The sequence below is a fragment of the Mustela nivalis genome (assembly GCF_964662115.1).
Source record: "Mustela nivalis genome assembly, chromosome: 11".
NCBI classification, from domain to species: domain Eukaryota; kingdom Metazoa; phylum Chordata; class Mammalia; order Carnivora; family Mustelidae; genus Mustela; species Mustela nivalis.
In genome coordinates this window covers 70,104,372-70,386,721 of record NC_139030.1, presented here as the reverse complement: position 1 = coordinate 70,386,721, position 282,350 = coordinate 70,104,372, and the positions used below count along the sequence as shown (strand labels likewise).

General features: G+C 50.6%; 5 protein-coding genes and 1 long non-coding RNA gene across 19 annotated transcripts in view; 3 read left to right on the top strand and 3 right to left on the bottom strand.

Annotated features, from left to right (window-relative positions):
- ILKAP (ILK associated serine/threonine phosphatase) overlaps window positions 1-4,404 on the bottom strand; it is a 23,884-nt gene extending 19,480 nt beyond the window's left edge. The window contains exon 1 of one of the 3 annotated variants that reach the window (XM_082690971.1): window positions 4,202-4,404. In XM_082690971.1, the coding sequence (XP_082547097.1) occupies window positions 4,202-4,256 (55 nt within the window). In that variant the 5' untranslated portion in view covers window positions 4,257-4,404. The remainder of the gene's footprint in view (window positions 1-4,201) is intronic. The other 2 variants (XM_082690972.1, XM_082690973.1) reach the window with 2 other exon arrangements.
- A 17,930-nt stretch (window positions 4,405-22,334) lies between these two features.
- Window positions 22,335-25,340, bottom strand: HES6 (hes family bHLH transcription factor 6). 4 transcript variants are annotated; one of them, XM_082690983.1, is made up of 5 exons: window positions 25,206-25,340; window positions 24,409-24,530; window positions 23,786-23,872; window positions 23,589-23,670; window positions 22,335-23,358 (listed from the first exon to the last, which is right to left on the bottom strand). In XM_082690983.1, the coding sequence occupies exons 2-5, from the start codon at window positions 24,451-24,453 to the stop codon at window positions 22,931-22,933; spliced, it is 642 nt and encodes a 213-aa protein (XP_082547109.1). In that variant the 5' UTR covers window positions 24,454-24,530; window positions 25,206-25,340; the 3' UTR covers window positions 22,335-22,930. The 4 variants fall into 4 exon arrangements, with proteins under 4 accessions (XP_082547109.1, XP_082547110.1, XP_082547108.1 ...); XM_082690984.1 differs by lacking the exon at window positions 25,206-25,340 and adding an exon at window positions 25,083-25,141; XM_082690982.1 differs by lacking the exons at window positions 24,409-24,530; window positions 25,206-25,340 and adding an exon at window positions 23,959-24,155.
- A 3,367-nt stretch (window positions 25,341-28,707) lies between these two features.
- PER2 (period circadian regulator 2) lies at window positions 28,708-67,829 on the bottom strand. The gene is given in 24 exon segments (XM_082690949.1): window positions 28,708-30,884; window positions 32,637-32,787; window positions 33,695-33,887; window positions 34,988-35,174; window positions 37,237-38,075; window positions 40,135-40,374; window positions 41,202-41,366; window positions 42,198-42,322; window positions 42,419-42,578; window positions 43,768-43,849; window positions 44,189-44,314; window positions 45,036-45,144; window positions 45,400-45,553; window positions 46,129-46,235; window positions 48,299-48,377; window positions 49,961-50,103; window positions 50,995-51,046; window positions 52,921-53,122; window positions 53,954-54,075; window positions 56,422-56,573; window positions 57,764-57,826; window positions 58,295-58,524; window positions 67,666-67,791; window positions 67,794-67,829. Coding segments are annotated over 24 exon segments (3,987 nt in total). The 5' UTR covers window positions 67,824-67,829; the 3' UTR covers window positions 28,708-30,734.
- Window positions 67,830-87,539: 19,710 nt separating this feature from the next.
- TRAF3IP1 (TRAF3 interacting protein 1) lies at window positions 87,540-156,219 on the top strand. Of its 6 annotated transcripts, none has more exons than XR_014300608.1 (19): window positions 87,540-87,794; window positions 91,087-91,155; window positions 91,529-91,690; window positions 93,480-93,623; window positions 93,727-94,152; window positions 95,542-95,613; window positions 96,497-96,572; window positions 99,063-99,164; window positions 100,534-100,629; window positions 105,337-105,438; window positions 107,558-107,578; window positions 108,524-108,608; window positions 109,054-109,137; window positions 111,714-111,837; window positions 112,042-112,078; window positions 114,895-114,971; window positions 140,568-140,791; window positions 142,952-143,392; window positions 155,662-156,219. XR_014300608.1 is itself a non-coding variant. In XM_082690967.1 (18 exons), the coding sequence occupies exons 1-18, from the start codon at window positions 87,672-87,674 to the stop codon at window positions 143,115-143,117; spliced, it is 2,190 nt and encodes a 729-aa protein (XP_082547093.1). In that variant the 5' UTR covers window positions 87,540-87,671; the 3' UTR covers window positions 143,118-145,123. The 6 variants fall into 6 exon arrangements, 4 of the variants coding, with proteins under 4 accessions (XP_082547093.1, XP_082547094.1, XP_082547095.1 ...); XR_014300609.1 differs by having other exon boundaries at window positions 155,617-156,219; XM_082690967.1 differs by lacking the exon at window positions 155,662-156,219 and having other exon boundaries at window positions 142,952-145,123.
- On the top strand, window positions 152,405-186,786 carry ASB1 (ankyrin repeat and SOCS box containing 1). 4 transcript variants are annotated; one of them, XR_014300610.1, is made up of 6 exons: window positions 161,975-162,314; window positions 165,652-165,793; window positions 167,830-168,132; window positions 175,352-175,737; window positions 177,193-182,990; window positions 183,556-186,786. XR_014300610.1 is itself a non-coding variant. In XM_082690979.1 (5 exons), the coding sequence occupies exons 1-5, from the start codon at window positions 162,266-162,268 to the stop codon at window positions 177,318-177,320; spliced, it is 1,008 nt and encodes a 335-aa protein (XP_082547105.1). In that variant the 5' UTR covers window positions 161,975-162,265; the 3' UTR covers window positions 177,321-186,786. The 4 variants fall into 4 exon arrangements, 3 of the variants coding, with proteins under 3 accessions (XP_082547106.1, XP_082547107.1, XP_082547105.1); XM_082690979.1 differs by having other exon boundaries at window positions 177,193-186,786; XM_082690980.1 differs by lacking the exons at window positions 161,975-162,314; window positions 165,652-165,793 and adding an exon at window positions 152,405-152,579 and having other exon boundaries at window positions 167,238-168,132; window positions 177,193-186,786.
- A 3,146-nt stretch (window positions 186,787-189,932) lies between these two features.
- On the top strand, window positions 189,933-199,079 carry LOC309844337. Its single transcript, XR_014300611.1, has 2 exons — window positions 189,933-190,302; window positions 198,673-199,079. It is a non-coding gene; the product is annotated as an uncharacterized lncRNA (long non-coding RNA).
- Window positions 199,080-282,350: the final 83,271 nt, after the last annotated feature.

The window sequence follows — 282,350 nt, the reverse complement described above, 5'->3', positions numbered from 1 at the left end:
TCAGTCAGCTAAGCAGCTGCATTGGTCTCAGGTCATGATCTCAGGGTCCTGGGATTGAGCCCGTTGGGGATTCCTGCTCAGCAGGGTGTCTGCTTCTCCCTCAGCTTCTCCCCCCTGCTCATTCTTTCTCAAAAAAGAAGAAGAGGGTTCACATCCCTCAGAGCTATTAAAAAATTACAGATAATTTAAAAATTATTTACTTATTTGAGAGAAAAAGAAGGATAAACAGACTCCTGCTGAGCAGGGAGCCCAATGTGGGGCTCTATCCCTGGACCCTGGGATCTCGACCTGTGCTGAAGGCAGATACTTAACCTACTGAGCCACTCAGACGCCCCTATGAAATTATTTTGTTTGTCTTTTGCTTTATGGCATTTTGTCCTGCAGAAACTTTAATTTTTACATAGTTAAAATCCATTTTAATTTCTTATGAGTTTTTTCTTGCTTACTCCTGAAATTTTACAATTAGTGTTTTTTTCTAGTATCTTAAACTTTATTTTCTATTTAGATCTCCAGGGTTTTTTTGGAAAGAAGTATTTTGAAGATGGCCTACCCTGCAGTAGTTGCTTAGTTCTGAGAGCTGAAAAGCAGTTTTAAAGTACAGTGGTGTAGCAACCAAGTAAGTGAAAGAACCACCCTATAAAACTGAAACCAACTTACTATCAAAGTAACCTTAAAGGACACCTTTAACTTATCAAGCATAAGCTGTTGATCTTAAAGACATCAAGGTAGCACTTTTAGGGAGTGTGACAGAGCAGAGAGTTTTCATTCCTGTCTGAAATGGGCATACTTCCTCGTTTAGGTCAACTTTCAACATACAAAAACTTGATTCCCTCAGCAATCAACTCTATAAATGCTGGCGTGAAAGCTACTCATTTAGCACAAAATCTGAAAACATTTAATGCATTCCTTTTACATTTTTGTTCAGACCATAAAAATCCAGAGGCTTGGAGGCAAGAACATTAGATGGAATGTTTATTTTTTTTTTATATTTTATTTATTTATTTGACAGAGAGAGAGAGAGAGATCACAAGTAGGTAGAGAGGCAGGCAGAGAGAGAGAGGGGGGAAGCAGGCTCCCTGCTGAGCAGAGAGCCTGATGCGGGGCTCGATCCCAGGACCCTGAGATCATGACCTGAGCCGAAGGCAGAGGCTTAACCCACTGAGCCACCCAGGTGCCCCTAGATGGAATGTTTAAAACAAAAACCAAAGAACAAAATATACTTGATGTAATCTGAGCAGTATGAAAGTTCCTCCCTTTAGACACTCACAAAATCCAGTTCAGAGTGCATTTTTTCCTTTTATTTTTTTAAATTTACTTTTAAAAGATTTTATTTATTTATTTGTGAGAGAGAGCTAAAGAGTGAGCACAGGAAGGCGTAATGGCAGGCAGAGGCAGAGGGAGAAGCAGGCTTCCCCGCCAACCAAGGAGCCGATGTGGGACTCGATCCCAAGATGCTGGAATCATGACCTGAGCCGAAGGCAGCCGCTTAACCAACTGAGCCACCCAGGTGTCCCCATTTTTTCCTTTTAAATAGCTGTTAAAGTTAACAGCTCATATACTAACATCTAAGCACTAGCATCTACTAAGCATTGACCATGTGCAGCACGTACGCTAAGCACCGAGCATGTAGTAGTATTGTGTAGCGCCAAGCATGCAGTACTGTGTGGCACTGAGCTTGTAGAACTCCATAGCACTGAACATGTAATACTCTGTAGCACCGAGCATGGAGTACTCTGTGGCACTGAGCATGCAGTACTCTGTAGCAACAAGCATGTAGTACTCTGTAGCACCGAGCATATAGTACTGTGCAGCAACAAGCACGCAGTACTCCGTAGCACCAAGCATGCAGTACTCTATAACACATGTACTAACAGTAGGAGGCAGCAGTCCTACTTTACAGATGCGGGAAGAGTCACAGAAGGCAGTTAGTGGATCTCAAGGCAGTTTGATTACATGTCCAAAACCACTCCTCTCTGAGACTGTGAAAATGACTAGGACTCTAGTACTCACAACATGAGCACCTGTACATCATGTGTGAGGGTCACAATGGTGTAGTTTTGCTCATCTTTCCAACCACTTTATGAAACCCAAAAATAAGGAAAACCTTATTTTCCTTTCATTTGTTCCATTTTTAATTTTATCAACCAGTATCATCAACTTTCTGAAACAAAGTATGGCTTAACCTAGTTTTTCAAAAATCAGGGTTTTATTCACAAGATTGTGAAATCATTCTGTTTTTCTTCAAATGATTTTTTAAACCTGTTAAATCTCATCTTGTCGGTATTAACTAACTGCGCGTCAAAATAACCTGGGATCCCAGCTCTGTCACTCACTTTAGTACTTATCCCGCTCAGCTTCCTATCATCTACTAATTCACAAAGCACGCCTTCTTTGTTTTTAAAGCTATTAAAAAAAAAAAAAAAAAAAACGCTCAGTCAAGCAGGGCCTGTGATGGCATCAGTGCCCATCCCAGGAGCAGTTCACTAATCCACTTTCCAGGGAACGGGGTTTTAAACATTGTGCAGTCCCTCTGCTGCCCTGGCATCTCACGCAGGGCTGGAGACGCCCTCCCCACTCACTGTTTTCAGTGATAGGCTGCCAAGTACCAACTTGTAAGAGTTAGGAGCTGTCAGATTTTGCATCATATAAAGGGTGGCTTCTCCTAAGCAGACAAATTAATTTCTGATAAAAAGTTATGGAGATCTTACTTCTTTAAATGATAGGCTTACATGCACATCTGCAAATGCAAACTCTGCCCCAAAGATACTCAGAAAGAAGGTATACTCCATCAACACGGTTAAAAAAAAAAGACGGTGTTCACAAAGCCAGAGTTTCCACCTACAGGCAAAACAATTTTAGCCACAACTAGAACAATTTAGAAAGTGAATGGCTCACAGACAATTATTCAGATGTTTCTGTACCATCAGAGTGGTGAGCGGGGATAGAGTAACTACCATTACTGGGAATAATGGCCCCAAAAGCCTGGCGAGGCTGTTCACACCTGACAAGCAGAATCCAGGCCCCGTGCAACACTCCTGCAATCCAGAGGGCTTAACAACCCCACCACACGGTTTCCGGGCCTAGAATCTCTGCACAGCACAAGTCTACCCATCGTCGGAGGCCCAATTCCAGCACCGCCTCCTTCCCCACTCTTCCTGGACAGACTGCAAACACTCCTCCAGGCGCTCCGTGTTTCCCACAGTCCTTAACTTTTGCCAGTTTTAATTATAACCACTTGCATTTAGACGTCAGCTCTTTGAAAGCAAAGGCCGGATCTTGTTCCCCTTCTGGTTCGGTCCAACACTGGCTTCCAAACCCACGATCTCCAGGCTCCTGCGGAGCGGGCCAGTCGAGATCCCCCGGGGACTGAATAACACACATCCAGGGCCCTACCTTTGAGGCTTTCCGATCTCGTGGGCTGAGGGGAGCCTGGAAACCTGAACTTGCTTTTAAACTTTTCCAGGTCGTCTGCCGCCGAGATGGGCTCAGAACTGCGGGCCTGCTGGGCAAGCGTCCGCTGGAAGTCGAGCGTGGGCAAGTGCCAGGAAGTCCCGCACAGTGAAACCCGCAGCGAGCGCAGCGCACTGGGCACACCGTGCTAACAAAGGCCTGGTCCCAGGCTGCTCGCGCGTGGGCTCCACGCACCCGCCCAGGCCCGGCGCCCAGCGGACCCGCGCACCTGCGCTAGAGCTCCTCCTCTGGGGGCCGCGGACGCGAGAGAGAACTACTGCGAAAAGTTAAAATGCTAAAACCGCAGAGGACAAGCCCTCCCCTCGGGCCTCAGACACGAAGGATGACGCCGGCGGGGGCCGCGGCGCCGGGGTAAGCACAAAGCCGCCTGCAGCCCCGCGGCCGTCCCGCCCGCGGGGACTGCGGCGGGGGGCGACCGGAAGGCTGCGGGGCGCGGAGCCGGACCGCGCGCGAGGGCGCCGGGGCTCTGGAGCGGGATTGGGCCGAGCCGGCCGTCCTCCGCCGCCGCACGTGCGGGCCGCACACAAAAGGACGCGGCCGCCTACGGCCCGCGGCCCGCTCCCAAGTCCGGCCTCCCCCGTGCGCGGCAGACATGACGGAGGCCCGCCGGCCGGGCCCGGGGCAGGCCGCGCTCGCCCCCGCTCCGCCCCGCCGCCCGCCTCAGGCGCCGCGGGCCTCCAGGCCGCCGCCGCCTGTCCTCCCCTCCCGGCCGGGGCGGCCACCCGCTTACCGACAGCCGGGCGCGGCGAGCGCTCGGGCTCCGGCAGGTCCCCGAACAGGTCCATGGCCAAGGCTGGGCGGCGGCAGCGGCGGCGGTGGCAGTCGCGCAGCCCGCGGGCGGCGGCACGGCTGCGGCGACGGCGGCGGCGGCGGCAGCGGGGCGGTGGCAGCCCGGGCGCCGTCAATCACCCGAAGGCGGGCCCGACACCCCACCAATCGGCGCGCGGCGTGGCCCGGCCGCCCCAGAGTCCTGCGCGCTAGCGGGTAGGGCGGCGCGCGTGCGCGCAGGGTGTCTTTGCCTGGGTGGGCGGAGGCGATGCCGCGGCCGCCACGTTCCCTGCAGGCGGATGGGCCGGCCCTTATTGCCCTCGCTTGGCCGCGCGTCCTGTTTCTAGAAGGCGGGTGGGAAAGAAACTGTCGGAGCTCAGTGGCAGCGTAGCAGGCCCTGATGTCCCGGAAGGCTTTCGGGCCCTTTGTCCTCACAAGGGTTCGGCAGGCCCGCGTCTTGGCCCGCTGTGGACACAGAGAAGCCGAGGCGGCCCCGGAAAACACAGGGTGCAGGGCGCTTCCCTCGACCCGTACACGACCGTGCCGGCTGGTGGCGGGCGGGAAAGAGGGCGCTTCCACGAGGTGCCCCGAGGAACAGCGGGTGAGCCTGCCGGCTGGGCACACAGCGAGGCCTTGGCGTCCTCCTGCTGAATGGACGCAGTTCGAGGGAACGTGGACATCTCCCTTTGACAGACGAAGAAAAGGAGGCCGTGCTTATCGTGTCTGAACACACACAAAATGTTGGAGCGCAGTCCAAGCCATGAGTGACCGGACCTCCCTCAGTCCTGCCCAGTACGAGTGAACTTTGTCCGGGTCTCCCGCCTTTTAGATAAGTTTGACGAAGGCATCCCCACCGGGAATTGCTGACACCCAATCCACAGCAAAGCTCTGCATCCTTAGTGTTCCGCAAGACTGCCGGCCACAAACCCTGTCTCCTGAGGACTTTCCAGAATCCCCCTAGCTAGGTGTCCCAGGGCAGTGGTCTCCCTCACTGCTGCCCCTGAGTAAAAAACCCAGCTTGTTTCCCCTGCAGATGTGTTTCTGGTTAGGTCTGGTGTGGGGACTCTGCAGGGCCCAGCAAGCCTCCATGCCTCTCTTCGGTACCACAGGTCACTCACCAGTGTGTGAAACCTCACTGCTCTCTTCTTACCCTTCAGAGAGGACCTGCCTCCTCCTCCCTCACAGCAGAAATACTCTGACAATACTCACAGTCTCCTGTTCCCTTTGCCACCCCTGCGCAGGGCAGCTGACCCCAACCCAGCTTGACCTCACCACATCTCCAAAGCAGCTCCCACTAAAACCTCCTCTGACTTCCTACTCTGTTGCTAAATGGAAATGACCTTTGCAGTTACCTTCCATGACTCCCAGCGGTACTAACACTGGTGGCCTCTTTCCCTTTGGCTTGTGAGACACCTCACTCTCCTGGTTTTATTCCTGTTCTCTGGTGGCTCTGTCTCTGCTTCCTTTGCAGACCCAACACCTTCTGCCTGGCTATGAGGGATGGAATTCTTTAAGACTAGATCCTGGGTCTTCTTCATTCTGTACTTCCTCCCTGGACAATTTCCTCCACACTTGGCCTTGAATTACTGTACATCTGAACATGGGTTATTAATTTATATTTCATACCAGCTCCAGATCATGAGTTCAAATGAGTACCAGAGAATGGTTCAGTAAGTAGCAGAGAATGGTTCCAGTTGGGACATGTTGAATTTGAGGCAGTTTTGCCTTTTGGTTCAAATATGTATGAAAGAATGATACCTCTTGCATGTCTCAAAAATGCCTCAAATTCAGCGTGTCCCAGCTGGAACCATTCTCTTCTTGCTCCCGCCTCCTTCAGTCTGTTCTCCTTCCTGGGTTGACACAGACCTGTGCTCTTATCACAGAACCCCTCTATGGAAGATAGCCTCTGAGTGGCCCCCATGATCTCCATCTCCTAGGATTCAACCTTTGTGTGGTCCCCTTCCCTTGAGTGTGACCAACACCATGACTTACTCTGGCCAACAGAGTCTAGCAAAAGTGTCAAGACACATGTGATTATGTGGATGTGATTCTTTGACACAGGTCTGTGACACCCATCCTGCTTGGGGATCCTCCCTCCCTTGCTGGCTCTGAAGAAGCAAGCTACCATGTTGTGGAGAGAATCACAGTGAGGAACTGAGGATGACTTCCAGGTGATAGTCAGCAAGAAGCTAAGGCCTTCATCCCAAGACCCCACAAGGAGACAAATGCCACCAATAGCCATCTGAGCTTAGAAGCCGACTTAGAAGCCTTCCTAGTTGAGCCTCAGATGAAAGCCCAGCCCTGGCCAACACCTGACTGCAGCCTTGCAGAAGACCCAGACTCCCAACCCGACAAGATGGGTGTGGCTTTAAGCTGCTTAGTTTGCAGTAATTTGTTAGGCAGCACTAGCTACCTGATACAACCTCCATCACCAAGCCCCTTCATTCCTCAGATTTCAGCTGCGTCCTCCATTCCTCAGGAAAACCTTTCCAGAGTGCCCTAAGCATGATCCCACTTTGCACCTCTCCGTCAGAGGATTTGTCCACATCACAGTCTTACAGGTATTTATGTAAGTGTTTCATTCATGAGCTGTATCTCCCATCAGATTGTAAGCCATTGGAGGTCAGGAACCACATCTTGGTATTACACATAACTGTACTCCCAGCACCTGGCACTTAATAGGTGCTCACATATATTGGTTGGATGAAAAAATGAAGGAATATGTCCATTTTTGAAGCTCAGAGTGGGTGACACAAGCCTTCCTACTTCAGGATTGTCAAGAAGGTTGGAACCGAGAGTGGTGCCTCTTGCAAGCTTGCTCAGGACTGCCCAAACTAAATTATTTTGCTATTTAAAAAAATCCCAATTTCTTATTTTAAGAATGTAAACTGTCTAGAGACAAGGGAAATATCTGTTGTTCCAGGACATTATCAGCAGCCTGCATGGCAGACGGTATTTTCCAAAGTTTGCTGCGACAGTATCCCCCATCCCTCATGCTCTTCTAAAATGGATCCTGCCCCCTTCCATCAGGGATAGGCTCTGAGTCTTCTCCCCTTGAAGCTGCATGAACTGTAACTGCTCGGCTGTCAGAGAAGGAAAGAGGTGCCACTATCTGATCTCCAAGGCTAGGTCATGAAAGGCCATGCAGCTTCTGCCCACTTCTTTGGAGACACTTGCTGGGGAGTTGGTCACAACCAAGGAGTCCTGCTGCTCTGAGGCTGCCATGTTGGAGAAGCCCCATGTAGGCACAGCCCTCCACAATGCGGGCCAAGCTCCCAGCCCAGAGCCAGCGCTGGCTGCCAGCCTTGTTGGGTGAGTCATCAAGGATATCCATCCCAGTGGAACCCTCAGATGACTCCTGCCCCAGCCAACATCTGACTGGCCTCGTGAGAGACCTCGAGCAAGGACTGCCCAGCTGAGCCCTTCAAGAATTCCTTACCCCTAGAATGACAAGCAAAAGTGATTCTTAAGCTGCTAAGTTTGGGGGTAGTTTGTTACAGAGCAATAATAACTGGAAGAGCTTGTGGTCCAGAGTGGAATATTGACACCTCAAACATAAGATCCTGTTCATGGGCCAAGGCAGCAGGCAGTTGGAGTGCAGGAGGAGAATGAAGAAAATGACAACTGTTCTGTTTTTCAGGCAGCGGGAAGGATTTTATTGCAACTCTGGTGTGGGAAAGTGTGCATAAATGTCGAAAAGGCTTCACCCTGTGCAAAAGTAATTCACTTTGCTATATTTATTATGAAGAAGGAGCAGAAAACTGAGAACACTGGGAGCCTGTTTGGGGCCAGGTGCTAGTTAGGCACTTGGCATGTGTTAATTAGATATAATCTCTTAATAGCCTTTGGAGGAAAGTACTATAGCCTGTTGGATAGGTCTTCGGGGGTGGAGGGGTGGTCTCCTTATGTCTTCAGGTGAGAAAAATGAGCACTTGATACAATAACCACCTAAGGCTGGGGTTAGAAGAGTCAGGAGGGAACAGGACTGGTAATTCTCAAACATCATACAGGACCAAGACTGGACAATCCTCAAAATACAAGAGATGCGTGTACACAGGTGTCCAAGTGCATGTGTGGAGTGCACAGCAATGGTGAAAGGGCTGTGAGGGGGGCTGGACTGGAGAGCTTCTCTCTGGGGCTTTTTTTTTTTTTTTTAGATTTTATTTATTTATTTGACAGACAGAGATCACAAGTAGGCAGAGAGAAGGAGGAAGCAGGCTCCCTGCTGAGCAGAGAGCCCGATGCGGGACTCGATCCCAGGGCCCTGAGATCATGACCTGAGCCGAAGGCAGCGGCTTAACACACTGAGCCACCCAGGCGCCCCCTCTCTGGGGCTTTTAAAGTCAGGTGTGAATGTTAGGTTCATCTTGGGTAGAGGGCAGTACACAATGGCATGCATGTGGGGCCGCCACATCTCTGTAATGGATGGAGAGGGGTCGGGTAGGTGGGTAGGACTTAAGGTCCCAACCTAACTTAGGGTCATTTCACAAGGGTTCCTAAATGCTAAACGGGTGAGTTTAACTCAGTGGGAGAGCCATAGACCCTTTCATGGTTAGAAAAATTTCAGTGTCCTGAAAAGCCAATGGATGGATTCATGCTCTACTTGACCCTCTGATCACAATTTGTAGCCGTTTCCTGGAATGATAGAGCCAGCTACTGTCATGGCGGAAAGAAACCCTCTGGGGGTTGTAATCCTTAGATCCTGGAGTCCCACCTACCTCACATTAGAAGGGAAATGTGGCCCACTCTGAGCCCCCTTTTCATTGGATTGGCTTCCCTTTATCTAAACACTGACACCCCCAGGGTGTGGTCCTAGACCCTCTTTTGTCTTTAATTTATTTGCTTCCAAAATCATCTTTTTTAGTTCTCTGGCTTTAAATACACCTGCATTCTGATGACACATCTGTACATAACTCTGGTCTTGACCTCCTCTCAGAACTGTACCTACATATATCCCCACTTGGATATCCAGTAGGCATCTCAAATTATGCCATTTATAGTATATGCCAAATACAACTCCTGTCCTCTCCCCAAAACCTGTTCAACCTCATCTTTGTCAGGTCATCATTTACCCAATGGCTCCTGCCAAAACTTGGGCATCAGCCTTGATTCCTACCTTCCTTCATCCCATACATACAATTCAGGAGTAGATCTTGCCTGTTCTACTTCCAAAACTCTTCCACATCCCATTTCTGTCACTGTGATCCCAGAGCAAGCCCCATTACAGGCAGATCTCATTTTACTGTACTTGGCTCTACAGACACTGGGCTTCACAGACACTGCAATTGTTACAAATGGAAGTTTTGTGGCAATCCAGTGTCGAACAAGTCTATTGGCGCCATTTTTCCAATAGCATTTGCTCACTTTGGGTCTCTGTGTCGCATTTTGGTAATTCTTGTAATATTTCAAACTTGTTCATTATATTCGTTATGGTGATCTGTGATCAGTGATCTTTGATGTTACTACTGTAATTGTCTTGGGACCCCACAAACGGTGCCCATATAAGACAACAGACAACCAATCAATGTCGTGTGTGTCCTGATTGCTCCACCCACCAGCCATTCCCATCTCTCTCCCTCTCCTGGGGCCTGTGTCCCTGAGACACAACAGTATGGAAATTAGGTCAGTTAATAACCCTACAATGGCCTCTAAGTGCGCAAGTGAAAGGAAGAGGCACGTGTCTGTCACTTTCGATCAATAGCTAGAAATGATGACAATGAGGAAGGCACTTCGAAACTGGCTAGGCCTTTGGTACCAAATGGTTGTGAATGCAAAAGATGAGTTCTTGGGGAAATTAAAAGGGCCACTCCAGTGAACACACGATGAGAAGAAAGCAAAACAGCCTTATTGCTGATGTGGAGACAGTTTTCCTGGTCCAGATAGAAGATCCACACTTCCTCAAGCCGAAGCCCCACCCAGAGCAAGGCCCTGACTCTCTTCCATTCTGTGAAGGCTGAGAGAGGAGGTGGAGCTGCAGGAGAGAAGCCAGAAGCTGATAGAGGCTGGTGCAGGAGGTTTAAGGAAAGAAGTCAGTCGTCTCCATAATATACCAGTGCAAGGTGAAGCAGCAGGTTGTCCAGACCTAGTGAGATGAGGAGTGAACATAGCTACACTAAACGACAGATTTCCCCCGTAGACAGAGCAGCCTTATGGTGGAAGAAGTTATCTAGGACTTTGGCAGCTAGAGAGAGGTCAGTGCTTGGCTTCAAAGCTTCAAGGGACAGGCTGCCTCTCTCATGAGGGGCTCACGCGGCTGCTGACTTTAAGTTCAAGCCGGTGCTCATCCAAAATTCTGAAAATCCTGGGGCCCTTCACAATTAAGGGAAATCTAGTCTGCTTGTGCTCTATAAATATGAAAGCACATCTATGTACAACATCGTTTGCTGAATATCTTAAGCCCACTGTTGAGACCTACCACTCATTTTTTTTTAAGATTTTATTTATTTATTTGACAGAGAGAAATCACAAGTAGATAAAGAGGCAGGCAGAGAGAGAGAGAGAGGGAAGCAGGCTCCCCGCCGAGCAGAGAGCCCAATGCGGGACTCGATCCCAGGACCCTGAGATCATGACCTGAGCCGAAGGCAGCGGTTTAACCCACTGAGCCACCCAGGCACCCCCCTACCACTCATTTAAAAAAAAAAAAAAAACTCCTTTCAAAATACTACTGCTCACTGACCCTGTCCTGGGTCATGGAAGAGCTCTGATGAAGATGGACGAGATGAGTGTTGTTTTCACGCCTGCCAACACAACATCCCTCCTGCAGCCCGTGGATTCAAGGAGTCATTTTGACTTTTAAGTCTTATTATTTAAGAAGTACATTTCACAAGGCTCAGCAGTCAAAGTGATTCCTCCAATGGATCTGGGTAAAGTAAACTGAAAACCATCTGGAAAGAATCCACCATCCTAGAAACCATTAAGAACAGTTGTGACTCATGAGAAGAGGTCAAAATAGCAACATTAATAAGAGTCTGGACGATTCCAGCCCTGGTGGATGACATGGAGGGTTCAAGTCTTCTGTGGAGGACATCACTGCAGAGGGGCTGCAAACAGCAGGAGAACTGGAATTCCCAGTGGATCCTGCAGATGGGACCGAATCGAAGCAATCTTGTGGTTGAACCTGAGGGAGGAGGCGTCGCTTCCTGGGGCCAAGCGAATAAAGTGGTTTCCCGAGTCAGAATCTAGTCCTGGTGACAATGCTGTGAAGACCATTGAAGAGACACCAGAGGGTTTAGGATATGATGTTCGTTTAGGCATTAAAGCAGCAGCAGGAAGTTCTCCTGGGGGTGAAATGCCATCAAACAGCATCACGTTCAACAGAGAAATTGAGAAAGGAAGTCAATCGATGGGCAAATCATTGTCTTACTTTAGCAACTTGCCACAGACACCCCAGCCATCAGCAGCCACCACCCTGATCCATCAGCAGCCACGGACATCATGGTGAGCCCCTCCTCCAGCGAAAGGACAGGACTGCAACTCACTGAGAGCTCAGATGACGGGCAGCATTTTTTTAGCAGGAAAACACATTTTAAGTATGTATATTTTTTAGACATAATACTATTGCCCATCTGAAAGACTACAGTGCCATGTAAACATAACTTTTAAATGCACTGTAAACCAGTAAGTTCACTTGACTCACTTTACCACAATATCGGATTTATTGTAGTGTTCTGGAACTGAACCCCCATATTTCTGAGGCATGTCGACATTTCTAGACAAATGAGACTGCCTCCTCCCTGTTAGACTCTTGCCCTCCTACAGCTGATTTTCCACAAAGGGAAAGAGATCATTTTAAACATAACTTGGCCTATTGCCTCCCCTGCTTTAAGTCTCTCAATTGCTTCCCATTTGCTTGGTATGAATCCAGAGTCCCTGCTATGCTTATGGGGCCCTCCATCAGCTCCCCACCTCTCTCCTTCACCCTCATGAGTTCCATCCCTTGACTGTGGCGCTGCCTCTGGGCTCCTTTCTTTCTCCAGGACACAGCAGGCTTGTTGGAACTCAAGCCTGGGTCCTTGCCATTCCCTTTGATTAGAACAACTTCCTCCCACTCTGGAAGTGGCTGATCAGCCCCCAAAGTCAGCTCAAAGATCACTTCCTCAAAAGGCTTTTCTGGGCCCCATCTCAGACGCTGAGGTAAGCAATCCATATCTTATTTATGAATATATTTGACTTTTCACAAATGAGATTTGCCCTAACATTTTCTGAGAATTTTTAACCAGGGAAGTAAATTTACTAGGAAGCTTTTATACTTTATTCACATAAGACAGTGAAAAATATTACTCACTTTTTTAATAAAAAATATTTTTACTACTTTATTTCCATGGGGTATAAAATTTTCTGCAGCTTGTAATGATTGATTTCTTTGACTTTTTTAAAGTAAACTTCTTTTATTGAAATAAAAACATATTTACAAGCAAGTACACAAATCCTAAGTGTACAGCTTGATGAATTTTCACAAAGGACATACTTCCACTAACTAGGGCCCAGATCACAAAGCAGCATATTTCATGCATCCCAGAAGCCACTTCCTGTCACCAACCCCCAGGGTCAACACTGTGCTCCAGATTCACGTTTCCCAGGTTTGAACGTCACTTAAATGGAATCATACAGTATGTGCTCTTCCAATGCTGCCTCTTTCGCTCAGTACCATGTTGGTGAGACTCCTCTGAACTGTTAGCGGTCACACCTGACCTCGTCCCTGCAGAGTGAGTCCCGTTTGGTGCAGCGCCGCTCACAAAAGCAGTTCCGCCTTTAGGAACAGCTGAGCCTTGTCCATGAAAACGATGTACCATGATCCCCTGGTCTGTGTTTTCTAGGGCGGGTTCATAGTGCCGAGGGTGATCCTCTCTACTCTAGAAGTGACCCCAGTATTGCGATGTCTGGAGGCCCAGGGGCCGCTGGAGGAGGAGAGACAGAGTGGTGGGTGGTAGGTTGTGGCCCTCCATGACCCCACTCTCCGGGTCCCCATGTCCTGTGTGATGTGTGATCCCCTCCCCTGGGGTACAGGCTGCTCCTGACAGACAGATGCCACTCCTGAAATGAGGCTACAGAAAATGTCACCTTCTCCTCATCCACCCTCTCTGGCTGCCCCCAGAGGGAAGCGGCCTGCCGCCTGCTGGGCATGGAGAGCTAAGGGAGGCCTCTAGCCAGAAAGCAGGACAGGACGAGGTCCTCAGTTGGACAGCACAGGAGGAGCTGAACCCTGCCACCCACCATGGAGGAAGCCTGTGTGTGGATCTGTCTGTGTGGAGCCTCTGACAAGGACCTGGCTGACACCCCAACGGTGGCCTCAGACATACGCCAAAGGTGGAAGCCCCAGATGAAGCCGCACCTAGTTCCTGACGCCTGGACGCCAGGGTGTAGCATGTGCTGGTTTTAGGCTGCTGACCTGTGGGGTGACTTGTTACATGGCAACAGGTAACTCTCTGCTCGTCCACTACTGTGGTTTTCCTTCTACAGGGTACAGAGTCCCTGTCCGGCTCCTGCTATCCCTGGCTCGGCCTACCCTCCCTGCTCGGGCTTTGGCTCCTAGAGCTCAGGGAGGGTGAGCAGCATGGCTGGACTGCAGGGCCGCCGACCATCCCAGTCCCCAGTGACTGCCAGGAAGCTACTCCCTGGGAAGCTGCTGGAGAGGGAGCTCACATGGGCATGAGGCCAGCGTAGAGAAGAGGGGAGAAGCAGAATGAAGCCCCAGCAGGTGCGCTCCCTCTCCAGCGGGAGCACTCCCTCTCCAGGATACCCTCCCAGGGGAGGCCCGTGTGCTTCAACTTCCTGGTTCCTGCCCTCCTCCCCCTTCTCCCTTCTCCACCCTCCGGTGTCATTTCAGGGACTAGAGATAGTCACAGGAAATTCTCAAATCAAATTCAGGACCATGGTGACCTCTGGGGTCTAAAGGTAATTTGTCCTCCTCTGCTTAACCTCCTACCTCCCCCTGTCAAGAACTTGCCTGTCCTACAGGGCTCACATGCCACCTCCTCTAGGAAGCCTTCCTTCAGGATCCTGCCGGTGGAAGGTCATGTCACATTTTCCTCCACACTCCAACCCTATTTATTGTTCTTCTCTCATGGCCTTTGTTTCTTATACATTAATAATCAGGAAATATTTGTATCCCCTGAAATTACATTATCCTTAACACAGAGGCCCTGCTGCTCTGGGCAGTGGGACTTCCTGCTGGAACTATTCCTGGTTACAAGGGCACAGGCTGTCCCCCAGGATGTGTTCTCAGCTTCTCTAGAGTTGTGCATGCTCCCTGCCCGCCCCCACCCAGCCTGTGCCAGGGAGGTCAGTTCAGGGCCCAGCAGAGGACAGGTGCAATGGGGGAGGGCAGAGACGAGGGGAGCAAAGCAAGAAGAAGAAAACAAAGTAGAGACAAAGAGGGAATTCTAACCAAGACCCGTGCATGTTTTGCACCCACAAAATTCAATATCCTTCCCTTAAAAAAACTTTTCTTCACAGTTGTAAACTGGTGAAATAGGGACGTCTACTACTAATGAGAGTGCAGGAAACAGCCCCCTCCTCCACTGAAGGTGGGAGTGTAAGGCGAAACAGGCTTTCAGGGCAGCGATCGGACACGTACACATTTTCAATGACATGCCATCTTAATTCTAGAAATGTATGGCACATGCTGCAAACTACACAGGCTGTTCACTGAGTATTGGTCTTGGAAAAGCGTGGAAACCCTCTCTACACCCTGGGTGAGGCCATCGTGGATGGGGAGCCTCTGTGGGCAGCAACGTGATGGGTCAGGTGGGCCCCACGAGGGAGGGGCTTGTCCCCCTCACCACGGTATCCCTGGTGCTGAGGAAAGAGCATGGCACATCGCAGGTGCACGGGCCACACTGCTGAATCAATGGTCCCATTGGGTTCAAAAAGTTGCAGAATAGTACATACAAAATGGTCCCATTTGCAGAAAAATAAATTTATCCTAGATATCTATGCTTGAGATGCATGGAAAGCATCAAAAAGGCCACCCAGGAAGTGGTTAACTGGAGATTCCTGGAGAGGGGGATGAAGGGATGGGGTGAGAAGACAGAGCAAGACCCAGGTTTTCCATGGCCAGCCTTCCATAATGCTTGACTTTTCCTGGAAGTGTGTCTGGCTTTTTAAATTAAAATCTAGTTTAAGAGGGGCACCTGGGTGGCTCAGTGAGTTAAAGCCTCTGCCTTCGGCTCAGGTCATGATCCCAGGGTTCTGGGATCAAGCCCCACATCCAGCTCTCTGCTCAGCAGGAAGCCTGCTTCCTCCTCTCTCTCTCTCTCTCTGCCTGCTTGTGATCTCTATTTGTCAAATAAATAAATAAAATCTTTTTTTAAAAAAAAGCCATCTAGTTTAAGAAAAGTTATTGAACCTATCTGAGCTTCAGGTCCTCCCTCAGGGGTCACTGTGACATCTGAGGAATGGATAAGACCACGTACCCTGAGGGCCCTGGCACCTGGTGTCAATGAATGGATGACACTGCTGTCCTCAAGGAACGAGATGTAGACACACAATGTGAGGAGACTATGCGGACCCAGTTGCCCAGGCCCCAGAACCCGCCCCATTTGCTATTTATTCCCCGGGGTACATCCCTTCCTGGGTGAGCTGCTTGCTTCTTCCTCCACATCATCATTTCTCTGCTCGAATAAAGCCTACCAGACACCCTGTCTCTAACCAACCTACCATGCCTGCACCCTGCTTCCATGCCATTCCCCCCTGTCCTCTTGCCCTACTCTATTTTCTTCTTGGCACAGAAACGCTGCCGGCCACATCATCTCTGTTTTGTCTGTTTCCCTGCTAACAGTGTGACCTTGAGAAGACACTTTATCTCCAGCAACTGGAATCATGCCTGACAAAGAGTAGGCATCCAGGAAATACCGTGAGAGAATAAACAAACATTGTCTGAAGTATGCCATCAGGAAAACGAAAGAGAGAAACTTGAAAACTGCCTAAAACTGGGTGACCAGGAAATCCTTCCCAACCCTGAAGCCTTGAAGGCAACTGCGGAGAAGAGCAGCAGGGGTGGGGGTGTGTGTGTGTGTGTATGTGTGTGTGTGTGTGTACACGCGTGCGCGCACGTACTTGCAGCAGCCACACCCTTGGCAAGCAGATGGAGACATGAACGGTAACAGGGGAGAGGTGCTCAGAGGTGGAACTCTGAAGGTCTGAATGGAGCCAGGGCCATCGTGGGGCTCCTGAGCTCTGCTCATCTGTACAGTGTTGGGCTTCTGAAGGACTGCAGTTCAGGAGGTAACAGTAGGTGTAGTTTTCCTAGGGATCACTGCCATCTTCCAGCTGGGGATTGAGAACCTGACCTTAAGAACGTGGCAGCAGGGACCGAGGGTGAGGGACAAGAAAGGAGATACCAACTCATTCATTCGTTACAGTGACTAAAGAGGCAGCACTGACAGTTACTGGACGTTGCTCACAAGGTGCAGCTTAAGGACAAGGAGGTGTCTCCTTGACTGTCAGGCGTCTGTCCTGGGTGGCTGAGGATGGCCATGTTGCTCTCAGGGATCCAGAACACAACAGGAGGTGTGGGTCCTGCAGAAGAGCTGGGTTCACATGGCATTTGCTCAGTTTGAAGAACCTGGGGGAGATGTACAAGCCAATAACCCCGGGCAGCTGGATAAATGCCCCAAGAGCTCCAGAGAGACCAGCTGAGCTGGAAGTCAGTGACACGGGAGGGAAAGCCATGGATATCATACAGACTGTTGTCTAGAGGCAAGAGGACTAAGGAAGGAAACATGGGACAGCAATAAAGCAAAGTCTGAGAAGAGCCCTGTTGAGGTTCTGAGAAGGAACGGTTGAAGAGGATGGCTAGACCGAGAACAGGCTGTTAAGAAGCATGAGGTTACCAATGGTGCCAAATACTGCAATATTTATGTAAGAAGAAATCTGGAGAGTCTGCTTGGCAATAAGGACTCCATCGGAAACTTCCAGAAGTTTTCAGTAAGGTGAACAGAAATGCGGGCCAGAGTGAAATTTTATGATGAGTGAACAGGTGAACAAATGCAGAAAATGAGAACAGAAGTAATTTTCAAGAAGCATGACTGTGAAAAAAATATGGGGAGAAGACGAAGAGATCTCAATGAGGTCTGACAAATTTCTCGGGAGAGTGGATAACACAGAAGGCAAGCACAGGCTGGGAGCTAGCCTAACTGTAAGGGGTGACAAGGTCCACAGTATGGTTGTTGACTGAGATGTCAGGCACAGACTAGATTTTTCGAGCTTAAGGGAGGGCATGATCTGGAGGGGTAAGAGGAGAGGACCCCAAATGTCATCCTCTGATGGTCGAGGTGACCACAAAGCAGAACAGTTCTAGCCAGAGTAAGATGCCTGGGCGCTCCCACGAGAAGCTGGTAGGCCCCTGGGTCCCTTCTCCTTCTAGATCCACCTAAACCCAAGGACCGACAAGAATAATCTGATAAACTAGGGGCTTCCCTGGCTGCTATCAAAGCGATGCCTCTGTCGACCTCTGGGCGGTTTGCGATGGCCTGTGGTTCTCTGCGGGCTCTGGGCCATCTTCAGGGAATGAAAATTCCACGACAGTCTGTCTCCGCCGCAGGGGAGGGGCAGAGGTGCTCGGCGCACGTGGAGAGTGAACACCGCGCAGAGCTTGGGGCTTGGGCTCGGGCCCCGTCCGCAAGGCTCCTGCTCCACCTCAACAAGCCCGCCTCGGTTCCGCAGCCTGAGACGACCCCCGCCATCCTCGGCACCTGCCGCTGGTGGCTTTGGCTGCGCGGTCAATACTCCTGCCCTCCCGAGACCCCGGGAGGCTGTCTGCGCGGAGACCGGCCAGGGCGCCCTTGCCTGCGCGCCCTCTCGCGGATGCGCGGCTCGAGCCATGAGGCACCTTCCTCTCTTCCTCTCCCGGTCGCAGGACTGCTGGAGAGAGCGCAGCCCAGCCTTGGCCTGCCGCAAAGTCCCTTACCTACAGCAAGAGCCTCATTGCGGCAGCTGGACGCCGTCCCGCTGAGGATCCGGCTCTGGGCTCTCGCGGCAGGGGGCGTGGCCTCCGGACCGGGAGGCTTCTGGGAATCGCGGTCCCGGCTCCCCCTGAAGCGGCCTCGCGGAAGGGAAGTGGAAGGAGAACTACATCTCCCAGGAGGCTCCGCGGTTCGCCTCGGACGGGGTGGGGCGAGGGCGTGGCTAGTGCCTGGGGGGCACACCCCTACCCCTCCACCCCTTCCCCTCCACCCCCACCCCGCGAAACGCAGAAAGCCTTCGACTGTCACCAGCTTACCCCCAAGCAGCCTTCTAGCAGCTCCGCGAGCTGGAAGCCACGGGAGTCCAGCCGAAAACCCCTGAAGCTCCGCTCCCTTGTTCCCAAATCCCTCCGGCTTCCCCAGCGCCGGTTCCAGGCCGACCAGGAATGGTACTGAGTGATACCGGCCGGATCTCCAAACCAGGTCGCTCGCCAAGGCCCGCGCCCATTACAGAGCTATTGGAGGCGGCCGGGCTGGCTCTGGTAGAGCCTTGAAGGCCGCTGCCAGGAGCCCCACCAGGAAGTGGGGAGGCGACTTAGCCCTGCTGCCCAAGTCTAGGTTCAAGATGAGATGAGGATCCCAGCACTCTGTCAGTGCAAAGGTGACAACTGGAGACTGGATTTAGAAATAGAGCTCATGGGGTGCCTGGGAGGCGCTGTCCGTTGGGTGCCGGACTGGACTGTTGGTTTAGGCTCAGATCGTGATCTCATGTTGTGATCTCAGATGGTCAGATCAATCCCTTTGTGGAACTCTTAGTGGAGAGTCAGCTTGGGACTTTCCCTCTTCCTCTGCCCCTCCCACTTGTGCTCTCTCAAATAAATACATAAATCTTTTTAAAAAAAAGTATAGCTCACGCACTGCATTGACTGGAGGTTAGATGACAGAGAGTGTAGCTTCTATAGATTTTTTTTTCTAATCAGTGGGGAGCCATGAATGAGCAGCGAGTGGGCAGTGACAGTGCATGGGAAGGGTGAGTCTGTGGCGCTTGGGCTGTGGTTTGTGATGCCCAGCAGATGTCAGAGTATAGATTGTAAGCAGACAGGAGGACTCCCCTAAGACAGAGAGGGGCTTTGGATCAAGGGCACATGATGGGACAAACCAAATGGACCAGGTGGAGTCTGGACAGGGGTGATGGGGAAGGACAGAGTCTCAAGTGTGCATCTAGGAGAGGAGCATCTAGCAAAGGAGATTGGGGATGGCCTGTGACAACCCAGGATACTGGGTGTTTTTGACGTCAAGAGAAGAGAGAGTTTCAGGAAGAAGGGAGTGATAACCTATGAGGAGTGCTTTACTGGAAGAAGGGTAAGCCAGAAACTTAAGACAGGCCAGCTGGACTTCGAAACATGGCAGCCCCTGGAGATCTTTACCAGGGCGGGGTCAATGGAGGGGAGGGAACAATGGCTTGACTGGAGAGGTGTGAAGGGGGGTGAGAGGTGTGCAAATGGAGACAGGTAGTGTAAACTGTGCTCATGAGGAATGTTGCTTTGGAGCAGAGCAATGAAGCAGAGGCTAACGGGGTATGGCAAGACTAGGGAAGTTTTGTGTCCTCTTTCTCTAGATGGAGATGTTTCAGCTTCTTTGTAGAATGAGGCAGGGGGGGATGCTTGGGGGGCTCAGTGGGTTAAGCCTCTGCCTTCGGCTCAGGTCACGATCTCAGGGTCCTGGGATTGAGCCCCACATTGGACTCTCTCCTCAGCGGGGAGCCTGCTTCCCCCCTCCTCTCTCTCTGCCTGCCTCTGCCTACTTGTGATCTCTCATATAATCTCTCTCTCTCTCAAATAAATAAATAAAATCTTTTAAAAAAATGATGCAGAGGGAAGGGAGATTAGTGATGCAGCAAAGTCACTGAGAGGTCAGAGGGGACCAAGTCCAATGCCTGCATGGAAAACCCACACCATACTGCACCACGATGGGAGGCAGGATGCCCGCGCAGAGGCCCACATGGGTAAGCTTGGCAGAATAATGGTCCCCCAAAGGTGTCCACATCGTCATTCCCAGAACCTGTGAGTGTTCTGGACAAGAGAGGTTTTGCAAATCTGATTGAGGACTAAGGACCTGGAAATAAGGAGATCATCCTGGGTTATCCCAGTGGGCCCAGTAGAAGGAAGAGGGAGGCATAGGGGTCAGAAGGAGACGTGACTATGGAAGGAGGGTGCAACAGATGCATTGTTGCTGGCTTTAAAGGTGGAGGAAGGGGGCCACCTGCCAAAGGATATGGGTGGCCTCAGATACAGGGAAAGGAAAGGAAATAGATTCACTCTCAAGCCTCCAGGAGGAAGTGTAGCTGTCCTGAAAGGCTCTCCTTTAGCCTTGTAAATCCTGTGTCAGACTTCTAACCTACAGAAATGCAAGATGATTGGTTAGTGTTATTTCCAGCCACCAAGTTTGTGGCAACATATGGTAACCACAGAAGACTAATACAGTGGACCAGGGGCCTGAAGCGGGAAGGAGGCACATCTCAGGGAAGGACGAAGCAAGGCTACCAAAGTCAAGAGCAAGGCCTGTGAGGGAGAGTTGGGGGTTTCAGAAAGAGGAGGTGGTAGGAAATAGTTGTCTGACAGAGTGGGAAATTTGCAAAGAGTTTCAGAAGGAATGGTCTAGGTTGCAAAGAGGCGAGAGGGGCTGTCAGCCCGTAGAGGCTGATAGTGGTCACTGCTCTGGGAAGAGAAAAGAGGCTGCTCTTGAGGCTCACAGTAGGAGCTGACTCAATCATAGGTGGGGGGGTGGTGGCGCAGAACCAGAGCTCTGGCTTCTGACCTCAGGAGGGTCCTGGTCCCAGTGACATCTTTCCCCCCAGGTCAGCCTCCTGCACCTTGCATCCCAAGTCCTGGTTCCCCTTGGCCCTCTTCCAGGGTCTCTGGGAGAATGTGACAAGTGTGGGCATGAAAGGAAGGCATTGATGCTTCAGAACAATTCCTGGAGGATGTCCCCTCCCCCAAATGGCATCAGAAGGCATAACAGTTGCCTTTGGGTGCTGCTCAAGCCACAGGCAACAGATGTCTTGCATGGGCACCTATGCTCCATCTGTGTCCTTGTGGATACACCCTACATCAGTCTGTCTGGGGCAGCTAAAAGCACCCCAGGAAAACCATTTCCAATCCCTCTTGGACCCCACCGTATGGAGCTGCCTCCCCCAGCCCATCCCAACCTCTCCCCAGTTGCTAAAAATAAGTTGCATCTGGTTATAGCCTAGTGGCTGAGGTCTGAGACTGAACCACAGAGAAGCCAAGGTGAAATACCCCTGGTGGCCAAGACTCCTGGTAGTGGTGGTAGGGGGGGTGTTGTCAAAGGGTTGCTGGAAAAGATGTTCTTGAAGCAAAGGTGCCCAACCAGAGAGGAGACCCAGGTGTCAATCCTGAGTTGTCACATCATAGCCCTGGTCTGGGCATTGGCAACCCAAGCTGCTTCGGGGTCCTGGAGCAGGAGTGACCAGGCTGGGCTCTCTCTGGCAGTGGCTGCTGTCAGCTGACCCATGCTGTCTGCGGTTTCTGGCCCACCCCAGGAGGGAACTTCCCTCAACTCTTGCTGCCCATCCCATCCCCCTCCTCTCAAGGTTCTGACCTCTTGGGCCCACTTTGACCTCTAGTCCAAGCTGAATAGAACCATGACAATTTCATTTCAAACCATGAATGGGGCGGGTCTCCATGACCCCGAACTCAGTGGTACTGGGGGAAGATCCCTCTTGTCAGGAAGAGTGACCACCTCACATTAAGTAAACCGCCATCTGCATCACACTCATGGATCCTAAAACAGGTCTTCGAAGGAAACTTCCAAACCACATGGCTAGGAAGTAGGCATTTATTTTATTCCTAGAAGCTCCAGAACCAGAGAATGGTGGGGGACAGGCTGTTCCCCTGCTACTTCATTACTCTGGAGACAAACCCCATGACAATGGTGTCCCTGTCCAGGATGCACACAGTTCTCAGGGAGGTGGGAGCGCTGTCCACCGTGAGACATGCCACAGGTGTCTGCTCTCCACCACCACTGTGCTTGTCATGGTGCTGACAAAGGGTAGGAGATTTTAGAAACATTTGCCAGCATCAAGTATAAGAAAAACACCCCTCCCTAGTTTAGTATCTACCCATTAGACCCATCAAGGAGATCACATTATTCAGTCTTACTCCAAAAGGGTAACTAACTCTCCAAAATGCTTTATTTCATAAAACTGGAACATTTGATGGTAACCCAATACACAAACTCAAGTGGTCCAGGGAGCTCTGCTTCTTTCTGGCAGGTGGAGGAAATGCCACAGAAAGCCTCTGCCTCCCCTGTGTCCTGACTCAAGTGGCAAGTTCAAGCTTCCGCTCAGGCCAGGGCTGTCAGGGTCTGAGGTGTCCCTCTGTCCCGTCACCAGTGCCCAGCACCAAGAAGGGCTTCAGCACCATTCCGTTCACCTTTGCCCCCAGATTCACACAGTACCTGAGAAGGCTGGGACAGTGAAACCCTGGAGAACCCTAGTAGTTCGGTGAGATTCCTCCTCCTGCCTGCAGCTCCCGCCCTCCACCCACTCTTGGGAGGCTGTGGGGTCCATAAGAAATACTTTCTTAAGAAACAGGGCTAGGGCTGGTCACCCAGACTGCCCTGCATCCCAGCCACTGAAGGAAGAGAGCCCGCACACCTGGAAGCCAGCGGGGGGGCCCCAGCCCCACCACCTGTGGACCGCAGGGAGGAGGGAACAGAGCAAGGGAAGGCCACACCCACCCTTGCAAAAGCCGGGGTGGTGTTAGTCACCAAGGCCTCCAGACGCTCTGGGTTGTGCGGGCAGCGGTGAAGCTGCCCAGGGTTGCTGGCACCAACTCTGGCCCTTCAGCAGGAGCTCTGGTCAGTTCAGCCTCCGGGGCCTCCTCCAGGTCGGAGCACAGGTCGTCCCCGGGGCCTGGGGAACTGGGCATAGGGGATCCCAGGACCCCTCCTCCCGTGGGCCAGCCACGGCGCCCAGGGGCTCCCGGAGGCCCTGCCAGGGCGTCCCCCAGCAGATCCCGGAAGCTGCTGCCCTCGCGTAGAGGCATGGATTCAAGCAGGTGGTTCAGGAGTTCTGCGGCGACAGTGGCATCGATGGCCTGGCACGTGGACACGAACGTGTGCACCTCGTGCATGCACTGGATGTAGCCAGCCGCGAAGCGCTCACTTGCTTCCGCCTGCAGCTGCTCGCGCTCTGCACCCAGGAGTGGGAGGGAGAGAGCGGCGCCCGGTCCAGTGAGTGAGCTACCACTGCGGTGGCCAGGCCCGCCCAGCCCGCGGGGACAGGGCTCACCCAGGGGACCCGGAGGTCGCCCTCTCCGCCGACAGTACAGGGGCGCCGGGAGGGGAGGTCCCCAGTCCGCTACCCCGGCCGGCTGGGCGAACGCGCCCCGCGCCCCGCCCGCGCGCCCCACCGCCACTCACCGCGCGCACGGCCCCGCAGCGTGCCCTGCACACGCCGCACCGTCAGCTCCAGCACCTCGGCGTTCTCCAGCTTGGCCTGCACCTGCGCCAGCGGGAGAGCCGGGGGGCGTGGGGGGGGGGGGTCGGTGAGGCCAGGCCGCGCCGCGAACCCCGCTCTCCGGCCCAGCGGTCCCCGGGCGCCCGCCTGCCCGCCTCACCTCGGCGCCCGCCAGCAGCAGTCGCAGCTCCTGGAGGCTCTCGTTGATCCGCGCGCGCCGCTTCTTCTCCACCAAGGGCTTCCGGGCCTGCGGAAAGCGGGCGGCTGAGCCCCGGTCCCGGGCCTCCCGCCCGCCCGCCTGCTCCCCTGCCCCCCTGAGGCTCCGGCCCGCACCTTGCGGTCCCCCCGGGTCTCCCAGCCGTCCTCATTCTCCCGGCTCGGACGGTCCCGGCCGGTGGCCAGGGCCTTAGCCATGGCCCGTACCGCCCAGAGCGCGGCGAGCGCGGCGAGCGCCCACGCCCCTCGTAGCGCTCAGCTGAGGCCGCCGCAGCCCTTGCTTCTCCGCGTCTTCCGCCAGCCGCGGCCCCGCCCCTTTTATAGCATCTAATTTGCATTTCAATGCACGGATTGGCCGCGCGGGCCAGAGCCGCCGAGTTGGAGGCGTACCTCGGCCAATAGGAGCGGCGCGCATTGTCCGGCTCCGAGGCCGGCGGGCAGCTGGTGGGGCGTGGTCGGCGGCCGCCGCCCCAGCCCGGCCTCCCCGCAACCCCAGAGGCTTGGGGCACCCGAGGGGGCGGTGACCCGCAGGGCGGCGGTCAGGGCTGCTTCTGCCGCCCTCCCTACCTGAGCGAGGCGTACAGGTCTGCTGTGCGTGGGAGCAGCATTCATGCAGTCACACTTGTCTTAGTTCCTGCAAGGTGCCTCCCGGGAGGCGCGCTCCTGCGCGAGTGTCGGGGTGCTGGATTCTGTAGGACAGAGCCACAGACAAGGCCGCGGTCTGTGGACCTGGAAAGGTCTATGGGTCCGGCCCGGGATAGCTACGGAGTCTCGGCGAGTTGGAGGCCCATGGGTAGCGGGGGTGGGAGCGGCCACATAGCTCCCTTGAGTTTCTTGCGCATTTGTGGGTCCAGACACCGGACTCGATCCTCGACACCGCCCTCCTCCCTCGCGGGGATCCTACCGGGGCTGGGCCCGCCGGCCCGCCGGCGCCGCCCCTCCTCCCGGCGCTCCTTCTCAGGTCACCCTTCCTCCGCCCGCCCCCTTTTCCCTAGTACCACCCCCCCCCCACCTCCAGCAGCCACCCATTCTCTTCTAATCATCATCGCTGTCCACCCAGCTCCCTATGTCCCCCTAATCCCCTTCGCTCCCTTGCCCCCCTTTGACCTCCCTTTCCGTCCCGGGCACAAACAACCCCCCCCCCCCCACCGCCGCCGCCGCTGTACATCCCTGAACTCCTCCCCACCCTTCTCTGGTCCTCCCCGCCCACTCTTCCCTGTTCTCCCAGCTCCCTGGCCGACCGTCCTTCCGTGGTCCCCACTCCTGTTCATTCACCGAGGCCAGTCTCCTTCGTTCCCCGTCCCCCGCCCTCCGCCCCGTTCCCCCTCAGCTCCCTTTCCCTCCCAGCCCTCCCCTCAACAGACCAGCTTAGGCCGCCTTCTGGTCCCCGTAACTTGATGCCCATGACAGTTGGCAGCTGCAGCCGCTTCGGTGGAGAAAAGCGGGGCCGCGCCAAGAGCGACAGGTGTTGGCCGCGCCTTTGTCTAGGCCTGCTTTGTCCCGCGGCGGGTGGCGGGTGAGCTTGTGTCCGCCAGACGACCGCCACCCCCACCGAGGGCCGCCCATCTGCCAGACTGGCCTCCCTGCGGGTGGGGTGGGTGGACCGTGGGGCCGCGCCCTTGGGCAGCACCGTGGGGACCGCCACCTGTTCCCTGCTCCACTGGCCTATGTATACTTCCCAGTGCAGCAAAGCTGGAATGGCAAGATGGGCTCTGGCCACCAGCCCTTTGCACAGATTGAGCCTTCCACCTGGAACATTCTTCAACACTCCTCCAAATATCTATTTCCTCACTGTTTAGGCCACAGCTTCCCTATTCCTTTTCCTCTTTGGGGGGGGTGGGGGGAGGGCACCTTCCCCACAGTCACATTGCACGGTTACCCAGTTCTGTACTACTTACCAGAGACTGGATTGTCAGGGTCTGTTCTGCAGCCCTAGAGACTGTAAGCATCCCTTGTCAAGGGTACCCGGGATCTCCTATCTACAACCAGCACAGAGCCTGGCCTCAGCAGAAGCCTGGGTGAGTCGGGAAGGGAAGGGGTTGTACCGAGCCTGGCTGGAAAGCAGTAGGGGAAGGAAACATCCAGGGACTACAGTGCAGTGGGTGGTAGGTATGGCCACAGATAGGCCCCACCCTAGCCACCTGAAGATGGATCTTACTCCCTGTGACTATTTCACTTTGGGCTCCCCACCAGAAGGACCTTTACAGACAGGGTGGGTTTGGTAAGAGGTTTGACGTTTCCCAAAGTCTATCTAAAGATAGACTCTCTACCTGAGAGTTTTTTCTGTGCTGATTTTCACCTCCCATCACCTCTTATCACTCAGCCTCTTATCTGCTTCTCTATGAGCAGGCTTCTAAGACCTCCCCAGCCTAGCACTGCTCATCCAGGTAGAGAAACCTATTCCTTTACTTCAGTCATCCCCTGCTGTTCTCAATCTCCCCTGCATGCCAGAAAGCTCAGGTCTCTTCCTTCCCCCTCACCTGGCTGCCCAGAGACCCACCTTCTCTCCTCTCCTTACTCCTGGTAGTGGGTCTGACAGGGGAGGGAGCTCACTGTAGACCTCATGAGAGCCTGTAACTAGCCTGTGACTTTACTATACCACTGCGACATCACTCCAGGGAAGGAGACCCTTAAGTAAGTACAATTAAGTTTCCACTATTTTGAGAATATGAAATATGAAAAAAAAAACACCTCAGTGAAACTGCTTGTAGTCTGATGCATATGTCTCCCATTACCCATTATATTATTTGAACAAAGCCAAAGAGGTATTTTAGAATGCTCTTTATGAAAGGCAGTCCCTGTTGGAACAGGATGGTCAACACCCTGGGGGAGGCCTCTGGGAAAAGACCAATAGAACACTTGATTGGATGGGGCATGGGTGTGGGGAGGAAGGCCTGATAAATGTGAATAGTACAAGCAAAAAATGAGAGGCAACTAGGAACTCCAGGAAAAACAAAAAGCTCCCCCCAAAGAGAAATGTAATCTCAGCACACTGTTGACCTAGGAGTTAACAGTTCTTTCACCATCACAACAATATAACACTGTTCATGAGGTTTCAACATTTATAATCAATCTATAGAGAAGATAAGGAAGACTTATAATTACTGTTATGGAACATGATATAAAGTTGACTATTTAAAAACAAAAGGATAGATGACAGTTGTCAGGAGAAGGGAGGAGTCTGAAGCGAGAGATAGGGACCTCAAGAGTCTTACATGGGAAGGTGGGGTTTGAGGAATGCTTTATATAGAGTTGAAGGAAGGAGAAATTAAGTGCTGGGGTATGCCTCATTGTGACCAAGAACCCTGAGGAAAAAAAGCACAAGGATAGAGCAAGGTATTAGGAGTCAATAAGATGTTTGGCCGGACCAGAAGTTCCCCAATGACCCATCTTTGAAGTTCGCCTCCATTTCCCTTAGTGGGTCCATTGGCTGGCTGGCTTGGCCCTCCCAGAAGCCTGGCTGTTCCATCTCAGGGCCACCAAGCCCTCTCTCCCTCCTTTGCATGGCCTCCCCTAGTGGACCCATTTCCTGCCATTTGTCCCTTGGACTGATCCTACCTTCAAAGGTTGCTTGAGCACAGACTTCCTGAGCATTTGGGCCCTTTGATCCCCCCAGATCCAGGAACAGAGGCCAGCAAAGTCTGGGCAGGGCTGTGGTGGCCACAGGGGGACCAGTTAGCGGCAGGGGTGGCAGGCCATAAATCCCCAGGGAACAAAGGCAGCAGCCAGCCTATGGACGTTCAGGCCCCTTGTAGGCAATCAGCCTAGAAAGCTTGGAGAAGCTCCTTTTGGTCTGGAAATAAACCAGGGGGTGACTTTGGGGTTATATGGCAAATGAAAATGCAATTAAGAGTCCCCAGTGGCATTCAGTTCGGTGAAACGGCCATATCTGGCCATTTAAGGCCAGTTTGCGGAGGCTTCCATACCCACTTGGAGGACTTTGCCTTTGTTCCCCTACCCCCACCCCATCCCCCCATCACCACCAGGCTAGGAGGCAGGGAGTCAAGTCTTCCCTCCTACTCAGGGAGCTTCTGGGAGGCTGGGCACTGGGTCTAGGATCCATTCCTCTCCTTGCTCTGTTTCCCATGGTATGCGTATGAAAAGTGGGAGGAAGTTGGAAGCGGCACCCCCCTGTTTTGCGGGGCCGGACAGGGAGCCCTCACTATGGCAAGAACCGGCAGCATGCAGGGAGGGGATTTTGCGGTGCTGCCTCTATGGTCTCTGATGGAGCACGAGACCTTTCTGGCTGGCATCCTTCTGACCTCTGCCTTCAGCCCTGTGGCCAGTACACTGCCAGCTAGCCCAGGAGGAACACAGGGCACAAAGGGAAGAGAGTGGGTGCCTGGGGCCATCTCAGAGTGGACTGGAGCTGGGGGCTGAGTCAGGAAGCCCCACCCCTGTGTGATTGCATCCTAAGAATTCCCTGGGCAGCTGGGGCAGCGAGCGGCGGGGGTACAGGAGAAAGATGCCCACATGCATGCGCAGGAAGGGACCAGCTGTGCCATGGAAGAGATGCGGCAGGTCTTTGAGACTGACGTGACTCCTCACACAGCATTTCTGAAGTTCTTTTTCTTCCTTTCTTTCTTGTTTCATCTTTTGGTAATCTTTGATCTCTATGGTTTTGGCCCCATGCTTCATTAAAAGTACATACAATTAGGGGTGCCTGGGTGGCTCAGTGGGTTAAGCCTCTGCCTTCCGCTCAGGTCATGATCTCAGCATCCTGGGATGGAGCCCCACATCAGGCTCTCTGCTTGGCGGGGAGCCTGCTTCCCCCCACTCTGCCTGCCTCTCTGCCTACTTGTGATGTCTCTCTCTCTCTCTGTCAAATAAAATAAAATAAAAATCTTTTAAAAAAAGTACATACAATTAACAACAAAAATATACTTGCTTTATTTAGCAATTTTCTAAAAAGCAAAAACAGTCATAAAAAGACACAAGCAGTAAACAAACATATTGCACTGGGTGAAGAAATTTTGGTCTGTGTGTGAACAAACCACATGAATGGCAAGGCTGACCAAGTCATTACACAGACTCTGAGAGCTTATTTACACATCTTTTCAGGAATAGATTAAAAAGAAGGCTCAGTTTAAAATCGAGAACAAGGTTTTATAACCCCTGTGTAAGCACACATACTAAGGGAAACACGTCTTGATACGTGGCACCATGTAAACAATTTCACAAAATGCTCCTATTGTCAACTGCCCAGCACGCGTTAAGCTATGCACTTAACAATCAATGAGCATAGATCATATAATAAAATAACGCTGATGGTAAACATTCATAACCGTGGACAATGTTTTGACAGTTGTGTGTTCAGGTAACATACACGTAACCTTGACTAGCATCTAATCCCTTAATGATTGGACCTCAGCGGCAGGGGGTAGGTTTGAAGGCATCTATCTATTCTCCAACAAATACACAGGCTACCATCTCATTTTGGGCATCTGAAGGTGCTGTTACTTTATAAATAATTTTAAAAACCCACCAGTATTCTTACATTGGAGTTTAAGAAAAATCGGATTAATATCCAAATGTAAGACTGAAAACCAAGCAGATTACAAGGACGCTGCACTGATTCTTGCAGCCACTTCTCCATCAGAGGATGGGAGAAAGCCTGCTTTCTTTTCTGTTTTTACAAACTCAACCCGATCTTAAGTCAGCTCTTTCTCTTGCGGTAACCTTCACTCCAGGGACCAATATAGCTTTCCCCCAAACAATCCTTGGAATCCACAATGCAACATGAGGTTTTGTAAGGAAATGGGCAGACCGGCCTCACTCCTCCACTGGTGTCCCAGTGACCAGACAGTGCTGGTGACGTGAGGACTGTCACTACTGGGATCAGAAGCTTCCCCAAGTGAGGTCAGGCTCATGGAAAGAACAAGGGCTGGCATATCAGCCCAGGGTGCGGGGAGAGGCAAGCTCACGGCACTCAGGAAAGCACAGATGGGGTCACCAACTCACAGTGTCAGAGCTCGTGTCTGGCGGGCTCCAGCTGAAGGACAGACACCAACGGGTTCCAAATGTGGCTACTGGAGACCGGTCTGCAAAGGGAAGTCGCCATAGAGACAGTCAACACCATATTTTATCTACATATGGGTCATGGTCTGAAAGGGACCCAAGGATGATGTAGAAATACACAGAAGGTTCTGGGTATGTGGCAGTCTGATGGAGCTGGTCAGATAAACCACAGGGCTTCTTCTTTCCAGAGTGAGCATCTCTCCTTGGCTTGGGCAAAACACAAGCTACATCAGATTGAAAGGTTTGCCAACATTTAGTAGCCAAAGCAGAAGCTGCTGGTTTGCTGAAGTACACTTCACAGCGACACACGCGAAACACTTTGACAGAAAGTTAGGAGAGGCTGGGATCTCCATTTGGTACATTCCAAAAACATCTAGTTTGTCTAGATGATGTCTAGGTGATCTAGACACAGAGCAGACCCCAGAGCACAGAATCTGATCTGATCCAAACACACCTGGGGGCAGCTCCGGAAGGACTGGGAGCATCCCAGCTGTTTGCTGCAGGCTGGAAGATTTCTCTGGACAACTCCCCAGCCAGCCAGAAGCCTCCGCGGGGCACAGACCTCTGAAAGCCCTAAGGGCAACCTCCCTGCCGCATGCTGAGGGCATTCCAGCTTTCTCAAGTTAAGGAATAACAAAATCTGTCCCAAACTTTGTATTTATGTTTTAAATACCAAAGTGTATTTCCTCCCCGACCCTTCCCACTCTCCACAGTTTTTAAATCATTCCTTCAGAAAACTATGTTTTTTTCTAAAACAAAAAAAGCGACATAAGTTTATCTGTCCATTTCATTACAAACAGATATGAACATCTTTCATCGCTTCTGAGCACCATCTAATGTAGATCACGAGCTGTCCCGGGGCGCAGGGAGGAGAGCTAGGTCCGCTCTTCACTTCTGTGACTCAAGGGGGCTCCATTTTCCTCCTCTTTGGCATCTGTGGCTTCACTGAGACCCAGAGTAGGGGTATCTTCCTCGTAGGGTGGGCAGATGTTGTCTTGTCCCTTGTTCCCACAGTAAATACATTCCTTAAAGGGAAAGATGTAAAGTCAGTAACAAAAATGACCTCTTCATTACCAAACAGTGGTTTGACCTGAGAGAGGTGCAGGTGACCTGGGGTTAGCTGTGGTGAGTGGGGAGGGCCGGAAGCCGCTGAGGACCCCGCCTGCTCTTGAGGGACGTCAGAGCTGCTCCCCAGAGGCCCCACTCCCCAGTTCCCCGAGGCCAGGGGAGCATCCAGGCCCTTATCTGAGAGGCAGCTCTCCATGGTGACAGGATAGTGGAACCCGTAAGCTGGAGGTTCTGTCCCAGCTCCTCCCCTTCCTGCCTGTGGGACCACAGTCAAAGTCCAGTTTAACTGCCTTCTCCAACCTCAGTTTTCTTGTGCAGAAAGTGGGCACAACAAAGTACTGTCTCATTCCCTGACTATCTGTTGATCACCTGTAATGCTCCAGGCAGGTCCCAAGGACTGGGATTCTCCAGCAAACAAAGATGAAAATCTCTGCCCTGGAGAAGAGGGGAGGGGAGATCCTGGGAGGAGAGAGGGACAATAGCCCAAGTGACAGGTGTCCCCAGCATATTCAAGATGAAAGCCTAGAGGAACATGGCACATGGACGAGACCTACAATCTTATTCTGGGCCTTCAGAACCAGAGAAGGCCCGAGATTGGGGCAGGGGATCTGTGACACCCTCCCCTCACAGGGTAGAGTCTCGCTCCCTGGGAAGTGGGGCTTCTAGCCTTTAGGTGACGACAGATGCCCCCGTTGACATCTTGCCCTCACCTTCACGAGAAACTCTGAGCCCTAACTGCCCAGGCAAGCTGCTCCTTAATTCCCAGACCAAAGAAACACTGGGACAGTGTAAGTGTTCACGGCTTTAGGCCACTAAGGCTTGGGGTTTTTGCTAGGAGGTGATAGACAGCCAATCCTGCGGTATGTGACGAAAACCCCTGAAGGAAGCCGGGAGGAGCCATGTGACTGAGAGAAGGGCCTCCCAGCAGAGGGAAGGGCAGGTGCAAAGGCCAGGTGGCAGGAGGGACAGGTGAGAGGCCCACGTGGTTGCAGAGAGTGAGGGAAGAGAAATGGCAGATGGCAGATGGGGGCGACATATCAGATTTTTATGGCTTTGCAGCACTTTAACTGGCTGGGGCACAGCTGCCAGGGACACAACCGTAAGGACAAGGGGGAAGGACGCGCAGTGAGGAGGCCACTGTGAAGATCCAGCTGAAAGAGCACTGTGGCTTGAAGCAGTGGACAGTGCTGGAGGGGATGGGGGTGTCAGGGTCCTGTCCTGAAGCCGGAGGACTGAGAGGGCAGTGCGTTCGGAGGCTGAAGGACACGGAGACCCTGAAGTGAATGGCTTCCAGGGTGTGGGGCTCAGGGTGGGCAGGGCATGGGGATGGGCACAGACATGACTCCGCAAGTCCTGTGGAGGAGGAGGGTGTGGCTGCAGGTCCCTGAGGCCTGGAAGGAGTGGTGTTCCCACCGTTATCTAATGGTCTATGCAGACAGGGAGGGCTCATGGTAGGAGAGCTTCTTCCTAGTTTGTTTTTTAAATTGCAAATAAATGAAAGAAAGAAACAACATTCAAATTTCAGTATGCCACCGAGAGGGAATATTCAGATCTTTTCGGGAACAAGGTTGCAAAATTCCTTAAAGTAGACTCAGTAGCATCCTGGGATCATTTGTCTTCGTGAACAGACTCTTTCTAGCTTTGGAAGTTTGAGGGGTACTGAGAGTGCTAAGGGCTGTGGGGAGTGCGCACAGGCATCCTGAGCTCACCGTGAGGTCCAGGGCGGCAGGCAGGCGGCCGCTCCTCAGCCATGGATGCACGTCCAGCAGCTCCTGCCTCTGGCCCTCAGTGAAGTGGGGCTGGGACTTCTGCATGGCTCTCAGCTTCTCCCGGTCTTCCTTCAACACTGTTTCCAAATTCCTTCACAAAACAGTTAGAAACAGGTAAGCTGTACAGCACCTGAAGGGGGTTCTGTGGTTTAAAAAACAAAACAAAACAAAACCCTCTTTTTCTAGCAACTCTTTCAGGATTAATTTTAGATGATTTTGTTTAATACTAATTTCCTTTTTCTGTAAAATAAACTACCCTACTAAAGGCACCTTAACCTCCATAGACTATCATCTGTAGTTTTTCTATTAAAATAACCCAAGTTACGATCTAGGTTTTATTTGAAATTAGCGGGACTGGGCACCCACAGACACTCGGTTCTGCACAGGCTGGTTAGCTGGACACTCTGACCAACAAGGCAGCAGGTGGGGTAACCGTCCTAGCTCCCCAGCAGACACTGGGCTGGCTGGAAGCTGCCCCAGACAAGGAAACCCAGACCCCCCTCCCACCTGCCCCCAGAAGCCTGGAAGTCCTGAGCCTCTGCAGTAATCCCTCCTTCCTTCCCTGGCTCCTCCCACCATGGGGCTCCGAGGCACAGGGACCATAGCGGTCCCTAGACCAGACTGACGTGGGGCAGAAGCACAGACCTGCTCACCCCAGAGCAGCTGGTGGCCCAGGCTGCTCACCTCCCTGAGCTCCTGTATCTCCAGGATGGACACAGCCCATCTCGCCCACAGGGGAACAGGCAACTGAGCCAAAGGGAGACGTTGGCACAAACACCTTGTGAGCCCAGCAATATGACGGGGGTTGGAAGGGAGCCCGTCCTCCTTCCAGCCTACAGCAGGTCACCTGCAGTTCTCCGCAGGACCACGGAGCCATCCAGAGTGACCCTCCTTCTCCGTTCATATAATCAGAGGTGAGGCTCTCAGTGGGAAGTCTCCCCGACTGGGTGGCCTTGTTGCTTAGTGAGCCCATGTCCCTAGGAGAAGTCGGGGGTTACCGGGAAGGCATCTGGTAGGTCATCATGACGCTATCATCTGTGTCGGCCATCAGCAACCAGACCGGGTCCTGCAGGACATACTTGATGAACTGCTCACTTTCTTCCATATCTGCCTTTGCTTTCGTTTTGTGGTTCTTCTCCGAAGAGTCAATGCTTCCAAAATACTTGCTGGTGTGACCTGTGTCACTACTGCCTTTAAAAACACAATACGTGGCAAGTGAAAACATTTCATGTGAAGTTAAACCTCATACAATGGCAGTTTTAGGGAGCCAAAGGGTTTGACGTGGTAACGAGTGCCTAGACAGGTAGGTTTTGCCTCCTCTTTTCAGTTCTTAAATTATCTGGATAATACCAGCCAGCACCATGGGGACGATTCTCTCCCAGGTCAGCCCTGAGAAGTCCAGATGGGGCTGCGTCTTAGAAATCGTGCTCCTTTGGGGTGCCTGGGGGCTCTGTCAGTTAAGTGTCCAATTCCTAATTTCAGCTCAGGTCATGACCTCAGGGTCATGGGATGGAGATGTGGAGAACCACATCAGGTTCTGCATGCTGGGCATGGAGCCTGCTTCAGATTCTCTCTCTCCCTCTTCCCCTGTAAGCAACGCCCTCCCCTCCCCCGCCCCGCCCCCCCCCCCCCCCCCCCGGCCAAAAGAAATCATGCTCCTGCTCCTTGACTAGGTCAGGCCACAGAGAAGCTGGTTTTGTCAGTGGAGGACAGCTGGCCTGGCACACTCTGCCATCAGCCTCTGTGGGGAGCAAAACCAGAGAACAGGTGAAGACGGGTGCTCAGTCAGTGGGGAGAGGATGCGGCTGTTCCAGATCACACCTGAGTGATCCTCCCTGGTAAAGCACACCCCCACACCCTAGCTTCACGCGAGGGGAGCTAACTCAGCAAGGGGAGCACGACCGGCCCTCCTGGCAGGCCCAGAGACTCTGAGGGATGGTCCAAGATGGTCCAAAAGGGCTGGCGGCATGGAGGCCTGTGATAACAGCAATGTCCACAGCAAATGGACAGTGGGGATGCACATCGGCAGGGCAAGGCAGGAGGACAGAGCTGGCAGCCACGGCTGCAGGCTCTGGGGAGGCACTTGGGAGCACCAGCTGGATGCCCGTGAGGACCTGGTCTGCACTGGATACCAGGCCCTGAGCACACACAGGCCTGTGGCCTGGGGTGCAGGAAAAGCTGCAGATGCCCAAGAACATTAGGTGGCCATCATCTAAACAAACCTGAAATCCAGCAACTGAAACACACCCAACACCCACAGGATTTGGGTGCTCCCATCGCCAACAACATACCTGCTCCACTTCTGGATGTAGTGCAGCCCAGTGAGGCTGAGCCCAGGGAGTCGGATGTAGCAGAGGCTCCGCTCCCAGATAGGGCCGACCCTGTGGCTGAGCACAGGTCCTCGTGCAGCAAGAGGTCCAGCAGGCCACTGGATGTGGAGAGGGCATCACTGTTCCGGGCATCTGCAGGTTCCTCATGCTTTGGGAACAGGGAGAAGACAGCACAGTCAGGGCTCAGTGCACAGAATGGGGCTCGGCACACAGAATGGAGCTCTGCACATTGTCAGGGCTCTGTATACACAGAGGGGCTCAGCATACCATCAGGGCTCTGCATAAAGAGAGAGGCTCTGTGCACAGTTGGGGTGTGATTGCACAGAACAGGGCTCTGCACACAGCCAGGGCTCTGCATACAGAGAGAGGCTCTTTGCACAGTCAGGGTACAGAACACAGAATTGGGCTCTGTGCATAGTCAGGGCTTTGCATACAGAGAGAAGCTCAGCACACAGTCAGGGTGCAGTGCACAGAGAGGGCTCAGTGCACAGTAAGGGCTCTGTGTATAGAGAGGGAGTTGGTGCACAGTCGGGCTCTGCACACAGTCAAAGGCTTGGTGCACAGAAAGAACCTCTGCTCACTGTCAGAGCTCTATGTATAGAGTGGGTGTTGGTGCACAGTCAGGGCTCTACGCAGAGTCAGGCACTCTGTGCACAGAGAGAGGGTCTGTGCACAGTCAGGGCTCTGCATATAGAGAGAGAATCTGCACACAGTCAGGGCTCTGCCCAGAGAGAGAGGCTTTGCACACTGTCAGGGCTCTGCATACAGAGAGAGGTTCTGTGCACAGTCAGGGCTCAGCACACAGAACAGGGCTCGGGGGAGCTGCACAGCGCTGTCTGCACAGGGCTGCTCAGAGACAGAGCAAAGTGCCATCCTCCTTAGGTCGCTGGTCCTCCTTCACCGCTAATGAAGAAGACGAAACGAACATGCCCCCCCCCCCCCGGTTATTAAGTCTACAGCAACACCCTTGCTAGTGGTCTATGAGTGTCATCTAATAACCTTAATTTTGGGAAGGTCACACCAAAGACAGCGCGTCTTGGGTCCCTGAGAGAAAGGCCTTCTGCTCGTTCCCATACCCTGGCAGACAGGGAAGAGGGGAAGTGGGTCAGCAACACCCCAGTGACTGCTGACCTGTGGGATGGGGGAGGGGAATCTGGCTTCCCAGTGGGCATGGCCTTGACCTGACAGCATCCTGACCCTCTGACCCTCAGAACCAGCACGATAGGCCCAGGACCCCAGACACAGGAGTCGGGGGGCCCCCTGGCACATGGAGGTGTTTACTTGAGACTTCGAGACTTGCTCCCCGGGAGGGGAGCAAGGGCAGGGGCGCCAGCGGCCGCATTGCCCTGCTAGCGTGACTATATCCCTCAGTGTGGTTACCGCCCCCCTCAGCATGGTCACTCAGAGCAGTCACTACACAGCTCAGCATGGCCACTACACCCCTCAGTGCGGTCACTCAGTGCGGTCACCATACCCCTTAGTGTGGTCACTCAGCACAGTCACTACACCACTCAACAAAGTGACTCAGCCCGGTCACTCAGCGTGGTCACTACATCCCTCAGCATTGTCACTCAGTGCGGTCACCATACCCCTTAGTGTGGTCACTCAGCACAGTCACTACACCCCTCAGCACAGTGACTCAGCCCAGTCACTCAGCGTGGTCACTGCACCCCTCAGTGTGGTCACCACATACCAGTGGTTCACCGGAAGCAGCTCACGACTTCATTAACTGAACAAGAACAGCACACCAGCATCCCGTAGGACTTGGGAGGAGGGGTGCATGTGGCCTGGTTTCAGAGCTCAGGCCTCTGACTCCCTGCCCCCCAGAGTGCCTCTGCGGCCAACACCCCTTCCCCCCACTGCCCTCCAAGGGGTCTGAGTTCTGGCATTCAACCTGCCTGTGCTTTATCCACAGAGTTTTACTGAAAATATTGGGGCCCAGAGAGAGTCATGAAGTCACGTGTGTGTACCTGGACCCGTGTCCCCCATCAGACAATCCAGTGGCTTCCTTCATCTGGACCCCCAGACAATAAGAAGCTGCCAGGGGTCTACTCTGACAGGGTCGCTGAGCCGGAAAACATTCCCGTCCAGCCCATGTATTTAGGTCACAACTGGAACCGTTTGGCAGGAGGGGAGACAGGTACGTACGTGCTCGCCCTGTCCCTGCGCCCCGCTGCCTGCTTTAGGTAAGGAAGACAGGAAATGCTTACGATTGGCGAGGCCTTCGGCTGCCGGTCCCAGGATGTGGAAGGTCTGCAGTCAGGCCCTGCACCCGCTGTCCCCGCTGTCCCTGCGGGCCCTGCCGTTCCTGAGGCCGCAGCGCTGCCCTCAGGGACCTCCTCCAGCTGCAGCAGGTTGAGCTGCAGAGGCGAGCTGCCTCGGGACTGGAAGAGCGGAGGGGAGGCTCTGCCCGGGGGCCCAGAGGCAGATGGTGGGGACATGGGGGTGGCTGCGCGAGAAGCTGCCAGCCCACGCTCCGCCAGAGGACACGTGCATGGTGCTTTGTGGGGTGAGGTCTGGCTGGGGAGCTCAGGCTGCGAGGCAGGGATCATCTCAGACAAAAAGTTAGGCTGGCCTGGGAAGAAGGCCTGGGGCAGGCTGGGGGTCACTGAAGGGAAGGAATAGTTGGGTAACACCAATGCCATGACTGGGGTCAAGGGGACAGCGAACGGCGGGTGCTGGATGGCAAACTCATGCTGGGTGTCCATGGGCACGGCGGGCACTGCGAAGCTGGCCTGGGGAGCCAGGGGTGCCGACGCCACCATCCCTGGTGTGGGCATGATTCCTGGGGCTGGAAACACAGGCAGGGGGTAAGCAGGCACTGAGGCAGGGAAGGGCGTTGTGGGGCAGCTGGACTGGGACGTGTCCCAAGGTGACCAGGCTGTGGCATTCAGGCCCATCAGCGGGGGCCGGTGGGTCGCAGGGCCCCCAGACCCAGTGCTCTCAGAAGAGTCTCGAGGCTTGGCCCGTTTGGACTTCAGTTTTCTGTTCTTCCCAGTTTTTTTCCAAGATGAATCTATTCCAGAAGCATTTCTTAGTCCTGGTGCAGCTAAAGTAATGGGAAAACACCAGGGTTAAGATGCAAACATTTATGTGTTTGCCAGTTTTCAGACTCCTAGGCCCTGGAAACACGAGGACACATCCTAGTTCAGCAGTCCCGTGTTTCCAAATGTCAGCCTGTGGCCACTCAGGCCACCATCAGGTGCTGCCCGGCCTCAGTGAAGTGAGAACAATCAGGGCCAAGTCTTCCTAAAACCAGAGTCACCCAATTTTAAGGACGGCCATTAATTGCAAGATCACATGCCCTGTTTTTCATCTGGTGTTAAAATACCCTTTCCCTGACAAAATAATAGTGATGAAAAGTTGTATTTAAAAGATTTCATTTGGGTGCCTGGGTGGCTCAGTGAGTTAAGCTGCTGCCTTCGGCTCAGGTCATGATCTCAGGGTCCTGGGATCGAGTCCCGCATCAGGCTCTCTGCTCAGCGGGGAGCCTGCTTCCCTCTCTCTCTCTGCCGGCCTTTCCGTCTATTTGTGATTTTCAATCTATTTGTGATTTCTCTCTGTCAAATAAATAAATAAGTAAATAAAATCTTTAAATAAATAAATAAAGATTTCATTTGCTCAAAAAAGTAAAAAGCCTGGTAAGTGTCAGCTGTTCCTCAGTACTGGTTTGTGAAATGTGAAGGTGAACACCCCGATCATCTAACCTATTTTTCAATTTTATGAGCTTCATCACTACTGTTCCTTAAAATGAGCTGCTTCCTGCTTTGCCTGTCAGAGGGAGCCTGGACTCCAGCCCAAAGGGAAGTCAGAGGATGGAAGGGAGCACATGCTCTTGGAACTACCTTCCTTCTCTCTGATGGGCAATGCTTTTTTCTTCAGAAGGCTGGAAGTCTCCAAGGGTAGCAGAAGGGACTCTGGACTTGTCCCCACACTCCACCCTCGGGCCTGGGCTAGCAGGGGAAGTATGTTGGTTGAGCTGGGGGTCATGCCATGCCTGGGATGGTCCCAGGAACCTCAGTTTCTCCTCTCCTGTCACACAGGATAACTCTGAGCTTCTGTAGCAGGTATGTGGGGACACCTTCTGTCAGCAATGCCAACAGGTGCTCCCTTAACCTTTACTCCATGCTGAAGACAAATGGACCAATCCAAGGCAAAGTGCTAAGTGGGTAAAGGCTTTGTGACTCAGACTCTCACCTGTTGTTTTTTCTATAGGAAATCTGTCCCCTGGTGGGACTACTGGCTGAAGCACTGGGCTCCTGGGATTGCACATCAGGGTCTAGAAAGGATTGCTGTGCACTGCAAAAACTGCTGGGCCAAGGGAGGCAAGAGGGAGCTGGAACTCCGTACTAAATCAGGCCCACAGAGTGGGTCTGCCCAAGGTGGGGGGGATGACACTTTCACCTAACTTCCAAAGAAATTAGGCCTAACAGTCACCCTAAGTCTGGGGAAGAAGGAGAAAAGGAAAAGACTAGAAAAGACATAATCCTTGGCAGCATCAGTCTCTTTTACTTCTCATATTTTCACTTTGTGGTGTGTCTGCCTAGAGATCCAGGGGAAGCTGGGTTCTCATGGTGCATATGTCTCCTGGGCTCACTAGCTCTGATCCCTGTGTCTGGCCTGGGGAGCCCTGGGAAAAGGTGGTGTCTCTGATCAGTCCAGCCCTGTCTATCTTCACCCCATGCCCTTCGATCCCCTGCTGGCTCTCAGTCTGAAAGGCAGCTTTCTGTACTCCCAGGGTCTATCCTCCAGCCTTAAGGCCCCCCAGTTAGGAAGGCATCTGGGGAGAAGGGGATCGCTCCCTCCTATGGTGTCCTCAGGAGTCTGACGCCATGTGCCCCGTCAGTCCTATGGGGCGGGTAGAGTCCCCTGCCCCTCACAGTCACCCAGTGAGAGACATCTGAGGTGGCAGCTCTGACTTCCATGGGGGCCAGCCTGGGACTATCGCTGCTCTTGCTAGCACTGTTGCCAGGACACCTGTTTCTACTGAAACAGACTGCATCACTGGGAAGTTCCAGCCCATATCTAACTGGGGCCATTCCACACATCGACAGGAGCCCTGGACTCTACCAAGAAGAACATCTTTAAAATGTGGTTTTGCCACTTACCTCTCTCACTCAGCTGCCCCTTGGACTTTTCCTGTAAGTAATAATGGCAGCGAGACTGGAAGATAGTGAGTTTTCGCATCTCCTTGAACTTTAGCAGGAAGCTCTGTTCCTCCTTCTGGGTGTGGGCAGCCAGCACTTCCTTGGTAAGGCCCAGCGTCCTGAGGGGCTCCTTCTCCGTGCCCAGGATGCACGGCCGTCCGTCCAGAGACTCAGGCCCACTCATGGCATCTTCCACCAGCTCTGTAACAGAAGACGGGCACCGAGGCTTAAAACAACAGAAAAACGCACCTGGTGTCTCTGAAGAAGGTAGCCCCTTGCATACACGTGCGATTCCTCGTGCTGCCAGAGCTTGGGGCTGAAACCTGTGATACGTTCAGGCAGCTCTCTGAGAAAAGTTCACCATCAAAGGCACAAGACAAGGACAGAAAGCCTCACTGCCTGGGCAGCTCCAGGATTGGTCTTCGAAGCAAACTGAAACGTGGGGTACCTGGGGTCTCAGCCCCACGTTGAGGATGCTGCTCCTGGTCTGTCCTTGGCTCTGAGAGCACAACATCCTGAGCCGGCGTGGGGCCCCTGTCCTTCTTCAGGACCTGCTGGCTCCCTCCCATGCACTCTCCCCTCAATGTCCCCGTCTTCCCAGCACAGAACAAATCTGGGTTTCCATCCCCTCGTGGGTGTTGTGAGGAACAGGGTAACTCAGGGATGGTATCTGGCAGGTAGGACCTGTCCTGGCTCCTGTCCTCCAACAGGGGAGGGGGCAGGGATCCTCAACCCCACAGAAGTGGGAGGCCCAGGACCCTCACTCATTCCCTGGGAGGCCGGGGCTCAGCACCACCATGGCCTCTGCCCGGTAGGCGCCGGAGTAGACAACTGCCGCCAGGTGGACCTGGAGTGCAGTGGGGGCTAGGACAGGGGCCCTGGGACCAGGAGGGACTGGGACTGGGACAGGGGTGGCTGGGACCAGGACAGGGGTAGCTATACCCCGCCCTGCTTCTGCACCTGAATTTCTAATTTTCATCGTTAAAATCAGACCGCTCTCGACATAGTTGGTGAACCAACAAGCGTACCGAGCTCGGGCTGCGGCTTCTTGTCACCCACATGCACGATGGTGCTGCTGTAGCTGCACTGGCTGGTGAGGGACACTACACTCTCCGCCTTGCTGGGCAGCGTCAGTGATGGCAGGTGTGCACTGACCCCCGTGTGGCTGTTCACCTTGGAGGATGACGCTGTCTCTTTATATGAGGAAATGGACACAGACACAGAAATGCAACAAAAGCAAACTGCTCAGACAAGACACCCCACTGTCTACGCAGTGCACCAATACCCTGGGGACCCATAGAGCCTGCATATACCCGGGCACATAACAGCCCGTCCCTAGCTCTTTATTCACAGAGTAAAGCAGGAGAAGAGGGAAGTCTGAACTGGACACAGCCTGAGTGCTCTAATAGGAGGTAGATGGTTGGGCAGCTGCAGGTACTTTGGGTCTGGGCCTCCAACCAGGACCCGGGGCCCTTCCACAGGCCCGCAGATGGCCAGGAGCCCACCATCCGCAGGGTGCTGGCCAGGGGCTGGCTCTGCGTCTCCGAGGACTAGGGCAGGGACTGTCCATCACAGTGGGACTGCCCAACGAGTGCTCCATGAACAGGGGGCTACCCAGTGTCTGGTCCTGGTAAGGCCCAGCAGTAACACTCAGAACGCTCAAGAGGCCTGTGGGGTGAAATCCGACTCAGGTGTGCTAACATTCGGAGGACTGTGCTCTTCTGAGAGACCACAGAAACAAGACCCGCCCAAGAACAGCAGGGTGAGGTGCCCCCAGGTCTCCAGCAGCCCCAGCAAGATCCAAGTCTCAAATCACCTTTACCTCCAGCTCGTAAGAAGATCCTAAGTTTTGAGCTACTCTGGTCATGGAAAGACCAGCCTACATCCACATACTGTGTCCTTGAAGCTGCTCAGACTTCCTGTGGGAGGGGGCGGGGCTCCGGGCCTTCAGTGACACCCTGACCCCCCCCCACCATGGAAGACCCCAGTCAGCGCATGTGGCACAGCTCAAAGCAACAAGACACCTGCGGAAGGCAGCCCGGGGCTGGCCACTGCCTGTCGCTTATCGCTGGCCTTCTGCGTCGCCACATTCACCGGGAACTCACACTTCCTCTTGAGGGTGGCCGCCTCACTGCAGCTCTCCAGGTATCTGCATGGAGGGTTGGAAAGGGCCTCATGGGACACGGGAGCCCCAGGGGCACGTGGAGGAGCCGGGAAGGTGGGGGAGGGGGGGAGGTGAACGCACCTGATGACACCGTCCAGGCAGCTGATCTGCTGGTAGGAACCAGCGGGCGGGTTCCTGCAGCCCAGCTCCTCGGGAGAGCCGCCCACGGGCAGGCTAGTGCCAGAGCTGTCCTGTTCCACGGGAACAGCTTTTATCTGAGCAGAGGAACTACTCGGAGTCTCTGAAAGGACAAAACGGTTCTCTAGGGTAAAACTTGTGTCCCCCAAAGAGGATTCTCTAGTCAGCATTTCTATGCAACCTAAAAGTCAGGCTGTGATTCTCAGACACAGAAACCCAGGGCCAGCCTGTTCTTCAGGCAGCCTGGTGGGGGCGAGCGTCCCTGTGACACCCCCAGAGGGAAGCTGGAGGGCGCTGTCACCAGGTGGGGGCTGCCTCCCCCCAGGGCTGTCCCCAGGCTCAAGGACTCCGCAGTGGAAAAAGCCAGGTCTTCCTTGAACTCTTGAAATGTGCAGGGCCAGTAAGATGGCCGATACTTTAGGGTTGATGGATAGTTCCTGTCTCGGAGAGGAGAGATACCCTAGAAACGTGAGCTGGTGTCGCTAACAATTTTGTGTCCCCAGGGCAGACTGCTGTGGATGCTTCTCTTCCTGCCCTCTCCGTAAACGCCCCTGTGCTGTTCCCTGAGGGGTCCCCAGGGGCAGAGCCGTGTCCTGCTCCCCGTGGCATCCCCCCAAACCCACACAGGCTGTAGCATGGCCACTAAGAGCAGTGTGCACCCCCACTTGTCCCGGGTGCCAAAATTCCTGGTGAAGAAGAGATATGCGGCAGCCACCAGAGGCTTCCCAGAGGAGGTGAGCCCTGAGTGCAGGGGTTGAGCAGGAGCCCCGCAGGGAGAGAGGCTATAGGGAGCCCAGGCACAAGGGTGCCAAGTCGCAACATGGTGAGGTGGCCTCAGGGAGTGTGGGGTGGTGGACAGCCCCCTGTGCCTCTGGCTCCCCAGGGGGCAGGGGGGCCCATGAACAAAGCTGGTGCTGTCCCCCTGGGACACTCCATTTACGCAGACAATTGCTTGTGGGTTGGCTGGGCAGTCCCCCCAACTCAGGTGAGTGTGTACATGTGTTCACGTGAGTGTAAGCACCCACACTCTGGCCACTACGCCAAGAGACAGCAGGGGCCACGGGGGTGGAAATACAGGCCTCGGCCCACCTCAGCAGGTGTCAAGGGTGTCCGGTGACAAGGGTCAGCAAGCCTGATGGAGCAAGGGCCCAGGCTGCCGGGCACCATCACAGAGCCAGCTGCCCAGCAGGGGAGGGGAGACAGCTCACTGAGGAGGTCAGTTCCCTGCCATCCAGGGTGAAACTCAAAGCCACACTAACGTTTCGTCAAGGAGATGGAAAGAAAGTTCTTACCTGTTGCAGATTTTTCCTTTTGTTCTCCAGATTCCCCAGGATGACTTTTGTTTTTGATGTTGCCATTATTTTTACAAATTTCCTGGAGGAGAAACAAAAGGACATGTTTTTCCCTCTAGGACACCCTATTGTGGTTCAGCCTGTCCTCTTGGTGAGGACAGAGGAGAGCTGCAGAAATTGGAGCGAGGCAGCGCCGGAGAAAACACGTTTGGCCATCTCAAGAATGCAGAACAATGTGGCATTTCTGTGATGTCCTCACTCTTGCCTGATTGCCTGCTTTAAGTCATTTTCACCCAAACTGTGCCCACAGCTTTTGGCTGTCCCCACCCCTCTCTTGCAGAGTAGAGCAGGGAACAGGGTTCTGAGAGTGGGCGGCCAGGTCTCCCCAGGACAGGGATAGACAGGGGCAGAAGGGACTTACGGTCCTCTTGCGGCGGGAGTCCTCGTGACCGTTGCTGTCACTGGAGGAGGTCTGGCTCATGAGATGTTCATGGGACCCGTTGCTGCCCAGGCTCCCATAGCCGCTGGAGCCGCTGTGGGGGACGGGCTGGGGACACAGCAGACAGGAAGGTGTTGGACACGGTTCAGGGGGTGTGTGTGGCTGACACTGTGGGGTTAGTGCTCCCCACACACCTATCTCACAGAGAGGCCGTCACCTGCCTCGGGTGCTGTGTGAGGACAGGTGGGGCTGGGCTGGCTGGCAGGGTCAGGCTGTGGGGTGCCCCTGAGAGAGGATTCATTTAACCCTCTCCCGCGGCTCACACGGCATGGGCCAGTCCAGGATCTATCCAGGGGTTTTAGAGACAAGGCGCACTGCAGTTTTGCCGCAGTCTCAGGAGATAGAGAAGCAGAGCTGCCCAGTTGGAGGACTGGTGCTCACACTGTCTTCTTGAGAACTACTTCCCCAGGAAGAAGGAAAAGGTATCCTCATGCCTCCCAGATCCTGGTACAGTGACCCCCTCCCACCCAGTGCACCTGTTGGGGGCCGTGAGTGGGCTGGCAGCAGGACCTCAGGGGTGGACTCGGGGGCTGGGTGTGTCTTTCAGTCACTTGCTCAGGGCTATAGCTCAGACATAGGCACCCTAAATATGCCAGGGTGCCACCCCCAACTGTGCAAGCCACAGGTGTGCCCAACTGTCCAGGCCCAGACCACGGATACCAGGGGCGCAGAGTGGAGCTGGATGGAGTGAGATGGCCAGCCCAGGTCTCTGGGCAGCTCCGGGCCACTGGCACAGGGGGACAGGAGGGCGTGTAGGCAGCATACCCACCTGGAGCAGCAGCCGGTGGATCTGCTCTGTGAGCCCCTGAATGCTGGGGGGCGGGTCCTTCTCCTCCACTGGAGACTGAGCTGAGAACACGTCCTCATTCAAAGGGCCCCTGTGCAGTTTTAACTGGTCTGTCAGCTGGGCCCCCTGACGCACAGCCCGGCTGGCCTCCTCCCTGCACACCCCTGGGCTGCTACCTGCCCCTCCCTCCTGCTCGATGCTCTGCTGTAGGAGATCCCACCCACCTGGAGTCACAGGCACATGACAGGAGGTGGCTTGGGTCCTGTCCACCCAGTCCTGCCCTCTGCCACCTGCTGGTGGGGGAAATGAGGGTCCCCAGGCTGGCCCGGGCCCTGGGAGCACTCACACCCTGACTCTGTGTCTGCCGATGATGAAGGAGATCTTCCTGCTCCATGGGTTGATGAAGCTGGACCAGCTGGTGTCCAAAGTGACATACTCGCCGTTCCGGGCGCGGAACCGAATGGGAGAATAGTCGAAGGGCTGCCCACCGGATTGTACAACTGTGAGAGTGGGAGCCACGTGGGCATGAGGACAGGTGTCTGGTGCTCTTGGGAAGAGGAGAGCTGAGGGACACTCCACTCTGGAGTCAGCTCAGAACTTTCTAAGAGGCCAACCTCCTCAACCCTGTGGCTTTCAAACACCCCCCTCCACACACAACTTGGCTTTAAATTTCAACAGCGGAGTATTTCCAGAAGTTTCCAGAAGTGCCACCACAGATCTCAGGACATGCATCTTTGCTATCCTTGACTGGTCTTCTTCAGCATGCTCAGTGTTCCCTGTGTCTGCAAAACTTGGGCTTGGTGGGGACACGGATCACCCACTCCCTTGGCCTGGTCAGCACCTCTGTCACCACTGCTGAACCTGCCCTCCCCGCCACCTGCCAGGGAAGCCAACAGTAAAACCAGGTGCCAAAGATTCAGGTCCCACAAAGGGATGCACGGGAGGTGATTACTCTCAACTGACAGAGAAAGGGAGTGGGCACAGAGCCATAGCATCTGTCCCCACATGCAGGAAACTGATGTTACCCATCTACACAGGGCACTGATCCCAAGCTTTCCCAGGAAATGGGACCTACTCTTTTTATGGATGGTGAGCATCAAAGACCGGTCACTTGGGTGAAGTTGCAGAAGCATGGGGGTCTCAATCAAGTCCTGAGGTAGGTAGCCCAGAAGGGGGACCGCCCTGCAAGGCAAGCACAGGCATTGTGCTCAGGGGCAGTCCCCGCTGGGCCTCAACGCCCCCACTACCCTCCAGGGACCCCCTCCAGAACACCGCCTCCAGGCAGAGCAGCAGACTGGCTCTGGGAACCCTCCTGCTCCTTGGGAAAAAGTCACAGACTCCTAATTCCCCAAAGATCAAGGTGTGGGAATGAGGCTGACAGAGAACAGTGTTTCAATTAATTAGCAAACAGAAGCCTCCCCCCAGGTCTAGGATAGAAAACCTGGCCCTATGAGGCCCGCCTAGTACAGGCTCAGGTCTGTAGCCTTGTGGCTTAGCTTCTGAAAGAATAAATCATGATCATGTTTTTGCTGTTCCTCTTTTAAGATCTTTTCTTTCTTCGTGTCATTAGCAAGTTCAACCAGATGGGGCTGGCATGGCCTTCTTTTAAAAAAAGTGTTGCCTGGACTCTGGAAAACTCGATGTGCCTCCTTTCCACCTGCCAGAGTGTTCCCTTCTATTACTCTGGCCACTGTGTCTGTCTAGTCCCGCAGAGTCACCGTAGGCTGGGCGCCTTCGCTCTTCTCCTGCCACTGCTACTCTACCTTCTAGAAGAAGGTTTGGGGATGAACTTCCTGGTGCCCCTTCTGCCTCTGTTGGGCGTCCTCTGCCCACTCAGCTACTGTTCCCTCTCCTGGACATGGGTCTCAGCCTTCCCCTGGAGGCCAGTCTTTTTGCCTCTGAGCTGTCGTTTCCTCCAACTCCTCAGCTCCAGTGGAAGAACATTCTCCAAGCCTTTAGAGCAAAGCTTGCTTGTTCCCAGTAGACTGGAACTTTCTTGTGGGCCCAGTGTTATTATTTAATTTTCTCCTCCTGGTCCAAAACACACTCTCTCCAGGCCTATATTTTCCTTTGACAGGATGTACAAAATGTTCCTGGCACCCTTCCAGGTCAAGGCTTGGCAAGGTGAGGGGGAGGAGGAGGATGAGGAGAAGAGGAGGATGAAGGAGAGGAAGAGGAGGAGCAAGAGGCGGAAGAGGGGACAGGAGAAGAAAGAAAGGGGGAGGGAGGACGGGGTGGGGGGGGGGAGAAGAGAGGAAGGGCAGAAGGGAAGGCAGGAGGAAGGGGGAGTGTGGGGAGGAGTCCTGGCCACCTGCCCAGCTGTCCTGTGCTCTGTGGCCTGTCCAGGGTGGATGCCTGGTGCCTCTGTGCCAGGTGTAGGCAGGGGGTGACCTGGGTCCTGATAGCACCTGTGGAGGCCCCCTTGGCCCATCTGAGAAAGCCCAGAGCGCCGGTACACCCAGGTCCACTCCCCCTGGGGCTTCTGAGGAAAGCTGTTCCCCACCCCTGCCAGCAGCCAATGGTATTTTCGGTGTCATGCAGGGGGAGCTGGGGGAAGGCGCTCCACAGGCCTCCCCCAAAGCCAGCCAACTCAGAACACTCTCTCAACAGTGCTGTTGCTCCAGCTAGAGCGCCTTGGGTGGGAGATGGAGCAGACTCTCCAGGGCAGAACGGAGGTGATCCAGCACCCCTCCAGCTCCCACGCCGGGAGCAGTCTGCGGCACACAGGCCTGCAGATGCAGCTCTGCTGGGATCCTATCAATGGTGTCTCCAGCTTCCATCCTAACCCTGTCCCAAGCCCACCACCCATGGCTGTGCCATCTTTCACTCACGTGTGATTCTAAAACGAGTTTCAACAGGATAATAAAGATACACTTAATGAGAACAATGCCCAGCTACCCCAGACACCCCCTTTACATAATATTCACATCGCAGGAGATTTTTAGTGCAATTCCAGAAGGATTTCATTGCCTAAAGTTCAACATTTTTGTGGATTCTCACCTCTGTAAAACCAACACACAGCCTTCATTTTAGCTACACAGCTTCAATGTCAAAAACAGGAACGTTCACTGAGCTTTACTCAATTGCCATGAGGGAACCCCCAAGATCATGGTGAAATACTAACCAGCATGTGACCGAGTCAGCTGCCGTGAAGGGTACGGTCCTGACTTCAAGACAAGCCTAGTGCAGGAGGAGGTGGGGGTGGGGGTGGGGAGGCAGATGGGTCAGTGTCATGGCACACTTACCTTTCGTCCACATCCTGGAACAGACAATTTGGTGTATGTGTGGTCGTAAAAATTCTCTTTTCAGGAGGAATTCTAGGGGCTGAAAGAATAGAATTTTATATAGGTTTCTGATTCTAACAAATACACATTTAGGACAGTTATACTACAGCTACTAGAAAATACCACATAGATTCAGATGGATAGGCAGCAAAGGAAGAAAATTCACAAGTGGACCCAGGAGATAGCCCACCGCACGGGGAACGGACCCTACACTCGATGACCGCCAGCCAGCCTTCTTAACCTCCTTGTGGAAGGTTTAGTCTAGAAAGTGAAGAATCACCACATTCACAGAACCGTGTCATGACACATAAGCATCTCTCAACGAAATCATGGGGGAAGGCCAAATTCATGATTTTTAAGATCCGAGAGGTAGCTGAACAAATTGTTTTAAGAAATGAGTTAAGTCTTTAGATTCAAAATTCTCAGCAAACATCCTTGTCTTGGGGACTTTGGAGTTTCTAGGGCGGGCAAAGGTGGTGGAATAATTAGCGTAAAGGAAATCATCTATCCAGAATTTCTCTCAAACACCAAGTTCATGGACAAAACACTAAATATCCAAAGCTTCCTTCTTGAAGAAGACTCAGATCATATCAGGGGAATAACTTGTTGAAATCTAAGTAACCCCTCTAAATCTTTATAGACCGTGTGGAAGAGAATGTTCTCTGCAGACAGACTCACCAAACATTTCCCTCAGTTTTAAGAAACACCTTTTTAAAAGATGACCTCATCAACCCCTGGGACAAGGTCCTGAGTACTGGGAAACGTGGACTGGACTGGGTCCCTGAGGTTGGTAGTTACAGACAGCTCCTGCCCTCTGAGAATTCTGAAGCCATGTCGCTGAGTTGCCAGGATGAGGAAGGTTCCAGGCCAGGTATGGGGGCTGGTACCACACGAGGACCACGTTATGATGCCATTCAGTGGGAGGAGGTGGCCAGAAGGACAGAATCAGTGTGGCCAAACACCTTGGGGTCATTTGGGCTTCAAGGGAAAGCCCAGATGTGGGGAGGGGATGGCCTGAGAAGTGAGCAGGACCGCGGACGGGCAGGTGGGATAAACCTACTGTGATGACTGGCTTTCTACGTGTAGAGGAAGGGAGGAGAGAGCAGGAGCACAGACTGGGAGTCAGTGGGCCAGTGTGCCTAGAGAAGCCACTGCAAGCAGAGAGGGTGGGGAATGCAGGGGACAGTAGATGGGCCCAGGTTGGGGGTGTGTGGTTTGGGTTCTGAGCAGGCAGTGGTGTCCGGGCATTCTTCCGGGTGTGGGGGTGCATAAGGGTGGCAGGGGCTTGGGGACCTGGAGCTGAGGGCCATTCTCACTACACAGATGGAAGGCAGTGGCTGGGGAAGGGGGAAGGGCACTCGGGTTGTGGCAACAGGCTGGTCATGGGTGGGAGATGCCAGCACCTGGACCCCTGTAACAGACATGGGGAGGTGTTTTGGCCCCGGGTATGGGGAAGGCCAGGGGGCAAATGTGGGTGTGCATCTAGAGGGAGATGGAGACATTGCCCAAGGCTGGAAGGAGAGGCCAGGGCTGGCGGTCAGCCTTACGGACATTAGGTGTGAACCAGGACCATCAACAAGGGACCAGACAGAGCCGCCCCCCACCCCCTGGCCAGGCAGTTACCTTCGTAGCCCGAGTGTACTCTCTCCGCCAGCAGCACGCAGCACAGCTGGCCCCCGGCGCCCTGTGGGTCCCGCACCTTGACCAGGTAAGGCGTCATGCGGAACGGGTGGTAGTCAATCTCGTTCTCATGGGTTTTCCCAATGCTGTGGAGGAGGCCCAGTTAGAGGTTTGCAATTAGGATGGAAGGAATTGTCCTTTCTTGCTAGTCACTGCTCCCCCAGTAGTGGCTCTTCCCAGAACAGTCCTTTCATATTCTGTCTAGAAGCCTGCCACACAGAGCCAGGCCCCTTGCCTGGTAACCTGGGCAAGCTCGGCGTGCTGGCCTGGGCCTGTGGTGTGTGCTTTGGCCCCACACGCTCAGATGCCCATGACATCAAGGGCAGACGGGAGAGTGAACAGCCCTGGGCGGTGGGAGGTCTCCCAGGAGCCCTGCTCCAGAGCACTTCCATCAGGGGGATGGACATTGCTTCAATGGTGAGGCCCCAACCCCAGCTTCTGAGAGTGCCCAGACCTGGCCAGGGGTTGCTCCTGACCCTGCAACTAGACACTCAAGCAGTAACCTTGTTTTGGGCCAAAAGCCTGCTGTTGGGAGAGCTGGAGAACTGTGGGCTCTCCCTGGGAAAACACACATTTGAATTAAAGGCTGCATGTGTGTTTTGCGTCCTCCCTGGGGGATATGCCTTCCCAGTGAGGGGTCCTTAGGCAGCTTGCCAGGTGACAGACACCAAGTCCAGGCTCCCCAGGCTCTCCTTGTGGGGCACTGAAATCACCCCACTGTTGACCAGGCTGTCTCAATACTTTGTTATGGAAATGATCTTCTCACATAGACTTTTTAGGAATATGCGCACACATGGCAGGGGCACGTGTCTCCCAAAGCTTCTACCCTGAAGAACAGGGGTGCAGAGGGACACAGAGGTCACAGCACAGCAGGAACTGGTGGGGGGGCAGTCCTACGTCTCCTCAACCCCATAAGAGATTCTCAGGAGAGAAGGCTTGTACCATTCCCAGTTGGGGAACACCTGTCACAGGCTTACCTGACACGGCAGAAGAATGATTTCTCCTCCATGCATTCCTGAGTAAATGAATCTGAGAGAGAGAGAGTCCAAAGTTAGCCATCCTAGAGCACAGCACAGTACAGACAGCGCTCAGTTTTCCCCAAGCTATGGAGTCAGGGCATGAATGCGTATTTATTTATTTGGCAGAAAGAGAGATCACAAGTAGGCAGAGAGGCAGGCAGAGAGAGAGAGGAGGAAGCAGGCTCCCCGCTGAGCAGAGAGTCCGATGCAGGGTTCGATCCCAGGACCCTGGGATTATGACCTGAGCCGAAGGCAGAGGCTTAAACCCACTGAGCCACCCAGGCGCCCCAAGTGAATGCGTATTTACATGAGCAGAAAGCGAAGCCCTTAGAGATCATTCTTCACAGTTCTGACTAAAGTCAAACATATTTCATGAATGTAGCACATATCAAATTCTGGAATGCTAAAAGCTTACTACCAGCTGTTTACCAGTTTTGAAACAGTTCACAGGCTCCCACAAACACACCAACTAAAAATTTAACTCCAGGAGACAGACTGACTGATGGGCAGAATTTTTGCACAAAAACAAACATTTCAACCCACGTATTTTGGGGGGGATATTCAGTTCTAACAGAAGCAACTCAGGTCACTTCAAAGCTTATATCAATCTTTCTGTTAAAATGTTAACCTACTTCAAAATCTGAAACGCCTAGCAAAAACATGATGTCACTCCAGCAGCATCATCAAAGATGAGGAAATGGTGTTTTCACAACACAGGATTTTTTAAAAAGGGAATCCTAGACATTGATCTTTCACAGAAAGTTTCCTCTATTCAAATGAAAGAGGAGAAGTAGGAAATTACTAGTAGGGGAAAATGGTATAAAATCTCCAGCCTGGAAAGCCCCTAGAGAAGTCAGCTGGTCTTTCTTTTTCGTTCAGACACAAACTCGGAGGCAATCATCCCAGGGAGCCAGTGCCGGCCCATTTGTGCCATAAACCCACATGTGGAGTGATGTCCCTTCCACGCAGTGACCTACAGGTTCTCATGACACACACTGCAAGCTTTAGGGACCTGACTGGGCAGTCCTCGGGGGGAATTCTGGAGAAGGTGGGTGGCTTTATATCCCAAACCAAAAGCGACCATCTCTTTTTGTGAGTCGATCCTAACGCCCAGGTGGCCCACTGTCAGGAAAGTACAGCCGGGGAACAGCGGTGGTGGCGCTGGGCGGTGGTGGAATGGCAGCCTGGCCAGCCAGCTGACTACAAGCAGGAGGAGGTGGGGTGTGTGCAACGGAGAGGGACCTGCGATCCAGGAGATCACGACTGAGGTCACGCCTGCCTGAGTGACTCCCAGGCCCACTGTTTCCCGTCACCTGTCCTGGCTGCTTAGTGTTTCTGCCCATGTGTTCACCTTCAGCTCTGAGGGCCCAGGGCCCAGCGAGGGGCAGGCAGACAGATGCTGCCAGACTCACAAGTCAAGAGCGGGCTTCTGCTGGCCACTCTGCTCACTGAAAGCGTTGGTGGGGTTGGGGGATGGGAGTAGCTGCAGGGAAGGCCTGAGCTGATCTGGTACCTTCTGCCAGGATCCCATGCCATGTTTCTGCTAAGACTTTTCTGGTCAACCATCCTGTCCTACGCCTACATATGGGCAAGGCCTGCACTGGCCGCGATAAGAGCGTCCAGGCTTCTGGACCCTGAATCCTCCCGATCATGTGGGATGAGGGGGACAAAGACAGGCCATGGAGCATGGCCTGCAGCCACAGCAGGGCTGTCCAGCCTGGCTGGGAAGCCTGACATGAGGCAGGGCCAGCAGGGGGCACACAGCTCAGCCTGCGGTGCCTGCACCCCCCAACCCCACCCCCCCCCAGAAGGAGCAGCCCCCACATTCTCCACACTATAGATGCACAAGCCCAGGCAGCTAGGCCACTGCCCTGGAAACCTCACCTGCTCCGCTACACATGCTCCAGGGCGGGAGCTTGTAAGGCGTGGTGGAGGCGTGGAACACGCTCACGTCATGGGGCGCCAGGAACTCCACGAACCTGGCGCCATAGAAGGCGTCCCTTTTACAGTGGAAAATGGAGGCAACTTGGTCAGAGATGTACAGGATCTTCCCGGTGACCAGGGACACGGCCGCAGCAAACATACCCTGGAAGGAAGCAGCAGCTGCATGAGGAAAGGCTGCCCCTCCCCAAGGGGCACAGATCTGAGAGGTCAGGAGAGGCCTCTGGGCTCCCCGCTCCAGCCCCTTCCCTCTCGCTGGGACCCACAACCACAAACCTCTGCCAGCCCCTCTCTCTCCTAGGGTGCAGGGGGGGTGAGGCGGTGCCGCCTGGGCAGCTAGAGGCTCCCACCTAGGCTTGTTCCCAGCTGGCTAGTGGCCTGAGCCCTGGCCCAGAGCCCCCAGGAGGTTCCACCACAGTGGGGGCATCGGAAGGAGGAGATGGGCGGGATAGGGGAGCCCTACTCTCCAGACCAGTTTTGCCATGATGCCAGTAGGTCTGGATCCCCACCTGCCTTTATGTCTGCTCTCTGAGAAGTAGGAGCACAGGGGAAGGGACAACTCGCTTCCCTTCCCCTAGACCTCCAAGGGTGCCCTGCCCTTACGGGGTCTTAGAAAGGCACAGGCTTTGGAGTCTCACCAGCTGAGTTCAAATCCCAGCCCCCCCGCCCCCACAAAGGGAGCCTAAGGTCACCTGGTAACTCTTCAGTCAAGGTGGGGCTCGCTCTTACACACACAAGGTTTGGGAGTGGATCAGCCATGACAGAAGGACTAACTCTCAGAAAACAGCGGGAGTCCAACACAGTAGCTATGTCTGAGTCACTGGACTTTACATTGTTATTTAAGGTCTTAGCTGACTTCCCGAAATTCCAGACTCCATGGTCCTAAAACCCCTGACTGCCAGTGTTCAGCCTCAGCCAACTCACTGGGGGAAGCTCCGCTTTCTGGGTGAAAACGTCACTCATGTCTGACACTTACCACGTTCTTCACAATGAACTCGGAGGTGACACTCTCAATCTCTTCTATGGTGTAGGAGGGCACATTGGCACTGCAGGGGTGGTTCTCACTGGACATGAGCAGCTGGTAATACTCCTCATTGGCTGCGGAGGAGACCAAGGGGGGCTGAAAATGGCCCCACCTCCCTGTGCTGGGGGCTCTACTCTTCTCATGAGAAAGGAGGCTACGCACACTATCTTCCTGGGATGCCGAGAACCGAGTGGAGAGATGTGAAAGCAAGGCAAACAGAAATCTGTTTTAGTTTGCCTGAAAAGTCTGAAGACCTTTGATTACAGAACTTTTTAGATGGTAAGTGCACATTATTTTACATAACATGGGCACAGAGTTCCTCCTAACCCTCACTTTGCCAGCAAGGTCCTCAGTCACGAAACAAGGCTGACATTTCCTCTTGGGACGGCTGTGGCAGTTTTTGCACTTGCTCCTTGGGGCCGGGGCAGACACCCCCATCCAGACAGAGTCCCTCACTCAAAAGCATGAGATGCGAGACGCTGCAGGAGACTGGTCCCAACAGAGCCCAACGCCAGCGCCACTCACCCCACAACGTATACGGCTCTTGGGGGCAGACTATCGCGGGCTGCCCACCTAGAACCTGAGGCTGGGAGCAGTCCCCAGGGAGGGGTGCTGGCAGACCTGCCCTTCAGAGAACCTCTCCCCTCCCCCCGAAGTTTATGAGCACCCTTGGGTGGGTTGGCTGAGCATGGTGTCTGCTTTCACGGTATTAACCCTCACCAAACAGACACAGCCTTGGACAGGAGCTGGCAGAGAAACTTGGGGCTGCAGAGGGCACCCAGGAGGCCAGTGTATGCCAGCACAAAGCAGAGCCCAGGCCCCCATGCCTGGTGCAAGCCCTCCCCACCAGACCTTACAGGACAGGCAATGACGCCCTTCTGACGAACGTTGTCCAAACTTTAGAAGACACAAAGACTATTTGAAATAGGACTTCGTATCCATTGTTATCCGTGAGAAGCTTTGCGCTGCTTTGCCCTGCCTGCAGGGTCCCCTGGAACCTCAGCGTGTGTGTGTGTGTGTGTGTGTGTGTGTGTGACATACGTGAAGGTAAAGTGGAGCAGGAGAGGGGCTCCCACATCTGCTGGGAGAGGGCATCACCTGCCCTAACGAGATGCTGGCTTCTGTCCCTGCTTACTGGTCATAAGGTACTGAAACAGTGAAGAAATTCCTCAAAGCACAGGTGGTTTCCTGTGTAACAAGAAAGGGCTCACCCCAGTGTTTGCTGCTATAAAATCAGGATGCCCACGTGGATACCTTCTCCAGGCTTCCTGCTGCTTTCTCTGACACGCTGGAGGAAACTTAGAAATTCTCAACGCTCCCATCCCACTACCACTGACGGAGAGGCAAGGCTGCACGGACCTTTCTGACCGCCTAGAGCTAAAACATCTGAGATGACACTGAATGCAGGGGTCACGGCCCAAACCTCCAGGGATGGGTGTCTGCAGGAGTTTGCTGAGCAGTCAAGTTCATGATTCGCTAGAAATGCTGGCACCTCCCTCACAGCGGTGTGTTCTACTATCCTGGAGACAGACCCAAGAGATTGGGGGGGAGGGGCGGCAGGGCACCTGCTCAGCGGGAGTCCAGCTGCAGCAGCAAGGGAAGGAAGACTCAGGGCTCTTGGAAGTTATTGAAGGGGCTTGGAGTTTATTGAATGTCAAGGTTCTGAGCTGATGATGTAAATATTTTGGCAACTGCAGTGTTCCTTCATGGATTCTGCACTGCATCTACGAAAACTTCCGCACATGTGTTCTCAGGTGAAAGCCTTGGTCTAGACCATGGACCAGTCCTAAAAGCTCTTACAGTTTCTGTCACCTAATAAAAAGGTCCAAGCATGTCCACAACAGGAGCAGAATGTGGACCGTGGAGGGCTTACCACTGTGCGCCAGGGATGGAAGGAGGCGCTCAGTCCTGGTTTCCTGGTTGAATAAAAGACAATCTGGATGGAAATTCATGCCTTTCTAGACGAACAAGAAATGGACTGCCCAAGGTCTTAGGTGCAGGAGCTGAAAAGTACTGTCCTGTGAGGATAAGATCTGGCAAGATCTTGTTATTTTTCAAAGGAACAACCAGCCCTCGGCTCAACACTGTAGGTGTTACTCTGAAATTGCACTCGGAGCTGCTCATCCATTTCAGTGAACTCCAGCTCAACTCCGGCCAGAGCCTAGAGGATGCTGGGCTCTCCTGACCTGACCCCATCCCACGGCAGAAAACCTTCACATCGTAAATACATTCCTTTTTATCAGCTGGTTTTCTACCTGTTTTCTTTTGTTTTTTCCTTTAAAAGTCAAGTACGGTAGAAACGTTGTAAAGACTTCAGACTTCTAGAATTTCCTACTGCAATTTCAGGGTTGGGTTTTAGAAAGTCGACACAATCCACGTTATTTCAACAAGCTGGGAACAAATACATGAGCCGGATGTACCTTTCACCTGCTTCACGCTCCTTAGCGCATATTTCAAGGTGGCCAGCGTGCTGGCTTTCCCCTTGGCCTTCTTGTCTACTGGCAGGTGGACCTTCAGCTCCTTTAACGTTTTTATCAGCTCCTTGTGCGCGTCTACTTTGGCGGACTGCTCGCTGTTACGGCAATAAAGAAAGAGGCAATCACATGTTAGCTTCCCGACTCCTCCTTCCTGCACTTCTAGTCCCATTTCTCATCCAGACGACTAAGACATTCAGTCTGTGTGGTTCTCTGTGGGGCACTGCAGGATACACAGCACCCTTGGCCTTCTCCCCACCAGAGGCCAGAAGTCTCCTTGCCAACTGTGACCACCAAAAATGTCTCCTGATGCTGCCATGTCCTGTGGAGATGGAAAGCCCTAGCCTAGAACCACTACACTCACCTAAGTGGGGACTGCAGAAGCCGACCCCCTCTCGGGCTCTTTGTCCCACCCACCAGGCTGGAGCTGGGCTTTGCCCCTCAAAGCTGTGCCTTCCTGCCCTGTGTCAGACAGAAAAGGATAGAGCAATGGAAATGACAGAGGACAGTCAACTGGTGTCCTGTGGCAGAAATGTGAATGAGGAACACAGGAAAACCATAGGGAGGAAAGAATTGTATGAAAGAGCTCTAAACATAAGGCTACAGAGATGGGAAGAAGACAAAACAGGTGGGCCCTTCCCTGTTTAGAACAGACAGTACAAAAAGAAAGCAGGAATCATGTCTCAGGAGAAGATGGCCAGATGTCCACACATCCAGGCCCGAGAGCTGGAGTTTGCTCCAGTGGTGATCCGAAAATGTCTGTGGGGGCCATCTGGGTGGGTGGCTCAGGCGGCTAAAGGTCTGCCTTTGGCTCAGGTCATGATCCTAGGGTCCTAGGATCAAGTCCTGTGTCAGGCTCCCTGCTCAGTGGGGGGTCTGCTTCTCCCTCCCTTCCCACCCCTGCATGTGCGCTCGCTCTCTCTCTCTCTCTCTCTTTCTCAGATAAATATAATCTTAAAAAGAAAAGAAAATGACTGTGGATGTGAAATTAAGGATACCATTGTTACCACACCTAGAAAGGGGGAGGAATGTTCCAGATGAACATGTCTACAGTGCAGACAAGGCCTGTGAAGTCAGAGCTGTAGGAGCTCCAGATCCGGAGCATCATAAGGGGCCCCGAGCAGATGGGGTCTGAGAGGGCAAGGCCGGCTCCCAGCCCAGACAGCTGCACAGACCGACAGGTTCTAGCAGAGGCTTGCAAAATACCACAATACCCCCAAACTCACCTCCAATTACAAATCTCCAGTCCTCAGAGACCGTAAAGCAAGGGACTTGTGACTGGCCTTACCTGCAGCCACTTGCAGATGTGCTGTGTTCAGACTTTGCCATCATGAGGTCGAACGTATTGGGACTGTGAGCACGAGAAATAAAGGTCAGTCTCAGAGGACTGCAGGCTCTGTCCACCCCCTCATCCAACCAGTGATGACAATCCAGATTATCCCACACAGAGTAAGATAATTACAAGAAACACAGGGTTAAGATAAAGCCGGAGCGTAAGACCTTCAAGTCTCAGGTACTGGGAGGACTGACAGAGCAAGGTCATGTTGTACAGACACCTGCTGCTAGTAGAGCCACCAGTCCCCCCCGCTCCTGAGATCTCACTATGCTCACTCGCCATCTACCCATCCACAGTCAGGAGGTCAACATCAACAGCAGCATCATTATAGTAAATTTTAGTTATTCTTAATAAGATTTTCTTTAAATGTTGAAAAACATGGGAATCATGATTTAAAGACCACAAAAGCCATCAGACAGTGGGATGAGATGCTGAGAAAAGAGACAAGAGGCCTGGCCTCAGTGGTCCGAAGGCCCCACCTACCCTGGGGAGGCGCTGGGTGCCCCCACCAGCATCTCCAGCTCCTGGCTGCCCTGGCAGTCTTGCCCCGGGGAGCGGTTCTCCTCGGTTTCATTCCCACTGGAGCTACTGCGCATGTGCACATCTTCCTGGAGCTGGGCTCCACGGGGCTCAGGCTCCTCTGGCTCCCGGGCAGGGGGACCGGGGCTTGGGGGGTACTCGGCATATCCATTCATGTTGGCTCTGCAGTGAAGCTGGGAGAGAGAAATGTCATCAGGCCCTGTGGCCGTCGTGGGCAGTGCTCCCCGGAATCTGTTTCCACATTTCACCGCAGATGTCGGGAGCAGTCAGGGTCAATAACAGGTACTCTTTGTTCCTAGCCACTGGGCTCTTAGCTCCTCTCTCCTACCAGCCAGGAATCAGGAAAGCAGATGAATCCTGCGGCCACAGCCCCCAGTCATCAAACTGCTGGTGGCTTAGCTGGGAGGCCACAAGAGGATGAAAGAGCGTCAGTGGCACCACCCACCACGTGGGGAGCCTTGGGGAAATCTCCCCGGATGACGGCGGGGAGCAGCGCGGTTTGGAAGTATTGGCTATCACAAGCTACAGGAGAGCCCAAGCCCAGGCTGTATGTAGGGGGAACCCCAGATGAAGCTGCAGAAACAGGGAGACTTCAGGGAGAGAGGAGGTTGTGAAGCAGGTGTTGCTCTGTGAAGGGGCCAAGAAGGTGGGAGCTCCGACGCAGCATGGGGGTGCACGTGGCTGTGGGAGGGTGCAGCACCAGGCCACGAAAGGGTTGGAAGTACCAGATAAGTGATCTTTGTTGCATTTGGAAGGGTCCTCACCACTGTGCTACATAAAAACTTGAACTTCCGTGTTTGGGGTAAGAGGGTAGAGAGGGGCTGAAAGAGACAGACCAGCCCTAAGGCTTTTGCAATAATTCTGGAAGACAACCCCAAGGATGAGCAGAAGCAGGGAGTATGCAAGGTGGGAGAGGTTCAACCAGGAGCCTAAGGATGGGGAGAGAGACATCTTTGGGAGAGAAGGATCGCGGACGTATCTTCTCAGGGTCCTGGCAGAAAGCAAAAGATGTTTGGGCCTGGAAGCTAAGCAGGCATGGGGAGGGGGAAGCTGTTACTACCCTAGGCCTGGAGGGCAGGAATTAAGGGTTAATGAAACCAGAGGAACCCAGACAACCTGTAATTTGGGGGAACAGAGCTGGGGGTATAAACCCTTGGCTTCTCTCTCCTCCTGATCTTCATGGTCAGGAACCCAGATAGTAAGGGGACCCACTAGCACAGTCCCGGAAGGCCAGCCCTGGGCACTGAGGGGGGCGGGGGAGATCCCGAGGGCCCTGCTGAGTAGAGTCTCTGGGCACAGGCAGTGTGCACCCCACAGCTTCCAAGTGCTCTGAGGAACAGGCCAGATACCTGGTTATTACAGACAACTACACACACACACTGTTCCATGTAACCCTTGTGATCATTGACCACTGGATACCACATAACAGAGACCATTCTCCATTGTCTAGAGATGAGAAAACAGGCCAGTGACTTGACTGAGGCCACACAAGACAGGTGACAATGCTGGATCCCAGGCCTGCCTGCTCCTGAAGATGAGGACCCATGGAGAATCCAACCACACCATTCTCTGGAAAACAGCAGGTCTCATCAGACCTTGTCTTGTATAGGAAGCAACAAATGGGAAAAAGCTAATGTGAGTCCTCCAAAAAGATGTGCAGCAAAAAGCAGATGAACACAACCTGCATGGCATGGGGAGACCAGCAGACTCAGGATGGCACCTACTCTGTAGCATAAAGAACAATCGAGAAATGGTGGATTTAAGAAAACAAGTAATGAAGGATGAGCTAAAGCCACAGAGTGAGAGGAAAATGCCACCGTAGAACAGAGAATCATAAAGACCAAGTCCAGAGCAGATAACGAAGAAGATGGCCCCAGAAATGTGGAGGATGAGTGCAAGGAACTTTGAAAAGCACCAAGGAAAAGAGCAGCTACATCAGAGCTGTGTTTTTACCTGCAGGTAAAAATAGCTCTTTCTGAAAGAAATGTCACAACAGTGAAACAGAGACTCTAATGAAAGATACATACCAAGAGAACCATTCTGGCTGAAGACAGACTTGGAACTGCCAGTCGAAGGACTCCTTGAACACCAACGCAGTTACATGAAGAGTCCAAGCTTAGAGTTGTCCCGATGTAAAACGATGTTTTCAAGGGGAAAAAAAAATTCTACTCACATGCAAACAGGAAAAACAAACAGGTTACCTACAAAGAATGGAAAGTCACTGAGTCTTGGGCAGAAGATACAGGCCCCAGAGCTGATACACGGAAGATGGTCTCCAAGGTTGTGGTCAAAGGGAGGAAAACCCAGTTAAGCATGCCTGCTTGTTGTGGCTTCAGCAGCAGCAGGTGGCCAAGATCCTGACTCACAGAGAACCCAAAGCCCCAGACCAGTGAAACACCTGACCAAAGTTAGAAACAAAACAAGCAAGTCTACTCCTCAGTCTTTGTTTGGCCTGCTTGTTTTTTAACATTTCAGAGATGCCTTAGCTGACTCAAAGAGAACACGGAAAGTGCTCACTTTTGGAAAGACAGAGACCAGAGAATAAGGATGGGCGATCCCCACAAAGGAAAACACTGAAGATCCACAAACCTGGAGAAATGTTCAACCTCATTAGTCGTGAGGAAGACGCAAAGAATGAGGTCACCAAGAATCGACAGGACAGATGGCATCTAGTGTCCATCTGTGCAAGAGGGGGGACATTGTGTGTTGTGGTCACTAATGGTCTTTCTGGACGGGACTCTGGGCATGCCCAGGACATTTTTATAACCCTCGCCCCTCCCCTGCTAGGAGGCCTCTCCACTTCTCAGGAATGCCTGCACGTGTGCACAAAGACCCAGGAGTGTGCTGTATGGAGAGAGAAAACTATCCAAGGACCAACCACAGGGAGGCTACTGGCATCCCAACTCAGGCATCTTGTCCACTATCCAGTGGCCAGTGGATCCAGTCCCTGGCCAAACCCAGCCTCAATTTCCAAATGGGGCCTGTGCTTCCCTGGCCCCACCCCAGTCCTCTGCTCCCCCTGGCTCAGAACACAGCCCCAGTCTGCATGGGTGTCTGTAGCTCTGTGTGGCCTTCCTGGCTGCCTCCTGAGCATCTCCCATTGTGGCCCGCCTCCTCGCCCTGACCCTGAGCTCTGACCCCAGGGACTTTGCACTTGCTGCTCCCTGGTGCCCACAGGACCCTGCCAAGAGCCTGTCCATCCTGCACAAACAGCACTGACTCCTCCCCCACCTGCCCCCCACCCCCTGCCTGGCTTCCGGTCCTTCAGCTCACCGCTGGACTCCACCCCAATGTGCAGGAGCTTCAGTTGTCCTCTGCTATATCCCCAGAGCCCACACATATGGTTAGCGACATCAAGCCTGGGACATCTGTGCTAGGGAATACTAGGTACCTACTAAAGATAGGGAAACAAGACACATTGAAAGGGGAAGATTCTAGGACACCAAGGAACAAGTTATAGAACAATAAAGAACAACAGTGGGACAGACGGCATTTAGGCAGGGCTAGATGCTGTCTTCCACTGATTAACTCGCTCCGAACAACACATGGCGCTTCTGGACATCAGAGAATGGGACGCATGTCCTCCCTGCCCTCGTGTCACTAACATCCCAGTGGGAACAAGAGATGATCCACAAGGGAATGGCATGTAATGGCTTAGAATGCTAAGCGGTCCAAGAGACAGCAACAGAGCAGATGAGGGGTGTGGCATGGGAGAGGCTGGGAGTGCTTCCGGAGAAGGCAAGTGCACTTTACCTTGTACCTGAGCCCCCGTGTGTGGAGCTGATTCACAGCCTCTTGACCGCTCTCTCCCCCAACCTGTGGCTGCGTCTGAGGAGACGCTCCCCTGATCCTCATGGCTTCACATCTAAGGCATCCTGGAGTCTCTGGCCAGGCTGGCCACACATGGCCTTAGACAAAGCGGCCCACGATGAGGGTGGGCCCTTGACTCCCCAGCTGCTGCGGAAGGGGCCAGGGAAACAACTGGCCCAGAGGGACAGCACACCCCCCCGGGGTGAACTTTGGCTGTGGGGGATGGGAGATAGGACAGGTCAGCAGGTAACCACCCCCCATCCTTCCCTTGAATGGAGTTCAAAAGCTCTTCTTTCTATCCTTTCTTCTTCGTTGTCTTCTTTTCTGATGAGCCCCGTGGGCTGACAGACCAGCCCGTGTCCCAACCTCTCTGCTCCCCTGTTCGCTCACTCTCGCTGCCTGGGACTGCACACCACCCCCCCAGCCCAAGTGAAATGCTTGCATCAGGTGTTCTGCTTTTAAGAGAACCCAAACAAAGACAGACTGAAGAAAGTAAGAGAGTGGGCCGGGAAGGTGCTGGAGAAAGAACATTCCAGGCTTGGGGTGGAGGGGCAACTGCAAAGGTCTTGAGGTAGGACATTTGAGGAAGGTGGTGCAGTCTGGAGCAGAGTGGGCAAGGAGGTGGTATGGGGTCAGAACTGAATCACAGGGCACCTCAAAAGGGCAGAGCAAGGACTCGGCTTTATTCTGAGTGAGATGGGAAACTGGATTCTGTGCAACAGGATCTGACTTAAATTCTAATGGGCTCACGGGCTGGAGGCAAGGAGACCTCTGCAGAGGCTCTCACTACAGTTCAGTAGAGTGGCCAAGGGGCTGCCCCAGGGGCAGAGGCAACAGCATTCCCTCTCTTCAACCCGCCCGCCCCCTCCCCAGTACCCTGCGCTTCATCGTCCCATCCCACAGCCCTCCCCAGACAAGCAGCCCGTATCCCTTCTGTGAGTGAGGTGTAAAGGTTGAGGGGTTAAGCGAGCTGCCCTGGATGGTAAGGGCGTCAGTGGGTTCCACTGCTTCCTGACCCCGTGATCTTGGACAAGTTCCTGAGCCTCCCATGCCTTGTCTCCTCATCTGTAAGAGGGCTGAAGCGGCTCCTGTCTCTCATGACTTGCTGGGAGGGTTCAATGTCACAGCCTGTGTGTGCCAAGTGTCTGGGACACAGCTGCAGCCAACAGAGGCTAGCTTCTATCATCACTGCCAATCACTGCAGGAAAACAGATGGGGTAACAAAATAATTTTTTAAAAGGAGGTATTTCATTGCCACCAGAGTGGTCTCTGGCTTGTATTTAAAAAGACAAGGAGCTCAGCCGGCCATCCCCAGCTCAGGCAATGAAGACATATCCTGGAAGGAGGCATCACGTGCTTTGCTTCCATGTGCGCCCCAGAGGCTTGTCTCTCTGCTCCTCAGAGAACTCCTGGCTTTGCTGCCTTCCCAGACCCTGTGAGCAAGTCTGAGTAAGATTCACTGAATAGGAGTCACAAGACTACCTTAGGTGAGATAAATCTTTGCAAAGAGGGGCAGACAAGCATGGCAGAAATGTGAAGCAACAAGCCAACCAAATCACCTGAAAATTCATCATTCCAGAAAACGCATTGCTCAGCACCACTGGCTCTTCATGTTGCCTTCATGTTGCCAAGTTGGCAAAACCAACTTGCTCATCGAAGCGTACTTCGTCTCCTGCCTTCCACAAGCATTTACAGAGCACCAGCACGTGCCAGCCCTGCCGGGACCCTGGGCATCCCTGGGCAAACCTGGTTCCTGGGGAGAAGTGCTCATAGTCTGGGGCCACAGGGGGCCCCAGAAAGGAAAGGACTGCCAGGCTGAAAAGGGGCTGCTGGGGAGGCTGGGATGGACCTGTCCCTAGAGTCTCCTTGCTGCCCCCTTTGCAGATGTCTGCCCATTAGCTCTGCCGCAGAGAATGGGCGGACTGAAGGCAAAGGGCTGAGCTTGGACCCTGATGCTGGTCACGTGACCACGCCTTAAGCGCAAGGGCTGCCTTGACTGGACAGAGAAACATTTATAAAGTACAGTCTGCAGTGAGATCATAGTCTGGGACGGGCCTCACAATAATACCGGAGTGGGAGGAAGTGGGTAGGGGCAGGGAAAGAGAGGGGCCTCAAGCCAGCTGGTTAAAGCCCGCTGATGAATTCATGAGGGTTCATTACGCCATCCTCTCTACTTTCGCATGTATTCATAGTTTCCGTGATCAATGGGGAAAAACACTGGGAATGAAAGCACAGCCCGGGCCTTGGGTCCACCCTCCACTGCCACCGCCAGGACTCCGGGACAGGTGAAAGCTTCTCACACTCAGAGCCCTTGAGCCTAAGGGGATGGTACTGCATTTCTTTGTGGAAATTAAAAGTCAGTGTCTTTAATCCATGTACGTCCACAAAGCAAGTGCACCCGTGCAGCTAGCACCCAGCTCCAGAGGTAAAACTCTACCAGTCCCCTCCGAGGCTGCTGGTGGCCCTCCCAGCCATCATGCACCTCCAGGGTCACCACCAGCCTAACTTGTGACAGGAAGGTGAAGTCTGTCTGTTTTCACACTTTACAGAACAGGGCTCTCGCAGTCTGGACTTTGTGTCTCAGAGCCCATGGTAGTTTATAGCCGCAAATATTGTAACATGTTTGCTCCTCCCTGGTAGGAGCCAATTCCCTGAGGCCAGCCTGCTGTAATCTGGAGAAAATGTTTGTCCTGCTAAATAAACACCCGCGCTCTCCATGGCAACAGCTGGGTAACCGAGGAAAACGCAGTCCAAATATGGAAGGGAGGAAGGCAGGAGAGACGCATGTCTCAGCCTCACTAAGACTCCTTTGGATTCTCTCAACTCTGTTTCCAAAGCCTTAAATACGCAGAAGCATGAGATTTAAAACAGGAATAAGGCAAAAACATCAGCTTCCTGGCCTCAGCGTCCATGGAAGGAGTTACTCCAGGTGCCTGCAAACACCTGAGCTGTTCCCACTGCTCCCTCGTTGCCTGCAGCACTGCTCAGGGCTGGAGTCCCCTCCACCACCGTTCCCCGCTGATAATGCCTGTGACCATGACCGCCTGCCCTCCCTACTCACCTACTGCTTCTGATTTGCTCTGGACGAGGAAACACAGTAACAAGCTTGTCACAGACCTGGGGCTTAGAGAGTTAGAACCAAACAGTAGCTCAGGGAGAGTACCCATCAGAGGCTCCTGTCCAGACCCACCCCGCCCCCTGGGTCTGCAAGTGGACCAGCTTCCCAGGGGGTAGAGGGTGGGAGCGGCGTGGAGCAGGTGCACAGAGGGGTTATGTGTCTCATCTTAGTTTTGCCCAAGAGGGCAGTTTTCAGCATCCCTCTTCTTTTGACTAAATGCTGAGAGGTCCTGCTAGCCACTCAGTAACCTGGCCGAGCCTGTGGTTGCTGAGGCCCGGTGAAGTTACATCACCATTTAAAAACAGCTGTGCCCACCAGTATTTTTCTGAAAGTTGAGTGGTGCACAAGAGACAGTGCCAACAAGGAGAACCTTTCCTACTTCCTTCGAAGCATGGCAGACGTGGCTCATGAGGGAATGTTACGGGATCTGAAGTCACAACAGACCCCTCTGTCCCCTGCGTAGGGGCCTGAGGAAATCAACCATAGAGTAACCAGAACCCAAAAACCTAGGAGTGGACACAGGCCTGGGAGGTTGCCTGATCTGAGTCCCTCTGTGCAGATGAGAAAACGGAGTCCCAGAACAGTGGCTGAGTCACCACTCTCTGCCCAGCACCCCAGCCCCCACAGAAAGCCAGGCTGTGCTTGTTCTGTACCAGTGAATCACACCAAGATGCTGGTGACAGATCACGGAGGACACCCACAGTGCCATCTCTGAGCTGGCAGATCACGTAGCTTCCGCTTCAAAAGAGAGGAGCCCTTTCCCTCATTTTACTCCTACACCTTACAAAAAGTGATTAACCTTGTATGTAAGAGGTCAGTTTCCAATTAAAGCCTTCAGAGAGAGCCCTATTCATTCTCAGTCAAACCCAGCCCCAGACAAGAAACCCCAGATAGGGGTAGAGGGTGGGGTATATCTCCTTTGCAGCCAGGGAGAAGGCAGGGGCCCCTCCTGTATCAGAAACAGGAGGTGAGCTGTATTCATAGAGGAGCTTCTGACGTGGTGCTGGTGTTCTTGACATTTGGGAGACCTGGGGCTCCTCCCCTCAAATTCCAGCCCACTCAGCATTCAGCACCCAATTGCAGGCTTTCGTAGAATGTCTAAAGCTCATCCCGACCCAGATCAAGACCCTCAGAATATGGAAAGACTCTGGAGACAGCCCAAACCCAGGCCCAGCAGGTATCAGGGCCTCAGTTTCCCAATCTGTCAAGCCAAGGTGTTGCCCTGAATGATTTCGAGGGTTTCTTCTAACTTTATTGTATGAATTAGCTTTCCATACTGCTCTCTTTTGTGGAGGTTACAGAAACCCTGGTAACAGGGTTCTCATCCCTTACCTGGCCTTCCTGGAGTGCTTAAGCAGGCCACTAACCACCCCCGGTCCATGTCTGTGCCTTGGCAACCAAGGTGACCCACAAGAGATGGTGTGATTGGGGTGCGTGGGTGGCTCAGTGGGTTGAGTCTCTGCCTTTGACTCAGGTCACGATCTCAGGGTCCTGGGATCGAGCTCTGCATCAGGTTCTCTGCTCAGTGGGGATCCTGCTTCCCCATCTCTCTGCCTGCCTCTCTGCCTACTTGTGATCTGTCAAATCAATTTTTTAAAAAAGATGGTGTGATTGCTGCATCACAAAGTGGGACCCTCTTCTACTTAGTCTGAGGAGAAGGAATAAATACAGGGAGGTCCAGGGGAGGTAAAGGGGGTGGATTGTGGCTGTGGACTCCCTGTCCCCAGGGTTATAGGCCTAGCTTGACCCTGGAACTTTCTTGTCTCTCTGCTCACCCAGTCCACAGGACCCATGGGCTGTCCAGGTAATGCTCCTAGACCAGTGTCCATCAGTGGTCCTTCCCCAGCCTGAGACTTCCTGAGGAGGAAACCAGCTCCCTAAGGGGCCCTGCATATTCCCAAGGACCGGTGGATTAAACCTCAGTTGCCTCAGCCTTTCCCGCCCTCTCTCCATGGGACACAGGGAGGAGTGAGTGAGTGGGTCCTTAAAAGAAAATCATCTGGAGAACGACAGTCCCATGTGGCAGTCACTCAGTAGCTCCATGACCCTACACAAGTTGCCTAAGCTATCTGGATCTCACTTTCTCCATCTGTAAAATGGGGATAACAGTACTCGCCCCCCCCTCACCGCCCCCCAGGCCGGTTTTAAGGAGAGAAGAAGTCAAATAGCCCAGAAAATCCTGGGATCACGCCTCCGTGAGCTGCAGGAGCCACCGCCGCCCGCCCAGAGCCTGTCCACCCGGACCCCAGACTGCCCGGCCCAAGGCCCATCCCGGCGGTTACGTAACCAGCCCGGCTGCGGGACCGTGGCTGGCGCCCCAGCCTGGCGCCGCCGGCCAGTCCGCCCGCCGCGCCCGCAACGCCCGTCGCGCCCGCCGAGCCCTCACCGAGCCGCGTCCCCGCCGGTCCGCGCGTCCGTCCGCGCGTCGGTCCGTCCACCCCACAGCAGCCGCGGACAGCAGCCCGTACCCCGCAGCGCCGCCGCCGCTGTCACATAGTGGAAAACGTGACTGCTCGCGCCGCGCCCGCCCCCGGCTCCCGCCATTGGCCGAAGCGCAGCCTTATCTGCATACTGTGGGGGCGGAGCCTGCGAGCACCTCGTGTCCGTTGGCTGCAGCGCCCGTCGCTCTCTTTACATAAGACGCACATGGAACTCCATGTTCACCGCGTTGGTTCCTCAATGGAGACGCGACGCGCTTGTCCCCCCTCCTCATCCTCCCGAGTGGTCCCTTCCACTTCCGGCCTCGGCGCCTTCCATTCAAGACCGCCGGCGTCCGCGGATTCGGGGAGCATTGAGTGGTGCGTACCACCGCGGCCGGGGGGAGCCCGGCGCGGGGCCGGACCGGCTCCAGGGCACCTCGGTCGGGCCGGGCGGACACCCAACGCTCGCTGAAGCCCGGGCCTTGGAAGGCCGCCACCTTCGCCAACGGGCCCGGGGCGCGCCCCTGTGAGAAGCTGCCTGCGGACCTCTTTCATTCACTCCTTCCCATTCATTCATTTACTCACTCCCATTCATTCTCCGCCAGGCGCTGGAGCTGCCCCGGGGGCGGGAGCGCCGGGTGCATGACCACCGGGGCTCCGAGGTCCACCCTCGTTCGGCATCGGCCAGGACGGCCAGCTTCCAGGCGGTCTTGCTGCTTTTTGAGATCACGTGTCGCAATATTTGATTCAGCAAATAGGGTCAATTTTACTAGGAGGAGGTACAAAAGAAATAAATGACGTGTTCCCAACCATGTCATCAGGGAAGAAGGACCGTCTCATTCCTGAAGAGGGACCGTAAATAGTCATTTGGGCGGTGTGGATCGTAGATTAACCAAGGCCAGAGTTACCCGCAGAGGGCCCACGGAGCGAGCAGCGCCTGAAGCAGGGCAAGGAAAGGCTTTGGGGAAAGGAAGGTTTTATGAAGGCGCAAGCTCCAAAGGCAACACGGGCCTGGGGCAGAGGGCTCTGGGAGACGGGGCTGGATCTGGACCACCATGGCCATGGCCATTTTTCTTTCAGTAAGCTTTGTCTGGGGCCCGTGAAGCCAGAAGAGTGGAACTTCCTCTCAGACCGGCTAGAGGCCTGAGACCTGCTCCTAGGACATGAAAGAGCACACAGCCTCCAAGGCAGGCTCTGAAAATGCAGGGTCCTTGCAGGGAGAGTGGGCTGGCTGGGCTCAGAAGGGCTGAAGAGGTTTCTGGTCTGTCCCTGCACTGGTCCTGTTCTTCCGGCAGGCAAACCTACACTTGGGAATTCCTGGGATGGAGTCACTTCTTTCCTTCTCCTTGGCAAGATGTGTGTGCAACTTTGTCAGTCCCAGATGCAAACTGGGGCAAATAAAGTTCATCAGGATAGCCCTTCCCATGGAAGCCCTGGGGGGCCTGCTATGCACAGCTCACACTCCAAGAGGATAGTGGCCCTCCTCCTGCTTCTCTGACACTGACTTCTAGACACCCTCCTCACCCCTCCCTAACACACACACACACACACACACACACGTGGGCGCCCCCCCCACACACACCAAGCAAATCCAGGTCCAGCTGCACCCTGCACACACCCAAAAGCCTTTTGTTTCTTCATGCACATTGACGTCAGTGGTGAGCTCCATTGTTCTGGAAACAAGAGTAAACAGACAGCTCATCCAACATCACACACAGATTATTCTCCTCCTGCTCAGCTTTTCCTTGGTCCTGCTCCATATTCAACCTGTAGCCTAATGTCACATTCCCTCCCGAAATTTAGCCTTTTCTATTTCTACCCACAAATCTGGGAGAAGGATGTTGAAATCCATTATTTAAAATATTACAAAACATGGGGTGCCTGGGTGGCTCAGTTGATTAAGCATCTGCCTTCCACTCAGGTCATGATCGTGGGGTTCTGGGATCAAGTCCTATGTCCGGCTCCCTGCTGCTCAGCCAGGAGCCTGCTTCTCCCTCACTTCCCTGCTCACGCTCTCTCTTTCTCTCTTATAAATAAAATCTTCTAAAAAACATAAAATAAAAAATTACAAAACATCATGAACCTCTAGAACTCTTCAGAGCCTAACCTATTAACAGGGTCTTACAGCTAGTTTTTTGTTTTTTTTTTTTTAATTCTTGTTTTTGGGAACTTTCATTCACTCCATAAATATTTGTGGACACCTAAGTGTTGGGGGGCATGCAATATGTATCTCATTGGCTCCTTTGTTTGTGATGTAGAAGAGGGGATCCCCTAGGACCAGGCTAATCCGTGGGGAACACTCTGACTGAACCGAGAATCTTGAGTGTGTGTGTGTGTGTGTGTGTGCGCGCGCGCGCGTGTTGGAGCACTAAAGTGGTGGTGGGGAATGAATCCTTTCCTGGGCGTCCTACACGGGCCTAGAAACGTGTTGGGTTGGCTGTCACCTCTCACACAAAACCACTGGGAAAGCAAATTGTGTTAGCACTAAGGAAGGCAGCCTGGGGGCAGGGGTGGTAAACCAGTTTCCCCAGCTGCCCGGGGAATGCTGTCAGTGGAAGGAGCTGGCCTCCGGTGTCAGCCTTCACCCTGCCTCCCAGCCAAAGTCTGCTCTGTCCCTGCCCCTAGTCCAGATATACAAACCTGTTTCCTCCAGTGGGCCTGGCTCAAGTCAGCCCTGCCTCTCAGTGCCCAGGCCCTGCTTAGAGGGCCCCTCTGTACCTGGGATTCATGTCCTTATAGAGCCCCTCTGCAGTCCTCTCCTCCCCTCCTGCACTCAAGTCAGCCAGCCATGTCCTGGACACGGTGTCAGCCAGACATACCTGCCGTGGTCAGAGGAGACCATTCCTGCCCTGTCCCCATCCTAGGGAGAAAGTGCTCAACGTTTCGCCGTGAAGTATGATATTAGCCTTAGGTGTTTATCTGTTTTACAAATGGCCTTCGTCAGAGACACAAGGTTCCCTTCTTGTATAGTTTGCTGAGAGGTTAGTGGTGGTGGTTTTAAATCGTACACAGAAAAACCCCGCAGAATGGGGTTTTAATTGGTGGCAATGATTATCGTTTTATAGTAACTCCTCCAAGTTAACCTATTTTTGTGGATCTGCAAATAATTTAAATCACTGAAACTTTGTCTACTGCATAATGACCTGTATAGACTTGCTTACTTCGTTATTGTAATTAAAATCCAAAGATAGAAATGAATGAAAACATTAGTGTCCAAGATTTTGCTTTTTTTATGTTGCGTCTCCTTTATGTCTGTAGGATTCCAGATTAAAATGTGTACCCAACTGACTCCTCTTATTATCAGCTTTCTAAATAAAGACATGGTTTTAACTGAAACCAAAACACTGTTTGCTAGCCTGTCACTTGAGACTAAAACTTCAAACTTCCTGGTCTTGAGACCACGAAAAGAAAACCCAAGGACCGAAGTGAGAAGAAAAGTGTCCCCTTTAGGGGGAAGTGGTAGCGGCAGTGGGCAGGTTGAGCTGGGGCGGGATCTTTGCTTTGGGACCCTGAGGGCTGACTTACAGATCAGCTGGTCCCTGGCAGCTGGAGTACTCCCCGCCCACCACCGGCCCTGAAGGTTCTAGGCTGCCAATATGCCTCAGTCTCCTGGTGGGGCCCAAGGAAAGACAGCATGCCGACCAGGCCACCTGTGTACAAGGTGACCCCATGTCTCCTGTGGTTGTGTCTTCAGAGGGCGGAAGTCTCTCTCCTCGGTTGGCAGATCCGCCGAGGGTTCCTGAAGCTTTCACCTCAGTTTGGTTCTGCCACTAGTGCTGGGGCTGGCTCTTGTGGGTTCCCCAACCACGGAGATCCTGGGGCAGTTTCGGGAATTGGGGGACAAATGAAGTCCCTTCCCATCAGGGCATCGGGTCCCTCAGGAAGCTGAGGTCTGGGCTGCATGCTCATGGGTGGGCATGGGGCTCCGAGTGCCCCTCGCCTGTGACAAGCTGTGATTCCACACATGCTTACCCTGTCAGGCACCGTGATGGGCACTTCATGTGTGAGTTCTTCTTTAACCTTCACAACTCCATAGGACCTGTGTACAGGTCCCCACTGTCCCTTTGCAAAAGACACCCTTGATGTCACCGTGCACAAGGACTCATGTGGAGCTATGTCTTAGGTCACCAAGGAATGTCCATGGAATGATCTCATGGCCACTCTCACCGCCCCACCCCTGCAGAGTCTGGGAACCAGGTGATCTGAGTCCAAACTCCAATGTCCCTGCGGTCCCCTGCACATCCCCCCTCCCCCATGGAAACTCTCCTTCTATGACATGGCCAGCCAGGTGATGCCTGAACCCTCTGAACTCCTTTTCAAATAGCTAAAGGGCTCACAGGTGTGGACAGCTAGGATGCACGTCTTTCATGTGTTCCTGACACCTATCACGTGTCTATGCAGCCATGCTGGTCCACAGCACCTGTCCTAGGACTGCAGGGCCCTGTGAATTCTGCCTCAGTCCCTGCCTGTAGTTTTTCCCCACTATATCTGCCCTGTGCCTCACAGTGTGTTACCCACCATATTTGCTCTTCCTCGCTGGCTTCTTCTCCCTGCTGCCCAACATGGAAAAGATACCACTTGTCCCCAGACCAAAGCTTTTGGGAAGAAACAAAGGGGTTTGACTGGCTCACTCTCAAGGTGGGACCCATCCCCTCTAGGCAGGGTGGTGGGTCACCTGACTCAGCTGCAAAGGCAGGAGCTCAAGTGACTGTGGGTCTGAGCCCGGGTGTGAAGGCAGGAGCCCAGCAGCCTTGGGGCACACAGTGGTTCTGCTATAAAAGAAAGCTTGGGGAGAGGGCTGCCGCGTGCCCCTCTCTCTGCTCCTCAACAAGTCAGGCCCTATGAGGGAGGAGGAGGGGAAAACAGGAGACCTCCACTCCCCGTGGCACTATGGAAGTTGCTATGGTCCCACGCTACGGGGGGACACTGTACTGGTGGGAGCACGTGGCTGCTGCGGGGGTGGGGGTGAGGTGAGATGGACTCCCCCTGGCATTGCTACTGCTAGCACCTGGGAGATCTCGGAAAGCCTGCATGGTTTGTCCGCATGGTGAGAGGCCCCATCACTGCTGCTGAACAGGACGAATGGCAGGTGGTGGGGACCAACCCAGGGCCCCTGCCATTAAGTCAGTGGTCTGGACCCGCTGGCATCTTAGAACAAGTGTTCGAGGGAATTTGGCATACCTGTCCCGGGAGAGTTCCCTCAGACTGTGAGCAGAATTGAGGACACCCCGTGGAGGCCATGAGACCCTGAAAGAATTGGTGGGGGTCCAGAGAGACAACACGCTCTGGACTCAGAAAGCAATGGATGATTGCACAATGGGCTCTGGTCCTCAGGAGGTGGGCTAGGGATGGGACAGTCCTCCCGGATCTCTGCCTCAGATAGGAAAGGGGAGCGGAGCAGGGAGGACCTGTGCCTCTCCCAAGCTGTGTGTCTATGGCTTGGGAACAAAGTGCGTCAAGAAAGGGAAGGATGGCCTGCCAAGCCTTGGGCCCCGAGGGGTTGGCAGACCAAGGGGGTGGGTCTATGGCAGCAAGAGGTTAGGGTCTGCAGAGGGAGGGGGGTGGTAAAAATTAGAGGAAGGGGACACATGGAAGACTGGAGGTCCCTAGGAGATTAGAGCCTGTCCTTCTCACCTGGGAGGTCTACACTGCAAAGCTTCTAGCCCCTCTGAAGGATTCAGCAGTTGAAGCCAAAAAGGCTAGCACCCCACAGTCTGACAGTATCAAACTGGGATTCTGGCAGGGAGTGCCTGCGGCTTTGGGCCCACCCTGTGAGACCAGTCCTCTCCTGGCCTCTTTGCACCCTGTATGAGTCTTAGGAACCGAACCAAGAATGAGGAATGAGGCCCTGTCCCCTGGCTCCCTTCCGGGAGGTCACAGACTGCGTGCTTCACTCCATGCATGTCAGAAAAGGGAAGGGTCCCAGGCGGTCTGGGGTTCACTAGACCTCAGAGCCCAGGGAGATGTCACTGTCACCCAGAAGAGTCTCTGTCATAAACGCCATTGGGTTCTTTCCCTCTCTCCTCCATGGGCACTGTGAGACTGACCTTATGCTTAGCCCGTGAGAGGCAGGAGGCCACCAGCCAATCCATTCCTCACCATTTGCCCTCTGGTGGGCAGAGATCCTGGGCATGGTTTTTCCTGCAGCCAGGACAGAGAAATCCCATAGGCCCAGCAGGTGAACCTGCTGAAAGTCCCACGTGGCCCTCGTTAAGCAGAAACTGCATGAAAATGCCTCCTCTTGCATTTTCCTCCCTTGTCCCTCACTCTTGCTGCCCTGGGATTGTAGCTCCAGATGAAAGCATTCGTTCTTAAGGCTCTCTTGGGGCTGTGCTTCTAGCGAAAATCTACACAAACACAATGGATACTGAAAATGGTTCTAGAAAGCAGACTCTCAGGGGTTCATTTTGGACTTGAACTGTCTGCCCATCTCCAAGACATAGGGCTCCCCCATTCCTAGTGCTCAGTGGGATGGCAGCAACCGGGGTTCAGCCTTGGCCTGTTTTTGCACTGCCATTGAGCTAAGAATGGTTTTTACAATATTTAAAGGTAAAGGGGAAAAAAGAAGGCCAAAAGAATATGCTGCAGTGACCATACAAGGCCCACAAAACCTAAACTACTTACTGTCTAACCCTTAGTCTGTAAGTTTTCACTAGTTGTCAGTTATGATGGGGACACAGCAGAGAGCCAGGCTCTGAGGGACCAGGAAGCTGCAGGACTTCAGCGAGCCACAACAGTAATGAGGCTGATCCCCGAGAAGGTGGCTCCCTGTGTGCGTTCTGGAGACCTTGAAAAGCAAAACCTAGGCTTACTAGTCTGCCAAACTCAGACAAAGTCTGCAAGCCGGAGGCCTTGAGGGCAGCTCAGCAAATTCCCATCTTCTGCAGCCACTGGGTAGATCATTGGAACTCAGACTAGACTGACTGCAAGGCTCACGGAGCCTCCATGGAGACCCAAGCCACAGCTTTGAGAGGTCCTCTGGACAAGGTTAACAGTCGGACAGGGAATGATCCTGGGCCGTGGATGTGGGCCACCGGAGAGATGAGCTGAGTATTTCAAAGCCCCGAGTTCCCAGGAGCCTGCTAGTTGGCAGAAGCTAGGCCTCCTTCCTTGCTGGAGAACAGATGGTCCTGGGTAGAGACCCCACCTGGAGCAGGCTCCTTGCTAAATGCTTGTTCTCAAGACCTGCCCTCTGCTCCCTCCCCACCTCCCACCCACCCCACCTAGCCTGGATTCCAGGCCTCTAAAGAAGGTCACATGACAGCAGACTGGAGAAGGACTCACTGGTTCACTGGCCGAGGAGCACTCATCTGTGATTCAGCAGCCAGTGGTTCGGCCAGGCACCAGGAACTGGTTCTCATCGTTTCTCGGGATGACTCCAGCAAGTGTGCTAGTAAAAGTTTAACAGCTGGCCCACTGAAGGGGAAAAATTCTGTCGCATTTGCCAATTTTTACGGTGTCAATACCCACCCTGTGGCCAATTTCAATCTACCAGCGTGACTGTTATGAAAAAGACCATGCCTACAAGGGCCAAACATGTGAAGAGAAGAGGCCTACCTCGCCTCACCCTGGGCCTGGCCTGACGTGGCCAACACAGGCTTGCTTTGAAGAGCAGTTCGGGTGTGCTCAGTCACAAGGAGAGGGGGAGCTCCCAAAGTTCCACACCTACGAGACTGTTGTTCCAGACTGTTCAGGTGACCTCGAAAGGGGCTCTTGCTACCAAGTAATCTCTTTAAAGTTTTCATTGGAAGAGTATTTCTGAGTCACTGAGACTTCGGCTTCCTGTGGGAGAAGGGCTGCTGTTAAGTCAGGCCACAGTGGCTTTCTAATAGTGGCTCTCAAGATGTTGTTTGGGGCAGAGACAGACCGGTCCTCAGACAAGGTGTCCCTGTTCTTTTTGGCCTTAAAATTTTCTGTCAGCAGAAAGGAAGCCACTCAACTTTCTGTCCCCTGGGTAAGCGCCCTGCTCACCCAAGTGTTGGTACAAGTCATTAGGGTTCCACTGAAGGACTGACGGCTGCCAGGCAATTCTGCTTCATTTTTCTGGAATGATCTGGTCCTCCAGACATTTCCTGTCAGCCTGCCTCTTGCTTCTGAGCCTGGAGAGCGGGGAGTCTGGGCAGACCGTGGCTTTCCAGCCCCAAACCAGGGTCAAAAGCCAGGCAGAGGTCACGGAAAGTCTCAGTTCCCAAGTGAACAAGTTCACAGCTTGTTCTGTGGTGGCCAGGAGGGTAAGCTCTGCCAGCCCCTGCGCCAGAATCCCGCCCCGCCCTTGATATGGAATATCGGCCCCAGAGATTCAGACCGGCAATTAAGGAGAGGAAAATGGACCTCCCTTGTAGACAAGGGACGTAACCTGACAGTCTTTGTTTTTAGGGGAGCGTGTTTTGGGGAATGTGCACAAAACAGAAAAACAAAAAGGAACGTCAGAACTCTCACAGTGATTTTTCTCTGGGTTGTGGAACATGAATGACATTAGTTTTGTTCTTTCTGTTTTCCAGTGCCCTTCATATGGTCTGTAATGAGGACTTAGTACCTTACATATATTTGAATATGTGAGTTAGAGGTCTATCTAACCTGCATTCATATAAAATGCATTTCGCTATTAAGAAACGATAGTTTTAAATTCTATAAACTACTAAATATAAAATAAAAAAATTAATTTCGAATAGGGTGTTCAGTATCTGATGAGACTGGCGTGCTCTGTGATCAGGGCTCTATTCATAGGGACGGAGAACAGGGATCTGAGCGGTGAAAAAGCAAAAAGCCTAGATTTTTCTCATTGCAAAGTTATTATTTTTGTCTGGCTTCTCTTCATTTCCCAGCTTTTGTCTTCAATAATCAGGTAGATAGGAACAACCACTGCTGGGGATTTACCACGCTTATATTTCTTGTTTAAATCTTTGCAAAAATAAGAACCGACATGGTCTACAGAGCGAAAGTCAGACGGCAGATCAAGGAACAAACTGTGGAAAACAATCCAGTGAGGTACAGCAGACACAGCCGTGAGCTCTCAGCGGGGATGGAGACGTACTGTGGGATGGAACAAACTGGATATTTGGAGGTTTTTAGGAATCACAGCAAGACACACATGCTACAGAGAGGTAAAAAGAGAAAATGATGGGCCTGGATATAACCGTGCAACCAAAATAAAGCTGACACAGTGATATTGGGGAAAAGGGAGCAAAATTTGTGGTTTTTGGGGTACGTTATCTTACGTATACAACCATATGAAGCATACATGCCATTGGGAGGGAATACATAAAAGTGAGTTAATTCTGTTGGAGCAGGTGCAATGGAAATGTCTTCCAAGCTCTGTTTTGCTGGAGCAAATAATCCACAGTACAGGGTTGTTAATTCCTATGTGGATTCAGACACAGTCTTAGAAGGTCCTGCATAGGTCATGAGTGGGATTTCAGGCCCCCGCGGTAGGGATTTGGGGTGGGTGGTGTGGCAGAGACCCTGGCTGAGGGGGTGGGCTCCTTCTGCCCCACCTGGACCAGGTCCCTTTGCAGTGGCTTTCTCCTCTGATGCCCTGCTGTGCCCCACCCCCCACTCCAGGGTTGAACCAGGGGCCGCCCTGCTTTTCCACAAGTGACGATGAGGCGGGACCCTGCGTGCCATCTGGGAGAGGACAGCACCGCTGGTCAGCACTGGGTGGGAGATGCTTAGTGTGAAGCTGGTCACCTGATGAGAAGTCTCTACCTCTCCCAGTGCCTGAGACCGGGACGCTGTGTACCCTGGCCTCCCACTCCGGACCCCATCTTCCATCCCTGCCTTCCTCTCTGTCCTCACTCAGGACTCCAGACTTCCCAAACTCAGAACTCATCATCCAGTGACTCCTCAGAGGCAACTTTCAGTGGCATGCATGCCAAGATAATGGAGGCTCTTTAATTCTTAGGGACCAAACTTGAGCTCTGGGTTTAGAAGTGTTCTCCAAATCTGTTTGAAACTCACTCCAAATAAGAGTAATTCCCCCTTTTCCAAGGAGGAGCCTCACCTCATCCTACCCAAGGGTGGGTTTTTTCTTAACCCTTTGATCCCCACGCCTCCCTCCCCTCAATATTCAGGTCATCAAGATTTCAGGCCACATTGCTGTAACTCCAGAGATGAGCGACCCTCGAAGATGCCCTTTGTGGGCAATGAAGGACGTGTCCCTCGTGGCACTGGGCCTCCAGCTGCCTGGCCCAGTGTGAGCAGGCGGTGTGTGTGTGTGTATGTGTGCTGTGGGTGTGTATATGTGTGAGGGTGCCTATCACTGGGGACCAACATCTTTCATCAGAATCAAAAGATTGACCCATTTCTAGTAACTGCCTTCCTGGGGCCTGTGAAGCCTTTGTTCGGTTGGTACAGAAGACCTGAAATGTGTCTGGTTGTGTTTAAGAGACGTGGTGTGGGGTTAACAGGTGGGAAAGGAAGCTCAGCCCTGGCTCTCCTGTCAAAGCTCACCTCCTTTCTTTCTGGAAAATTTTGAAGACTCTGGTTTCCTTTTTCTCTGTTACAGCTTAAGCCTGTCTTCAGACACAAAGTCCGCAGCGGACAGTGGAAATATCCTGAAAGCATAGTGCCTGGTTACTAACTGGGAATCAGAGCCAGCTGCCAGCTTCCGTGCAGGCCTTGAGTCAGCTCTCACACACAGCCAAGCCCCGTGTTCCCAAGGAGAGCTTCGTGTAAAGACCAGCCTGGAGCACTCAGCATTTTATTGCAAGCTTAGGAAATCCCGCAAGGTGAATTGCTTTTGGTTTGTTTGTCAAGTGTCACTGCACTTACAATAAAAACAATTGCTTTAACCTCAAAATGTTCTGTGTTCTTCTTGCAGGTGGCTGCCTGAGTCTCGGGGGTGAGGAGCTGCATCCTTTAGTGGCTCTGCTCCATGATGCCCACCCCTGTTTCTCCAGACACTGGCATTATGCCTAGTATTACCTGCCTTACATTTATCCTAATTATTGGGCACATATAAAATTTATCTTTTCAGATTGAACAAAGTGAATGTTGAGAGTCCTAACGTCGAAACTATTAGCTAAATATTGCTTTTCTGAAGAAGCACAACATGTCTGGGCTTCTGTCTTAGTTAGGACCCAGACATGGGGATGTTCTCCCGCTTGCAGTGTCATCTAAGGGGAAATGTTCTAATCGGCTAAGAGCCAGTATCTTCAAGATAGTCCCATATGGTTGCTGAGAGTCGACTCTGGAGCAAGTCCCTTCCCAGTCCTGCTGTTGACTAGGGGCACGATGCTGGAAAATTCTTGGGCCTCAGTGTTCTCTCCTATACAGCGAGGTGAATGGTGGGACCTATCCTGAGGATTGTTATTAATTAATTGATTTATTATTATTTAATGATTTTATTTATTTATTTGAGAGTGAGAGGGAGGGAGAGAGAGAGAGCATGTACAAGCAGTGGAGGGGTGAAAGGGAAAGCAGGATCCCGCGGAGCAGGGAGCCCAACCTGGAGCTGGATTCCAAGACCCTGAGATTATGATCTGAGCCAAGGGCAGACGCTTGACCCACTGAGTCACCAAGGTGTCCCTTATTATTATTATAATTTAAAGATTTAATTTATTTACTTATTATTTAAATATTTAATTTATTTATTCCAAGGAGAGAGAGAGTGCACATGAAACTATGGATGGAGATGGGTTGGGGGAGAGGGGCAGAGGGAGAGGGACCAGCAGGTTCCGTGGCTGAGCACACAGCAGGACGCCGATCCACAACCCTGAGATCATGACCTGGGCCAAAGCCAAGAGTCAAATGCTTAACTGACTGAGCTACGTAGGCGACCCCCCGAGGGTTTTTCTTGAAATTTTATTTTATTTTATTTAAAGTAAGTTAATTAACATACAGTGTATTATTAGTTTCAGAGGTAGAGCTCAGTGATTCATTGATTGACCACCCAGGGCTCATTCCATCCCATGCCCTCCAGCATACCCGTCACCCAGTTACCCCATCCCTCCACCCACCTCCCCTCCAGCCACTGGAGGAGTGTTTTTTCTACAGCTCTGTGGTGTGAAGTACATTCACCTTGCTGTGCAAGCCATCTCCAGGACTGTCTCCATTATGCAAGACCCACACCAACTCCCCGTGGCCCCAGCCCTGCAGCCACCCCTCTTCTGCCTTTGTGACTGGGCTGGCTCTGGGCACCTCATGCTCGTGGACTCCAACAGTATTTGCCTGTGTGTGGCCAATGTGTTTCATATCGCACGATGTCCTTGGGCCTCATACACCTTGTAGCACGAGGTGTAGCCCTCAGCCCTTCAAGTTGGCCCTTCCGGCCCACCCTCCCTCCTCTCCCTTTCCCTTCCTCTGTCCATCAGGTTGGTGTCTGATCCCCCCAAAGTTTCCCAAGTTGAGAACTGGAGCCCCAGTGCTCCCATAATTGATTTTGGATCGTCCTCTGCTGTTTCTGACCTCCTATTGTAGGAGACAAGTTTCCCTGAGCGCTCACCCTCAGCGTTCCCTGTGCTTCCCAGAATTTATGTGCTCCCGACTCCCCCAACCCTACAACAGCCTTGTGAGCTCCGTCCCCCCACCCCGGCCTCCCAAGGGCCTGTGGTGGCACCCCCTGCCGGAGTGCGGGCTGCCTAGGAGGAGCTGGAGGTGAGGCCGGCCCCCTGGGGGTGTCCCCAGAGAGGAACTGAGCCATGAGCCCTCGAGGATGGAGGGGGCCTTGTCCCCAGGGTATCTGGTGGCCAGCCCCACCTGCTACAGAGCTGGAAGGCTTCCTCCTGGGCGCTCAGGTGGCCTGCATTCCGGCCTCTCACAGTGTTGGCCTCCCATGGTGGGTGTCTTCCCTCCTCCTGGAGCCCGCTTCCCCATGGGGAGGCAACACTGCACAGCCAGTCACACCATTCTCATTCCATCCCATCGTGGCCCAGAGGAAGCTGGACAGAAGGGGCACAGGTCCTTGCGGGGGGGTGGGGGGGTTGCGGGGGCGGCCTGGGGAAGGGTCCATTGGTTGCTGGGAGTCAACTCTGTAGGGATGCAGGTCAGGATAGTTCAGGAGGGAGTCTCAGTGTTATGTGATTCCAAGGGAAGTCGTGCTCCTGGAGTCCTCCCTGAGGTCTGGTCAGGGGTGGGGGAAGGGGCACTCACAGGAGGGGTGGGTTCCAGGAGCTGCTCTGGGCCCCCGGCCCAGGTGGGATCCCCCATTCCCTGCTCTTGCTAACTCGGCTGCTGGTGGAAAGCTCCCAGGCCATTCGTGGGCCTCGGCCTTACTTGCTTTTAGAAAGAGCAAGCAGTGACTGACATTGGATGCTAGTTAACCAGAGTTTGCTGGAAAAGGCTTGCCTGGGAATCTAACAGCAGAGGGTTCTTGGCCCCTGTTGGAGATCCAGCCTGCTGTGCAAATAGGACGAGAGCCATGGTGCCTCCTCCAGGAATCTACTGTCAGGGAATCGTTTTGCTGTGTTTTCAGGGGTTCAGGGGTCTTCCTGTCAAACTCCCAGGCCCTGTGAGACCTGGCTTAAGGGAACCTGTGGATTGGGGCTCTGCCCTCATGGCCCAGGGGGGACTTTTTTCATTTAAAATTTTGATATAAACCATATTATTAAGAGCCCTTGGGGAAGAGCCGTTTTAATAAGAACATAGTCTATTCAACAGTCAGTAATAGCAGCGCCAACAATGTTGAAGGTACAGGGGATTCAGGGGCGAGCAAATAAACCAGGCCCCTCTGCTCATTGCATTCCCTTTCCAGGGGTGATCATGGTGGGGGAAAGAGACAGAAAACGAAAGGGCAGATATGAATAAAAAAATTGCTTTCACAGGATGGTAAGTACTTTAAAGGAAATAAGATAAGATGACAGCCTTAGGCTGCAGAATTTAGATGGAGTCTATTTTTCACATTTCTGAGAGGTCACATGTAAGCTGAGACCCAACTAATGGCAAGGATGCAGCCATATGAAGATCTGGGTGATGAGTGTTCCACCAGCAAGTGCAAAGGTCCTGAGGCAGGAATGATCTTAGCAAGCTTAGGAGGAAGGTCATGTCTTCTTTTTCTCCAGACTCACTGGGAGAGGAGGGAACAAGGCCTTCCACACCACCTGACTCCTCATGCTTCACACCATGATGCCTGTCACCTTCCAGCTGGGGAGGGGGGGAGGTGTGTGTGTGTGTGTGTGTGTGTGTGTGTGTGCGTGCGTGCGCGCAGCACACAGCAAGGCACTTGACCGGCCATGCAAACTGATGCTTTCCTTTCTGAGTCTGCCAGGGAGTTAAGTCTTGGATCCAGGGCTGATGAGATTGTGTCCAGGCTCTGGGCCACTTCTCCTTTTTGCCCAGTCCTTCCCACAGGCTGACCCACATCCCGGGCTCTTCACCCCAACCCCCCGCCCCCAGGGAGGCCTTTGTCTCTGGGAATGTTTGCCTCTTAGGGGAGGAGAGGCAGGGTCTGGAAGCCCCTTGCTTTGTGGAGCTCCCTCTCCTGGGGTGAGTCATGGCCACTGTCATCTCTTTCATTCATTTGGAAATTGCTTATTTCAAGTACATCTCCTACCAGCTCTTTATGTCTCAAACACATCTCTACTGTGATTTTCTATAGTTATGTAATCACTTGTGTGTTTTCACAAGTGACTCTTTTTTATGTTTTCTTTTCTGCTAATCCTTACATGACCCTGAGGCCTCTAGGTAATTCAGCTTCAGAGGCCCCACGCCCACCAGCCCCGGAACTAGAGACTCCCCACTGGCCTCTGGGCCTCCTCCTGCTCCCCTCTTTCCTGACTGAGGTGGTTCCACCTCTCTCTCTCAGAGTTGGGAATCCTTAGCTGGGTCTTGTTGGCCCTGCTTCCCCAGGGCCCTGCACCCCTGCCCCAGTCAGTCCCCGTGTGGAGGGCGTGGACCTGCCTGGGCAATGTGGAAGCCTCAGGAGGACACTTTATGTGGCTGGGGCATGTCCCCAAAGGCTGCCATACCCACTCTGTGGTCTGCTTTCCTCAGACAGGCTCTCACTGGGGTCTGGTGATGCTGCTTCAGTGTCTCAGATCCTCTGAGAGACCCTCTATCATGGCCCTCAGCCTCAAAGACAGAAGAAAGCCCTGTGCCTACAGGCCTTCACAGGGCCTCCTAGGCCTAGATGGCTCCGCTGTTTCCCACACACTGTGGGAGAAACCAGAATCAGGCTTCCCCGTGGTGTGGCATAGTCCCTATCCCCACCACTCCAGGGGACTGACTGCTCACAGATAAGCCATTACAGATCACAGCTGTCCCAGGGCCCCAGGCCCAGAGGAGGCTTCTGTCTAGCATGAATTTTGGAGGAAGGAGGTACAGACACTGTACCCAGTGTCTGCTGGGAAGGCAGAGCACTTGAGGTCAGAGACTAAGGTTGGTGACCTCCCTGAGATCCTCCACCACCCTTACTCAGGCCGATATAGACACTGTTCAGAACTCAGAGGTGGTGCTCCTCACAGAAGTCTCAGCCATGGTGAGCAGATCAGGGATGACGTCTGGGCCGGGATGTTTCAGCTCTCACACACCACATCATCCTGTGTATCTGGTGCAGCCCCCGAAGGGCTCTGCCTGGCCATCCTGTGAGAATGACATCCTGCCACTTCTCTCCCTAACACCCAGAGGGCAGCAAGCTGGTGCCACTTTGTCTAAAGGCTTAATCACTTTAGAGCTCTGGGCCAGCCCTCATGGACCAAGGGCCCAGGCCTGCAGAAGGACACAGTCTCACTAAGGCCCATCTCCCCTATTTAGAAGATTTCCAGGGAAGCCAGGGGTGGGGGGCGGGGCAGCGGCAGGGTCAGGGAAAGGGAAGAAAGAAGGCTAACACTGTTTTCCATGTGAATACGAAATATTAGTTTCAGGGTGGACAAAGATGTTCAGAAATGACGAAACATTTGGGAAACCGTTTTGTTCTTCTTCTTGGAGTCTGATGAACTGCTTGAGAACATTTGTTCTTGGGAAACAGGACGTGTGTGTGTGATAAAGATAAATATGTAGACAATCAGGAGAACCATGAAGATCTGGGAGCCCCGGAAGGACCCTGAGTCACAGTGTCCCCCATGACCCTGGACTGTTCCAAGGGATTGAACTGTCCTGCCCCTGCCTTGGGATGGGTCAGGAATGGATCACCCTGTGCTGAAAGAGAGGGGATAGTTGGGAAGATACATATGTAGATGGTGGGGTTTCTAGAAGGTCAAGAAGATTTGACAAGGGAGGGGTCAGAGGATGGAGGTGCTTTGGCTAAGCAGATCAACCTGGAAGCTGGGGAATAGGACTGGTAACACAGGGCCACCCAGGAGGGAACATGTCTGAGAGTGCAATTTGCTGGGTGCTTTTTTCCACGGAGCACAGAATAGCTCTATCCAGTGAGTGTTGCCAAATTTCTTCCCTCCTGGGTTGTTATTCCCTTAGGTGGCTCCTAACTCCTCAGTAAAGTCTTAAGACAGGCAGCCTGCCTGCGTGGTGAATTATGGACAGAATCCAGGTCAGCGTTGCTGGAGGGAGATGAGCTCTGGTGGCTCGCCTGGCCTCTGTCCAGGTGACCAAACTCATGCGGTCCAGGATGCAGCTAGCCCCAGTGATATTTCCTGGAGCAGTGGACAGCAGAAGACGGCGTGGATGGATGCCACTGAAGGAACCTGGTTCTCCATGAAGTCCCCTGCGCCTAGCCAGTCCTCTGCATCGTTAACCTTAAAAATAAAACTATCAGTTATTCTACCAGCAAAAATGGGTTGGTTCTGGAATAGCAGAGAATTCAGGAACAAGCACATCACAGCAGAACCATAGGTAAGTCCCCAGAACAAAAGAGAGAAATTCTCTTTGATAGAGGAAAGAGGGGGTTGGAAGGGCGCTTACAAACAAAAAGTCTGTGGAAGGCAACTGAGAGCTGCAAGTGACTTCCCATGGGCTGAACCGTGACAGTCTGTCATTGACCAGGCTGGTGCCTGGTGAGCGGGAAAGCTTTCTTCCTGTGGCTGGGATGGTAGAATCTTTTAAAACCATGCACAAGGTCCTTCTGTTCCTGTTGGACCTGCGATTGATAACCCGCGCTGGGAGTGAGAGCTCCTCCTGCTGGCCTCTGGACTCTCTACGGTGAACTACGTTTCCTTTCATTACTTTCTACGGCTCACAGAAGTGATTCATTAATGCCGGGACACTTCTTCATGAGCTCTCTTCACCCATCACGTATGAATATCCAACTAGTTACATGAAAAAGAATTCAAAATTACAAATCACTAGAGGAATGCAAATTAAGACCATAATAAGATACTACGCTATGCCGAGAATGACTGAAGTTAAAAAGACTGACCTAAAAAAGGAAAAAGACTGACCTATCAGATCTTGGCAGGAATACAAAACAACTGGAAATCACAGACATTGCTGATGGGAATGAAAGATGACTTGAATTTGAAAACCTGGTAGCCTCTTGTAAAGTTGAACATAATCTTAACATACCACCCAGAAATGCCAGTCCTGGGTATTTATCCAAGAGAAAGTGAGTAAGGGACAGGCGGGGCTAGGTAGGGAGAGAGAGGGTGGGGGTTTCCATGACCAGGCTCACAGAAATCCCAGATGTGGAAAAATGCTGAGGGGTAAGAAACCAGAGATAAGAGAACATAACCAGACCACCCCTTTTGTCTTAAATGTCAGAGATGAGATTTTTAAAAAAAGATTTGATTTATTCATTTGAGAGAGAGAGAGAGGGAGAGCAAGCAGGAACAGGGAGGGGGAGGCAGAGGAAAAATTGGACCCCCTGATGAGCAGAAGACCCCCCCCCCCAATGTGTGGCTCAATCCCAGGACACCGGGATCATGACCTGAGTCAAAGGCAGACACTTAACCGACTGAGCCACTCAGGTGTCCCTGGAGATGAGGTATTTTTATGACAGTTACAGACTGACAATTAAAAGCCACTAAACTTCAAAGGAGAGGTAAACTTCGTGCTATCAGTGGTAGAGACGTTAAGAAGATTTCAGTTCCCTGGTCAGTTTTCAGTGAAAGACGGACCATTAAAACCTTCAGTGGCAACCCACTTGGGATGCTTCCCACTCTAGAGAACTTTTCCTTTCTGTTCTTAACTTAACTTAATAAACTTTCACTTCACTTCATCTTTTTTTGTGTCCTCAAGATTCACTCTTCAACCCCCCAAGACAAAAACCCTGCAATTCTGCAACAAAAGGAAAACTATGTTTGCACAAAGACTTGTATGTGAATATTCTTAGCAGCACTAAATAATCAAATAATCAAAACTCCAAAGCAATCCAAGTATCGATAAACTGGTGAATGAATGAACAAATTATATTATGAAACACTACTCGCAACAAAAAGGAATGACATATTACTGTATGTAGCAACATGGATGAATTTCAAAGTCTTTATAGGAGAAAGAAACACAAAAGACTATGTAGTGTATGATTTCATTTATGTGAAACTCTGGAAAAGATAAAATTATAGTGACAGAAAGTGAATCAGTGGTTGCCTGGGGCTGGGGTGGGGGAGGAGTAGATTGCAAATGAGCAGGAGGAAATACTTAGGGATCATGCACTGTTATATACCTTGGTTGTGGTGCAGGAGCATAAATGCGTCAATCAGTGTACTTAAAATAGGTAAAATAGGTGGAGCTTATTGCATATAAATAGTAATCAAATATAATTTTTTTAAAGATTTTATTGTCAGAGACCGTGAGCACAGGCAGACAGAGTGGCAGGCAGAGGCAGAGGGAGAAGCAGGCTCCCCGCCGAGCCAGGAACCCGATGTGGGACTCGATCCCAGGATGCTGGGATCATAACCTGAGCTGAAGGCAGTCACTTAACCAACTGAGCCACCCAGGCGTCCCTCAAATATAAATTTTAAGTTTAAAAACTCCCACATCTAGATACGTCACGGGCAAATTTATAAAAACCAAGGATAAAAAGCAAATCTTGAAGGCAGCCAGGTATACACAGAGCAAAGGACTAGAGAAGACTTCTCTTCAGAAACTATGTAAGCCAGAAGCTAGTGGAGTAAAATCTGTAAAGCAGTGAAAGAGAAAAAATGTTAACCTAGGCTTGCAAATGCTGTGAAACAATCTTTCAAATGTGAAGGTGTAATAAACACTTTCAGACAAAGGAAAGTGACAGAGCTCATCGCCAGCTGACCTTTGCGAAAAGAAATTAGTAAAGGAAGTTCTTCAGACAAGAGGAACATGATACTACATGGAAATTTGAGTCTATGCAAAGAATGAAAAGCATTGAAAACGGTAAAAATAAATGTTAATAAGTTATAAAGATACCATTACAAGAACGAAATGGATGAAAGGGGTCAAAAAGTGTAAATTTTCAGTTATAATGTCAGTAATGGAGATATAAGGTGCTGCAAGATGACTGTAGTTAACAATATTGTGTCACATATTTGAAAGGTACTAAGATACATCTTAGAAGTTCTCATTACAATAAAAACTTTTTGTAACTATGGTGGTGGATGTTAACTAGACTCATTGTGGTCATTTTGCTAAATTCACAAAGATCAAATAATTATGTCGTACACTTGAAGATAATGTCTCCTTTCTCAATTATTTGTCAATAAAAAAAGATTTGAAGATGCAGGGGCAATCGGCACCTTTTTATAAAAAAAGAACGAGAAACAGGTCATAAAGCCTCCAAATCACCAGAAGGAATTCCGCGGCGAGCCTGTGCCCGGCGGGTGGAAGACAGGTGCCCGGAATCAGCGACACCTGGTAGATGAATAAGGGCGTGGCTTGGTCCCGGTTGCCAGGCGCCGGCAGGACCTTGGGTACTAACCTCTCTCAGCTTGCCGCCGGCAGGGGCAGGGCGGGGAGCCGCGGCGCGTCCGTTGCTAAGGTCGCGACGCCCTGGCGACGGGGGTGGGCCCGGCGCTCTGCGCATGCGCCGCTGCCGACTCCGGTGCACTGTGGGATGGGAGCCCGAGCGGCACGTCGAGGCCAGAGCGGGCGGCGGCGGCGGCGGGGCCGACGGCGGCCGGGGAGCGCGGCTTAGGCTCGGCTGGCCGGCGGGAGCGCGGGCGCGGGCAGCGCCGCCATGAACTCCGTGGTGGTGAAGCGGACGCAGGAGGCCCTGGGGAAGGTGATCCGGAGGCCGCCGCTGACGGAGAAGCTGCTGAGCAAGCCCCCGTTCCGCTACCTGCACGACATCATCACGGAGGTGGGTGCCAGGCCGGGGGCCGGGCGCAGGCCGGGGGGTCAGCGTCCCGGGTGGGGGTCGGGACCCAGACGCGGGCGGGGGGCCGGAGTGCAGGTCGGGACCCGGGTAGGGTTCGAGGCCCAGTTGCGGGCCGGTGGCCGGGGTGCGGACTGAGGGTCGGGACCCCGGGGTGGGGGTCAGGGCCGGAATTCATGACCCAAGTGCGGGCCGGAGTGGGCCCCCAGCTGCGGGTCAGGGCCCAGGAGCGGGCGGGGCGGGGGTGGGGGGTCAAGTAGACGTCCTGGGGCAGGGCGAGCCCGGGTGGGGGGTCAGGGCGGGGGGTCAGGGTCTAAGTGTGGGGTGCGGGCTGGGTTCCAAGCCGGGAGTTGGGGCCCAGGTGGAGGTCAGGGCCCAGTTGCGGGGTGCAGACCCGGCCAGGGCCAGAATCAGGGCTGACGTCAAAGTTGGACCTCCTATAGCCTAGCGCAGGCCCTGCCAGAGGAACATCCAGTAGGCCCAGTTCTGCGGTGCCTCTGTACTGAGTTCCTTGCCCTCATCTCTGCTCTCCCCTTCTCATCCCTTCTCCTGGGCCGGCTCTTCTGGCTCCTTGAGCATTCTTTCTTTCCAGACTACCCTTGTACCTGTTAGCACTCTTCTAACATCCTGCCTGGCAGAGGCGTTTCTGGGGTTCTTTTCCCCCCTTCAGTGCCTCGCTCATGAAAGGTGATCAAAAATCGTTGGGGAATTAAGTGATTTATTTTTTATCCTCATATCCACAGTTTTTCTGCACACTTCTGTCCATGGTGATCACGTTTTGGATGCTTAATAAATACCTGTGGATAAACTTGCTGAACGTGGTTGTAGTGGGACCCACAGGGGAAAACTGTACGAGAGCAGGTTGATGTTGGCTGATGAAGGGCACAGCTTCACCTCCGCTGAGATTGGTCGTCTGTAACGTTTCCCCAGTGGAAGGTGAATTACTGGCTGATGGAGACTGTACTTATTTGTTGCCATATCCTGGATTAGCTGAACTGGGTAAGGTACACAGAAGGTGCACAGCACACATTCTTTGTTGAAGGAGGCTGTGTAGGCTCCTGGTAACTCATCTCCATGGTGCACTTAAGAAGAGCATTGAACTCAGGGACTTGGGCGTGGTCTCTGGGAGTTAGGAATTAGGCTGAACTTGCAGATTTCCAAGGGTTCTGCATATTGGTCCTCAAACTTCATTTCTTACTCTTGCTAGGTTGGGTGTTTTATTCTCCACAAGCTTTGCTTTATCATTTGCTGCCTCAACTTAGTTTATAAGGTGTACCTCTGTGTTGAAAGCCCTAACTGTGCTTAGAACTCTCTGGAATCCCACACACATCCCAGTGCTGTCTTGCCTAGGCTCTTGTAGCTGGGGCAACACTTCCACCTGTCATTAGACGGTGTTTGGGGAAGGGACACAGCTGTGTGCTGCATTACTTTCGAAGTAGGCAGGTAGTGCCCTTGAACCCAGAAGGGAAGAAGTGAGTTAGCAGTGACTGCAGCACTTACCATACCCTCACGCTTTTATCTTCTGTTAGTCCTGTCTCCCCACTGAAGTGGAGAGCTGGGAGGCAGGCCGTGGGGATAGGCCTCCTCCTGTGGGTCTTGATGTGGCACTGGGCTCCTGGAACGTCAGAGTGCCTCGAAATGGGGAAGGGGGAGGGACTTTCAAGCAGGAACTGACTTGGTGAACCAGCAGCCAGGTTGTGTGGAGGCAGTTAAGAACAAGTGGTCTGCTTTTCTTTCATGGTTTTTTCCTAATCTAATGCTGAAATGAATTTCTCTGCTTATGGAAAGGTAAATACATTAATTGTCACCTGCTTGTTAAGAATTTTAGAATGATCAACATATTGGAAAGCATTTTCGTGTAAGAGGTAAAGAGCATCCTGAAAATCTTAACTCTGAGTGTTGTTTTCACAAGTCACCACATTAGTAATTTAGCCATAGCTAAACTGTTTCTTTCATAAATCAAAGCATTGATCTTGTAAGTTTAATGTTTCTGGTCCCTTTGCTTGCCAGCAATATAGGAAAACCTCAGAAGAGACAAAATGAAAAGGCTCTAGGAGTATGAAGTGTAGGATACTCTTAATATTCCGTCAGGAATATATCTTCTCAGGAGAAATGATAGCATGGCTCTTAGGTAGTTGATGAGAGTGAGAGCCAGCCTACTAGTGAGGTGTGCTTGGTCTCGGAGAAATTGCCTCATGTTAGCATGGGGCTGTCCATTTTCCAACGAACATGACTTGCATGAATACATGTGCTTTAATTCCACCCACAACACACACATGTAGGTATATTCATCCTTCCTGCATACAGGGCAGCTGGCACTTGCCTTTCTGGTTTATTTTTTGGAAAAAGAAAAGAAAAGTTTGTTGCTACTCATTTTGTTGACTTTATAGGGACTGCTTGCATTTTGAAAAGCCCTGGTCTGAGAGAACGAGGAGCTTGGCTATCTGTGGGCGTGGGGAGGAACAGGGAAGATCACCACCTCTAAAGCTGGTTCAGGGTAATGGGGAGCTACAGGTTGACCGAGGGGAGGGACAGGAAGGGAGAAAACAAAAGTGACAATTGCACAGAGCATCCCCCTGTTGTGGTAAAGTGAGTGAGAAGAAAGACCTTTCCGTCCAGGCTCAAAACCCAGGCTGAGAGATTCCTGTTCTTTCCAAAGTCCATTCTCACCCTTGGGCCTGAGTGACCCTCATAAGATACTGTTCCCCTGCCTCTGAACTTTCAGGGCCTCCTCGGAGTCCTAGGTGAAAGTCCATATTCTTGGTGGCTTTGACAGCCATCTGGATCAGGCCCGGCCTGACACTGGCCCTGCCAGACTCTGGCCTCAGACTCCTCCTGCCCTGAACTTGTTCTGCTCTCTTGAACAGGACCTTCTGGGCCCAGGACCTTTTGTAGGCATTGTTTAGCCTGGCACATGGGTCCTAAACACCCCTGCCTGCCACTCAAGCCCGTGGGCTCAGTGTAGATCCAGCGTCTTCTAGGAAACTTCCCCTGACACCCTGGCCCCTCCTATATTCGGACCAGGGACTGATCCTGTGCTCCCTCAGCATTCTGCAGGTCTGTTGCAGTGTTTACCTGTCCACACTTCCAGGCTGGGTTCCGCCTGTGTAAGGTCTCCCGGACAGTAGACACTTAAAAGCTGGCTGAGTTATGTGGGAGGGAGTTAAATCCTGGATATGGACAGACTCCGGCAGCTCTGACAGTGTGCGATTCCGGGGCTGAGGCTGACACAGAGGCTGCCGTGATAGGTGCTGACCACGGCCTTGATCTTTTGAAGGTGATTAGGATGACCGGTTTCATGAAGGGCCTCTACACAGACGCTGAGATGAAGTCCGATAACGTTAAGGTAGGCCGGGGGGCGGGGGGCACCCCTCGTCCTTACAGTGGATGTGTATTGTTTATATGCTGATGGGTGTTGAAATACAAGATTGATTAATTAATGAATTGTGCTGTACTCTTTCTCATTTCACTTTCTTATTCTTTCCAGCTGCATATCCTGCTAATTTTATCCACTGAGAAAGGGAACTAGTGTTTTAAAGGTCCCTGCTAGCCTCCCACCTCAAACTAAATGCTTTATTTGTTTTTCTTTTATTACAAAGAGTGAATATTTCCACATCTGACCTACTTTAAATAGTAAGTGTGCCTGTTAAGCAAACTGAAGATGATGGAGACTTTCTTGGATGAGTTTTTCATTTGTATTTTAAATGGAAATCTTTCAGGATAAAGATGCAAAAATTAGCTTCCTTCAGAAGGCCATAGACGTGGTGGTGATGGTTTCGGGAGAGCCACTGTCAGCAAAGCCAGCGCGGATCGTGGCTGGGCACGAGCCTGAAAGAACAAACGAGCTGCTGCAGAGAATTGGCAGATGCTGTCTCAGCAAGGTAACACGGAGGGGCCAGAACGCAGATGCAGCAGTCCTGAGAGACAAGGCGGGGTGACAGGCACCCGCAGGGTGGGGGGCAGTGTCTGAGGAGGGAGCCCTGGGTGGTGTCTGCCAAGCGCAGTGCTTTGGCCTCAGAGTTCCAGAAGGACTGAGTCAGAACTATAGGTTCTTCAGGTGTTAAGTATGAATGAGGGAACTTCGTGGACACTGGCTCTTGGTGGGGGTGGCATGCCCAGCAGCCAAGCCCTGCTGGCTTTCTCCTTTAGAGCCTCCTTCCAGGGCAGGGGCTGGGGGCTGGATAACTTGCTGGGCTGCTTCCTCGGAGCTTATGGCATGGCCCTGTACTCTGTCTGCCTTTGCAGCCTTTTGTGTCTGCTTCTTTCCTTCCATTCCTTCCTTCCTGTCTTCTCTCTCCTCTCTGCCCTCTGTTTTTCCGATCCTCTTCCTTCTGGCTACTAACAGCGGAGCTGCGCTGCCTTCAGAGAAAGCCAGTGTCACTAAATAGGGAGTGATTTGCTACTTCCTGAGATCCTCATTGTGGGTTGGAGACTTGGCCTCTCTGCTTAGATCCAGCCCAGGCCATGCTTACTAGGGACGCCAGAGGGCATCTCGGCTTGGCGATGCCAGCTGGGCATTTCCAGGGCCTTTCTTTTTTGTGGGATCTAAGTCGGAGGGCAGAGCTAATCCAGCCCTTCGTGTACCTGATGGGTTGTGGGCTGGGGCTAACCTTCAGTGTTTCCAAAATAGGCAAGAGGGTGGGTTTCAGCCTGCCATGGCAGGGGTGGGGGTGAGGATGGGGATGGGAGCTTGTGGCATCAAGGAGGCCTCCAGTGCGTCCTACCCTGATCTCCATCCAGATCTCAGGTTCGGAGGCAGGCACACAGCTGATTTCGCCCATGCCCTGGCTTCGTCCCCAGTCCCCACCCCTGCATCCTTCCTGTTACTTCTTTTTCAAAACACTTTTGACTCCCACATTCCCTGCTTAATCCTTTGCCAGCTTCCTGTTGCCTGTCTGTGGGCACAGCCAGCTCTGTGACCTGGCTCACAAGGGTCCTCGAGTTGCTGCTACCCCCTCCCCTCCTCTCTCAGCTCCTACACCTGCGCCTGGGTGCTGAGGTCCTTGGCCTTGGTCATGCCCTTCGTTTCTTCATCTGGCTCTGGTTGTGGATAGGTTGTTTCCCGGAGCCCTGGCCTTTCCTCTCTCCGTGGCTGGGTAGGCACATTGGTGTTTAGCTGCCGCATCTGTCCTCTCCTCCGAAACCCAGTGTGTCTTCAGCATGACATCTGGTGCCCGGTGTGATGGTCGCTCCGTGTATCCTTGGGGAGCAAGTGAGCATGTCAGTGAGAGGGGTGCCTGCCCGGAGGTGTTGGAAGCTTCTGTGTGGAGTCAGGGAGGCCATGGGAGGGTTTTGGGGTTCAGTCGAGCTTGAGTCAGATCATTCTGGGCAGTGCTGGGCCTTTGCGATCCTGCGGGAACCATGTGGCATCTGTGGAGTCACGCGCGGGAGCCGTGTTGTCCTTCAATGACACGCATGTCTACATTTGAGCCAGTTCAGGGGGATTGAAGTGGGATTTGCTTAGCTTGAGTCGACTCTGCTGGTCATGTCCGGAGTGGTATACTTGGTGACTGATAACAGCATTTCCTTCTAGTAGCTTATCCTTTGACTTTCACGTCCACGTGTTTAACGTGTTTAATGAACTGTCCACGAATGTGGACATTTGCTTTGGTCTCTTGTGCTGATCTCATTTTCACCTTGTGTTCCATTTCCTCCCATTTGGACCACAAGCTCTCCAGCGATGAGGCGGTGAAGAGAGTGTTAGCTGGAGAGAAGGGGGATCTGAAGGGAAGGTCCTCACTGATGTCAAAATCTCAGGAATTGGACAATAAGAATGCACAAGAAGAAGAGCCCAGAGTTCATAAAGATAAAGAGGTGAGTTGCAGGTTGCACATATTTGAAAATAATGAGTCTTTCTAGAGTTCAGGTAAAGACATTTAAAAACAAAAGTGATATTGTTGTTTGACCTTCTTTTCAGGATAAAAGGAACTCTGAAATTAATGAGAGGAGTACAAGCAGAGATCGGAAACAGCAAGAAGTGAAGGAAGAAAGCAAAGCAAGAGAGAAGGACAAAGAGAAGGAGAAGACGAAGGAGAACGACCGTGAGAGACATAAAGATCCTGAACGAGACAAGCACCGAGATGGGGAGAGAGAACGAGCCAGGAACCGGACCAAGCAGGACAGAGACCGAGGCAACAGAGACCGCGACAAAGACCTGGACCATGAGAGAGAGAGAAGGAACGAGGGAGGAAAGGAGAAAGAGAGGTGGAAAGACCGGGAGAGAGAGCGTGAGCGAGACAAGGCCCGGGACAGGGACAGGGACAGGCGGAAGCTGAAGGATGGGGAGCACTCCAGGGACCCTGACAGGGAGAAGAGCAGAGAGCATGACAAACCTGAGAAAAAGGTAAAGTCCTGCTTGAAAACCTCTGTCTTTAAGAAGAGTTTGTATTATTCTCAAAGGTGTTTCCTATCTTTGTCGCAGTGCGATGGGGACTCCGCTTCTCTCCAGCGCTACGGTAAAGTGATGCCACTCGGGCATTCCCAGTAGAAACCCAAACGGACACCAATTTTGCAGGGGTTCTGAGCCTCTGGCTGCATGTGTGCATCTGGGTGCTTTTTGAAGATGGGGGGCCCACCCAGTAGCTACAGGAGCAGTCCTTCCAAGCTGCCTCGGTTGTGTATGTGCTCCTGGGCGTGGCTGAATGTACGGAGCCTCAGGGCGCCTCTCTAGGTCTTGTGGGTGTCAGCAGATACATACAAGACTTCCGATTACTGTAATTTTTGCTTAATTAAATTTTCAGGTAAATTTGTGGTTGGCCAGAAATTTTGTTCAGTTGCCGTGTTTTCTAAATGTGCAAGTTACTTTTGGGTTCACTATAGGTGGTTCAGGTCTCCGTTAGGGGCTGGCCCTGCACATGGCTGTTCTCATGGGGACAGTGTGTTACAGAGTATCTCTGGAGGGTTGTGAAACTCTCTTGGTCTCCAGCTGCCAGGAAGGAGGGAGTGGAGGTCTGGACAGATTCAGGGTCAGAAGCGTGGGGAGGGGCACTCATGACTCCTGCGGTAAAGGACCAGGTGTCCAGCTGGTGGTGCGGTGCCCCTCACCCTAAGGGGACAGCAGGCTGGGCTGCGCAGAGCCTGGTGCTTCCAGCAGGAAGTTTCAGAACCATCGTTGAGCTTGACGGTCATCCCTTGCTTTTCAGTCTTCACTGGGCACAAGGTCTACGGCCTAGTCTCTTCTAGGCCTTTCATCAGGACGTGTTGGTCAGAGACTTGACTGTGGCTCTGAGCTGGGGCTTGTGGGTGCCCTGTACTTCCCTTTGGGAATATTTCCTGATGGAGAGTCTGAAGCTTTTGCCTGACGAGAATCCTCTGTTGGAAAGTTGCCCCCTTCCCCCGCCCCATAATGAGCTGTGGCTGTGTTTCCTGGTGGCTGGCAGTTTCTCTTGTTCACTCCTTCCCCTGTTTCCAGATTTCCCCCTGTTTTATGGGGGCGTGTCCAAGAGATTTGGCCTGGTGTGGGCATCCCATGGGTCCCGCTGTCCTAGAGTTTCCTGGGAGGTGCTGCCCCAACCCCTTGACCCCTGCCTGCCCTACTGGGAATGATCCGACGGCCCTTGTGGAAGCAGGCAGCACACCAGCTGCGGAAGCTCAGGCCTGGAGGGGGATGGATGCTCGTAAGGGAAGGGTGCTCTTACTGCTGCTCAGCAAGAAACATCTTGAACCTCGATGTGGTTTTAGGTGTCACAGATTTGAGGAATTCTAAGAATATGATGAATTTTTTTCTTAACAGTCCTCAAGCTCAGGGGAGGTGTCCAAAAAGATGCCAGATGGATCTTTGAAAGACTCCAAAGCTGAAACAGAGGTAAACTTTGAAGAATAACTTCCAGAGACATAAACCATGGCTGTGTTGACGTGGTGACACCATGCTGTGGTCTCCTCTAGTCTGTGGGGACCCTGGGGTGCAGGGGATGTGGTGTAGGCTCATGCATGAGCCCCAATTTCTATGCTGGGCTCTGGGCTTCCCTTATATACTTATTTGACAGGTATGACGTGGGGTACAGAGGGATGCGGGAGTCATTTGGGAGAGGCTCTGGGTGAGGATCCGGTCTCTAGGCAGGCTGGGACAGCTAGGCTGCCAGAGGGATCCCTTCGAGTTCTGTTTTGCCTGTGTGAGGTCTGGTGGCGTATGTCCTGTGGCCGGAGCAGATCGTCTCCCTGCCTCCAGGCCCTGGAGATTCGACTCAGGCCAACTTCCCTAAAGCACTTTGCATTTCTGGGGACGTGTCCAGGCAGCTGCAAGGAAGGTGGACTGGGTGTGACACAGAGGCTGGGAGGCCGGTTAGGAGGGAGTTACGGCAGGCTGAGCAAAACCTTAGGGCTGCTGTGTGCTTGGTTTGAACACGTGTGTGTTTGCACCCAGAGCTGTCACGATGCATGCGAATAATTAGCAGATAGCAAGGGAGATGGGGTCCTCATAAACATACCCGGTAAGACCATACTCAGTGTGGTTGACGGGTCGCTGGGCTTTGGACTGCTTTGCAGAAAGAAGGATTTCTGAATTTAGAATAAGGGAGGCCTGAGAGTCCTCTGTTCACCCTCAGGTCTGGGCTGCTGAGCTGTGCGGAGTTAGTGGTTGGTGTGTCCTATTGCCTCTTTGTTCTTCCTCGAGCAGCGTCTGCATAGTAAATCTCGATGCACTGCTGTGTCGTGCCTCAACTAATTCTGTCTGTTCTCCTTTCTTTAAGACCGAGATTTCCACTAGAGCGTCCAGGTCAGTGGCAACAAAAGCATCAAAACGGCGATCCAAAAATGCAGTGGAAGGTACTGAGGATTTATCATATAAGGAGCTGAAAATATGGGTATTAATCATAGTATCTGGTAGAAAAACCACCGTGTGGTCAGAATGCAGATCTGCCATTGGGGGGAACAAAGACTATGTGAAAAGGATGAAGATATGTCTCCCTTTCTCTCTCTCTGCATACACACACACCCACGTGCGTGCCTGTGTACATGTGTGAGCACATGACACCAGCGGCAGAGTACCACCTCTTTGCTAGAGATCTGTCACAATCTAAAAGATGCGATCGAACTGTAACTTTCCAGAAATAGCTATCAGTCACCCTTTTTTGTTGACTCATGTCTTTGAAGTGGTGGCTCAGTGCAGTCCTGACTCAGTGGCCAGCAAGGACTTGGGGTGCGGGGATCACTTGTAGGTGATGTTCCTGCATTTCAAAACAGCAGGCCCCATCTCCTGGGAGTCGTGCTCCTAAGATCTGAGGTTGAAGTGAGCAGACCTGGCTGGGGGTTTGCTTGAGGGTTGCACCGGTTCAGCCCAACCAGCACACAGGACAGGAGGGTCCATTCAGGGCAGGCAAGTGCTGCTGGGGACCAGTGCTGTTGCAGGTTTTCAGATGAAGTGTGAGGTTACTCTGAGCAGTGGTAATATCTGAAATGGGGTCCTTTTTCTAAACTGTTAGAGCAGCGTGGCAGGAGAACCATGGTTGGAATTTCTCCTTCAGAATAGTACATAATGCTTTCATGAGCTTTTCCCTCTGCGGGCCATCTCCAGAGACAGGTTCCCCAGGGAGGCCTGGCACAGAGGGCAGGGACGTTGGCCGTGTCGGCTATGGGGTATGTTGACCAAACCCTCGCCCTATGCCTTTCCCACAGTTTCCAAGGCTTGCTGAGTCTGGGAGGTGAAAAATGAGCAGTGTTAGCTCCTTTGAATTGCTAGGGAAATTGTGCATTTTTATGTGTGTTTGTAATTTTTATTGACTCCTCGGGCTTGTCTGTCCTTTGCAGGGTTCCTCACTGCTGTGCTGGCCGTTGCAGTGTTATTCTTTTTTTTTTTTTTTTTTTTTTTAAAGATTTTATTTATTTATTTGACAGAGAGAAATCACAAGTAGATGGAGAGACAGGCAGAGAGAGAGAGAGAGGGAAGCAGGCTCCCCGCCGAGCAGAGAGCCCGATGCGGGACTCGATCCCATGACCCTGAGATCATGACCTGAGCCGAAGGCAGCGGCCCAACCCACTGAGCCACCCAGGCGCCCCTGCAGTGTTATTCTTAATTTGCATAAGCTCACTGTATATTAAGAACATCTGCCAGTTTTTACATGAGTGTTCCCCTCACCCCGAAGTTCATTTCTACTCATTATGTTAGTTCCTGACTTGCCTGAGTGTTTAATTTTTATGCACTGGAAGTGACCAGTCTTTTTTTTGTGGTTTATCCAGAGATTTGAGAGATGAAGATTTGTGTTTTGTCATGCATTTTTGTACTTAATCTTTTTAGTTAGTTATTTTAATTCATGCTGTAAGGTGACGTTTATTTTTTCAGAGTAACTCATCAGGTGTTCCAGAATCATTCATTTGAAGCCATTTTATGTGTTTATTCTTTTAGATTATTTTAAAACCATTGAGCCAAAGAATCTCCCCTCCCATAAACAGAACTAATAAACTGATCAGGTTTGTGTCCGACCCATGTTAAACTTACGCTTTCCGGATTTGGGGAAGATTGGATATTTCTGACCCCAAGTTAGTATGGGCGTCTCCCCGTGCACGTGTGGGGCTGTGTCTGTTCGTCCTGGATCACGACAGTTTGTTTTTGGTTGGTTTCAAAGTGGCATCTCCTTCTCCTTGTCCGTTCCTCTGGTGACTGCTGGCGTGTAGAAGCATCGTGGACTGCGGTCCTTGTGCTGCAGACTCGCCTTGTGTTCAGTCGTAGCCCGCAGCTCTTCTGTCGAATTGTGTTTTTTGGTAAGCCGACAGTTGCTGTTGTCTGCTTTTCTAGTATCTTGGCATGTGCATCTGAGTTTGCTGGCGAGCGGGCTGCCCACGGGCTCCTTTTCTGTGGCCACTAAGAGAGATGATCACCAAGGTTTGCAGCCTTCCTGATACTAGCCTTCCTGAGCCAACAAGCTGATGGCTCACCCTGCTGGTGAGCTGGGCACAGATCTCACAGTGCGGCCGCACCCAGCACAGCCTGTGCTCCACCCTGACCTTCTGCCTGACTTTAATGGGTCGCATTTAGGCGACTGTCCAGCATCTGGCAGGAGGGGGAGGCACCCCGTGGCCTGAGGGGATCAGCCTTGCATTTACTGGAGTGTGGGGTGTCCTGTTTGTTAAACATATTTAGAATCTTAAAGCTATTCTAGGATCTCTATAGAATCCAAAAAACATTCTTCTCAAAAGTACAATACTTTTGATTTGTTGTTAAGTGGCAATTATAGCAGAATAAGGTACTAAGAATGAGTATACTGTACAGCATTATGAATTAAGCTTAATACGTACTTTCATTACGCAATTTCGTATCAGGAAGAAGGGGCTCTAGAGCCAGTGAAAATAGTCTTTCCCCTGAAAAAGAACATAACTCTTCCTACAGCAAAGCTAAGAAGGAGCACACCGTGAAGCAGCTTGGTAAGACGATGCAGGCCCCAGAGGGCCTGCGACTGTTGGGGAGTTGGCACCTTGCTTCCCTTTGACCACCGAGCAGGTGGAGCCCTGTGGAGGGCTGCCCTGCTGGACGTGGGGCTTGGGCCTAGAGCGGAGCGGGGGCAGAAGGGCCGTGAGCCTTGCCCGCTGAGTCGCGGGGCCACCCCAGCCACCAGCCTAGCACGGATCAGTCACAGGCTGGGATTTTGTACCCGGGTCTGCCCTTCTTTGTTCTGCAGATACTGATGGAGGACCTGCCCTTTTGAGTGCACAGTGTGGAGGGACTGGACAGATAATCAGGAGACCACAGGGTGTGCCCTTCCACGTTAGCCATGAGTCTTCTGATGTCAAATGTAGGAGCGGGTGCACAGGCGGAGAGGCCCTGGGGAGGGCACGTCTGGACAGAGAATTGACTGGGGGAAGGAGGACCTGTGAGTGTCTAGGCTGGGGCAGAGGCCCTGAGCTGGGGAAGCCTTGCCTGTTGGAAGGCAGGAGGCCTGGCAGTGAGGCTGGGTGGGGAGGCAAAGTGATAGGGTCTGCAGGAATAGGCAGGCCCGAGGCGTTGGGCCATGCAGGGTGAGAGTTTTGTAGTGAGCGTGAGTAGACATCCTCGGAGGACAGTAAGCAGGACTGAGGCATGACTAGGCAGATGTTAGAAACATCCCCTTTTCAGAGTGTGGAGGCAAGTATAGAGGCCAGACAGCAGTTCGTGTCCCAGTAAGACTGACAGCCGGGACCTGAGCGTCGCTGCTGAGGATGTGCTCAATGGAAGGGATAAGAGTCGCTGTGACTAGGTCGCCCTTCTTAGAGGAGAGGGCACAGCGAGAAGACCCATGGAGGGGTCTGGGCACCCAGGCGGTGCTGTTGCTGGAGTGTGAAGGCTTTGGGGGAAGCCTGTTTGCTGGGCTGGGGGGCAGTGCCAGGAATTTTCACACGTGGAATGTGAGACACCCACTACCGCATGGCCCGGCAGTGTGTCCAGACAAGAGTGGAGCTGGAGGCCCACTCTTCAGGGAGGGAGTTGGGGTGACTGAAGGTAAAAAAGAAGTTGGGGGGTTTTCCCATGATGGTGTTTCCTGCTGTCACATGAAGATCCATGTGAAGTTAGTGTAGGGGAGCGTGGAGATCAAGACAGTGAGCCCCAGAGCCAGCCAGGACCCATGGCGAGGGGCAGTACAGCATGTGGTCCTGGTAGAGAGCCCCGGGAGGGAGGAGTGGTGGTCAGGGGCGTGTCCTGGGACCCCGGAGGGGACCAGGTAGTGTGAGCCTGGTGTAAAGCCCTGTTTGTCCTGACCAGAGCCTCCCACAGGCAAAAACCTCTGCAGTATTTTAATCTGTCACTGTTTTATATCAGGAAGAAAGGAAGATAATATTTCAGCTAAAATGTTAGATCCTGTATTGTCTGGATTAAATCATGAAGCAGATCAGGAAACTACGACTTCAGAAATTGGTAAGAAAAAGATACTCTTTAGTTTATATTTCTCAGCACCTTGAGATGAAATATTTATCTCTCAACATAATTGAGAGAGAGAGCTCTAGAGAGAGTGTGTGAGAGAGAATATGAGAGGGGAGAAGGTCAGAAGGAGAAGCAGACTCCCCACGGAGCTGGGAGCCCAATGCAGGACCCGATCTCGGGACTCTGGGATCATGACCTGAGCTGAAAGCAGTGGTGTAACCAACTGAGCCACCCAGGCGCCCCAATAAAAAAAAAAGAGAATTTTTTTGTTCTTCTAACCACAGGCTAGTGAAGATCAGAAATGACTTGATACACCACTTGCTTTAATTTCCTAAATTATATGAGAAAGATTAACTCAGTTTTATTTAACTCTTACGTGCCTTTCTAGGTGTGACTTCCTTTCACATCTAGATAAAGATGCTTTCCTTACTTGCTGTTGGGATTCCTCATGGTGATGTGGATGGTCAGAGAGAGAAATGGTCGTTCAGCTCTCCCATTCTGCCCCGCTGTGTTGTATTAAGAAAATGCCCCATAATAAGGATTTTAAGGTGCTTGCCAGGGCACGTTGGGGAGGTTGTTCCCTGTGGCAGGCGGTGCAAGGGGTATGCGTGCATCCCTACCCTGCAGCAGTGAGACGTGTGAACTGGGGATTTCAGATGGGCTGATCCTTGATGAAGAGCAGAATTTGCTGTGATGTCAAACTAAATTCTTAAGAAATACTAAAAATCTTGAGTGACATATAGGGGAAAATAGAGTGTAAATCTTGACTCCAGGAAAAGATAAGAATTTGTTTAGGCTGAACTTGTATCTTTTTGACTTTCAAAAATTCTGTGCCTATAGCTAGGATCATGGGAAGCACATCTTCTGGGCACATGCTTTCTCTTTAAGAGGTTGGATCCCTGAGAGCAGCTGTGTTTTTGGTCAGGGCAGCTGCTTTGTCCTGTGTTCCCTGGGCTCAGCAGGGGCACAGGGAAAGGTGGGCCTCTTGAGAGGTGGTCCCCACTGATCTTATTCTGAGCAGGTCAGCTTTTCATGGTTTATGTAGGTCCTCAGTGGTGTGTGGTGACTGGTGTGGGGTGACTGGGACAGGGGGTGCCGAATGGGAGCAGAGGATGAGTTCTCACTTGACCTTGGGCTTGCATTGGGGGGCCTTGTCTGGGCTGCAGGCTGGTTCAGTCCGCTCTGAGCAGGGGAAGTACCAGCTGATCCCTGTGCAGCAGGAGGGGGCTTGGGTAGTGCTGCCCATTTGGGGAGATGTGCCCACATCCCAGACCAGTGGGAAGATCCTGTGCCTCCTGTTTGCCCACCTCTTGGCCTCAAGCTAGCTTCATGGCATGTCCTCTGAGCCACAGTGACCTCGTGGTAAATGGCTCTTTAAACGCCTGCTGTGCGACTCAGTGAGGTCTGTCCACAAAGTGGCTGGTATGTCGCATGTGTGCCTGGCAGATCTGCTTCATGGATCTGTTTAGTGACTGCAAGCCCCACGTCAGGGTGAGGCATCGCATCCTGGGTTGGTAACGTGGATCCAGAATAAAGTGCAGAGGCCACTCAGACTACAGTAGTACTGACTACTACTGTAGTACCCAGTACTACCAAAGTACCCTCACTTTGTAGACACTACTGACCAACCGCTCAGTGTTCAGGGAGTGAGGTTCTGGGTGGAGGTTCGGGCGGAGCCTGGTGCCATCTGGTGGTCAGAGTGGAGTCCTGCACCCTGTCCTGGTGGTCCTGTGACCCCTGGTGTCTCCTCCCCTCTTCCTGCCACTGCCTGGGCCCTGGCTCCCTGTTATCACTGTCAGTCACTGTCATGCCAGTGACAGAGGTCACCTGTGCTGCCAGTCATTTGACTTTGGGATTCAGGGTTTGTCGGCAATTGTCACAGCTGCGGAGTTTCTCACTGTGTGTGATTTCCAGGTGCAGTGCTGCTGGGCTGGTCTGGGAGCCTTTCCTCCTGCTTGCCCTTCACCTTGAGCTGGTGCATACCAGCCTCACCGTGCCCCCGCTGTCCCTGGGTCTGACGGTGGCCGCAGGGCCGTCACAGGACCACTTGTTTGCTTCCTCTTTCAGGGACACTGAAGAGCTCAACAAGGAAATTACCCATTTCTTTCTCAAACACGAGCCACTTTTCCCTGCTCCATCTTGGAATGCTTGCGGCGTGATGAGCCTCGTTCTGTTTGCAGTTGTTCGACGGTCCAGGTTCTCCTGGAACGCTGTGCCGTCTGCGTGTCTTCAACTTGTTTGGCTTCTGTCACTTAGATCATTTTGTCCAGTTGTGTAAAGGTTTTTACTATGAAAATGCAGAGGAGTAGGAAGAACTTTGAACCCCCTCCGACCCCTCACACAGATTCAGCGGTTCTCATGTCTCATCATAGGTGTGTTGTCTAGGGCCATATATTTTTATGAATGATTTCAAAGTCTGTTAAACATCCTGACATTTTAAATACTTCAGCATCAGCTCAGAAAACAAGAGAGATGTGCTGGGACACGCCCCAACATGGTTCCCTGTAGCAGGGTTACTGTTACCTGGTAGTGTCGAAATCTTCATGTTTCCGAAGTGTTATTTTAAAAAACAAAAAACAAGAAACAGGGTTCCATTAAGATGAACACACTGTATGTTTTTTATTCTTTTACTTTTTAAATGACTTGAATTCCCATAGTCCCCAGACCCCGTATGCTCTCGTCTTACTTTTTTAGCCTAGCGTGCTGACTGTGGAAGAGATGAGGTGGCCAACCTTGTAGAATGCTCCATCCTCTGGACACTCGTCCATTTCCTTATGATGTCACTTCACTTATGACAGTTCTCTCCCCCTGCTTCTCCCCGTGTTTCTGTTTGATCTGAAGGCCTCATTAGCTTTGGGTTGAACATCTGGCTTCGCTCTGACCCTACATAGGCCAGCTGTGCCTTTATCTTGTGTTCTGTCTGGTTAAACTAGTGCTTCTGTGTCCCGTAACAGGATGCTCAGACTGGTCGCTGGGCCAGGCGGAGCCCCTTGTTGTAGGGCCTGGGTATCTGTTCCCATTTACACTTGGATGTCACCGGGAGCCCTGTGCTGTGAGCATCTGCACAGCACACAGGCAGAGTGGGAAGCGGCTTGGGCGGTGTTGGGGGCTCTACCTGGTGAGTTTCAGGGATGATGACTGACAGGCAGGCACTTGGCCAGGCACAGTGCTCCCTGTTTTATAAAGCACAGATTCCCATTACTGGAGCGCTGTAAACTGGGGGAAACCGAGGCTCTGAAGAGGCGAGGAGCCTGCTCAAGCTGGGAAATCAGGACGCCGGGACCACACCCTTCCCGGATGGGTTCATTCATTCCTGGTGATTCGGACAACAGATTTTTTTTGCCAGGTCATAATAATTTTTATTTTTTAAGGGTGTGTTATTTCTTTTCTTTAAAGCTGTTATTTTGCAGACTGGTTAATCTGTCCTCTGATTAAGAATTGATTGTGGTATTATCAGAACATATAGTCTGTTTCTCTGTGTGTATTGGAGTTTTAGTAAAGCTTACTTAAGAATATTAGGAAAGATATTAAAACGACCATCATAGGCCTCTCAAAAAAAAAGTGCCACTAGACCTTTGAAGAGAGGAATGGTGCAGAGTGTCATCAGTCCCCTTGGGCTTTGGACAGAAGATGTTGCATTTGGAAGTTAAGTTATTGTGCTGGTAGTTTTGAATGGTGTAGGAAATTTTTGACACTTTCAAATAAAATGTAACAATCTAAAATTTTTGTATGTTTTCTTTTAAAATACAGTTGCCAAGCTTATGTTTATTTTTACATTTGTTTTAGAGTTTAGTATTTCAAGTTGATTCTTTGGCTACCTTAGATTTAATAAATAATTACTTGAATCACTGTTTAAATGATCATTTTTATAGATTGAAAAAAATTTCCTTAGAAAATTATGTCATCTACTCTGTGAGGTTCTATTACATAAATTCAGTCTTTGATAATGATAGGTTGATTCTGATATAAACTGTTTATTTGAATACTTTTAAGAAATTATAAGATTGTATTTTAGGAAAGGGAACATTTTTTGAATTTTATTTTTGTCTTCTCCTGGTTTAATTTTAGAGTGGGGGTCCTTTAGTGGTGGATTAGTTTTCTACCCTGAGTCCTACCACATTAAAAATCTTTTCCTGCAGCACCTCCCTACCCCCTCCTTTATTTTTAATATAAAAAAAGGTATTATTTCTCAGGTATTTGATGTTTTTCCGATTTTTACAGACATTGTTTTATAGACATTTTATAGGCATTAGTTAGTAGTTCACGGGGGCTTAGGAGCTTTCAGTGTGTCCAGGACTGTGAACTGTGGCACAGGAATCTTTCTTTCCCTCCTGCTTTGCTATAGTTGTCACTTAACTGCAGCTTCTCATCTGGGCCTGGCTGCAGTGAGGAGGTGGTGGATGGAGACAGGTAGCGTTAGGAAGTTTCTGGAAATGGGGGTAGAGGGACCAGTTTGTTTTGGCTTTGGGGATCCCAACCTCCTCCTGGGCTGAGTGGGCCTGGGGCCTTCTCCTGTTCCGCGCACCCCTTTCCTCTCCTGATCCCACAGCCACAGCTGGGAGGAACATTCTTTGGTCAGGTGTGTGTAAGCTTGCAGTGTGGGAAGGCGTGGACAAGTAGGTGTGCTCTCTGCTGTCGAAGCCTAGAGGACCAGCCTGCCGTGGACATTGTCCTGACTTGTTTTACACTGTTTTCTGTCAGGAACAAAAGAAGCTAATACTAACTCAGCTAGTGTTTCAGATGATAACTCAGCGAGTATGTGGCGGGAGAATGTTGAGCCTGAGCCAACAGTGAAGCAGAAAGGTAAGAAGGACGCCCTGTCTTTGCCCCTTTCCCAGTGAGGGAGACTGAGCCACTGCACTTGCACGCTGGGGGCACCTCTCTGTGAAGGGGTCACTGCGGCTCTCTGACCCACATGGGGTCCAGGCCCTGGTTCTTCATACCTGTAGGACCAGATGTGGCAAATGACCCCCTTGTGCCGTCTTACATCAGCCAGGGTAGGGCATGTGGTCCTGCTGTGGTTGCCCCGGCCCTTCCCAGGTCCCCGGTGCTCTCGTGGAGGTTGCATATGAAGCCTGGCAGTGGTGAGAGGCCCCGGACACAAGCTTCGGGGTCTGTTCCAGGGAGGCCCATGGGCCGAACCATGCACCCCCACATTTTTTGTTCAGAGAGGACTCTGAAGCAGCTGGAAACATGGTCCTGACCCCGTGTTTCTCTCTGTAACGTTCTCTGGGTTTCTTCAGCTGTGCCTAGGTGACATTCTGCTTTTGGCACCGTCGTTCCCAGCAGTTACGCTGTGGGGAAGGATACATTTGGGCTCCAGAGCTCCTGGCAGGCGTGGTGGGGTGCTAGCACCCGGTGGTCCAGTGTGTGACACCCCGGGGCCGGCGCCTGTCGGTGTGTTTGCCTTGGTGGGCAGAGCCGGCCTGGAGGATGCCCAGGGCTCAAGGGATGTCACCCTGGCATGGAGGCAGGGAAAGCTCCCGCAGGAGGCTTTGTCCCATATGCGTCACGTTAGTTTAGGAGCCTTAGCAGCCTGGGCTGGAGTGGGGGATGGGGGGACGGGCAGGTTCCGGGGTACTTCGGGCAAGGGCTGTGCCAGAGATGGCCTGTGAGTGGCCCGGGGTGTGGTTTCCAGGGCGAGGGAAAGAGGGCCTGCATGCCTTGCTGGAAAGAGGCTGCGCTGGTGAAGGGTCCAGAGAAGACCCAAGTGTCTGGGGGGCAGGAGCCCTTGCCAAAGGGTGGGAGACCCCATCTGTGATGGGGGGTCCGCTGTGCACACTCTCCCTTTGGGTGTTGGCCCTGAGATCCAGCAGTTGCACGGGAACTTGCAGTCTGTCCCCAGCACTGATGGTGGGAGTTTGGAAGAGAGCCCCGGGGTCTGGAATCCAGGGCCCCATATCGCACACTGGCTGCCACATGCTGGACTCTGTCAAGCACACTCCAGATGGCGTGGCTTTGAGGAGAGACTCTGCCACTAGCTGCTCTGGCCCTGGGGCAGTGCTGTCAACTGGGTCGAGCTCCAGTCCCGCATTGCTGTCACCCCATCCTTACAGTGGTGCTGTCTGGAAACGTGATTTCCAGGCCCCTCCTAACCCACAGTTTGTGAGGCTCTGTGGGTGCTGGGCCGTCCTCTTCTCTGTGCAGTGTGCCCTCTGGGAGGTTCCTGTGTCCCACACCCAGAGGTCCTGCAGGGCCTCCCACTTCCTCTTGCCCCATAGGCCTGGCTTTTCTTCCCAGAGTCACCTTCTTTAGGGCACCATTTGTGTCGGTCTTGGACTAGTAAACAAAGATCTGAAGTTCACCTCAGCAGACAAACTGTGGTGTCTGAGGAGTGCCGTATGCCCTCGGGAGCCCTGGACCTGGTCCTTGTGCGTGGGATAGGTCCCTGTGTGGAGGTGGGCTTGTAGTTAATGGGGGATGCCCGGCAGCTCCCTGGGGTCCTTGGCTCAGACTTGGACCTGTGCCGTCCTGGTGCGTCTGAGGGTTTGGTCCTTTGTCTCAAGTGTGTCATGCAGAGAGTATCCTCTTGGGACTTTAAGTCCACCCCCCGCCCCTACCCCCCGCCACAGTGCTCTCCCGCTCATGTCCTTGTGGCCACGTAGGTCCCATTTGTCCCCAGAACACAGCCTCCTCTCAGATCTCTCTCATTTGTGTCTGTGACCCACTCTCTTCGTACTCCTGTTGGTTCTCTTCATTAATAGCATTTTAGGATTCATAGCTTGCTTTGTTCTCTGTCTTTCGATTTTCGAAAATAAAGTCTTGGCAGTGGGACACTAGGAATGGCTATGTGTTCCATGACAGGTATCCACTGTTACTTGGTTTGTGTTTTTCCGTAGTCCTGCTATTTAATGCACTGAGCTTTACCAACACGGAAGTCGCTTTTCTGATGTACCTTATTATTATTTTTTTTTTTTTGCAGGTGACTCTCCTAGTGATGCAGGTGAGGAACGGCCTGAACTGGGTGTATTTGATATAAATTTTGCATGTGTGTGTAGATACTAACATGTACTCTCAGATTTGTTTTACACACTGAGTTAGTGAGAAAGTATATTAAGGAAACATAACTATGTTACTTTAAGATTTAATTTATGTATCCTTTGTTCCAGAAGAATGTATTTCACTTCCGAGAATAAAACGTGTATTTCTAAATTCAAAGTCTGATTTATCCTATTTTCTAAAATACAAAGCCCTTTTACTTAAAATGCAGGAGTAAATTTAAGTGCTTTAGTAGTTAGGGGTTGTTACTTACTGATTTAATTTTTTTATTAAAATGAAGAAAGTTTTACTCAGATTATAAAAACCATTTGGCACATAACCAAAGTAGAGTTTTTTAAATGCAGAAAAATATCAAGAAGGAAGCGAAAAACACTGTTTCTAATCTAAATGAATGTCCATCTAGAACCCCCGTTGTGTGTATGTGTGTGTGTGTGTGTGTGTGTTGTGTGTGTGTGTGTGATTAAATACCTTACTATCCTCAGTTTCGTGTTAGGATGGTGACACTGTTCTTTGCCGAGGGTCTGCTGACGTGACCCACAGTTGACACTAACAGGTGGTGGGTGGGGAACATCTGGACACACAGATCGCATGTGTCCGTCCCTCTCAGGTTGTATTTCCTTTATGTTAACTTGCTTGACTGGATGAACCTACCTTTTGAATTCCATTTCTTAAGAAATTGAACCAGTTTGTATTTCCAGGGTTTGAGTGCACCCGTCTCCCCCAATCTTCACTGAATCTAGGCATGAATTGTCTGTTTTATCTTGATGAAAATAAGAGATGAATAAAGCTCATGTATATTTGCGATTATTGGATTGCTGTCTTTTCAAGTATTGATTACCTGTTTGTATTTCTTCCTTCGTGAACTGCTCACTGGATTGTCATGCTTCAGAAGGAGAAGTTGGACCTTCTGGCCCAGAGAAGCCTGAGGTGTCCGAGAGCTCCGAGCTGCCAGGCGAGCTTCCAGCCAACCTCAGGTCTGTGGGCCCCTGTCCAATGCCCGGGTCGCCACCGCCTGCTTCTTTCTGCACCTCCCACAGTTCGTTTAGTGCTTGAGCTCAGTTATGTGCAAAGAAAGCAGAAACCATTTAATTTAATTTTCCTGTATTGGATAGAAGTTACTACACGTAGGACATTATAAAGATTTAGGGAAATTCATAATTATGATAAATTATGTTTTGATTACTGAGAGTTACATGATTCCTTTTGAGTCTAAAAATTAATGAAAACATAAGATTAAAAGATGGACACTTTTAAACCTGACAGATTAACGGGATGTTCTTAACATTCTGCAGAATGTGTCCCGACGAGCATGTTGATGGCGGGAAATTAGTAGTATTGTTAATCTTTGTTTCTTGTTGTCCCTTTGAAATGTCCAAGTGTGTCATGTCCCCTCTTTGGTTTTCCCGGGTTTGGGTTTAGAAGAATACCTCGGCCTGGGAGTGCGAGGCCAGCACCCCCCCGCGTGAAGCGCCAGGACAGCGTGGAGGCGTTGACACCAGACAGGTGAAACCTCTGTGGGGGTGCTGTGCTGGGTGGGGTGAGGGCGGGGCGGGGCCACTGCCAGCTGACTTGTGGGGAAGCCGGGTCAGGCCACATTCCCCCAGCCACACACTTAAGTTAGCTGAAGAGAAAATGTGCTTTATATTTATAGCATGGTGTGGGGGTAGGGGAGTTATTCTTTGAGAGAAGTTGGGGGCCAGGGGGAGTATTTTCTAAACATAGAAGCAACAAGGGGGAAGATAGGAAAAAAAAAGATTTCAAGGCTTAATTGCACACAAATATAAGATAAAAGGTCAGAAAGTCATAAAGTATATGAAAGCAAGCCACAGACAGGGCTCTCTAAGTGTTACAACTATCCCTGTGGATGTAGTGTGATCTTTAGAGGAAAGTACAAGAAATCAAAACATAAAAATAGAAAAATAAAGCAGCCCAGACCGGCATGGTTTAAAATAGAGCAGGAGGCAGGAACTAGGGACAGGTGTGGCTGCATTGTAAGGGACACTAAGGATTGATGCAGGAGGTGGCAGGAGGGAGAGGTTGTGAGAACATTACTCTTCATTGTTTCTGAGATGAGGAGATGGGCGCATGTGTCTGGTGATGGGACCGACCTGAGGAGATGGGGAACTGGGGAGGTAGGAGCTGCGGGGGTGGGAGGATTGGTGGAACATCGTCCCTAAGGGGTGGGGGGACACAGAGGGATTGGCTTTGGAGGGGATGGTGCATATAGATGAGTTCTAGAATAGAAGCTGCCCACTCCAGAGCTCCACTTGTCTTGTGAACCCAGAGCAAGTCTGGGCGGGGAGGGCCAGAGCCCTACTCCCAGGGATCGGGTGAGGGTCCTCATCTGGGGTCTTGTCCTCTTCCCAACCCCCAGCCTTCTGTGAGGCTATGTCTGGAGACCCCAAGTAGTGTCAGGACTGGGAGGGCCTAGAGGGAATGTTCTTGGCATCTAGCTGGGCAGTGGGGCAGAGGTGAGGTCGAAAGTCCCCCTCAGACTGGCAACCCCACCCAGAGGACCATAGGCCCAGAGGTCTGTGGCGTAGCATGCGAAGCAGGAAGCTGGGCTGCCTCTGGGTGCACGTGGTGTGAAGTGCTGCCGTGGACTTTGTTCCCCCACCATGGGCAGGTGCCTGCTGTGGGCTCTGGGCGGGCACAGAGACAGAAATGTGGGCGATGGTGGTCCAAGAGTGGGGTGCTCAGGTTTGAGGTTGGGGGCTTGCTGCCAGTGGCAGTGCCCAAGGGTGACCCTGAACGTGTAGCTGGGTGATGGAAGCAGGATGGTGGCAGGAGGGCTTGGGGACCCTAGAGCTAGGCTGTGGGAAGGGCTGTTTCTCAGTAAAGATGAGGGCAGTGGTGGCAGGGAGCCAAGAGTGCAGGGGAGCTGCCTGGCAGCTGGCAGTGGTGACAAGGGGGCCAGAGAGGCTGTGGTGTGGAGTCAGAGTTGGCAGACTTGAGAGAGAGTGATCTGGAAGACACAGTAAGCACAAGAAAGCTGCCGTCCCTTTGGGCCTGGCCATGGGAAGCTGCTGCTTGAGGCAGGGGAGAATGGAGAGGGCTTGCTGATGAGGGATGGTGTGTGGGAGGGGCTCGAGGGGTACAGGGCTTGGGGGAGATATGGGGTGTGGTGAGGCTGGCCCTGCTGGAGGCAGGACATTGCCTGTGAGGGTTGAAGGGCCCAGCGAAGAAGCTGAGGGTGTTTGGGGGGAAATGTGTACTGTTTTGAGAGCTCATACCCAAGTGCATGAGTTTCCTGCTGACCTTGTGTGTTACCCTGAAGCAAGGGAGAGGGTGTGTGTGTCTGTGTGTGTACCAGTGATCGTAGGGCACTGGGGGTTAAGGGCACTCAGTAAAGCAGGGTTGTGTTACGCTGCTACGTGAGAAATGAAGGCAGGTGGGACTGATGGGGAGCTGGTGAGTGTCTGGGTTTGGAGCCTTGTGACCTGGGCCCAGTGTGGTTGGCGTGGGGGCCTAAGCAGAGGGCAGCTGACGGTGGCCTGCAGTGGGGTGACAGTAGGTAGGGCTATTCCAGAGGGTGGCTTCAGGAGGTCTAAGAGAGCCCTTGGACGGACATAGTCACATTCGAGGACAGGTCCAGGCCTGTGGGCCAGGCAGTTGGGTATTGGACTGGCCAGAGTAGTGGTAGGTCTTGGTGGAGAGGAGGTGCTGGGCAGGGAGTTGCAGCCAGGAGGAGGCCTCTGTGTTGGGGCAGGGGTCTGGGGCCGCATCGCCACCCCTGCCTTGATGTTTGTGACTTGGAGGACTAGGGCTCCCCGGGTGAGGGGCTGCAGGTGGAGGGCTGGTGTCCAGAGAGTGCAGCCAGGGGAGGAGTGAGGCTCCGAGGGCCCTCGGGAGGTAGGGGTGTAGGGAGGGGGCGGGGTGGAGGGAGCACAGAGGGCAACTCTCATAGGGACCCAGGCGTGGGTCTGCACTTGGCTTCCACACCTGGGTTTTGTGACATTCTAGAAGCAGGTAGGCAGGTAGTGGTTAAACTCCTCTCTCGGAGCCTGGGATGCAGGGGGTTGATGCGGATGTGTGATCAGCAGCTCTTCCAATGTAGCCTGATTCCTTTTTCTCTTTAGGACAGGAAGTGGGAAAATCGTTGCCAGTGTGATCGTAGACGCGCAGAACTCCGACAATGAGGACGACAGTCAGTTTGTGGTGGAGGCGGCCCCCCAGCTCCCTGAGACATCGGAGCTGGAAGTGGTGAGTTAATGGGAGCATCTGTTTCTGACGTTGCCCCTGGAAGGCCTTGGAACTTCTGATCCAGCATTGAGGTTTATGTAGATAAAACGAGCCTCTGATTTTTCAGTCAGATTTCTGCCTTCTTTAACTGTGTCATTGCCTTGAGGAGATCCATGGAAGCAGCATTTCAAGAATCAGCTTTTTCCTTCTTGCTTTCCTGCCCAGGTGCCTGCGGTAGACATGGAGGCCGAGGAGAAGCACGGTGAGTGGCAGGCGTGGCTGTGAGAGGTTCTTGCACACGGGAGCTCCATGCACCCCGCATTGGTCCTGGTGGTATACCAGGGCACGGATGGGCTCCTCCTCGGTTGTGGGTTTAGTCTCAGAGCTGATGGGCGCTGGGCCTTGGGACCCTGGGGCTGTCTGTCAGTGGCTTCTGACGTGGCATGCACTTAGATTAAGGGTTAGACTTCTGGGGTCGTTCCCAAATTGACGGTATTTGTAATACTACTTTTCCTTTTCCCAAGTATCTTCTTTGATTCCAAACATTTGCAGAAGCAGAGAGAGTAGTCCAAAGAACTCCCTGTACCTGTCACATGGTGTCCATGGTGATTGGCTTATGTTTTCTGTAAGCCTCTGGCTGCTGCAGACCCCTGCTCCCCTAGACTGTTCTCAAGTCCTAGAGAAGATCGTGTCTTGGGTTAACATGTTAGATGTAGCTTTAAAAGATAAGGGCTCTCTTCCAAAAAACATAACCATAAAAATGAAATAATTTCCTGATATCATCACAGTTTTTCTAGTTATTTTGTATATTTTTTTCTAGTTTGAGTCAGAATCCAAATAAAGTCCTACCATTGGATTCAATTGAACTCTTGGGTCTCTCTTTTACGTTCCCTCCCTCCCCTTTCCCTTGTAATGTATTTGCAGAGAAAACTGGTTGGTTGTCCTTTAGGGTCTCCCATAGTTGAGTGTTGCTTATTATATGCTCATGGTATGGTTTTTTACATATTCTTTTATTCTTGTAACTTAGTCCCAGAGACTTGGTCAGATGCAGGTTTTGAGCAAAAATACTGGTAGGTGATGTTGGTTTTTCCTGTTGTCTGCTTGTGACGTTAGCTTGGGTCATTAAGGGCTGCAGGATGGTGATATTCTCATCCACCCTCCCTTCTTCAGGGTTTGGCTGGCGGATGCCAAGGTGCAGAGCTCCCCACCCCACCCAGCCTCTAACCGTGCCGTGGCACAGCCCCTAGGAGGAGGGTTTTCCTCAGAGTCAATCTGTGTCCTGGCACCATCATTGTGATTGAAGAGGTCGTGTGGGGTGGTGGTTGCTGATAGCTGTGTGATATCTATGTGAAATCATGGGTTTACCTCTAACGCATTTGAGGGGTCTCATTTCACACCACATCAGTTCTCACCGATGTTCAGATTGCCCAGCGTATAATTGGTAGGTGCCTGTTGGAGTCGTTCTCTGGGGCCTGTTGACACAGCCTGGGAGACTTCGCAGCTTCCTTGTTTTCTGAGAGGACCAGATGTTCCAGGCTCATTTGGTGTATTTCCTGCCCCAAGGCTGGAGCCCTCCGTTTCTCCAAGATGTCTGACTGTACTTTTCTTCTGGGTTGTTGTTCGTAAGGGTATTCTTACCTTTTTTTAAAAAACAATGAGAACGTGTATCCAAGCTCATACTGATATTTCCAGTGCAGCTTTACTATTCTAGACTCTCTTCTAAATTTTTGATTTTTACATGCATGTCTATCGCACGCCAAAAATCCTGGCTCTCAGTGTCGGGCATCTGTCTGCTTCACCCTGGGGGTGGCATGCACATGCAGCACCTTTGGAACACCACCAGCTGTCAGCAGCATCAGTTTGCCAGAGACAGTGTAGGGTTTTTGTCGGGGTCTGTCTGTCCTCAGGTATGTCCCATCAGGGATGGACAGCCTACTCTGTTGTAAGTTTCCAGAACAATTCTGTTAGGCTCTGCTTGCCAGCATGATGTTCTTAGATTTATGGGTTCCATTTTGGTTTCAGTTTTTAGGCATTGAAAAATCTTATATGATTTTGTTTTATTTCTGTAAAATAGTCCCATTTCCAAGGTCAAATGTACCAAAGGAGGCATATTCTGAGATTGGGGCCTTCACCCTGTCCTCTCACTCCCCGTGTAGATAACAGTAAGGAATATGGCTTACACTTTGATTTAAAAAATTACAAGTTAGGGGTGCCTGCGTGGCTCAGTTGGTTAGGCAACTGCCTTTGGCTCAGGTCATGATCCCAGGGTCCTGGGATCAAACCCCATGTCGGGCTCCTTGCTTGGCAAGGTGCCTGTTTCTCCCTCTCCCTCTGCCTGCTGCTCTGCCTGCTTGTATTCTCTCTCACTCTCTGTCAAATAAATAAATGAAATTTAAAAAAAATTACAAGTTAATACATGTGTGGGGTGTGTATGTGTGTGTGTGTGTGTGTGTGTGTGTGTATTTGGCAGTACCTCTGTGTGTCCCTCTTGCTCTTGTGACTGGGCAGCGTGTGCTGACATTTGTCTCTTGGCAGTGTGGACAAGCCCTCACCGCAGCTCACAGGACGCCGTCCCAAGCGTCCACAGCCCCTTTCGCGTGGATGCGTGTTTGGATGAGGCCGTATGCTAAAGACAATGTTTTGTGTGTTATTTACCCCATAGGCAATTCTTTTCTCCTTTTTCTTTCTTTCTTTCTTTTTTTTTTTTTAAGGAGGTTGAAGACTCTTGACCTCATATTGAAGGAGTATTTGTGCTTAGAAACAGTTTAGGATTGCCACTCCTGTTTGACAAATGGTTATCATCTGGAATGTTAATCTACATTTCCTCCTAATTGTTCTCTATTTCCAAAGTTTTTTTCTCTCTCTCTTTTTTTAAACCTTTGAGCTAATTTCTTTGAAACACTCTAAAGTTTTATGGTTAATTTCCATCACCCATTGTATCAGTCTGCAGTAGACCCTTTTATTAAAAAAAGATTATTTGAAGCTGTGTTCATTATAAAAAGAGGAAGAACACCCCTCCACCCATTTAGAGTAGAATAGCTCCCTAGAGAATAACATAAAACCACTGATTCTCAACAGGAGGACTTGTGAAAAAGATTCTGGAGACCAAGAAAGATTATGAGAAGTTTCAGCGGGCACCCAGACCTGGAGAGAAGGTAAGGAGTGATGTCTGTGCAGGTGCTGATGGACTTCAGCGCTCCCTCCCACCTCCTCATTTGGAAGGATAGAAAATCCAGGGCTGCTCCTGAGTGTCCTGGAGTCAAGGTCACAGGCCTGTTCTGCTCTGACCCCATGGCTGTCCCCTTCCTACCTTATCCAGTCCCTTCTCCCTGCTTGCAGAGCTGGGAGGCGGGCCGCCTGGCCCTGGCTGATTGCAGAGTAAGAGATGGGGGAGTTTCCACATCTGGCTTAAATCCAGGTGCTGGTGGAGCCTGGCCTCCCCGCCACCTTCCTTGCAGTTGTGGTCTTGTTGGGACCCCCCAGCTTCCTGCCAGACACCACCGCTGGGCCTGTGACCCTGGGATAAATACCTACAGGCCACGCAGCGAGCCTCAGAAGTCACGGCTAGGCTTGTTACAGCTACTTTCAAAAATAAGAATATGTCTTTACTTAACCGCTTCTGTAACAGAAAGAGTTCTATTGGCAGCCGACGTTTCCAGTATGTTTTACACACTTACATGCAGAGATGATTCTGCCTAAAATGTCTTAGTTTTCGTGAATACGTGGCCAGAAACAGTTGGTGAGGGGACCATGTAGTCGCGAGCAACATCGGAGGGGTCCGGGAACCGTCCCGGGAGAAGAGTGCTGTCTGGGGCTTTAGTTGGCAGCACCCCCATTCACTCGCCCAGAGGGAAAACTGCCTTTGCGTGGGCCGCGCGGCCTCTTGCTGTGGGGTTTTAGCAGGGCCTCGTCCTTTTCGTGGCCAGAGTGCTGCCCTGTGGCCCTGGTGGTATTCCTGCGAGCCGCTTGGAAACCACGAGTGTGTAGTTCGGGACTGTGATGTGGGCAAGGGCAAGGCTCCGGGGGTCCCCATTTACCGCCTGTGCTTGCTCTGCACAGTGCTCTGGGTCCATGCCACAGGCTGCCCGTGGGGGTATGCTTCAGGCTGGAGGCTCTGATTGCAGGAGAGGTGGGGAATCCGTGTCCTCAGTGGTGGACACAGGCTGCTCTAGGACAGCACAGCCAGTTGGGTCAGAGCTGGGGCTGCATGTCTGTCGCGGCTGGGGCATGAGCAGCCTTATCATTATCGATGCACACAGGGGCATCAAGCTGCAGTTCCACTCGGGGGCCCTCAAAAAACGGCTTTGAGGTTTTGAAATAAAAGAAATTAAAACCTTCGGGGAAACTTGATGTCCTTTCTGCCTCGGCCGCAGCCTCGCTGTCCCCAGGGCCCTCGGTCCCTGGGTTAGAGTTGGCGGCAGCCCGACCTGAAAGGCCATTGCCTGCTCTCAGCAGTCGTGGGTCTTGCCTGGGGCAGACCTGTGACACCAGTGCTGGTCTTGGGTGGCGTGCTATTCCCAGGCCCTCCCAGGGTGGGCACCTGATGTCTGGTTCTTTGGTCTTTGTTAGCTCTGGTTCTGGGGACTCTGGTGTACCTGTACTCTTGGGCTCTAGGGTGTGTCAGCCGGCCTTCAGGTGCCCACAGGTCCGCCAGGGGGCGGGGCTGTGCACATGTTCGCGGGGGGCCACATGGGCTGTCACGGCTTCTCGGCCCTACAGACAGAGCCTGGCAGTGGCTGCAGCGCTGGCAGAAGTGGGAACTTGTGTGGCTGTGTTGTGGGAAAGCTTTGCAGCCTGGTGCTGGCGCAGGCCCGGAGTCAGGGACTGGGGCCGGCAGTGCCCGGGTGCGCTCCTGTGTCTGAGAGGCTGTGCCACCCATGCTGGGGATGGAGGACGTGGGCCTTGCTGCCCACAGGTCCCAGCGAGAGGGGACCCCCTTCCCGCCTGGTCCAGTGGCTGCTGCTCTGTTGCTGGTCCCTCTGGTTTGTTTCCCAGACGTGTGGCCGTGTGGGCTTGGTACCTGTGCTCCTGTCCTGGCTAGCCCCTCTTTGTCATCTTCCCCATTGGAGTGATGCTGCTGGAACAGCTCCTTCCCTTTTGTTGTGGATCATGCCTGGTGCGAATGTGCCCTGGGTGTGTGTCTGCTTGTCGGGTGAGGGTGTGGGGTTTGTTGGGGGTTCAGTCCTTTGGAAGGAAAGTTGTGGGGAGCATCCTGCGCGTCCTATGTGCACGGAGAGCGTCGGTCTCATGGGGCAGACCCAATGAGCAAAAGTGCGGCGTGCGTGGGTCTTTCTGAGAACCGGCTGCGTCCTCCTTGCTCCCACCACGGTGCCCGCAAGCGCAGTTCCCCTGCCCGTGCCCCACTCGCGGTGCTCAGTATCTCTAATTTCTTGTGTTGTGATGTGAGTTCCCTTCATGGCTGACGTGATTCCGTCCGACACCAGTTCCTGCTCTTTTCTTAGCTGGACAACTTGGGTTGCTGTAGCTGTTCTGTTCTTTTGGACTGACCTTTTGTTTGTCTAACCAAGGCAGTTTCTTGTGGGTGAAATTCCGTTTTTCTGTTCCTTTGGGTTGGGTTGGGCTGTGAGTGAAGGAGAGACCCCAAGTGTCAGGGGCTTAGATGAGGGGGGAGCACTTCAGCTCCCGAGCCAGAGGGTGGATGTAGCAGTGGCCCAGGCATCTTCTGCCCATCCCCCATGTGCGTGACCCCTGCACCTTGGCCCCTTGTGGCCTAAGGAGGCCATCCAGGTGCGGCTGGCAGGAAGGGAGGGGACAGAGGAGCAGCGGAGGGCAAGAGCGCGCCCCTTTCCTTTGAGGCTTCTCAGAAGTTGTGCATCCTACTCCCATGTCTGTGGTTCCGGCCAGATCTTCACCGTGAAGGCACGTGAAGTGAAACCATTATTCAGTGCATTGCTCAGCCAGTGATCAGGATAGATCTGCCCAGACGTCTTGCTGCCTGATGCGCTCAGAAAATGACGGTATTTGCAAGGCATGTGGGTGGGTGGAGGAGACCAGCCGCCTGGCTGGGGGCCAAGAGTTTCTGGAAGCGGCTTGTCCCCCATGTGTGGGATGCGCCAAGGGCAGGACGCTTGTCCGTGGGAGGGAGAGCAGAAGCCAGCGTCGCCAGGCCCTCCCCAGCCTCTCTGCAGCCAACTGTTCCTTCTCTTTTTACTAAGTCATGGCATCAAGATGGTTCACCTGTGCTTTTATGATTTTATAAAAATATATCTACAGTTCATAGTTTTCCTGCTAAATCTTCTTTTTGTTTTGTTTTATTTTCTTTGATGAGACTTTAAAGAAACTATTGAAAAAGTCACCCTCTAGCAAAGACCAACTTCTGGTCTTGTAGATACTCACTTTGGTTTTCATTTCACTGATTTCTATTCCTATTCCTTATTTTTTCTTTTAATTTCTTTGGTTATTTATGTTTTTAGTCTCTTGTGGAAAATACTTGGCTCGTCCATTTTTAGTCTTTGTCACTTTAAATGAATGTTTAAGGCTATACTTTTTTTTTTTTAATTTTAAAATTTGTTTTAGAGCACACACGTTGCGTGCATGTGAGGTGGGGAGGGGGTGTTGGGGGTGGGGGGAGAATCTCAGGCAGACTCTGTGTTGAGCACAGAGCGGGATGTGGGCTTGGTCTTAGGACCCTGAGATCATGACCGCAGCTGAAATCAGGAGTCAGATGCTCAACTGATTGAGCCCCCCTGTGCCCCAAGGCTATACATTTCTCTTTAAGCGTGCTTTATTTAAATTTATTAAATATTAATATCAAAAATTCTTTGAATTTTAATTCGAAATACTTTATTTCTTTTTATCATGTGGACTATTTATGAGCCTGTTCTTTAGTTTTGAAACATAAAGGTTTTTAGAAAATCTTTTTATGGATAATTCCTAATATAATTTCATGTTTGAAGAATACAGTCTGTGTGTTATTGATTATTCGGACTGAAGCTTTTCTTTGGGGTCTGGTCTGAGGTCAGTTTTTACAGCTGTTTCTGAGAGCTCGCAGACCGTCTGTTTCCTGGGCTTTCGGTCCAGACTTTAGTGCTCCTGGTGGATTTTGCAAAGAGGTGGTGGTGAGACTCTGTGCTCAGGCCTCTTGTCATAATTACTTGTCTTCGGTCTCACATAAACATTCAGATGATAGATGTTTTCTCTGCTTTTCATATAAATTGTGCTTCTTGTCTTGGACTTCCTGTTGTTTTGGGGGAGCACTGTTTTTTCAGTGCCGAGGAGATAGCAGTTTGTAGTCGAGCCGTCCCTCAGGCCAGCCTTTGGCGTTGCCTTGGAAGGAAAGCTACGTCTTACTGTACCTACGGACTTGAATAATCCATTACAGAACCAACGTGCATCAGACGGAGCATTGTCTTCATTAGCCTGGCCGACTCGCTGTCTTCTTAAGAGGAAATATAAACTTTGTTAATAGTAAGGTACTAGCTCATGCCAGCATTTTTTTTTCTTTCATATTTATGAGGAAGTTTTTGAAAAACAACCAGAAAAACAGTTTTACTAGTGTTTCTTCTGCTTTAAAAGTACTTGCTTTTTGAACTTTATAAATGAAGGTGCTTTGGATGCTAGCTGGCCATTTCAGAGACGGTGCCCTCACTCCTCACTCCTGATCCTGTACGTTATCTGGGTTGGGCTTCTCTGCTTTGGGTCAGTTCTAATCGAATGTCAGTTTTAGATGCTTTTTCTTTTCACTGAAATTCTTTATTTTGAAATAGAGTATTTCTCTTAGTGGGTTTCTTTTTTAGTTCATTTAAATCTTGTGTGATTTTACTCTTCCCCTTCTTGCTCACATAAGCCGTGTCCTCTGGAGGTTGTACATCTCAGATGAGACCTAGCGTGTGCTTAATTTGACGTGAATGTATGTATTTGATGCTCTTCTCAGTGAGTGTTGTGCCACGGGTCCCGTGGAGTTGTGCTTGCAGTCTCTGGACAGTGATCTGAAAGAAGCGTGTATTTGGAAATGTGCATCTTGAAATGACTCTAGGTGGATAAAGTGACTTTACCCTGAACATGTTCTGTTTCAATTACAGCAAGTCGTGTGTAGTGAACAATCGTCCGCTCAATTCTGTGAAAGGCAGGCATTCTGATTTTCTCTTTGGTGATCTGAGTAGACCTTCCAGTTATTTCTTATTTTGGTCACGAGGTGGTGCAGTTTCACCACAAATACTTGAACCCTATTAGTAAAAGATTCCTCAGAAATCACGCCTTAGCTCAGTCTGTACCTGATGAAAGTATTTTTAGTTTGCATGTTTGTGGTCCTAGTATTATTGGATGGGTGTTCTTTTGCTAGAAATACTGTTTCCATTTAAATGGCTTTGAAAGAAAGGGGACATATGCTACGACAATCTTTGATGATTAGACGTTAGTAGCAAAACCGGCTGCTGCTGACACTGACTTCAGCTGTAAAGAGTGAGTTATTTATTTTAGGAAACAAGATGATAGTTTTTTGTTCCCAAGTAGTACAATGTCTTCCAGTATGCTGGCGGGGGATTTTAGGTTTCTGATATAAAATTGTTGCTAGCAAATAACCAACAATATCACCTAAAAATGCTTGGAGATGTGTGGCATGGAAACATTATAGACTGGGACAGTGGTTTGGGAAGCATCTGAACGTCATATGTGTGTGAACTTCATGGCAATAATTATGATGCGTAAATGGGCCTTTTTTGTATATACAAAGGCCATGATATGGGTAAGCTATCAGAATACTTTATGTGCAGGGAAATGTGTACATGACTTAAGAAAACGGGACTCTAAGGATGTGATCAGCTCTGGCCTGTCAAACGTTTCCAGACTGAGCGGTCCTCATCTGCTGGGTAGTATGTTTGCGCAGTGAGTGATCATACGGCGAATAACGATTTTATTCTTCGCACTGGGCTCCACACTGTGCTTGGAGCCTGCAGGGGACTCTCACTCCCTCTCGCTCTGCCCTGCCCCCTGCTTGTGCTTGTGCACGCACTCTCTCAAAAAAAAAAAAAAAATTTTTTTTACCCAAAATGCCAGCTTAACATTCACATCATTTTGTATTTATAACTCTAACAGATATAGTCGGTTGGGCCTGAGAAGCCATTCTGGCCTTATTTCCGTCAGTGTCCTAATTGCTGTGCACAGACGCCAACCTGAGTGCATAGCTGGAACTCAGGTCCCCGGTGGTGCGGGTGTGAGTGTGGGCACTGTCCCTGTGACACATCCCTGAGGTGGGAGGGTTGATGCTCTGGTGGCCTCAGGATGAAAAGGATTAGAATTCAGATCCAAGTCAATAAGGGACTGTGAAAGATGCATGAAGCTCAGTGGAAACCAATGCAGGTTGTGCAGAGAGCAGTAAGGGGACAGAAGGGACTCTGTCCCATGAGTCCTGGAATCTGCAGCCTTCTGGCAAGTGCAGGCCCCCAGAAGGGGGACACTGAGGATGGCCTGCCCCTGCTGAACCTTTCTCGATGGTCTGGAGAAGCATGAATACTTCTGAACGTAGCTGGTGAGACATGAGGTGGGTGTGTAAGGGAAAAAGGACCTTGGAAAGCCCTGCACTGTGGCTGAGCCCAGGCGAGCTGTTGGTGTGGTCTGGCTTCTTTCTCTTCTGCTGGGAGTGGCGAGTGGCGCCCCAGGCAGGGCCTCCTATGTCTCTGCTCACCCAGGTGGTTCGCAGGTAACAGTGGTACGGGGAGCCACAGTGGCTTTCCTCTCTAAGCTGTGTGCCCACTTGCGACCTTATGCTCTAGGCCTGTGTCCTTCTGCTTATCCGGCTTCCGGGCACACGGGCTCCTTGGGGACGGCAGGTGCATGTTGGGACACAGGCCCTATCCTGTGTGGAGGTGGCACACAGGGATTTTGTCAGCGTTTGGTAGAGCAGCTGTTTCCAGAATTATTTCGGTCCTGAAATTCTACGTTTCTTTGGCTTCTCTTTGAACAAAGGAATTTATTTCCTGGTAACTTTTCCCCTTATTTCTTAGTTATTTTTATTCTTTCTAAAACACACCTATTTGTGCTCACTGTTTGAAATGAGAAATGCCTTTATTTTCCTAGTTCCTGTCTGTCAACTTCTCAACTTGAGGAGTGGCTTCCAGTGAAGCAAGCTGCTGCTGGAGGGATGGGCTCTGCTGCTGAGTCAGGCTTTCTTGGCTTCAGCTGAACCTGAGGAAGCAGGCTCAGAAGGGGCTGACGTGGGCAAACTGGGGCCGCAGCTTTGTCCGGTTTCTCTAGGAGATGGGTTTCTGGGTCTTTTTACAGTAATGGGAAACTGAAGCTCTGGACGTTAAAATACTTTAATTTCCTGCTTGTAGCAGTGATGCATGTTTGATCTTTCATATTGGAGCATTATCAAGGTTTCTGGGTGGAATTCTCTGAACCTTTCTTTCTGGCCGAAGAGCCCTCCCCACCACCTGGGACCCCTTTACTAATTAACAGAGCCCTTGAAAAGCCATGTCCCCGAGGCCATGACTGACAGCCACTTTGCCAGGAGCTTGCATTATGTCAGGGGTTTGTCAAATTTCACAGAATATTCTTCAGTCCCTTACAGGAAAAAAAAGATATTAAAATAAAACAGAAATGTGTTTATTTTAGATATGAAGTTATTTAGACATTGTAAATAAAGCACACTATGTGGACACGTCTGAATTACGCTGTGATATGCACACTCCGTTTTACCCACAAGAGGCATTCTGTAAGTTCGGTTAGATTTTGAAACTCAGGAGTAATTTTTAAATACTCGTATTTTTGGTACTGATTAAGTTTCCAGGTAGCTTATGAAAGCTTTATGGTACTATAGAGAGTTCGTTTGCAGGGGAAAATGATAGAAAATCATGCCGTAAAAGGAAAAACTAAACAGACTGAATAAAGTTGATGCTTTTATACAACGTTAAAAACAACTTCTGAAGGCAAGCAGGTCAGATATTTAAAGTTATGAAGGTTAAGAGCTCTCAACTACTTCAGAGATGCCTGACCACTACATTCAGGGTCTAGAGGGAGCGTGTTGTGCCGTCCTCCTTGCGGGGTCTGTGTTGCCAGGGTCCTGTTGGCTCAGTTGGGGTTCAGCCGACAGCGCCCGCCACAGTTCTGGTTTTGGGAAGGCCAGCCCTCCCCACAGCCCATCCTGTGGGTGGCAGCCAGAGTCCTCCTGCCCCAGCGCAGGGTGAGTTGCTGCCACGTGGGCCTGGGGTGGTGGTACGTGCCGGAGAGGTTGTGTGTCTGATACGGAGAAGCCCCCCACCCCCCACCCCGCACTACTTGACTACAGATTGCTGACCTCACTGCTGAGCACTTGAGTGAGGGATTTCTGCAAACCAGGTCATTCTGTGTCAGACGAGGACGGGGACGTGGTCCATGGCTGCTGTCCAGGTGCACGGTGCTCGCCTCACTGTAGGCTCTCCCAGGCTGGAGCCATCGTCTGTCTTTCCCTCTCCTGACCCTGCCAGCTTTGGAGACCGCAGGCTGTTTTGGAGAGGGTCCCTCAGGGAGGCATGTTTGCTCGAGCCTCTTGGGCTGCAGTCACCCACAGCTCTTCCACCTGCACCCTGTCACCGGGCACATGTTTTCATTTGTCCCATGACAGGTGGGGTTGGGGGTGGATTCTGCCGGCTTCTCCACCATCTCCAGCCTCCGCTTCCCTTCGTAATTACTAGCATGTTCTGGGACGCGTAAGTCTCCTGCTCTTGACTCGCTGTCCGTTTTGTTGCCTCTTTCTGTCATCGTGGGCTCACTTTCCAGTCTTACTCAGGGGCTGACATGCTGACTTGTGTGTTGGTGCTCAGATTGCCCCAGATTTGTCCTGCAGGGGCTCCTTCAGATTGGCATCTATGTCCTTACAGTCTGCCCTGTTGTTCTTCGAGTTCTCCCTTCCTTTTTGGCTCACGGAGATTTTCTAGGCTCATCTTGCCTTGCCCTGCCCCAGGCCCGAAACCAGCCATTTCTTCTGATTCCCTTTAGTGGAGGTTGGTGTCTCAAAAGCAGGATATGCTATTGGGCACACTTGTCCCTGTGTGGTATTCGGCTCTTGGGCCCTCCCGGTGGTCAGAGCTGCAGGAAAAGTGTGTGTGTGCGCGCGCATGCCCACGTGCTCGCACACACCACAGGATCATGTTAATTTCCTCCCGTTCTGTATTGATAATTCCCTTCTCCACTCATGGGGAGCATGACGGTCATCGTCCTGGTAGATTGCCTTAGTGAACCAACTCTGTCTCCTGTTGTTGCTGTTTCCCTGGCCCGCATGCCTGCCCTCTTCACCCACCTCACCCACCTCAGGCTCCAACATACCCTGTCGCGTGGGTGGGCTCCTGCTCACCCCTGGGGTAGCCATTTGCCTGTCTAGGACTCCTTCTGCCCTGTGCTGGCTGCTGCTCCCCTTGCCCACATGGATGTCCTTACTCTGGGCCCTGTGGCTCTCCCCCTCCCCACCCTGGTGCAGGTGCTTCTGTGCTTGGCCCGTGTACAGTCTTTAGGACTAAGTGGTTCAGGAGGAAAACACCAGCCACTGACTCTCTTCTGGAACAGAATCTCATCGGGGAGACCCGTGACTCTCCTGTGGCTAGCATAGTGCTAGACGTAAGTTCTCTTTAACTTGTTGTCTAGATGAGTTCAGCTCCTGGAACAAAAGTTAGAAGAGACAGAGGGAGACAGAAAGGAACAAATGATCAAATATGAGGCAGCACTTGGCAGAATGAAATAAACAGACCTGCATTTGGAAGGTCGGCGGATGTTCTCATGGTGCTTCTGGAGGGGAAGAGGATATGGCGGGGGTGATGTAGCCTCAGTGAGCCCCTTGCTGACCAGTGCCTTCAGCTGCTCACACGCGACTCCTGACCGCAGGCCCTGGGAGCAGGCACAGCCCTCTTGCCGTGTGGCTCTGTGCCCCAGTGTGGGTATTGGAGTTTGGACAGCAAGAGAGATTGCAAAGTGAAGTGTGATACGAGTGATAAGCTTCCTGACCTAGATTAATGGGATGTTAAACGAAGTCTGATTTTTTTTTTAGAGGCACTTTGGTACTTTAACAGAGAGCAAGAATGGAACCTGCTTTGAGTCCACCCTTAAAGGGGCTTTCATGTTCCAGGAAAGAACATATTGCAAGAAACCGTGGGTTTTTTTCAAAATAACAAAAGTCGGATTTGCTTGTACCTGTGCTCTGTAGCTGTAAACACTCAAGGAAGAGGGGACAATAGACAACCTGTTGTGGAGGAACAGGTTGACTCAGGGTTCCTGTTGTTTAGTCCAGTTGGCATTACACATGTAGAAATAAGGAACGATGCATCAGGGTAATTCCAGGGCTCAAAATGTACTGCTCTTGGGGTTCTTGGGGGAGGATGGCCTATGACAGAGCCTACCTGGATAACTAGGAAAAGCAAGCATGACACTGCTCGTCCCTTGGGAGTTGAGCACATGGAAAGCAGCCAGGCCAGACTGAATATAGGGTGAGGATAAAATATGCAGTGGATTCCGAAGACTTAGGGAAAAAAAAGCATATAAGATGTCTCATTAGTAATTTTTATGTTGAGTGCATATTGAAACAGTAATTTATATGTATTGAGTTAAATGTCTCAAAATTAATTTCACCTCTTAGTTTTTAACGAAGCTAGTAGAAAATTGTAGTAAATAAAACTGGTTAAGCAAAAAGAGTTGATCGTACCATCACTATGGAACTGAGCGCAAAAACCCTAAAGCAGTTTCTGAAAAATCGGTTTTATGGAAAAAAAAACCTCATAAGACTCAGTGGGTGGGGCAGAGGGTTAAGGGAGGTAAAATCACATTAAAACCATTGTCCAAAACTTTTCCCATTTGCTTTCTTTGAAGTGTCTTTTGAGGACTGAGGTCTTAACTTTAATGTAACTAAAATTTCTCAGTCTTAACTCTCAAGATCAGGGCTTTTTTGTGTCTTAGTTAAAAAATCTTTCTCCTAAGGCCAGAAGGATACTTTTTCTTTGTAAATGTTTAAAGCTTTGTTTGGACCTTTCCGTCCTTAGTCCACCTGGAGCTGATTTTCCTGTGTTCTGTGAGATCGAGGTGCAATTTGTCCTCTAACATGAATAACCAGTTCTTCCTCCTTTCCACGTTGCTCTGCTGTGTGTGGAGGTTACATGTGCTTTCTGGACTCTGTATGCCAGAGGTTAGCAGACTTTTCTAGCAAGGGTCCAAAAGCACGTGTTTTTAGCTCCAAGCCGTGTGTGCTCAGTCACCACTATTCAGCTTTCCAGAGCGGCCCTAGACACCCCCCCGGTGAACCAGTGTGGCCGATCGTTTGTTTTTTTTATGGATACCAAAATGCAGATTTTATAGAACTTTCATGGACCAGAAAACACTACCTTTTAAATATTGTTTTCAGCTATTTGTTTAGTAAAAGCTGATCTGCACTCATGGGATATACAGACAGCTAGGCCACGGGTCAGCCTGTGGTATGTGTCTGTCCCGCTGGAACTGCCTGATTCCACGCTGCTCGGATCGGCTTATAAACAGGCCTTGTCTTGGGTGATTTGGCTATTTATTCTTGGTCCTTTCCACTTCTGTAGAAACGCTATCAGCTATTGATTGAGCGCCAGGGGGCACTCTCTGGGGAGCTGAAGTGTGTGGGCGAGCCGTGGGGAGCTGAAGTGTGTGGGCGAGCCGTGATTTCTCCGTGTGTTTGCTCTTAATGCCTCTCAGTGAGCGTTTGTGGCTTGTTTCTATAGTGATTGTGTCTGCTGTTTGTTAGATTTGTATGTGGGCACTTGAGAGGCTATTCTGGTACTGGAAATACTCTGTTTTAAATTTCTTTGCTAATTGTTGGTGAGGAGGAATGCTGTTGACTTACAACCACTTCCTTGACAAACCATTGTTTTAAAACTATATGTTGGTTCTTTTGTGTTTTCTGTGTTGTAGTAGCCACTGGATACAAACACGGTACACAGCGAGATACAGGTACTGTTGTCACCCCTGTCTGGGGGATCAGGACGGGAAGGGACTTGTCTAGGGCCTCAGGACTGGTGAGCACCAGAGCTGGGATGTGAACGCAGGCACCTGGCCCGAGTCTGTGTTCTTCCCCGTGAGCTGCGCCCTCGTTCCTGTCGCCCCAAGTCTCCATGGCCCTGTACCTCCTCTCCAGGCCTCATGCTTTCTGTACTGTTGTCTGATCGCTCCCATGGGGCTTCCAGGACTCCTCTCCCGGAGGGCTAGTAACGATCATAGTGCACCACTTTCTGCCTTTCTGGTTTTTAGTGACATTTCTTCTAGAATTTACTCTTTTCTGATGATCCTTATTGTAGCGCTTAATAAAATAGATTAAGAAAGTTTGATTTTTTTTTCCCCCCACTGTGGGACTTTATCATGAATGGGTGTTGAATTTTATGAAATGCTTTTTCTCCATTGAGATGATTCCATTATACTTCTTTAATTCACTAAATGACACAGCTTTTAAGCGATCGTGTCTGAGGTGAAACCAACGTTGTTACACTCTATTATCTTTTTCATCCACTGGTAGATTCTGTTTGCTAATTAGAATTTTTCCATTTATATTCATGGATGAATTGGACCCATGATTTTCTTTTCCTGATATGATCCTTGTCTTGTATTAGTGCCAAGGTTGAGAGTGAACTGGAAAGAGTTCCTTATTTTCTTTTCTTCTTTTTTTTTTTTTAAAGAAGCTTTTTAAAAAAAAAAAATTATTTATTTATTTGATATGTAGATCACAAGTAGGCAGAGAGGCCAGCAGAGAGAGAGGGGAAGCAGGCTCCCTGCTGAGCAGAGAGCCAGATGCAGGGCTCGATCCCAGGGCCCCGAGACCATGACCTGAGCCAAAGGCAGAGGCTTAACCCACTGAGCCACCCAGGCGCCCCTCTTTCTGTCTTTTCTAGAAGAGATGGTAGATGGTGGAATGGTGTGTTTCTCAATAGTTTGTGGACTTGTGTATAGACCCATCTGAGCATGATGGGAACTTTTAGGGCATGGCTGTTATTTTTACATTAGGGGAAGATTCAGGCTTTCTCTTTCCTCTTGAGTCAGTTTTGGTCATCATTGTCTTTTTTAAATTTTCAAGTTTCCGGCAAAAGCTCTTGATAGAATTCTTTAAACATGTGCTTTATTTGTCATTTTGTTTTGTTCTGTTCTTATTAATAATACTACTAATTTGTACTTTTCTTCCTTTTTTTTTGAAGCAGTGTTTACAGAAATTTGTCAGTCTTTTTAAACCACCTGCTTTTGGCGTCATTGGCCTTCTCTTTTATATTTTTATTCTTTTCACTGATTTATCCTGTTTTATTCATTTCCCTCTACTTTCTTTGTGTTTATTCTGTTGTCCTTTTAATTTCTTAATTGGACTCTTACATTACTGGTGTTTATTTGGCTTTTTTTTTTTTTAGCCTTATATAAACTTATTTTGTGATTACAAGTTACTGTGTGGTCTAAGTTAGGATTTATCCATCACCTGCATATGCAGGCATTGTTGCAGGATGATAATCAGAAATGGCTGTGCAGGGGGTGTCTGGGGGACTCAGCTATGCCTCTGCCTTTGGCTTGGGTCGTGATTCCAGTGCCACATCTCTCCCTATCCCTCTGCCACTGCACCCTGCTTGCATTTGCTCTGTCAAATAAATGAAATCTTTAAAAAGAAAAGAAAAGAAATGGATGTGCAACGTTATCAAACATTATTTTCTTGGCAGCTTTTGAGATTATTGCATATTAATAGAATTCCTGATGTCGAGCAGTTCTTATATTCCTAAAGTAACTTTTGCTTGGTCATGGTCTATCATTTATCTGATGCAAAATCATATTCAGTTTGCTAGTATATTTATTTATTTATTCCTATATTTTATTTATTTTTCAATAATATGCACATCCATTGTGGGGCTCGAACTTAAAACCCAGATCAAGAGTTATATGCTCTTCAAACTGAACCAGCCAGGCACCCCAACTTTCTAATCTTTTAAAACAGAAGTCCATGGTCAGCTGACATTAGCCTGTTTTGTGTGTGTGCTGTTGTTGTTAGGTGTTAGAATCAAGATTATGTTAATTTTATGTTGTTAATTCTTATAAAAATACTTCCTGTGTCCTAGAACAGTTGAAGTCTGAGGAGTGACCTGGTTCACAGAAGTTGGGGAGCCTTGGGGCTCCCTCTTGGAAGAAGTTGTTCCTCTCTGGGGGCTTGTCTCCCCAGGGCCACTGGTCAGAAGCAGGAGCTCACATCCCATTCCATGGCTTGAGATTCTAGGAGCTCGAAGCCCACCTGCTTCCCTGGTCAGCTGCTCCTGACTTGTCGCAGGTTCCTTGACTCTTGCCTGCAGGGTACATGGGTCTGAGGCCTGGAGCCCTGGAAGGGTCCTTCTCTAGCATGCTCTCATGTGACTCCTTGTGCAGTCCCCATCCCATCCTCACCCCAGAAGCCATGAGATGAACAGTGGGTCCAGCTACCCTTACCCCATGGCAGGGGCTCAGCAGGATCCCAGACTTGTGCAGTTTGTTTCTTCCCCGATTACTCTTTGGTTGTCTGTGGGCAGTAGGGAAGAGTAGGTGTTTGTACAGAATTACAGGCCTGTTTTCCTGTGGGCCACGTGTCTTCTTGCCCTTGTTTGTGCTGGCAGTCCAGAGTTACCTGGAGGCGGGCTGCTGGTCCCTTGGGCCTGCTGGACCGTAGTAGGACCCATCAGAGAAAACTCTGATTTTGCTTAGTCAGAGACTTCCTGTCACCATGCATGTCCCTGCTCATATGCCACCTCTCCAGAGAGCCCCCGCCCCTGGCCAGCTTTATTAGTCCTCCACCCCACTGCCCACCAGGCTCCAACCCTACTTCCTTTTCTTCCTGACCTCAACCGCTCACTGAAATGTTGTGGTTTTGGATTAACCAAGGTATGGTGAGCACAAGTTTAGTGAAAGCTCAGCCCCGTATCTGCATCAGGTCAGAACACTATTTGCAACGCATCATTGCCATCTTGGCCCCACCGCTTGCAAGGTATTGGGATCTAACTGTCCTAGTTTTGAATTTTCCTCTGCTCTTCCAGTCTTTGGAGTCATGCCTTCTAGTCATCATTCTGTGGAATGTATTTTCATTGGAAGGCTTTGACATCCTGACTTTTACGACAGGTTTGAGCATCTCTTTTTCAGTTCACATGCCAACCAGAAGGTGGGTTTCACGTTGCCCAGAAACTGCCTTGTAGGATTGATGGTTAATTTGGGTGTGATTATTTTGTCTGGTATTTTTAGAGAATTTAGGAGGCTAAATATGTAAAAATAAAATGAACCAGAATTAGAAGAAAGGTTGTAGCTATAGCTTTGGTAAAAAATGATGAATATTTTAGCAGGACATTTAAAGTAGTAAATCTAATTGGTTCATAAAGGCATGGAAATAAAAAGCAAAATAATTTAATAATCCTAATGTTGTTTCCAGAGATGATAGTGAAAAGGGAAATAAAGTGTATTTTTTTTTTAAAATTTTATTTGTTTGGGGTGCCTGGGTGGCTCAGTCGTTAAGCGTCTTCCTTCGGCTCAGGTCATGATCCTGGGGTCCTGGGATCGAGCCCCACATTGGGCTCCCTGCTAAGCGGGGAGCCTGCTTCTCCCTCCACTCCTCCTGCTTGTGTTTCCTCTCTCACTGTGTCTGTCTCTGTCAAGTAAATAAAATCTTAGAAAAAAATTTTTTATTTGAGAGAGAGCATTAGTGGCAGGGCTGGGAGAGGGGGCACAGAGTAAAGTATATTTTAAAACTTAGATTCTTTTGCTGTCATTGCCCGTAGCAGAGAAATGGTTATGAAATGTAAAGCGAGGGGTGCCTGGGTGGCTCAGTGGGTTAAAGTCTCTGCCTGAGGCTCCGGTCATGATCCAAGGGTCCTGGGATCGAGCCCCGCATCGGGCTTTTTGCTCAGTGCAGAGCCTGCTTCCCCCCACCTTCTCTCTCTGCCTGCCTCTCTGCCTACTTGTGATCTCTGTTTGTCAAATAAATAAATAAAATCTTTTAAAAAAAATGTAAAGAGAGTGAACTTTGGAATCTTTTGTCCTTTGAAAGCTACTTGAAGGCGCACCTGCTTAGAGCTGCTGGTGTTAGAACCGTGCAGAGTTTTTATGAAACACTGGAGCCAGGGCCCCTTCTCAGACCCAGGACATCCATCTTTGGGCAGGGTCCTGGCCTTGGTATTTTAGAAAGTTCCCTGGGTGATTCTGATGCATAGCTGGGAACCAGAACTTCTGGTCCGGTTGGTGCTGACCCTGGAAGAGTAAGATGGGAGGCTTCCTACCTTGTCCTTTGGTTCCTGTGCACAAAGGCTGATCCTTTGAACCTCTTGGAAGACTGGGGGAAGAAAGAGCCTGTCCCAGCCTGGGTCCCTGGGTGGTGGCAGTGCCCCGTGGACGCAGCTCATTTGAGGGGAAGCTGGGCAGTTGAGGCAGATCTTGGGGTGTATTCCCGACCAGTAGGAAGTGTGCACTGTTGCCCTGCCCAGTGGCCCCAGTGCAGGCCAGTTACAGCAGCTTCTGCTTGCTCCCGTGAATGGGACGGGGGACCTGGATGGATTCCTCGCTGAGCCGTCTGTCCTCCCTGCACTCCGCTCTGCTTCCCAGGCAGCAGCGCTGTGGAAGGGATGCCTGCACACGCCTGCTGGTCTCTGAGCCTCTGAAACCTGCGTGACAAATACACAGTTTTAGAGAGACGAGGGCAGTGCACAGTGGGATGGAAGCTCGAGAAGGGCACATCCAGGACTCAGGCTTGGGCTGCATATGGACATGCGGTGGGTGCTTCCGTGGGAACACCGCAGCCGGCATGGGATTTCAGCTCCAGCCAGGGCTCGATTCCAGTCTTCCTGGTCTGCTGGTCTTCCGAGGGCAGCCCAGGAGTCAGCTGTCCTGTTTGCAAAATGCCACTGGGTTTCTCACCACATGTGTGCACTCAGGAGGGTGTGTGGTGTCTCTGGGGCTTCTGAGTGCACAGAGGTTCAGGTCAGGGCGGTGGGAGTCCAGACGCGCTCTTCCTCCTCTGTCGGTGTTTGCCTGGTGTGTGCAGGTGCGCAGTGCTGGTCCTGACTGCTGCCAGCGCTCCTGTCCTCTTGATGAGGGGAGCCCCATCCACAGGTAACGACATGACCTTCCCTGCCTCTCATCTCAGTTTTCAGCTGAAAGTCCATTTTGGCCAGCGTAATGTGTGGAGCCCCTGCTGCTCTCTCTCAGTTTCCATGTGCACTGAATATCCTTTTCCATCTCTTTGAGCCAGTTTGTGTGTCTGTAAAGCGAGAAGGAGTCTTGCCTAAGCATACGGCTGGGTCATGTTTTTTTAGGTGTCCAGCAACTCTGCCTTTGATTGGAGATTTGAATCCACTTGTATTTCGAGTGATTAATGATAGGTAAGAACTTGCTAATTCCATCTTACCGTTTTCTTCTCTTGCTCTGCCCTTTGTGATCAGATTTTCCACTGATTTTTTTCCCCCCTAAAGCGTGTATTTTATTATATAATTAATAGTAAACTAGAATGTATCCTAGGAGCGAAGATGTGCATCTGTTAGCCAAGTATGGTTCTGTTTCCGTCAATGGTCAGCACTGCCTATCACCCTGCCACCGCGGCCTTCTCAGCTAAAAACAGAGCTCAGTGGCTGCTGCACCCTTCAGGCATGGCTTACTTCTCCTCTGCTTAATTGAGAAGCTGTTCTTGAACCAAGTCGGGTCACTGGGAGCTGCGTTTTCTCTCAAGAATAAACAGCACATGTAGGATTCAGCTTCTCATATGACTGGACACGTGCAGTGAATGAGGATGGAGGAGCGCGTCCCCTGGGCAGTCAGCATCCTGGGCAGCAGTGAGTGGCTGCATGTGTTCCCCCGCAAGCGCGGGATGGAGGCTGTGGAAGGGTCCTGCCAGCTCTGCTGGGGGCTCCAGCCAGCGCAGGACCACACGAGGCACGTAGGTCTTCATGGGGGACATGGGATCACTGTCATACCACGATGACCGCGTTGATCTCCGAAAGGTTAATAGTTTGAAACAAATGTATATGCTGCCGAGTGTCAAAACAGACACTCAGAAGTCCATACTTCTCCGGCACGTCAGTGATGGCCCATTCAAAATATTGTGCTTAAAGTCCCCCTCGGAACTGAAAACAAAAACGTGACTTACAGAGCCACGTGTTTAATAGGAGATTTATAGCAACTATTTTGAGAAGCCACAGAATTTTACCAAGAAATTTAAAGGGCCTGGAAAAAGTCGAGAGAGTGTTTCTGGATGGGAAACTCGATATGATATGTGATTTTCCTCAACTTAGTTTATAAATTCAATGGAATTCCAATAAATATTCAGGGGATGTTTTGGACCTTGGCAAATAATATTCTAAAGTTCCTCTGAGAGAATAAATACGTGAGAATAGGCTTTCATAAAAATGTTTGAAGGGACCAGTTTTAAGCCAATATGGTCGCATTCTTCACTTCTGTGACTTTAAATAGAGAAGGGGCTGTTGGGGCTGAAAATTTGAGTCCTATGTTTCCCTGCTGCCTGCTGGCTCCATTAGTGGCTGTCTGACCCACTGTCCATGTTATCAAAGGTGGATTTTAAACTACTTTGGATTTTCGGGGCAGTCAGAAGGCCAGTCTGAAGAGACATCTTTTCTGGCCTGCACGGAGCTTCGGCTGTGGCCCCAGTGACCCCAGTGGATGCTGGCTAAGCCACCTTTCTTGCGCTTCCCACCCCTTCCTCTCCAGAGACCCTCCTGTCTGTGCAGGGAGAGAGCATGGGGCCGCCTTCCACCCTGTGCCACATGCTTGGAGGTGCCTGGCGCACGTTTTTCCTCCTGTGGAAGCTTGCCAGCCAGTTTTTAGCTGTGGACAGTTGTCCCAGCAGTTGCCATTTCTGCCGACTCCATAGGATGAAGGAGAGGTAAACATCGCTCTGCCCACGGTGATTGTTTAGCTGAGCCCCATCCCCGTCTCCAGGGCTCGGAGTTCCTTTGTCTGATGCAGACCGTCAGTGGCAGAGGCTGGGATGTTCCCCAGGACCGGGCGGCCCTCACACCATGTTCCCTCCATAGGCATGCATGCTGACTGTGTCCTGCTTGCACCTGTACGCTGGTCTGGAGGCGCGTAGGCTCTTCTGCCGGCCACTGTCGGATTGTGGTGATGCCACAGGAGTCGCTCTTGTTGTATTTTATGCACAGAAACTAAATACTGGTGCGTGAAAACTATTTGACGTCACTGGTACAACCGTTTTGGAAAACCGTTTGATACTGTGTTATGGAGTTGGAGATGTAGCCTTTGGCCACAGTGCCACTGCTCACATGTGTCCCCGGAGTCCTGCACTTGTGTATGCTGGGACAGAGGGAAGCTTCTTCACAGTTGTGCCTCCCAACCACTGTCGTAGCTGGGGTTTTTTGTTTGTTTTTTTGTTTTGTTTTGTTTTGTTTTTATTGTCACTGACAACTTCACTGCTCAGAATACTCACTTTCTCTGGGCAGCTGTTGCAGTAGCCCCAGACCCCGAATCACCTGATGTCCAGCAGCAGAGTGGGTAAACAAGTCACGGTGTGTTCTTGTCACGAAATTCCAACGGCATACACATGCTTGAGCAGAAGAGGCAGATGCATGTGGCTGTGCGCTTTGTGGTTCTGTCCATGCCATACGGGTGGAAAGTCGCTCAAGCACATGGCGGGCAGTGTGGTGGCGGCCTCGGGCTTTCGGGACCCTGGCCAAATTGGCTTTCTTGATCAAGGCAGAGGTTGCTGGGGTCGCTTTATCATCTTGTCCCACACATTTACATTTTACGTGCTTTTCTGTGTGAGCGCAGAAGGGTTGGAGTACTTGAGGGCAGACTATTTTATTTTACCATGCGCTAAGGGATCTGGTCTGACCCACATGAGAGACGCGTGTTTGGTTGACATAGTTGGGTGAGCGAATATTTCTGGATGAGCGAGACACTCAGAATGGTTACGCTGTCAGTCTCTGCGTTTCTCTTGTAACTTGGATAGAGGCATTCCTCAGTTTGTAAGGCAAATGAACTTTTGGCAGGCTGTATATAAATCAGTTCCTGAGGTCATGGGAGTGTATGTTACTTAAAGCAAATACTCACGCTTTGTGATTTATGGTTCCCTCCCTGCTCCTGCATTAATCAGGCCTTTGTTTATTGGGTTTGCTGAGTGTGGGGTAGAGTTCTGCTCAGGGGTGTGACCTCTCGGATCTATGGCCCTCTGCTTGTTCCCAGAGCCTGCTTCCGGGAGACTTCCTGGCAGGGTCAGAGGGCTGGGCTTGTAAGGCGTGATCTTAAAAATAGTACTTTCTTCTCATGAAGCACTGCGACGGAACTTGAAAGAAACAAGTTTTTTAGCTCATATTTTTATTTAAATGACTTAGAATAAATCAGTGTAAACTTAAAACTCACCGTAAACACCAATTCTCACATTCCTGGGGACATGTGTGTGTTTAATGCAAATCCTATTAAGTCCCAGAAGTAACTGGTCCCCTGACAATTCTTGGAAAGTCGCTTTGTCTAAAGCACAGGTGTAAGTGGCCAGCAAGCCTCTGGAATACACTTTGTCAGAGGTCGTCTGGCCAGAGAGCAGCTGAGTCCATAGTCTGCAGCCTGCACCAGACAAGGGGTCAGGCAGGTAGGGGTTACGTAGTCCATAGTATGAAGCCTGCACCAGAGAAGGGGTCAGGCAGGTAGGGGTTACGCTGCCTGCCCCAGGAGACATGCTCTGCTGCCTCCCCTATGTGCGTCCCCCGTGGGAAGGGGGGCCGTGGCAGGGGTGCAGTGGGTTGTGCCCGGCTCAGAGCCGAGGTCCAGGTCTTCCAGAAAGGGGTCTTGAGGTTGAGTTTCATGGGATTGGGGTATCTGTGTTTGTGAAGTGCAGCTGGGGAAGGGGGCGTGGCAGTGAGCAGGCAGGGGGTGTTTTTGGTGGCAGAACTCTCTGAAGCAGGACATAACGGCTTCTGGTTGGTGTTGACACGGTACGAGCGTGTTCTCTGAATGTGCCCGACCTGGAGCGGTTTGTTGCCCGTGAGATAGCTCGCGGGAAGGGAGCCACGTCCTGGCACCGAGGGATGAGCGTGGCTGCGGCCCCCTGCGGGGTTTGCGCCCCGGTTCCTGTGTTGGGTAACAGTTAATGTTTACTGAGGGTTTACTATGTGCGAAACACTGAGCTGCTTGTTTTATATTATACCATTTAATCTCAACCTGCAGGATAAATATTATGATTTCCATTTTATTAGGATGAACCCGAGGTACAGAGAGGTCAGGTCAGGCTCCCAGGGCCGTAAAGTCAGGAGGTGGTGAAGCCAGATCGGCACCAGCTTCGCACCTGCTGAGCATGTGTCCCGGAGCCCACACCCCATTTCCCCAGAGTCCTCCTGTGCTGCAGGCTGTTGTGGGTCCCACTTTGTGGAATGATGTAGTTTCATTATTTTTCCTTTTCTGTTTCCAGAAATTAAGCATATTTCATATGACTCATTCCTGGGTGGTGAATATGGTAGTAGATTCTCATATTTTACTATACGTATTGAAAGTCTATAAACCAAGGGTTTATAATGGTTATGTTGGCCTGGAAATTTGCTGATAGAGCTGTACGAGCTGCATATAAATCAGCCTATCGTCAGAGAGGTGTGCTCTTAAAGCAAACAATCGTTGACTTATCCACTCCACCCTGCCACGTTCATTTAAGTGAATGTATTTTTTTAAACACCAGAGTTTTGGTGTTTTGTGGCTTTTTGTTTGCAGCAATAATAAAAGTCTTTCCTGACTGCCATAACCCTAGCCCAAATGCATTTTGTTTTGAATTCTTAATCCTTTAAAAACGAAGTTATAAATTTAAGGCTAGTATTCCCAAGTCTGCTTGGTGCTGTGACACAGAACTCTGAGGGGGTTTGACCAGGTGACCTGGGATAGGCAGGAGCTACGCTGCTTAAACCCTCCGTGTCATGGTCTGCCTTATAACTCACCAGTTTTGCTGGACTTTTTCGTGATTTTGTCTCCCATCCTAAGTTCCATGCCCCAATCTGTTCTGTATCAGACTCAACACAAAAAGGCCAAACACATAGGAACTACTTAATAAGCATTGTGAACAGCTTTTAGTAGAACTGCATGTATTTATTTTTTAAAGGTTTATTTATTTATTAGAGAGCGTGAGAGCCGGGATGGCGGGGGCAGAGGGAGAGAAAGAACCTCAAGCACGCTCTGCTCTCTGCCTATTTGTAATCTCTGTCTGTCAAATAAATAAATAAAATCTTAAAAAAAAAATAAAGTGTTCAACTAAATTAATGAGAGATTTACTAATCTGTGTAAAGACAACACTTTTTTCCTTGAGAAATCATTTTTTATTGTCTGGAATTCATGTTAGTCATCTAGCATTTTAATTTAAAGGCATTTCTATGGCCACTAACTCTTCTTCAGCTGAACATATCTTGAGGTAACTGTAGGTTCATGTGCAGTTGCAAGACATGATGGGGATTTCCCACGTACTCTGTTTTCCCCACCAGCAGTACAGCGTCAGCCCCAGGCTACTGACCTTGACACAGTCGGGATACACAACAGCTCCATCACCACAAGTGTCCTTCTTGCCCTCTATAACCGCACCTCCTCCCTCCCTCCCACCTCACTCCTCCTTAACCCTTGGCAAGCAGTAACTGTTCTCTGTTTTTGTAATACCGTCATTTCAAGAAGGTTCTGCAGATGCATCACAGAGCACGTCTTTGGAGATTGGCTGCTTTCGTTCAGTGTAACTGTCTGGAGAGCTGTCCAGGAGGTTGCGTGACTCAGCAGCTCGTCCCTTTTTATTGCTGGGCAGATTCCGGTGTGTGAGTGGAGCACAGATCATTTAACTGTTCACCTGCTGAAGGGCATCTGGGTTTTTTCCTGTTTGGGGCTGCTCTGAGTACAGCTTCATAAACGTTCACGCACAGGCAGTGTGTGAACGTGACTTCTCATTCCTCTGGGCTAAGTGTCCAGGAGGAGGGTTGTGAGGTCAGATGCTAATTGCATATTAGTTTTTAAAGAAACGGCTGAACTCTTTTCCATAGGAGCTGTACCACCTTACACTCATACCAGCCGGGTATGAGTAATCGTGTTTCTCTGCATCCTTACCAGCATGTGACGTCAACTTTTTTTTTTTTTTTTTAAAGATTTTATTTATTTGTTTGACAGAGATCACAAGTAGGCAGAGAGGCAGGCAGAGAGAGAGGAGGAAGCAGGCTCGCTCCCTGCTGAGCAGAGAGCCTGATGCGGGGCTCGATCCCAGGACCCTGGGATCATGACCTGAGACGAAGGCAGAGGCTTTAACCCACTGAGCCACCCAGGTGCCCCCCCCCCCTTTTTAAAGCCATCCTGGCAGTGATATCTCATTGTGGCTTTATTTTGAATTGCCCTGATAAGTAATAACTTTGACCCTCTTTTCAGGTGTTTATTGGCCATCATGTATCCCCTTTGATGCAGGATCTGTGTCTTTTGTTCGTCTAATTGGAGTGTTTGCTTTTTGCTGACGAGTTTTGAGAGTTTACAAATTTAGATACTAGTCCTTTGTCAGATACTTGGTTTGAAGATATGTACTTTCACTCTCTAATTTGTCTTTCAACCTCTCAGTAGGATCTTCTGCACGACAAAATTTTTAGTTGTGACAGAGTGTACTTTATCAATTGTTCCTTTAATGAATCATGCTTTTTGGGGACAGTGTGAGAACTCTCTGGCCCTAAATTCCAAAGATTTTCCTCTAGTTTTTTTCCTAAAAGTTTTGTAGTTTTACATTTTATATTTAAGTCAGTGATCCATTTTGAGTTAATTTTTGTGTAAGATAGGAGACTGAGGTCAAGGTTCCTTTTGCCCTGTGGATATCCAGTTGTTCTAGTACCACATATTTAAAGACTCTGTTTCCTTCATTGAATTGCTTTTTATACTTTTGTCAAAAATCAGCTGGGCAGGGGCACCTGGGAGGCTCACCCAGTTAAGTGGCTGACTTTGGCTCAGGTCATCATCTTGGGGTCCAAGACCGAGCCCCACATTGGGCTCCCTGCTCAGGGTGGACTCTCCTTGTCTCTCTCCTTTTCCCTCTGTCCCATGCTCTGCGTCTCTTTCAAATAAATACCAATTAAAAAAAAAAAACACAAACCTGTTGGGTATGTTTGGGAGGGTCTTTTTCTAGATTCTTCATTCTGTTCCATTGATCTGTGTGTCTGTCCTGCCAGTACCACACAGTTTTGATTGCTGTAACTATAAAATCCCAAAATCGGATGGACTGATTCCTCCCTCTTTATTCTTTTCTAAAACAAATGTTCTAGCTATTCTAGTTCCTTTGCCTTCCCATATGAATTTTAGGATAATCTTATCTATATTTCCAAAAAGTTTGGTTGGGATTTTGATAGGAATTTTGTTAAACTTGTATATCAACTGGGGGAGAATTGACATCTTTACAGTATTTGAATTGTTCAGTTGAGGAACATGGTATGTCTTTCCATTTATTTAGGTCTACTTTGATTTCTTTCATCCACATTATGTAATTTTCAGTACACAAGTCACCTAGGCATTTCTCTCTTTTGTTTACATATACAGTTGTGAATGACACTATTTTTAATTTCAGTGTCCATGTGTTGACAGTACGTAGGAATATAACTGATACTTGTATGTTTCATCTTGTCTCCTGCCACCTTGCTGAACTGACGGGTTTATGAATTTTACTGTTCATTGCTCCCCCTGTTTATTGAACAGTTTGTGCGTGCCAGGCATTAGGTGAGGGCTTTCTGCCTGCTTGCTGAAGCCTGGGAGGCAGGGGAGCTGGCCTCTTGGCAGGTGGGTTAGTCAGTCACTCCATTTGTTCATCTGCAAAGTATCTAAGGAGAACCTCTTGTGGGGGGATACAGGCGGGGACTCCTGCCCGCCTGGAGCCTGCAGCCTGAGGCTGGCGTTACAGTAACGCAGATGGTTGTGTCACTTAATAAAACCAGTTCATTAGTTATACTTGAATTATCAGAGGCCAACTCAAACTCTGAGTGGGTGAGGCAGTGACACCTTAGCCAGCCCGATGGAGTGGGAGCATCCAGGGAGGGCTTCCTAGATGATGTCCATCTCCTAGGAAAGGTTTTTCAAGAAGCCAAACCATTCATTGCTTCTCACCAACTTGCATCAGCTTCTGAAATTCAGAGAGGCCTGTGATAGAAGCTCCCATGAAGAGAATTCCTGGCCAGAACTGAATGAAGTTCTCAGTTGCTGCTGTCTCTTTTGCTGCACCCCTCTGGCCCCCACACCTGTGGTTCCCACCGAGGGCACCAGGCCACCTGGGCCCCATGACCAGCCTGCTCTGTCCAGCCCTTCTTACTCAGCGGGCCCGCTGCCCGGCTTGGTGCTGTCCACCATGTCCTTCTTTGCAAACCTCCCGTCCCTTCATTCCCAGACCAGTAGTTTTCCTCCTCTCTGAAGGGTTCCTTTCCCCCTTTCTTGGGGAGATGGGTTGCAGAGTCCTTTGAGATGGAAAGGAGGCCCATGCAAGGACTGAGACGCAGGGAGTCAGGGCCGCTTTCTGCCAGTCTGTCTGGGAAAATCATCAGCGTCCCTCAGTTCTGGTAACTGTAACTACAGTAAGCTTCTGGCCAGTTGGGAAAGAAATCTACTACATAGAACTGTGCCACTATGACAGCCTTCCAGGTGAAGACCCCCTGTACCTCTGAGAAGAAAAGGGATGGACCGTCACTGGGCACAGTGTCAGTCCCCGAACCGCGCTTGGTACCTCGGGGCTGCTGCTGGCTCGAGCCAGTGTGGTCCCAGCTCCCATGGCTCTCTACCCTCAGCAGGTCCCCAACCTGCCTCAGGAGTGAGGATGCTTCCTTCTCTGCCCCTTTTCCCACTGACTGTAGGAGAAGTCGCTTGTCTTTGAGGCTGCGTGGAAGAAGGAGAAGGACATAGTTTCCAAGGAGATCGAGAAGCTGCGCGTGTCCATCCAGACCCTGTGCAAGAGTGCGCTCCCCCTGGGGAAGATCATGGACTACATCCAGGAGGATGTGGACGCCATGCAGAATGAGCTGCAGCTGTGGCATAGCGAGAACAAGCAGCATGCTGAGGCCCTGCAAAAGGAGCAGAGGTGGGTGGGAGCTGGGGGCAGGGTGGATGCTGCAGAAGGAGCAGAGGTCGTGGGGGCCCGGGGGCTGGGATGGTGTTGCAGAAGGAGCAGGGTAGAGGGGCTGGGGGTGGGGGGTTTGCTGCGGAAGGAGCAGAGTTGGGACCCAGGGTTGGGGGGCTGCAGAAGGAACAGAGGTTGGTGGGGGACCAGGGGCAAGGCTGTGCAGAAGAAGCAGAGGTGGGTGGGGGTGGAGGCTCAGGGAGCCCAGGGGGATGCCTCCCAAGGAATCTCCCTACCCCTCTATCCCCCACCCCCCACCCCAAGGAAGTGTTTTCCTTCTGCATTTGTATGGCACAGGGCACACCTTTGCAGCCTTGAGGAGTTATGGCATTAACGTTCACACACAAGTGGTACAGGCAGTAAACAATACGGGGAACTTTGCAGTATGGGAATTATTGTTTTATGTGTCTTACCAAAATCCCCAAAGTTTGGTAACTGTTGGTACTTCGAAAGTATTTTAATTTTTTACTCTGAAAAGAAATAAATGCTGGTGAGCCCATTCTGAAATTGCTACTATAAAGGAAATATAATGGCTACTAAAAAGATATTTATTTTAGGGAAATGTTTGATGTTCTATGTTTATAATCAGGGAATCTGGAATGCATGACACTTTATTACTTGTTGTTGTCCAGAAACGACCTGAGTGGACCCAGTGCTCGTCTGCAAGCCTGGCGATAAAATGCTGTGTGATAAGAAAGCTGCTGTCTTTATTATCAGCCTGCTTACTCCTAAAAAGCCCTTAAAAGTTTAAATGTCCAGCATTAGAAGAGTTAGGAAATCTCCGAGAACTTTTTGGTGCCGAGCCCAGCATGGTGATTTGTCGGCCCTTCCTACAGCTGATTTTAGGTCTAAGAGGTAGCATGCAGATGCTTCTTCCTGAAAGAACCTGAGTTTGCTTTGTGGTAGGATGGTTGGAAATCGTCACTCTTCGTTTGTTTTGTTTGTTTTTTATATAGAGTCTTTTTAAAGATTTTTATTAATTAGAGAGAGAGAGAGAGCAGGGGGAAGGACAGAGGGAAAGTGAGATGCAGACTTCTCTCCGAGCAGGGAGCCTGACTCGGGGCTTGATCCCAGAACCCTGAGACCATGACCTGAGCCGAAGGCAGATGTTCAACTGACTAAGCCATCCAGGTGTCCCCATCACTCATTTTTGTACTTATTTTGTATTTACATATTTAAAAAAACTAAAGGAGAGGCCAGTTTGATCTTTGCTTTCCCAAATATGTTCTAGATTTTTCCTGGCAGGTAACCCGGCACTGAGAGGCCTCATGCCTGGAACTTGTGAATTGGAGGGGCCTGGGTAGGGAAGCCCTGGTGGTTGGACGAACCTGCTTGGGGGAAGGTGGGGTTCATGTTGGGCTGCCGGGGCCATGGCCCTTGTTGGTAGCCGCGCTGCTCCCCTCCCTGCCGTCCCAGGGCTCTCTGCTGTATGTGACGTGAGGCTTTATTTTTTTTTTTTGTTTTTGTTTTTTTTTTAAAGATTTATTTATTTGACAGAGAGAAATCACAAGTAGACAGAGAGGCAGCCAGAGAGAGAGAGAGAGGGAAGCAAGCTCCCTGCTGAGCAGAGAGCTCGATGCGGGACCGGATCCCAGGACCCTGAGATCATGACCTGAGTTGAAGGCAGCGGCTTAATCCACTGAGTCACCCAGGCGCCCCAACGTGAGGCTTTAGAAAGAGGATGCCGCTTAGTAGATTGGCATGTTTGACTTTACATTTGGCTGTGGGAGGGTAAAATAGTGTTTTTCCCAGGTGTGAGGACCTCATCCCTTTATATTCTTATCTGAGTGTTTATATTTTTACCCTTTTTCTTTGGATGCTGTGAATAACTTAACTTTTGTCATCTTTGATTGTTTCAATCAAGAAGCCGCTCTAGGGTGCCTGGATAGCTCAGTTGGTTGAGCGTCTGCCTTCAGCTCAGGTCATGATCTTGGAGTCCTAGGATTGAGTCCCGCATCAGGCTTCCGGCTCTGTGGGGAGTCTGCTTCTCCTTCTGACATTCTCCCCTTTTATTCTCTCTCTCTCTCTCACTGAATAAATAAAATCTTTAAAGAAATCAAAATAAAAAACAGCTCTAAGCTGAGCCCGGCGCTCACGAGCCCCTGTGTTGTGTCCCACCAGTATCACAGATGGTGCGGTTGAGCCCCTGAAGGCCGAGCTGGCTGAGCTGGAGCAGCTGATCAAAGACCAGCAGGACAAGATCTGTGCCGTGAAGGCCAACATCCTGAAGAACGAGGAGAAGATTCAGAAAATGGTCTACAGCATCAACCTGAGCTCAAGAAGGTGAAGCTAACATGTTTCCAAAGCTGGAAGTCCTCCTCAGTCTGAAAATAAAAAGGAAGATAGAACGTCAACACTCTCTCAGTTCAGTTTTCTGAGAAAATGAAGCTTTCCGTGTCCTCCCTCCAAGGTGCAGAGCTCTGAAAACGCAGGCACATCCATGTGTTGAGGGCCATGTTCTGTCCCCGTCCTCCAGTGGGGGTGTTGCCTGCCGTGTGGACGTGTTCTCTGCGTCTCTGCGCGGCCAGTCGTGCTTAGGGCCATGCCAGAAGTCGCCAGCAGGTGAGTGGAGGTGGCACGTGAGGAAGCTGTGTCCTCGGTTTCAGGTTTTAGGGCTGGTGACAGGAACCTGAAGGGAGTAGAGTGAAGGGTGGCTGCCTTCTGACGGCACTTACAAACAGAAATGGGGCCTGACCATGAGTCCGCTCTGTTTTGAGTTCATTTCCCCTTGGAAAGGGTTCATTTCAGTCTCTATCTTTACAAGATACACCTGAGTTTTTTTTCTTAAAGCTCTTTGCATCTGTGTATACCTTTTTGTCATTTTCTCATTCGTCCCTATGGCCTCTTGCTTGTGTTTGCAGCCTTAAAGTTCATATATTTAGGAGATTTCAGTATGTCCTTCATGGACATTCGGCCCCAGGATTTTCCCCACGTAGGTAGCAGTGAGCTGCTCTGGGCCTGTATTTGCCTGTGCCCGAGGCCTCGATGTCTTTCCTGGTCCTTCCTGTAGATGTGCTTTCTAGAGAGGCCTGTAGCTCAAGGCAAACAGCTGAAGGAATACTTCAGGGGACACACCAATTTACAACATTTTTTTGATGTTACCATTTTTTGGGAAATTATTTTGTAAAGCAACTTTTTTTAGAATGTGGTTTATATTAAGTTTTTCACTCACATTTGATAATTGTAAATACTAAAAAAAGTCTGAAGTTTGTATATAAAGGATTTCAGTGTTTGGAGGCATACGGTTCATATGGTCTGGGTCCTGATGCTATTATTTCTAGACACATACGGTGTGAACCATGCAGTGCCATTTAAATGTTAGAATTGCCTGAGAAAGTTCTTCTTCTTTAAGTCTTAGCACAAATGCACAGATTAGGTTTCCTTACTGTCATTTCCAAAAGAAACCCTTTTCTGAGGTGGTTATGTGATTTTACCAAGCTGAATCAGTTTAAGATCAGATTATAAAACTCTGCTGTTTTGACACATTGGTCACTTGGTCATTTCTACGCTGCACTGTAAAACTGATCAGATTGTACTAAATGCATTATTGGAGGCGGGAGGGTGTCCGTTAACAAGTCCCCCATGTACTTGTCTCTCTCCTTCGGATTTGAATGACTTAGACATAACCCTAAATGGACGGTTTTGCTTCAAGATGTGTTTGCCTTTTATGAATTTGTACATACGAATAGGATTTTTGCACTGCAAAAAAAAATTGCATACATTTTATGTGAGTAAAATTTTGTATGAAGTAGTTTATCGAATTGTATCATAAAATTTATTTTTATTTTACACATAAATCATTAAAAACAGTCACATATTTTTTCTATAAGTGTATGGGTTGCACAATTCAGTTCACAGCTAGAGAAAATATAAGCATTTGGATTTTTGTATTTTCACATGTATATTTTATTTTTCTTGTGAAGAAAGTTCAGGGAAATTTATCTTTTCATTCCTATCATGACACTTATCCATGTTCTGTATAAATTAAAGCTTTATAAGACTGATAAGCATTTGTCAGAAATTTCAAGGTCACTCATGAAGTTTTAGACAGTCTCTGTGATGATTATGGTATCAGAGACACATTAAGTCCTGATATTATCTGTTACTTTGAGAAAGTATGCAAGGGGGTTATTAAGCCTTTAGCTCTGCTTTGGCTTGGACCTTTCCAGAAAGTATGGGATCTCACTGCGGAATTTTAATCTAAAAGTAGAGCTGACATTAATTTATATTCAAAGAAAAACGTGTAAACCTTTGGGGAAAAAATTCAGGACTAAAATGTGAACTTTCTGCTTTGATAGTCATGCTTATTTTTCTTTTCAATAAGCAATTTAAACAAATACTGGTGACAGGTTGGTGACGAGAGATGATGTCACTCAGTGACATGGAGTGTGTTTGGGATGTTGGGTGGTCTGGAGTCCCACCCTGCGTCCCGACAGGCGCCCCAGAGGTGCTTGCCTTCCTTGTCTGCACTGTGCCGAGCTGACTGCGTCTATCTGCTCTTGGCGCGCAGGGTCAGGGCACACGAGTGGATCAAGGGCAGCGGGGCTAGACCAACCTGTGTGCGAACACGCAGATGTCCATGGTCACAGGCTTGGCATGACCAGCTGCAGGAGTTTCCACGAGCATCGGCTTCAGTGGAGGCCATGCACAAGACCATATGTCGGCGTGCCCGCTGCGAGAGTGCGCCCAGCTCCAGGATCTTCCATGCGTACCCAGCGATGCCTCCCCAGGAGCCAGCCACAGCCTCGAGGGCAGGAGGTGGGAGGCGGGAGTGCCCCGTCAGGACCAGAGAGGACTTGTGTGATACCCTCGGGCTCTGAGTTGAACGGTCTCACGATGCACTTTATATAAACCTTTTCTATTTTCCCAAAAGGTGTCTTGGTATGTGTAGTTTTACCAGCCTCACAGTGGAGCAGAAGTGAGGCCCTGTTTGCTTGTTTTGGGGGTTTTCATGAAGGAAGATTGGGAAGGACTTTTTTTTTTTTTTTTTAATTTGGCTAGAGAAGGGAAATGTGAATGGTTTTTAAACTGTAACCTTTTTAAGCCGTATTTAGAGCTGAGTTCTAGATTGATGATCAGCTTCTTAAACCAGGCAAGTGGTCATCCTGGTAAGAAAACGGGGTTCAGACAGTGCAGTCCATGAACCATAAGGAAGCTGGGCCCAGTGAGGTGGGCGGGGAGGTGGTGGGGCTCTGTAAACACCTGTGGTCCCAGCGCCTGCTGCTCTTTCCTGAGACCCCAGTGCCTCCTGCCAGCCTGTCGGGAGGGGTGGAACAGTGGGGCCAGCACACTGGACCTCCCAGCGCCTCTGCTGGCCTCTGTGGTTCTCTTACGTCTCCGTGCAGGTCTCAGGAACAGCTCTGTGATGCTGCTGTCACCACGATAGAGCAGTTAGGTTTCCCCACCAAAACCTCCATCAAGGCCAGTATTCTACAGGACGACACCAGCTGGTGTGTGCAGGACTCTGTGCCAGGTCATTGGTGTGGGCACTTGCGGTGCTTACAGTCCCCGCCCAGGCTCCGGGGGTGCTGGCAGGCCCCTGGAGGGTGGTGACCATCTTGATCTGCTCAGGGCACGTGCAGCTCTCAAAGTGAGAATTTAACAGCATCCCCCTCCCACCTGCACCCACAATTTGGACAGCAGACGACATGCCCCTCTTCCTATTGGAAACCTGTCATGCCTGGTGGAGTGTGGCTGCCAAGAGGAAGCAAGGGCGCTCGGGTGCTCACGGAGCGCTGTGTGACGCACAACAGGGTCCACTGCTGAAGTTAGTAAGCTGGATTGGGAGGATGTGCTCTCAAGACCTCGGACACCTGGCAAGGTTTCTGCTTCTCTGTGGGCAGACGTGGGAGTGTGTTTGCCTTCATCGCTGGTGGAAGGACCTTGCCATAAAGGCTCCTGTCTATGAACCGATATTGCCCTGAAGCAAATTCCTGGTGGGTCTGTTCTCTCTGACGTCTTTCCTGATGATCTGGACAAAGCTGGGGGAAGTGGCTCTGTAATTCACAACTGGTGTGAACAAGTGGGCAGGCCCCAAGTGATGAAGCATCAACTCAGGACATGGGAACATGAAGCTGGGCCAGCCCTGACTCGGTGAAAGATGACAGGAAGAACCGTGAGGACACGGATGTCCAGGCGGTACCACACTTGGAATGTGATGGGCGGGAGCATCAGTGGAAACCTCCCCACCCCACCATGGCCACCGTTGTTCTCTGAAGAAGCCAGGTGCTTCGATCTTGGGAGGCACTGGAGGACGTGAAGCCTGGCTGGACCTGTGCCACTGCCTGCTAGTCCAGGATCCCTTAGAGCCCAGCAGGACACCCTGGTGACAAGGTTATGTGTAAGAATGATTTTTTTTTTAATTTGTTTTTTTTTAAGAAACGTACCCTTTCGGGGCGCCTGGGTGGCTCAGTGGGTTAAGCCGCTGCCTTCGGCTCAGGTCATGATCTCGGGGTCCTGGGATCGAGTCCCGCATTGGGCTCTCTGCTCCGTGGGGAGCCTGCTTCCTTCTCTCTCTCTGTGCCTGCCTCTCTGCCTACTTGTGATCTCTCTCTGTCAAATAAATAAATAAAATCTTAAAAAAAAAAAAAAAAAAGAAAGAAAGAAACTTACCCTTTCTGGGGCACCTGAGTGGCTCAGTAAGTTAAGCATCTGCTTTCAGCTCAGGTCATGATCCCAGGGTCCCAGGATTGAACCCTTTGTGGGGCTCTCTATTGGGCAGGGAGCCTGCTTTTCCCTCTACCCTTCTGCCTGCTTGTGCTCACTGTCTCTCAAATAAATAAATAAAATCCTAAGAAAAAAAATGCAAGTTATTGAAACAGCATTAATCAACTTCTGACTAGATATATAAATTGGGAATTTAGTGTCGGATAAACATGGTATTTCAAAGGAGAAGCATTTCAGATTGTTGTCCAAATATATGATATTGGAGCATATGGTCATACATATGGCAAAAATGAAGTTATATTCTTGCCTCTTACCACATATAAAAACAAGTTCCCCCAAAATTAAAGAACTTAAAAAATATGAGAATACTAGAATGATTGAAGAACATTTTGTATTTATATTTGTAGATATGTTTTATTTATTGACATGCTAATACATTTATGTTATTATACTTTTATTTTGTGAGAGGTAATATATAGGAACAAAGCACCTAGGAGAGAGCAGAGTGAATGCTAAATGTGTTTTGGAGTGAAGAAGAACTTTCTAAAATAGACATAGTTTTCAGAAGCCATAGGTGAAAAAAAATCAACAATAAGCTCATAAGAATTAAACGCTTCTAGCCAAGCAAAGGTTAAAAAAGAAAAAAAAAAAATGATGTCCCACTGGGAGAAGTATTTCAACATCTCTAGCGGAGGTAATAGTCATAGTAGACAGACTTCTAATAGTAAGAAAAATACTTAGACGCAGTTGGATGACGGAACAAGGATAGAGTTCTCAGAAGAAGTGCATGAGACCTGTGTTTAACCTTACAGTGGGGAAACAACATGGCCGGGAGTCTGGAATCCAGACAGACAGTAGTTACCTGGGTGGGAATCCTGGTCAGGGGGCCTGCCCTCGGCCTGTGGACGCCGCAGGTACTAGCTTGTGACTGGACAAGTGGCTTGCCTCACTTTCCTGTGTTTGGGTCAGTCTGCGGGGCGCCTGCTTTATGGTGTGTTGTCAGAGGGTAGTTGCATTACTGGTTGTAGAGCACAAAAATAGACAGTCGGCCCACAGTACGCTCCACACAGATACTGCCTGCTGTTCTGATCTCTGTTCATACCACACCTGCATAGTTTTCAGCTGGTGAAAGTTAGATTATATTAATACACGGTGTGGTTGAGGATATAGTGGTGTGAATTGTCCAGTTCTTTTAAAGGGTATCTTGGAAGTCCTTCTCAAAATTAAAGACGGGAATATTTTCCTGATCCAGTAGAAAGCTGAAACAGACATGACCGTTGTCTTCAAATACAAGGTCTGGAGAGGGGGAGGAGGAAGCTGTACTCTGTGGCTGTAGGACTGACTCATGGGTGAGAAATTTGGAGTGATAGACCTTGGGTCTGAATAAAGAAGGAGTCTCCTCTCATACAGGATGGTTCCAAGATGATGTAGATGGTCTAGGTAGATAGTGAGCTCCCCATCACAGGAGGTGTACAAGCAGAACTGGTCAACCAGTTCTCAGGGGTACTGCTGAGGATTCCACTGGTTGCCCCCATGGCTACTACCTGGCTTTGCCTACCCCGATAAGCAATAAACCACCCCACCATCCCAGGTCTCCTGCCCAGCCCCTTAACTGGCCTAGCGGCTGACCCAACATGTTCACGGGCTTGAGCTTCAGGAGCCCCCCAGCCTAGCCTGGCTGTCGTCGCTGCCTCTGTGAGGCCCCTCGCACTGCATACAGTGTGCCCTCCTCCAGCTGGAGGAGGTTCCTGTCCCTGTTCGCCCCTGAACAGACGCTACCTTCTGGGACCTTCTTCTGGGCCCCGGGAAGCCAAGGGGACGTTCCATGCAGTTTGGGGACTAGATATGCCTCTCCTGGAGCAGGTACTGATCTGGACAAATGCTTTTGCTGGTTTTCCTGCCCCCCTTGCAAGCGGCCTATTGGAGAGCCTTCTGGGATTGTCGTTTAAACCGTGGGGCAGCCGCGGCCTTTGCGGTCACATGCCTGCCCGGCACTGGCTGGGGGCCTGGGTTGGCTGCAGGGGCCCTGTAGGTTTTCAGCGCTTTGAACCTCAGTCAGGGCTAGAAATGCCCCAGATGCCCCTCTGCTGTTTTGGGGGGGCTTCAGGAAAAAAGACCCCTCCTGGTGGGGAACTATGTACAAAGATCCTTCGCTCCCACTTTGCCACATGAGCCTTTCCAGGGCTGGGGGACAGCCCTTCTACCCACTTTACAGATGGGAAACCGAAGCTGTAGGAGCAAGTTACTGGCCGCTTCCGGCTCTGAGTCCCTGGCACCTTTGGGGTAAATGGGCCAGGGGTGAGCTGCAATGAGCGTGGCTGTCCCAGGGCCTCGGGGAGCCTTCGGGAAGGGGCTGCTGCCGGATGCCCTGCTCCAGACCCCATCCCCAGGGTGGCCCTTGGCACTCGGCCCAGCCACTCGAGGGCCCCCGGCTGCTAGGTGCCTCCAGTACTGTAGGGACCCAACAATGTGTTTTCACTTCTTCTATAATCAGAAAGTAGAGCGAACTTCTAGGTCAGAGTAGATGTTTTAATAGATGCTATTAATATATCGACACAGTTGTATAATAGAATTTTTAGTAATTTCTGTGGAGGAAGGGCTCACAAAGGCCCAAGTTGTAATGTGAGCACCGGGGGACTCGTACTGGGCCCCTGTGTGGCTGGACCCAACCCAGAGCTGGCCTCACTCCCCTCCCCGTCCAGTACGCACCCCTGGAGCCCGGCAGAGCTGCCTGCTTCTGGTGGGTTTTCCCTTTCCAGGGATTATGGCTCTGAAGGCAAGTGCCTTTGGGGCAGTTTCAATACAAACATGGGGATGCATTTAAAAATAGAACATTCAAAGAAAAACTCCCAAACCACAGATTTTAAGTGTGCAGCTCATTCAGATAGTTGTGAAATCAGAGCCTTGGCCATGGACTTGGCTGGGGCAGCCTGAGGCGCTGTGCATGCCCCCCCCACCCCGCCCCGTGTCCCCAGCTGCCCTGGCCCCATTGCCCCTGCTGTCCCATGGGGCCTGCACACCAGGCCTGGCTCATCTCCTGCAAAACCGTTTGTGTGTCCCTGTCTTTACAGCTGCCCCGACAGCCGTGTGGGGCTAAAAGGCCTGGGTCCTTCTGTGGCAGGATGAGGAAGGTCACAGTTTGTAAGGGGCAAGGTGGTCTCTGGGGTGAGGTGGACCATGCGTGTTGGGGTTCCCCTCACTATCCATCCCCTTAGCCATGGGGCGCCTCCTGCCCCTCCAGGCTGCTCACAGACCCCCAGATGGTGACACCCCAGGTCGCTCGCACAGGGTGGGCTGGAGCTGCTCGGTCCTGCGAGGGTTACCCTTCAGGAATTTTGGGGAGAACTTACAGTAAAAACAAAGGCAGTCGATCCTGAAAACACATCACTTAGTGACCTTCCACATTTTCTGCTTGTCAGAGCCCCTGAGGCTCGTCGTAGCCCGATGGCTCATCTCTCTCCTGCGACTGGTCCAGTCCTGTCCCCTTCAGCCCCAGCGGGAGTCTGGTCCCACGGACGGTGACGGTGCATGCTGGCTTGGGATGTTCTCCCTCTCTATCACCTGTGGACAGTACAGACACATGCAGGGATGCCTTCCCGGATTCAAAACTACCTTTCAGCCCAGCAAGGAGCCTGCTTGTGTCACCACAGGGCATGCAGTCCCTGTTCCCGGGTCTTTCCGACCTCGCTCTGCTCTTGCTTAGGAAAGAAAGGAATGAAAGCACCAGCCCACATTCACAGCACAACCACACTTGGGAATCGCAGCCTCTGGCTATGGGACAGGCATTCAGCAAACTCAACAAGAGCCTTTTCTGGGGCTGATTGTATGGAACTGATGGTAAACAGTACCGTGTGTGATTTCTGAATTGTGTGCTACACATCTTTATGTCGGTCATGTTTTTAAAAAACTTCCGTATTCTTTTTTTTTTTTTTAAAGATTTTGTTTATTTATTTGACAGAGATCACAAGTAGACAGAGAGAGAGAAGGGGGAAGCAGGCTCCCTGCTGAGCAGAGAGCCCAATGTGGGGCTCGATCCCAGGACCCTGAGATCATGACCTGAGCTGAAGGCAGAGGCTTTAACCCACTGAGCCACCCAGGCGCCCTGAAAAAACATCCGTTTTATATCACCATTAATCTTTATAATGAACCTCCCCTGAACTAGGGGAGGAGACAGTCTCTGGTTTGGGACTCCTCCCCCTTCAGGACACCCCCCAGAAATCTCCCTTTGTGAGTGGGATTTTCCTCCCCTCCCAGACCAGCTTCTGCCATGACTGGTCCTTCGGGTGGCATTTCCCCCGAGCCCAGCAAAACCACCTCTTGAGGTCACAGCTTCAGGCTCCATTTTCTGGAACGGGTGCACTGGGGGGCTCCAGATGTGGCCACCTTCCCCTCGACTGAGCAGGCACCAGGCTGCTGAGGTTCTCCTAGGGGTGTGTCCAGAATCGGAAAGAGCCCGAGGACTGGGGTTTGGGGGGATATGGGACGGGGTGGGGGGCACTGCAGACTGAGCAGAACATGCCTCATCAACTCCAGGGAAGATCCACGCTGCCCCCACCCAGGGTGCTGCCACCTAGGGAGGCAGGGCAGGGGCGGTGATGCCAGTGTCCTTCCCTGACCACCAATACCTTCGTTGACCGTGTGTGACGGGCTTCGGGCCAGTGGCGGCACTGAGTGGATTAAAAGTTGGGTGGGCGCCGGTTTTCAGACTGACCCCCTGACAGCGACTGCTGCTTCCATCTCAAAGACCTTTGTGGTTCTAGCTTTCTGCTTGCTTAATACTTGTTCAGTTAGAAAGCTGCTCCAAGGAGGTAGAAGTGGCTCATTGTCACACCTTCTGAAGCCAACCACCACCCACATGCCGCTTGCTGCTGTCTCCTCTTTAAAACGTGTTTTGCAATCTCTATTTTTTTTTTTAAAGATTTTATTTATCAGAGAGAGAGTGAGTGCATGAGCAGGCAGAGGGGCAGAGGCAGAGACAAGCAGGCTCCCTACTGAGCAAGAAGCCTGATGCAGGACTCGATCCCAGGACCCTGGAATCATGACCTGAGCCGAAGGCAGTGGCTTAACCGACTGAGCCGCCCAGGTGCCCTGAATCTCATCTATTCTTTATGCATTTACAATGCATACACAAAAGCACACATGCATGCTCTTGGGATCATACAGTTTCTATTGCAATGTCACTTTGATGTCTTATTGTGAATAAACAGTTTGTTCCGTTTCCCCCTTTTTCCCAGGTCTTTTCTTCGCCACAGTTTGAATGGCTGCATACTATTTCATTGAATGGAGACCTTATCGTGGTTCCATTGCAAATATTTTCTCAGCCCATCGTAATTTATCCTTTGGCTCTTTGACAGATTACCCCCTTACCCCCGGGTCCTCCTATTCTTGACTTGTGATTTGGCTGCTTCGTGGTGAGAGAAGGTTCCCTGCCTGGTCCCCACCCTCTGAGCCTCACACGTACTCCAGTTCATAAAAGCTCCAAGTAGTTTTTTTCAACAATTTTTCACTTTCTAGGGTGTAACAAACAACACCTGACATGTCATTATCCCCCCCTTTTTTTTATTGTGGCCAAATACACATAAAATGCACATTTTCATCATTTTTATGTGTCTAGTGCAGTGGCATTAACTACGTTTGTGCTGTAAATGCTCATCACAGTCCATCTCCAGAATATTTTCATGTCCCCATGAAATCCTGACTCCCCAGCCCACCCGCAGCCCCCGGCGCCCACCCATCCGCTCTCTGTCTCCGTGAGTGGGACGGCTCTAGGTTCCTCGTGCAACTGCAAATGTGTAGTCCTTATCCTTCCGTGGCTGGCCTGTTTCAGGGGACATGGTGTCTTCAGCTTCATGTCTTCCTGTGGGTCAGGATCTCATTTCCTAAGGCTCACAAATATTTCTTCGTGCCGATGGGCCGCATTTTGTTTAACTCTTCATCCATCCTTGAACACCCAGGCTGCTCTCACCTTTGGCTCTTGAAATACAGCTGCTGTGAGTATGGGTGTGCAAAATCTGCTTGTGTCTGTTCTTTGGGAGACACACACAGCATTGGAGTTGCTGGATCATATGGGGAGTCTGTTTGCAGAAACTCTGCTCTGTTTTCCACAGCAGCCGCACCTTTTTGTGGTCCCACCAGCAGGGCACCGGGTCCAATCTCCCCACATCCTCGCCCACACTGCTTATTGTCGTGTTTTGTATACTTTGGAAAGGAATCCCGGGCACCGTGTTGTAGGTAATATGCCTGTTCCGTCAAGCCCGTTGGTTGTCTTATCCGAAGTCAGATTCTTGGAGATGCTTTTCCTGCTTGATTCTTCACTTCCTAAGAGATGTATTTTAAAGTCTCGCACCCACTGTGATAGTTAATGGAGTTCTCCTTGGGACGTGTTTTCATCCTTTGCCTTTAAATCTCTCTGAATTTTCATATTTTAATTGTGTCTCTTGTAAGCATTCTGTCGGGCATTCTGTTTTCACCTGCAGAGTGTGTTCCATTTGGATGAACCATATGGTCTTATTACATGGGCTCTATTTTTCCCACTTTCCGTGTTTTCTCAGCTTCACTTTTTTTTTCTTTGCCTTGTTTTGGAAAAGGAAAGGTTTTTATCCTATTTTTTTGTATACCATTTTCCTAGATATGTCTAGTTTGAAAGCATAACTTTCAAATTATGGTTGTTATTTTTAAAAAAGATTTTATTTATTTGAGAGAGTGAGAGAGCATGTGCATGCATGGGGGGGGGGAGACGGAGAGGGAGAAGCAGACTCCCTGCTCAGCGGGGAGCCTGATGCAGGACTCGACCCCAGCACCCCAGATCATGACCTGAGCTAAAGGCAGATGCTTACCTGAGCCACTCAGGTGCCCAACATACAGTTGTTATTTTAATGGTTACCTTAGCTGCTTTGAACTCCTTACAGCTTACAAAGCCTATGATTAATCCCTATCTTTAGCTTTCTTCCAACAATACAAGCACAACCCCAGCTGATAGGCTGTAGTAGCTGGTCTTTTAATCTTACCTTGCTTTTTTCAGCTCACGATTTGCTTTGTTGTTGCTTAGGCAGCCACATTTTGTCCAAATTTATTCACATATTCACCAATATCTGCTCATCATTCTGTCCTGCATCTCAGACCTTCCATCTGGGGTCTGATTATTCCTTGTAAAATTGATCCCTTAGAATGGTCTCTAAAGAACACATGAAGCAACGAGCACAGTTGGGTGGGCATAGGTCCCAACGGCTCCCGAGGGCTACTGGAGTCCATGGAGGCCGTGTTGCCCTCAGCCAGGCTGCCTGCCTTCAGGGGCGCCCCCCCCCCACCCCGTGCCCGGGCCACGACATCCGACATCCCCATCCCCCAGGCTGTGGGCGACCTTCACCATCCCCCTCCCTCCCTAAGCCGTGGTACTAAAGCTGGGCCTTAAACTCAACAGACTTCCTACAGGAAACGCACACACACGATCACACAGCCGCTAAGGTTGCTTTTATGGACATTTCCCCAAGAACTATTTCTCTCTGGAAAAATAAATGCGCAGGATGTAATGAAAACCACTCTGTGTGTATGTTGGCCTGGGCGCTTCTTAATTGCTTCACCAAATGGGCCACCAAATAAAGAAATGAAGGCCGGCTTTGTTCACATCCAGGAACAATGATCCTTATTAATTGTAACCCAGGGCATTCTTCTGTTACTTTATGGATTCAGAAGCAGCCAGCACACACCCTGGGCCACGACTCCAGCGCGGCCACTGCTACAGGGAGATGTCCAGGGGTGGCCCTGGGTCCCCTGGATCAAGACTGCTGAAGGTTGAGGCAACTGTGTTTTTTGGCTATGACCTTTGAGAAAATAAAATAAATTTATCTTGTGTTCAAACAGCAGAAAAATTGATTTCTGAGAAAAAGTTACCAAAGCAATGCACTGGTGAGCAACATGGCAGAGAGGAGCTCTGTGGGCGTGTTGGCTTCTCTGGCCCTTTTCCTGTTCCCCTTGGTCCAGTTCTTTGGCGGGGGGGTGGGGTGGGGAACCACCAGGCTCTGGTGGGAACCCCCATGGTGGGTCGAGGCCCACAGCAGGGCACTCACAGCTCTCCCGGGCATGGGTATGGCATGTGAGCCAAGACGTGGTCTCTCCCGCAGCTGCTGAGCTAAGTGGCCGATGATGTGTGATGTTGCCACGTGCAGGAAAGTGTCACCGTGGAGGCTGCACATGGAGGAAAGCAAGCCCGAAGGTGGATGAGACCAAGGGCGAAACTTAGAGTTCCAGCAGTCAGCTATGCCCAAACACCAGCCCGTCCTGGACAGCCCTGTTCTACAGATGTCTTCATGGGTGCGATGGTTCCATTTTATGTCGACTCGGCAAGGCTGTGGTCCCCAAGTTATGTGGTGCGTTGCCAGTCTAGAGTTGCAGGGAAGATATTTTGTAAATGGGATTAGCATCTACAATCAGTGGACTTTACATGAAGATTGCCCTTAATAATCGGGGTGGGCCTCATCTCATCAGTTGAAGGCCTCACTGGCAAAAATCGGTTTCTCTGAGAAAAAGCAGTTCTCCCTCAAGCCTGCAGCATACAAACTCTGTCTGAGTCTCTAGGCTGCCAGCCTGCCCTGTGAATTTTGGACTCAAGACTACAACATCAGCTCCTGTCTGAGTTTGCAGCCTGCCAGCCTGGATTTCAGACTTGCCAGCCTTTGCTGTCATCTGAGCCAATTCCTCAAAATAAATCTTTTTGCATATGTGTATATGTGTATAGTATATAAATGTGTGTGTTATGTGTATGTCTTGATATATCACATACATACACATAGAAATGCACACATAAACACAGGCACGCACGTGCACACACACACGCACATCCTGTTGGTTCCGTGTCCCTGGGGAACCCTAAATGATTATGTGATGGACACACATTGTCCATCACAATGTGTGTCCTCCCTTAGGTGAGGGATGGAATGCCCAGGTACTTCTTCCTCTCTTGCCTCCCTGCATGGTGGTTCTAAAGCCTGAGGACATCAGCAGCATCTGCTTCGCAGGTGATGATACTTTTTGTCTGCAGCTTTGAGTTGAGACTCTCCTTTGCAATGGCAAGTCCTGACAAATCATGCACCCACTGTGTGAGGGAGGGAAACCTCCTCCTCCAAGGACCGCGGCCAAGACTCTTAATTATCCAAGTGGTCAGGCTCTGCCAGTCAATACAGGCCTGGAGCAGGGGCCCCTGGGCCAGAGAAACCTGACCCTGGCCAACTGGCTGGCCAGGATTCTGTCACAAGAACGTGAACTGAGAGCCCTGTGGTGGAGGTGGCTGCCTGAGCTGATGGCCACGTGGGGTCAGGCTGGACTTTCTGACTCTGTGAGACCAAGGGTCTCACGCTCAGAGGGGCTGATGCTCAGAGAAGGCCAAGGGGCATGGGCAGAGGAGAGACTGGTGAGCTGTGAGAGGGAGAGCAGGAGGGTCTGGGTGCCAAAGAGAGAGTGAGCCATCGGGACAGGGCCAGACCAAGGCTCAGGGAGATGGTGAGAGGCAGAGATGGACAGACAGAGTGACAGGGGGGTCAGAGGAAAGGCAGAGACTGAATCGTCCAAAGTTAGTTGCAGCAATGTGTGTCCATCGCCCCCTGCAATCCTGGAGGTGACACTGACGGTCCTGACTGAAAGGTGGGAAGGCTCCCTGCACCCCTTGAGCTGCAGAACTGAGGGACTTCTCTAACCACTGAAGTGTAGTGGCTCCCACCTGGCTCTCTCCCTCTCTTGGACACTTGCCTGGGAAGCCAGTTGCCACGTTGCGAGGAACCCCAGCTTGCAGGGAGGCCACATGTGGTGCCCTGACTGACTGCCTCAGCCTGTGGGCCAGCCCCCGAACTCAGCTGTCCTGAGGCAAAGACAAGCCTTTCCTGCTGGGCCCCGTCCATATTCCCTGGGAGAGGACACGTGATCACTGTCCTTGGAAGCTGCTGAGTTCTTGTTCACCAGTCATCGATGAGGAGAGACAAGGAGCAGTAGACACAGAGAGAAAGACACGGTGCCTCAGAGGCAGGCGGAGTCAGAGACAGAGAGACACATGAGCAGGGTGAAAGAGACAGTGCAAGAGTCCAGAGAAGCTTCTGGGTCCAGGGTGGTCTGTCTTTCTGTCCCTGAACCAAACTGAAGACTTTTTATTTAAAGATTAAAAAAAAAATTATTTTCAGAGAGAGGAAGCAAGGGAGAGAACAAGCAGGGGAGCCTCAGAGGCAGAGGGAGAGGGAGAAGCAGACTCCCCCTGAGCAGGGAGCCCGATGCAGGGCTCGATCCCATGACCCAGAGATCATGACTTGAGCCGAAGGCAGACACTTCACCAACTGAGCCCCCCCAGGTGCCCCTGAAGACTCTCTTCGACTGAAACCAGCTTCTGTGGGTCTGGCCTCACAGGAACAAATGTAACCTTCACATGCCTGATGCCGCTGGGAGGTGGGTGTTTCTTCATCTCTAGGCCCCCTCTTGGCTGGTGCGGGGGCAGGGGGTCACCCTGGGTCTCCTCAGAGTCAGCATCCTTCTCTTCTCCCTGCACACAGCAGACAGTGTGCCCCTTTCCAAACCTGATACCATCATTGCGCCCTGACGACTTCCCTGCGACATGGGGATGGGTTCTGTCAGTCTCTCCTCCGGGGTCCGGAGCCTCTAACCCTGGGCTCCGACGCTTCCTGTCTCTTTGTGGTGAACTTCACACCCTTCTCTGACTCCATGCCCCCCAGTCCCGCTCACAGCCCTGGCTCAGCCAGTGGTCTGTGATTCTGGTTCCATGCCTGGGTAAATGCGTTTCTTGTGGCTGCCCCCAAAGTTACCGTGCACTTGGCTTAAACACAGAAATGTATTCTCGCACACTTTAGGGGACAGATTGAGGTGTATGCCCTGCTAGATTCTGCACGTCCTTCCAGTCTCTTTCTGGTCCTGATAGCCGCTGGCTCCCCTAGCTGGGGCCTCATCCTCCAGTCTCTGCCTCACGTGGCTTCTTCTTGGGTGTCTCAGTCTCAAATCATGCCTTTCTCTTATCAGCACACCTGTTTTTGGATTTAGGGCCTGAGTCCAGGGTGCCTGAGATCATTACATGATAATTACATCTGCAAGACCCCTTTCCCAGGGGCACCTGGGTGGCTCAGTCATTGGGTGTCTGCCTTCAGCTCAGGTCATGGTCCCGGGGTCCCGGGATCAAGCCATCCTCCTGAACAGGGAGCCTGCTTCTCCCTCTCCCTCTCCTACTGCTTGTGTTCCCTCTCTTGCTGTGTCTCTCTCTGTCAAATATATAAAATCTTTTTTTTTTTTTTTTAAAGACCCCTTGGGCGCCTGGGTGGCTCAGTGGGTTGAAGCCTCTGCCTTTGGTTCAGGTCATGATCCTAGGGTCCTGGGATCCAGCCCCACATTGGTCTCTCTGCTCAGCGGGGAGCCTGCTTCCTCCTCTCTCTCTCTGCTTACTTGTGATCTCTGTCAAATAAATAAATACAATATTAAAAAAAAAAAAAAGACCACTTTCCTAACAAGATCACGCTCACAGGTTTCAGGTGTTAGGGGGTGGACTTGTCCTCCTGGGGAGCCACCATGCCCCCTGCTGCCTTGGGCCATGGGTTCTGTGGGCAGGGTCTGGGTGGGCTCACGCCTGCCCGAGGGTCCAGGCACAGCGCCTGGACAAGGCACCCTGTCAGTTCTGGCCAATAAATGGCTTTATCCGTCTGTTCAATAACAAGTCCTGCGAGAGAGTCAAAGTACCCATCTGACCAGAGGCAGCTTTCGAGGGATGCACGGGTCTGCTGGCAGAGATAGCGTCAGCCTTTCGGGGCTGTAAGCCCAGGTGGGGAGAGATAGACGTGGCCATGTGCAGGCGGAGGCTGGCAGAGAGCCCAGGCGTCAGCTGCCCAGTGGGTGGGGCGGGGAGGCATCTGGGGAACCGGAGGGACATGGCCCCCTGGGCTGTTGATGTGGGGACAGGAGGACCTGCTGTGGGCAGACCCCGGGTTCTGGATGTGTTTTGGGAGCTATAGGAGGGAGGATGTTGGAGCGTGTGTACGAATGGCCCCACGAGTCCAGCTAAGGAACCTGTGGGACTTCTGAGGATTGCTTAGGAATTGTCAGCCCCGCGGGACAGAGGCTGATCTCAGCGAGTGGCTCAGCAGGAAAAATTAACTTGGTGGGAAGGGAGGGAGGCAGTGGGAGGCAGGCTGGTGGGGAGCAATCTGAGGGGTGGGGGGAGGGTTCCCAACCCAAACTGTTTTTTTTTTTTTTTAAAGATTTTATTTATTTGACAGAGAGAGATCACAAATAGGCAGAGAGACAGACAGAGAGAGAGATGAGGAGAAGCAGGCTCCCTGCTGAGCAGAGAGCCCAATGCGGGACTCGATCCCAGGCCCCTGGGATCATGACCTGAGCCGAAGGTAGAGGCTTAACCCACTGAGCCACCCAGGCGCCCCCCACACTGGTTTTAAAACTGGGAATCCTTTGTTTGGGAACCTGCTGAGTCTGGGGCAAAGCTGTAAGGTTGGTCTCCCGGGAGCAGGTGAGTCGTTCCCTAAGAGTCTGCCGCTTCTGCTGTGAGTCACTACCTGCCCCTACAACTCAGGCATAAGGGCTGAGATTTCCACGCCGGGGACTCTCCCCCTCCCTGTGGTGGGGTCACAGCAGATCCTTAACACAGGTGTTGAAAGGAGAGACTAGTGGGTGTCTGTGTGTTTTGGGCACAGCACCAGGCTCATGGAGGAGGGTTAGTGCCACGTCCAGTATAGACAGCGTTGGTCCCTGTTGGCAGGCATTTTGGAGGAGAATGGGAGACTGTGCATACAAGTGGGGCCTCTGATCTTTCTCACGAAGAAACAGGGTTCTGAGGGCAACCTCAGGGCCAGGGCTCGGCACAGAGTGATGCTCTGCTCAGGCCATGTACCCCTGAGTGCAAAGGCACTGATGCCTGCTGGGTAGCCGGGGAAGCCAGCACAGCAGAAGCCAGTGGGACAGGGGCTCCCAGGCCACACCCCAGACCAGCTGTGTCAGGACCTCCACAGTAGGCATGGGGCAGGGCCAAGCTTGCTAGCTTGCTTGCTTCCTTCATTTTATTTATTTTTCAATTGTTGTACGATACACATAATAAACTTTACTCCTTTAACCTTTTTATTATTTATAATTTTAACCTTTTAAAAGTGTACAGTTAAGTACCTCCACACTGTTGTACATTGGTCAATCACCTGAACTTTATCATTTTCTCAGACTGAACCTCTGTGTCCTTTAAACAGCTCCCCGTTCTCCCCTTCCCCAGCCTGGGGCACCCACGCTATTTTCTGTCTCTATGAATTTGACTTCTCCAGGTGATGCATATAAGTCGCATCATCCAGTATTTGTCCTTTTGTGACAGGCTTATTTCACTTAGCATGATGTCCTCAAGGTTCATCCATGTTGTAGGTGTCAGAATATTCTTACTTTTATTTTTTAAGATTTTATTTATTTGAGAGAGAGAGAGCATGAGAGCACAAGCAGGCAGAGGGCAGAGTGAGAGGCACACTCACTCACAGACTCCCCACTGAGCAGGGAGGCCAACGAGGGGCTCCATCCCAGGACCCTGAGATCACGACCCCAGCTGAAGTCAGACACTTAAGGGACTGAGCCACCCGATGCCCGTTCCGTTTGAAGGCTGAGTATCATTCCACGATGGCCAGACCACACTGTTTACTGATGGCCAGACCACACTGTTTACTGACTGCACCGCTGATGGTCGCTTGGCTTGTTTTCATGCTGGGGTGTTTTGGAAGCTCCCGGGTGTTCCCTGTGGCAGCTGTGGTGGAGGGCCGGTGGGCTGGGCACGCCCCTGGCTCCCTGCCCTGTGGGACAGAGGGCGTCACCCCCAAGCCTCTGACGGGGTAGCTCTCTGCCCTTATCGAGTGTGAACGCATTGCAGAAAGCCCTCCTCCCGCACCAAACACCCTCGCAGGGCCGGCCAGCTCTGCAGCCAAGGGAATCGAGCTCAAGAATGCAAACTCTATACACACCGTTTGACAACGCTTAAGCGCGAGAGTGCAGGAAGATGCATTCCTTTGTTCCCTAATTTACTCAATAAATGCTTAGTGTGAGGCACTGGGCAATATTTAATAGACAAGCCCCCCCCCCCCATCATGGAAGGGATTCAGGGAACGCACTCCTCTCTCAGCACGTAGATACATGCTCACCGCAGCGACGCCCAGCCCGCACAACCTGCTGCGGTGACTAGGGCTGGACGTCCGGCATCTTCGCATCCACGCGCTCACGAGCCTGCTCCAGCCCACAGAGGAGCGCCGGGATCACCTGAACCGCGAAATGCGACCGGCGTGGGATGCGGTCCTGTCCCAAACCACCGCGCTACCCGCCCGCAGCCCCGCCCGCAGCCCCGCCCACAACCGCGAGGGCCACGCCTCCCTTGCGAGGGCGGGGACGGGTGCGGACAGCCAGAGCTCTTCGGGATGAGTTAGGCTCCGCCCCCCAGGTGAGCGTGTTTTCCCAGACTCCTCCACTCCCGCAGAGAAACCACCGCGCTGCCGGCGCGCGACCCCGACACGGCGCGCCTTCCGACAGCGCGCGCCCCGCGTCGCCGAGTCTCAAGTTCCGACTGGAGCCCGGAGGCGGAGGCGCTGGCTCCCTTCGCCGAGCCCCGTAGGCCCTTGAGGGAGGGGCGCGCCCCTCGGAAGCCGCGCCCCTGAGGCGGCCCACCTTCCCGCGGCGCCGGAAGTGGTCGCTGCGGCTCTGCTTCCGGTCTACGGGGCGCTCTCGGGCTAGGGCTACGGACTGGGCGAGTCCGGGGCACCCATGGCGGAGGGCGGCGGCCCCCACGGGCGGGCCGGGCCGGGGCCCGCAGGTAACGTGCGTGCAGCCGCCGGGCCGCGGGGTGGGGCGGGGCGGCAGAGGACAGGGCCAGCGCCCTGGCCGAGGGGCCCCGGTGGCTGCGCCCGGGCCGGGGCCGTGCCTTCCCGTCCCCGGAGGGCCAGACCCACGGAGCAGCGCCCTGCCGCCGGGGTCGGGTCAGCGCAGCACGCCGGACGGGGCGGCCCGGCTGCTGCGTGTGCCCGCTCCTCGGCCTCGCGGTGACATCGTCGCGCTGGGAACTTGCTTTCTAACTGCCGGTCTGTGAACCGGTGGGAATGTGATAGGACCCTAAGAACAGGACACGGGTCGTCATCCAGCTCTGAGCGCAGGGGTCTGGGAAGCCCCCCCGAGGCCGGTTCCTCAGGACGGCAGGTGTCTTTTCTCCGCGCCGCCACCCACGGCTTGACGGGCTGCTACCGCAAACGCACAGGCAAGGGACAGCGATAACAGCGCTCTCAGCGAGCTGTCCGTGACACAGCATGTCCAGGGGCCCGTGGCCCACCAGCAGAGCCGGCAGCTGGAAATGCTCACGCTCACCACTCAGAAGAGCCATCAGACGCAGGGTTTTCACCCCGAGACCCAACTACTAAGCAGATGTGAAGTTGCAGGCCAAGCGTGTTCTTTGCTGTGTTCAGGGGAGGTTCCTTCTTAACCTGTGGTGGGATTTCCTCTGTGCTCATTGCTGAATTGGCCCTGTGTACCAAATGCTTTTCTGTGCTCTGGACCTCACACGTTCCTCTGGGTGTTTGCATAGCTACCCCTCCAAGGAGTTGACAGTTGGGGACTTGGCGCTTTTCATCCCTCCATCCGTGCTTTCAGCAGTCCTTCCTTGAGGAACTGCTATGGACCAGACCTTGCCCGGGGTGGAGACACCCCAGTGAACAAGGGCAATTCAGACAAAGCCCCTTCTCTCCTAGAATTTGGTTGATACTTTGAATCAGGACTTTAGTGTCTGGGATGTCATTTGAACGTGAGAGAGAGATGGAACGAGAGGAGGATGGATGACGGCTTCCCAGTACAGAGGGGAGTCGTGTGGAACACAGGCTGCTCTGGCCAGTATGCAGTACCTCTCCTGTCTGAGCAGTACTGTTTCGTTATTTACAGTGTTGCAGGCCTAGGAATGGAGGGGCACAGATTTCCAGGTAAGGTCTGAGTCCTATGTGAAGTAATCGCGTTGACATCGGAGATGCTGATCAGAGAAATGCTAACTCGAAGTGTCCTTGGATCTGGAGCTGGGTGTAGAGGAAACTGCCTAGCTGGGCCAGGGAGTGGGTTGAAAAGAGGCCAGCAGAGGGGAGGCCCAGAGAAAAACTTAACAAACGTCTGTGGTTCCCACTTAACCTGTCCATCTGGCGCTACACTTCCTCAATCTTACTCACCCCTGCTTTGAGCCTTTTCACTCAGGCGGGTGAAACTGTAGGATAACTGCTGTGGAGGAGAACAACTAACTGAAGGAAGATCAGGGTGGAGGCTGCCCTGAGGGTTTCCTTGAGGCTGCCTGTTAATCGGCTGCAGGCGTGGATGTGGGATCAGCTCAAGTAACCTGTGTGTGTGTGTACACCTGCCAGTGTTCTGTTGAGTCCTGAAGGGCAAGGAAGTCTTCTCATCACCCCTCTTGTACAGCGGTCAGGCCTTGTCTGCAGTAGGTATTTCAGAGATTTGATGTGAATGTAAAAGCAACTTCATCATCCGGAGGAGTCCCAGTGGAGGGGTGTGCTTTCCACTGGTGCCTGGTCACTGGCTGGGAGTTCGTGGTCACACTCTTTCCTTAAGCCCCTGTCTGTAATGATATCCGCAGAACTCTTGATTTCTGGGCTCCAGTGTGAGGGGAAGAACTCGATAATTTGTAAACAGGGATCTGATTTTACAGATCTGTTGACCACTTATTTTTCATAGCTCTGGAGGCTGGAAAGTCCCAAGACCTAGGCCCAGCATGTTCTTTGTCTGCCAGGGGCCTGCTTCCTGGAGGCAGTGTTCTTACTTTGTCCTGCCCTGTGGAGGGTGTGTGGAGCTCTCTGGGGTCTCTCTTATATGGACGCTAATCCCATTCACGAAGGCTCTTCTCTCATGATCTGTGCAATCACTTACCACAGTCACTACCTCTTAATACCATCACTTTGGGGAGTTTCAGCATATTTTAGGGGAGACAAACATTCAGTCTATAGCAACTACTCTTTCTTTCCTCAGATTTTGATACCCATTTATCTTTATACTAACGTCTTTTTTGGGCAACTGATTCTGTTATATTTTTTATTCTGATAAGAGATAATATGCTCTGTTAATGGGTTGGGTCTTTTTTTTCTCATATGTACTAAAAAACGTGATTTTTTCAGTCATGTTTCCACATAAACTTTTTTTTTTAAAGTGAGCTCCACACCCAGCATGGAGCCCAAAGTGGGGCTTGGGCTCAGGACCCTGACATCAAGACCTGAGCTGAGATCAAGAGTCAGATGCTTAACTGACTGAGCCACCCAGGTGCCCTTCCAGGTAGACTTTTATAATATTTTTGTCACATCTCACATAAAAACCCCTGAAGAGATTTGTTAAACCACTTAATTTATTTCTTATCATTTAAAATTTTTCTAGCATTGACTCACCCTGTCCAAGCACATGGTACGGTTGACTCTATAATCTTTACTGTTTTCCAGTTGTATAGTCTTCATTATGTGAAGCTGGCTTTCTGTTCATATGCATATATTTTAACATTTTCCTTACTGAGGTGTAACTTACATTCAGTACAGTACACCCATCTTAGGTTACGGTCTCATGAGTTGCGCATGGTGACTCCTGTGGGGTCATGGCCCAGTTTGGCTCACTGTAGTCATTCATGTTACAAGCAGCAGCATTTGTGTGCCTGTTGAATTTGCCAGATGCAAGTGTCTTCTTGTAATACAGGCGATGAATATTTGTTTCCCCCCAATATCAAGACATTGTTACATCCTTGAGATAAACAGAATAATATTGTGGTGGGTTTTTGGTATGTATTTTAAGTTGCACCTTGCTATTTTATGTAGGATCTTCTGTATTTTTCAGTAGGATTGACTCCTTGCCTCCTGTCCCAATCACGTTTTAAAAATCATCGCCCTTGTCAGGTGTGGTGTCAGGAATGTGCTTGTTTCACTAAGGGAGACATTTTGTATTTTTCTCAGCTCTGGGCGTTTCTGGAGGATGGGAATGGTTTATTCTGGAACGTTTGAGCTTAGTTAGTTAGACCTGCAGTCTGAAGACCAAGGGCTCAAGGTAGAGAGCACCCCCCCCCCCCAACCCCTGTCCCATTTGGTGTCAGCATGGTTTCCCTTAGCTGACAGGAGCCCCTCTCTTCAGTGCAGGTCCTAATTTGAAGGAGTGGCTGAGGGAGCAGTTTTGTGACCATCCGCTGGAGCACTGTGAGGACACGAGACTCCATGATGCAGCCTACGTGGGGGACCTCCAGACCCTCAGGAGCCTGCTGCAGGAGGAGAGCTACCGGAGGTGAGCATCGCTGTCTTGGGGTGGGCCCGCTGCTGCTGGAAGCTGAGGGGTGTGATCCGTGAGGGCACTGTCTCTCCCTGGTGAGCAGGTAAAGACGGTTGGAGGAGGAGACGGAGGGAGAATGATCAGACTACTAGGAGATAGCCAGTGGTGAGGATAGGGATACCTGAATTCGAATCCAGCTCGGTCATTTACCTTGGTATTTTCTGGAAACTTCTGGCCCTCTCTGATGTCAGCTTTCTTGCTATTAGTCCTGATGGCAGCACTGTTACTCTCTTCAAGAGTGGTCCTGCCTCCTTCCAAGTCTCCTGTGGCTCTTTACCCTAAGCTGTATACATGAGTTCCCCTAACTTTGTTGTTTTCATATGCTTATCCCGCTGTGGGTGCAGACTTCCTGATGTACCCTCCTCTGGTGTCTCTGGTCCCCAGGTGTCTGCCCTCCCCAGGCCTGGTGCTCAGCCTCAGACCAGCTGTCTCGTCACCCAGGGATATGCAGTATGCTCACCTTCTTCCCTGTGTCTGTAGTGCCCGGGCTGCTGCCTGCCAGAGCCCACCTGCTCCTCCCTGCTCCTCCACACTGGCTCGGGCTCTTCCTTAATAGAGGCGGGTGTTGGTACTCCTTTTTTCCCGCCAGGGACCCCTGGCAGAGCACAGAGTCTGCCTTCCCTCTGGGTGTTCTCTGATTGCTTTGTGGGTTGGAGATTGGAGCCCTAGCTAGGTTAGCAGCTGACCTGCCACCCAAAACTCCTTCCTGCTTTGTGTTTCTTTTCCCGTCGGGGTTAAGTTGGTAGTGAATTGATGGAAGAAATGTCTGCGTGTCAATACTGAAATTAATGCTGCTTTCTGTAAATAGCTCTCAAGGGAGGTATTCCTAACAATTCAAGAATAGGTTTCTTTCTTTCTTTTTTCTTTTTTTAACTTCTGATGCCCTAGCATTATTTCATTAGAATAGATATCAGTATTTTTTTTTAAAAAAAAGCTCTAAATATCCAGAAAGAAATCATCATACAAAGGTGGCAGATGGATTCCACATGAATAGTTAATGCAGATGACTCAAGCCCAAAGGAAGCCTTAAGTTTGCAGATGCAACAGTACAATAAAAACAGTAGAATAAAATAGAGTTCAAGTAGGTATTTTCATATTGCTTTTCCAAGTACTTTTTTTCCCTTTCTTCTTACATTTGGCTTTAGTAAATCTGTTTCTTGCTGATGGATTTTTGTTGCTCTGTACTGTGACCATGAGTACTTTGGTCTTCTGGGCTAGTGGGAGCCAGGGCTCAGCTGAAGGAGGAGCCCCTGACCCACTGTGTGTCATTTTGTGTCACTCTGCTGTGAGCTGGATGGCCAGGCTTGTTCACAGCTGCCCTGGGAGTTTGAAGTGAACTGTGTCTCAGTTGATGACATGGTGGGTCAGTGGGCTTCATGGCCGTGGCATTACATGACAGGGAGTCCCAGTCTGATGGTCACTTTTGATGAGGGCTGAGCATAGCCTATTCTCTTCAGCTGATATTGGCTGGGAGTGGAGCGCTGCATGACCTTAGCAGTTCCCACAGGCTGGCATTTGTGCTATGCCACAGGTAGGGGGATCGCAGGGGTCACCCGGTCCCAGTGAGGGTGCCAAGGCCAACCTTAGGCCACCACAGTGAGTGGTTGGTGAGAAGGGGGCCTCGGGACCCTGGCAGATTGCCAGCGACTATTTGCCGTTCATCCTGCACTGCCTCCCTGGGCAGACCCTTCTATCCTTTGTGGAGCTGGAGTTGGGAGGTCTGAGGTCTTAGCTCTGAGACTATCAGTCTGCCTGTGCCTCAGGGTCCTCCACTGTGGAATGGGCTCTGCAGTTCTGCTCTGCCCCATGCATGGAGCCAGCGTTTCATAAAACAGCACATGCAGAGGCATTTTTGAAGCACCGCGGTGTCTGTCTGAAGAGGTTGCCCTCCTGCACTCTGTTCCCGGCATGGACCAGTCTGCAAGGAAGCAGAGCTGTGTGTGGGGTTCCCAGCTGCCCCCACAGCCTGGCTTCCCTGTGCTCTTTCTCAGCCGCATCAACGAGAAGTCTGTCTGGTGCTGTGGCTGGCTCCCCTGCACGCCGCTAAGAATCGCGGCCACCGCAGGCCACGGCAACTGTGTGGATTTCCTGATCCGGAAAGGGGCTGAGGTGGATCTCGTGGACGTGAAAGGACAGACTGCCTTGTACGTGGCTGTGGTGAACGGACACCTAGAGAGTGCTCAGATCCTCCTGGAAGCTGGCGCTGACCCCAACGGCAGCCGGCACCACCGCAGCACCCCCGTGTACCATGCCTCGCGTGTGGGCCGGGCCGACCTTCTGCAGGCCCTCATCAGGTCAGTGCTGTGGACACCCACCCACCGTCGCCTGGCTCGGGCCCTTGTGGAGGACGTGGCCCCGTGGCCACTACCTCCCATGGCGGCCAGCTCTTTCCCTGTTGTCTATATTTACCCCCCTCTCTCTGGAAAGTTAGATGTGTTGGAAGAATTGTCTATTAGTCTTTTTAAAAATCAATCAATTAGTTAATTAATTAATTAGACAGAGATCACAAGTAGGCAGAGAGACAGGGGGGAAGCAGGCTCCCTGCTGAGCAGAGAGCCCGATGCGGGGCTCGATCCTAGGACTCTGAGATCATGACCTGAGCCGAAGGCAGAGGCATTAACCCACTGAACCACCCAGGCGCCCCATCTGTTAGTCCTTTTAAAGAGCTACTTCTTCGCTGTCAGTTCTCTTCTTTTTCTGCTTACTAATTTCTAGCTTATTTTTTCCCATTTTCCATAATTTTACTTTATTTTTCTCCTTTTTTCAGTTGAATGATGGATGGATTATTCATTGCTCTTCTCAGAGTGTCCACTTTCAAGATTATTATTTCTTTCACCTGTAGCTTTGTTCTTACTTGCTAAACTTTTCCCCCATATTTAAGTTAGGTATTATTGAAGTTGATTTCCTTTTTGTTCTTGTTGTTATGGAGGAGAAAAACTTAATGCACATTTTTATGAACTACTTTTATCTTGTCGTGCTCAGGTAATGTGGAACAAATAATTTGCATTTTGGGGCTTCTTTTGAGTTTTTAATTTTTCTTTCTTTCTTTTTTTTTTTACTGTCACACATGTTGTGGATGCTTGTAACAAAGCATGTGACCACGGGTATTTATTTGCAGCAGGCAGTGTGGTAGCCTCAGTCACCTTACTTGTGGTCCCTCTCTTTTTTCCCATTTTTAGCCATCAGCTCTGTCCCAAGTTCAGAGAAGTCTGTTAGTCTCTAATTGCTGTTGTGATTTGTCATTTCCCCCTTTTATTTCTAGTGTTTTTTGCTTTCTATGTTTTGATGCTAAAAGTTGTTTCCTTTGGTTATGCTCACTATCAAACCAAAAGGGAACTGTAGGTCTCATTGAAGGCTCATTTACATGTTCTGTCACATTCAGTTTTTAATCTTCGTGGGCTTAAGTACTTTGGGTGCTCACCTTTCTTATTTGACCGTATAGGATTCTTTGTTTTTTAAGTACAGTTAACCTAATTGCCACAGCTGATGTTAGGTCTATGTCTCTCTCTTGGTTTCTAAGCTGTTCTTTATTTTGTATCTTTGTTCCATGATCTGTATTTGTTTGCTTTCCCTTTCTGTTATTTTAGATCTTTTATGGTCTTATTTTAGTTGTACCAGTCCTTACATTTTTAAAGAATTTGAACCAGATTACATTTTTATTTTCCATGTCTCCAATGACTTCTTTCTACCTAAGATGCTTTTTTCCCATGCTTTGCTCTGGAGGCATTTCTTGTGGTTGGACAGAGTACAGTTTAGGTAGACAATTTTCAGTGTGGAAAGGATTGGGTGAGGGTCCTGTTGTTACAGGCGGCAGTGGGCGTGGTTCTGAGGAGCAAGAGACCTGGCGTCCCCTTGCCTAGGGCTGTGTGTGGTTTTTGAATTAGGTACTGAGGATATACTTTACATTAAAGTTTTTTTATTTTTATTTTTTAAATGACTGTGGGATTGGCTTTTGGCAAGACAAATGAGGGTATTATGATATTTCCCTGCTCTTTAAAAATTTTTAGCCTGATCATCTAAGCCACCTTAGTCCCGTATCTTTGCATCTTAGAGAATGTAAGTCATTAATTTGGAAATCTTTTTGAATAGGATCAGTCAATGAAATTTCATGTTGGTTCCAGAAATCCCTGTAAGGCCTTTCAGTCAGTTCATGATGCACAACTGCTTTGGATTAACTGCAGGCTTGACTTTGAGAAGTGCGGGTATGGATGCCCTATTTGAGAAAGTGTTACCATTACAAAGACATTGCATTCCCTCATGGAGCTAGGACGTTACTATTATAATGAGGTAGCGAGAACACATGTCAGAAAGGTTTCTCTTTTTTAAATTACCAGGTAACTGACTTAGTGACTGTTGGAAAATGAGAGAGATATGGTTGAGTTACTGAGCAAATACTACAATCTAAATCTGATGTCAGCAGCTGCCTTCCTAGGTCATTGTTCTTACACTCAGGGTTCTCTGCTGTCATGCCGTGATTTGCTGTTTCTCTGCAAGTGAATTCCATTTTGTTACTTGTAAATTCCCTTGATAAATGTTGCTGGTGTTTTTTAAAAAAAGGTAAAGGAGTGATGTTTCTGTATGTGCAAAATTTATATTGATTCACTGAGTTGTCCCAGTGGTTCCTTGCCAAAGATATTAAAAACAGGAGGGGAATTTTGGAAAACAGTCAGGATTAAAATTAACTGGATCCTATCCAGCGTATTTTTATGAGTGGATGAAGGGCTGTCTTTCCCATAGCCCAGCTAATACCAGATTGTCATATTGCCCAAAATTACAAACATTTTGGAAGACCTATCCCTAACAGAAGGAAAAAAAAAAATCACTGCTTAAACTTTAGTTCTCTTTTTCTTTATTGGTTGGATGTGTGAAGTGAAATGGAAGTTCTGCTTGGTTTGGTGTGTGGTGTGGAGCGTTTTTCCTGTCCCTGCTGGAGTGTCTAGGAGGCTGGGTGAGGTTTACGTTTGTGGTGTCTGACGGCGGCTTCAGTGGGGAAAGGATGGTCCTGGGAACACATTGGTCTGTGTGCCCCTCCCTTCTCCTCCTTAGGCCTGCGCTGCCTGCAAGCAGGCATGTGGTTTTCAAGGAGAAGTTCCTTTGTACACTCCAAATGTGTTGAAGAGACAGGCCAGAGAATAGGACTGCTGGCTGGCCATTTAAAGCATGGCCTGGAAAATAGGGCTGTTTCCTGTGCCGTAGGCACCTGCCTGCCTGCCCGTCTTCTCTGCTTCTCCATGCTGGCATTTCCTAATTCCATGAAACACGAGCCGATGAAACCTGGGTGGCATTGGAGGGCTGTCTGGCATGATGGAAGCTCAGGGAAGTAGGTGCCGCCGTCTGTCTAGTGGTGACTCAGAGGGGAGCCCGTAATGCGTGCCTGGCGGGGCTCTCCCAGGAGCAAGGCTGCGCTCTTTACGTCCTCTCCGGTTGCACAGGGTTGTCCTTGGGCCCGTCACTGCTGATGTCAGTGTGATCTTTTGATTAAGGTGGTGTCTGTTGGGTTTCTCCACTGTAAAGCTACTCTTTTTCCCCTCTGTAATTATTTAATTCGTATTTTGTGGCAAGGGATCATGCAACACATATATATCGTATTTCTCATCAGATTTTTAATTTATTTGTGTTAGACTTACAGTTTTATTTTCCAGGGAGTTATAATCCCATAGTAGTATTACTTATTTTGATGCTCAGATTGTCTCGGATTTGGCTGCACAGAGTCTTTAAACTGGAGCCTAGCTCTGTCCTTAGGACATGTCCCCTGCAGCCTTTGATCAGTTTCTTACTTTCTCTTGTAACAACATAGTCTAGGCTGATCTAGTACTGTGCCTGTCTTAGCCCTGGAACGAGTCATTTCTTCAAAGCATCCTGGTTTCTTTTTAGTGGAGAGTGGTGCTTAGAGGCCAAGATCTGGGTACCGATAGTGTTTTTTGGTTATGGGATGTTGCTCTTTTCAGTCCCTCCAACTGGACAGAGCTAAGGTTACATGTACGTTTCTGTCTGTATTTCTGTATCTATGTACATTGACAGTTGAGTTCACCCTGATACTTCTAATCTAATCTGGTATATCCTGCTTCTCCGTTTCTGACTTTATTATTTGCTTTTCCAGCAGAGACCTGGTTCCCCTTCTCCTTAACACATTTATTTATTTTGCCAATCCTGATCTGTAACCAGTCTGATGTTGCGGCCGCCTCTCACACATGACTCCTCACCCGACGTGGGCTCTCACGCCCTATGCCAGGCAGCATTTTTAACAAGCACACTCTCGACTTTGCAAGGACTCTGATACCCTGAGCCAGGCCACCCTCCGTGCTTGAGTCCATGGCCTCTGCTTAGATGAAAGGGACCGAGGTTGGTAATTTGCACTTGGGCTGGAGAACTCCAAACTCCCTATAGTAAGTCATAGACTCCCTTGAGGGCAGGGACAAGGGCAGGTCCCTTGTGGGAACCCGAAGCCCCTGCCTTTTTAGAGTCATTTAGAGATTGGCTCTTCTAAAGAATGAGGTTGACAGGTCAGGCTGCTCCCGCACCTGTCCCCTAAGAGATGATTTCCTCACGTCTGAGCAGGGATCATTGCGGGGACAGCTGAGCATGAGGCCGGTGAGCTATGCTTCCTATCTCAGGGCCTTCCAGGGGACTCTGCTGCTGGGTCTGGCGGTTTAATACACCCAGAAAAAGGAGGCCCCCAGCAGTCAGGACTGCATGGCACCATCTGGATACATAGTTGGGGCTAAAGTGGTTTTCTTTTTCTTTTAGTTTTTGGGGATTGCCTTTTATTTAATTTGTTTTATGACTTATTTATGTGGTTCCAAAGTCAAGTCTGTAAAACAACATATATTAAAAGAGGTCTAGCTTCTGTGTCAGTCTCCTTCAGCTTCCCTATAGATGACCATTTTTAAGCTTTCATAGTTGATCCCTCCATTGTTGAAAAAATAAGCATAACGTGCATATGTCTAGGTGTGTTATCAGATACACGAATTTATTGTAACCACTTTCTCTCCGATAAACAGTAGCATAGTACACATTTTGACTGTTCTGCCTAAGTGTGTTCTGAGGTCATTCTGGAGTAGTGGTGACACTCCTTACACCTTTTCATGGGGGTTCAGTGCTGCTTTATGTGGATGGGCCGCGGTTTGTTCACCCAGTCTCCTCTTGAGGGACCTGTGGGTTGTTTCTTGCCTTCAGCTCTTACATAAAACATTTTAATGAATTGCTGCGTGCGTGCATCTTTCTGGAATTTTGCAGATGCAACTTGGGAAGAGATTCCAAGGGTGTGATTGGTGGGTCAGGGGGTAAGTGGATATGTAGTTTTCCCAGTTCTTGCCAAATTTAGTGGGTCCTAGTGGGATTGTTCCAGTGCTAGTGGGATTGTTCCATTTTGTATCATCCCCAGAACTGAATGAGACTTCTTGTTTCTTTAAAGCTTCGTTAATAAAATTTTGATTTTCCCCAGTGTGATAGGTGAGAAGTAGTATCTCAGGGTAGTTTTTTTTTTTAATTAAAAAAATAAAATGTTACATTAGTTTCAGGTGTAAAGGTGGTTTTAATCTGCGTTTGTGTTATGATGAGGCTGAGTATCTTTTCAGATGACTGAGAGATGCTTGCCGCTGTCAGCGTCTCTAGCTCATTTTCCTGTAGAGCAGTTGAGCTTTTGCTTTTTTTTTTTTTTTTTTTTTTTTTTTAAAGATTTACTTACTTATATGAGAGAGAGAGCCTGAGCAAGGAGAGGGGAGGCACAGAGGGAGAGGAGAGTCTTAGGCAGACTGGGTGCATAGCATAGTGCCCAGCTTGGGGCTCAATCACAGGATCATGACCCTTGGATCACAACCCTGAGGTCATAACTGGAGCTGAAACCAGGAGTCAGATGCTTAACTGACTGTGCCACCCCGGCCCGCCCCCACCCCCATCATTCCCTTTTGTTGGCTCTCTCTGTGATAAGGCTATTAATCCCTTGTAACATCCCCCCCAACTTTTCCACTTACTGCTTTACTTTGCTTCTGCTGCTATTTGCCATGCACAGGTTTTTCTTTGTTTAATTTTCATGTTAAAAAGCTTTGCTTTTACATCTTTTCTTCTTCCATCTTCCAAATGAACTTTATCATCAGCTTCTGGAATTGCAGAGATGTTACTTTTGCTTATATTTATAATCAAATTATTTAGCTCCAAGAATGGGATTTTCACTTATACAATAAACTTCAGGAAAATTGAGCTCTTACTAGTGTTGAGCCCTCCTCTCCAAGGCAGTGGTGGGGGTCCTCATTTCCGAGTTCCACTTGTTTGAGTATTTTTTAACTTCCCTTATGCAAATTTTGGATTTGTACTGTTAAGTTTATGCTTAGATCTCTCATTCGAAAATTCATTTTGCTTTCATAAGTAAGGTGTTTTCCATTTTGTATTTGAACTTATTTTGGTATGTATGAAGGCTGTTGGTTTTGTAACTTTACTAAAGTATTTAATAAATTCATTGCTTATTGTAATTTCATTAATTATTCAGGGCTTTCCAGACATAGTCATGTTCTCTGCAAATAGGGAAAGCCTTTTTTTCTTTCTTTATGATCTTCATCAGCTAATTGCTTTCTCTTGTTGGATTGCACTAATACCCTTATTTAAAATTTAGGGGTGCCTGAGTGGCTCGGTTGGTTGGTTGTCTGACTCTTGATTTCGGCTCAGGTCATGATCCTCCGGGTCTTGAGATCAAGCTGTGCACTTTCTCTCTCTCAAGTAAATAAATAAATCTTTAAAATGCCTGAATAAGAATGGGCTGGAGAGTGGGTGTAGATGGCTCGCCCCAGCCTCCATAGGAGAGCCACCCCTTGCCCTATTAGGTGAGACACCAACATCTGGGTTTTATCTTGTGAAGGAAATGTCTATCACTTCTTATTTTATTGAGTACTTATAAATCTGCGTTAGTGTTGGGTTTTGTCCCATGCCGCGTTTTTTTCCATCTATAAGGGTAATCATGATTTTCCCCTTAGTTCTGTGAATATGATGGACAGGGTTCTTAGAATTTCTAATATTGGAACCACCCTTGCATTCTTGGAATAACCTGCATGAAGTTGTGGTTCATACTTTGGATTTGCTTTGCCAACATGTTATTGAAGGTGGGTAGGTTGATACTCGTAAGTGAAAATCGTTGGTAGGTGTTTTCGTTTTTTTTGTTTTGTTTTGTTTTTTTTTAATAGTGTGGCTTTTGTCAGATTTTGGGATTGTTCTGCTAATTTCATAAGATGAATTTGGAAATTTTCCTTTTTTATCCTTTGTTTTGAAGTAGTTTGACTAGCCATAAGATTGTCCGCTCTTCAGAGGCTCTGAAGAGTTCCCTGATGAGTGTTTGTGTGAGAGGGTTCCGAGTTGTTTGGAATGGTCTCAGCTCTGCAAGTCAGGAGGCCACTGTGATCGGTGGTGTCTCCTGAGTGGTGTCCTGGTGCTCACAGAGGTCAGGCCTGTCTCCAGTGCTGTGGGGGTCTGGTGGCTTTGGTCGTTCCACCGCAAGGTCTCACTGTCCCTGTGTCTCCCCTGTAGGTATGGGGCTGACGTCGACGTCAACCACCACCTGACTCCTGACATCCGGCCCCCTTTCTCCCGGCGCCTCACCTCCCTGGTGGTCTGCCCTTTGTATATCAGCGCAGCCTACCACAACCTCCAGTGCTTCAAGCTGCTTCTCCAGGCGGGGGCGAACCCTGACTTCAACTGCAATGGTCCCGTCAACACGCAGGGCTTCTACCGGGGCTCCCCCGGGTGTGTCATGGATGCTGTCCTGCGTCATGGCTGTGAGGCAGCCTTCGTGAGCCTGCTTGTTGAATTTGGAGCCAACCTGAACCTGGTGAAGTGGGAATCCTTGGGCCCAGAGTCAAGAGGCAGAAGGAAGGTGGACCCCGAGGCGTTGCAGGTCTTTAAAGAGGCCAGAAGTAAGTGGCCTGAGTTCTCTTCTGACTTGTGTGGGTCAGTTGAATGAATCGAACTATAGTGATTAAAAAAAACCTCTTCCAACAAAGCACTTAGAATGTGCAGTTAGGGCTAGGCCGTTTCCAGAATACTTCCAGAGTGGTCTTTTCAAATTCCTAGACACCAAGAATCGATACAAAGAAATATATAAAAGTACACGTTGGAAGTTTCTGGAATTATAGTCTCTTTACCTCTCTGCTCTGCTTCTTGACCCCAAAGCCCTTCACTTTCGCATGGTTTTTAAACGGTTTCCTGACAACAGGTGGTAGGCCCTTCCTCCTCTAGGGGTCCTCATTCCCTTTCTTCAGTTCCACTCAAATTACCATTACGTTTATTGTGTGATACCTCTGGTTTTTGTTAGAATAAACTCCATAGCTTGCTTATTTATGAAGGAAGATTTTGCTAATGAATTAATCAATCGATGGCCAGGTTGTTTGCAGTTGATCTGGACTGGGTCTTCTTGTCCAAGGCCCTCTCTGGGGCTCAGAGGTGGACCTTGTGTGCCTCCAGCTGGCTGCTGTGGGCTGTCTGTGACCTGCCTGCACACGGCCTCCTCCTTGTCTGGGTCTCGAGGGCATCTGAGTTGAAAACCTTTCCCTAACCCTTGCCTCTCACAGAACTTGAGTTTATTGTGTTTTTGTTGTTGGAGCTTCCTAAGCCAGTCATTAAGACATGTTCACGTTGAGCCTCCCCCAAAGGGGCTGGTTAATGGTCACTTGGAGTCCTGCTGAGAGAAGCTGCTGGTGTCATGCCTGCTTCACAAGGCAGAGGCCCGGCCGGGCTCTTCTGACCCAGAGCAGAATTGTCAGCCTGCTCTCCTCATAGACTGCTCGGCGTGTCTCTTCTGGATCCCCCTGGAGTTTCCGGGACTGACAAGAGCAGAGGCTGACGGGAGGTGAGGGTCCGTCATTCACACCTGCCAGGGCCTTCAGTGGTCAGCTCTTTTTTTTTTTTTTTTTTTTTTTTAAAGATTTTATTTATTTATTTGACAGAGAGAAATCACAAGTAGATGGAGAGGCAGGCAGAGAGAGAGAGAGAGGGAAGCGGGCTCCCTGCTGAGCAGAGAGCCCGATGCGGGACTCGATCCCAGGACCCTGAGATCATGACCTGAGCCAAAGGCAGCGGCTTAACCCACTGAGCCACCCAGGCGCCCCAGTGGTCAGCTCTTATTTCTGTCTAGGAACTTAAACCCAGTCAAGGTGGCGCCATTCTGGTGAGCAGGTGCCCCAGGTGAAGATTGCACTCCTTCCACAGAAGGGAGGAGCAGGCGACAAGACCTTCCTCCCCAGGCACCGCTCTCTCCACTGTGAAATTGGGAAGTTGGCCGCGGGCATTCAGTGTGGTTCTGTCTGTCCATCTCAGCGAGCCTTTGGTTAACCTCCCTCCCTCTGTCTACTTTTCTTCCCATGGCATTTCAGGTGTCCCCAGGACCTTGCTGAGTCTGTGCCGTGTGGCCGTGAGAAGAGCTCTTGGCAAATACCGACTCCATCTGATTCCCTCGCTGCCTCTGCCAGACCCCATAAAAAAGTTCCTGCTTTATGAGTAGAATTCAAGCGTGGCGGTTGCTTGCAGTGAGGAGGAAGGTGATCTGCAGTGAAAGTTGACACCGATTCTTGCCCCTGTGAACCACATCCTGTCTGTGCTGCTGACGGAATCCCATTTGGCTGTTGGTGAAGCAGAAGTGGCCTTTTTCTCGTGGATTGTAATTCCATCTCAGGTGCTCGGGGCATTGGACAGTCCTGGGGTCATTGTCAGCTGAAAAGTCCATACAAAACTTCATTTTGTCCTTCCTCAGTATCTCTGTTTTGGATTCTCATGGTAGCATATTCACAAAGTGGGCCTTGTGGTGTGTGTATGTACGGGCTGAGTTGGCCTGCTCATGGCTCCAGCAGGGAGGACACCTAGCACTTTCCAGAACTGTGCTTCTGTTTATATTTTTACTTCTCAAGTTCATTGTTTGATTAAAGCCTTCTAATACCTAAATGAAAAGAGAGTTTTGGTAAAAAAAAAAAAAAAAAAAGAAAAAAAGAAAAAAAAAGGTAGAGTACAGAAATGCAGTTCATGAACTTGCTAGTCTGTTTTCCCTGCTCCTGGGGGTGACCTGTGGTATTTGTCTACACTCAGCTCTTCCCTACCACTCCCTGTGTTCTCTCGTGGCAGTGTCGTCTCTTAACTGCCTTCCTCCCAGGGTGGCTTCTGGGCTGCATGGACCAGCTGTGGTAGCTCAGTCGGTGTCTGCATCTGGCCGGAGTCTAAGTGGAGGACCTCCCGCAGCGCTGCACCTGTTCTTGTACCTACCTGTGCCTCGCATCACGCCAGCAGGTCTCGTGAACTCTTTGCCCTTTCTCTTGGAAGAGCTTCCAGACACGAATTGATTTTAGGAGGCCTGCACCGAGGAACTAGCCAGTCAAATGACTGCCTGCATTAGGACCAAGGACGCTCCCACAGCATTCACTGCCAGTTCTAACCGAAGGAGACACCTGCGGCGCTGCCTTCTGGTCCTTGCACGCTCCCCGACGGGGGACTCGCGTGTTCTCGGGATGGCTCCAGGCTTTCTGTTGCTTGGTGTCCAGTGGACAAAACATCTAGCGCGCGGTTGATTGCTCTTTGCCTTACTGGACCTCATGTCTTGGCAGTTGCTCCTAGAACCTGAGCATGGGGGCAGCAGCCAGGTCAGAATTCTTCTCCCGGCCTGCTAGGGGTGTTGGGGGTGAGACAAGCAGAGTTCTCATCCCCGAGTCTGTGGCTGTGGGCAGGGCTCACCCACGCCCAGGCTGTGCGGCTCAGTACGTGGCTGCGTCTGCAGAGGTAGGCCATTGGCTGCCTCTTCAGAGCTCCCCAGGTGATGCTGTTTCCTGGGAAACCACCCCTGGTGACCATTGGATGGAATCGTGGTGATTCTAACCTTCAGAAGTGTTTAGGAATAGGCAGATTTCAAATCTGTGCCTAGGTTTTCTGTCATAAGAGCTATCTAATTTGTAATGATTGAATTAAGGATACAGGTTTACTTAATTATTAACAGCCTTGTAGGTTTTAGCCACAGAGACAAGTGGTGTCTGTCATTGTCTAATGCAGCTTGAGGATAGGATTCTAAACCCTACCTTGTGTGTCTTGGATGGCTTGGCCAGAAGGCCAGGCTGTGACCTGCAGGTGCGTGCATGAGGTCTGAGGGGAGAAGAGGCCCTGAATGATTCAGAGGGTGGACACAATCACCGGAGGTGCCGTGGGGCTACAGTGACCCTGTCACAAGCTGTGGCCGTACTGAAGTGCGGCATGGCTGGCTGAGCCTGATGTTGGGCTTGTGTGCTGCTGCTGAAGGACTGGGCCCCTGGCTGCTGGGGCTTGTGCAGAGCGGGGGGCTGGTCAGAGTGAGGCCGTAAGCTGCGGGCTGTGGGGTCAGAGTCAAGTGCTGCCAGGGCTTCAGCTGAGAAGGGACTCAGGGTGTTTTTTGTGGCAGTCTGGGTGGGGCTGAGACCACGCTTAGGCTGTGGCAGGAGCGGTGGGGAGGTAGGGCTCACTGGATATAGGGAAGCTGGAGCTGCCCAGGGGTAGACTGGGCCACTGGCGGGGGCTTCCTGTCCCTGGAGGTGGGGAAGCAGTGGTTGGTCACCTTTTCGGTAGGGCTGAGAGAGGAGTTTTAGAGTGGGTGGTAAGTTGACCTTCCCTTTCAGCTCTTCCAACTCTGGGCCTCCCTGGTTCGGCCCCTTTGGCTCAGGTTCTCTCCTGATGGGCCGTGTTACAGATGTGTGGCACACCTGCCCCACTGGGTGCTTTCTGCAGAGGTATGTTAGGATGGGGCCTCCCCACTCCTGCCCCGGGTGGGAGGGTGCCTCTGTCCCTGGACCTTCTGGAAAGCCACGCCTGGGAATGGTGCCACTGCAGAAGTCGCACACTTGTGGGCACCGCCTTTGGGCTGCGGGAGGTGAGGGCCCGGCGCAGGGTAGTATGGGGTCTGCTGCCGGATGAAGCAGTTGCCGGGCTTTGTTCTGGGGATTGAACCATTTTCCTGGGGTCTTTCTGAAAGGAACGACTGAGTTGATTCTCGTAGTTGGGTCTCCCCATGACCTGGCCAGGAGGTAGTATGAGGCAGGAGAGGCTGCCAGGGAGTAGGGGTGCTCCTGCTCGGTCCCTTGAATGTGCTGTGCTCTGGGCCAGTTTGTATGGGCCCGGGGCCTCCACCCTTCCTGTGCAGAGTTCAGGTCTGGTCATTGGTTCAGCCAGACTTGGCCGATGCTTTCAGAATCCTGAGAACCATGAGGTTCAGTCTGTAGTTTGAAACTTCATTGCTGCCAAACATGAATCTGAAAACAGTATAGATAGCTGATTAAGGCTATTCCTACTTGTTTGAGTGACACTTTACTAAAGCCCCCTTTCCTTTCCTTGCCCAGGATCGGATACTAAAGAGGAAAGAGTAACTCTGTCAGAACACTTTAGGAAATTGTGTTTCTGAGGCATGGGGCCCGAAAGTCCCTTGTAGCAGGGAAACATGGTGGTACTTGAGGAGGCCTCTGCCCACTGGGCCCCAGAGCTCTCCCTGGGGAGGGCACGACGGACCCCTGGGACTGAGCTGGACAGCCAGGAGTGTCCTGACTGTTCCCACTCAGGGGAGACCTCCTGGGCATTGAACAGCGTCCTGTTGTGGGCCTGGCCAGCTGTGGACATATGGCAGGGACTGGGGTCAGGGGCAGTGTCGATGGCCTCTGAGAATTCCACTTTGGCATCCTGGGTGCCGGTATTGAGTCTGTTTCCCAGACCCATCCAGGCCTTTTTGTATTACTTATGTTATTTACATATTTATTTATTTATGTCCTGCCATGTTCCTGAAGAGGGTTTAAGGCAGTGATGCTGGGTTTTTGATGTTCTGTTTTAATATTTGGTAAGTTGCTGCCGGCAGGTACTTGTTAGGTGAGTTTAAAAAGAGGATAATTAGCAGTTTTTTGTTGTTGACTCTGTTTCTGTTTTCAGGCTTAAGGGCCATCCTTTCTTCTTTTTTTCTTTTTCTCTGAATAAATTTTTTAAATCAAGTGTTCATGCAGCAGTAGAAGGGGAAGAACATGCAGCAAGTGAGGTCAGAGCTGAGGAAACTCAGACTTAGAGAGAAGGGCTTTTCCATGCTTTTCCACAGCCCTCTGGCTGCGCGTGCCCGTGGGACCTGTGCGAAGGCGCTCTGTTCCCAGCGGTCCCTGTGGCTGTAAACTTCTGGTGTGACTCTGGTCCTTCCTCTCAGTGGGGTTGCATTGGAGGTGGAGATGGTGCTGGAAGAGCCTGTGACCTTGGGGACCTCACGGGGCAGTGACGGTCATGGGGGCCGACAGCATCGGCCCCTGGCACAGAGGGCTCCTTTTAGGTTCATAAGGATAAGGACATGTATTAAGTAACTGACAGTCAAGTTTATTCAACCTGAAGATTTATATTTTATTCTGAGATAATGTCCTTCCTTATTTGGGTGATAAAATTACTTTCATGTAACGAAGGTGCTAATAGAGGGCAATATTTTTATTTTTTTAAAATGCTCTTGGTTGGAAGATAAAATGTTGGCTGTTCTCTGTCAAGCCCCAGAAGTTCTTAAGGTCGCCTGTCATTGGAGTCGCAGGGTCAGGGAACCCCAGTCTAGCTGCAGAGTGCACTGTGTATGGTGTCGGCATGTGTGAGCTTACCTTCTGGCGGCAACAGAGCCTCCCCACAGTTCCCTGGGGTGACGGGCCTCTAGCTGTTCCAGAATCCAGGAGAAACACACCCCAGAAGTGTTATGTGGCCTTCTCAGTGAGGGCTGCCCTCACCTTAGGCTTTGGGGGGCAGCAGGCCTCTGAGCGCCTATGGCTCCCTGGCAGGTCGGGGGTGGCACTTGCAGTGGGTCTTCTGGAACTGAGGCTTCCGCTCCTTCAGCCTCCCGCCAGGCACTTGGTGAATAGTCCTGAGTACTCTGGATTCTGCCCCAACTTGGAAGTGCCTCATTTGGCCATGTGACCTCTTTATCCCTGGCTTACCTGTTAACTCCCCACCCCACCCAGCCCCTCAGAACCTGACCCCTCAGTGTGGAATAAAATAACTGTTGTCACTCATGAGTGGTTAGTGGGACTATGTCCCGAAAGAGTTCCACGGGAAGGACATGCAGATTTTGGAGTGTGGTGGTGTAAAGAACACATACTATACATTCTAGGCAGACAGATGCAGAGCTGAGGCAGGGAGAAGACTTCTGTGGCCTTAACATAGGATTGCGCAGTATCTGGAATGCATGGGCAACCTTTTTTTTTCAGTTGCTTTGATTTTGGATCTCTAGCAGGTAATGTACAAATGTACATCAGTGCAGTGTGAGTGTGGCGTTTGTGAATGTGGGGAGTCCCGGCTTGCTGCTCTGCCCTGCATATTTGCACAGCTCCCGGGCCTTGTTTGGTGGTGAGCACAAGAGTGTGACCTGCAGTGGGCCTGTGCGCCTGCCGACAGGCTGGCGGGAATGTTCCTGGTAGCTCCTGTTTGTCCTTCCTGCTCTGGGAATGAAGGTGTGTTTGCCCTCAGCAACTGGGGCCACGACTGTTCTCACACTTGTGCCTGGTTAAGCATTTCCAGAAGTGTGACGGGTCTCTTTGAGATGTTATTGTAACTTTAATAAATGCTTTATTACCCTTTCATTCAATGCCCCCCCCCCCCACGCCTTAATTTTTTGGACTGCTTATCTCAATGGGTAGAAATTGGACTTGTGAAATCTTTGAAAACACGTTTCAGCCAAGTGACTGGCTGTCTGGAAAGATATGGAGAGAGGAACTTTTTGAACTGCTTGGAGGCATCTTAGTGTTCTAGAGAGGCACCCAGAATGTGGCACAGATAGAAACTTCCAGCCAAGCCTGTTTTACTTGGTGGGGTTTCCAGTTTGAAGAGGATGTGCCTGTAAAGTGTGTGAAATCCATGGCTTTCAAACAAGGTGAATAGTCCCTATAGTGCTCTGCAGCGGGGAGGAGGTGGAGAAGTGTGGGCAGAACCATTGTTTCTGGGCCTCTGTTACATGTGATGTGTTCTGACAGCAGGAGGGGGAGGTGTGAAGCTTTGGAATGAACCCAGAAGGGAAGGAACTAAATAAAGACATTTACTCCTGTTTCAGCAATACTAGCATGTTTTCTTTATCTGTTGTTTCAGATATCTTCTTCATTCTTCACACCCTGATCCCCCCACCCCCACCCCGCCCTGGATGCACACACACATCTCCTGCTCTGCTGGAAAGGTGACCTCACGTTCTGTCTCAAATTTGTGTGGTAGAGATGGGTGGCTTTCTTTCACTGTCCAGTGTTCATCTGTGATAACAGCCCCCAGTTTTAGCTGGACATTTAAAGTCCCAGTATATTCTTCATTTCCCAGCCTTCTGTGCAGTAGGTGTGGCCATTTGCCATAACTCCTTTCTGAAATCCCATTGAAATGAGAGCGGGATTTTACTTTTCAAAAAATGTACAAATATACTGAGATGATGGAATAGCAACAAAATTTAGGAACAAACCTCTCAAGAAAACAGATGAATGAATGATGAATGACCTAGACGCATCTGAGAAAGCCACCTTGTCCAAAGAACTGAGTATCTGAGAATCTGATTTCACTGCAAAGCTCCTGAAGGCTCTGGAATGGGCAGGGGAGCTCAGGTACCTTCGAAGTGGGTGAAAGTGGGAGGATGGGCTGAGAGCCAGTTAAGACTTGGTCCTGACCCAGCTGGGCAGCTGTAGCTGCCCCAACCCAGTGAAAGATGAAGGAGGCTCATCACAGTCAGTCTTTCGTATGTCTCTTTTTGTCCTCTTCAGGTGGGAATCGGGCTTGTACCTTGCCGCAGGATTAGATCAGAAAGAGGCTTCCTGGGGAATATCACTAGCCTAAGGCGCAGAATCAGAAAAAAATGGAGTGCCTTATGTCGGATGAAAGGTAGACCATTGGTGCTGGTGTTGAAGGCCTTTCTCAGTCAGCAGAGGACACCGGCTAGTTCCCAAATGCTGGGTCTGTCACTCTACCTCTGGACTTCTTATTCCCTGACTCAGCTACCCTTATCCAAATAAGAACACCGCTAGGCAACCAATCAGCTGAAAAAGCAAAGTAATTTTCATATTTGTCCCATTAAAGCCGCTTAGCCTGTGAGCAGCTCGGAGCTCATTGCTTTTGTAGCCTTGAGTTACGTGGTTTTCAGGCTTAAAGCCTTGCATGAGACTAATCTTGGTTTTGTTTTATTCAGTATGCAGTTTGGTTTTTGACAGAGGAACACCTAGATGCCAGTACGGAATGTGGCCACATGCTCACATGTTGTACAGTAGATGCCAACAAATCAAGAGAATTCTGAGAACAAAGGCCAGGGTTTCCAGATCACAAGAGCCAGTGTACTGCTGATAATAACAGGAGACGACTTGCTCTCACCTATCACTGGAGAGAAAAGATCCTACAACTTGTGGCTAGAATGAACAGGACGTGTAAAAAATACCGGGGACAAGAGTAGCCCTGGAGTCCTCAGATGCCACACTGGGCCATAGATGAGGGTAGGCTTTCACTTTCGTTAACTCTGGCAAGAATATTTGCAGCTAGATTAAAAGCCAAGCTAAAGAATTGTAGTGTCTTTAAAAATGTGTGTTCCACGTACACTTAGGAAACCACGAGAGGACGTACTCCTCCAAAATGAGGGCAAGTGTAGATTTACCCGAGAAAGGGGAAATCATGGTACCCAGGAGGTGGGGCACCCGACCCCAGAAGGCGAGGGGGAAGCTCTTCTCACAGTGAAAGGTTCCCGGATGGCGGCTGTGCAGTGGGCATAGACAGCACCAGTCTGGAGCAGATGTGAGGAAGACCCGGAGAGGTCTTCGTTCTTAGACCGCCCCTGCCTCTGGACGTTCCTGGAGAGGAATTGGAATTGTTACTGACACGTTCCCGGGAAGTCACCGGACCCAAGTCCAAGAAGGAAACCACAGGCAAGAAAGTTATCCCAGTAACAGTAGCAGGCGCAGCGGTGGTTAGTGTTGACTTGGTCCTAGTAGGATCGATCCTGAGGTTGAACGCTACGGACCTTACAGCCTTAAAGCTCTGCTGAGAGGACGGAGCGTGGGGGAAGCGTGTGGGTGAGAGCTGTCTAGTCCTTCAGTTCCTAAGGGAGAGGTCAGAGGCGGAGCGGAGGGCCCGAGGTCAGGAAGGGAGCAGGAGCTGGAACTCGTTAGAGAACTACGCAAGGGGGCAGCCCCAAAGCCGCAGCTGCTGCTTCCTAAGTGCATACACCCGCCGAGAGACCAGTGCAGCCCAGGCAGAAGATCACTGTGGGAAGGGCAGCGCTCCACAGTTGATACCCAGTGCTAAGGGTACCATCAACAAATTTGTGGAAGGAAAGGCGAACATCCAGTTTCCAGAGAAACTGTTTCCCTAAGGAGGCGCTCGGACAGTACCACACCCACGGCACCGCGGGCGGTGGGGAGCAGCACCCGCCTGTAAAGCTTGGCGCGTCTCCTTTAAGATGGGGCGAAGCCCCGCCCCTCCCATCAAATCCCGGCGCCCATTTTGATGATGTCACACGGTGTCGGGCCAATGAGAACCCGGGAGGGGGAGTTCCCCTGCGCGTCGTCCGGCTGGGGGCGGGGCTTCTGGCGCCGAACTCTCGGCTGCGGCGTGGTCTCTCGCGGTGCTGGCGGGAGGACTCCCGAGGGTGTGGCGGTGAGCTGCTGCGCTGCGATGGCTCCCGCCGGCAGGGTGTTTCGTATTAGCGTCCTGGCTCAGGCGGTCCCGGTGGGTCGGTGCGGCGCGCGGAGTTCGCGGGAGAGTTCCGGCCGGAGCCGCGGAGCCCGCACGCCCGAGAGGCCCTCCGTGTGCCTCCTTCAGCACCGGGCCGCTCTGTGGCGGGAGCCCCGCCGTATGCAGCCGCCGGGGACGCCTTTCCCACCGGGCAGCACAGCGAACCGGGGAGCTTCCCGCAGCCACCACGCTGGAGGCCCGCCTGAGCGCAGCGAGTGCCGCAGCCTCACGGAGCTACGCAGTTCTCGCCGGAGAGCAGCCTTGAGAGCGCGGCCGGGGGCCAGGACGCGGTCAGGGCGGGTGCGTGCCGCGGGCGCCAGGAGCTCCCGGGAGGAAGGGCTCGGGAGGCGGTGGTGCTGGAGCCTTCGCCGCAGCTCCAAGCTCATTCCTCAGGAGAACGTTCCCACCTGAGAAAATCTATTGTGCGCTCGGAATGAAGCATCGCTCGGATTTAGCACGGAGCGTTCGAGCCTGGAGAGACGTTAGGAGTAGGATGTGGGAAACCCTGCCCCAACTTCAGATTTGTGCGGCGGGAGAGCCTTTTAAATAGGACTAGTGTGGGGCCGTATTCAGCTGCCCATCCCGCCTCTTTCACCCCTAGCAAGTTCACACTCGGAGGACATGAAGGCCGAGATGCGCCCAGTGCCTTGCGCCACAGAGGCTTCCAACGAACGGCACCAGCGAACTCGCCACCAGAAGCGCCTTGCGAGCACAGCCGGTGTGGGAAAACCTTCAGCCAAGGGCCGCATCGCACTCAGCATCACACTGCAGAAAGCCTTAAGCCGTGCAGCGGCTGTGTTCCCTCCTTCACTATAAGGGGAGGAGCGTGGAGAGAATCTCTGAGAACAGCCTCTGAGAGGCTGCCGTGGGCCACAAGTCCAACACCCACCCTGGGGATATTCCTCATGAGCGCCAGGTGTGTGGGAGGCTGCTGAGGGCCATGCTGCCCTTTCCCACCTGCCCAGGACCCTGGCCACAGTTCCCTCTTGTCAGTGCCTGTGGTAAAGGCCGTCTGGTGGACTCTGCCTGCTGGGAGGGATGCACTAGGGGACTTCATTCTGTTGTTGCCAGTTATGGCATGGGTGTGACTCAGCTTTGGTCATGAGGACTCAGTTGGGGTCTTTTTGTGGCTGACAGAGATGGTCTACCTTTTTTCATAGATACTATTGACCTCATATGACTTCTGTTGGATTTGTCCAGCTTCCAAGTCAGACTTCCAAAGGAACTGCCTCCCTCCCATTATTCTGCTGGGAATAAAAGCCTTATTGTTCAAGCCACCTTTTATCTGGCGGTTTCTGTTTACTCTGTGTGTGGGCTGAGAGCAGAATTGGGGTCTGCAGCATTGAGGGAATGGGTGGTGGTGGGGAGCAATGATGACAGTAAGGAACTCTCAGTCCACTTTTGGCTTGATTTGTTCTGCCGCCCAAGACCTTTAGGGAATAATTGAAGGGCTTCAAGATGGTCCTCTCCCCCTACCTCCTGCCAGTGCATCTCCAGGCTCTATGAGCTGGTCTGTTGTATCCAGGGTCTGTCCCACATTTCCCAGCACTGCTGAGGGGAAGCGTTCTTCCCAGGACCCATGCAGGAGCCATGTCCCCTGAAGTCCAGAACCTAGTAGGCAGGTACCATTGACTGTAGGACCTACAGAGGCTGCGTAGGAGCCAAAATTAGTGCAGAAACTAATAGGGCAGAGTGGGGGCGACTGTGGCAAAGTTCGGGGGGATGTGCCCCTTGTAAGTAGGCATTCACAAATGTTGTAGTAACTAGCTTTGCGAGATGAGAATGCACAGAAGTTCTCAGCATCTTCAGATCTGCGTCTTTCCTGTGGCTGTGCTCAGTCAGTAAATACAGGTGTTGTCTGCTTTCTGAAAGTTTGCATCACACCACTTTGCTTTTACTAAAGACCTGTATTAGTCCGCACTGTTGCTAACTGAAAGAACTCTGAAGAGGATTTTCACTTTTATGAAAAAGGTGAAGAGTGAAAATAGTATTCTGTGTTCATTTTGCAGTAAGCTGTTGTAGAGGTGGGCGTACCCTCAGCAGAGAGTGGTCCTGCAAACTCCTTCCCCAGGAACCATACTCGGCATCTCAGCGTCAAGCAGTCAGGGCTTTGAACTGTGTGAACATCCGTGTTTTGTCTTGATTTATTTCGTGTATCTGTTAGTAAGATGTGTCCTAAGGTAATTGGAAAAGCTTAAGAAAGGTGATTTTGGGGTCTAGGAACCCTCAAAAAATTTCCATATAACTGAATAGTGATTGCTTCTTTGCTTTATGCCATTTTGGTTTACCAAAGCTTTCTTGGGACTGCTCATCTTTTGGGTACCAGGGGAAACCGATGCATGTTCTGTAGTGGTTGTACCCTACTCTTGGTAGACGTCCCCTGGGTTGTCCACCTACTGGAGTGTGGAGGGAATTTGCTGGGCAGCTGTTTGCAGGGGCGAAGTTGAACTTGGTGGGAAGCTAGCCTGAGCAGGCTGGACTCCCGTGGGAATGTGATGAAGTTGCCTGTTGGGTGCTGCTGAAACTTGCTGGAGGGGAGCTCCACTGCTGTCTCCTGTAGCAGTCACCTGTGGAGGGGGTAAGAAGGAAGAAGTCCAATGGAACGCTGAAGAGCAGCGCCCCCTTCCCAGTGCCCCTTTAGCGCCATCTCCTGACAAGCCTAGCATGCCACGAGGCAACAAAGAAAGATTCTAGCCTTGCAGGGTTCTTTTGCCAGGGACCCAGCCTCCCCTCCAGTCCAGGGGTCTGGGGCTGTAAACTGGGTTAGATCTAGGGACTGGCTGAGAGGCAGTCATCCCCAGTTGTGACTCAAGGCAGGTTTTTGGCTCCTAGATCTAAAGATTGTCCCCCAGGTTGTATCACAAGCACTCTTGTATTTTTAGGGTGCTATATTCAGCTATATTCAGTGCTATATTAGAGGTGCCCGTGGACCGTGTGGTATTTTGATTCCCCGTATATACCTGCTGTTCTTCCCGACAGAGGCAGCCCCCTGCCTCTGGTGGTCACATCCTGCCACCTGGCCTCTGGCCTCTAGAATCCCGGCATCCCCAGGGAAACAAGGGCTTCTGCCCATCTCTACGGCAGTGTCCCCCCTCCCCCCCACTACACCCACCTGCCAGGGAGAGGAATCACAGAGGTTTTCAACGGTGTGGATACTCCTCTTCCTAATGTGTTTCTTAGTGCCTTAGCGAAAGGAGTCTCTCCTGGGCCTTCTGGAAGCATGTACTTAAGAGATAAATGTGTGGTTTACAACATAAATCCATCTGACATTCCTATCACCTCATTAATTGTAGGCCATTTTTTGAGTTTAGGTTTCAATCAAGTGATCAAATATGCTGCTAGAGCCACCCCCAGCTGCCCAAGTGAGCAGCTTAAATCTGGATCTTCAGTTACTTTACCATCATCAATGAATTTGGTCTGACTTGGTGTTATATTCCATCTGCTTTGGTCTAACACTTTCAGGATCCACATATATTCTCCATGTTTCTCCTGACAGATATTAGCAAAATCTCACTTATTTCCTAGATGGGCAGGTTGCTCTTCCAGAGGCACAGTGTGTACCCGTCCCTCTGAAGCACTCTGTAATCTGACCCTAGTTATGGGTCTGGCGGCCATAGAGAGTGTTGTGGTGTTGAGAGTCCTGTCTCAAGGCACCTACCTGCCCCTGGCAAGGCTGTCACAGGACTGATCTAAGACACCGCAGGGCAGACTTATTACTGGTAAGAAAGGCTCAGAGTGACTCAGGGTTTAGGATGGTCAGTTACATCTGGGTCTGACCAGATGTCCCCACTCCGCCTTTCTTGATCCTTTCCCAGTCAGTGCCCCGGCTTTCCCTTGAGAAAGGTGAGGTTGTGAATCCAACTGTTATTCTCAACAAATGCAGTTAATTTTTCGGTGTGATTTTTAGAAATAGCCCCGTGGCTAGGAGTAGAAAGTTTCCTTTAGAGTGGTTATCATTGTTCTCTGGTTCTCACCCTATCTAGTTGTTTTGTTTCTGTGAGCCACTCTTGTGCACTGGAGAGACTCCAGCCCATGTCGGAGTTTCTGTCGTCATCATAACCACCCCGGAAAGACAAGCTCAGCCACTACTGGGGCTCCAAGGCCCTTGCTTTGGTCAGAATCACCATCAACCAAAGGTGATAGCTTGATTAAGTCTTACGCCAGTGCACGCCACAGATTACTAGGGTCCCGTTTCCCACTGGTAATGAATGCAACACTGCCTAAGATTAGGAGTACAATCACTTCCCAAATCCCATCTGTGCAAGCCTGTCCCTTGTGATTACTCCTGGTACCAGGTACCTCTGGGTCCAGGCCAGCAGAGAGTAACCATATCACATTCGGAGTAAAGCAGGTTTTGTATAAAGAATATTAACTCTTTCCAGTGATTTCTCTACTATGTGGGGACGAAAGAGGATTCTAAGGAACAGTGAAGGAGAGTACCACAGAAGGAACAAATCTGGAAGAGAGGAATCCCTGCCGCAGGGTGTGGGGATTGAGACCTTGTTGGAGACGGTGTCATTTCAGCTCAGAAGATGGCAGAGGAATTTGTGGGGTCGATCTGGACTGGAGATGGTCCGTGTCTACTGGGGCAAGACTGGTGGGCAAGAACTACCAGCGAGCAGAAGGCAGAACTCCCCCTCCCTAGGTACTATCCCCCACACCCCAACACACTGTGGGATGTCTACACGATTCACCTGGAAGCTGGCCATGGGGAAGGGAGGTGCCATTCGTTTGCTGAGAAGCCCGCTGGGGACATGGCTGGACTTGCTGGTGAGCCACTCCAAGCCCTCCAGGTGAGTATTCTTGAACTCTCCAAGTGGGGTGGCGGGGGGCACCTGCAGAACCTACAGGAAGCTGCTCGCGGGGGTGCCACTGAACTATCCACGAGGAACCCGCCTCGGGTGCCCTGGCACAGCATCCCTGGGTGCGCAGCGGTCAACCAAGGGCCTTGGGACAGGGAGCAAGGATAGCCGCGCGCGGAGGCCGGAAGGGAAACGCCCTCCTCCAGCGGCCCCTGCTCCCTCTACCGGCACAGCCTGGTACTGCAGCAGCGAGCTAGGGTGCAGAAGGCGCGCTCCTGCTGCAGGGCTGCCCTTTTGCAATCGGCAGAGTCGGCTCATCCTAGGGCGGTTGGAGTACTTTGGACGACACAACCCAGCCAGTAAGGCAGGACAAAAAGCACTGGCCTATCTCATGTGGGATAGGTGTGAAATCCTAAAGAAAACCCAGAACACTTGCTTTAGCGATCTATCAACTACCGTGCGTGAAACCCGCCTCGGGTTCATGTCAGCGGCGCTGGCTCGACCTCCAGGAAATCTTTCATGGTCTGGGCTGCTCCCGGAAAGCGCAGGGCCCAGACTCTTCCCTAGGGGAACGCCCGCCCATGCTGAGGCTGCTCCAGGTCTGTTCCCCTTTGGGCTTGCTCCCTGGGTGTGGGTGAGGACAGGCTCCGCGGGGTAGTGGGGTCCGAAGGGGAGAGCTGGAGGGCTCACCAGCAGAGGAGCTTCTTCCCGTCCGGAACCTCCACCTTGGGCTATCACACTGGCGTTCAACTTCCAGTTCTCTGAGCTCGTACACACTGTGAGGTCTGTGTGTATGTGTTTGGCCTTCCTTAATAATGTTTTATGTTACACAGTAAATTATATATTTCACAATGTTTACAGATTAAGGGATAAAAATTATATGATCATACTAGTGGATGCAGAAAACCTGATTAATAAAAGAAAAACCTCAACAACTGGGAATGGAAGCAGGTATCTCTGCTCTGACACAGGTTACTTGTAAAAAAAAAACCCAACTCCTATGGCAAGCATTATAACAATGGCAAAAAATTCCAAGCCTTGCTTTTGAGTTGGGGGCACTTAGGCAATTAACAAAAAATAAATAGATGGTCTAAGAATTGGGACGGTGAAAACTTGTTATCTGATAATATAAATATAGAAAATCCTGAAGTATCTACAAATATATTATTAGAATTAGTAAGAAAGTTTATAAGGTTGTTGAGTGCATAATCAACTATAAAATCAGTCTGGGACGCCTTGCGGGGGCTCTGTCAGTGAAGCGTCCTGCTCTTTGATTTCAGCTCAGCTTATGATGTCAAGGTGGGGAGATTGAGCCCTGGGTTGGGCTCTGTGCTCAGCGTGGAGCCTGCTTAAGATTCTCTCTCTACCCCCTCCTCTCCTCTTTCACCCTCCCCCAACTAAAAAAATTCAATCTCATCCTGTGCATCAAGACCAGGAAATTAGAAATTAAAGATTTAAGAAGGTGCGGTTTATAGTGACATGGAAGGCAAGTAGCCAGGGCTGTGTGCAGCAGAAGGCGTGCAGGATAGCTTTGAAGGACATCTCTGTTCAAAGACACTATACAAAACTGTCAAATTTCTCCATGTTGGGACTTAATGCAATTCCAGTTAAAATGTTTACTGGCTTCCTTTTTGAACTGGAAAGGCAGTTCTAACAATTATGCAGTAACGTAAAGGGATGAAGCTAGCTGGCTGGCACTGGAGAAAAAGATGCTGGGAGTCTTGCTCCTCCTGACCTGAGGACTTAGCCTGAGGCTGTGATACAGATGGCGAGTGCCAGCATGTATAGTGACAGATGGACTGACCAGTAAGACCAGTAGACTAGCAGCATAAGGAGCCGAGAAACAGATCGACGACAGATCCATTTGGGCTTGATGCATGAGGACACCCTGGAGGTCTGTATGTGGCTGTGGCAGTGATCATGGACGCTGGCTCTGACCCTCCTGGTGTCAGAGAAGGCCTCGGGCGGCCAGCAGGGTCCCATGCAGCCTGACTTTGGGCAGGGATTCTGAGGCTCAGGAAGGTGAGGAGGTGTGGCTGGCCACTATCACCCCTCCTCCCACATGGTGCAACCCTCCCAGCTGGATCTGCACCACAGCCTCTGCTAGAACTTTGCATGCCTTCCAGGCCTGTTCTCTGGGGAAACAGAATGGGAGCTGCTGTCTCCTAGGGAAACCCATGCCCTTTGATTGGAAGGAGCTTCCTGTTTCATTTGCTGTATATCCTGGGTCTGGGTTATCGCAGATGCTCCATGAAGCTGTTGAGTGAATGAATGAAAGAACGAAAGACATGTTTTGACAAAAATGAATTCATTTTCTGGACTGAAATACGCTCCAGAGAATGCCTTGCTGAGGGCCTGATGTGCAGGCTGCCCAGCCCAGGGTAACGGTACACCAGCAACTCCCCCCAGCCTCCTTTCCCCAGGTCTGTGTCGGGGGTATCTGGCTTCATGTCCAGGAGTCTAGGGGAAGGGGTTTGGGAAATGCGCACTGATGGTTTTGAAATCCGCCTCACCCCTGCCCGGCTCTCCATAGTGTTTCAGAAGAAGTGTGAGCCGAGTGAGCTGGATGGGGGGATGTGCTCAGGAAGTCCGCCTTAGAGACACCCCACCAGTGTTTGCCTGACAGTAAAGACTTAAAGACTTTCATTTCTTCTCTAAGGTCCCTAAGACTGGATAATCCTTACCCTGATGAATTAAAACTTTGAAGAACCCAGAACTTCCTGATGTGTGGAAATAGGACATTTCTGAACAAGGACCTTATTTATTGTCCCAAGACTAGTGGTAATGAGATGACAGGTCCCTTGCTTCTTGCTGGGAGAGGACGAGGTTCTAGAAGGGCTTCTACTCAGGAGAGCACCCATTCTATGGACCCCAATGATTGAATCCTATAGGGTTGCCAGACTGAATACAGGAAGCCCAGTTACATTTTTAATTTCAGGTAAATTTTAGTATTACTGTGTCCCATATAATATTTACATTTAACTGGACAGCCTTTTTATTTGCTAAATTGAGCAATTCTATTTGGAATAAACTTGGCACTAAAATGAAAGATTTTATGAATATGTAATTCTGTCAGTGGGGAATCTCCCTTATAAATGAGGATGGTGAATATTTTGAAGAGCAAACAAAGTAATCAGACATTGTTTTTTATTTGTGAAATCTGAATGAAACTCTTCCAAATTAGCTTTAAAAAAACATCTAGGGTGCCTGGGTGGTTCAGTGGGTTAAGCCTCTGCCTTTGGCTCAGGTCATGATCTCAGGGTCCTGGGATTGAGCCCCGCATCGGGCTCTCTGCTCAGCGGGGAGCCTGCTTCCCTCTCTCTCTCTGCCTACTTGTGATCTCTGTTACATAAATAAATAAAATCTTAAAAAAATACCTAGACGGTATCAGTGATTTCCTAGGTGCCTACCATCTGTGCATCTCATAATACTGTTTAAAGATCTGAAAAACATAAGTGTTTTTCCAAATAGTTTCATAAAGCCCAATTTATTGTATTTACCTGTATTTTTACTTTTTCTGTTGTTTTCTGTCCTGATGTTCCAAGATCCTTTGTTTCTCGTTTTCTATTTCTTTTTCATTTTTCTCTCTCTCTCTCTCTTTTTTTTTTTTTTAAAGATTTTATTTATTGGGGACGCCTGGGTGGCTCAGTTGGTTAAGCTGCTGCCTTCGGCTCAGGTCATGATCCCAAGGTCCTGGGATTGAGTCCTGCATTGGGCTCCTTGCTCGGCAAGGAGCCTGCTTCTCTCACTGCCTCTTCCTGCCTCTCTGCCTGCTTGTGTGTACTCTCTCTCTCTATCTTTAGAAAATAAATAAAATCTAAAAAAAAAAAATTTATTTGTTTATTTGACAGACAGAAATCACAAGTAGGCAGAGAGGCAAGCAGAGAGAAAGGGGGAAGCAGGCTCCCTGCTGAGCAGAGAGCCCAATTCGGGGCTTGATCCCTGGACCTTGGGATCATGACCTGAGCCGAAGGCAGAGGCTTTAACCCACTGAGCTACCCAGGCGCCCCTCCTTTTCATTTCAAGAGCTTCCTTTAGCCATCCTTTACTCCAGGTTGGCTGCTGACACATTCTCTGAGTTCCCCTCCATATGAGGTTACCCAGGGTCTCCCTTAAGTTTGGAAGATGTTTTCATCGATGGTTCTTTCCTTTCAGCACTTGCTGGATATTGTGCTGCTTCCATCCGGTCTCCATGGTTTTGGATGACAAATCATATCGTTCAAATTGTTTTTCTTATATAGGGGAGATGTTTCTAGGGGCGCCTGGCTGGCTTGGTAGGGCATATGACTCTTGATCCCAGGGTCATGAGCCCATGTTGGGTGTGGAGGTTACTTAAATAAATGAACAGACTTAAAAAAAGAGATGTTTCTTTCTTGCTGCTTCCAAGGTGTTTTCTTTGTCCTTAGCTTTGAGGAGTCTCATGACATGTTCTGGTGCAGGTTTTGTCGAGTTTATCCTTTTCGGAGTTTGCTTAGCTTCTTGAATCTGTAGGCGTGTTTGTGTGTACCCCTCCTTGTTCCCATTACCTGGATGACATGAGTGTTGCATCTTTCCGTATCATCCCACAGGTCCCCGAGACTGTTAATTTTTGGGGCTAGTCTATTTTTTCCTCTGATGTTCAGATTGGAGATTTCTACTGTCCTCTCTTCCAGTTCACCAGTTCTCCCCTCTGCCTTTTCTGTCCTGCTGTGGAGCCATCCAGTGAATTTTTAAAAAGCTTTGGTTATGGCATTTTTCAGTTATAAATTCTCCTATAAGTTCTTCACATCTTCTGTTTCTTTGCTGAGACTTCTACTTTTTCTTTTATTTCAAGCATGTTCATAATTCCTTATTGAAACATACTTGTGGTGGCTGCTTCAAAATCCTTGTCAGATAATTCCAGCACATGTGTCATCTTGGTGTTGAGATCTTTTGACTGTCTTTTCTTATTCAAGTTGATATTTTTCTGTTTCTTGGTATGATGAATCATTGTTGGTTGTATCCTGAACATTTTGGGTATTTGGGATTTTGTTTAAATCTGTTTTAGCAGGTGACCTTTGATGCCTTGTCACTGAGAGAAGGGGGGGTGGCCTTATTACTGTCATGTGGGGTGGAATTCCAGGTTCCCTTCTTGGCCTCTGTTGACACCCTGGGGTAAGGAGAAGATGACTTTCCAGAACCTGTAGGGGTGTAGGGTGGCAGGGTGGCCACCTCATTACCACCGGGCAGTGTTGGGAAGTCCTGACTCTCCACCAGGCCTCCTCTGACACCAGCATGGTGTGTGTGTGTGTGTGTGTGTATGTGTGTGCATGCTGATTTCCTTGGGACTAAGTTTATATTTTAACATATCAGCCATCTCAGGGGAAGCCCTGAGCCCAGTGCTACCTTGTCACTGATACTTAGAAGGACCTTAGATTTTAAGCATTATCTTAGTCTACATGGAAAATAGGGTGAAAACCAAAAAGCAGTAGGTTTCCAGAGCCAGGATGGACAAGCAGAAGGCCCCCGGGGGCTGGTGATAGTGTTGAGTCCTGTAGGGTCTTCCTATTGAAAGAGAGAAACACACCTGGCCTAACGTGAGTCTTCCTGTGGACTGAATCTACTTGGAGGGTTGGAGGACTCTGGGTCTGATGCTGGCTGGGTCTCTAGACTTGGGCAGGATATCTATGCTTTGGGTCCTATTTTCCTCATTAACAAATCAAGGGGGGGCACTGACAGTCTCTGGGGAGTAACTAAGCATCTTTGGCATTTCCCCTTCTTGTTTGTGATGGCAAAGTCAAAATTAAGGAGGCCTCAGAGGGGTGGAGAGATTGGATTGACCTGCTGATTAAGCATGGGGAGTGTGTGTAAGTTCAGATCCAGTGTAATGAGAACAGTGGGACCAAGTGCCTGCCACCTTGGGGGTCAGCATATCAGAATGTCACCATCCACGTCTGGTTTGACTCTAGAAACAATAAACATTTCCCTCCCCAAACCCTTCAAATAAAAAATCAACTTTACAAGTCATCCAGCTCAGATGCTGGCCTATTGTGGGTCATTTTGGGGATGGGGACTCTGGGGAGGGCTTGCATCTCATTCTTTGGGCTGGGCCTTGACCTTGTCCTGGACAGGTCAGAAGAGACAGTGTTCCCGAGGCATTTCCAGAGACCCAGAGCTGGTGCCTGGTGTTCCGAGCTTCTCGGGGGACCCTGCACTGACTTCTGATAAGTCCAAGATAGAAAGTGCTGGTCACTCATAGAACAACAAGGTGCAAATTGGTATTTGGACAGAGCAAGATTTTCAGCTACTCTGGGGAAAGGAGTCTTTGAGTCCTTTCACCTAGATAAGAAAGTTTAAAAAGGTTAAAAAAAAAAAAGCTGGGAGGCATGAATGGGCTGCCTGATGAACGAGACAGTGCTGAGAAAGGCCTTGTCCCTTCTCTGCCCGGACTGTGAGACATCTGGACGTACCATCTCCTTCGGTGCAGGGATGGGCCCGGTGCCTCCTGGCTCCAAGTGTGGCCATGCTGTCAGCCTGGCCGAACTGGTCCATTCGGGTCATGTATGGTCACAGTCATGCATTCAGCCAAGCAGGTGCATTGGACCCAGTGCAGAGATAGGGAAGGGACAGCTTTCAGAGCCCTAGGGACATTGGGCCCCCAGGGCTTCCAGTGGAGGGAACCCAAGCAGGCATAATGCAGATTTTTACTTCTAGCAAGAAGGACATTTTTGTCAGCAGTCACCATTGTGGGAATTGATCAGAGTCTCTCCAGGGTTTGTATCTGCCCTGGCTGGGCAGGAGCCTGGGGAAGGGAGGGAGGGGCTGAGCAGATTGTACCCCATGTACAAAAGCATTGGAGAATGACGACTTCAGCTGTCCCTCACACTCCATTTAATACAGACCTCAGCTGGGGTTCCAGCAATGTGGCCCTCATCCTGAGGTTTTTTTTTTTTTTTTTTTTTTTTTTTTTGTTCAGTCATTGGTCCTTTATTGTGTAATTTGGTCTGATGTAGGGCCGAAAAAATGCATTGTCTTATTTCACCCTTGGCGTTTTTATTGCAGGGAATTTTCAAATCTGTGGGAAAGACTGTTCAGGTAGTTTCCTTGGGAATTATTAAACGAGAGACAGGTTAGCTACTGAATGCAGGGAAGGAGGAAACAAGCGAGGGAGAAGAGAGAAAGAGAATATGTGGGGGAGAAGGAGTTTACAAGTAAGGAAGCCGCAATCACAGCATTTTACTTCTCTACCTGTTCTTAGAAGCATCATTTTCTAAGTGAGAAGTACTTTACTGATAGTTTTTCTCCCTGTTCTGTTCATCAGATATATCCTGAGCCTCCCATTCCTTCAGTGTCCCCAGCTCTGTGACCTTGGCATTTTTCTTCACTCCTCTGCGCCCATGTCTCTTCATGTATAAGGGGAGACCGAGAATGTCCTCTACTGCTTAGGCTTATTTCAAAGGTTAAATGAACCCAAGCAGGGGATGCCAAGGAAAGGAGTACTAGTGGGGCCTGTATTAAGGGAGGGGGAGGGCTTCTAGGGAGAAACCCCCAGCCAAAATCTAGGAGTTTCCTAGGAGAAGGGCCAGGTTTGAGGGTAGAGGGAGGGGGGATCTTGTGCAGAGGCCCACAGTGGTAGGGTGCCCAGTAACCCCAGGGACGGAGAGCAGGCAGGCCAGCGAGGCTGGAGGGAGAGAGCAACAAGGGAGTTGGTGGGGGCAGCAGGTGGAGACTGTGGAGTGTCCCCTGGGCCAGGGAAGCTCTCTGGTCCTCATTCCAGGAGCCTTGGAAAGCCACCTAATGGTTTAATTAGGGAAAGTCACAAAAGCACTTGTATTTTGAAAAGAGTGTATTGGCCACAAGAGCCAGTTTTGATGTCTAGGGGTGGGGCCAATGATTTGCCCATTTCCTGAGGCCAGTGTGGATTCTGCAACTTGGATTGTGGTGGGGGTTGGCGGTGCAGGAGAGGGGAATGGAGAAAAGTGGGCTGACACTAGAATTGCTTAAGGAGTCAGATCTTCTGGTCTTGGTGACTGATCAGATGGTGAGTGGTAAGGAGGGGGAAGGGATCAAGGTCTGGGCCTCGAATTCTACCTCATGCAACTGGACGGAGTCTTGTCATTCACTCACGTGGAAGCTACTAGACCAGATTTGGTCTTGGAAATGTTCAATCTGAGGTATCTTGGAGACATCCTTGTGAAAAATGTGGAACAGGTCTAGTTGGATGTACAATTTTAGATTCAGGGTTGAGATGTGGCCCCATTTTCACCTTTTCCTATGTCCACACTGACCCCACGTGGCTTTCCAGTTCTGTCATTGAGCGTGAGAGTAAACTTCCCTGATCCTTCACTGAGGGTCATAAACCCCATGCCTGCCAACTCTTCTCAACCTCTCATTTCCTCGCAGCTGTACCCACCAGATCCTTTTCTTTCTCTGCATGGGTCAGACTCCTCCAAGCGTGCCGTGCTCACCACAATGCTCTGTAGATTCCAAGTTCTGGAAGGACAGCTCCTTGGGTATCGTTCCTCTCCATCTTCAGATCCACGAAACTAGAGCTGTGTTATCTGCTCCCGACACCTAACACACGGTGGTGTGACCAGCATGTCAAAGAGAATACAATGTCAGAGAATTCTGACAATGACAATTCTGACAATGACAGAGAATTCTCTGTCATAGAGAATACAATGTGTTTATTTAAAATTATTGAGATTTCAATATGTTGCTCAAGTCTTCTGTGTATTTACTGAAATTTTTGTCTGCTTATTTTGTCCACTTTGAATAGATATTTATTAAAGTATTTAATTTTGGTTGTGGATTCATCTATTTGTGTAATTATTTGCTTTGTATATGTGTTATATATATTTTAATTAATTTGTTTTTAGAGAATGAAAGTGTGAACGGGGAGGGGCAGAGTAAGGGAGGAGAGAGAGAGAAAGAGTGAGAGAGAGAGTAGATCTCTCCTGAGCACAGAGCCTGACTTGGAGCTGGATCTAATGACCCTGAGATCACATTGAGCCAAAACCAAGAGTTGGATGTATTAACTGACCGAACCACTGAGGTATCCCATTTTGCTTTATATATTTAAAGCCTGTATTATTAGGTGTATATATATTTGGAATTGTCAATACTTCCTGACCCTTTTATTATGAAGGATCTCTTTATTTATGCTTCTTGCTTTTGAGTTTAATTTGATATTAGTAAACTTCACTGGCTTTCCTTTCATTAATGTTTGCATAGTATATCTTTTTGAATACTCCTTTTACTTTCACAATCTCTGAATCCTTATATTTAAGATATGTCTCTTGTAAGTTTCAAACTTCATCAAGTTGAACTTTGTATTTTTATCTAATCTTATAGTTTGTCTTTTAATTTGTATATTTAACAAAATTACATTTATTATAATTGCTGATATATTTGGGCTCAAATCTACCTACCACCTTATAATTTTTTCTTTGTTTACATATTAAGTGTTCCTTGTCCCAGATTTCCCTAAAAATGATTTTCTGTATTTTCATCTGTATTTTTCTTTTCTGTATTTAATTTTCTACTGACTTATCTTCTAGTTCTTTAATTCTCTCTTCAGCTATGTATAATCTGCTTATAAAGTCATGTGTTGAGTTCTATTTTTTTTTTTTTTTTTGAAATAGTATTTCTCTCTTTTCTTTTTTCAGTAAGTTACAATTTAGGGGCACCTCGGTGGCTCAGTCAGTTAGGCAGCTGCCTTTGACTCAGGTCATGATCCTAGGGTCCTGGGATCAAGCCCCATGTTGGACTCTCTGCTCAGTGGGGAACCTGTGTCTCCCTTTCCCTCTGCTTGCCACTCCATCTGCTTATGCTCTCTCTCTCTCTCTCTCTCTCTCTCTCTCAAATAAATAAATAAATAAATAAATAAAATCTTCAATGAGGTGTAGTTTATGCATGATAAAGTGCACAAATCCTGTGGTTAGCCTGATGAATTGTTACACACACATGCACACACACACACCTTTATCTGTCTCAACCTCTATCTCTATATCATCATTTACCAATATTCAGATCTGAATAATCACCTCTACTAGGATATTTTATCTTCCTAGCACCCCAGAGTCTCACTCATGTTCCTTACATATGATTTTTTCCTTAAAGACTACCATTTTTTTTTACCTCTATCACTATGGATTAGTTTTGTCTATTTTGAATTGCCCATAAATGAATTCCTTAGTATGTATTCCTTTATCCCTGAGTTGTTTACTCACCATTATGTCTGAATTCACCCATGTTTTCTTGTTTAGCAGTAGTTTTGTAGTTTTTTATTATCATGTAGAAATCCATTATATGACTATACTACATCTTATTTGTTTATTCTACTGTTAATGGATATTTGAATTGTTTCTACACTATTATTCTCTTGTGACTTTTTCTCTTGATCCTAAGTCCAATGTGTCTGGTAATTTTTGATTGAATGTTGGGCATTGTATCTTAAACTGATGCTGTTCTGAATGATATTGTCTTCCTTTAGAGAATGCTTACTTTTGCTTATGATAAGCAGTTAGATTTGGGGCAGACTGATTGAATTTAATCAGGTAGTGAACTGATTTGAGGTGGTTTTTGGTCTTTGTCAGGCCAAATCAATTCCTGGATCATCTTTGCTCATGGGTATGCTTCTCGATGTACCCTGAACTCCAATTACTCAATAGTGACAGTGCCTGAAGTTCTGCTTGGCTTTTCAGACTCTTGACTTTTGTTTTCTCCAGGGCCTGTCAGCCCATGGGCTGCTGTTTGTGCAAAAGCAATCACTCTGAGGAGACAAGTGGTGAAGAGTGTTGGGCTCCCTTCTATGTGTTCTCTTCTATGCATGTCTCTTAAGGTCCTCCCATTTTGACTGAATTGGTACCTTGGACTATAGTTGTTTTTCTTTTTTTTTCCCCCCTCGTAGACCTGTGAAATTGTTGAGAATCTGCTTCTGCAGATAGGAACTCTGCTTCTCTTACTCAGAGCCACTTTCTGCTGGGCTTCTAATCCTCTCACATCCATGCTGCTTAGGAATTTCCAAATACCCAGAGGGTGGGAGCAGCACTCAGTGTCAGACTCCTATCAGTCAGTTTTCTTCTCCCTGGGATCTTTGTGTTTTATCCAGCTTTTCTTGTTCTATCTGGCAGGGAGTTTGGTCTGGTGCAAGCCATTCTGTCACACTAGAGCAGATTGGTGGAATAATTCCAGATTACTTATATCAGGAGCAATTTGCATTTTGTCATATGATTTTTAAATTTGATTTTCATAATTGTCCCATGAAGTAGTTAGCAAAGTTATTGTTGCAACTTTACAGATGGGGGACACTGAGGCTCAGAGGGCTAAAGTGGTTGCAGGAGTTTGTATAGTTACTGTGTGGTAGGCCATCTCTAACCTTTACTAAGCACTTGAGGCCCTCTTGCACTGTACCGGACACCATTTAATAGAACCCAAACTGCTCAGGGAACAGGAAACAGCAGTAATCGAAGAAGGGGAACCTGGTGGGTGGTGGTTCAGTCACTGAGTTAAAAGGAAGGTACTCAGTGAAACATGAGTGAAATTCTCTATAAACAAATGCCATGTGGATGCAATTATTTTCACTCTAAGTGACTGAAAAGTCCCAGCAGCAAATTAGCCTGCTCCATGTACCGTGAATGGGGCCATCACCACCTCCTTTGAGCAGAGGTGCTGAGAAGCAGAGCTGGAGACACCAACCCCAGTTGAACAGAGAAGTGGGGCCTGAAGGTGTGCCCTCTTCTGGTTGGCTACTTTGGGATTCCCCTCTTCAAATGCAAAGGGCAGCACTGTGGGTGAATCATGGGTTTTTCTTGGCCAGTATTTGTGGTTGGCACAATGATTTCATGAGCTGAGTACCGTTCTCCCATCTTTCCTGAGAGAAGTACCAACCCACAGGTGAGGAGGTGGGGGCTTGGCAAGGATGTGGTGCCCCTGAGACACAGAGCCTGGTCTGAGCCACACAGAGCATCTTCTAGGGGAAGGCAGCATAGGGGAAGGACCCCTCGTTATTGTCTTTGTACGTCCATGAGGGAAAGTAAGCTGCCCCCCAACTTGAGGTGGCTTCCTGGGAGTCCTCTGAACTTTGCATATTCCAGGGTGGCATGAAGAACAGTCTGGAGGATCTGGAGGCTGCTATGGACCTGGCCCCCAGGGAATGTTTGAGAAAAGCCCAAGAAAATGGGTGGACAGCTCATATCTGGTATGACTTCCTGCTAGAACCCAGGCCCTTCTGACCATCTCTCACATGTGCTGCATGAATGTGTTTGCTTACTATGGAATCATCATAATTAGGTCCCCTAATCACCATGCCTTGCCTGGAGTCCCCTTGGCTCTGGGCTTCTGTGAATCTGTGTGTGGTCTCCTGGGAACCCCTCCTTCAGTCCCTCAGCACATGGTACCAAAGTCACCAGGAATCCTGTGAGGGAGACTGGGGTGCTTCTTTCCTCTCAGACATTCACTCTTCACATCCCTCACAGGAACATCGGGTCCCCTTTAGGGAGCCAGGGAAACTCCTTGTGTTTCTAGCAGGTGTGGATCCAGGGGTCCCACTTCTGTGGCCTCACTAGGTATTCCTGGAGCCCCTCCCAAGCCAGTCACACTTCCTGCCTCACGCCTCAGCCTCCTAGGTGAGGATGCACCTTGTCCCACATTCTTTCAGCACTGTTCAGGTGTCCTTTCTCCTCAGTGCTTTACGCTCTTTCAAAGAGAAGTGTTGGCACTCATATCTCCTCAAATTACGTCTTATTATGGACTGAATCACGTTCCTCAGAATTCGTATGTTGAAACCCTAACCCCCCAATATTTGCAGCTAGTGCTTCTAAGGATGTCACTGAGGCTAAAATAGGTCATAAGGATGGCACGCTGATCTAATTTCACTGATATCCTTATGATAAGAGGAGGAGGCAGGAGAGATCTCCCGCTCTCTATGAATGCACAGGGGACAGGCCGTGTGAGCCCACAGTAAGAAGGTGGCTGTCTAAGAAGCCAGGAAGAGACCTCACCAGCAGCTAACCCTAATGACCCTTGATCTTGGACTTCTAGTGGCTAGGACTGTGAGGAAGTAAATTTCCATTGTTGAAGCCCCCTGCCCCCATGGCCCTTTGTTATAGCATCCTGAGCTGACTAATACAGCCACCATTTACTACTGACTGCAGCTGGAAAAATATCATTTCTCCCACCTCTCTGCCCCATTGGGGAAACTTTCCTGGTTTCTTGGAAACATTTTTTTTTTATCTAATGAAGCACATCAAGTCCATGAAATCTCTCAAGGTAAGCAGAATAAGGCAGACCTTCAGCTGTCCACACACACCCACACCCGTATCACATATGGACCTCATGTCTTACACACACCACACTCACACATTTACCCCCCATGCCTGTGTTCCCACAACTGTAGTTTGGTGTGTGTGTTTGGGATATGGTTATGATTAGTGACTGAGGACTCACTTCCAGTTTGGGATTTCAGGTGTGGAGACTGGACTGTTCCCTCACTGGGAAGCACTGCTGGCCACCTGGTGTCCTATGGTTACCTTTCCAAGGGCAGGAAGTGCTCACCACCGAAGGCCTAGGAAAGGAGAGGGAGATGGGATGCTTAAGGATACTGCTTCTGGGGCTGGGACTGACCTTCCCTCAGGCATTGCCTCAGTGCAGTGAATTGTGTCCTGTCCTAACCCCTACTACCCGTGGATGTTGGCCTTCATTGGACGTGAGGTCTTTGCAGATATAAACAAGTCAAGATGAGATCATACTGGAAGAAGAGTGGCCCTAAATCCAATGACTGGTATCCTTAAGAGAGGAAGGAGAGGGAGGTTTGGACATGGGGACTTGGAAGAGACCCAGAGAGAATGAGGCCGTGTGAAGAGGGAGGCAGAAGTTGGCCTCATGCAGCCTCAAGGAGTGCCAAGGGTTGCTGGAGCCGTTGCGGGCCAGAGGGAGGCCTGCCAGAGAGTGTCCCTCACAGGCTCCAGAAGGAACCAACTCCGCCCGTGCCTCCATCTTGGACTTTGGGCCTCCTGAGCTGTGAGAGAGTCCATCTCTGCTGTGTTCAGCCCCCGAGTCTGTGGTTCTTTGTGTCAGCAGCCCCAGGACACAGACTCAATTCCACAAGCATTTCTGGAGGTCCAGTCAAAGGATAGCCCCTGCTCTTGGAGCCCAGCCAATAGAACGACCTGGCCCTGCCCTCCTGGGACCTTCAGCCCAGTGACCCAAGGGAAAAAAAAAATGGGAAAAGTGGCTTGCTGACTGTCATGTGAGCCCCAGAGGAGGGATCTGGCTTACGTGGTGATGTCCTAGGGTCTGGGGAATCTTGCAAGGAGGGGATTTTTCCAGAACAATCTAGTAGATTAAGGATGGGGGTGGGTGGACAAATGGCGGCCTGTGCAAAGGCCCAGCGGGATGAAAGGGCATGGTTTAAGGTTCAAGTTTAATGAGAGCATCCTGGCCCTGGTCTGAATCAGGTTTCACAGGGCCCTGGCTCCCCAGGTGCTGCTTGGGGTGCGGGGCTGGCTTAGGTGCCTTCTTCCTCCAGCTGCAACTCCGCCTCTTGCCTCCATCCTCACGTTCCATAAGTTGTTTTAATTAGCCTCACCTTTGGCCTACGTGGCCTGAGGCCCGAGGTGGAATCCACGTTCTTACAGAGTGTTGAGAATTATTCCAAAGCAGGAGAGGCCGCCCTTTGATCACAGTTTGAGCGCTTCATTGTGTTCTGGTAATCATCAGTCTTGACAAACTTCCTCTCCTTCCCGTGTGCTCCCTCCCTTCCCCAGAAAGTCCCCGAGTGGAGGGTGAGTGACCTCAGCCCACATGGCTCCTGCCGCAGCCTCACTGCAGTCGGCCCTCACCCTGGCGCCCTAGCGCCGTTCCTAACCGCTTGCAGGAGAATCCCAATTTCCACTTGTGCTGACCCCCCCCCCCCCCCTTGGCAGGGCCTGTCCCCCAGGGGCAACGTTTAGAACTGTTCTGGTTCCTCTCAAAGGAAAAACGCACCAGCTGCCAGCAGCATTTTACAGAAGGACTTTGAAATGAGGAATTCCTCTGTCCCAGGGTTGCCGCCCCTGTGAATGGTGTGACCCCCTTTCAGGGGCTGATCCAGCCGTAGGGTTGTGTCGGTGCTGGGGCCCTGGAATGTTCCCTCTGATTCCGATGACTCGTTTTTGTTTCTGTGCCTCTGCTCTCTGTGGAGCCAGGAGGGGTGTGAATCACGAAGGAATGAAACCTTTCTTCAAAGACTTTGACTACGAGCTTTGGCGAGGACTCTGGTTGGGCGGCTCAGAGGGGTTTTTAGGACCCTCCACTGCGTCCCCACTGCCCGATGCCTTGCCTTGAGTGAAGTTCTCCATATTCTCAACCCCCTCCTGCTGTCACTGGAGATCTGAAGAGCGTGCTGTCTCATGGGACCCAGATGACAGCGACATCATGTGGTCAGGCTCTCCAAGCTGCTGTCTCTGGGCAGAGGCTGGCGGGCTCCCTGCAGCCCGGGTAGCTCCCGGAAAGCCGGACGAGCTGCTGAGACCGGCCTGGAATCCGTCTTGAGCCCTGTCCTCACAACACGTGGCCAGAAAGGTGGAAGGCCATGGCCTTGTGGCTGTCACATGGGTTCCTGGCCACCTGACTTGTGTGGCCCCTGTTCCGAGGTATCTATTGATTTGTATCTCCTGGCCGGTGGCTTTCTGTGGGATGCATGTGTGTGCGTGTGCATATGCTTGTATGTGTGTGTGTTTTATAAAGAAAACAGAAATGGTTTGGAAGAAAGTAGCTGCACACCAAATCCTGAACGTGACTGAAGTGGCTTCCAGAGCAGTGGTCCTGCCCCCTTGGGACAAGTGGCCGTGGCTGGATGCATTTCTAGGTACCACAGCAGAGGGGCTGGCCACCAGAGCATAGGGAGCAGAGATGCTGCTCCACAGCCTGCCAGGCACAGGGCAGCCCCTCGACGCCGAGTGGCGGTGCCTGGAATATGCACCACTGTCGCTGTGGACAGAGCCCCACCTGCGGCTGGCTGCCCCAGGCACAGACAGTCAGGTCTCGGGGAGGACGTCTGCGTGCTTCTCCATTTCTCTCTAAAGGGAAGGCAGGTACTGCTGGAGAACTTGGCCAGAGGGTAACCCCATGCTAGGAAGGGCACAAAAAGCTCGAGGCCCTTCCATCCCGACGCTCCCGGCACCCCTCTCCACCCAACTCAAGATGCTCGGAGAGCCTTTGGAGCCCAGAGTTCTGCACCTTCTTCAGGCCCCGTGGAACTTGTCTTCATGATGCTGGGGGAGCAGGCGCCTGGAGGGGGGCAGTCCAGGAGAAAGCAGGCACAGGCTTCTTGTGGCTTTCCCGGTGGTCACATAGACACACATAATCTCAGCAAGGATGCGTGATAGCACACATAGAGTGCTGCCAACGGAGGAAACTTGCTGAGGCTTTTATTGGGGTTGCTCATGGAGGCATGCAGTGTCCGTGTGACCCCAGCCCCCGGAACAAAGACAGGTGTTCACCACTAAGCACACTGTTGGCATGAACGAGCCACTGACCCTGGGACAGTCTGAGTCTTTCCGCTTTGCACTTGCCTTCCGGCTCTCTGTCTCTGAAATCGTGTCTTCAGAACCTGTCATTGGTCTTGTCTGGATGCTTTAAGATTTAGCCGTCTCGTCCCTTAACTCTACAAGTGCAGGTGTGTTTTGTTCACCTGGTCCCTATTTGCTACCTGAATCCCAAAGTTTTTGAAGCTGGTCCCACGGGGAAGAGTGGGGGTTTGGAAATTGCCTCTCTGAGGGCAAGCTGGTGCAGTTGGCTGGTGGTTGGGGGGCCTGTACCTTCTCTCTTTCCCACAAGGGGGAGCCCCATGCCCTCTAGCTACCCATGCTCTGGGACCTCCCCTCCCATGATTACTTTGGAATCCCTTTAAGACACCTGTTCCCCACATATCAACCTTCCTCCTCTTGACAGTGGGACATTCTCCCATTCTTGTTCATCCTCCCATTGTTTTTCTTCCTTTGGATTACCTGTCCACATTGGCAGCACTTGCATAGGGTAGACTCCATCTGGCTTTGCCCTGTTCCTCTACGATGGCCTCAGCTTAGGGGTCTGCGAATGTACAGTGCTGGGACAGCTCTGATGAGTCCAGATGGCAATTGCTAGTAGTGATAGGTTAATATAAGACTCATACAGGTAGTGTTGATGATGGGAGCCCAAACCTCCTTTGCATGGTTCCCTAGTCATTCCCTAACAGCCCTAGCCCTTCAGAGCAGAGAGCAGTTTCAAGTCACGGCCAATCTTTTCAGGTGACTTTCAGCAAGAGGCATATGGCTTCCCTTCTGGTTGCAAGAGGTGGTGGAAAGGATAGCCCTCTGCCAGGAAAGGGGAGTCAGCCCAGCAGCCTCCCCTGGTGGACAGGGGCCAAGGAACCCCTCAGGTGCAGACGTTCACCCTTAGTTCAGCCTGGTGGGGGGCACTGTCACCCTAGAGGCAATGTTTCAGATGGGGTTAATGGGGTCCCTTTCTGGTGAATGGAGTAAAGTATAGAAATCTTACCTCTCTTTATGTCCCTTTACTGTACCCCATCGATGATATCATCCTTTTAAATATTTACTCTAAATCTATTGAGAACCACTTCACACAGTGTTATAATTATAAACGTCAAACATAATCTCAAAATCTCAGGAGGAGAAGGAAAGCCTATGGTCATTCTCTGTGTCTTTTTCTTAATGTGTGTTTTTCTTCCTTACTGATGTCCCAAGTTCCTTCTTCTACTGTTTGCTTTCTGCTCTGAAAACCTCCACGAGGCATTCTTTAGGACACGTCTGCTGGTGACAGATTCTCTTAGTAGTCTTCCTTCATCTGAGGATATCTCGTTTTTTCCCCCTCATTCCTACCCAGGGCAGCGATTCTGGGCAGACTGTTCTCTCTTCAGCATGTGAACAATCGTGCTGCATCCTTCTGGACTCTGATTTCTTGTGAGAAATCCATAGCCATTTGCATTGTTCTTTCTCTTGGAGTACAATGTTGTTTTTCTCCAGCTGCTTTAGGATCTTTTCCTTGTCTTACTTTTAGACCTTAGTTATGTGTCCACAGATTTCTTTGGGTTTGTCCTGTTTGGAGCCTGCTCGGCTTCTTGAATCTGTAGGTGTGTGTCTTGTCAAATCGGTGAAATTACCAGCCACTATATTTCTGAATGTTTTTCAGCCCCTCCTTCTTTCTCCTATCCTTCCAGGACTCTGATGACATGGAAATTTGACTTTTTTTGTAGGTCCTGGAGACTCTGTAGTGCTCTTCCCAGAACATTTTCTCTTTGTGCTCAGTTTGGACAATGCCTGCTGCTTTGTCTTCTAGTTTACCATGTCTTTCCTCTGCCCCATCCATTCTGCTGTTGAGCTTATCCACTGAGCCTTCTATCAAACTTTTTAGTTCTTAGATTTCCATTTAGAATATATTCAACTTCTTTGCTGAGGCTTTCAATTTTTTCATTTGTTACAATCATGTTTGTAATTGCTTGTGGAAGCGTTTTTGTTATGGCTGCTTTAGAATCTCTGCCAGATAATTCTAACGCCTCTGCCACTTTACTGTCAACATCTCTTGGTTGTCTTTTTTCACTCAGTTTGAGATCTGCCTGGTTCTTGGTGTGATGAGTGATTTTGGCCTGAAGCCTACAACACTTTGCTGGCAGGGGAGGGTGGAAGTAGAGGTCTGGGCTCCACTTGCCCTTGCTCTTATGCATGAGGAGGGGCCACGGCTTTCTCCATCGTGTTTGGCTAGAGTAAAAGTGATTGTCTAATAACTTTCTGCCCAGCCAGGTGGCCTCTTTCCTGATCCTCTGGCTAGAGGGAGCAGGCTTTTGTTAGGGCTTTTTGGGTCTTTGCCTATTGACCTTTCGGGGTTGCAGCTTCCTTGATCTCGGAGTCTGGAATATACTAGACAAGAGCAAGCCAGGAAACCTCCCCCACCAATGTGTCTTCCTAGGGTCCCTGGAACCCTACCTGGTCTACCACCTTTCAGGGGGTTTTGTGTTTGTTTTGCATACAATGTCCAGAGTTTTCAGCTATTCTTAGTGGGGAAAAGAGGGAAAAAACAGGTCTACTTCATCTTCCCAGAAGCAGAAAGAACATGAGTTTCTTTTACAATCAGAAAAAATAAAATGCAAGAGTGTTTGATCAACTGTTACATGTTAATTGGGTTGAAGGCATTAGAGAATGAACAGAAAACTGCCTTTAAGCTGAAATAAATCTGAGCAAAAACTCAGGGGGCTGGTTGCAACAGAACTGAATAATAAAATCACTCTTTTGCTCATAAATTTTTCTATTTAAATATTTTGACCAGAATTGCCAATGAAATTTTGTATGTTTACATTCATCCATGACAAAGGAAGTTTGCTGCAAAGAGAGACGGCAACCCCGTGTAGTTCATAAAATTAATAACTGAGACCTTGGACTTTGCTTCCCTGTTCTTATTTCTCTCCAGCTTTTAGCTGCACCAGTGATTACTTTTTGTACCAGAAGTCTTTCCCAAAAGGTCTGCTTAAGTGTTCCAGCAGATCAGGAAAGCAACAGAGGGGGAGCGTGCGGGCGGTCTCTGCTAGCCCCAACTGTTTCCTCCTTCAGAAAGGAGAGCACGGATGGGGTTTCCAGATTTGAAAGGAGGCTGAAAACGACTGTATTCCTTTCTCTGGTTCTTCTTTTCTGGGCAGCCCCTGAGGGAGAGACCATGGGTCTGAAGATGGAAGGGGGAGGCAGCAAGCCCCTGTTGTGCCCCCCCCCCCGAGCCCCCTGCCTTCTCCGTGCTCCAGCAACGTCACCTCCAGTGTCTCAGAGCTGAGCTGCGCCTTATGGATTCCAGTGAAGAGAAGGATTTCTGTCTTCCTCTTGTTGTCACCACGGTCACAAGGGCAGTTGGTGCCATTTGGTCCTAGGAGTCAACAATATAGGTTGGGTCCTTGGATGCCTGTCCTCGCTCTTTCCCTCCCTCCCTCCCTCCCTCCTGTGTGCTCCGAGTGCTGACTCTCAGATTGTGTGTCTCATCACACGCTCTGGTGATATCTTGCTGGGAAAACACCTACTTGCTCCCTTATTGTGCACACATGGGGCTGTTCATAGCTTGGTGGCCGAAGGGAAGCAGAGACTAGATGTGTTATGTAAATGGCCCAGGTGAGCACCTGCTGGGACTGGGCTGTTCCAGTGAACACTGGTCTCATTCCTGCACTGCACACATCCTTTGCCTCCCCATTTCTTGTCGTACCACTTCTTTCAAAATCAGCAAATTGTGTGGCTGGATGTACACCCCCAGGCCCCCACATCTGTATGCACTAAAGATCTAGGTTTTATTTTGCACCGAAGGATGTCTTCTTCCTTCCCGTTCTCGGTCTCCTTCTCCAAGAGGACCAAAAGCAGGTTAGGATTATATCCCATTTTCTTCCATCTTTCTTTGCCCCCACTTAGCTTAAAAAACCTAATAAACTAGGGGAAAAAGGTGAGGCACCCTGAACCTCAGCTGTGTCACTTGGGGAATGTCAGTCACCTTTCCAGAACTTCAGTTTCTGATCATCCTAACTGAAGGGCTGGGTCCTGTGGCAACACCTCAAAAGGGCACTTGCTTTGGGCATCAGCTCAGACCTTGTTCTTTTCACTGGGACTCAGACTGAAAGTCGAGGAGAACCTTTTTCTTGGGCATAGAATGTCTTTGGATTGCTTAGATTCACTTCAGATGTGTTTTAAGAATTGCCTTCTGCTGCTGCAAAGGGAGGGGGTGGGAATTCACAGGGCCAGAACTGTCTGTTCTGTGTGGGAGGTGGCCGCTGTCTAGATGGAAGGTGCCAGAACCTCCTGGCTGGTGACTTGAAACAGCCTCCTCCACTTATGAATCTCATTCCTGGGGTGGCCTGAGCTTACCAGGGAGGACCATCAAATGAGACAAGTCTTCTTGATCTAGTCAGTTCCCCGCCCCTGAGATAGGAAGAGGCTTGTTTCTTATTCCTTTTTAACATGTGGCTACAAAATTGAACACCATGTCTATGCCATGTTAAAATAGGAAGAAGAAACAGGTGACAGTCATTTTAATATATTTTTTAATATACTCTCTTTAAAACATTATTTCAACCTGTAAACCATATAAAAATCATCAGTGAGACAGTGCATGTCTTTGTTTCGTACAGAGTTTTTGACACCAGTGTGTATTTGACACGAACTGCACACCTCAGTGGCCTCCTGTGTCCAGTGGCCACTGTCCGGGGGGCACAGGTCTAGGAGGTGAAATGGGGATGGGCAGGGAGCTTGGCGCTTGGCTGGCTCCTTGGGAGGGTCGGGTCCCCACGAAGGGAGGGAGGGTCTCTTGGGCAGATTCTCTATGGAAAGGAAGGTGAGTGCTGGGGTTGGGGGGGATTGCCTCTGATTGGGAGCACCCCATCCCCCTTCCTGGGCTGTTCAGCGACCCAATCAAATCGCATTTCCTCAGACATGCCCTCAGTCTCGGGGGCGGGGAGGGGGGCGGGGGGGGGCGGGGTTGAACACAAGAGGGAGCCACCTCGGGTGACTTGAGCCCACAGCTCCTTGGAGAGCCCTTTCCCATCAGGCTGGAGCTCCTGGATGAGGGCTCTGGGGCTTCCTCTGGGGCTCTGGTCAGCATGTGACAGGAAGAGAATGGCTGTCCCTTCCTTCCTGCGGGGAGGAGAGGAAGGCTGGTTAGAAGTCAGGAAGGCGGGTTGGGCTGATGGCTGCATGTCAGGGAGCCTGCTTCCCCCAGCGAGGACACCGTGAGGACACCTGGACTCTTCCTGGATGTCCCCGACTCCCAACTCCATCCACTCCTGCGATGCTGGCATGTTTCCCAGCATCTGCTGTGACTGTTCGTCCATGCAGATCACATCACAAGGTGCTGCTTTCTGACCAAACCCAGGAAGAGACTCACTGCAAACTCGGGAGCTTGGGTAACATCCCGTTCTGTCTCCATTCCGGTCCTGTCTGTGTTGGTGAGCCCGTTCTGGAAAGCCTGCCTCCCTTGCAGACCTTACCAGCAAGTTCGGTTTCTTTTCTCACTGCTTTGTCTCGGTCTTCCTTCGGCATAATGAAGGTCAGAGCGAGGACAGAACATACCTGCCAGCTGGGGCAGCTAGCACGGCCAGGACACAGACGAGTCCTGGGAACCAGGAATGGCGATGGCCTGACTTTCCTTCCCTGGACGTGGACAGCTCCCAAGCCCAGGCCCCCATGGACCTCAGTGGGGCAGCTCACCTGGGGCGGGAGGCAGATAGAGGCCATGGCTGGAGCCCCGAGGGTGGGCTGAATGGGCCGTCTGTGCTCTGACCCGCCTGGTCCCCCCGCAGGGGCAGGAACCAAGCCGAGAGCTGAGAAATCATAATAAAACAGCACTCCCGGGAAACCGCTTAAATGAATCACTGCTAAGGTAATAATAACCCTTTTGGCAAATGCATTTTCTCTGCCCCAAGCCAAAATATATTCAGCCCTACAAAGGGCCCTGTGACAGGCGGTGGGGCCGGCCCCGCCAAGTGGACGTTCTCGCGGCTCTTAAATTCTGTTCTTTTCGCAGGGCCGGGCCTGACGAGGAATTTAGAGGGCTCCGATGCTTAATGAAACATTCTGGGGCTGTATGCATTTAACAGATAGATGTATTCACTGGGGTCCCCATTGGAGCAAAATAAGCTTTAAAAATATCTTTGTATTGATCTCATTTATAGTTTCATACTAAGCAATTTTTTTTTCAGGGGGCCAGGAGAATTGAAAATACTCAGAAGAGTGTACGTGGGCCGCCCAAGTAGGTTGAGGCTATCGTAAGTTATTGATCATTTTTTTCTCCCTGGTAAACTCAACCCACACTGGCAGGCAGAAAGGCCAAAGGCTAAGAAAAATCAATTCCCCTCTTCTGCACGTGCTGAGCTCAGACTGGAGGTGCACAGAGCAGCCTGGTGCTGGCATGGGGGTGCCCCCCCAGCTGCCACCTCTGACAAAGTGACAGGCCCTGGTGTCATGGCTCTGTTGCAGGGAGACCTGCCGGGTGGTGGTCCCCACTCAGGGTCACACCACACCCTCTCTGTCTTCTCTGATTCAAACCCACCTGGGGCAGAGGGGAGTGTGGTGTGGTGTCACCTTGATGACCTCACTGTGCTCTCTGGCCTCCTTCCCTTATCTTTAAAATCAAGGACCCCCCGCCCCCCGCCCTGCCAATTGCCTTGCTTTCCCAGCGCTTTGGCAGGCATCGGGCCCTTTTCTGGCCCCCAATGTCACCACCCCAATAGGGCGCATTTCCTCCGCCTCCAGGGAGGACCCCGGGCACCAGCTTGGGTGGCTGTATAATTTGCAGGCTTCGGTGCCAAATGAAAACACAGGAACCCTTGTTCGAAAAGCAGGAACAAAGCCTTTCCTGTGGTTTCTCTTTTGACCTGTCGTGGTGTTTTTTTATTTGCTATTTAATGTTGTGCAAGTGCAGACTCTCCCAGGAGCCAGGGCCCACCCTGTGACTTGGCGTGTGCCCCCAGCCCTCAGGCACAGGTCCCTGGGTTGGGGAGGTGGCACATACCATTGTGCCATCACCTTCGTTTACCAAACACAAATTTTTGAAGAACCTCAAGAAAGTGACCACCGGGACTCCCCCTCACCCCCGGCCCTGAGCATGGGGGGCTGTGGGCCTCTGTGGGCTACGTGCCTAGGAAGCCAGCCCAGTGGCTGAGGGGGGCACACTGCCCCTAGGAACTCAGGCCATTGGGCTGACCCCTGTGTGGGCCTCTTGCTGGCGTGGGCTCAGGCCTCTGACCTGAAGGGAGGGTCATGGAGGCCCCTAAAGTTGAGCTTCTCTCACTAGCCTGAGGGGAGGCTCCATTGCAATATGGCGCCCAAGGAAAAGCAAGTTCTCCCAAAACATGTTGGGTTCACTGCCTATCATTTTATTCAGCTAGTCTGTCCTTTTATTATTACTTTTAAAAATCACGTTTGCAAATCTAGAGTACAATTCTGGAAGGAAGGAGGGGTGAGGTTTGGTATAAATCTCTCACTTTGTCCACAGATAGTCATCTGCAGTGGGAGTTGAAATACCGGATGGTTGCACATAGTTGACCCCAGCGTTCGTCGACTGATGTGACAGATGAGCCTTCCCGCTAACTCTGCTCTATTTAAAAGACCCAAGAGAGCACGGTCCCAAGGGGAGGTCCAGCTGGGCCCCGGGTCCACGTGTTTATCACAAAGCTGTTTAAAAGAGAACGCCTCGGGGCACACCTAGCTCCCAGGGCGGAGAATAGCCAGCGGGGAGATGCAGACCCAGGGAGATGCAGATAGGAAACACCTGTTCTCTTGGTGCTGAGACTAGCCAGGCATTGTTTTATATTTGCATGTTTTCCTTCCAGTTCATTCAGACTCAGCCTAGTGGTGAAATTAAGTACATCAGCAACCTAAAGCTACCAAACCCAATGCATAAATGGTAGGATTTAAAAAATATATCATAACGGGGGTGAATCTGGCCCCTGGCCAGCTGGGGGCTTGCGTACAATGGGGGTAGTGTGTACTCTGGCCCCGCGGTGCTGGCGAGACCACAGGCAGGAGTTTCCTCCCCGGGTGGCCCGGCCAAAGGATCAGGTCTGAGGAAGGCTCCGGGTGGGCCCCGGGGGAGCAGGAGGGCTGCGGAGGGCTCTAACCTGCAGACGTGAGCCCCTGAAGCCTGCTGTCATCAGGGGGGCGTGGGCTGAGCAATGCGGTGTGGGGAGCAGGGGCGCAGGGACCTGGAGGGGGAAGGTGTGGAAATCTGACACAAACGCAAATGTTTTACCTTCTAAATCACCTTGGTCTTCACAGTTGAAATTCATCCTGAACTTCCCACCCCAGGCGGGGGGAACCCGGGCCGGGGCTCCTTCTCGCTTTCCTCATTCACAAGCCGTAATTCTTTCTCCCCGCTGCAGCCGAGTTCCGCACCGCACCGCTGAGACTTGTGAAAACCTCGAGAACGTCCTGGAGCCTTCCACCCCCTCTGTCTCCCCCGGCTCTGCTCTCCACAGCGGGGCGGCCGAGACTCAGGCAGACTTTCCAAGGCAGTTCGGTTTGGGGTTTTGCTCTCCTCTGGCCATAAGAGCTCAAAGCTCTCATCACCCCAGGTGTGATTCCCCGACCACTGTCAATCTAACAGACTGTCCTGTTGAGCGAGGCCACTTAGAGTCGTCCTCACTGCTGCCCTCCTGGGGGCTGCCCTGTCCATGCTGAGCGGCCTGTCTTGAGCGTGGGCTCAGGTGTTCAACACGCCTGGATAGGCCCTGCTGGACTGTGGTGACTTTTAGTCTCCCTGGGCTCAGGAGAGGGAAGTGGCCTCCGGCCCTGGCCCCTCCAGCCTGTCTCCTGATTCCTTCTGTGCTCCCAGACCTCTGCTCGCATCCACGCCAACTGTCCAGCTGTCGCGAGCCTGCTTCCCAGGAGCGTTGCGTTAGCTTCCTAGGGATGCTGAGACAATGGATCAATTATAAGTCAATCACTGCCAATCCTGTATTGGCTTTTTGACATCTGTTACTCCCGACCTCCCCATATAGCTGTGAATCACAGGTCCAGACTGTGACCCAAGCCATGGGTCTTCACGGCAAACTCGCTGTTGTGGGCCTGCGGTTGTCCTGACCACTGATTCACAGGGGATGCCTTCTGTGGCTCCCTCCTGCCACCATGATCACAAAGGCGCTGCCCAGGGCCTCCGTCTGCTTTCTGACCCCAGCGTGTGGCCAGCTCTCTCGTGGTGCACCGCATCTCTGTCTCCAGGGCATGGGGAGTGCTGAACCTTCTTTCAAGAGTAGGAGCCTTTCCCTGTCATCACTTGGTCTCTGTTATGAATGGGGACCGGGCACAGTGCACAAGCGGCCACCAGTCTGGTGGCTTATAAGCCCAGTCTGTTCCCAGACGGCTCTGGGGACCCTTCTCCGGCTTGGAGGGAGGACATGTTTCCCTGGTGTTTTCAGCTTCTAGAGACTGCCTGCATCCCTCTGAACTCCTCCGTTGTGTCTGTCACCACCAGACTGGGGCGGGCTGCGGATGGCCCCCGACCATCCACATCCTCGTGCCCAGAGCCTTTGTGCTTCGGTCCCCCATGGCACAAGGTCTTTGGGGGTGTGATTCATTCGAAGGTCTTGGGGTGCACGTCGGCCCCCCATGGCACAGCGTCTCGCGGGTGTGATTCAGTCAAAGGTCTTGGGGTGTGCGTTGGCCCCCCTATGGCACAGGGTCTCGCAGGTATGATTTAGTCGAGGGTCTTGGGGTGCGTGTCGGTCCCCGAGGCACAGGGTCCTGCGGGTGTGATTCAGTCAAGGGTCTTGGGGTGCGCGTCGGCCCCCATGGCACAGGTCTCGTGGGTGTGATTCAGTCAAGGGTCTTGGGATGAGCGTCAGCCCCCATGGCACCGGGTCTTGCGGGTGTGATTCAGTCAAGGGTCTGGGGGTGTGCGTCGGCTCCCCCATGGCACAGGGTCTTGCGGGTGTGATTCAGTTGAGGATTGGGGTGGGAGATGTCCGGAAAGCAGGCAGCCTCCAGAAGGAGCACAGCCCTGCGGACACCTTGGGCTTTAGTGCAGAGAGACTGAATTTGGAGTTCTGAGCTCCAGAGTGTAAGATAATCAACGTGTGTTATTTTAAGCCACTAACGTTGAGCTAATTTGTTACAGCAGAAGCAGGAAACTAATTGGGCGGCCCCAGAATTCAAGGGCGACAGCTTGGTGAAAAGGATAAGAGGCGAGGGGACTTGGCTTGAAGCTGCCTGACTGAACGCTGCAGCCGCTTTTTCTTTCTCAGGACAGACAGCCGTTCTGAGCCCTGGGCCCCTGCAGACACCAGGATGCAGTCTCTGGGCTGCTGCCTCGGCTCTCTGGGGCGGTGAACAGTGGTGATGGAAACTCCCAGTCTTTACCCTGGCTCTAGCTTGATGCTCGCCTAGATTGAAAACAAAACAAAACTCTATTTTAAAAAAAGTTAAGGGACACCTGGTTGGCTTAGTCAGTTAAGTGTCTCCCTTCAGCACAGATCTAGATCCTGGGTCATAGGATCAAGCCCCGCATTGGGCTCCCAGCTTGGCAGGAAGCCTACTTCTCCCTCTCCTACTCCCCCTGCTAGTGTTCTCTCTCTTGCTGTCTCTCTCTGTCGAACAAATAAATAAAATCTTAAAAAAAAAATATAAAGAAAGTTTAGTTGTTCTTTCTATCAACTGCACACGCACAGCATTTGGAGTAAAAAACAGAATGGCGGCCAGAGCAGGGCCATCGGGGCAAACACTGTTAGTCCTCCAGCCAGTCCCACTGGTGTCCACACGGGTTGTGGAACCCCTCGGTTAATTGGCTACTTTCCAATTCTCAGATCGGCTGCCTTTCTGCCACATGGGGCCCCCTCCAGCGCATGCACACGTGCACACATGCGGGCACACGCATGCGCGTGCACACACGAGCTCCCTGCCTTTCCACTTTAGTGGTAATAATCTCCCTGAGATAAACGGTCTGTGTTTGCTGCTCGCGGCTAAGCCGTGTTAGAACAGAGATGACTTCTCCTTGCCTGACAAGCTGTTGTGTTGCCTGGGGCCAGTGATGATTCTGATTATTTGATTTGACTTCCATTTTTTTGCCGTGACTACAATGCCACGCTCTCCGCCACCCATGCAAACACCACGTCTCCATCCATCTTCTAGGGGCAGGCTCCTCTGGAACCGTGGGCGCTGCTCTGGGTAGAGTTTCCCCGAACCCCCGCCCTACCTCCCCATGTCTTATCTTGGTCAGAGACCTCTGTCCCGCTCCCCAGTCTCCTTGAGGTGGGTGACTCCTGGGCCTCTGGTGGATCACAGGCTCCAGGCATTCTTGAGGAAGGGGCAGAGGTGGTCAGTTGGGAGGATCTTGCAATTCTGAAAATGTCCGTATTTAACCCAGTTTGAGCTTAGAGTCCTGGGTTGCTCAGAGTCTCCACGATGCTGCTGTGTCTCTTCCAGCTTTTGGGACTGTTCTGGGGAGGCCTGTGCCATGGTAATGCTTGGTCCAGCGTGGAAAACCTTCCTGTTTTCTCCCTGGACACTTCTAGGACCTTCTCTTTGCCCCTAGAGTTCTGAGCTATCACATGTCATCTCTCTCTCTTTTTAAAAAGATTTTATTTATTTATTTGACAGGCAGAGATCACAAGTAGGCAGAGAGGCAGGCAGAAAGAGAGGGGGAAGCAGGCTCCCTGCTGAGCAGAGAGCCTGATGTGGGGCTCAATCCCAGGACCCTGGGATCATGACCTGAACAGAAGGAAGAGGCTTTAATCCACTGGGCCACCCAGGTGCCCTACGACGTGTCTCTTTACGGTTCTCCTCTCACTGAGCACACTTCTGCCAAAGGTTCAGATTTCCTCAGCTCCGTCTTCCAGGTTTCTCTTTCTTCCTAGATGCTTTGTCCTCTCCTGCAGCCCCCTCCCCACCACCTGTCCCTGGCACAGGGCTTCCCCCAAAGTGTCATGATCTATGACCGCTTGTATCTAAGATGAGATTGTGAAAATGTTTGTGAGCTATGCACGCACATGCATGAGAGTGTAAGCACGTGTGTGTGCATGAGCATGTGCACACACTTCGAAGAGGGGATGAAGTTGCCAGATTTAACAAATAAAAATACAGGAAGCCCAGTTAAATGTGGGTTTCAGACAAACAATGAATAAATTTTGGGTATAAGTATGTCCCAAATATTGTGTGGAATAATCTTGGGCTAAAAATTATTTAACTCCTGAAATCCACATGGGCTTCCTGTGTTTCATTGGGCAGCCAAGGCGGGAGGTGTTTTCCGCCTACTGCAGGGGTGGCCCTGTGCCAGGAGATGTGGGTCTTTTCTTTCAGGCTGTGATTTTCTGGCTTTGGGCTGGAGGGTGAGTGGGGCACCAGCCCTGGGGCGCCTGCTGGGGAGAAGGCTGCAGGTCTCCAAGCGGACAGCTCTGTTTCCTCCGCAGTGCTCTCTCTGGAGTCCCTTCTGCTCTGTACTTGAACCTGAGGTCCTCGGTCCTGCCCTCTCCAGGGAAGGAAACCTCTGTGGCAGCTAGGGCAATGGAGCGGAGCAGGCGGCTCAGTGCTTCTTTCAAGACTTGCAACCGCTCCTCTGCTCTGGGCCCCTTCCCCCTTCCAGAGACAGCACATCCCTGCTTGGGCACCCTGGGGGCTCTCCACCGGGGTTGACTGGTTTGCCTCTTGACTGACCCAACTCCTGGCAGAGGAGCTGGCTTTCCTGGATCTGCACCGTCAGTGCCACTTACTGATCTCTTGTTCTTGTCACCTTTTCTGCTTCTCTCTGTCCTTTTGGATTCAGGACGTTAGAATCACTTCGCTGTTGTCTGTGTTGCATTTCTTTTTGTCACGTCGTCTTTGACAGGAGCTCACCCCATTCTCATTTCCAAGGCAATCTTCCCCTTCTAAGGTGTGTGTGTCCATCCGCACCAAACAACAGTTAACCGCGGGCACTCGTCATTTAAAAACTGCCATTTGGCACCAGGCTCTGTCGTGAGCCTTTGGAACATGCTCCGATGACTTTGCTTTTACTCAGCCACTCTGGGCAGTGCAGCTGGGTCCCTAGTTCTTAGCTAAGAAGAGTGGCCTACGTGAGTGAGTGGCTTAAGTCCCACCCTGGGTGAGCAGAGCTGGGGGCTCACGGTGCCCTTGGCCCCTGACAGAACACCTTTCTGGATTCTTTCCTCTTAGTAACTCCTGCTGCGGCACTGCTGGGTCTGTGCGTGTAGGGGGCACGGTGGGGGACTGGGAGGACCTCCTCAGGCACTGAGGCTCCTCCTGGTCACTTGCTCCTGGAGAGGGGGTGGTCAGCTCACCGGATCCTGGAAGCTGCCCCCACCTGCCTGCCGGCCTTTGTGCATTTCTTTATTTAATTTTTAAATGGAAGTCTAGATACTTTTTTTTTTTTTTTAAATAAGATTTGTATCTTCTCACTGTTTGGATACCACCAAATGGGTTGGAGTTATTAAAAAAAAAAAAACACACCTCTCAACTATAACTTTCATGTACACGATGGAGAAGACTGATTTTCAAGATTGAGTAGGTGATTTTTATGTTGTGTGCACTTAGTATAAACAAACGGAACAGTTTGAACAAACCCGAGTGCCCTTTTGTTCTCTATTTATATCAAATACTGACTGTTTTGTGGAAAGGCTATGTTTTTATGATTCTGAAGTACCTACTTTCTTTTCCCCTGGGGAAAATTTAACTGCGTCTTATTTATTGCCCTGGGTATTAACACTCATGGTTTATTAAGGAATTTTCTCCAGAGCTTGTTGAACATGAGGCGTGGGGAGCGGATGCCCTGGTGTGTGGAAGGAGGTTATAGTAAAGTCCAGCCGTGCACAGCGGGGAACAAACTAGGACCCCCAGATTTCCAGGGAATGCATTTACTCTCAGGCCCCACAGATCCCATCCAGACAGGTCCCCTTCCCAAGCCTACCCATTATTATCTTATTCACTCGGAGAGTGAGGTGGGAACACAGAGTTGTTTCCCTTCTGGCCTTTGCTTTGCTGTAATCATGGGCAGCTGGGGGCCAAGGTCAGGCTCCGAATGTGGGAAGACTTGTCACCCCCCTGTGGTGTTCAGAAGGGACAGTGCTGGAAGGAGGGCCAGGCCACTGCTTGTCCCTGGGGGTGGGACCCCAGAGGGAGTCAGTTCCATCACAGCGCACAGCGTCTCTCTGACCTGAGGTAGGCCCTCTGAGGTCTGGAGGTGGGGAACAATCAGGGACTGCTACGTCAGCCTGGTCCCCATGGGAAGTGGCCAGGACTCCCAGTCCTGGTGTCCAGGCCAGTGGTGAGGGCCGGCCCAGTGTAGTGGTGGTTTTAACCACAGGAGGCTCTGGGGAGCAGATCAAGTGGTCAAGTGGGGGCATGGCTGGATTCTGTGTTCTTTGGAATCTGAAGCAGGACCCTAGGCAGTGGCATGGGTGGTTGTGGGTGCCAGACATGTGCCCCCATCTGGAATTGGGAGGGCTGGGGTAGGCGAAGGGTGCCCTCCTCTGTGTGTAGGGGGTGATGACCCCATTGGAGCTGAGTGTGTCCTGATCCCTGCGCACTTTTGGGCTCAGAGGATGCCTTGGCTGGCTCTGGGGTCAGATGCCACTGTGTTTATGGCAACAGCAGCCCTGGGAAGCAAGGGAGGGCCAGGCTGGGCTCAAGGCCTCTGCCAGGAGTCTGATGACTGTCTTGGAGGGGGTCCCATTTTCCGGGGTGGTGGCCACCCTATCTGGGTGTTGGCTCCCAGGCGCCCACCTCCACTGGGCTGTGGGTGGGCAGCTGTGTTGAGCAGCTATGAGCGAGCAGTGGACTGTGGGAGCACGTCCCCACTCTGAATCTAGTGGCTGTGCACATGCTGCTGTGCGGGCTTCGGTGGCCCCATGAGCGGGTGCCCAGATACCATGGCACCAGAGTGGGACTCAGTTTGGTAAGAGCACCTGTACACATGTATTAAGTTAAGGATCTTCTGATGGGATCATCTTGGATCCCATCTGGGATCATGTGGGTGGCCCGAAAATCAGTGATAAATGTCCAGATAAGAGCCGGAGGAGGAGAAACCCAGACACGCAGAGGAGATGCTGGCCTAGAGACAGTGCCGGAGACTGGAGGTTTGCTGCCATGGCCCAGGAATGCCAACCATTGCCAAGAGCTGGGAGTGACGAGGAAGGACCCTCTTCTTCTTCTTTTTTTTTTTTTTTAAAGATTTTATTTATTTACTTGACAGAGAGAAATCACAAGTAGATGGAGAGGCAGGCAGAGAGAGAGAGAGGGAAGCAGGCTCCCTGCTGAGCAGAGAGGCCCATGCGGGACTCGATCCCAGGACCCTGAGATCATGACCTGAGCCGAAGGCAGCGGCTTAACCCACTGAGCCACCCAGGCGCCCGAAGGACTCTCTTCTAAGGCCTCTGTGGGGAGTGCAGTCTTGTGACCCCTTGGTTGCAGATTTCCTGCTTCCGGCAGGGTGAGAGAATATATTTCCATTGTTTGAAGTCACCCGCTCGTGGCGTTCCGTTATGGCAGCCCCAGGACACCGATGCCAAAGGCAAGAGAGGAATCTAGAACGATGATATGAGGAGGCCACATGGGGGCTATGCTGGGGGTGGTGGGCCTTGTGTGCACGTATGTGTGTATACATGCATGGGTGTACGTGTGCACGGGCTGGGAGTGGGGACTCAGGTTTCAGAGCATCTGGGCCGTGTGCAGGCAGATTGGTGCCTCTGCAGTGGTCTTGGTTTCCAAGACCTTGACTGGCTGCCGATGAGCTGTCTGGGGCAGGCCGTGGGCCACAGCTCACAACCCGCCTGAGCTTCCTGTGGCCGTGGTGCCCAGCCCGGCTTCCTTAAACCTCTGGAGTCCTCAGCCATGACTCCTGGCCATGGGATCCCAGAGGAGGCCACACAGGATCCTCCCCCGCCTGGTTTCATTTGAGGCTGGGCGGAGTTAGGATTCTTTCATCCTGTGTGGTTTGCATGCAGGGTGGTTTTGTGTTATGTTAGGGATACGGAGGCAGGGGTCTCAGTTGTGGGCAAATCTGGAGAGGAGACGTCCCCTTTGCATAAAGACTGACATGGCGATCCCATATTCAGTCTTTGAGGAGGGGACCCTCATGTGGGAAGTGGGAGCAAGGGAGAAACAGCACTGCTGGAGGGGCTCAAGTCACCTGTCGGACACCAAAGGAACAAAGGGAAGGAAGGCAGCTCTGTCCAGCTGAGGCCTGCCCTGTGCCCAGGAGCCTGTGGCAAGGCCCGTGGGTGCTCTCCATGATAATGAAGCTTTCTCTGCCACTCAGCTCTCTCTGCCATAGTCCACTGATCAGATGTCTAGGACCAAACCCAAGACAGCTGACATTGAGGGAGCCCGATAGGATGGAAGACTCAGTATGGAGATCACAGACAGAGCAGTCGGCTCTGAGAAAAGTAGACACAACTCAGGGAACATCAAAAATGTTTAAATTAAATTACAGTGAAATATTCTAATTAGTTAAGTTATATTCAATTTAAAAATTGAAATTAAAAGAATTATACTAGTGGGGCACCTGGGTGGCTCATTGGGTTAAAGCCTCTGCCTTGGGCTTCGGTCATGATCCCAGGGTTCTGGGATTGAGCCCCGTATTGGGCTCTCTTCTTGGTGGGGAGCCTGCTTCTTCCCCTCTCTGCCTGCCTCTCTGCCTACCTGTGATTTCTGTCTGTCAAATAAATAAAATCTTAAAAAAAAGAATTATTATTCTCAGAGAGAATGAAAAAGATTATATCCATAGAACGGGAAGTTACTAAGAAAAAACAATCTTAAAGCAAGAATAAGCTGAAAAAAAAAAAAAAAGACCCAAATAACCTGCTCCTGGATATTCCAAAGTCCTTCAGCTTCTGGGGTCACTCCTTTGAAACCCAAATAAACTGTCTTGAAGTTCTGAGCCCCTTGTAGTCTGCTGGGAGTCTTCACCTGTCTCACTTGACTTTGGGTAGCTTGCTCGCTGGTTTATTTCCTGCACTGTTGTGCCTTTAAGGCAGGGATTGAAATGGACAGCATTCTTCTACTTACTCTCTTCAAAACATTTAAGGGCTGTTGTGTGCCCCAAAGTTCCAGAAGGTTTAGATGAAACAAAGCAACAGAAGCATAGGGAGGAAATACCCTCCAGGTGAGTGATCGGGGGTCCACTGAGGTCCACTTTACCATGCAGATTAACTTCTTGCTTTTTTGTCTTCACTCTTATCTTCCATGCTTTGTCCTGGAGCCACACAGGCCCATGAAAGGTGTTTTCCTAAAGAGGCAGGAATGCCATAACTAAGGCCTACATGAGCTTTTCTTTCCCCTACTTTGTTGCAGCATGCAGGGTCTTGAAGGAGATCATCAGTGGTCACAGGCGGAGAGTGTGTATTATCTGTTATCTGTTGCTGCCGCAGTAAATCATCACAGCCTTAGCTTAACAGCTTTTGGCTGTAAGCTCACAGTTCTCTAGGTTGGAGATCTGACTTGGCTTAGTTGGGTTCTCTGCTCAGCATCCACAGTGAAGATGTAGACCTGCTTGAACAATCTGCTTCCAAGCTCATTTAGGTTGGTGTCCTGCTTCAGTGCCTGTGGTTATAGAACTGAGGTCTTTGTTTCCTGGTAGATGTTGTGCTTTTTCCAAGAAGTCAGAGAGCTGTAAGGACTGGACCTATGATTGCTGGAGGGGGCCAAAAGGAAAGTGTAAAGAGGACTGACAGCCAGTTGGGAAATCAATAAATAGAAGGCATCCAGGTTGGAGAGGAATAAGTAAAACTATCTCTATTTATAGATGACTTGGTGGAAGGAATGTCAAAGAATTTGTGCCCATATTTAATCTGTCAAGGTGGCATGGGCTAGAATTTCTAGTACAATGTTGAAAAGAAATGGTGAGGGGTGCCGAGATGGCTCAGTTGGTTAAGAATCTGCTTTTGGCTCAGGTCATGATCCCAGGGTTCTGGGATTGAGCCCAGCATCAGGCTCCCTGCTCAGCTGGAGGTCTGCTTCTCCCTCTGCCCCTTCCCCTGATTGTGCTCTTTTACTCTCACTCTCTGTCTCTCAAATAAATAATTAAAATCTTAAAAAAAAGGAACAGCACAAACATCTTTGCGGATTCCCGATCCTATAGAGAAAACACGTAATCTTTCACCATCACATGTGAATTTAGCTGTGGGCTTTTTGTAGATTCATTTTACTAGCTTGAGGAAGTTCCTTTGTTTTGTTTTGTTGAGTTTTTTTAAATCACAAAAAGGTGTTGGAATTTGTCAAGTGCTTTCTCTGCATCTATTGAAATGATCCTGTGATTTTTGCTTTTTATTCTATTGATAGGGTGTATTATATTAACTGATTTTCAGATGTTGAACCAACCTTGAATTCCTGGGACAAATCCAACTTGGTTATGTTGTGTGATTCTTTTATATGTTGCTAGATTTGGTCTGCTAGTATTTTATTGATGATTTTTATCATCCACATTTATATAAGATATTGGTCTGTAGTTCTCTATTCTTGTGATTTTCCAGTGTTGGTATCAGGATAATAATGGCCTCATAGGTCATTGAGAAGTATTCTCCCTCTTTTATTTTTTTGGAAGAGTATGTGAGGAATTAGTGTTCATTTATCTATAAATGTTTGGTAGAATTCAGTGGTGAAGTCTCTGGGCCTGAGCATTGTTTTCTTTGTAGGTGGTTTTTGATTATTTTTTTCTGTCTCTTCACTTGCTATAGGTCTATCAGGCTGTCTATTTCCTTTTAAGTTACTTTTCGTAGTTCGTGTCTTTCCAGGAATTTGTCTAATTCATCTAAGTTATATAGTTTTTTGGTATGTGGTTATTCATAATATATATTATACAATATATGCATATTGTATGCATAATTCATGGCACACAATAGTTACTTTATTTAAAATTTTTTTAAAAAAAAATTATTTGACAGACAGAGAAATCACAAGTAGGCAGAGAGGCAGGCAGAGAGAGAGGGGAAAGCAGGCTCCCTGCCGAGCAGAGAGCCTGATGCAGGACTTGATTCCAGGACTCTGAGACTGTGACCTGAGCCAAAGGCAGAGGCTTAACCCACTGAGCCACCTAGGCTCCCCCAATAGTTCCTTTATAATGTTTTGTTATTTCTGTAGGGTTAGTATGTCTCCTTTTTCATTTATGATTCTAGTAATTTGAGTCTTCATTTTTTATTAGTTTAGCTAAAGGTTTGTCAAATTTGTTGATCTTTTCAAAGAACCAGCTTTTTGTTTCATTGATATTTTCTTTTGTTTTTTCTCTTTTCAATTTCATTATTCTCTACTCTAATCATTTTATTTCCCTCCTTCTGCTTGTTTCAGCTTTAGTTTGCTCTTGTTTTTCCAGCATCTCTAAGTGGGAGGTTAGATATTGATTTGAGATATTTCTTTTTTATTTAGATTGAGATATAATTGATATATAACATTGTATTAGTTTTAGGTGTACAATATAATGATTTTATATTTGTGTATATTGCAAAATGAGCACCACAATAAGTTAAATTAACACCTGTAACCACACATATTTATAAACATTTTTTCGTGTGGTGAGAGCTTTCAAGATCTACTCTGGGGCACCTGGGTGGCTCAGTGGGTTAAGCCTCTGCCTTCAGCTCAGGTCATGATCTCAGGGTCCTGGAATTGAGCCCCACATTGGGCTCTCTGCTCAGCGGGGAGCCTGCTTCACCACCCCCCTGCCTGCCTCTCTGCCTACTTATGATCTCTCTCTCTCTCTCTGTCAAATAAATAAAATCTTAAAAAAAAAAGGTCTACTCTCTTAGTAACTTTCAAATATACAATGCAGAATTAGTTTCTATAGTCCACATGCTGTCCATTACATCCCTAGGACTTAGATATCTTATAACTGGAAGTTTATATCATTTGACCACCTTCATCCATTTTACTCACCCCTCACAGACCCCACCTATAACTGAAGATCTTTCCTCTAAATATAGGCATTTATAGCTATAAATTTCCCTAACCACTGCTTTAGCTGCATCCTTTAAGTTTTGGTATGTTGTGTTCTCATTTTCATTCATCTCAAAATATTTACTAATTTCCCTTTGATTCCTTCTTTGACACATTGGTAAGTTGGGAATGTGTTTATTTTCTTCAACTGAACAAAAATATGCAGTCTTTCCTGATTTTTGAGTTATTTTTTTGCTCTAAAATGTTAACATGGTGGACTAAAGATAGCCACAAATTGTTTGACACCCCTCCTATCAAGAGATAAGGTTTATGAGGAGCCTGGGTAGCTCAGTGGGTTAAGCCTCTGCTTTTGGCTCAGGTCATGATCTCAGGGTCCCGGGATCAAGCCCCACATCGGGCTCTCTGCTCAGCGGGGAGCCTGCTTCCCCCTCTCTCTCTGCCTGCCTCTCTGCCTACCTGTGATCTGTCTGTCAAATAAATAAATAAAATATTAAAAAAAAGAGATAAGGTTTATAGTCCTCCTGTTGATTTTTGTTGAATCTGGATAGACCCTGTGACTATTTTGGGTAACAGAATACAGAAAAATTGGTGCTACATGATGTTTAAAGTCAGGTTGGAAGAAACTTGTCTGCTTTTGTTTTGGTATCTTAGAATGCTTGTTTGGGGGGAGGTCAGAGGGGCAGCCACTTTGTAAGCAATCCAACTCCTCTGAGACCACTATACTGTAAGGAAGTCCAAACTAGCCATGTGGAGAAGCCACCTGAAGAGAGAGAAGTGCTGACAAGCCCCATATGAGTCTAGTTGGGCTGCTACAACAAAATTTCACAGACTAGATGGCTTAAGCACCAAAGATATATTTTCTCACAGTTCCAGAGACTGAAAGTCTGAGGTCAGGGTGTCAGCATGGTCAGTTTCTGGTGAGAACTCTCTTCCTGGCTTGCAGACAGCTGCCCTTGTCCTTACATGGGAAAGAGAGAGGGAAGGGGGTTTCAAGCTCTCTGGTGTCTCATTTTATAAGGACACTACTCCTATTGTATCAGGGTCTCAACTTCCTCATTTAACCTTTTATTACTTCCTTAGATGCCCCATCTCCAGATACAGCCATGCTGGGGGTTAGGGCTTCAACATACGAGTTTTAGGGTGGGACACAGACATTCAGTCCATAATTAGCTCCAAATAGTTCCAGTCTTCTCAACCCACAAACTGGTTAGGTAAGTCATTTCGGTAAACCTTGCCTGTTCTGGGGCCACATCAAGACTAACTGAGGCTCCAGTTGGGCTGTCGCTGCCATCTCCCGCTTTTTGAGCCACAGTGGCTGAGGCTGCAGACGCTGTAGAACCCGAATGAGCTATCCCCTCTGTTCCTGCCCTGATTCCTGAGCTACAGAATAAAATGGCTTTTACACCACTAAAGTTTGAGGTGATTTGTTATACAGCAAATAGAAACAGGAGCAGTGAATTTGTTTCATTTATGTTTATTGTTTTTATAATTATCAGTTAACGTCTTTGGGCCTCAGTTTCCTAATCTGTAAAATGGAAATAATACTTAAGGATTAAGTAAGATAATATAAGCACAGTGTTTATGAAGCCCAATGACTATATATATGTTTATATAGGACTTGAAAAAGGGTACTAGAGATACATTTTTTTTCTGATGTACATATTTTTGCATGTTTTCTTTCATTTACTCGAGAATATGAGGCAGTAAGTGTTTTGAAGTCTCTTCGTCTGCTTTCTTGCTGTTTTTTGATTTTTTGATTTTGAATTTTTTCATAGGTTAAGGTGATGGCTTTCTTGCATTTGCTCATCTTGGAGTGAGCAGTTTCATGTGGGTTTCCTGTTTCTCCCAAATCAGTGAGAGCAAAAATTACTGTCCTGTATGCCTGAGCCTTGTGGTGTCTCCCACGGCCCAGGTCCGGGGGTTTTGCCAGGAGCCTTCTTTCCACACCCTCAGCTGGTTTCCTCCAGAGCATCCATCATGGGGCTGTGGCTTTTCCTGATTTCAGAGTCTTTGATATTTATCTTCATTTTTTTCTGTAAGTGAATAAGAGAGAAGGTGTTTTGGGGTGTGATTTGTATAAGAACGTATGGTATTTTGATAAATGTGCGTTATTGTGCCATTTTTCTTTGGCTCTCTAGGATGCAGTGAAACTGCCTCAGCCCCTGGAATTTGTCGAGGCTAATCAATGCAAAATCTCCTTGGTCCATTCATGGGGCAGGCACGTCGGTTAGTCCAAATGATGGCAATTCTCTCACATCAAAGCTCTTGCTTCGTCAAAACATCCATCCAGCTTTGGAGTTGAAGACTCATCGGGAAAGAATTCTCATCTTGTCAGAGGTACAGGAAGGACTGACATGAATCAATAGGTTGTTTCCTCATAATTCTGCATGATTTCAATGGTTTTTCATGGAATGAAATACCCTCTTAGACTCAGGAGGTTTAAATGGAAACATACTGTTCATGGTTCATACTTGACGGGATAATGGTTAGCTCCTCCTAAACATACGAGGGCTGCAGAAGCTGCTTCAAATCTGCGGGGGTCACCTAAGTCCCCAGTGAGGAGAGGCAGGAGGCTTGCCTTAATCAGACTTGGACTTTCCATCATGCCTGGACCTGCATCTGATTTTCACTCTGAGAGCTTCCGCCTCCCAAGGAAAATGGAGGGTCCAAGTTCTTAATGTTAAAACACATTTCACACACACATCGATGTATTTACTTACACAGACACGCACTCACAGACACGCAGACCCACACACATTCCGGGCCTCACCATGTGTGGGGCAGATTTCAACTCCTTCCTGACCCCCTCTGTGGTATGGGGCTGAGCTGGGTCATCTCTCTATTTATTTTTACTTGGAGGGATTCATTAATTAAACGTCCAGCTTTGAGATCTGACCTATCAGGAGCTGTTCCTACAGGCTAACCCATGGCTTTAATCTTCACCCTGGGCCTCTGTCAGCTGTTCCTCAATCAGCAGCATTTGGGCAACGTCCTACAGCTTCTCTTATGTAGAGGGAACAAAGGAGAAGTCGAGGTGTTCCCACCATCCTGCAGGGGTCCCTCCTGGCTCTGGGATTGCATCTGCTCTCTGAGGACCCCTGCCCCACCCAGAGAGGGGAGGCTGCACCTGCCACAGTGGCTGGGCCATTGAATCTGATGTTCCTGTTCACTTACCAGGGCTGAGTCCTGTGGGGATCTTCCCAGGGGTGTGTTCATACCCTCCCCACTCCCCTTGCACACAGGCATGTGCGTACACCTTCTGGCCTATGGGACCATGTCCAGCCTGGCCTGATGTCAAAGATCAGAAGGCAAGGCCCAGGTGGGCAAATGGACCCATTTGGCGGGGATGGACTGAAAGCCTGTGCTTCAGCCCCTTCCCTTCCCTTCCCATGCTGGAGCCTGATCTCCCTCACCCAGGTTTTCCTTCCTCTCCTGGGTGAGTCTGTTCCCATTTTAAGAAGTTGACTTGGTAGGTAATGGAGGCTGGCTGGGTCCCTGGAGAAGGGTCACAGGAAGGCTCTGCCCAGGCCAGTTTTGACTTGTCCTGCTCACCTGTCCTCTAGGGGCCCAGCTAAGGCCTCCAAGGTGACTCCAGCAGCAGCGACCGCTTTCCCCATGGTCCCCCTTCATCGGAGCCTGCCCTTTCACTGCAGAGACCACAGGGACAAGCACATTTGCAAGGCCCTTCTGGGGGCAGGCTCTGTACCAGGCAGTCCTAGCGTCTCTTCTGATTCTCATGATAACCATTTGGGGAAACTCAGGCTGGGAACAGTTAACTGGTATGGTCAGTGGGTTCAAACGTAGGTGATACAGCTGGACTGGGGCTCCATGACCTTCTCTCTTCTCTTCTTTCTCCTCTGCAGGGACATGTTTGAAAAGTCCCAAGACAGGGACTTTGTACGTTAGTGTGTACCCAACTCCCCCCAGCTCACAAACAGAGCCAGGTGGAGATGGGGTGGCAGAGAGGCTATGAGGTCGGCCACCCCCGCCCTTCTTGCTCATTTCCCCTCACCTTTGCTTAGATTCAAATGCTGGCCCTGTCCTGGGTTGCTGTTCCTCATCCACATAGTGAGTAGAGTAAGATAAAAGCCAGGAATTATTAATAATTATTAATCATCCACAAATCCAGTGACTTGTTAACAGCTAATCTGGTGACCTTGATAAGAGCTGTCTGGGTGTGTGGAGGGGTTGAAGTCTGGTTGTAGTGAAGGACAGTCTGGAGACATTGAGTACTGACAGCCATCCACAGCATTTGCTGTAAAGAGGCGTGATGCCATGGGTTGAGGGTGCTGGTGGAGGAAGAGGGTCGGAGAGGGGAAACCACCTCGTGCTTTCATGCTGCAGGGAGTGACAGCAATGGGAAGGACTGAAGGAGAGAAAGGGAACCTATCAGGAGACCAACCCTGGAGAGGTGTGCTGAGGGCTCTTAGGCCCGGGCTGGGGGTGACCAGGGGGAAAAGCATGGACAGGTGGGAAGGCCCAGGGTATGGATGTAGATACCGGTGAGGGGTACATATTGGGAGTGGAGGGTCTGGCGGTTCTCTTCCAATGACTTTTCAGAAACCACTGAGAATAAGGAGCAGGGGAGACTGTCAGACTTTTGGAAAGAGGAGAAGGATGTTATTTTAGAGGGACATTTCGTGAACATGTGGCTGATCCATTCTATGAAAAAGACAAGTCATAAGATGAATCTTGTGGCTTGACTGGTAAATATATATATATAATAACAGAAGAAACACACGACAAAAACACTAGGAATAATTATCTCAAAATGGTGGGATTGGGATTTACAAGTTGAAATGGAATGGTTGAAGAAATTATTTGGTTTGGGATAAAACAGGCAATGATTATCTTAAAATATTTTAAAAATGTCACCCGAAGGAGGGATATTGATTTTTTTTTTGTTTTTTTGTTTTTGTTTTTTTTTTTTGTTAATGGGAATGTGAGACTGGTTACAACTGAAACAAACAAAAAAAAGGCAAAGAACTTCCTGTTAGCAAAATTGTCCATAAATGGGGTGGGCTGACTCAGATGGTTGTATGTATTTTCTGCCACAGGAAGACCACTTGGCAGGATGAGATGGTGGCAGGACTTCATGTGCAGGATTGATGATGGTGTTGGTGATGATGATAGTGATGGTGGTGGTGAAGTTCATGATGATGGTGGTAGTGGTGGTGGTGATGGTCATGATGCATATGATGATGATGGTGATGGTTATGGCGGTGATGATGATAGTGGTGATAGAGATGGTGGTGATGGTGGTGATGGTGATAGTGATGATGGCAGTGATGGTGATGATGGTGATGGTGGTGATGGTAAAAATGGTGGTGATGATGGTGGTGATGGTGAAAGTGGTGATGGTGTTAGTGATGGTGTTAGTGATGGGATGGTGGTGATGGTGGTGGTGATGATGGTGATGGTGATAGTGGTGGTGATGGTGATGATGGTGGTGGTGTGATGACAGTGGTGTGATGATGTGGATAACAATGATACAATCTTTTATGCTCACCTTATGCTGACTATGAATAAAACATTCCTCTTCATACCCAACTGGTGTTTGTCTGACCCTCTGTGGGGGCACACAGACATTCTGTCAATCATCCAGAAGAAAATGAGGCCAAGAGAAGATGTCACTGCCGACCTAGAAGCAGAGCTGAAACTTGGCCCACTCTCCAGTCCATATTTCACTTTCCAGCCTGGTGCTCTGTCCTTTTTTGATCTAAGAGTAATGGCATCTTGTGGAAAACAAAGACATCTAGGAAGAAAGATATTTTTCTGTGGCTCTCACTGCACAGGCTCACGTTTCTATGGGATCAGGAAGATGTGGCCACAGCCTGAGGCCCCAGGGCCAGGAGAATGTGGGATGAGGAGCAGGTTTGCAGGGACCAAAGTGGGGAAGAGTATTTGTGGGACCAGTCTATGATGAGGGTGGGACTTTTGTCCCTTTGTCTTGGCACCTTCCCCTCCTACAGGAGCAGGGGTCCTAGAGGTGACTGTATTTCCCTAGGGCAGGAGAAGCCAGTCCCAAGACCCCCACCTGACATTCTGCCTACTTTCCATTTCTTAGCCCTCCTCTCCACCCGCCCCAGGATATGGATGCTTCTCTGGACTCCCTCCATCTCCAGCCTCTACTGTCCCACATTCATGTGGCTCCAGGTCCCAGACTCCAGCCCAGACCACCTTCCTGATCTCCAGACACCATCTGCCCTCTGCCTGGCACCCTACCACCTGTTTCAGTCACTTCCTGAACCAACCACACTGAGCCCTTCCCCCACCTGCTCTGTAACTTGGTGTGGACGGACCTGAGGGTGTGGCTGTCACTTGTCCCCGGTAACCTGAATCCTGTTTATTCCTCCCTATTGGTTCTCAGAGCTGCCTCCACCTGCCATCTGCTGTAGGCCCCTCATGGCAGTTTCAGGCAGTGGGCTCTGCACTGGCTGTCCAGCCGGAGGCCCCCAGCTAGTGTGTGCCTCACACTTTCCAGGTGGGTTGCCCCTCCTGTTGTAATCAGGACAGGCTCTGAGTGTGCTTGCCGAGAGCATGAATAAATGAGCAAGGGAATGGATGAGATGTCCAGGCTTGCGTGGGCTCCCCATGGCAGAGCTGGAATTTCCATCACTCAGCAAGTATCTGCTGGGTCCCCTTCAGGGCCCAGCTCTGTTTCAGAGCCAGCGGCCAGGCAGCCAACAAGACAAACACAGGCCCTGCTCACCTAGAGTCAGAGTGAAGGTCTGCAGACTCGTCATTGAGTGCTCTTCCTAAAATGCCAAGGAAAGGTTACCAGCTAACACAGTGCCGCAGGGCATTCTGCACCTTTGACTGGACGAGTAAAGAAGGGTTAAGGACGCAGGAGCCCAGCCCTTCTGGGCTTTTGTTGACATCAGAAGCTTCATCCTTCACCTCTTGTCTTCCAGCAGCCACTGCAAGAAGGGAGACAACAGGGCAGACCTGCTCCCTCTGGTGAGTGCAGGCCTGCAGGCTGCAGGGGAGAGCTGCTGAGTGCTCTTGGAAGCACATCCGAGCTCATGCTCCTGCCACATCCCCCTGCCTCCGCCCCGCCCCGAAGCAATGGCTCAGTGGTCGGCACCTTGAGTATGAACGCTGGCCCAAGCTGGAAAGCCCGACTTGCTATTAAGCAATGGCACCAGACCTCTTTGTTTCTCTGCTTCTTCCAAAGTGGCAAAAGATCAAGGCCCCGAGCTTGAAATAACAAAAGGGAAATGGCTTGCAGGCGTGCATCTGGAGGCCAGAAGGGGTTTTAATAGCCTTGCTTAGGAGAGAGTTGGGGAGGGGCGCGGGTCCTGGTGCTGATTCCCAAACTCTTGCCTGTGGCTTCCCACAGCCAAGGCAAGGGGTGACGTCTGTCCCAGCATCAGCAGCACTGGCCTGGCAGTGGGCCCCCTTCTCTGTTGCCTGGGAGGGTGGTGGCCTTCACAGCACCCACTGAGGTGCCTGCTGCCTTGTTGGCTCTCATATTTCTCAGTCTCTGATGCCGTCACAGGGAACCTCAGGGGCAGCTCTGGGCCGGCTGGGTCCCCCGGGCCCCAGGGCTAATGAGGGTCTCCGGCAGGGTTGTGGCAGTCTGGCCAGGGTCCTGGGCTGACCTGTGTCTGTAATGATCCAGGCTAAGGAAAGCCGGCTCCAGAGCACTGCAGACTCCCCTTGTGGGTAGATGAGATGGACCTGCTCACGGGGTACCCCCACATGGCCACACTCAGCATGTTGGGGGCACAGTGGGGGGGTCTTACTGTGGATAAGAGAGGCCTCTCTTTCTCTTGTTCAGCCCTAGATCGACAGTTTCTGGAGGGCTTTGCAGTGATGAGTTTGCACAGCACATGATTCTTCACGCTGAGGTCTTAAAATCAAAGAGAAGGGACCTCCCATTCTTGGGAAGCTGGGGTAAGTGGAGAGGGCCTCCTTGTTTACAACACTTGACACTGATTGCTCCCACAATGGACCCCTCTAACCGGGAATGGCAGGAAACCCCCATGATGGGCCACAGCTTCTGCCCACACATACAGGGCCACTGACTGAGCGCCTGCCATGTATCAGGCTTGGCCCACCCACTCAGGGGCACAGCCCTGTACCACCCGGCTCACATGGATGTTCGCCACTATTATGCAGGAGAAACAGCGAGTGGTGGGAGAAGGTTGGCTAGTTGTTGGAGGTCATGCAGCTCAGAGGCAGAGCCGAGGTTGAAATCCAAACCTTCCTGACAACCAATGCTTGGACTTTCCAGAACCCTTTGTTTTCTGAAATCTCAAGCAAATGAATTACCCAGCTTAGTCCAGATCCTTTCTTGGAGAGCATTTTTCCCTGAAATACAGTTTGGATCTCATCACTTCCCACCTCTAATGCTGGCAAGAGCTTCCCTTTCTTGGCGGTTCTTTTGGCTGGCTCGAGTGACAGATGACCTGGGATGCTAAGGCTGCTCACGGACCCAGCCCTCTGTGGGAAGGCTGTGTGGCAGAGGGAGGCAGACGGATGGGAGTTATGTGTTCTCTGGCTTGATTGGAAGGGTGAACTCAAGGAGCCAGCTGCCCAGGTTCCTGGGTATATGATAGGCTTGATGGCTTAGGTGAAAATGGTCACTGTGTCCTGTCCTAGAAGACCCAACCAGTAGAAGGTGCTGAAGCTGGGGAGACAAGAAGTAGGGCCTGAAACCACATCTCATCAATGGCACTCAAGCCTATCTGGGCTGGGGATCGCCCTGGGTTTAGTGGAGCAGGATGCCTTCCAGGAGGGTGTGAGCTGGAATGGGGAAGACCTGCCATCCCAGCAGGAAACTCCCAGGAACTCAGAGAGAGTAGAACCCCCAGAACTCAGAGAGAGGTAGAAACCCCAGTGCACTATCCGCATTTCCTGCTGCCTCTTCCATCAGGGGCTCTTCCAGCTCTTTTGCCAGAAGGAGTTGTAGTCTAACAAAGAGAAGACAGAACCAGGAGGAGCCGGGTTGTCCATCCTTGATGTTGTGAGCTGCTCAACTGGATTATTCCTTTGATACAGGAGGACCGTGGCTGCAGTTGCTGGTGTTCCTCCTGTGCCCAGGCCTGTAAGCTGGACCAGGGGCCAGGTCTCAGTTAGCATCCCGGATGTGCCTGAGAGCAGAGTGGGTCTTCTCTGGCATTTTCTACTTCACTGGTCTCAAGGGCTGTCCTGGCATCAAGAACACTGCCTCTAAGATTCTGTCTCCATCCCAGAGCTGGGTACGAGGTGGATGGGCTCCTGAGGAGCTTGTGTCCCTGCCCTCTTCTGCACTCTTCATCAGAAAGCTCTCACTTTTTGTTCTTCAAGTGGATTTGGCAAATCCCTTTGACCTTCCTTAGGAAGACTTTTGGTTCATGTGCATCCCGATCTCTAGTTTATTTGCTGCAAGCTTTCTGATAACTTCATCCTTCTTAGACATGTTCACCTAGAATAAGGTTCCTGGCCCTTTCGTCCTGTGTGTCCAGAGTAGACACTGACCCAAGTGTGATTGGGTGACAAGCAACTTCCCTAAACATATCCAACAACCTGCTAATTCTCGTTAGTTCATAGTCACCAATGCAGAGAGCCGGAGATGGAGTCCTTGATACGGAGGAATTTAGCATTTGATAAGGGTGGCATTTCAAATGAGTAGGGAAAATGGAATACAAGATTTTGGATAACTGGTTATCCGCAGGGGAAATAATGTTATCTAAAAAGTAATACCCCCTCTATTCCATACGTAAAAGAAATTCCAGCTGGATTAAAGATTTGGTGTAAGCGAGGAAGACTGAATATTTTCAGAAGGAGGTAAAGGAGAATATTTTTGTGTGGTTTTTTTTTTTTAAGATTTTATTTATTTGTCAGAGAGAGCGAGCAAGAGCGAGCACAGGCAGACAGAGTGGAAGGCAGAGTCAGAGGGAGAAGCAGGCTCCCCGCGGAGCAAGGAGCCTGATGTGGGACTCGATCCCAGGACGCTGGGATCACGACCTGAGCCGAAGGCAGCTGCCCAACCAACTGAGCCACCCAGGCGTCCCTTTTGTGTGTGTGTTTTTTTTTAAGATTTTATTTATTTATTTGACAGACAGAGATCACAAGTAGACAGAGAAGCAGGTGGGTGGGTGGGGGAGCAGGCTCCCAGCTGAGCAGAGAGCCCAACCTGGCGCTGGATCCCAAGACCCTGAGATCATGACCTGAGCCGAAGGCAGAGGCTTAACCCACTGAGCCACCCAGGTGCCCCTATTTTTGTGTTCTTCATGAGGAGAGGATATTTTTAGGCAGGATATACAAATAATTGATATTAAGAACAAGCTAGAACCAACAGTAGTGTCTCAAAGGTTTAACACCGTATGGATATATTTCTTCTTCAGGTTGCATGTCTCTGTAGGTCAGCAGGGACTCTGCTCCACCCAGAAAGCCAGAGACCCAAGCTGACTGAGATTCTACCCTCTGGGATAGGACAGCAGGGAAGAGACCCCTGGAGAATGACACATGGGCTCTTCTATATGTTGGCCCATAGCACATGTGCTCAAAGGCCATTGGTCAGACCAGTCACATCACCCTGAGAAGGTGTGGGGCAGGGTGGGGAGCAGGCTGAATATTTATGGGCACTACTGTCCCTGCCCCAAACTCTATCCTAATACAATAAAACCTCAGATGAGATGGATGATTTTCTTGGGAATTGTAAATTAGCATTGACCTAAGAAGAAAGAGTTCAAAAGAGACGTGTAGGAATAAATGGAAAACAACTCTTGAGAATTACCTTCAAGGACTGGGCTCCATCCCAAGTGGTTTTATTGGAAGGATATTGAGTGTGTCTGTTGCGGGGAGAGGTGAGATGCTCTCGGAATCCACTGAGGACTGGGTGCCAGGTGTGGAATGAATAGAAGTCAAGGGGTCTCAAGAGGCTGGGAAGCAGGAAGCAGGAAGTGCTACAGCATGGTGTTAGGGGAGGGCGTGGACCCCCACACCCACCCTTCAGCTCCTGCAGCTCGAGTGAGGGTGCATGCCACACCGTGCTACTTCTGTAATGGAAGCCTGTTGCCTGGGGTTACCCCGTCATGGTTAATTTTGTGTGTCAACTAGACTGGGCCATGGTGCTCAGATATTTGTTCAAGTCTTAATCTAAATACTTCCATGAAGGTGTTTTTGGATGAGATTAAGATTTAAATCAGTGGATTCTGAGTGAAGCAGCTTGCCTTCCATAGTGTGGGTGGGCCTCATCCAATTGGCTGAACCCCTGAACTGAACAGAGACTGACGTCTCCTGAGCAAAGAGGAATTCTGTCAGCAGACAGCCTTCGGGACTCAGCTGCGCCCTTCTCCGGTCTCCAGCCTGCTGGTCTACCCTGTGGATTTTGGACTCGCACCTCTGCAATTACATGAGCCAATTCCCTAAAATAAAGCTCTCTGTATATATACATCCTGTTGGGTCTCTGGAGAACCCTGACCAATACACCTCCCGACAGACCACAGGCAACAGGGGAGAGGCTGATTCCCTACCAGGAAAGTAGGGCCATGTTACAGGCAGGGAGAATGCACACTCAGCAGCCAAAGAGTCTCCAAAGAGAGCAAAGAGAGACATACACCCCTGGGGTGTCAGGCTGTAGCAACTTTGCCAGAAGCATGGCAAGCTCGCAGTTCATCATGTGAAGCTAATGGAATCACGAGAAAAACATGATCAGGATATTATTTATAACTGTACATACTTAAAGTTAAGGGGTCTTTCTGTTCATCACCAAGAATGGATATTCTTCAAAGCCTTTAGCTATCGCATGCCTACTGCATCATCATCTTGGCCCAATGAAGCGTCACCTCTGTGCTGGGACTGATGACCTTGAGGCCATCCCAGCAGCCCCCAGCAGTTGGGGGTGGGGCAGAGCTGATGTGTGAGTTTCCATGAGGTAGAAGTGGACAAGATGGCTCCCTGGAGGGTAGGTGAGGACTCCAAGGCCAGACGACTGATGACTGATGACTGCTCGAAGGAGTGAGGTTTGCAGAGAAAGGTGTTAAAAGATAAGAGATTCACTTCAGGGCCTCCCTGACAGGTGCCCCGAGGCATCGGTCTCTTTAACTAGAGTACCAGCGAGCAAGTTGTCAGTAGACGGGTCTCTCCTGACTGCTGAGCCAAAATGGAGCGGCCAGGCTGGTACTCGTTCGCGTTTTTGATCAGATGTTCTAGGCTCACTTCTCACGTCCCCATCTCTCTGCTCTCAGGGCACTGTGACATCTGGACGGGCCCATTAAAGACAGAGAGAAGGATGGTGATGAATCCAGGGAAGGAAGGAATGCACAGAAGGGGAGACAGATGTGTGATAACACAGACTGATGTGTGTGCAAATTCAGTCGGCTGCGATCTGTGAGTCAGGGGCTCTTACCATGCCCCAAATCAAAGCTGGGTAAATACTGCCACTTTTGTTTGCCTTGAGACTTAGCTCTCTGCAGGCGTGTTAGGAAACCACGGCAAAGGGCATTCCAAATGCATGTGGTGCTTTTGAGTTTATTTATTTGCCTCAATCTGTTCCAGTTACATTTGAGCATGGCGTGATTATCCATCTCACACTGATGGAAGACCACAGCCTGTGCGCAGGGAAGGGGTGGGGCTGGGGAAGGGTATTTCCTAGCTCCATCTAATTTAAAGCACCTTGAGCTGAGTGGTGCAGTGAAAAGGATGTGGCTAAAACAAATAAAAATCAGAGCAGGATCAAAGCACATGCACAAATCTATTCCTTCTGGAAGCAGCTTCTCTTTCCTGTTCCCTCTCTCCCCGGCCCCGGTTTTTCCCTTACTGGAGTCTCAGGGATTCTTTTGTGGCCAAGCTCCAGGATGTCCTGTCTCCTCGGAGTGCCCCCTTGGTGGTTTCATCTCTGATGGATGGGGCGAAGGCGCTGGCACTGCAGGCTTGAGGGAGATCTAAGGGCCCCCCTAGTCCCCCGTGGGCATGGGAAATGTGGCTCCAAGCAGGTCAGACAGAGGTGTTGGGAAGGTGCTTGTTTGAAGTCCAGAGCCTGAGGACTCCAGAATGTGACTATAACTTGCAGCTCCCGCCTGCTTCCCCTGGCACTTTGAGCCCCGGCAGACACTGGGTGCTGTTCCCTATGAGAGTCACATGGAGCCAGGGGCGCCCGAGCCACTGCCCTGCTCTGCCCCACACTCTCTGTCCTCGCCCCCAGAGTGTGGGGAAGCACGGCTCTGCTCAGGGCCGGACAGAGAACATCTGGCCAGGCCTCAGGTTCTTGGGCTTCCCGCTGGCCTGGGACCTGCACAGGTGACCCAGGCAGCAGGTGCCTTAGCCCCTCCCACAACGTGTCTCACCCCACGCCCATCTCCTTACACAAACCCACACACCTCCCCCATATTACCCCAGAAACCCCACACACCGCCCCCACATTACCCCATAAATACCACCCCCACCCCTTCTCTGAAATCACACTACAACCCCCACCTGCACCGTACGCACACTCCGCATACACCCACATAATGCCCCCACCCACATGACACACATGCTCCTGTGTGTGTGAAGTCAAGATGGGGGAACTGGGTTCGAGCAAAAGGATGCTTTACCCTTTCTGTCCCTTTCCCTCAGCCTCCCGGTTGGAATGTCCCCGAGGGCTCTCTGGTCACAGGGAGGCCACCAGTAGCTCAAGCCACATCACCGCACACAATCCCGAAGAGAGACCATCTCCCGAGTCTCATATGTGATGTGTGTGTGTGTGTGTGTGTGTATGTGCATGTGGCGTGTGTGTGGTGTGGCATGTGTGTGGTGTGGGCATGTGTGTGGCACGTGTGTGTGGTGTGTGTGTATGTGTGTGGCGTGTGTGTGGCATGTGGCATGAGCGTGCGTCCCTTCAATGTGGGGAGAGGCATGAGGGGGCGCACAGTGCGGCTAGCTGTTGTCGGGTTGTTTCCTCAGCAGGGCCGGCAGCTGGGCGTGAGCACCGACTAAGGCTACCCTGACACGGGCCTAATGAAGGTGGCCCGGTAGCGTAGGTCTGAATTGAACTGAGGGAAGTGGCCATCTTGTCATGCTAATGTGTGTTTGAAGACAGGGCTGTGTGTGCCTCCTGCACTAATGGGACCAACCAAACCTCTCTTTCCTGTGGAGCCCTGGGAAGAAAAAGAGGTTTGAAGATAAAAAAGGGAAACTGGGGACGCCTGGGTGGCTCAGTTGGTTGGACGACTGCCTTCGGCTCAGGTCATGATCCCGGAGTCCCAGGATCGAGTCCTGCATCGGGCTCCCAGCTGCATGGGGAGTCTGCTTCTCCCTCTGACCTTCTCCTCGCTCGTGCTCTCTCTCACTGTCTCTCTCTCTCTCAAATAAAAAAAAAAAATCTTTAAAAAAAGGGAAACTGAATTAAGTCTCAGAAACCATATAGTCAAGCCCCTGCATCTCATGGATCCGAAATAGCCCAGTAACCTGGCCGGGAAGCCCCAGCATGTGCCCTGCCCAGCGGTTCTGACCGACCACGGCCACCGCTCCTAAGTGGGGCTCTACCCCCTGCTGGGACCCTGCCTGTGCTCTCGTCCCCTTTGCCTGGAAAGCCCATCTCCCCAGCCTCACCGACCATTCACCTGGGAAAACTCTGGCCTTGAACTGTGGTGACCTAACCTACCGTTCCCACAGCACTGGACAGGGCCCATGCTTTGTACTCGTGCGTCCTGGTACCAGTTGGAGCAGTGTCCTGCACGCTCAGGTGCCACTGTATACGGCACTCTGGTGCTCAGGGCCAGGTGGTGCCCATCCACTTGTCTGCCTCCGCCAGACAGAGACACCTGCACACCCCTTACTTCCGTACCCCATTCACACAAGCCCCCACTAAACGGCAGCAGATAAAGGTGTGATTGAACGGCTCCCAGAGGGATGTCTGCAGGGACCTGGGACAGTCTCTAACAGCTCAGAGAGGACGCGCCTGCCAGGGCTCTGAACCCACCGCCAGGGCTGCGTCTTACTGTGCTGTTTACCATTCGGGCTTTGGACTCACTTCCCGTGCGTGTGCGTTCTCAGTCCGACAACAGTTACTAGTGATCTGTTCTCACAACTGGAAGGGGGACCACAATAGTAAGCTGAAGATGTGCATCACTCAAGACGGAAAGGCCAGCGGGGAGCAGAGCCTGATGAAACATTAAATTCCGTCCGAGTAACAGTGGTGAGTGTGGTTGGCCACTGGGACCTAAGCTTTGCCCCAATCCCTGATCTAGTGTGTGCTCATACCAGGAAAACTGAGTTCAAAGCAAGAATATTAAACTGCATCAGGAGGGTTCCTTTATACTCATGAAGGGTCAACACACAATAAAGTTACACGTTTTCCTAAAATCGTGGATAGTACGATAACCGTATTTATTTGAAAAAGGATCGAAGCTACAGGAAGAAATGGTCACAAATGTATTTGTGAGAAACTCGACCAGTCATCTCTTAGTCCTTGATTGATGGTGTGGACCAAAGGGAAGTGGGCTCGGTGGGTTATTAATTACTCTGAGCTATACAGAGAAAAGGTCATGTTAAGTTAAAGTCATCTGAGATGCCCACTGGCCAAGACTGGCGGCATGTCTGAGATCTGATTTTGTTTTCCCCAAGGGGAGAGGGCCCTGGTCCTTTGCTGCCTGCTATACCAGTGCCCCTGCTCAGGCTGGGTCTGTCCACTCAAAGTCTGGCAGCCCCAGCTGTGAGTCAGTGGCCTCTGCCGAGTGTGGCCCCACAGCCCCCTTGCTGTCTCTCTATTTCAGGTGTGCTGGGGAGGACCCAGGGGTGGGGTGGGGTGTGGCCAGTCCTGCTTTTCCAGCTGATGCAAACCCTTTGGTTTCCCTTCCCTGCTCAGTGGGGCTGATGGCTTCACGGAGAGTTTGTGGTCCTGATGGCCAGGCTCCAGAACCCAGACCATCGCCCCCCTCCCCACCTAGAAATTCTGTGCAGGGGGTTCAGCATTTAGAAAGGCAGTGTCTGGCCTTCCCTTCTCCGTGGACGGGCAAATGCCCCTGCTCCTGCGAGAGGTGCTCCTCCTTGCCCCACCCCCAGCCCTGCCCACTGGTCTCTGCACTCCGACAAGTCAGCCACCGCAGAAGGGTATCAGGGACGTGAATAATAGATGAATCCAAAAGTCAGTCTCATAACCGTATGCAGCAGACAAGGGCCCCTGTAAATACTAAATGGCCGAGATACTACTACAGATGTTGTGAAAATACAAATGAAAGAACAAATTAGAAACAGAGCAGGGACTTCTTGCAAAATTAAAACAATCATCTCCTGGATAAAGGAGAAAAATCAAGTCAGCAATGACAAAATATTTAGAAAAGAATGAGAGAGGAAGGTTACACGTGAGGGCTCATTGGCTGTAGCTTGCACTATCCTGAGAAGATAAGTCTACAGTTTTGAAATTGTCAAAAGAAATTAATTAAAGAAATTATTCAAAAGAAAAAACCCAAACAAACCCAAGGAAACAGGATGAAGGGATAATAGCAGCAGTAACTACTTAGAAAACAGAACATAACAGAATTGATAAATGAAACCACAGTCTGACTTTTTAGAAAAATAGAATAAATTACTAGCCAGCTGATCAAGGAAAATACAAGAAAACATGGATGTGCCCCATGAAAACAAGCTCAGAGAAACCAGCATGGGATGAGAATAATTCCTACAGCTCTACACGAAGAGTTTGAAAGTGGGGCTGGAGAGAGAATTTTCTGGAAAAGTATATGTTATGAAAATTAATTGAAGAAGGGATAGAATACTTAAGGGCGCCAACATCTACAGATACTGCAGAAAGCTGGAAAAGCATCGTAGCAACGAAATGCGTATGGCTGGTGCACGGGTGCGTGAATGTGGTGTGTATGTGTGTTGTGTGTATATGTGTGTGTGCATGGTGCATGTGTGCACGTGTGAGCTGAGAATGTGGTATGTTGTGTGTCTATATGTGTGTGAGGGTGAGTGTGAGCTCCTCTCTGCTTCGGCCTCCTGTAATGTCCCTCAGGCTCCCCAAGCTCCTCCAAGTGCCAACGGCAGTAATAAGGGAGGGAAGCTGCAAGTGTGCAGAGGACAGGCCCTGCTCTGGGCCGTGGCACCCACCACCCACCCACCACCGCAGGTCCCCCCCCGCCACTGGACTCCGTCCTTCCTGGGCTGCTCAGAGTTGCGCGGCCCCCAGGGCTCCCTGCGTTCTGCCATCCGAGGGAGAGTAGGAGAAGGGGGCGGCAGGTGGGGGACTCCATGCCCTCCTCCCCTCCCCTTCCCTCCAGGGAGGACGGCTGCTTGGTAGCGGGGTGTGGTCAGCACGTGGCTCCCACCTATCCACCCGCAGGGTTGCACATGGCCGACACCCGCAAGACATCTTGCCAGGGTCAAGCTCCCAGTATGCAGGCCACCCCCCCGGGAACTGCGTGGTGGGTGGGGAGGCCTGTCCCTTGGATACCCCCTGTTCCAAGCTCCCCGCAGGGCTGGACAGATGGCCTTTGTCAGGTCTGTGACTCAGGGCCACTTCACCTTCCGCCCACTCACAGAGTTGTTCCCCAATAAACACCTCCGCTGAGCTTTGCCTAGGCTTCTGCTTCGGAAGAACCCCTGCTGGGACACGCGGCCCTCTCTCCAGGTCCCCCTAGCTACCAGGGCCGACGGCGGCATCCCCCAGCTGTTGCCAGTTCCAGAGCTATCGTAACCGGTTTCTTTAAACTTCCTGCTTATATTTTTGTATAGTTCCTTAAAAGAATGCTTCTCCAGTTATTCAGGCTGAGAGGGCCTCTGTCACCTGCCAGGCCCCTGCTAGAAGGTCTAGATATGATAGGGCCTGCTTGCTAGGCAAAAGTGGCATAAGGGCAGGCCCCCTTGGCAACCTCTGTCCCCACTCCTGGAGCTTCTGGCCCTCAGATCCCTTGAGAGAAATTCTGGAACTGTCACTGTTGACAAAGGACTTTTTGTAAATGGGAAGGACTTCCAGCTTCAGATGCAGGACTGGACATGGGGGTTCATGCTGCCTCTTCTGAATTCCACTAAACTGGGGAATGATGGAGGGCAAGACAAAAGAAAAGGGACATCAGCTGCGAGAGACGTTGGTGGCATCGTGGAGCTGGAAGGTGGAGGGACAAGTGTGAGTGGTGAGGGTGGGACAGACGGCAGGCTGCGTCCGCAGGGTGGGAGCAAGTCCATTAGCAGCTGAACCTTGGGGTCCTGGGCCAGGACAGCTTGTGGCCCCCGTGCAGGGTGTGTCAGAAAGGACAAGGACAGGGAGGAGGGGTTCCTCCTAGCCCCTCGTCTCCAGCCTCTTGCTAGGGACAGGGGCATTAGAGGAAGTTTGCAAAGTGGGTGGTGACAGCTCTAGTCCCTGGTTCTGCTCAGCCTCCAGCCAGGATGTCCTGGGATGGTCAGCATCTCTCACTGTGTCCCAGGGTCCCCACTGTCGGGCACGTCCCAGGGGGATGCTTTGCACGTGGTTCTCTCTCAGAGGACTGACCCCCAGCAGAAGGCAGGTATGGGTTGGCGCTTTCTGCTTCTCTGTTTCCTTCCAGGCTGCCCTCTTTTTTTAAAAAGGCGCACGTGGGGAGGGGAAGGGGAGAAAGGAAGATGTTCAGCCCAGAATGTCCCTGTGGAAAGGACACAGGAGGCACAGGACAGCTGGCAGCTGGTCCCACAGGAGGTGTCTCCCTGCTGTCCCGCATAGCTGGGACAGGGGCAGAGAAGGGTGCAGGCCCGTCCATGTAGCTGTGTCCTGGGGACGGGGGTGGGGGTGTTTGAGCGAGTCCCAACATAGGCTTCCCCTGTCCCCAGAGTTCCTTCCTGTCCTGGGGCTGAATGCTGGCTCATTGGGTCTGTCGCAGGAGGAGAGCCCCTTGCAATGCTGGCCTCGTGGCTCATAAGTCAACTCTTAAAAGCTGCTCTTTGGGGGGCAGATGCAGCGGAATGCCAGGTGGGAAGAGGCCTCAAATGCACGTGTGCTTAACAAAATACGTCTCTATCATGTTCTGTTTCTTGCTTTTGGGAAGGCTGCGAGGCAAGCAGGGCCATGTCAAGGACCTGCAGGAAGACAAGACCCTTGCTCAGTGTCCCCCAGCCTCATGGAAGAGCTTTGGTCTGTACATCGGTGGTTCTGGGTGGAGGAGGAAGGTGGTCAGAAACAGGAGGCACAGGGAGAGCATTCTGTGGGTGCATGGAGTAGGCTTCCCAAAGGGCCCCTGGGAGCGGGGCAGTGTCACCAGCTCGCTCTGGTGTGTCTGGGACTTTACTGGTTTTAAAACTGGAAGTCTCATGTTTGGGGGACACCCCCTGCCCAGCCGGTCACCATGGTTGCCCTGGGACTGGTTGGGGGCCCTCTCTGAGGAGGGGGTCCTTCCTGGGCTGGGTGTGTGGGGTGTGTGGGGTGTGTGGGGTGGGGTGGGTGGGGGTGAGGTGTGTGGGGTGTGTGGGGTGGGTGGGGGTGGGCTGTACTTTCAGAAGGGGAAGAACAGGCTGAGGGACGGGGTGGATGGGGTTCTGGAGGGCTTCTGGCTTGAACTTGACTTCATAAAACCTTAGATAAATCAGGTTTAGAGTTCCCTCTTTGGGGTGGAGTGAGCCCTCGGCTACTTACATGGGTTTCAATGTGTGTTTTATGGAATTCGCTTCTTGGGTAACCTGTCTGGCATCATGCAGCTTGGCCTGGTGGAGTGGGCGTTCCTGGGTGCAGAGCTGGGAGCATGACCCCAGAATCTGGACCTCGGTTTCCTCCAGTGTGGGATGGGGCCTGGATTCTGTGCTCCCAGGTGCCGTCCAATCCAGCCCTTTCTGACTGTTGTGCTGGGTGCCCTCGCAGCTGGGGTCACCTGGGCTCCACCGCCTGGGCGGAACCAGGGCTCTGATTAGCGTCGGGCCCGGCGCACGGCAGCTGGGCAGGCATCTGGCCTTCCTCCCACTTGCCTCCCATCTTATGTCCAAGGTGCTGCCTGGACTCTCAGTCCTGGAACTGGCTGCCTTCTTGTCCTCTTGTCCTGGCCAGCCTTGGTTCCCTGTGTGTCCCCTCACTTCACTGGCCAGTGGGAATCTTCCTGGGACCCTGGGTGCTCCCCAGGCCCTGGGGGGGGTCCTGCCCCTACATCCCACTCTGGAAGCCTGCCTCCTGCACCAGGCTGCGAGCTCCCCTCCCCTGACGCGTCCTCCTGGGGAGCCCAGCCCTGCTCCAAGTTAGCTGAGCAGGCTTTCCTCAAGGACTATTCACCTACAGAGGAAAAAAAAAAAAAGTGGAGGATGGCAGAAATAAGGTGAGGTTAACTTAGGGTTTTAGCTGTGCTCTTAGAGATTATCTCAACTGTTTTTCTCATCTGCTTTTCAAATTAGGAACAGGAGGTACTGAAATCATGTCAGATGTTACCCACAGGGCGAGGATTAGGCAAGCTGGTTGGGACGAGGCGCGCGTTTACTGCGCACTGCAGAAATGCATCCTGGCATTTCGTTTCTGGCCCCAGGGAGAGGCAGCGAGGGGAACTGAGGGCCCAGCCATCATCCCTGAGCACCCCAGGCCACTGAGAGAGAAAGCAGAGCAGAAACCTCCGGGGAGCGTGCCCGTGTCAGCAGGGCCATCGGGAGAGCCACACGAGGAACATGCTTTAAATCCATTATGCTAAGTGCTTTGGGCTTTATGTGCTATGGGACTCTCAGTCCGGGAAAAAACCTTTTAATAAGTCATTATTAAAACCATTTGCCTTTCGACTGTTTGCATATATGATTCTTGAAATATCTCCCTCCTAATTGTCCAGGATATTGACATTCAGCAGAGCTCCGTCTCCGTGGAGGCCGCGGCCCTGTCGTAAAGCTGCCACGGCAAGTTGGCGGGGCTCAGGCCGGCATGGAGGACTGCAGTGCTGGGGCTTCAGGGGGGCCCCCACTTCCACTGCTCAGAGCCTGCCTGGGAGGGGAGAGGTGATTCCAGCCCCCCTTCCAGACCCGGAGGGTCAGGAGCTTCGAAGCACCCACACGAGGCTGCAGGGAGAGCTCCCGGAAAGCCCTAGCGTGTCTCATTCCAGCAGGGGGTCTCCACAGAAGACGGGAAGTGGGGGGGAGCTAAAGAAGGCAGGCTGCACCTTTGCCATGTTGTCCCGTAGCTGTGACTATGTCCCCCAGTCCTCCTGGGGCTGCTGGGAGACAGTGCCTTCAGGCTACACGGAGTCAGGTTGGCAGTCCGCACCCCTGATGGCAAAGGCCACCTGCTTGGGCCTCTGGCGCCTCTGGTGCATGGAGGCACTCGGCCACATCCTTACAGTGGGAGAGGTGTGGTCCCTGCTCCGAGGAGCCACAGCCTCGGCCTCAGAGGGAGCCGGAAGTTTCTACATGGGGTTACATGATGATTTACTGGTGAATGAGAAAGGACCAGGAAAGGTCACAGGGGTGAGGAGGAGAAACGGGGGTGCTCTCTCTAGGGACTGGCCAGAGGGAGAAGGGGCGTCCACGGAAGTGAAGGAAGAATGCTGGAGGTTGAGTGAACCAAGGGACCAAGAGCTTGGTGGAGTCCAGGAAGTGAAGAAAGGCCAGAGGGGTGGGTGGGGGCAGTGGAGGACAGGCTCAGGGTGGTGAGAGATGAGATCCAAGTGCTTGGCAGGGAACAGAGTGTGAAGGCCCCACTAGGAATGTTGCACTTAAGAACAACCAAGAGATGATGGCTTGGTCATATGCATGTTCCATGGGCTCCTGCTGACTCTAGCGTGCTGCATCCAGTTGGCTGAGCAGACCAGACAGAAGGCTACTGCACGGGTCCAAACCTCCTGTGGATCTTGAGAAAGGCACAGAACATCCCTGGAGGGCAGAGGAGCAAACAGCCATCTTGGTCAGTCCCTTCTTTGAGGATGAATAAACAGGTGGAGAATCCAACAGGGGACCTGTCATTTGAACGCTTAGCTCACAGAACCTTGAAGATAAGGAGGAAAAAGCAAGTGTCTTTGAAAATACCAATACTTTGTCTCATGTAGTTTCCATCATCTTGGATTCTACCTGGAGGGTATTCCATTTTCATTTTTTTTTTTAAAGATTTTATTTATTTATTTGACAGAGAGAAATCACGAGTAGATGGAGAGGCAGGAGAGAGAGAGAGGGAAGCAGGCTCCCTGCGGAGCAGAGAGCCCGATGCGGGACCCGATCCCAGGACCCTGAGATCATGACCTGAGCCAAAGGCAGCGGCTTAAACCACTGAGCCACCCAGGCGCCCCTCCATTTTCATTTTAATAGCAGTTACCACTGTGCTTCCCCAAAGGCCAGAATACTTCACATTTCCACCAGCAGTGTAGCAGAGAACATTTTCACCACATCTCTACCTATAAAGTGTTAAGGTTTTTTTTTTTTCTATTTTGTGATCTGAAGGGTAGCGTGGTACCTCTTTGTGGTTCTGATTTGCACTTCCCTGACTTCTGGTGACTTTGAGCTTCTTCTCATGTTTGCTGCGCATTCATTCATTTGCTCCAATTCCCTTCTTTTGCCCATTTATATCTCTGTCTACTTTTCTATTGGGTATTTGGCTTTTTCTTATGAATTGATGTTTATTGTATATTTTAGGCATTTCTCTGTTATTGGTCATCTCTGTTAAAATATATTTTGGGGCACCTGGGTGGCTCAGTTGGTGAAGTGTGTGGCTTCGGCTCAGGTCATGATCCTGGAGTCCCAGGATCAAGTTCCACATCGGGCTCCCAGCACCATGGGTAGTCTGCTTATCCCTCTGACCTTCTCCACTCTCATGCTCTCTCTCTCAAATAAATAAATAAAATCATTAAAAAAAATAAAAATATGTTTTGCACATTTCTTATTTCTATTTTTTTGTAGTATCTTTGGCCATATATATATATATATATATATATATATGTATATTTTTCTTTTTTTTTTAAGTGAGCTTAAGCTTTCAAGAGAAAGTTTAATAGTCCACATATCATAAATGCTTGGCTTGGTGAATTTTGACAAGGTAAATAAGCCCGTGTAACCCAGACTACGTCTAGACCATCCGATCGAGACATCAAATGCTCCTAGAAGGTCAGACACTTCCCTTCATGCATCCAGGCCCACCCCTTGCGCCCGGGTGCCCACAGCCATTCTGCTGGCTTTGGGTAAGCGAGTGCTCATACTCGTGCTCTCCTTGGACGAGGAAAGTAGCACGCGGCCGCTTATAGGATCGAGAAAGTAGAGTGAACTCCAGAGAAGAAAATGCTGGTTACTGTCTGGGGTTTGATGCCCTTTTGACACTCATTGGCCATTTTGAAGTTTTTCTTCGGTGAATTCCAGTGAGGACTCTAATGCATTTTCTCTTGGAAACTTGCCTTTTACAAAAATAACTGTGTCAGGACACACTTTCCAGGGTAAGGATACGGACCCTCGGTCATCCTCGTTGCCCATAGTTTTCTTGATTCATCGTTTGCTCAGTTTTATCGTTTGAGGTACAGATACTCATACATTTTAGGTGAAAATTCCCTTTTCAGACTTTAAGAGATCCTACTTAACATACCACGAAGTCAGTTAAATATGCAACTGTATTTTCTTTTAAAAACAGTTATGGCTTCTTTTTTCACACTTAGCTTTTTGATCTGTTTTATTTCGGGATGTGGTTTGGAGTGAGGCTCTGACTTGGAATTTTTCCCAAGGAGGCAATTTCTGAAGCACCTGTAGTGGGCAGTTCGTGCGCTCTGCCTGCCAGTCGGCAACACTTCCGTGCGAATGTCATCGCTGTCTCCTGCTGTGCGTTTGAAGACCCTGCAGGACAGACAGCCGTCAGTGCTCCTCTGTCCCAGAAGTCTCGGTTTTTATTCCCATCAGTTTACCCTTTCAGATCATCTTTGGGGCCATTAAGTCAAATCTTTGCAGGAGGATTAAACTCAAAATAATTGGAGACAATCTGGTTTATTTACAGGATAGCTTCTCAGAAACAAAACATATCTCCCTGGACACTTGTCGCTGCTCTGAGTGCCAAGGCAAGATCCTACTCGTTGGTTTTATCCTCAGAAATGGACACAGCCCTGGCACGTTGTAGGACTTACATGCAGCTCACACATGGGTAATGTAGGAGCGTGTCGAGAGCTGATGCCGGGAGCTGTCCCTCTGTCCCTCTGTCCCTCCAGGAGGCTGGGCGTTTCCTTCATTCCCCGTGGGTTACAGGCAGCACGCTCCTGAGCTCCAGGCGCCTGGGACTACTTGGGACCCTTCCAGGGCTAAAAGGAGGCTCATGGCCCATGGTAGCCCAAAGAGCTCCACTGCACCTTATTCTGTATATTAGGCTGCTATAGAATATTTCATCTTACAAAGGATTCCTCTGCTAAAAAATGTTTGAAAACTGTACCTTAGGGCCAGAGGCTAACCCTTCAATAGTGAGATCGAGTCTGCAGATTGAGGAAGGGAGCTATTGGACGCAGGGAACTTTTCTGGCAACCGTTCACAACGTGGGTGGCCTTAGGAGCCCCTTACACATAAAACCCAAGTGACACTGAGCTGTTTTAAAGGGAAATGGGAACAATGTACGTGGAAGTGATCACGAAGCGTCTCTTTTTATCCAGAACATTCCAGCCGAGCAGCCTCCCGTCGCAGGGAGCAAGGTGGAGGCAGCACGGTGAGCCCGTGGTCTGGATGGCGTGAGGTCACCCAGAGGGCTCCCCCACCAGCCAGCGTTACTGGAGACCCCGGCTGCCCTTCTCCAGATGCAACTGATGCAGGACATTCTCTCTGTGACGGCGTCGGAGAGCTTGTGTTTCCTGCGCAGCCGGCCGGCTCGCTAGCCGTGCTTGATCCCTTTTCCTTCTGCCAAAGCAATTCCCACTCTCTCTGCCAGCGGGGCGGAGCTCATTTCCAGCGTGGCATTTCCGAGGGCTGAGCCCGGCAGGCCCCAGGGGCGTTGTCCGGTCCCGCGGGCGAAGGGGAGGCCGCCGTTTCCTTCTCTCCTCATCTCCCGTACTGATAGCAACGCCCGTGGCCTCTTACGATTTCTCCAGAGAAATGGAAATTGCAGCTCAGGGTCTTAAAACAGGGTCCTTTGATCTACACGTTCCAGGAAATAAAACACCTTGGCAGTTCTGGAGTCCAGACAGGGACGTATTTTCAGGGAGTCCCCGTGCCACGCTTGTCCAGAACGGCACCCCAGTCCTAATGGGCGCGGTGAGGCCCCTCTTGTGTGTGCAGCCGGGTCCTGTTTGGTGTCCACAGCTGTCGGCAGACGGTTCCGTGGCCCCCGCAGACGCGTGTGTCTTAATACTGAGTTGCCAGGACTGTTGTCCCCTCCCCTCTGCCCACCCTTCCTGCTCAAGCCCACCCTCCCCCATCCGGCAGCCCTGCTTGTAGCCTGAAACGGCTGTGCAGTGAGGACACCTCTCCTGGGTCCGTGGCATGGACAGCTGGGTCTGGGGCTGCTCCCCGGGGTCCGGCCCCCTGGGAGAAGGAGGCCCAGCCGGGTCTCAGTAGGGCTCCTCCCAACAGCATGTTCTAGTCCCCTGAAGACAGAGTCTGGGGCAGGGCACCCCCAGGCATCTGTGTGGGTCAGGTAGGAGGTATCTGGCTGAGATGGACAGACTTGTGTCCCTCCTGCCCCGAGAGGAATAAGTCCCTGGACCTCGAGCGTGACTGCCTTTGGAGACGGGGTTTTTAAAGAGGTAGTGAGTTAAAAATGAGGTTTTACGGGTGCATCCTGACCCAGGCTGACTGGTATCCTTGTAAGGAGAGGAGACTAGGACACAGACAGATACAGAGGGAAGGCCCTGTGGCCACCCTAGGTGGAGACAGCCATCTATAAACCAAGGAGCCAGGCCTTGGAAGAAACCAATGGGGACCTTGGTCTTGGGCGCCTGGTCTCCAGAGGAGCAAGGAGCTGAGTTTCTTCTGTGAGCAGCCTGGTGCATGGTACTTTGCTGTGGCCGCCCGAGCAGACAAGCCCACTGGCCACCTGGCCCTCGAGGTGTCCTTTGATCTCTGAATGCAACAGATGGCTCTTTGAGATTTTCTGACTCTGCCTGGTGGTGTGGGTGGCGTGGGAAGCAGGGATGGCGTGCTCACAGCAGCTACGGGGATTGTAGAACAGACCCCACGTCGGGGCTGGGTCCACACACAGCATGCAGGGGGCCGTGGGCCCAGCCTGGGAGGGTGGGACTGACTGGCTGGGGGGACGCTCCGGACACAGATGAGATGAGCTGCCGGGGAGGGTTGCTGCCACTCCAGGGGGCACATGCAAGGGTCCACCATCCCCACTGGGCTGACAAGATCCCCTCCGCCTTCCTCGTTGAGACCAGGACCTCCCTGGGTGGTGTGTGTCTGTGAGGGGTGCCGGCAAGCGGAGTTAAAACCCTCATTGGCAGGAAGACTCATTTCCTGTGCGTTGGGAACAATATTCTCAGAGGCCACACACACGAAGTGTTAGAAGTGACTATTTTATTGGGCATCTCCACTTTGTGAAAAATTCGTTGAGCTCCACACTTACCATAAGCACACCCTTCTGTCTGTGTAGTAGGCCTTAATAAAAAGTTTTGAAAAGGGCTTTTTATTTTTTAAATAACCAAACCTATTTTCGGAATCAAGGCTATGCATCACCTGATAACAGAAATGAAAGATAACGTCTTCCAGATTAACCCAGTTGTCTAGATGGCCAGTTCAGGGATTCCTCCTCCCATGTCCCAGGGCCAGGTCTGGGCTTGGTGGGGGCCGGGGTGGGCTGCCGGGCACAGGTACTGGGAGGTGTCCCATCTGACTTCCTGGTCTCTGCCTCAGCCTCTGCCTGCTGGCATTGATCCTGCCTGGGCTGCGGTCAATCCCGCGGATGGTACGGGCACTGGTGTCACCTGTCCAGGGCTCAGGCCTCTCATGCTCACCTGTGACCTCCAATGAGTCAGAGCTGCTGATGGGGCGCCTCCGAGCTTGGCTGAGCTGTAGCCAGTTTAAAAGCTTCTCCTGAAGGGAAGGTAGAAGGATGGACAGAGGGAATGTGGGGATGGGGATGAGAGCTGGAGGGGTCAGTCAGCAGGGGGCACGGGGACAGGCTGCGCCCGCAGTACCCATGGCGAGCATGGGGACAAACGCCGGGAGGAAGGTGCCAGTGAGGTTTCCAATAACCTCTTCTCCCTGCCGCCTACCCCCAGAGGACCAGGGTTGCAGAGTGGGGACGGGTGCAGGAGAACGCAGGGGAGGGGTTGGAGGGGAAGCCGACTCTTGCCCGCTCTGCCAGGCTGGTGGGGGACTTCATGGGTCTGGCCTGAGCTGGGGTGGGAAAACCTGTTGCCAGGACAGAAGTTCAAGTTTTAATTTTGATTAGACCTGAGTAAACAGGGAAGTAGATCCCACAGTGTGGTGAGAGGACGGTGGTGGGAGATTGGGCTGGCGCTTCCTGGGTCAGCTTGTTCCCGAGTCCGGGGGGATCCGAGCCGCCATGCTGGTCTTCTGGGCCCCTGGCCTGCTGGGATCCATGCTCAGAGACCTCTGCTGATCATCTGGCCTCTGAAGTCCAGAGGGGACTCTTGGAGCCCTGCAGGCGGGCCTCCCAGTTCACGCTGCTCCCTGGCCTCCTGTGCCCATCGTGGTCTGTACTTAACAATGCAGCCACCCGCTATCGCCCCCTCCTCCGACAATGTGCTCGCTGCAGCGCGTGAGCATGAGGACCTTCCTGAGAACTGAGGATGGCTTGTGTCACTGCAGGCCCTGTGGCAGGCCCCTCCAGCATCCTGTTGCTGTCCCAGGGCTCCTGGGGCTCCCCGCTTGTCCCACGCCCTGGCTGTCTTGCTGATGTCAAGGTAGGCAAGCAGTACATGCTGAAGGAGGAGCCCGATGGCCTTCTCCCTGGCTGGTGGTCCCCAAGTCTGGTCTGCAGGGACCCTCTTACCTCTAGCTCCCGGCTTGGGGAGGGTCACGATCTGTCATCCAAGGAAGCGGCCAGGCTCTGCTCTCAGTGGATCTGGTGGAAGTCCTCATGCTTCTTGTAAGTGGGCCTGGAGGCTGCCTGGTGCCTGAGCCCCTGCTGCCCACACCCCACAGCCTTTGGGGCTCTGGTGTGGCTGCTCTGCTCGCCTGGGGCCCCCTGGGCTGCCTTTCCACACCCCACTTTATTCTGACCTCCTAGGGTTCTATAGGGAGCCCCTGAGACCTGCCCTGGCTTTGCCCCTTCTCTGCAACAGGTAGGGGAGGGACTCTACCAGGGGCTGAGACGCCCCTAGGGGGCAGATGGCAAGACCAGACTCTTGACAGTTGCACGTTTGGCCTCCCGATTCTTTACTCCTTGCTAAATCACTTACAAAACCAGCCACTCTCCTGAGCAGAGTGGAAATGAAGCAGACTTTGGAGACAGAAGAATTGACCTATAATCCTAGCTTTCCCACTTTCCTGCTGTGTTAGCTGGCACAAGTTACTTGGTCTCTCCGAGCCTGTCTCTGCATTCGCAGAGGGAAACGATAGGACCTGCATCACAGAGGAGCTGGGAGGCCTGAACTTGATCGCAAGGCGAAGCCCTGGGCCAGGACCGGGGGCACATGGAGGCAGCGTAGGCACGGGTGTCCTCATCGCTAGCAGAAGCCGGGGGTTAAGTGCGCACGGGGCTGCTCTTGGGTCTTCAAGGAAAATAACAACGTGGGGGGGCATTCGCCCTCAACGGAGAATTTCTTCTCTGCAGAAACAGCGTGTGGAGCCAAACGGAGGGAGACCTCCCTTTCCAGAAGCGTGTCATTGAGCCTCAGCTCCCCAACTGGCGCTGCTGGCCTCCCATGGAGCGACCCCCTTCAGAGCCTGCCTCGCCCCCCACTTCTCCACCGACCGTGCACTTGAGGGGGAGGAAGCCAGTGCGGTTAGTTGTAACTTTCTTTTTGGAAAAATAAGAATTATGGGGAATGACATTAATTTAAAAGCTTTTAAGGAGCCAATTCACCTGTGAAAGTGCTCCCCAGGTGAGAGCCTTCCTGTGCGGAAAGCAGCCCGGTCTTTAAAAGGATTTTAATTAATGTTGCTGAGAAACAGACTGATGGCATTTAAGGCTGAAAGCTAAGCGCAAAGGTGCCAGCCAAGAGTTTTATGACGTGGAGCTAGTTTTCTTAAAGGCCGTTGAAATAATATTCCCATGCACTTAGCCTCTGCATTCAGTCCTGGTCCCGGCCAAAAAGGAGCACTAGAATCCTCAGCGGCCTCTCAGCTCTCCCGACGGAAGGCAGGCGCTCCCCACTAGGACCTACTCAGTTGAACTTGAGAGGACTTTTCAGGAAGGCGGCCTCCTTATTCCCCCTTTGGGCACAGACCTTGCTGGGGTGGGCAGCTGGTTCTCTCGGCAAGCCTGTCCTGTGTGGCTTGAATCAGAACTGGGGAGAATGGGCCAAAGCTGGAGGAGGCTCGAGGGAGGGTGATGGTGCCCAGGTCCCTGGCAGCCCCGTCTGGGCAGTGGACTTGGAACAAACAGCAGGCTCCGGAGTCACCTGAGCTGGTGACAGGAGCTGTCGAGGGTCTCCTGGTGTAGCCAGAAGCTGGATCCTGACCAGAATGTCAGGACGCATCCTGGGGGCTGGTGGGACCAGTGGGGCTGAATTCGGAGAGGGTTTTATCAACAGCAGGGAACAGGGGTGGTGGGCGGTTAACGGGAACAGACAGCTAGAAACAAGGGAAGAGGCAGAGCTACTGGGCAGGAAATTGAGAAGGGATTAACACGTGGGGGTGGCGGTGGGTGGAGTGTGTCCTCCTATGGATATGTCCACCTGGAAGTGCAGAACGTGACCTTATTTGGAATAAAGGCATTTGAAGATAGAATGACGTTAATCTTGAGATGAGATCATCCTGGATCAGGGTAGGGCCGAGACCCCAGGACGGGGATCCTTACAAGAGACAGAAAGGACACATGGAGACACAGAGGAGAGGCCACATGGAGATGGAGGCAGACTGGAGGGAAAGGGCTGTAAGTCCAGAGACGGGGGAGCCCCAGAAGCTGAGAGAGAGGGGCAGGAGCCTCCCCAAGGCTCTGGGGGGAGTGTGGCTCTGCCCATTCCTGGGCTTCAGGTTCCTGGCCTTGAACTGAGACAACAGAGTGGTGGACGATGTTCCGGTTGTGGTCACTTACTATGACAGCCGAAGGAGACCCAGCTGGGGGGACCATGACCCAGAAGAGGCTTTACTATGGTGTGTCCTGAAGCCCTGCTCGAGGGCTATTCCTAAAAGTCACATCAGTCCATGAGTCTGGGAGATGCTGGGTCAGCCCAAGGTCATATGCTCACACAGGCTGCAATCTCTGGGTGGCGCAGAAATGGAGGTCTTCAGACGCTCTTACGAGTATGGCTGTTTGTCCACGGAGTGTCTCCTCATCTCCTCCTCAAAAGCGTTTTGGGAAGTGCTGGTCTCACACACTGGGGCGTCGGGTCTTGGGGAGGTCGGGCGCTGCTGCAGAACCAGCCGGAATGGGACAGGCATGAGGAGGCAGTGGCTGCCACCGAATGCCTTTACCTGTCCATGGCGGAGTTCTCCGTCTTTAACATGAGGTCGAGAACAGCACCCCTTTCACAGGGTCGTGGTGAGAATGGAATGAGTCACACAAAAAAAGCCCTTAAAACAATACCCAGAAAGTGACCTCCGACATTCTGATTGCTTGCTACAGAAATCCCATTAAGAGCACGGTTCTGGAAAAATGTCACATGACAGCTCCAGCAGCGTCTCTTCCCTGTGGCGGAGTGACAGAGGGGATGTCACGGTCAGGGACAGGCTTGGTGGTGTGTGGTAACAAACATGCCTCAGATCTCAGGGGCTCGAGCAACACACATCTGTCTGCTGTTCCCTCTGTCTGCCACTTGGTGGGGGCTCAGGCTGATGGAGCTGTTGCTGTCAGGATGTTGGAGAGCTGGGGAGTCATTCCTCAGCTTGTCACTGCCTCCTCGACGAGTGACAAAGGGGACTCTGCCCACACCTACTTGGTCAAAATGAGTCACGTGGCCACTCCTGCTGTCCAGGCGCAAGGTGCAGGGGCACAAGACCACCACATGCCCGGCAGGAGGGGCACTGGAAATGCAAAGGCTTGGGGCCCCATGCCCCTTCTCCTCAGCTCCCCAGGAACCTGGGGGCTTCCCTGAGCCAGGGGTCAATGCTGGTGGTTCTGTGACTGACCCCACCCCCGGCCCACTACCCTCAGTGTGGCTGGCCCTTCCCCGTCCCCCTACTGTTACCTCTGCCAGGTACCCTCACCTCTCCCTGTTCTGCTCCTGGCCAACCTCCCTGCCATGTCCTTGAGTGCACTGCCTTTTGGATCTGGTCCCATCACTGCGTCCCCCCAGATTCCTCTGCTGAAACCCTAATTCCAAATGTGACGGATTTGAAGGCAGGGCCTTTGGGAGGTGATTCAGTAAGATGAGGTCATGAGGTGCGGCCCTTGCAGGAAGAGGAAGAGCTCCGAGCTCTGCCTCTCGATCCATGTATGGGAAACAAGGACCGGCTGTGGAGGACACAAGCGGGGACTGGGCATTGCACGGAACCTGGTCATACCAGCAGCCTGGCCTCCTCCCAGGACTGAGGTGGGCAAGGGCCATGACTTAGCAAGCCAGGGTCTGGCCTTCTGCTGTCTAACCTGGACAGATGACTTTGCCTCTTAAACCTCCTGTTGGCTGCCCAGTGTGCACCGTCCAGCAGGAGCCCTCCGCTGCTCTCCAGCCCACGCTGAACCATTCTGGTATCCGAGGGATTGGCCTTGCTGTCCCCTGTGCCAGAAGCATTCTGCTCTCTGCCTCCCCCTGTCCCAAACACCCCCCACCCAGGGCAGCCTTCTTCACCAGGTGAGCTCATTTCCAGCTTTCCAGACTCATCTTCCTGATCTTGGTCTCATGGGATCCCACTCCTCAGGAAGCCTGCCGGAGCAGCCAGATCTGAGCCCAGTCCTTCCCGGCATGAGAGTCAGTCCTGCGCCTGGCCGGCTTCCACACTGCCCTGGTGGCTCAGAAGGACGGGAGTACTAGAGTCTTCCCTCTCAAAATACCCCTTCCCTCAGCACCTGAGGCCTTACACAGTCTGGGGGGTGGGGACGTTGTGTTGGTCAAAGAGCAGAGGCTGCTCAGATTCCAAACAGAGGGAGAGGACCCCACGTCTCCTGACAGGAGAGACGGCAGAGCACCTCTCACTACCTTAAAAGTTAGTGGAGAACACTAACTTTCCTATGACTTCCACCTGCCAACCTGGTCTCTAGCTTAGACATAACAATGGCCTCCTGACTGTTCTCCCTGCTTTCTCCTATCATCTCCACGCACAGTGCACATACCTGGAGTGGGCTAGACCCTTCTGGGACCAGGTGGGCTTGCCATTGACATTATTATTATTATTATTATTATTATTTGAAAAACACTTTAAAAAACAAGTGTATTTCAAAAACACTTTTTAAAAAGAACAGTTTTTAAGTTCAGAGCAAAATCGAGGGGAAGGTACAGAGATTTCCCCTATACTTCTTGTGCCCATATACCCACAGCTTCCCCCATTGTCAAAATTCTGCGCCAGGGGGACACATTTATTACAACTGACACATCTACACTGACACATCTTTATCACCCAAAGTTCGTAGTTTGCGTTAGGGTTCACTCTTGGTGTTGTCCATTCTGTGGGTTTGGACAAATGTGGAAGGATATATATCTACCTTTACAGTATCATATGGAATATCTTCACTGTCCTGAGTCCTCTGTGCTCAGCCTACTTACCTCTCCTTGCCTTCTAAGTCCTGGTGACCACTGATCCTTTTACTGTCTTCATTGTTTTACCTTCTCCAGAAAGGTCTAATTTGATTCTTCCACGTGTGGCTGTCCAGTTCACGTGTGGCTGTCCACTATTTATTGAACAGACTATCCTTTCCCCATTGGATATTCTCACTTAAATATGAACTGACTGTATATGCCTGGGTTTATTTCTGGGCTCTTGGTTCTGTTCCATTGGCTGGTGTAACTGTTTTTAATGCCCATCTGTTAGTTTTGATTACTCTGGCTTTGTAATATAGTTTGAAATCAGAAAGTGTGATGCCTCCAGCTGTTTTCTTTCTCAGGATTCTGCTGACTATTTGGAGTCTTTTGTGGTTCCATATGAGTTCTAGGATTGTTTTTTTCCATTTCTGTGGAAAATGTCATTGGAATTTTGATGGAGGTTGCATTGAATCTATAGATGGCTTTCAGTAGTGTAGGCATCTTAACAATATTAATTCTTCTGATCCATCAGCATGGGATTTCTTTTGATTTATTTGTGTCTTCTTTAATCTCTTTCATCAATCTTATACTTTTGGTGTATAAATTTTTCACCTCCTTGGTTAGATTGATTCCTCACTATTATATTATTTATCCTGCTATTGTAAATGGGCTTGTTGTCTATATTTCATTGTCAGAGAATTCACTGCTAGGGTAGAAGAATGCAACTGGTTTCTGTTGCCAGTAGTCCTGTTGATTTTGTATCCTGCAACTTTACTGAACTGGTTTATTAGTTCCAACAGTTTTTGAGTGGCGTCTTCAGGATTCTCTGTATAAAATCATGCCATTTGTTAACAGAGACATTTTTACTCCTCCCGACAAAAATGGACAACCGAGAGGAAAGGGACACATTGACAGACATATACAAGCTATGAAGACTGAATCATGAAGAAATGGAAAATATGAACAGATCAATAATGAGTAAGGAGATGAATCAGTAATCAAAAAACTCCCAAATAAAGAAAAGCCCAGGATCAGAAGGCATTATGGCAAATTCTATTAAACGTTTACAGAAGAATTAAAGTTAGTCCTCCTCAAACTTTTCCAAAAAATTGAAGAGGAGGGAACACTCCCAAACTTCTATTACAAGGCCAACATTGCTCTGATACCAAAGCCAGATAAGGACACTACAAGAAAACTATAGATCAGTATCCCTGATATACATAGATGCAAAAATTCTCAACAAAATACCAGTAAATTGAATTCAAAAGCACAGTAGGGACATACACCATGATGAAGTAAAAAGAATGGTGGTTTATTCAAGGGGTTTGAGAATAGTTCTATATAAACAAATCAATAAATGTGATCTACTACTTCAATAGAATGAAAGATAAAAATCATAATTATCTCAATAGGCACAGAAAAAGCATTTGACAAAATTCAATAGCCTTCCATGATAAAAACTCTTGATAATGTGTGTATAGAAGGAATGTACCTCCACATAATATAGGCCATACAGTCCTATGGCTAATGTCATACTCCATAGTGAAAGGTGGATTTCACCATTGATATGATTGCTCAGTGGTGATTATATATATGTGTGTACATAAGCTGACACATTGTTACTGTTATTATCTTGAACAAATTATCTGTCAGTTCAATTGGGAATAAGAAAAATAATTTTTTTTGTTTTACCTTTATGTATTCATTCACTTATAACCTTCTTTTCTTTATGTAGACATGTTTCTGAACTATATCATTTCCTTCTCTCTGTAAAACTTTTTAAAATTTCTTGAAATGTAGGTCTACTGGCAACAGATTCCCTCAATTTTTGTTTATCTATGAAAATCTTTATTTCTCCTTCATTTTTGAAGGATATTTTTGCAGGATACACAATTCTAGATTGGTGGGATTTTTTTCCTCCTCAACACTCTCTCCTCTCTCTTTTTTCCCCTCCATAATAAAAACGTGTATTTCTGAGGTTATAGAGATGCTGATTCAGTACAACTGAAGTTTTTAACAGGCATCACAAATGATAATGAAGATAACACTTTGAGAAGCACCACTAGTATCCTTAAGCTTCATTCATTTACCAAATCCCAGCATCAGAGAATCTACATAGGGACTAATTACTGTGATTTACCACAGAAGTGGCTTCACAGAATTATAATGCATTTTTCTTTCCTGATTTTTCTTGACGATTGCTATGTGAAATATGCTCCACTTCCTGCTCACGTGGTTTCTGATAAGTCAGCTTTGCTTCTCTGTAGGTAAGGTTTTTTTTCCCCCTTCTGGATTCTTGCAAGATATTTTCTTTATCTGCGATTTTATGCAGTTTGACTATGATGTACCTAGGGTTTTTTTTTTTTAGATTTATTTATTTATTTTAGAGAGAAGGGGAGAGGGGAAGAGAGAGAAGGGGAGGGAGAAAATCTCAAGCAGACTTCCTACTGACTGGGGCTTGATTCCACAACCCTGAGATCACGACTTGAGCCAAAATCAAGAGCTGGTTGCTCAACCAACTGAGCCATCCAGGAAGGTGCTCCCAGGTGTGGGTTTCTTGAGCACTTGTCTTTCTTAGTGTTCTCTGAGCTGCCTGGATCTGTGGTTTGGTGTCTGACATTAATTTTGGGGGGAAATTCCCAGTCATTATTCCCTTTCAAATACTCCTGTTCCTTTCTGTCTTTCTTCTTCTGGTATTCCAATTTAGGCATATATTATGCATACTTTTTTCAGTTGTCCCACAGTTGAATGTTGGGTCTTGAATATCCCAGACTTGGATCCTCTGTTCTGCTTTCTTCAGTTTTGTTTTTCTTTAGTTTTTTTTTTTTTTTTTCTCAGAAGTTTCTGTTGACCTATTCTCAAGCTCAGGGATTCTGTTTTTAGCCATGTCCAGTTTACTAAAAAGCCCATCAAAGGCTTCATTCATTTCTGTTATAGTGTTTTTTTACCTCTGGCATTTCTTTTTGGTTCTTTCTTAGAATTTCCATCCTGCTGCTTACTACTCTTCTATGCTGTCCATTTTACCTATCAGATCCTTAGCATGTTAATCATTCTTGTTCTAAATTCCCAGTTTGATAATTCTAACACCCTTGCATATCTGGTTCTGGCGCTTGTTCTGTCTTCAAATGATGCTTTTTGGCTGTTAATTTACCCTGTAATTTCTTCTTGGAAGCTAGATATGATGGACTGGATAAAAGGAACTCTTATAAATAGGCCTTTAGTAACGTGGTAGTGAGGGATGGGAGTGGAAAGTGTTCTCTGGTCCTTTGATTAGGTCTCAGTCTGTGAGCCCATGACTTCAGACCGTGACCTGCACAGATGTTTCTCTGGTTTTCTTCCCCTTTATGCGGAACAGGATGGCCAAAGTAGGCTGGAATCAGCTATTTCCCTTCTCCCACTTGGAAGGCCAGAATGGATTGGAGGTGGGCTTTTTCCTTCCTCCAGGACATTCAGGCTCTGATAATAGTCCATCACCTTGGGCTCTCGTAAAGCAGTTTTTCCTCAAGTCAGGCCTTGTTAAGAGGATCAAAACGCTCTTCCATATTACAAAATGGTTACTCTCCTCTCCCCCTGCGAGAAGCATGAGGAGATTGTCCTCCTCTATTCACTGTGAGAAGATGATCCGACTGCTATAGAGATAAGACTCACAAAAGCATGGGGGCCTCTGATGACTGGGTTTCCCTGGAGTTTTTTTTTTAATTTATTTATTTTCAGCATAACAGTATTCATTATTTTTGCACCACACCCAGTGCTCCATGCAATCCATGCCCTCTATAATACCCACCACCTGGTTCCCCCAACCTCCCACCCCCCCGCCACTTCAAACCCCTCAGATTGTTTTTCAGAGTCCATAGTCTCTCATGATTCACCTCCCCTTCCAATTTACCCCAACCTGGAGTTTTAAGATTTCATTTATTTATGTATGTATTTATTTGTCAGAGAGTGAGAGAGAGCACACAAGCAGGCAGAGTGCCAGGCAGTGGCAGAGAGAGAAGCAGGCTTCCTGCTGAGCAAGGAGCCCAATGCGGGACTTGGTTCAAAGACCCTGGGATCATGACCTGAGCTGAAGGAAGCAGCTTAACTGACTGAGCCACCCAAGCATCCCTCTCCCTGGAATTTTAACCCCCAGACTTGTCCACACTGAGCCTCCAGAAATTCCTGTTATGGTTGAGGTTTCTCTACCCTGGCATGAGTTCCCAAGGAGCTTTCTGCCAATGGGGTTCTTCCCTGTGTCTCTCTGTTGGTCTCTCCAATTTTGTGAGTGGTGGTTTGCCCTGTGACCTCACTTCTTTGAAGATTCCAGGGAGAGTTGCTGCTTTTTTGTTTATTTTTTATTTATTTATTTTTTTATATCAACTTTGTACTAGTTGTTAGAATGGAGTTATAACTTCCAAGGTCCTTACATCCTAGATTGGAAACTGGAAGCCCAATGTTATCTTTTTACTTATGTATCTTTTTTTATGATTAGAATTGTTATTTCTATAACAAAATTATTTTCCATATTAAATTTTAATGGAGAGTCATACCTTTGACCCTATGTTTTCTGCCTATGTTTTTGGGTAAAGGGAGACAAACTTTATGAACAAAGATGTCTGTGGGGGTTGTCCAGAATAATCCGGAAATAGCCTGTGTCTAATGGCAGAAGAATGCTCGCAGAAATTATGTTGTAACAGAATCATGGCACGTGAATGCAAAAAGTAGGTTTAAAAAGAGTTTTCAAGCAACATGAAAAGGCATGGCTTATAATTTCAATTAGTGTTTCAAAAGTTTTATAGATTCCAAATTTTCCATAATATAAATGCTTGTTAGTTTATTTTTAGAAAAAATGTTATAAAATATCACATCTTGGAAGGCCTTCCTAGTCTCCTTGCCCTCCCCCATTGTCCCCTGCAGTGGCTGCCTTATTGTGGCCAGGCCTCCCTGCCTTTGAGGTCTCTGCTGGACTGAACCACCCCCCCCAACCGCCGCCCCTGAGAAGTGCCCTCTTGTCAACTCCCAGCTGAGCCATATGTAGTAGATAATAGATTTTTTCGTCAGGTCCATCTACTTGGGGGAATGTGGTTTCTGTGGGTGCTGGAGGTTCTCCTGTTCAGTTCGGCAAACCTCCTCATTTCCTGTCACCATGCTCTCAGCCCAGTCTTCTGTCTGATCCCCAGTTCTTACGTTCTTCCAACAAAAAGCCGAAAACGGCAATCAGCTGGTTTTCAGAATGACTGAAAAGTCATGAGGCTCTCTGGCCAAGACAAACAGGCTGATGGAGCTCTCAGTCTTAGATAGGTTTGGATAGCAGGGCCAGGCGTGGGCGTCCAGGTGGACAGCCAGCAGATAGCAGCATGGTGGCCCTTGGGGAGTGGGAGCGTGTCTTGTTGGCGGGCTAGGGGGAGGCACAGCTGGTCCGAGAGGCTCTTCCCACTGGCAGGCATGGTCCCCTCCTCCATATGGGTCCAAGGCACTCACTCCAGAGCAGCATTCCTGCTTTGATGACATGTTTCCCGGTTGGAAGGAAATCAATCCATGAAAATCTGCCTCTGACTCCTGTTCTTTTCTCAAAGCACAGCAGCCGAGGAACAAGCCGGATCTTGGGCAGATCACGGAGCCCATGAGCTGTCCATGTGAATGCTTTCAAACATAAAAAGGAGGCAGACTGGCCTCTGGCTTGTGTCTCAATCCTTTGAATTAGCAACTCACCCGCCAAGAACGTGTTCTGAATGGCTGGTTTGCGTGGCAGGGAATAGTTCTTGCAGATTCAAAATCTAGATTACTACCAGAAAATGTAAAGCGTCTGGTGATTTGGGAAGTACACCCTTTCCAGATTTAATTGAGAAGTATGTGACCCCCTGAGCTACAAGAGCACATGCTAGCTGTCGAGTGAGAGCGTGGCTAATGGTGTACATTGCTGTATGTTAGTCTGGGCGTTCCTAAAAACAGACCTTGGTGCCAGTCACTGATTTGGAAAGGAGCCAAATGAGGATTGGGGCAGAGAGGGGAGATGATTAAGCATTTAGTGAGCTGGGCCCTGCTATGGAATTTGGGGCTCGGCCTGGAAACCCTCTGAGAAATTTCTGGGTGTCTACTCATTACTCCTATCCCTCACCACCCTGACTATAAATTCCTGGTATTTCTGGGCTGCCCTACCTAGAGCTAAGTGAGTTCCTATGGCTAGAAAAAGCCCCTGGGGAGACAATAGAGAGAAGGGGCACCCTAGGGGCACAAGGACCATCATCTGCTGAGTGGGTAGAGTGTGCATGGGGACATTCGTGTGTCCATGACACCCTTCTTCCCTCAGAAGCACCAAGAGCCTGGAGATGTAGGAGACAACTGAGTTCTCGATGATTCCACCATTTGAATGTAAGCCATGAGTTGTGGGGTACCAGCTGGGTGTTGGGCAGGTCCTGAGGGCTGGGGAATGGTAGAGAGCAAAGAGATGAGTGCCCCCACTCCTTGGAGTTTCCACACAGGTAAACACTATGTGAACCGTTATAACCTGTGATTGTCTAATCATGAGAGCGACAGGAAAGAAGAAAAGAAAACAGGGTGGGGCCAGAAGCAGGATCCACAGGGGCTGGGGGGCCCTCGGAAGGGGCCATTTGAGCCAACACACGAAGCTTCATCACAGGAAGGTCTGGTGGCCATTTGAGCAGTGGCCATAGGCCGTGAGGATTGCAGTCAGTGAGACATCTCCTAGACACTCAGTGGCCCCTGGTCTGGTGGCAGGACCGCCCATCATGGTGGGCTTTCCTGTTGCACTTGGGGCCAGGAGGAGACAGGACCTCACCCACTGAGCGAACCCAGCATCGTCCCTATTTTGATGAATCCCACACCCACTTTGGAGACTCATGTGTCATGTGTCCTCTGCTGGAAGCCGAATCACCACTGAAAATTCAAGGAACACCCGGGTCAGTGATGGGATGGGCAGGTAGCCATTTGTAAGATTAATTAGGGAGATTTTCCACCAAATGGGAGTTCTTGAGTCTGAGCCCATGGACTAGTTTCCTTGGGTTTCTGTAACAAATTACTACAAACGTGGTGGCCTAAAACAACAGAAATTTATTCTCTGACAGTTCTGGAGGCCAGAAGTTTGAAATTTAGTCATTGGCAGGACCATGCTCTCCCCAGAGCTCTAGGGGAGAAACGGTCTATGCCCCTCCATGCTGGCAATCCTTGGCATCTGTTGGTTTGGGGTGCATCTGTCCAGTCTTCACATCAGCTCCTCTGTGTGTGATCTCCCTTCCCTTTCTTTATAAAAACACCTGTCATAGGGCCTGGGCTTACCTCCATCAAGAGATGGCCTCATCTTGAGATCCTTGACTGCATCCGCAAAGCCCCCCTCCCTGAGTAAGGTCACATCACAGGTTATGGGTGGACATACCCTTTGGGATCCATCACTCACCCCCTGCAGATTACATGGGAGGCTAAGAAAGAAAAGGCCTTTAAAAATTTACTTTCTTCTTTTCAACCGATTAATATGGAGCTAGTCTCAGGGTAGCTCAGGGGCAAAGGCAGACGTCAGGAGGGGCCATCCTGCAGGACTGGGGTCTTAAACTTTCTGCTGCTTACTCACCTCCGAGCTCTCAGCCCCCACCTCCCCCATCCCCATACCCTCTGCCAGGATGTGAAATCACTTCTTTTTCTTGCAGGTGTCAAATGACAGGTAATATAGTACAGTAAAGAGGCAAGACTTCAAGTCTAGCTGTGGCACTTGTGAGATCTGTGACTTTGGGCAGATGGACACCTGAACACTTTGTCACCTCATTTTGCCCATCTGTGAAGTGGAGATAATTTCTGCTTTACCCAGTTTACCTTTGGTCAAGGATGGAACACAGTCATATGCTGAATTATTCCAGAAAGGACCAGGTGATATAAAAGTGTTGCCTCGTTAGAGACCAAACCCCGACAAGACTCAGGTTTTTCAGCTGTAAAATGGAAAAAGTCTGTGTATCATTGAATTTTTTGATGATTACGTGGGATAATCTCTGTGATAAAAGCTGATACACTGGGACCCCTGGGTGGGTCATGATCCTGGGGTCCTGGGATCAAGCCCTACATTGGGCTCTCTGCTCAGCAGGGTCTACTTCCCCCTCTTCCTCTGTTCCTCCCTGCCCGCTCATGCTCTCTTTCTCTGTCTCTTTCTGATAAATAAATAGAATCTTAAAAAAAAAGCTGACATATTAAAGGTGTTAAGCAACATCAGTTGTAATAATAACACTTCAAGCTCTGTGTTACCCCTCTAAGATAATGTTTTGGCTTGTAAAATTATTTTAACTATTACATGCTTAGAAGAAAAAAAGCAGAAAATACAGATGAAGCAAAAATTAGGAAAAAATTACATTAATCAGAGATCAGTCATTAATACTTTATTATAGATTCTTCCAGATTTTCTCCATCAATATGAATATATAATCACTTTTATAAAAATTAGATCCATAAATATATTTCCAAATCAGTATTTTTAATGCTTGCCCACCATTCTGACTCTCTATAACTGAATATTCAGACTGATCTTGTTTTGTTTTGTTTTTTGGCTGTAATATTACTGATAAGAACTTATAGCTTATATGCATATAGCTGAACAAGTCCCTGCAACAAGGGGTAAATCTGGTCAAAGAACAAACTAGAAATGGAACTGTCAGGTCAAAGGATGTCTGTCTATCTATCTATCACCTTTAATAGTGGTAAAGTATGACAGAAAATTTGCCATCTGAATCATTTTTCAGTGTGCACTAAACACCTCCACATCGTCACGCAGCCATCACCAGGATCCGTCCAGAACTTTCTCATCTTGCATAAATGAAACTCTGTCCTTCTGAAACACTCACTTTCCACCCCACCTAGCAGCTGGTGCCCCCATTCCTGTCTCCATGAGTGTGACGGCTCTGGCCCCTCACGTGGGTGCAGTCACAATCCTCGTCCTTCAGCGGCTGGCTCTTTTCACTGAGCACAGTGTCCCTGAGGTTCATTCACGCTGTGGTATCTATCAGACTTGGCTTCCTTTTTATGGCTGGATAACGTTCCACTGCCCGTGTGGACCACACGTCCACGATCCATTCACCCTTCAGAGGACACGGACTCCTCTGACTTTGACTGTGGTGAAAATCGTGTTCTGACTATGGCTGTGCAAACCTTTCTTGAAATCCTGTTGTCCGTTCTTCCGGGCATGTGTGTGGGCTTGGGTGTGCTTTATCACGCCATAACTCTGTTTTCACCTCTTTAAGGAACCACTCTATGGTTTCCATGCTGGCTGTACCCCGTTTTCTGTTCCTCCCAACAGCACACAAGTGTCCCCATTTCTCTACATCCTTGCGAACACCTGTTGTTTTCTGATTTTTTTGATTGGCGCCATCCTCAGGGGTATGAGGGAAGACATGCATATTTTGACATTAATTGCCAAAATATTCAGGAGAAAAGCAATGCTTGGCACTCTTAGCAACACTGGAGAGAGCAGCCTTTTGCACCGTCCTCGTGAATGTATCCTTACTTTCTCTTTGCCAGTTTTTTGGATGGACATTTGCAAGAGGAAGAAGCATGGACACGAAGAGTGGGGCCTAGGGGACCGTGCCTACCTGCCCACAAGAAAGACCCACCTGGCAATGACTGCACTCCCAGCTGCTTGGCCGTCTCTGGGTTAAGAACCCTGCGTTCACCAGGTCTGAATCATGCTTCTGAATTAGTTTCTGAATTTTCTCTCGGGGATGTGCACACTGAAACCTTCACAAGGGGTGGGAGAGGCTTCTCTGAGGACCAGGAGGTAAGCCGAGTGTCCCCAGGAAACAAACCCAGGACCTGCCCGAAATCTGGGGTAGTCTGTGAGGGAGAAGCCAGACCAACCGATTTATCACCTCTGTTCCGCTTACGGGTGAAGTCGTGATTGCCGGGCTCAGATCCCCCAAACCTCTAATACCTTCACAACTTAAAACCCAGCCATAAACAAACTTGTGTAACAGAACAGAGGGCCTTCTCCTGCCCCCAGGACAGCCCCCTGCCCCCCGCTAAAAAAGTGACGGGGATCATCTCAGGGCTCTTGACCCTGAGGAGATGTCCCTTCGCAAGGGAGCCAAGGCTGCCATTTTGATTTCATTGCCAAGTTCTGGAAACTGGTGGTCCCTTCCATATGACGTGGAAATCAGCGGCTAACCAAGTTGACAAGAGGTGAATTAGACGAGAATGAGGCACGTGGTTATGTGGACAGTCTGCTGCCAGTGATTTGTCCCACGGCGCTCATGGTCAGCTAGCCATTTGACCCCCTTGACTGATGCTCCCCCCACACAGTGAGAGGGGCTTCCATGCCTGCCCCCTCAGCTCAACGCCCTCCAGGGCAACCCACCCCCAGAGGCCACACTCCAGGGACGCCTCCTTCCCCAGGGCTGTCCCTTCCACCTGATGGGAAGGCCCACTCAGTCCAGGGCGGGGGTCATCTCCACACCTTCACGATACCGTCAGCCTGCCTCCTCGTACAGTATAATTGCAACCCCAGACTCAACCCTCGTGGTGCTTTCGGCGTCCTTGGGGGATACGTGCAGAAGGGGGACACCTTCCTGTTTTAGCCCTGATATCATGGACAGGGATCCTTTTTGCCCTCTGTTTGATGCCACACTCTCACATTTTGTGCCTTTTGTTGGTGATTTTGCTGTTTGATGTGGCTCTGGGCCCAGCACCAAAGAGATGTCTCCATCCTGAGCCGGGGAGCCGAGAAGTGCCCATAAAGTACAAGCATCTGACGACCCTCATTCAGGCCTGAGTTCCAGAGCTCTAGCTGTGAGCTCCAGGCCACAGATCAGCCACATTTATCAAATTGCGTGTCTTTAAATAGAAAGACACAGAAGGCAAGGTCCTGTGTTGGTCGGCGGATGAAAATGTGGTGACCAGAGGCTTGGGGCATCTCCTCGGAACAGTGGTTCAGTGATCACTGATAACAGCGTTTGCAGCGACTTCGTGGAAATGACCACTTCAAGGAGAACTCCTAGTACTGTTAGTATTTCTAACACTTCTAGTACTTCTAGTGCTAGCTTTCTGCTCTGCCCTCTTCCTACCTACCAAGGTACCTGCAGTGTGCATCCCAATCCCTTGACTAAATGGATCTCAAGATCTTTAGCTAATTAGATAGGCAAATATAATTGTGAATAAGGTCAGTCTGAGATGCTGGGTAGAAACATGATTTGGGGAGAGAGCAGTCAACCACCACCCTGTCCCATAGACAGCTGGCTTCCCAACGGTAGCAATCCCATTGGGTGTCTCTTCCATATCTGTGCCTCTTCTTCTTGGAGAGCCAGACCCCAGTTTTGTTGTAATGGCAATAAGCTCAGCCTGAGGCAGGCAACGGGATCCAACTAGGGCAATCGTGGGAGCCCTCTTCTCTGGTATCCCAGCTTCCCTCGATACTGGAGGCGGGGAGCGTGGGACTCAGTCTGGCCAGTGAAGCTTATGTGCTGGGGGAGTTTCTGAGAAAGTTAGTGCTTTCCTGTAGCCGGGAATGGATGTGGTTAGCCCCTTTCCCTGCCTCTTTCTGCCTGGATGGCAAATGTGATGACTGGTTCTGCAGCAGCTGCTTGCCACAATGAAGAAGCAAGGATCGGGCAACAGCTCATTTGATTGGGTGGCCAGTGGAAATGACAGAGAGAGACTTGGTCTATAAAGGCATCGCTGAGCATCGCTGACCAAACCTGCCTCCCATGTTCTTCTTATGTGAGATAAACAGGTTCCTGCAGCCTGGAAAGCTACTTGTCCACCAAAACCTTCCTCCTTCTTTCTGGACACACAGTTTCCCATCTGCTACTGCAGGTAGACGTGGTGTGTGACTGGGGTTGAACCAAGGGAATGCAAGCAGAGTGATGGGCGCCACTTTCAGATCTGGCCCCTGGACACCGCTGTGGTGCCTCCCAGCCTCTTTGCCCTTTGCCTGCTGGGGGTGTGTGGTATGGACAGGCTCAAGGGGAGTGGAGGCAGCTGGCCTCTGAGGTACTGACGGCCCAGCCATCAGAAGTACCTGCCTCGGACAGCTGGAGGAACAAGGAATCATCTTCTATCTTGCCAGAGTCATTATGCATCGTGAGGTCAGTTCTTGTAGTCCGTGAGGGGCTAACAAATATGAGCTTTGTGTTTCCACCCCAGGGACCTCTGCAGGCAGTGGAGTCCCCAAATGCAAGGTGGTCTCTGCCGGGGGAAGCTTTCTGATATGGGCCCCTGAGACCCGGCTCCCTCCTCACAGCTGGAACCCCTCTTTTGGATGGCTGGGGTCGGGACTCCTGGGGTCAGGACTCCTGGGATGGCACTGTTTGGGGCTCAGTACCTTGCAAGCACTCAGCAAACAGGAGAGATTCTTGGTAGTGGCATTCCCTTAAGTGTCCCGGCAGAGCCTCAGGGAGGCCTCAGAGTCCTTCTGCTGGGACATGGGATGTCCCTGAGAACTTGGCCTGTCAGCGGTAGATGGACCTTCAGGGAGGGGTAGTAGTGACAGGAAGGGGACAGCATTGAAAGGAATGCTTCTGGTATGGCAAGGCAGGTCACCAGCTGTGACTGTGGAGTGGGGCAAGAGGGTGGCATTTGGGTGTGATCAGTAATACTCGGCCTTCTTTGGGGTGGAGGAGCCAAGGTTCAGAGTGGGTGAGTCCACGGAGGGAGAGGGCGGGATGGAGGTGGGGCTCGGGGTTCCTAACCCAGCTCACCGGCTAGCTTCCCCCATGATGATGGGACGCTGAGGAGTGTCTTACCTCTGCAGGGACGGGAGGGGCACTGTGACCTGGGAACATGGGCCCATGACAGGCCCAGGGGACACAAAGTAGAGACTGGCTCTGAAGGCGACTTGCCGGGGAAGGCCAGCAGCCGTAAGTAGCAGGCGGCTGGCCCGGCTGGTTTCTCCTGCAGTGATCCCTGCAGGTCCCGCCAGAGTCCTTTTCCTCTAAGAAACCACTGCCCCGAGCGCGTGCTGGCCCCAGCCCCCCGCCGCCTGCAGGGCAGCCCTTCTCTGTTTAAAGTACCAGCTTTCAAATGTTCTCAATAAAACGTTTATATATATCATGCAAGGTACAAATAAATATTTTAATGTAATTGGAAGAATGCAGAGAATTGTAAAAAGTTATGGAAGTCTTACTTCTGATTGGCGGAGACTCAATGAACTCCAGTTTGATGTACTCTAATTTACAGGCGTGCAAAGCCCACTCTCGGGCACGGAGTGCGCCTGTTAATGCTGTAATGATGTTTAAATGCTGACAAATGAACTGCTTGGGCCACACCTTCGGCACCGAGGAAGCACTCGTTAGGGCTGGAAAGACTCCTTGTGCAGGCTTTCCTTCCTTCCTCTTGGCTGCTGGGGCAGGGAAGGGGCAGAGGGGAGAGTGGGGCAGTGGCCCTGGGGCTTCCCGAGGGCCAAGGTGTGGGCACCTGGGGAAAGCGTGGTGTTGCTTCCTTTTCACTCTTGCCCCTAATTATGGACTTTCTCATTAAAATAACAAGGACCATGTTAGCCAGAAATGCCAGCACATGTTTTTACTTCTCTCGGCTGATGGAAACCACATGTAGAACCTAGCCCTTCCTTTTTTCCCTCCAAAATGCAAATGGGGAGAGCAGGTCCAGGGGTCCACCTCTTTGCTCAGTGCGGAGCTCAGACTCCAGACTTCGGGGAGCCCCTTTGCTTCCCTGTGCCAGGATGCTGAGCAGGCTTCTTCAGGCACCTCCGTGGCTGGTCCTGCTGGGGAGGTTGGCCTGAGGGGGGCGCTGGGCTAATTTTAACCTCCTGATGGATCACACATGGCTCCTAGTTGCCAGGTCCCCCTCTGCTCGCTGGGGCGGTGCGTTTTCCCATGGCAGGCACAACGCAGGCAGACCTGCCTGGTTATTTATAAGCTCCCCGAATGCCGGAGCGCCACGAAAGATCCACTCCCCCGCTCACAGGAACATATTTTCGGCATAACTCATCACTTTGAAGATGGGTCCAAACTTTTGTTCACATTTATTGACAGGAAGTTGTTTTTCAAAGCTCCAGTCAGCAGGCGGGCCCCTCGCCAAGCGGCTGCGGCTCCTTCTCGGACTGGAGGGCTCCAGGGACCCGAGAATTGTGCCTGCCTCACCCCCCCACCCAGATGTGCCTGGAGGTTAAACAGGACTAGCACCCCCCTCCCCACTGCCGCCCTTTGTAAGGGCTCTTCCTTTTTTAACGTTTTTCCTTTCTTTTTGAAAAGGAAAGCCATTTATTGGAGTGTAAGAGGTTTCTTGCCTCTGAAATTCTTCAAGGCGGGCGGGGTTCTCCCTGACTCTGTCCTGCGTTGGCCACCGTCTGTGGGCTCCCTCCTGGATGGATCTTCTCTGGCCAAGCGTTCCCTTCCCGCACACCTCTGGGCTTGAGAGGGATCAGGAGGCTGCTGACGCTGGACTCCTGTGAGGTCTGTTCTGGGCCCGCTGGACCCCGCTGTGGATGGGTTGTGGCGGGGCTTAGGGCTCAGACTTCAGAGTCACGTACTCTCTGCAGACCTCTCTGCCCTCAGTTGGGCAACGGGAGTTGTTGGGCAGGTGCCCAGCCCATGGGGCCGCCTGGAGGAGGCCCAGCCCTATGGGCTCTTGCCTGGCTTCTGCCTCGCTGTCCACACTCTTCCTGCAGGACTGATCTAGAGGCCGTGCTGTCTTGGTCCCCTGGGCCTCAGACCTCCCAGTCTAGTTCTCCACAGGACAGCTCCCCGGATGCCCCACAAATGTCCCCAGATTGTTCAGCCCCTACAGAAGGGTTCATTTCTCCCTTCACCGGGCTCCCTGGGACCCTGGCCAGAAGCCCAGGACGCCCCAGCTTCCCATCCATAACTGGCTGCCAAATGTTACTTGTTACCTTCTTCCCTGCCCCACATCCCCCATGACCCTTTTCAGGTGCTCACTTCCCTTCTGGATTGTTCTCCAACCTTAGAGGTTTGCTTCTCTGGGCCTCAGACTACTGCCCTGTACACTGGGGTCACACAAGTGACCCTCACAGGGGGTGATAGGCATCTCATGAATCAATACTTAGGAAGTGCTTGGAACAGCTTGCAGGGGCTAGATGAGGGGTCGTGTTGTGATTTTCTTAAAGGTCTCTGTCACCTTCCTGCTCTTACCTGGTCCATGCCTCCTGCAACTCCCAGGAGGATCCTTCAAAATCACACAGTGATTCCACCGTCCTGATGTTTCCTCTCGGCAACTGCTCTCCAGACGCGGTGGGGTTCCTCCCTCCTCCCTCCTCCTTCTTCCATCCTCTGCATGGGCTGCAGGTCTCAGGGGCACCTAGTATGCACAGATGGACGAGATCCTGGGATAAGCTAGGGTGACATGGGAATTAGGGATTGGGGGTCGTGCTCCCTATGGTGTACCCTCACCTGAGTCTTCTGATCCTGCCTAGTGAGGAGTCAATTTTTTTTTTTTTGTTCTGTTTCTAGCTTTGACAATGGCCCAGACCCCGAAGGAGACCCATGTCTTTCTGCATTGCTATGTCTCTAAACTTCTGAACCAGGATGGTGCTGAGAGCTAGCATTATGGGGAGCAGCGGGGAGGCAGCAATGGTGGGAAAAGGTTCTAGGGACCATTTGAACTTGGAAGAACTAGTGGAGGCCAAGGCTCAGGGCTGGGCAACCAGGGCCAGGCCTGCTGTGTGGACAGTGCCTCATGCTTGGGTCAGGCCGCCACCTGGAGCCAGTGGGGTTCTCCTTCCTACAGCTCTGCCCGTGAATCCTGAAGCTGCTTGCTGCTGGGTTGAGGTGGTTTGGTTCTGGAGACATTGGCCTTGGTGTAGGAGGCTGGACTGCAGGTGCTAGGTGTGGCCAGAACTGGAATGGAATGTCCCCTACTTACAGGTTGGTTCCTTTAGTTTTCAAGTATTAGCCCGGGACAGAAGGCCCCGATCTGCTGAGAGCCCCTGCTGAGCGTCCCGTGCTTGAAAAGAGCTAGGGGCAGCCAACACTGACCAGCTGGTCAGCAGCTAACTCTGCACCTGATGTGGGGCGGTCTGCCTGCCCACCTTGTGTTCCAGCCTGTTCATCTGGGAAGGTGTGGTTGGGTGGGCTGGTCCCAGGCCCATTTGAGGCAGGGCTTCAGGCCCCTGGCAGAGCCTGCTGGTGCCCTTCGAACATGAGAACTCATGTGCCGCTGAGGAGGAGGTGGCTGTAACGGGGACCTGGTGGGTCTGAGGGCCCGCCAGCCTCCCTGGGATGGGCCTCCCTTGGATCTGTAAACTCCGGGGGCCAGAGAACACACAGCCGCTGGCATACGACTGGGATGGAGGGTGCAGCTGGTGCCCTGGCACTCCTGTCCCCCTCTCTCCCCACTGCCAGCCTCTTATTGGGGGGTCTGTGGACTCAGCACTGTGCAGCTCCTCCAGAGGATGCCTCCTGCCCCCCCCTCACGGGGCCCCGCTGCCCCGCCTTTCTCTTGGCACGGCAGCACAGCCCTCTCTGGTCCTTTTCATCACTTTGGGGGGTACGCTGTCCACATTCTCAGGTGGAAATATTTAAGGCCCGTCCCAACAGCCACCCCTCCGGATTTCCCTACCCCAGCGCCGTGCCCCCTGCAAATGGGGCCCACATGTACAGCGATGCAGGATGGAGACAGGCCCAGCCTGCCAAGAATGTGGTGGGAAGCCTCCCCGGGTGCAGGGATGCCTTGAAGGGAGCTCTGCGTGAGCCCACGGGGAAAGCAGCGTCTTCCTCCCGCCTGGAGCCACTGCAGGAGACCCCCTCGGAGTGGGGGGCCTGCCACGGCTGCCAGATGCTGCAGAGTGGTGTGGGGACAGGAGGAAGAGGGGCCAGGAGTGGGGGTGTGCACTGCATGGCCCCCACTGGGGCTGTGGAGTGGCCCCTCTCAGTAGGCTTGCTTCAGTCCCTGGAAAAGTCAGACTTGGTCTCCCCAGCCCCCCTATCCAAGGCTGAAGGAGACTGAGATGCCCTTCCTAGTCCCTGGGACACCATGTGGACCTTCCCTGGGTCCTTGGCTGGCCGGCAGGTGTGGGCGCCGTATGGACTTCCTACCCCTGTTCCCGCTTGCATTTGTCTTAAAATTGCTTTAAAAACTGACAGCATTGAAACTCACTACATTTGGTTCCATTTGATCCTCATAGTAACTCTAGGACACGAGTTGAATCCCTACGGGAGAGGCTCATGGAGGATGATTTTCCTTTTTTTTTTTTTTTTGAAGGATGACTTTCCTGAGTCTTCGGGGTCTTGGTGGCCGTGGAGGCATCTGAACTTGTCTTCTCAGCCCACGGCCGCCCTCTACTTTTCCTGTTTGTGACTGCCTTGGAGACTGGTCTGTGCCTTGTCTATCCCTTTGGTTCCAGGTCTGGAGAGAAGTGGCCAGAGATTCAGGTGGGAAAATTGCCCGAGCTGGGCTTCAACATAATAGGGGCGGGGAGGCTGGGAGCCCTCCTCTTGGACCACCAGCTAATCTGAGCTAGGACTCAGGTCAGCCCACAGACATGCCCCTGCCCCTAACCTGGACCTCTGCTGGAGGGGATATCCCAACCATCCACTCACTGGGCGGGGGACAGATGGGTGAATCAGTGTTTGAATGAATGTGAAGAATTCATGTTCACCAAAGAGCCCGGCCTGGCCACAAGCCCATGCATCTCTATCACATCACCACGGCCCCTTTGGGAGAGCGTGAAATCAAGCCAGGAGAGTGAGTGCAGAATTCCTTGGAAGAAAGACACATACATGCACCGTCACTTGCTTATTCTGGCCACTCCCATCCCAGTGACCCAGTGGCTGCCTGCCCATCCCTGACATGTTGCACTTGGACCCACCACTCCTACTTCATTACCTGATAGCCAAAGAAAACCAGCCAGCAACCACCACAGTCCTGGTCAGAGGAAACCTCCTGGACCCTACTGTGGGTCTGTCCCCCAGCTTGTCCATGTCTGCTGGGAGAGTCTGGGGCTTCTGTTCCTCCACTGGCTCTTGCCTTGTGGTTTTCCTAAGGCACACCTCTGGAGAGGAGCCCCATGCTCAGGTCAGCCCCTGTCCCGGCCAGGGAGGCATGAAGGGGCTGGCAGTCAGTTCTTCCCCATGGCTAACCTCCTGTTGATGCACTAAGACTTCCAGTTTTTGATGGGGAAAAGCCAGGAAGTCATGACTCAAAGAGCAAAACCTCTACTAATGGAAGCCAGTATTAGCTCTTTCTCCTTGAGGAGCAATTTCAGCCAATGCATCACCCCAGACAGATTGGGTCATTCTGAGTTATGGTACAATGAAAATCATTCCTGCCAAGAGAGAGCAAATGCACATGAAAGGTGGGGTGAGTCAACAAGCTCTTTATGTCCCCGGCAGGAGTGAGGCACCTCCTCCCACCACCTGAACAGCCTGTGACATGGGTGCCAGCCTCAGGCAACTCTGGATCCCAGCACGTCCCCCAAAGACCATGCAGTATCCAATGTCATCAAGCCCCACCTTCTCAGACCCATATCCCCATGCCTGGACACCTCTGTCTCTCTTCTGGTTTATTTCCAGTTTCTAGACAGTCCACCCTTGACCTAGCATCACTTGGCTGGAAATCGCATAATTTCCATGTTAGGACAATATTTTAAAAGCTGTTTGATCTAACTTTCAATGTTGCTTGAGCTCCTATAGGTGGTGTCTGGGATGGTGTGACAGCAGGAGAACAGAATCTGGCTCTTAGCCTGATTTACAAGAATATACGAACGCTATTTTCTTTCTGTTAAAAATAGCTGAGTACTAAGGCTGCTGACCACAAAATACCAACTGGGGCAGGTCAGTTGTTTAACCCCTGAGCCTCATTTGTTACATTTATAAGGGGTGGGGCATGGTGGCAGCAAATTTCTATGAGATAAGGTACATGGAAATGCTCTTTAAACTATAAAAATACTAACTCACTTAAAAATTGTTATGACCCAGGTATTGTACACACAGCACTTCAGCAGGAACTAACCTCTCTCATGTTCTAGAAACACCAAAAAGAACAAAATTCTAGCATTGTGAAGGATCTGAGAGACCACCACCTTATTAGCTGCTCTATTTCCTCTCAATTATTTTTGGCATCTCAGAGTTCACTGACATAAGTAAATTATTTCTCCCATGCCTCCATGTCTCAAGAATTACAGTGATAGAAAAACCTTGATGGCAAGATTGGGAGTCAGTGGCCTAGGAATGGGATGAGAAATTTTCCTCACAATGGGGGAGGCCCCATTCCCTGCGTCACACGTATTTTCCATGAACAAACCAGGGACGGGTTAATGGGGATGTTAGAGCTTGCTTTGTGATGTTTAAAATAGTTTGGTGTTCATACATATTTTGTGTTTCTGGTGATACTGATGAATCAGAAACATGAACAATATCTTGATGCAAAATGTCTAGAAATGTTGGTTAAAATATAACAAATACATTAATGCCACTAACGAAAGGTAAGAGCCCTTTATCAACAGGGCCCAAACCAAAAAGGGAATGGAAATGAGGAGTATGGGGCTGTGCTGGGGGCAGCATGTGGGGTGGCAAAGATGGGGGTTCAGATGGCTTTGTACATCTTTGAAACTAGTGCATTCTTGGATTTTAATGGTTGTATGGAAAGAGGAGATGAATCTTCGGACTCATAAGAGACTGGAGGTTAAAGCTGAGATTCCCGCACAAGTTTTCCTGTTCCTTTGACAAGGTGGACAAAGGAAGAGTCCAGGCATAGACCCAAGGAGATGACAGAAAGTGTTATATCCTTGGTCTGGTTCTGCAGAGAAGGAATGGAGATTTGTAACCAGTGGCTGCCCTCAAGTATATGTGGGGCTTAAACCTATCCTACCTGTGTGGCACATAGCAGCCAGTCTGACAGATGGAAAAGGAATTAACCCCAGGCAGGTAATAATTCTGGAACAAAAGACACACCCTGGTGGGCAGATGCAAAGAGCTGATCTCAGTGAAGTTGAGTTTGAATCCCAAAGTGTCAATCTGAAGGGAAAAATAAATCCTAAGTAAGTTTGTAGATATAGCAAACAGTAGGAGCAGGCCCCTAGGAGCTTAAGGAAACAATGATTAAATAGGGATTATAAAATAGTTGGGTTTAAAGACACAATGGAAAAATAAAAATAAAAATAAATGAGGGAACTTTAATTTATTATTGATTTAAAAAATTTAAAAAGAATTTTTTTTTTTTTATTTGAGAGAGAGAGAGAGAGGAGCAGACTCCTTGCAGAGTAGGGAGCACAACGTGGGCCTTGCTCCCAGGACCCCGAGATAATAACCTGAGCCAAAGGCAGATACTCAACCAACTGAGCAACCTAGGTTCCCCCAGGTGGGAACTTTTAGAAATTAAAAATATAGAGACTGGAATTCAACAAAACCCTGAATTTTAACCCCTGGTTAAAAAGCAGAGTAGATAAAATAAATAGAGAATTAGCAAAATGGAATGTTGCTGTGAGCACACAGAAGTAAAGAAATGGATTTTTTAAAAAAGATTTTATTTATTTATTTGACAGAGATACAAGTAGACAGAGAGGCAGGCAGAGAGAGAGAGAGAGGAGGAAGCAGGCTCTCTGTGGAGGAGAGATCCCTATGTGGGGCTTGATCCCAGGGTCCTGGGATCATGACTTGAGCCAAAGGCAGAGGCTTTAACCCACTGAGCCACCCAGGTGCCCTAGAAATGGAAAATTTGGAGGCAAGGTTAACAAATATCGAGAACAGGCTAAGAAGGTCCAATAAAAGCACAATAGGGGTTCCAGGAGGAGTCAATAGAGAGAAGGGGAATGAATCAATATTCAGAGAGAATTTTCCAAAATTGAAGACAGCCCTAGATTTTTTGACTCAGGGAAAACAATAGGTCTAAGAAGGAAAAATAAAAGGAAACTTACACCTTGGTATGTAACAGTAAGCTATGTAAGAATGCCAAAGACAATGGAACGCCTTTAAAGCATGCAGAAATAAAAGATTATCTATGAGGGAATGTTAATTAATTTGGCTGCCACTTGTCAATAATAACCAGGAGACTGTGAAATTGCATCTTCAAAGTGCTGAGAGAAAACAGAAACCTCTTCATAGCTAAACTGTCATACAAGAATTACAGAGAAATGATGAAAACAAAGAGAATTTATCACTAGCAGATTCTCTAAAAGAACTTCTAGGGATGTCCTTTAACAAACAGGAAATTGAACCCAGAAGGAGGGAGTGAACTATAAGGAGAATGGTGAGCAAATAAATTAGTAAACATATGGATAAATCTAAGTAAAGATTGATGATGAAGGCAATAATAATATCAATAACTTATTTTAAATGTCTAAAAATATCTAGGATCTGAAATATTGGATTAAGTAATATGTAAAATGGGAGAATAATCCAAGAATTCTAAAATCTTTGAATAATCATATGAACAAATGGATTAACTTTAGACTTTATCAAGTACACATGTTGGAATTTTAATTATGACTATTAGGAGAATGGAGTAGAATTTGTAACTCTTAAAGCAGTAGAGAAAAAAAAGAAAAAAAGGGGGGGGAAAAGAAACTCTCTAGTCTTATAGGACTATAGGACTATTGAAAAAAGCAAACTTTTTCTATCAAGAGCCTGATAGTAAATATTTTTGACTTTGTGTGCCATATGGTCTCTGTTGCAATGATTCAACTCTGCCATTGCAGCATGAAAGCAGATTTTGGGAAGATTTTAGCAAATGGGTGTGGCTGCTTTCCAACACAGCTTTATTTACAAAAACAGGCACTGGACTGGATTTGGGTTGAAGGCTAGAGTTTGCACACCCTCCTCTAGAAGATAGGAAAGGAGATAAGATCTAAGAAGGTAGAAAGCACAACAATGACAGAAACAATTCAAAAAGGGTAGTAACTGCAGAAATGTAAGTGGATTGAATTTGCTAGGTAAAGAGAGGCTGACAGATCAGATATATTTAAAAATACACAATTTTGTGCTTTAAATATGACAAATACAGCATAAGAAAAACAGAAAGGTGCAAAGTAGGAATGGGGAAGCATACTGGTGTACCAGGTAGACGTACTCAGCTCATGCCATTCCTTTTCATGATCTCTGCTCTAATGTGCTCCTACTTGACCACCTGATGTATGGTTTCTGATGCCAAATGGCAAAAACAACTTTCTCCAGTGCCTGTACTGGCAATCCTTATTGGTGTTCTTCCACTCAAATTTTTATATACACCAATCAAAATATAACAGAATTTATATATGTATCTAAGTTTCTACATATTTAATTGTAACCTATCTATTTAACCTCTCCTGTCCTAGCCACCCACTTATCTCACTATTGTTGGATCTCAAGCACTTAGTCCAGTGCCTAGCATATGTTTGCCAAATATTTGTTGAATGCATAAAAGCATAAATACCAATTTCCTTCTCTTATTTTCTGTTATCTAAAACAATTAAAGCATACCTTAAACTAATGTAATGTTACATGTCAATTATACCTCAATTAACAAAAAAGTTCTTAGTGCCAATATGGTTTTACAATGTGGCATTACTCAGTCCAAGTGTAGCTAGCTATCCATGTGATTCAGGATATGCCTGCATAAGAATTTTTCAAGCATCATCCAAATGAACAAGATACAAAACAGTACTATGAGTAGTGTTGTGAATTTACTCATATAATACACCAATGTGCAAATGAAATGTTTATTTTTTTCTGCACAGATTTGCAGGGTAAGGCCATATAGCACTCTTCAGTTATTACATCAATCTCTCAGCTTCTACTTGAATGACTGAGACAGACTTTCCATCTTTAGAATGTCACCATCCTTGCCCTGCTTTCCTCTGAGTTGGCACTGGAGACTGGGGACAGGTGTATGGCAGGTCTTTTGGGATCCCCATCTCAAAATAAGAAGAGCCATATATGGGGCGCCTGGGTGGCTCAGTGGGTTAAGCCCCTGCCTTCGGCTCAGGTCATGATCTCAGGGTCCTGGGATCGAGGCCCGCATCAGGCTCTCTGCTCAGCAGGGAGCCTGCTTCCCTCCCTCTCTCTCTGCCTGCCTCTCTGTCTACTTGTGATCTCTCTCTGTCAAATAAATAAATAAAATCTTAAAAAAAAAGAGCCATATATGAAAAACCCATAGTGAACATTTTACTCAATGGCAGAAGACTGGAAACTTTCCTTCTAAGATCGGAACAAGACAAGAATGCCCACTCTCACCACTTCTTTCCAACATAGTACTGGAAGTCCTAGCCAGGGCGATCAGGCAAGAAAAGAAATAAGTCATCCAAATTGGAAAGGAAGAAATAAAATGAACTCTTTTC

Coding starts and splice junctions, on each gene's coding strand:
- HES6 (XM_082690982.1), bottom strand. CDS start 24,039: ATGGCTAAGGCCCTGGCCACCGGCCGGGACCGTCCGAGCCGGGAGAAT. Junction 23,671..23,785: donor TGCTGCTGGCGGGCGCCGAG/GTGAGGCGGGCA, acceptor CCGCTGGCGCAG/GTGCAGGCCAAGCTGGAGAA. Junction 23,359..23,588: donor GCTGCGGGGCCGTGCGCGCG/GTGAGTGGCGGT, acceptor TCCTGGGTGCAG/AGCGCGAGCAGCTGCAGGCG.
- TRAF3IP1 (XM_082690967.1), top strand. CDS start 87,672: ATGAACTCCGTGGTGGTGAAGCGGACGCAGGAGGCCCTGGGGAAGGTG. Junction 91,156..91,528: donor TGAAGTCCGATAACGTTAAG/GTAGGCCGGGGG, acceptor GAAATCTTTCAG/GATAAAGATGCAAAAATTAG. Junction 140,792..142,951: donor GCCCTGCAAAAGGAGCAGAG/GTGGGTGGGAGC, acceptor GTGTCCCACCAG/TATCACAGATGGTGCGGTTG.
- ASB1 (XM_082690979.1), top strand. CDS start 162,266: ATGGCGGAGGGCGGCGGCCCCCACGGGCGGGCCGGGCCGGGGCCCGCA. Junction 162,315..165,651: donor GGCCGGGCCGGGGCCCGCAG/GTAACGTGCGTG, acceptor TCTTCAGTGCAG/GTCCTAATTTGAAGGAGTGG. Junction 165,794..167,829: donor CAGGAGGAGAGCTACCGGAG/GTGAGCATCGCT, acceptor GCTCTTTCTCAG/CCGCATCAACGAGAAGTCTG.